We start from the raw sequence: 288,358 nt of genomic DNA, 5'->3' as shown, positions 1-288,358 counted from the left end.
AAAGGGCTCAAGCTTTAAGCTGCAACATCTACAATTCATATTAACTTAACTGCCCTGCATGTACTTGATGTCTCTAAATTATACATGACTTTAAACACCTTTTAAATATGAAAATCTAAAAAGTGGCATATTCAGAACCATTTCATGTAATAACCTTCTACAAGTGAGCTTTTATAGGCATTCAAATGTCTGATTCCTCTCTCCACCACTGTGAGTAATTCTGCATCAGTAAGTTTCTCCAGAACTGCACATTTCACAGCAAGCCACTCTGAATGACTTTGTTTACATCTTAATGATTTAATTAGGAAAAGCAAACAAAGAAAAAACAGTGCAATTAGTGTAGAAAATAAGGTATGCAAACATTAAAGATGCTGATGAAAAATGAAAAATGTAACCATCAATACATCTTTTGTAAACATGCTTAAATTCTACAAAGGTGCTGAAGCATTTTCCAGAGTAGTGGTCACCAACCTTCCTCCTGGAGATCTACTTTCCTGCAGAGTTTAGTTTAAACCTGCATCTAACACACTGCCCACTCTTTACCTAACACTAACACATCTGATTCAGCCAATCACGGACATCAGAAGACATTAATTATCTGGAGCAGATGTGGCAGATGGTAGTTGGGAGTGCACTCTGCTGGAAGGTAGATCTCCACGACCAGCATTGGTGACCTGGTGACCACTGATCTAGAATGAGATTTTTTGCTTTCTACTTTTCCTCTTCCACAAAATTTCATGATGAATAGACCAACATAATTGGTTGAAAAGTTCTTGGAAAAAAGAATCTCTTGATTCACTTTTCATTTAAAGTTAAGAATGTTTTTCCTCGTCCTGTAAAGTTGCAATTGGCAAATTTACAGTGGAGTGAAAGGATCACATCAAATGAGGAGGACAACAAGCTAAAAGCTCATATTAGAAAGGACGCTGTTCAGCTACCTAGATTCCTTACCAAGAACTGGCCCATTTTCTCTGTCTGTAAGCAATGACTGTCTATCAATGAGGTGTTAAACAAAGTAATCTGTGCAAACTAAGCCTTTCACATCAAATATTCTGCACAAATCTCAAACTCATGCCCTTCACATACTGACCATTCTAGGTTTTGTTGTGCAAGCTTACTTTCCACACCTCTTTATTCACTGAGAAGTGTATTTTCTCTCTTAGGCATAAGCAAAGTCAACATTTATGCTGATACTGCGCTGCATACTTGAATTACGCTGTTTATGCATTTATGTTTATTTGATATGCAACAGCAGAGTTCTATATATGTATCCATATTATCACATTTAAAATACAATAAAGCAGATTTTGGATGAAGAATTGCTCTCCACCTCCACTCCAGCAACCGGTGTTGTTGCTTGCACAGCTACATAAAGAACCCATTAAAATGTGTCTATTTAGCACCACTGTAAAGCTCATCTCTTCTGCATAAGAGTGACAAACATTCCTCAATAACAACAAAGGCTGGTTACATGAATATGACGAAAAATGCACGAAAAAGCAATCAGACACACATTCTCTGCTGCTGAGACATGAGGATACACATGCAACCAAAAACAAACAGCTGTCTGGGGGTGTTAAACCATCGGGCTCAGGGGTTTTGGCAGAGAGTGGAGGAGGCACTGTTCTAAACACTGCAGCAGCTGTTGCTGACTTTACGACGACTTTCCAGTTTGTGGCAAAAACAGCCCACGTTGGCAGCAACTGGGCAGATGGAGACCCATTCTCATCTCGAGGGGGTTTAAATGCTCGCAGTGCTGCTGGGCTCCTGCAGGGGGCGGTAGTGTTCACTGTGGCATGGAGCGAGCCAAAAGGGCTCCAGCTCTGACAAGCCCAGCAAATTGTGTACAGGACTGTGAAGCTAAGACTTTAATCCTAAAAGCAGCAGTAGGTTTGCAGGCAGCGGGCGGGCTAACAAAACATCCAGGGGAGTCGCAGTGAAAGTGCTGGACCCACTGCAGAAACAGGCAGCTTTTTCTCCAGCTCTCTGCTGATGTCATAAAAATGACCCCTTTGACCACCCCATTTTAAAAAGCCCGTCGCCTATGATCTATTTTAAATGCTTCAACTGTGAAGTTCAATTGCAGTCTGAAAAAGAGAGATTCATCCCGCTGTCTGCCGTCTGGCATATTGTCTGAATCCTTAAGTTAGCATATTGATTGATGTTCTCTTTTAAGTGCATGCGTTCGGCCATTACAGTCCAGCCTTGGTGGTTATAACACTAATTTATATGAAATGAAAGACAGCAGCAGAAGTGGATTTTTCAAAGTCTGGTGGCTAATTCCTCTTTAAGAATGTTAGAGCAGTCTGGGGAGGGCGCCAGAAAGGACATTTGGAGCTAATATAATATATCCAAAAAAAAAAAAAAAAGTTTTGATGCCCTTTCCAGTGACTAATCGGGACGGAGAATAAATGACAAAAAAGTTAAATTACATAAAACGTTCTTAAAAAGATTGCATTATGAATTATGGATTCTCACTGAGCATATTTTAGGGAAGATATCTCTATCACTGCCTCGTCTCCAAGAATTAATAGAAATGAATAATGGCATACATCAGTGTTGCACCATGATGAACAGGTCACACAATCCATTTAAATATTAGAACAATGCAGAATATTTATGTGCATGAATAAGAGCGAGGGTCACTGGCCACTTTATTAGGTACACACATTGTGTCTACACTCATTCAGGTCCACTTATATAGTGTTATATAAGAGTCAGAACCCCAGTCTACTAGAAGGCAGTGTTACCCACTACACTATATAAACTTGCTTTCATGTTTTTTTAAGGAAATCTGCAGGGATATTTTTCCATAGCCACAAAGTTCAGTCTTAGAAGTTGGTTGCATGGTACAAATAATCCCGAACACATGTAATGATGTTTAGGTCTGTTGTTTGGAGAACACCAGCAGCTCCTTTGTTTGATTTGCAAATGTTCTTCTTTTTCATTTCCTTTTCTCAGTAACAGCTTCTTAGTGTTGAGTTGTCTTCTCACAGTGGAAGGATGGAGAAATGGATGGAAAAAACCTGTGGATTTCTTCAGATCTGAACCACGAGTGGCGCTTGATTTTCTCCCATCTCTCGAAGATGAAAGCTTTAAGTGCTGTTTTACTGATGGTGACTAGGTCTTGCATGCTGAGCTGAGATTTTCTCTTCATCTTTTAATAATTTTTGGACCTCAGTTTTAGAAATTCCCACTTTACACGTATTTTCTTTTGATTTTGCCCTTTTTATGTAAGTCATTTATCTTCTTATCCTAATTATCTTATCTAATCTCCTCAGCAATATCTCCTTAAAAATGGCTTTTGACTGGAACTTAAATACATGGTGGGTCTTGACTTCTGCACAGTACTGTACCTAATAAGGTGTCCACTCCATGGTCACTTTTCCATAGTTCACATGTTCACCCAACATCATTATCTTATTTCCATACATTCCAATACATGCACCATACTACAAGAGCATACACAGCTCTTCAGATGTAATGATCCAAGTACACTTTTAAAAAGAAACGTTCTTATTGGTTCTTGGCCTTGGTGGCGGTAGAAAAAGAAACCTTTGATTGCTACGGATTCTCTGCAGTATGAGCTTTAAATGAGGTTCTTCAAAATCACACATCTCATCTACAAAAACAGTCCTTTAAAGAAGCATCTATTAAAAAGCTCTTTCATACACATTTTTTCTACGGCATCACTCCAAAGAAGCTTTCATTTTTAAGACTGTAGATCCAGCAGAATGCAAAATTCTACATCCTTATGAAAGATTAAAGGCTATGAAGTCCTGTAAAGTTCAAGAAAGGTCCAAGCGAAGTTATGGCACTCTACCTCCAAGTGTCTTCCCGACATTAAGATTCAATAGACACAGCGAGGCTGCCAGCCTCAATAAGGCAAACCTGGGGCTGAATCAATGGCTGCTCCTCGCAGTGTGCGGTGAATCTCTAAACACCTCTCAGTCTCCAGAAGCCTATCTATGGGCCCCCATGATGTCTTCATTATTATCTGGCCGTGCCTGGAGGTAGTGACAGGACGAGGCCTCGGTCCCAGGGGTGTTTTTTTCCCCGACAGCCTCTGTCTTGCTTGGCTGATTCTCCCCAACACAATGATGGATACACCGAGGACTGCTTCACATAACGGATCACAATAGCAACGCAGCAAACACAACCCCATCTCCCCTACCTTCCGCACTTTGTACTTGTCACACCGCGCCTGGCCTGTGTAAGCGATTAGGTGTCACTTCAAGCCGATTGCTTTTTGAGCTTGCTGTCTCCCCACTGTTTTTCCTCCAGCCCCCAACAAATGCACTCAAAAGTCATGTTGTACTAAACCTACATTACCAAGTACAAATGTAGATAATGCACTATAAACAGATACAAACACAGACACAAACGCATATTTTTCCACATGTCCCTCTGAAACTGTTAGAAATCTCTTGCAAACATACAGTTTAATTGCTTTTTAGACCCACACAAAAAACAGGCAAGTACACTGCAAACTCACCCAGCTTATCTGTATCTGTCACTTATCAGTCCTTCTCTCTAGTTTGATCTGTCCTGATCACCAGACCTAGAAACACTCCCATTAATCTCCCAAATAATCCCATAGTTCTATAAAACTGTCCTACTAACCACACCGAAACAGCCACATTAATCTCCCAAGCAATCCCATAGTTTGTTTCCAACAGTCCTGATAACCAGACCTAAACACAGCCATAATGTACTAAACAATCCCATAGTTCTATACTAACTGACCTGTTAACCAGTTCTAAACAGACTTATTAATCTCCAAAATATCCCATAGTCCTATACTAACTGACCTGTTAACCAGTTCTAAACAGATTTATTAATCTCCAAAATAATCCCATAGTCCTATACTAACTGACCTGTTAACCAGTTCTAAACAGACTTATTAATCTCCAAAATATCCCATAGTTCTATACTAATTGACCTGTTAACCAGTTCTAAACAGACTTATTAATCTCCAAAATATCCCATAGTTCTATACTAATTGACCTGTTAACCAGAGCTACACATGACTTTAATTTCCAAAATAATCTCATAGCTCAACACTGTCTGGCTAACTAGACCTAAACACAGCCTTATTAATTTTCAAAATAACCCCATGGTTCTGTACCAACTGTCCTGCTAACCAGCCCTAAATATGTCTATTTTAACCTCAAAGATGATCTCCTAATTCTATATTAACTGCTCTGGTAACCAGACATAAACACATCCATTTTAATCTCCAAAACACCCTGCTAGATAGATGTACATACAGGTTTATTAATCTCCAAAATAATCTGCTAATTCTATATCATCTGCTCTGGTAAGCAGACCTACACACAGGTTTATATCTCAAAAATAATGCCATAGTTCCACAATAAATGCCCTGCTAACCAAACCTAAACACACACAAAAAAAAAAATCTTATAGTTCTGTATAAACTGAAACTTAAATTTACATAACTTTATATCCTTGCAGAGCAGCAAGTAACATTACATTCATTTAGCAGAGACAAGTCTTTTAATTAACAGTTTATAGGCTGTATTCACATAAGTGGTCTAAACTGACCAGGAGCTACTCTATGACTACAATATGATTCCAGTTTAACATTTCTTTGTTAAAATGTACCATAATTAACTCCCATCTATATACATACCGCATCCCTGCTGGGGCCTCAACAGCAATAAAAAAGGGCAGATACAGATACAGATAACAGCTCTGTGTTTCACCACCTTTACAGACAGGGAGAAAAAGCCCTGTCTTTTGCCGTTAACCATCTGTGGCTCATTTTTGGCTTCATTACCAGAGAAAGGCCTTTCACATGCGCAGAGATAAAGTCGTATCATGGGGGCTTTTTACAGATGAGGAGTGGTGCTGAGGGACGTGGTCTGGAGGTTGCGAAAGTACAGAGATAAGGCAAAAGGGGCCCCTACTGGTTTAGTTGTATCACCAAAGATGCAGAGCACCCATGGGCCTTTTCATGGCCTTAATGCAGGAGCCAGACACAATGGCCTGTTGTGTAACATAAACACACTGAAGAACGAGGACAGGCTTCAAATGCAATTTTCCTGTGTCGGGGGCAGCGAGCGCTGTGCAGCGAAAGGGATTGGGATTTCGTGCCTCTCTCCACCCTGAGCACTGGGAATGCCTGGCCATCTGCTAGCCTATCAAAGCTCGGTCTTATTACCTACAAAACAAGCAGTAATAAAGTAGGACACCCTTCTCTCTGCTAAATGAGACCCTGATGTTTTCAGAATGGAATGATGTTAGTGATTGAGGATGCTAGTGTCTCTCTTTTGGTCTCCCTGTCTCTCCAACTTTATCTCTCCCTCTTAATTTCTCTATTAAACACGAACACTTACTATACTAAAGACAGGTGACTTAATCATTAAGCAGAGCGTAATTTGAAAATATAAATATTCTTTACTGTAATTCTGAGTTAAAAGCTCTAATAACTGTGTGCACATTTCAGACTGCATGGTAATGACAGTAGCGTAGTCATGGCAACACAAACAACCCCATGACAGTAGGCAAAACTTGACAGAAGTTAGGCTTGGATTATTTGAGAGGAAGTAGTAGTTGACTGTGAGTCGTGTTAGAGGCTCAGACAAATAGGAATGTGGCCACACATCATGCAAACACCATTAGCCATAGTGCAATTAAGGTACTGTAGGTAGGTGGCTATTACAGCCAACAAATCACAGGTAACAATGCTATGTTAACATGCAGGGACACTGCAACAAAGATCATAGCATGAAGACATAAACGAAGGGTGGGAGTAATTAAATAAAAATGAATTTGAAAATGGTGTAGCCTATAAAAATAATAATGAAGCTTATAACATGCTAGCTAGTTCATACAGGATCACACTAGCCATAAAATGCAATTTCCGTCTATTACTATGCAACTATGCATTTTTTACTTCAATAATGTTGATGGAATATATTTTGATGAAAATGCGTGATTTACAAAACAGGTACACAGTTTTTGGACAAGGAATCTGCAGTTGTGCTGTCCATTTTATCTCAGGATGGCTGTCTTTATGGAGAGGTGTGAATTGTTTTCACAGTGACCGGTTTCTCACCCTCCCTTTCCACCCCAATTGCTTGTCAGCAGCTCAACAGAGCGTCCAAACACAGCATCCTACTTAAGCTGATAGAGTTAAAAAGAAATGTTTGATTTTGTTATATTAATTACGTTATATCTGAGTTTATTCCCTTTTGCCAGCCACGAGGGGGCTTAAAGAAAGAACCTACAGGGTGCAGGATAAAAAAAAAATCTGTCCTAATTCTGATTGCTGAGGAAAAAACACGACATCATCATCTTCCTGACCAACTCATATCCGGCACAAGATTTCAAGAATATCTCGAAATGACCAACATTGTCCTTTATTTCACATACAACACTAAATTCATGCACAACCCTATAGCTAACAGATAAAAACTGTTTAAGGAAATACGTCGACACCCACTTACACTTTTCAGGAGGCATGTGAGACCTCTGAAAAAAGGATAAAAACTTTTGACTTGGCAAAGAAATGACCAAAGCACCTAGCCAATTTGATAAGGGAAAAGAAAATCATAAAAAATGTAATCTGTGAAGCCGTGCTCCGCAGGGCTGAAATGGCTTCGTCGTAGTGGCAAGAGAGATGGAGCAAAGGCATGTAGCACCAGTTCTTATTAATCACCAAGATCAGGATCCACGAGAGGAGGCGAAAATCGATAGGCTCCTCAAAACGTATAGCTAAGCACGCAGCAGCAAATTCAATTAGCCGAGGCTAGCCGGCGTTACAGTAGCCAGCCCTGTGCACTGGAGGGTTCAATTAAACCTGGGAATGCGGCGCGGAGAAATGGAACACTTGTAACCTGCAGATCTATTGTTATGTCTTTTAAAGTCAACATTTTTTCCATTAAGTGATACGGTTGGTCTGGGGGCTCCTCTTTGATTACATTGCTGCCAATTTGCTTTGCTCTGAGCAAGGCTGCTGATAAGTCCACAGGGCTGGAATCACTGGAGGTTGATTTTGTCTCTCAGGTCCCATACAGGCCCCTGCTGGAGTCATGAGATAGGGTACAGTGGACTGGACTGGAGTCCTCTTAATCGTAGCCCAGGGCCCAAATCATTAGTGCCAGCAGCCGAGCAGCAGGAAGAGAAGTCGAAGGCAGCCTAATGACTCGCCGACAAATAAGAGAGTGAAACTTTTAATACCCGTTCACTGGGACTCGCGGAGGTAAACCCTGCTGCAGTAAATACAATTTCTGTTGTTGCGCGCGGCGAAGCCCTGCCGAATTATCTAGGGGAAGTAATGGGCTATCACTCCAATTTCATTACAGACTGGAGGCCATACTGCACACTGAGACTGACCAGTTTGCCTACAGCAATTCAGCGTGTGCCTGTGATCAATAGGCTTCTAATGGGCTATAAACTTTCCACAGGCAGCAGTGCAGAGGTCCCCAACCCAACTGGTCAACATGACAGCCAGTTTGTGTATGTCGTAAAGAGCGATTTACAGCAGCCATATTTGATGGCCTTTGTGTCATGATTGCACAGCTGAAGGTGAATGGACAGCGAATCTAATTGCAGATTCTATTTGTTTTGACATTTGTGATCACTACAGCACCTCGGCAAATCCATCTGTGCGGGATTACGACCGACTTTGCAGACTCCAAAAAGATCAGGCAAACCTTCCTGACATTTTAGTGGAATACCTGAAGACGGTTCTGGTAGAATTTCACTTGAATATGAACATATGTGCTATAGTCTCTCAGAAAACATAACCTGTTCCATGATTAAATGTGAAACATCTGTGGAACACAGCAAAACTGCCAGTGCTGTGCTTAACAGCTTCATAATTTCCTCCATAAACATGTAATGAAAAAAGGGAGTATTTTTATTGCCCCCGGACATTTGGTCAGTTTAATATCACAGGATTAGGGGAAGAAAAACTGTCCTGATCTATCTTGTTGCCGGCTGAGAAAAATTGCTATTGATTTTCAATGAGGGCGAAACGTCCACCCATGCCAGGGCCCATGGTGTCCCTGTCAGAGCTGTGACGGCTTGGCCCTTCCTACTGTGGGTGACCTTGGTTATTGGTCCTGCCTCCTCCCAGGTGGCAGACACCTCCATCACCTGTCAGATCTAGTGCTGAAAAGCCTCTGAGCTACACCATGGCTCTGTCTGACCTCCTGCACTTAAAGGAATACACCATCGTTTCTGCCCAAAAGCACACTTTCCAGCTCTGAGCTCGGCGTTTATTCCAGTGCTTTATTCCATTTAAGTACTACACCTTCAGAGTTCTAGTAGGCACTGAGGACCAATTTGCATGTACAAAAAACTGCTTCTGGAAGCGTTAACTGTAGGTGAGTAACTCAATGTCCTTGCAGGCTTTATTTTTGGAAGCCTAATGATAAAACCTATAAAAACTTTATGACAAAAAAGCTTTACTGGAACTGCTTTGTTCTGAAGAAGCTAACAGGCTAACCAGATAGCTAACTAGGTAAACAGTGAACACAGCCATGTTGAAAAAAGATTAGGATTAAAACCTGGAAACCATCAAATGCATCTAGAATCAGTTCCAGAACACCTGTTAAACCATTAGACTCTTTTACACTGGGATATCAACCCATCAGCAAAACACAAGACACCATTAGTGACTACTGGACACCAATATTAGGATTCCAATGGGAAGAGTTAAATTGTAAGTGCACTTTCAAATACGAGTGAACTCAGCTTTCTGAGGACATTCAGTTATCATCATTTTTACCCAGAAGCACACTTTTCCGAGATAAGCTTGACTGTTCTTAAGTGATGTGTATCAGTTCAGAACAGGCTGCACTGTTCCAGTGGACTCACAGGACCAATTTTGCTGTCCTAAAAACGTGAGTAACTTAATGTCACTGAGTGGCTGGAAAGTAGAATTCATTTTGTTTCGGCAGCCACAATGTGATAAAATCTCACAGCAAATTTACTGGAATTATTTTACTGATGAGAACCTAGCAGGCTCATCAGCTAGCAGGCTAGGTAAACACTGAAGCTGTGGTTAAATATTAACTGGGGACTATTTAAAATTCACACAGCCATCTGAGGACATTCAGTCACTCTACTCACCCGTCATTTCTGTCAAAACACATTTTCCACTCTTTCACACTGTTTCTAGTTAAGACAGATAGTGTTAATGCATTTTTATCATTTTAGAACCAACTGCAATGTGGAACCATCCCTCCAACGGTCCAGTGGGCCAATCCGAATGGAAAAAAGAGCTCTTGAAAACTTTAGCTTAGCTTCAGGTCCTTGACTGCAGAACAATAGGCCTAAAATGTATTATATTGTTTTGCCAATCTTTAATATCCTAAAAGCGCAGTCAAACTACTGTACTCCTAAGAAGCTAGCAGGCTAAGCAGGTAAACAGTAAACTTATAGTCACATATTAAGAGGAACTCATTTCATACGAGCTCACATTCAGTCACTCTTCTGGTTTTCTCATCCCATCATTTTTGCCCAAAGGCTGTCTGATCCACTTGTTTACAGAGTTTCTGAGTGAGTTTTAGTTTTCAGCTGCTTTGTGTCAATTCAGACCTGAACCTCCCTGAATGGAAATCTGATATATGGCCACATATGAACATATATCATAAAGAGTCAGACATATCAAATCAAGTGTCAAATATTAGACATATATGCATAATACATGGGCTATACATATACTGTCTGATATGTATATATACGTGAGTGAAGATTTATATGAATAATATATGGACCACACATATACTGTCTGTCTGTATGTCTGATATAAACACAAAAGACTTTTTAAAAGCAAAAAATCTAAATGAAATACACCAACAACATGCATGCAATAAAAAAACTTAATTATATAATATGAAGCTGGCATATATAGGTATTATATCTGATTTATACTATCAAATATTGTTCAATTTTCATATATACCTGAAAATATGCCCCATATTTAAAAACGGCTCATTTCAAATAAGTTGGCATATATGTCCGTATGTGACTAATATAAGCTGGATTAAAGGGAAATCCATATGTGTTAATATATATTTCAATCAATGTATTGCCATATATCAGATAGACTAGCCACCCAGCTAAACACTGAACTTAAGGTTAAATATTAAAAAGAACCTGTTTCAACTACAAATACACAGAGCCTACTGAGGGCATTCGGTCACTACTGGCTTCTACAGCGTCCCTGTGAAGCGCTTAGTTCCGCTAAGTATTTGCTTACTAAGCAAATGATCACAAATTTGAGAGGCACCATTTCGAATACTCCATTATAGCAAAGACGAAAGGTGCGAAGTTCACCATCTGAATGGGAGAACTCAAAACACTCAGCACAGCAGCTGTATTACAGTCTGACCCTCTACAAAATACATGCGCAGTAGTCAGGTCGACCTGGAAAAACACACTTTGTGCATTATTTAATCCAAACGTTACAAAGTATTTATGCTATTTCTGTCTGATTTTATCAGTGATTCCTAACATGTTTTTGAAACTTTAATGAGGCTCTCAGGTTTGGTTTATAGGTCTCTCCCCATTCAGAGAGAAAGTAGCCTGGGGCCTCATTTATCAAATGTGCGTATGAACAGTTCTCTATGTAAGCCATGCAAACACGTTTTTATGCACTGAACGTTATATTTCATGTTTTTGTGAGCTCATACACTGTAAAACTGCCTCGTCAGTTCAAAAATGTACTAAATGGTGACAAGCGGTAAAATAAATTCTCCAGATGAACAAAAGCTATTTTTTCATCAATCTCAGAAACACTTCCCATCAATTTTGCACTGTTGTAGTTGTTATAGCGTCCTGATGAGGTTCAAACGGACCACACAGCTGGTTTAAGCTCATAGTAAATGTAGAGTCTAATCGTATAAAAGGCACATGTGAAGATTGATTGCGATGTGCACAGTGGCTGAACTTGTTTGAAGCTTGGCTCATTCTGAGTTGCGTTAGGCTTTAATCCACGATTTCTGAATATCAGAAATTCAAAGTAAAATGCTATTAATACTGCTAGAAATTAAATTTAAAATGTGAAATTTAAGTAACATTTAAAACTCAGTTACGAATTCTGCTACCAATAGTAATGATTTATTTTAGTGGAAGAAACAATTTAGATTCGTATATATAATATGCTGCAGTATATATATATATATCGTCTCTGACTTTATATGTACAAGGTGGACTGACAAGGTAGGAGTGTCTAATAGAGTGGACAGTGAGTGGACACAGTGTTTAAAAACTCCAGCAGCACTGCTGTGTCTGATCCAGGGCAACAATGTATGAAGAGAAACAGATGGACTATAGTCTGTAACTGTAGAACTACAGAGTGAAACTATATGGTCAGTGCAGCTGATAGAATGAACAGTGAAGGAGGTGTATACATATATACTGTCAGAACAAAGCCGTGTATCTCCAAAATGCAACTTTATATGAAAACGAGAGAATGTTTATCTATCTGTTTGTAAGTATGTAAGTAAACATGTATGCAAATGTAAGCAAACCTAAGTAAACTTGTAATAGTTCAATTCAATGTTTCATTTTCTTCATAGGGCACTGGGACTTTTAAATGGAAATTATTTAACATTTAAAGATATTTGGAAGAGTTTCTTAATGCAAATAAGCCTGTCAGCGTAACAGAACTGTGTAAAATTTATCATTGTGTGTACATATTTGATAAATGGCAATTTTCATACAGGCCTCTGGTACTGTAAGATCGGAAAACAAAGCCTGGGGACTGTGCCAAGAAGACCACTGATTGAATAGACTTCCCTATAAAGACTTTGATTATATGATTGGACATACAAAATATATTATAGTAGTACAGTATGTGAAGAAGAAAGAATCAGACATGATGTGCACTTTTCAGACATGTATAATGTAGCCCAACATGTTTGATATGCTGCCAAGCATCGTCTGATACATACATACATACAGAAATACACATACCCTGACATGAAGTAGGCTTCACTCAGCCTCCTCACAGCCAGCAAACTCAACATTCAGAGCACATACAAACTCACTAATTTGTAATTCCAGAAAACACATCGGCGTGTTGGGCTACAGACACAGAGCTGTGCTCGCCTCTTTTTATTCCCCCATCTCTCATTCTGTGCTCATGCTGGGCAGAATCAGATTTGCGTGCTGCCTTATCGGAAAGCAAAGCAGTGTGTTTATGGTGGACTTTCTCAGCAGGTCATGTCTCCTCCAACCCTATTCAGATGCCAGAGCTGCTCCCTCCTCCAAGGGGGCTATCCTGCCTTGCATCCGCTTATTACTCATTCATCCTCCTCATTTACTCTGCCCCTTAAACCCCCTCCCTTCTCTCTGCAAAGAGGTGCTCCTACTTAAAGGCCCATATCCACATTTTCCTTGTATTTTTTGCCTTAGGGATTCTAATGACATCAGAAAAAGAATACTGACCGGGACAGTCTGACCAGTGCCCTGGGAACGAACTGCCAGGGGCCACAGGGGGCCTCAGACCACAAGGCCTGAGGCAACTCAAGGACTGGGCACAGGACACTGCTGATGCAAAAAGTATACAAAAAAATATAGACCAAAAAAAATCCTTGACCACTCAATAAATGAAATGAAAGCCTCTCAGACTGTACCCTGCTACCATTTTAAAATTTAAATTTGCAGAACATAATTGTGCAGGAAATTAAAGGCTGGTGAGAATTAATAAATCTGTATAAATTACATTTTCTTCCAGCACTGTTTATTTGGGTGAAGAAGAACATCCCTGGTCAAATGGCTTTTATTCCACATTCCCGCACACAAGAAACTTAAATTTGGCAATTTTCTGCAAATTTAATTGCAGTTTAATTTGTTTGCCGAGTTCATCCTAATGAAAGAATGGCCTCCTGACCATTTTCCAACCTCTGTTTATCACTGTTTATGTTACTGTAACTTGAAAACTGATCTCTGTTTTGATTGGCTGCCCCGTGCTGGCTGAAACACTGCATATAACTTCAGTGTGTAGAGGCTGGGCTAAACTTCTACTGGCTGAATAGGCAGACATATGTACAGTGACTGTTTTGTGACATCACAAAGGCAGTTAATTCAAAATAGGATTTGTGTTCTTTATATGAAGACAACGGGGAAGATGTAGCTGTATCTGTATGCTGTTATGTTCACTATGTCCAAACACATCAATACTGAATATATTAAAGGGGACCTCTACTGATTTTCAAAATTTCTGCATAATAACTTCATTAAGATGGAAACAAAGTCAATCATGGCGGTTTGATGTGAGATAAACCGAGTTGGAATTGTTCACAGTGGAGGTGATGGGAACCAGATGTCTGGAGAGTTTTCATGCCTCTAAAAGCTCCATTACAGAAAGTCATTGCATGAAATGGTTAGGAATACGCTGCCTGATGCCTGAGACACTGTTTGATGATAGCTTTGAGCCGAGGTTTTGGACTTAAGTGTGTTTCGTTAAAATCCGTTCTTGGAAGGGAGGTACATTTAGGGTGTTGTGAGGAAAAAGAACTTCAAAGAACTTTTTTTTTTAGATTTACTGCTATTTTGCTATTGTCATCATTACATATAAAAACTAGTAGACACGTAGTTTCACTAGTTGTTTTGAAGAATAAATATAATGTCTAAATTTATGTTGTAGACAGTGTAACATTTGGTTCCTATTACCACTGTCAAGAAATCCAAGTCAGGAAATTTCTCTACAATGAATCATTTCAATTAGATTACTCTGAAAAACCATGTTTACATCTTAATGATGTAATGAATTATGCAAAGATTTAGACAGATTAGAGACCATTAAAGCTCCATTGCGCATATGAACAGTACTGAGCTGAATATGGAAAATTAGAGAGGGCACATAGAGTAATGGAAACACCCATAAAATACTATGTGCCTAATAAGCAGTAATAAGGCTTCTTTTTGTCCTCACAGCAGCTTCATTCTATCTTAGTGCAGTGTTACACACATTTTCAGAAATTTCTAGGGGAGAATGTGGACCATTTTTCAGGAACAGACAGAGTTAGCAGCAAGCGAAGCGTGTTAAAAGCTTTTGTGACTTTTTGCCAATGAAAAACCCATTCAGTTGTACAAAGAGGAATAAAAGGCAACTCATCAATGCTTTCCTCCAGTGCTCTGCTCTAAGGTTTGCGAGCTTCACGCAGAGTTATGTGTTTTTAAACACCGACCTCGGTTGTGAGTTTTGTATCTGGGTGTGCAGCCATATGATAAATATTTTGTTGTCTTCGCTAACGAGTTTGGCTGAGACCGAGTCAAAGAGGTGTAAGGGACTTCAGCAGTTCGTTTGTGCACTGTTATTTGGTGGCTTGCTTGCTTATGTATGTATTATTTATTTATTTAAACTGCTGTTCCTCTCAATTTGTCCTTGTTGGAGACATGCCAACATCATTTTGCAAACATTATGGCTGCGTTAAAATTTCATGCTGTTTCTGAAAGTGGCACACCTGCATGACATTTTTAAGGGGCTGGGAGTCTCAAAAAGTGTCGATTCTCAGATTCCAGACGTTCGGGACCCAATTCCAAGTATGTATGTCTAATGACCTTCCTGATATATAAGTATATCAACACCCAGCCTGTGTGAAAATTCATCCTCCCACACACTCACAACAATAGACTGGCTGGATTTTGCTCTGGACTTTGAAAACACAAAGCTCAAGTTTAAAATCTGTAACAATAAGTGATTTATTATTAGATACAAACAATGAATGTTTGTATATCAAAAAGCCTCTGAGAGATGTTCTACTTTGTTGGCCATGCTGCATCACTTTTGCGCAGTAGCAGCCACTCACGCTCCAGAGGCAGATTTTGGCCCAATCCCATTTCTTCTTTTTACCCCTACCCCTTGTTTTCGAGTGTCACCCTTGGAACTGAGTTAGGTAGGAGTAGTGGTTGAAATCTTGCCCTACGAAATGGGAACCCTCAAATAAATAAAAAAAACATTACTTCATTAACAGCTACTAGCGCTGCTCTGTAGGCGACCCTGCCGGTCTGCAGTGACAGCAGAGGAGGGTAAAGTTCAGCTCCTCACTGCTGGGCTTTAGTTACATTTAGGGAATCATATGCCTTCAAAGAGGGGGGCATCTATTTATTATCACCCACCCCTAATTCTTCAGTGATATGAAGCTGAAGTCAGATATTCACCAGCTCTTATTCAAATTTTCCTGTTCCACCTTAAATGGTGCAGCAGTTACATTCTGGCGCTTCAGGCATCAGAACTGCTGGACTATTTAAGGTGGAATGGGAAAGTTAGCTAGCTAGCTACCAAGACATTAACATGTTATTAGTGATTTTTTATGCTTGTTATGAAGAAAACGACCAAAATACACTGAAATGACATGAACTAAGATAATACAGTGGTTATCATAATGTTTTAATGGAGAAAATTCTCATATTTGTGAGTTTCTTTGGTCTCTTGTTCAGCCATCTTGCTGGTTTTTCTTTTTTTCTCATAACTTTCTGTTTGGATTCTCTGAAAAACCTCTGTTGGGAGGGTCATGTAGCCCCAACACTTCTGAAAAAAATTGAGACACCCTACCCCTAGCTGTGAAGGTGGAAAACAGAGGGCTGAGGGCTCAGTGGTAGGGGTGAGGGTGAAATGGGACTGGGCCTTTGTCACGTCTCTCAAGTCGTATGTTCCTAGAAAGATGTACAAAATATATTCTAACAATGTTTTTCATTCCTGAAAACTGAAAACGCAACAGTGTAAAGAGAGAAATGTTCAGCTTTGTTGACTGTAATCAAGACATCATGTTCCTGGTATTGGCTTCTCTTCACACAGGCCCTCCTGGTAATTACCTGGGTAGAGGCCCTTTTCTGCTTGTTTATGTGCTAAAGGCTTTCCTGTTAGCGAGCTGCTTCAGTGTCTCCAGCTAACACAGCTAATCTAGCTTTTTGGACTCTATTTTCACATAGCTGTCATTGCACTGTGTAGACGTTAGCTGACGTTATCATACGCTAATAGCTGTGAATGAATTCTTTGAGGAAGAATGTACATCCTCTGTTCAGCTTGGACTCCCACATTGTTGTGTTTGGTGTTCTCCAGCCAGAATTTCAGTCTTGGTAACTATGACAAAGATGAAGTGACACACCTCTCAATGGTGAGCTGCAGCGTTACGAACGCCTGGATTTCTGAGGTTAATAATCATCCAGAAGGCAATAGTTGAATTGTGTTACCGTCATTTACGTTTCCGATTCTTGTGGAAAGGGCCTGTTGTACTTGGTCTTGTGGTGACTGATTGCTGTGTACTGGGATTTCAACTCTGGCTAGCGTTCGCACTGTTGGATTATGGGTAACTGTATAATTATTTGAGTAATAAATGTAGACATCTGAAAGTTCTCCTCAGCTTCATCAACTCAAATGGCTTTTGAGGCGATTACTACCTAACTGGCAAACTGTTTTGACCGCACCACTGGTCACTGTGCAGTATGTCAAAGGTTCATCTGATCAAATCTTGATCTGATGTGCACAGCTTGGTCCTTATGACACTGTCCTCCATTTATGCTGATATACCATGTTTTATATTTACTTAATTAATCATCATTCATTTAATCCAAATTTCATTTCCAGCTTCCAATTTCTGTTCTTCTGTCTCTTCATGTAATCAAAATATATTTATCACATTTATTATTTCTAAGCTGCTTATCCTTCTGGGGAGCCTATTCCAGCTGTCATTGGGCGGATGGCAGGATACACCCTGGACAGGTCGCCAGTCCACCACAGGGCTATTTATCACATTATTAATCATTAATCACATTTAAACGATGTAGCTGTAACTGCTCCCCATAAATGCCTTCTAAGTTTTTAGAACTAAGTATGTTTAAGCTCAGCCTAGAATGTTATTGTGGTAGTTTTGTGTAATTAATCAACATTTAAGGAATATATATATTTTTTTGATCATTTTCTTTCATACATGATCGGGGGTGGGGGAGTGAGTTGGATTGTGATTAATTGTATAACTCCTTTAAGCTTATTCTGTGTATTCGAATAGTCATTCTTTTATTCAAATAGTCACAACTTTTATAATGATTTCACAAGTCAACAACACTTCCTGTTTAATTAGTCTTAAAATACCCAGGTAAAACCACATGTAAAAGGGGCTTCTGGGAGGCAGCCCTTCTCAGAATTTTGTAAACAATCACTTCCCAATTTCTGTAAGCCAGTGAATCAGGTGTGCTAGATGAGACAAAGCCCAAAAATGTGCATAGTGTGGGGTCACCGAGACTGGGATTGGGAACCCCTGCTTTGAAAAGTCAATTTAAAGCTGTTTTAATATTCAAAATTAATACGAAATACACAATTTTACATTGTAAGTTTGGGCTATGTTGAAATATGACCCTCTTTTTTCTCCTGTTGTATTAATTATGTTGTTCGAGCAAATTATTACGCAGTTTCCCGCAGATTGTTAATGAACAGTATTCAGACATTACCATGCCTAGTGTGATCTTTATCGTGATAAACACTTCACATATGTAGCACTTAAATTGATTTCACAGTTTCACAGTTTGCCTAATGACTTTCCTGCATCCTTTGCGAAAAAGTGGTGCGGAAAGGCTTGAAAATTGGCCTTTACTTTGCAATAAGGAGGTTTTACCTGCAGCTGGACATTTCCCAGGCCCTGCTCTTCTCCTTCTCCAGCTGGAGTCTTTAAAGGTTCAAAGTGGCAAAGCTCTGCTGCACCACGTTAGTCACACATGGCAAAGTGGGTTTTGCATTAAGATGGGAGGTCAGGGGTTCAGCTCAGCCCAGCTGGACGAGACCTCTCCCTCTCCCTCTTCACCAGCAGCCTCACAATCTGTCACCGGCAGCCGTTACTGCTGAGCCTCGGATGCTAACAGGTTGCTGTTACTGCTGTTTGTCTCTGTTTCTCTACCTCTTTATCTCCATATTCCATACCGGTATAACTAAGGGTTGGCAGACCAAGGATTTCCAGGCAAAAATCCAGGCAAAAATTCCTATTTCTTTTACTCTCCAAATAGTTTTTATTAATTATTATTTTCCCAAATCAGGTACAGCTCTAAATTGTATCTCAAATTAAATAAGCTACAACATAAATACAAAACTACTTTGATTAAATTCTGAACACTTTAAATCAACAAATAAAGTCATAGTTAATTTATAGGCATAAAAAAGTCTTTCATCTTTAAAATATACACCAATATTCAGTCAATCTGTTCTGTCTTCATTAACTTCAAACCAGTTCGTTCTTAGTGTTTGAGTCAATATTTCAGCTTAATAAGTTCAGATATCAGCATTCAGTGAGCAGTTAAACTCAATATTTAATAGGCAATTTAGAACCTGGAGTAAACTTAAAAGTTCATAACAACAACAAAACATAGTTGGAACACAGTTTTGAAATTTTGTGAGGTTTAAATATAATTTTATGCAGAATCTTTTCATGGAAAATGACCTTTTAGGCACTAGATGACTTGGTGTGGAATAACCATACCTGCCTCACCGAGTCCTCATCTATAATCCAATTTGCTACACACATAAATATTTGCACCAATGAAAGGTGCAGCAAACAAAAAAGTTTGTTATAAATCAGAGTTGGGGGTTGACTTGTGCCAAAAAAGCTTCTTCAAAACAATGGCATTGCAGAGCTACCGTTGGTTCCCTAAAGAACTCCTGAATGCATTACTCTTTAAGGAACCATTTTTTGTAGAGTGTGAGGAACCTTTTAAAGGTTTACAGAACCTTCTGAAATTGTAAAAATTCTATAGAAATTATGTTTTCCCCCTAGAACTGTAATTCTACACTCTTAGAAGTAAAAGGGTTCAAGAAGAAGGGTTCATTCCACAAGAACCATTTTTGTTTCCCTTTCAGTAGATGTATTGTTCTATACCAATTAAGGGTTTCCCCTAAAACTATATATTTACACTTAGTGACACTTTATTTTGAGTGGTCCTTTTTAGATGAAACACTCAACAGAGTCTCAGTAACATGTCAAAAACATATGAGGGTTAGGATTAGGTAGAGGGTGAGGGTTAGGTGTTGGGTAAGGTTGGTAAGGTTAGGTTTTGTGTAATGTAAGTAACAAATTAACAAAACATCTATTTAATGTAAGTAATGTATCAATAGAACATCTACAAGATATTTACTTCAGTGTTGTTGATGTGTTACTTATAATCTGTTAAGAGTTTATTAATCATCTACAAAGGACCACTCCAAATAAAGGCGTTACCCTACACTCTTAAAAACGGTTCCAAAAAGGGTTCTTTGGGAGGTGATTTTAGGTAATGAGATGTGAGAGTGTAAACAACCTTTTTAAAGTTCAAGAACCTCCTTAGGATAACCATTTTTGTAAATGTATGTATGAGTGTGAAAAACCTTTTTAAAGTTTAAAAAACTTCACATAATGTAAGATTCCCTTAAATTGTCATGGAACCAGTATAGTATAGTATTTAAAAGTTTCTTCACACTCACAAATCTCTTTATCCAACATGGTTCTATGGTTCTTTAAAGATCAATAATGGTTCTTCTACAGCAGAGTGTAAGCCAAGACCCATTTAGGAACCTTTACTGCTAAGAGTGCACAGCCCAGAACAGTTTGGGCTTTGTTGATACCTAAAACGTGTCAAGGCTCCATTCCCATCACTGCCTGAGGGGCAACGTTGGCATTTGGCTTTGTTTCTCTCCAGCAAACTATTAACCGATGTCCGCTCCTCAGGAGCTCCGGTTCATTCCGCAGTGCTCCTGGGGAGTTTTCAAGAAGACAGCTTGTGAGTTTGGTCAGTTAGCCGTAGCAGCGTATAGGCTTGGCCCGAGCCAGAAACCACCTGTCTGCAGGCGAGAGGGATGGGTATGCTGTTACTTTCCACTCTTAAATCCAGGCGACTAAGAAAACCAAACTGCTCTAGCAAACCAAAAAAGAGGGGGCAGAAAAACATGAACAGCAGAGGATCTGCAAGCAATTTATGCAGAGTAGCAATGCTGCTTTTTTTTACCCTGTTTTTTTCCATATGAGCCAAATACCACAGGCTCCAATAAAGAACCAGCAATGCGGTTTAATGAAGTTCATAAATCTGTGTTATATGCTGCCAAATTTGAATGCCACTCAGTATGTCTCCTGCCCCTCCTCACACCCGGGGCTGCCCCCTGTCCCCCACCCTCTATCCACAGCCTCGTTAAAGCTACGCGTTTCCAGGCCTGCATCCCACGAGGCCATGGGATCGTGGTGTCAGTTCTGTTTTCCACAGCAGTTTCCCTCGATGCTTTGTACGGGGAGGGACGGATGCATCTGATGGATTCCATCCCACCCGCCTCTTTCCTCATGTCGCCTGTCATCCCGCCGCCGTCTTGTTCTCGCTTCTCCCCGCGCTCGTAGAACCTCCCAGGAGGCCAGCGGTGATTGTGTCTGATTGTTGTTCTACACTGCTCTGCAGAGGGCAGCACTTCATTAAGGACAAATTGCTAACACCTGGTGCATGTTTATTAAGATAAAACCGAGCCCATTACTACCCTTTGTGTCTTCTGGAAAAGACACCTGTGGCTATGCCACAAACCAGAGCCTTATAAAGACAACATACTCAATGAAAACCACCCAACTTCTGTACTTGGCCACAGGACACTGCTTGTTATAGCATCGGAAATTTTGCTTTTACAAGCTCTGTAATGCCCAGGTATTTATACGGCGTTCATTTAGCCCCACACAAAAGAGGAAGCCTGCAAACACATACTGTAAGAGCACTATACTTAATACCCGTTTATGAATGCAGGTTCCTTTGAATCAAATGAACACATGGCTGTTTTTATTCCACATGGGAAATAGGAGTAATTGATAACTATGGCCTGACCACTACTTGAGGAGCATAACAGTGAAAATAGCATATTATGTCCATCATACTTTGCCGGTCTTGTCAGTCCAGTAGAGATCAGGCAGGGAGAAAACTGGCTACAGGTAATTATGCTCCTGATATAACAGGTCATTAAAATACCACAAACTGGGCAACCTAAGGCTTTCCAACAGCCTGAGCACCACTAACTAGCTCAAGATGAGGCTCTCACCCTGATGTCCATAAGAAGAATGTCAAGCATGAGGATATGGCCATGTTCATCTTATGATCAACCTGCGGGATCTCGTAGCCCGCTGAGACTCTGTGGCCAGATGAGGTGGCCGTAACCGTAGCTTGCTTTTGTCAGCACATCTGAAATATCATTGTGTCAGGTTTGGGATACCAGGCCACATATCTTCCCTTTGACAAGCACGCCACATATTCCACACCGTAATTAGAGAGCTGGAGAATGTGAGGGTCCTTTCACACTGAGAGGAGAAAGGTAACCTAAAGCATCAGGGCAGGAAGCGAAGTGAGCTCACTGACCATTTCCAGGATTTAATGGAGCATTTTCAGGATGGTCCCTTTCCATCCCACTGTCCCTCATGGGCACTGGCTGAAACGCACATTCCAAAAGACTCTCTACTGTCTACTAGTTTTATTAATATCTTTTATCTGCAGTAAAAACAGGACCATGTTGATGTTTTTGCACTGCTGTCTTAGGAAATTTTTTTTTTTTTTTTTCAATTAATATTGTTTTCTACCTGTGCAAACTCTGACAGGACCACAGGACCATCTGCAGTGGAAGAAAAGTGTAGTAGGTAAAATGTTTCACTGCAGTCAATTAGTTCAAACTGCAATGCATACACACACACACACACACACACACACATACATATCTATGTCTGTCTGTCTGTCTATCTATCTATACATACATACAAGTCAGAAAATATGCAGACCTTATATTCACAAGAATTATGTTATTAGTTATGATCTCATTTTATGAGATAAAAACAAGAAGTAAATATATACAAAACCATCATTCATAGGGTACTTTCTGTTTGGAGTTGCCATCCTAACCCCTAAATTTCAACTTGTGAAAATGTTTTGTTTTGTTTATTTTTTTCTTAATGTTGTGTTTCTTTAAGATTATTGAAAGGTTTTTAAAAAGACATGAGTTTAATTTTTTCAAATAGAAAAACTTGCTGTCCCACTTTTTTATGTCATACTGAAACACAGAGCTTTAGTCCATAGATAGAGCCTTATTGTAGCCACGCCCCTGCTTTTTAGAGCAGGAAGTGAGACTGCATCCCTGTCCCTCATAGCCACATGGTGAGCAGTTAGATCCCACTGTTCTGAAGTAAATGTGTCCCAAAGTCTGAAAATCAATGTGTAATATATAACCATAGATCTGCCTTTTATCTATCTATCTATCTGTCTGTCGGTCTGTCTGTGTATGTAAACAGAACAGAATAAAAACTCAACCATATTGCTTTATGTTCTGTTAATAATTAAATAGAAGCTTATTATTTTTGGCTTCTGTGGCTCCATAAAAGGCACCAAATGGTCATAGGAAAAATCTAAAGACTGGAGCTCAGTTACGTCTAGCCCGCGCTGTAGATTCACTCAGTCTATGTGTGATTTTATGTCAAGTGCATTGTGATAAAGAGAGTGAAAACACCCCCCCACACACCCCCCGAGTAGGTCTGTTTCTAAAATCTGATTGGTTGAGATATGCTCAACGTCATTGTAAAATAATTTTGCTTACACAGAGATTTGGCTACAGTCAAATAAGAAGTCTGCATTTATCTTATTTACACCTCTGCAATAATGCTAATCTCCAAAAGGCACTTTATGGGGTTTGCAGTATTATTTTAGCACCAAGCTAGGGGTGCAATAAATATTACAGTTTATAACTGCTTATAACAGACATGCAGGTATGATCTATTTTATAATTTGTGTACTGCTGCTTTACAGAATCCTTCAGTAATGATTTGAGCTGAAATCTCATGTTCTGCTAAAGCTGTAGTTGATAAAAAGAGCGATGCTGCTGTGGAATCTGCTGTGATTATTCTGGCAGCTTATTGAAGCATTAGGTAATGGTGCACATCAACATTTAAACATTTAGTTGTGACCTGTACTTGGCTAGACAGCTCATTCATTCATTGTTTTCTTCTTATAGCTGTGAAGACGCTATCAAAATGTGATGCTACAGTTTGTGAGCAATAGGTTTTATAGCCTCTCATCCAATATTATGACCAGCCATCATTGCAAATTGCATACCTAAATTATTAATTAATTAAACTGGAAATAATATCAATTAGACTTGGTTATGTGGTTTCTGATACTGTATGATTTACTCCACAAAATTATATTGTATAGCTAGAACAAGTGGTGGTAGTAGTGGTCATCAGTGAAGCCTGAGTTTTGTCCATTTCTGTAGATAACAGTACATTATAGTGTCTAAACTACACAAGCAAGTCCAGAGCAGTAAGAGCCATCAGAGAACATGGTCTTGCTCCCAGAGCAGAGGGTCATGAGGAAATATTATGCTATCCTCAGGGCTGTTCTGAGGTCAGACCCACTTCCCATGCTTAAGAAGCCCTATTCTGCCCACTGGTGCTTCACTGGTCCGAGGTCAGGTGAGCACTTGAGTGAGAGGATTTCAATTCGACCTGCAACGATGTGCACACTGGAGTGCCTTAACAGGCCGTCTCCCCTCTCAGCTCCCTTTAGCCACATCTGGGCTCTCCTTTCTTTCACTGTGTCGAATACTAATGCAATGGTGTCTTTTGGCTTGAGGCTGAGAGGTTTTAGACCGATTCTCTACCCTACCTTCCATCCCGTTCTGCCTCTCTCTGCCGCTGTGTAAGCAAAATTACTCTCCCTCTTGTGCCGAATGTCTTTACGGCTAGCATCAAGAGGTCAGCTCTGTAATTTCGTCCTCTGGTTAACAGCTCGCTGCACGCAGACCCGGTCGGCCAGGATATGTTGGAGAACAAGTTTTCAATTTCAGAACACTCTGGGCACACAGTCTGGCTTTCTGTTTCTGAGCCCAAAGACCACCCGACTATCTCCTTACAGCTCTTGAGCAGAGATAAACACATACATAAATGCCAGCAAGCCATCAGCCAATGGAGCATCTGCAAACAGCCAGCCTTTGTGTCCAGCATTTCACTTTGTGCTTCCATTAATGGAATTTTAAATGACGGTTTGTGAGGCATATTTTCAGATAGTAGCTCCTGCCAATCAGAACCACTGCATTCCTCATGATCTGCACCTCACTGTTTTTCTGTTGGCTTCTTATAACCACAGTTATGTCAGCTGTGCTCTTAGAAATAAAAAAGCGTTCTTTGCACAAATGAACCACTTTTGGTTCCCTACATTTTGGGGGTTCTTCGCCTTTTTGACCCCAAGGCCCACCTGTTTATCACTGGAAAGCATAAAGGTCCATTCAACATTTCTGTTGATTTTGGGGCACTTTTCCAAAATCAACCTAACAACATGTGACAGGTGTCATTATATATAAAATACCGACTGATCAGTAACTGATTATTATTACAAATTGCCATTGACGGCCCACTACAGACCAGATGCTCCTCCTTACTACAGGCCCAAGGACCACTAGAGGGTGTTTGGAAGCCCAATTCTAGTCTGCAGCCCAGTGGTTTAGAAACCCCACTCCACTGAAAGACCTTTTAGTAGATGGTACTATAGAGCAGTGGTGCTCAAACTGTGGGCCCCCTAAGGGACCTAAATCTCAGAAGTCGTGTCTTTTCTTAGTAAGTTGTCAGTTTATTAAATATTTGGCCATAACTGAAAACATGGTGCTTTATACCACACTAAAAATAGTAGACACTATTAAATAATAATTTAAATATAATATATGCCTCCTACCTCAGCCTATTAAATGAGTTATCTGTATTGTCAAAAAATGGCCCATGTCTCTATGTGAAGGTCAGCAATAGCTACCAAAATGGACAGAGCCATGGAAAGACAGTCCTTCTTCATTAAGTGAAAATAAAGACCTGAGTTGGGAGAACAAGGGTGGGGGTGGCACTCACTATCCACCAAAGTGGTCTAGGTTTGAGAACTGCTGCTTTAGAGCACCATTTTTGTAAATGAGATGTGTGTAAAGAACCTTTATAAGGGTTATACAACCTCCACTCGATGTAATGATTCTAATAAGAGCCCTTAAATTGGTATAGGTCTGTCTCAGGAGACGTCACTGTATGAATGGTGTCATGGAATCAAAATGTCTGCATGGCTGTACAGTTTTATGTGACAACAGCTGACAGAAAAACAACCATGTGTAATATATTCCTGTCTAAATGAACCAAAATAACAATGTTACTTCAGTGTTTGGTAACTACTCAATGCTTAAATCTGTCACTGGCTAATCCACCTCACATTTGCAAACTTAAGTAAGCTATTTTGTTATTATTTATACACATTCTCTCTTCCGTTTACGTACAGCACATGCAATTATTTGCATTACTATGTAAATCTATTTAACATCTCATACAAAATGTATATTTCAGTTCAGTCTCCCACATTCAAGATTCAAGAGTGTTATTGTCATATGCACAGCAGAAACAGGCAGTTACACTGTACAATGAAATTCATACTTTGCTGCTCCTCCATTCACCAAATGTAACCTTAATATAATCTTAGAACAAAATAGAAAAAAAATAGAAAATATAAGAATAACACTTAAAAACAATAGTAAAAAGTAAAAAAGCTCTGTTAGCTGAATCATTCACCCCTATGAAGTATCCACAAAAATCCATGAGCCCTTTATTTTCAGCGACATGATGTTGACTGATGAGGTCACTTTGAAGGTATAAATGTTACCAAAATTATAGATGTAAAGCAAAGTATGCTTTAAAAAATGAATGAAACTAGAAATCAATAGAATATCCTTAATTCATGCCACTGGTGTGGACGCTAGTTAAGCACATTTTGTGTATGTGCTAGTTCAGTGCTAAAAAAAGTCAACCCTGTTACTCACTCTAATTTCCTGATTCTGAATCAAGTCCAATTTTTAAGTGTGACATGGACTGAATGGCACCCTAATCATGAAATCACTCATCTATCAGCGATTTACAACAGCAGCAAAGTGCAGCTTGAGAAGTTTAGCAGTGCTATTATTGTTAGCAGTGGAGTTCAGGCCTGAACGGGAAGACACACTTTGGTCTCCCATCTGTGGGATGGTGTGTTATCCAGGTGGTTAATACGGAGGCCTGCTAGTGACGTCCTCTACTTAGTAAGGCATGGGAATGAGAAAATTAAGCCTTGACCAGGGACTTAATGACCTAATCTCATTCCCACGCCATACCAAGACGTGGCCACGACTTAATTATCTCATTCCCATGTCTTACTAAGTCATGGCCATGCATTAAGCCCTGCTGATGACATCCTGTATAAGATAAGTTGTTTTTTTATTTATCTGGTGTCACCAGCAGGACTCTGTAGGTTAAAGACTGTACATGTTACGTTTAAAACGTTTGTGAGGAGCAGAAAATGCAACCAACTTCTTAGACTGAACTTTGAAGGTAAATATCTCTGCAGATTTCTTAGAAAAACTGAAAGCAGCCCTCCTGAAAAGAACTGAAATAGTAGTAAAAGGTGGGAAATACTGAAGAAATCAGAGTAAATACTGAAATAATTGTACTATATTCATCTAATAGTTATTGAGGCTTCTCTGTAATGTTTGGTTAAATACATGATTTCTTTTTTTTCCTGTTGGAGAAAATGAGTAACTTGTATGTAATGGCTGCTTTGACTGGAAACTAAATAAATGAAAGGGGGGTCTCTGACTTTTGCACATTACTGCATATCAGTGTATATCATAGCTGTCATGACAACCTTGGATCTATGAATTGTTAAATTTCACTTGTTAATTCTTGACAGGAGAAGGAAGAAACATGTTTAACATATGTTAATGTAACAAGATATAATAAGTACTTTTGGGCTGTTTCTGTTGGTCTTTTCATCATAAAATGTTCACAAGCTGTAAAGAGCTGCTGGCCTTTTCAAATAGTGTACAAGCCTAAATGCCAAATGAAGTTAAATGGAGTTAGAAGGCTTTACTACAACATCAGTGATATATTCCCACTGCTTTTTCCAAATCAGTGTACAAGTATGCCTTGTTTTGGCTAATTCACCAGTTTCTCAGACTCACCATGTACAGCTACACATTGCAATTCATTACCACTTAAAATCTTTGAGCGCGATTTCTTATGCTGCATCTGGAGAATTCCTAATTTGTTCTCTTTCAGAGGCGCTTGTCAGTGGATCTAAGAAACAACAAGAACATCAACAGTTTTTCCTGCGAGGCGTCTCTCGCCTCTAACAAGACCGTGTAATTCTATGTACTAATTTCAAAGACATACAAGTCAATACAAATACGGATGCGCAATTTTCTCACCATGAATCGGGGGAAAAATGCACACTGCAAGCAGCGGATAACAATTTCTGAACTGCTTTGGTGAGCACTGCTGATCGAGAAACGAAGTCACGTATGATAAAATGAGGTACAGCGCTCTGTTGATTTTATTACTCGATAGCAAAACGTCTACGCTCACGCCATCTATGATCTATGCTGATTTTCAAACTGCACAGCTGCTCGCAAGGTTAAGCCATTACATTTAAGTAAACATGGAACACAAAAATGAACTCTTAAGTCTATTTACCCTCATAAAATTTCACAGGGAGCCTTTTTTTTTACTCAAATCTTTCATTGTACTGGAGGGATGTATTTTTTTCCAAGAGTCAGCCAAATTCGCATAAACCTCCCCACTGGTTGAAGGGAAAATATGGATGCTCTTAACGGGCAGTAAAGTGTGGCTGATTGCGGTTTACAGAAAAGGCCATTTGTTCTCAGAACTCCATGGCTGGCAAGTTTATAAATTAGGTCTCAGACAGAAGATGCCTGCAAAGTGTGGGCTGAGTGGTGTGGATGGTGTTGGGGGGCGGGGCTGTTCGGGGTGTTTGGTGAGCTTTCATCTGTGTCTGCTGGTTGTGAGAACATACCACCAGGCAAAGAAACAACATACCCCCTTATTCTCTCTTCCAGAGCTCCATTCCCCAGCCTAACACAGCCAGGCACACCTTCTGTAATTGTGAACGAAACACTGAAGTGTAGTCTCCAATCTGGTATGTATTTCCCTTGAGGCCGTCCCTCCGCCACTGCCAAAAAGCTTGAACTCAAGCGAAGAAGAAAAGGCAAGAATAACAGAAATTAAATCGGAGAATGTGAGGCTTGTGTTGGCTTGTATTCAACAAGCAAAAATAACATCATGCGTGCAGCACTGGAGCCCTAGGGGTCCTAGGAGACAAAGAGCACTTGTGCCATAAAGAACACATAGATAACATGCTGTTGCTGCACCAATTGTCCATATCAGCTGTGCTGGACGCGCCTCTTTAGAAGCAGAATTTGTGTCTGGGAGCTTGTCCAGGAACCAGGTGACTAAATGAACTAAGAGGACATTTTAGTTGGTTTCATGTTCCATTTCTCCGGTGATGTAAAGCAGGCCTTATGCTGAAAGACAGACTGACTAATACACTCCCCCCAGAGCCCAGGAGTAAATATGTTGTACGGAAGTTGCACATGCCTGCAGACCCCATACCTCGTACTGGCCATTTAAGTGATGGGGCAAAGTTCACGCTCAAGCGATTACATCTGGAAGGCCAGGGCGATGGGCTATCAATTTTAGCACATCCGCTGCAAATTGGCCAGAAGATTTGAGAGCAATCAGTGACATAAGGCTCCGGCTCCACTTTGGAAGAGCGAAAATAGCCAGTTTCAGAAGAGCAATGACCAAAGAGTGCTATCACTGGGCAAACAATGCAGGCCAAGAACTAGGCAGCCTCACTTTCTACACCCGTCACTTATGATGTCACCTTTGTGGAATTCAGCTGCCCTGCAGGCTCTTTGGGCAGGCAAAAATGAGGCAATTTAATGCCTATCCTCGTCATCCCTCCCAGACTGCTGCCTCGATGAGCTCGCTTTAAAGTGGAGGAGGTGAGGCAGGTCATCGTCACACACGGACAGGGAAATCTCGGCTGTCAGTCCGGGAAGCCACCTTGCCTCAGATCTGCTGGGAGCTGCTGTAATAAGGGTGACGAGCGTGATTCTGCACGCATACCAATATGCGGAATTCGGGCAAGCCCCTCTCCAAAAGGGAGCACACATTGGGCACTTTCAAAGGGGCCTGTCTCAAATGGTGCCGTAAGCCATGGAGCCCATCTCTAAGTCAGCATTAGAACTATAGAGCAATAGTCCTTAAGTTCTAAAAGCAGGCATTTAGAACAGACATGTGTGGCACAAAGGCTACGGATGTGTCTACGGGTGGATTATGTGAGATCATACTTTTTAAAGTAGCTAATAAGCTATTTAGCTAGTCTAGCTAATTAACTAGTCTACATCACAAGCATAATGTAACTCAATGACAATAACAAAACCCATTTTAACTGCCCCACTGGTCAGGAAGCTGAAGATGAGCCCCATTCACTGCTGCCCAAATTTGATCTCTAGCCTTGCCCTGACTTGTTCACCTGTGGACATAAATGTGAATTCTGACGTATTTTCAGATTTGCTCTATAATGCAACCATTATGATGTAAACAAATCATTCAGAGTGGTGTAATGAGAAACGCTCCATTCCAGAGAAAGTTCCTAAGCCAGAATTGTTCACAGTGGTGGTGATAGGAACCAGATGTTCAAAGCATTCAATGCTACCTCAAAGAAAGCTATTAAAGCAATTTGGTTATGAATGTGCTGCCTGATGACATTGTTGGCAATAGTTTTGACATACGCTTCTGGGCTAGAATGTAGTTTTTTAGACCCATTTATCATGGAGATTTACATGGAGGAACTGAAAGGCAAAATCAGACAGATTTTTACTGATGTACCTGATTTATAGACATTGGAACCCCTGGTTTCCATCATCACCACTGTGAGCTTGTAAATTTCTTTACAATTTGATATCAAACCACTTTGAATGACTTTGTTTACATCTCAAGGATTGAACTGAAGGCTCAGTTAAGCCACTGATCTGGTTTACAAGACGGATCATATGGACTTTCTGCAAACTTCCAAAGCAGATTTCAGCAGATTTTGCTTGTGGAATTAACATAAATTCATAGTAAAACAGATGACAATATAAACATATTGGTTCCAAACGTGATGAAGTGATAAAGTTGAGCACATCAGTGAGCATCACAGAATGTAAGTCAGAAGTATGGCATGAGTCCAGAGTTTGGAGATTTGGGTTGGTCAGATTATTTTTCCTAGCCTGTCTTGCAAGGAATTCTTATGCAAGAGGCCGCTGCTGATTCTGCGTCAGTGTGGACCTTGTCAAAGGCTGCACTAAGGGCACATAGAGGGCACTCTTGGGCACCCCTTTGAACATCAAAATGGAAAAATGGGACACCCTACGGTCTCATATTCCTTGTGGGCATGTGCAAATGAAGACTGCAAGCCCCCCAGTTGGGACAGGGCCAGTGACGTTTTATCTGGCTGCTCCCTTACACCACAAAGTACTACTGGAATTCATAATACTCTCAGGTCGCCATGTGTGCACAGATGTAAATGGCGGTGCAGGAACTGGCCTGAAAGAACCGGCCCTCAGAAAAAAAGCCGGGCTTTCTCATGAATGTCGGAGAGGGAGTAAGGTTGGGGAAAACTGCATGCGCTTTTTCATTCTCATTTAAGTTTTATAGCGGAGCGGAAATATGGAAAGCCCATCAATTAGAGTTTAAAATGGACCAATAATTCCAGAACTGGACCTGACACGAACAATAAGAACGGGGCCCATCTGTGAATGGTTAAAACACATGAGATACAAGGCATTTGGCAGAGAAGATTTATTTTTGTTTGAAGGGGAAGTTATGGCACATAGAAAACGATGCCATGCATAAATCAGCTCTGTAAATACACAGTGCTGTGACCTTGCCCAAGAGTTTAGTGTAACCAATACAAACTAAGGTGAGTACACCTCACTCAAATAAACAGTCAGGCACAGCGCGGTCAGTTTAATTTAGAGTTGCTGGCTGTACTCACGGAAACGGAGAGGACGTTCTAGAGGACATAATCTGGTACTTTTATACAAAGACACACTGCTTTAAGCAAAACAGTGGTGAACTTGAAAATCTACAGTACTGTGAAATAGACCACCCTTTCGTTTATCCAACTTCCAGTCAAAACAGCCATTAAGTACGTCACTCATTTTTCAGTGTGTGAAAAAAAAGCAGGAAACAGATATTTAACAGAAAATTACACAAAAGCCTCCAACACTCAATATGAAATTATATTAATATCTATAACATCAAATCTAGCAGTAATTAAACATCAAATCTAGCAGTAATTAATTTGTCTAGTCAAAACAGCCATTAAGTACAAATCACTAATTTTTCAGTGTCTGAAAAAAAAGGAAACAGATATTTAACAGAAAATTGCACAAAAGCCTCCAACACTCAATAGGAAATGCTATTAATATCTATAATATCAGATCTAGCAGTATTTAATTTACCCACTCTGTACTTTTGCGCACTTTAACTCTCCTGTCCTTACAATATTTAAAAAGCCAACATCCTACATTTTTCTTGTGTTTATTTTTCCACTTTTGTGTGGTTTTATGTACAAACATTGGTCAAAATGTATTTTAACATGACCGTTTTCCAACTTCTCTTCATCCCTTTGAATTATACAGGCTGTTTTTGGTTACTGTCCCTTTAAGACTGATATAAGGTGAATGAGTTTTGAGAATTGTTAAAGCACTAAGAGGTGAAACCCTGCTTAGAATGTCAGTGTGAATGGGCGGGGCTAAACTGCTGTGGGTGGAGTGAGTGGACAAATGTAAATGCATAGGCATCACAGAAACACTGAATTCAAAAGGGGCAGCATATTTTCCCTATATTGACTGTATAGACTGGGTAATGAAGAGTACATTTGAAATGTGTTTAGATATTAGTTCAAACTACTTTTTAATTAAAAAATAAAGATGAAGGAAATTCTGTCACTGCTGCTCTTTAAAGAGACACTAATATTCACACAAGCAACTACTCAAACACACTTCGCTTTTAGCTGCTTTGCACAATTTTCATCATGTGCATCAGTCATGGATCCGTATTCCACAGAGCGAGTATTGACACCTGTTGCTGTCCCTCTGGTTACCTGACTGTATTCAAAGCTCACCCTCAGCGCGGAGCCTTTTACCTGCCCATGTGCTCGTCTTGTTGCTGCACTCTCTTGTCTCTTGTTGTTGTGTTCATCTTTCATTTTTACTAAATATAGTTGTTTTTTCTCTTCGTTGCTTAGCATAAGCATTAGCATTGCTCTTAGCATAACGTCCGAGTTTTGCAATTTGGTTATCATAATTATTTTTGCAAGGCCTTCTGTTTTTTGTTGTCTCTACTGGTCTGATTTGTAGGTTCTCAGTACCTGTCAGCTTTCGTTAGCCTAGCCTTGGTATACCTTGTTGTGTTTGCTTGTCCTTAGTCATTTGCTTCTGAGACTTTTGTGTTATTGTTACATGCATTTGGTTTCTTCTTTGTTTACTGCTATTAAATCGTCTGCAATAGTGCCAAAACACCCTCAGTCTGGATTCTTATTACAGCATCTAAAAAGGCTAAAGGAGATATTTCTGAGCAGAGTAGATGTAAGACAATCTACTTGCATAAGGAAGAGGAAAGCCCAAGGAAAATAAGTAGAAAAAATAGGATTTTCCAGAACTGCAGTTCAAAAGATATAGAAAAACTGGGACTCCTAACAACCATGCAAGACCTGGTAGACACCACAACTGCATCAGCAAAACACAGACAAGGTGAAAATCAAGCTCCTGTTTCTAATCCCAAAAAATCCACATCATTTCTGTCCTTCCACTGTGAGAAGACGAATCAGCGCTCTGGGTCTGAAAGGATGTGTAGCTGTCAAGAAGCTCTTACCGAGAAAAAGAAACAAAAAGAAGAAAATGTGCACAAGAACACCAAAACTGCATATCTGAGATGTGAAAACTTCATAGACTGAACTTTGGAGGTGTGGAAAAAGATCCCTGCAGATCTTATAAAAGCAAGTCTCCTGAAAAGAATGGACACTGTAATAAAGAGTCTATATAAAAATAATAAGAGTCTAATAAAAAATCTTATGTTATAGTTAGTTACTGAGGCTTCTGTGTAATTTTCAGCTAAATACACTTTTTTCCTGACACTGTAATTGGGACGGAGCCAGGGACATTTTATCTGGCTGCTCCGTTACACTGTAAAAGTACACCTTATACCACAGCAGCTTGATCAGAAATTAAATAAATGAAAGGGTGGTCTCAGATACTGGTACTGTACATACTTAGGCTTTCAGACGTTCAAAAAAGGAAAAGGGAGGAGATGCGGTAATTACAGTCTCATTACCATCATCGGTGACAACCAGTGCAATATTTGCCCTGTAGATTGACATTTCACGATCAGATTCATTTTCGAGCATCACGGGACAAATATGTTTCTGGGGAAAATATGCAGATTAAAGCAAACACGAGTGTCTCGATATGTTAGCAAGGCATCTGCACTGTGCAAACAAATCGGCTTTTCCATCACGAACCTCGTCTCCGACGCACGTATACATAAGCCCCCTGACTCACATGCACACTTCCACGCTCGCACACATGTGCAGGGAGGCCAATGAAAACAAATTTCTCCTCGTGCCTGGATGAGGGTGCCACAGTTCAGCCGAGTCCAATACTGTGGTTTTCTCCTTTGCCTTTGGTGCGTTGAGTAAGACTTCCAAGCACAACAGCGCACTGTGCACCTCGCATTCTCCTCCAGACCAAGGGAACTTAATGCGGCCCTGGAAAAAACCCCGCAATGCGCCGAAACCGCTGAATGGCAAGCGTCTGCCTTCATATTCCGTTCCTAGCCGCGTGCAAATGCATCGATTTACATATTCCATTAGCCACGTCCAGGTACGCCACTCAAACAGAAATGTCATGACATCAGTAATGACTCAGATTCTTCTTTTTCCTTTTTTTTTTTTCCAAGGCTTGAGTTCGCAGTCATGAATCACTAAAACAGTCTAAAAAAAGGGCCCCGGCTCAGACAGGGACAGAATGGCATGGCTGCAAATGTAATTATGCGCAATTCTCTTCACGAAAGCGTCTGGAATCATTAGCAGCCAAAACAAATGGCTTTGTTTTGTCTTTAGACCTACTTGAACTGCATGATCTCCCTTGAATGTCATGAGGCACCAGCACTCGGAGTGAAATTGTCATATTTGGCAGCCCACACTGTAGAGAAAAGCCATGATTAATCCCCCCGACAATGCGATGTTTTTGTTAAGTTGCTAACATATGAGGCTTACCCTTGACTGTCTACTTCTCGCCGTCGAAACTGATTGCTGTGCCCGGATAATCCGGCGTGTGTATGAGCGCCTGCATGTGTGTGTGTGTGTTTTAATTAAAGTTACGGGGTGGACTGGGAAAAGCTTAATTTCGAAGAGGCAGGGTGAAAAATTGTCTCGTTTTCTTGTCTTCATTTTGGCACTGTTTCTTATCTCCTTTTAAGCTCGGCCACTGCGCAGGTTATCTCCCAAATTACCCGGCGAACTCATTTATTCTTCAATTGAATTAGGTTCTCTGGAGGAGGCCTCTGTCACTGTTCTCCTCTCTTTCAAACAAGGCGATGGCGGCGGTCTCCACCACGGCGAGGACCGATTATGCAGCAACACGACTTCAATGCTTCAATCACGCTGGGTGCACACGCGCGCACTTGGAAACAAACACGTTTGGCTACTCACAAACACACACCCATTGTGGCGCACTCTGGCTTAATATGCTGCAAATTAATTCCATATTCTCTCGCAGACGCCTGCGCACACGCCAACCCGTATGCACGCACGCATACACAATGCAGAAAGTCCGTAATGGTCCGACAATGCAAACAGTAGCAAAACAGAGCATTGAAAAAATATCCATCAGTTTTAACTGGGGTGGTTGAAATGTTATAGCTGACTTTTGCCACCATTAAGAATAAGTTAGTCACTTTTCAGTGTCAGAATTAAAAGCAGGAACGTTTATTCAAAAGAGAAAATTACACAGAAGCCTCACCAACTAAAGAGTGTCCACACTTTGCTTTTATTACAGCTTACATTCTTTTTAGGCTTATAGTTTTCAAAGAAATCTGCTGTGATATTTTTCCACACCTCCAAAGTTCAGCCTTAGAACTTGGTTGCATTTTCGGCTTTTTACAATCCGAGCAAACCCAATTACAAATTTGGTATACTCCAACATACTCCATATTTCAGATGTCTACTTTCACTGTTCTAGTGCAATTATCTTCTTTACTGTCTATTTCCTTTTCTCAGTGAGGTTCTTCTTGACAGCTACACATCCTTTCAGACCAATAGCATTGAGTCGTCTTCTCACAGTGGAAGGATGGACAGAAACACCTGTGGAGGAACACCTGTAGCAACTATTCAGCAGGACTCGTCCTCACACAAAGACAAATCAGCATAACTGTAGTGATGTATACTTGATTGAATGTGTTACTAAAAATGCACAGGAGCTCGAATGACTTGTAATTGCCAATTTGAGATTTGTAACGAGTACTTTGAAGGCTTAAATGTAAATATAAGGAATAAAAAGTACAAGTATTCATTTTTAAAAATGCTTGATTGAAGTACAAATCTATCAAAATAATACTTAAAGGGGAACTCAGGCCAAATGAAAATTTCATCTGTTGCTCACATGCCTTCTCGCCTACTGTGGTGCCGTAATAGTTTCGAAAGCAAGATTTTCCAGTTTGAAGACTATAAAAACCTCTTCAGATGATGTGGATGAATGTCGGAGGAAAATTGGTTTGGGGTGTACATGAGAAGGCTGTCAATAATGATTTCATTTTTTCTACTAGCTGGCAGATGGAAGTTAGGAAGCTGAAATTTATGAGCCTCCACATGTTGTGAGATGTATTTGCGTAATGCATGCTGGGTACTGTGGTGAGAGAACACTGTTGGACGAAAACACCAAAATACAAAATTGTGAATTCTGTCAAACTGATGAGGCTGAGACACAATCCTGCAGGACAGACTAGAACACAACGCAACAAAAACACAGTTAAATTCTATTTTTAGAACAGAATCCACCCTTTAACTGTAGTAACAAAGGTCAATCACTCAAGTATTTCATGTTAAGTAGGTCCAGAAACAGTAGACAGGTTGGCCCATCGTTCACAGTGAAGAGGATGTCTAGAAGACGACGAGTCCCCATCAGCATCCAACACTGTACCAGTTAGAGTTAGCTAACTAGCTCATCTGATTAGCTTAGCTTCTGTTACTCATCTGATTCGAGGCATGCCCTCCTTATATCACTCTACCGGTTTTCACAGTATCATGAAAGTATGCATTGAATCCTCAGCATTGTTTGATGAGGTTTTAACTTGATAATTATGCTCCAAACTTTTAAGTAGCTTAGATTATTTGCCAGTGCTGTTAAATCCTGTTAAAGCCAAGTTTGCATAGCCAGACAACAATGCACATATTTACACCTAGCTAGCTAACACTGTCAGCTCCATCAATTCAGCAGAGTTAAGTTGATGAGTCATGTAAGGTAGGAAGGCTGAGGTTTCAGGAGTTTGAGGAGCATGATTACAAATCTGATTGGATGGTATTAATTTTTTTTAAACATTTCACAAATATTCTGGTTAAACTGTAGTGTCTCTACCAGTTCACCAAAAACAGGTAGCTGCTCAATGCATAAACAGTACAGGACGAGCACTGGATGGCAAATGAAACTTCAGTAGCTTGAAAGCTTCAATGTAAGTTTTATCTTTCTGAGAAAGGAATCAGAAGATATTTTAATATAATTTTGATTCCTGGCAAACAAAGGAATACTAAAAACAGCCAGGCTAATTAATCGACTTCATTAAGCCATTAAAACAGAATGAGCATATTTTCATGATATCAGTACTGAAAATTAGCTTATACCACATTTCCCCACATTTTTGTTGACACTCATAGACAAATAGGGCCCCCCACCTCCAAAATCCCAAGATCTCAATGTATCATTGTTGAACATGAATTTTTGATGGTCAAAATTGTTAAATGGTAGGGGTGCGGGAAAAAAACGATTCTTAGATGCATCGCGATGTGGACGTGCACGATTCTGAATCGATTCATTCAACCTCAAAAATCGATTTTCTAAATATTTAATTTATAACGTAATGTTGACGGAACGCAAAGGGCGGAACTTGGAAGTTCGGAAGTGCAGCGCCCGGACAGTCTGTGGCGGCACACAACAAAAACACAACTGGATGAGCGAGAAATCCGACTGGCTCCCTCTGCATTAAAAGCCAGGTTAGGTCAGGAGTCACAACACAAATGATAAGAAGAGATATTTTGTCCTTTCAACAAAAATCAAACCACCCTGGGAGCCACAACGTTTAATGTCCAGTATGTCTCAGTATGTGATAATGTCCTAGTATAGACTAAACAATATAAACGAAAACGCGGACCTGCTCTACTCTGCTTTAAGCTTTAGCTATAGCCGCTTTTCTTCCATCTCCACCCGAAAACTTTTCCTCAAAAGTTGAATAGTTTCTTGTAAAATGTCTTTCAGTTATCGGCTGTTTTACGAGGCTGAAGTCGCTTCTCATTCTCCAGCTTCTTGCTGAACTTTCCCGTTCCACCTTAAATTCTGACTGAGGCACCGAAGGTAAATGCAGCACCATTTAAGGTGGAACGGGAAAATTAGAAAGAGAAGCGACTTCATCTTCGCTACTGTTTAGTGTTTGACAGTCTCTCGTTGCAGATTTAACGTATCAGGAAACCAACTACGTTGCTTAAAAATGCGAATAAGAAAACGGGTAGGACGGCTGTTACGTAGTGCGTGGTCATCCATTATTTCACCCTAACAGCGCATTTAATCACAGATGAGTGGCAGCAGCGTCTCCAAATGAGCAGTGAATGAGAGCCTTCCAGTTCACTTGCCACATCACTTCCATTTGTTTTATTAATAAAAGATATTGGACATAAATGCATTATGGATCAATACAAATACTTAGCCTTAAAAGTACCAAGTCCTCAGACAGTAAGAAAATAGAAATCATGTATTGAAAAAAAAGATGCATCGATAATCGTTTTATAATCGCATCGCAGCCCTCTGAATCGTAATCGAATCGAATCGTGAGGTGCCTAGAGATTCCCACCCCTATTAAATGGTAAAGTTTATGTGGAGGCCAGGATGTGAACAACCATTAAGGAGACACAGGACAGATTTATAAAATATTTATATGCATAGATTTGATCTTAAAATGATCATATATGAAAAAGCATGTTTGTCATGATATACAAAATGAGAATTTGACATGGGTGTATGAACGTTTCACAGTCCCAGCACATTACAGCCATTAGAGTTTTTATAAATATTTTGTGCATGAAAGCTAAAAACTTGCACTATATGTCCAAAAGTTTGTAGACACCGGCTCATCCAACATTTCTTCTGAAATCTTACAGTAACAGCCTCTACGCTTCTGGAAAGGCTTTACACTAAATGTTGAAACATTCCCATGAGGATTTGATTGCATTCAGCCATAAGAGCATCAGTGAGGTCATGTACTGATGTTGGATGATTAGTTATGGATCAAATGCCACTCCAGCTCATCCCAAAGGTACTGGATGGTGCTCGATCACTCCAGAAAATGCATCTCCCCTGATCCACAGGCCAGTGCTGGGGGGCTTTATACCCTTCGAACTGATGCTTGGTATTAGCCATGGTGACTTTAAGTTCATGTGCAGCTGCTTGAGGTTGTGTGCTTGAACTGGCAATGGTTTTCTATGGAGAATTAAAAGGGGTGTTTACTTTTAGTGTCTTAGGAACAAGTGTAGAACAAATTCAAGAACATTTACAAATGATATTGATGCTCTTTTCTGGTATGGAATGCTAGACAATGGAGACACAGTGACAATTTTTAGTATATTAGAGTTGTAGATTTTTGTGATTTTGTCTCAATTCTTTTAATAAACTGTGGCACCGGCATCTGCACCACTAGGGGGCTTCTGAGACGAGCTTTCAAAAGTCCAAACATATTGTATTTGTAGACAAATGTTGCAGTAAAATAGGGCACACTGATTGCAACATTTCTGCTGATGGCAGCTTAGAGGGTTCTGCTCTTAATACTGATTTGATCATGATAAAGTTGTTTTTTTGGTCTCTGGAGCTGCTTCCAAGAACAAGGGTAGTGTTCGAGAACACATTCTGCAGACATTTGGACGAGGCACAAAACACTGAGGACAGTTGAACTGAAACAGCTTCCACAGATCAGCAACATACTCGCTGCAACAGAGGACCAGTGAATTCCCAGCAAGCGAAGCAGCAAGCCAAAAGTGCTTCATGGCAAAGTTAGGAGGGATTACGCTGATAAGTGCAGACCCAGTGGAGAACGGCGAGTCCTTAGCCGAGGTTATTGTACACAAACATTGTCAAATCTCCAGAAAAGATAAACCTATCAGCATCTCATTAGTTTGAGTTCCATCGTAATGACCGCGAGGCTCGGGGTGACTGCCCGTTAAACTAGCGAGCGGAGAAGCCCCGCGTTTGGCACACGTTTGGCTGTTTTCTTTCTGCTCTCCTTCATTCTCTCGCTCGCTTGCTCTCCTTCCCTCATATCCCCATCTGTTTTCAGTTTTCGTGGCATGTGTGACAAACAGCAAAGAAATTCCGCACTCAAGTCTCCTAAACACACTCTCTCTCTCTCCCTCGCTCTCTCTCTTGGCAGGGTGGCTCGTGTCTTACATTTAATCATGATGGCTTTGCCAGGCCGCAGGACCCATGAGGGATTGAGAGAGGGGGGAGAAGGAGCTCAAACTGAGGGGCAGGCAGAGGGGGATGAGGCAGAAATGGATAGATGAAGAAAAAGAGACAGAACGAAAGGGGAGAGGTGGCATTTCCTAAGACTTAGGATTTTAGCCACCGTACCAGCGCTACACTGATAACACAGCAAAAACAGCAGCCAACTGCAATTGTCACCACTGTGACCAGAGATGGGCTCAGTCCACTCTGGAAGCCATATTGACATGTTGGCTGCAAATGAGAATTTGTATGGTGTTGGGATTACTGAGCTGGGAAACTGGTGGTTATTACCAGTTCTAGTTTCTGGCAAATTCATAAGACAGATGGAATGAGATGTGCAACAACTGAGCGATCCATGCTTCGCCCACAAATGCATTCTTTTGTTGCTACTACTGAGATGTTGGAAAGCTTTACAGAGAGAAAATATCTAATTCATCCTAATGAGAATTAGGATTAGTTTTCATCAAAATGCCTGGATTTTAAAGTGCATTTTCAACCCCTTTGACATTCCAGGCTGATTACATACTAAAGGCTTATTATTCATTAACTACAGGGACTTCAATGCACACTAATGGAGCTTTGCTTAGGTTATAGAAGTGTAAAACTTTGGGCCTGCCAGTGGGTCCATGGCTTGGTAAGGGGTTAATTTGAAGTTATGTTCATTTTGTGTTTGTGAGAAAAGTCACACTCTTAGTTATACTGGATCTATTTTAAATGCATTTAAAAGCACTTTCTAAAACATACTAACAGCATGACATGAAAAACTGTATCTTAAAATGTAATTGCACTTTCATTGAAACGACCATTAACTAGCCTCAAGAACCAAAACAAGCTTTTCAAAGAAGGCAGAGACTAACAAAGATCCATTAAAGCATCAAATGCTTGTCAAAACAACCACTAATGCAACTGAAATAATGACCTACCTCTTTCTAAATGTAATCTAGACTGTCAGAAACATCCAGTGTCCAGTCACTTTTACCTTAGACAAGCTGATATCATAGACTGTGTATGTATTTAGATACCTAGCTAGCTCGCAATGAATGGCTGACATTAGCTCGGTAACAGCCATTACCTTCCACTCGAGTTGCAATGGCTAACGTGCTAATTTATTATGAACATTTTAAACTGAGCTTACTGACAGACAAAAAACATAAGTCACCTAAATATCAATTATATCAGGTAGACTTGATATCCAAACAAACATCATCAAGGTTTGAGGAAATTAGAACAAGAACCAACACTGTTCTTAACGGTAACGATCTTGGTTACTTTCACATTCTAAACACACCACGTGCATTACCATGGAGACCGGGTAGGTGGACCCTGCTGGAGCACCGTGACCTTCCATTGGCTGAACGGGCCGTTTCCATGCACATACTTTAGACTAAAACAACTCTATGCAATTCCTCTATGAAAATAGTTGGATAAATTGTTGAAATCTGACCCAGAACAATATTCTGTCTTGAGTTTTACTCCCAGAACGGGGTTCAAGTATGTTTCGGCCAGTTTCCACCCCTGGCTACAATAACAGAGTACAGCTTTTACAGTAGCATAGCATTTTAAATTGGAAACAACATTATATGGTGACTCTAAACCAGTACAATGTCTCATTATGATGAATGGGATGTTGCAACCACTCTGTAAACTGTGCCCAACTTTGCAACAGTTGCTATGAGAGAATGCATTTGTGGGTAAAGCATGAGTGCGTCAAGTTGCGTTAAGTTCTGCACAATCCCCATCCCAAAGAAAACAGTGGCCACTGTTTGTACTGTCAAAATATATGATTGTTATAAGTGAGCAGTAGACCTCTGAGGTTGTTGGCTTCATAGGCATATGAGTACATTTCAACTCCTTAAAGACCTCATAATTGAGAGAATCCATAATTGGTGATATTCCAAGTTTGGAACATTTTTGCTCACCACAGGGCCCAATAGTTGTGATTTTCAAATATTTTTTCCCATAGAGTAAAACTGCTTAGGCCCGACGTTCTGGATATGGGCGTGACACCAACTGCACAGTGACTTAAGGTCTAAGTAAGCATATAGACATCACTGATGGAGCTGTTAGGTAAACACAACAAAAGCAACGACATATAATGCACTGCGGAAAACTCTTCTCTACTGTGTACTTTTCTCGCAGACGTCTGGCGACAATACTCCCTTCAATTCGCAAGGAAACTTCAAAGACCTTGATTTGAAGGGAAGACACTCCTATGCATTATACATCCTCCCTTCAATCTAACATCTGGAGCATGTACAGCGGTTAGCTCTTTATCATTCAATGTCCCACTCTAATTCCCCTCAGGTCTCCGAAAGGAAATAAATAAAGAACAAAACAAGCGACAAGACGATCGCTGCGACAGAAAGGCGCTCCAGCATTTGATCTGATCAAAGACAGAAAGGGCTGGTAGTGGTGGGTGGGTGGTGGGCGGCGGGGGAACTGAAGGTGGGTGTCATTTTCAGATTTACAGCGGTTCTCTCCTGCCTGCCACGGCTCTTGATGTTTGACGTGCTGTAGCTGCCGCCGGATGCTGAATGGGAAATGAAGTGCCAGCATTCTAAAGGTCAGCTCGGAGAGGAACCGTCCTTTCGGTTGAACGGCTCGGCCAAGCGCGCCTAATTTCCTCATTTCCATCCCAGGGGTGCGTGGGAATTTAAGTGTTTTTATGGGCCGGCCGGTCATTTGGCCTCTGGCGCACGTAGCTAAACAATGGAACGCCACCGTTACGGGGATTCGTTTTAAATGAGGCATGGCTATCCGAGTATAAACACATCGCTCTTACGTGGCGTATGTTTTGATCGTGTTGTTAGCAAGCGCGCTGGCTGAAATGCTAATACCCACTCAAGCAACGGGGTGCTGACAAAGCTGTTATGGCAGGAAAAAAAAATCCGGAAGCAGCTAAAAGAAGACACCCAGTGGGAGACGTGTTCAGCGCCTGCACAGAAACCCTCCATTACAGCCAAAATGGAGCTCGAGCAGAAGAGAAAGCCCCCGCTCATTATAAGCGATAGACAGCTTGTTCTGACTCTGAGCCCATGAGGTGAAGTTTAAAACCGCCTTTAAGGTACAACTTGGGCAGAATTTTGATGGGAGGGAAATTTCAAGAGAGGGGAATAGAAAAAGAACAAGAATACAGGGTGCGGATTTAGAGACACCCACCCTGCCAAATTCTAAATGGGATTTCCTCCTATCACCAGAGCTTTGGTGATGCAGCTCATAATTACAGTGCTCGAAAACAGCAACACAAAACCTAATAAGACTTGATGAAAGCACCACCCTCCCAGGGACTGTCAAGTGTAAACATTATCAAACTATTACAAGCCTTATTAGTATGCATAATGGCGCCGCACCGAAGCAAACGCGAGCCGCAATCGATTAAACTTCTGCGACTGTGACAGAATGAGGCACATCTCTTTGAACTGCACCCAAAGTGCAGTGATATTTGTCCGCCACAATTGCAAATTTTCTGCAGGTAGTCAAATGCGGTTAATGCGAACTCGTCGGCAGTGATCTGAACGAGACCGGATGGCTCTGAGGCCCGAGGTTTTTACACAGCTGTTCGGCCCTTGAAATGTACCTCACAAACGTGGTTCTGTGATCTCCGTACTCCACAAAAAAAGAGCCTTAACCCCACTGAGAACGGAATCTGGATGCAGCAAACAATGTCAGAGGTCCAAGGCAGCAGCATACTTCTACTACAGGAACCGCAGGCCTGTGCAGCTAACGACTACCAGCTGAGCACTGATACTTTACAGGGAAAAAAATGGTAATAATAAAACAATAAGCACTGGCTCCCTGACACATTTTAAACATATAAACCGCACTTCCAAATGCAATTAATCAAGCGGCGCATGCTTCCTGCAAAAGCAAACAACTCTCCAAACATGGTGCAGCACCTTTGTATTGCACATCAACAACCCCATTTCTCAAAAGCGCGGCCTAAATCCTCGTGTTCGCCCGTCTCTTATTTAAACACACGAGGCAATTGAAATCTTGGGGATTATTTTTGTTTGACTTTTCTCATTTCTTGAGATTTTTTTTTAAATGCCAACTTGGGATATGTAAATAGGACTTCCATGAAGTCATAAGCAGTCTTAGCTCCTGTTTATCCTCTGTCAAGAGAAAAGTAACTCCACTTCTGGAGGCGCTGACTGACACTGGCAGTAAATTAAGACTTGTGAAAGTCCTGTTTTTCTCCTCAGGCTTCCTGAGAAGAGAAGGTAACACTCGAAATCGCACGTTCCTCTTTTCTAGGGTTGTCATGATCCCAGATTTTTGACATCCGTGCTGATATCAGGTGTATCACAATGCTCAATACCAAACTGATGTAGTCATATGCAAAAGTATGAACACCCCTGTCAAATGACAAGTTATGTTGTTTTTGAAAGCACTGACTCACACCCCCTATCAGCATTAGCATGAGCTGGCATGCCTCCTGCCTTGCTCCTCTTCTCACATAATGAAATAAATGCGTTCCAGGCGCTGATGTCAGGCTGATTCACTAGTTCAAATTAAGGGCCCTATCAGCATAAGTCTCTTTTTTATTTTCGTGTAGAAATTGCGAGGGGCTGGCGATAACAGAGACGAGGAGAAATAACTTCATTAAAAGAGACAGAGGTGTCCTAATCACAGCTCTCGTTTAAGGAAACCGTCTTAGCCGTGCGCTCAATTGTCGTCGACCGGAGAAAAATCTTGGTCATTCAGATGACAGGGTTTATCTGTACTGTGCTCTCTTTCACTACTGGGGCACTTTCTTCGACTGTGACCAACTCGTGAGACGTCAGATGTTATCCGTGCTGATTTCATGGGGACTGAGAGACTGAGGATGTGAAATGACATTAGCATGGGTGGATAAGGACACTGTTTCTACTGGCAGCACATCCAGGAACGGAATGTAGGTTTTATATTTGTTTAATCAACCGTGATAAAAGGCAATCCCTATTGTGCAGCTAATATGATTATAGATGTTCGTATATTTGTAATCTGACGTTTCTGCCAAATCTTTGCATAAGCACAATGTTTATCTGACGATTAAACTGCTCGTAGGAATATTGGCTTAAATGCTAATGTGACTGTGGTGTACTGTACCAAGATATGCATCATATTTACATATTATTATCTAATCCCAGTGATACTACTAACAAGCCGCTGTGTACGAATACATTGTTCACGGCATTTAAAAGCCCCTGGAATTACTGAAAGCTGTAGCTCTGAGAATATTTACATAAAACCTATGCACTGATATCTTTGTTTTTCCTTGGTGTGTTGGTGTGATTCTGCTGGCCCTATAGTCCAGAGGGGAGCCCTTAGGGCCTTCTAGGCCTTCAGAAAGGGCCTAATTGTTTCTGGGAACTAAAACAATACATAGTATAGATTTGGTTCTCTGTAAGTATTACAGTTCTACTGTTGTTTCATTAAGTTTTGTATGGAAATAAAAGAGTTAAAATCTTGAAAAGTAAGACAGAAAACTGACCTATCAGGAGTTATTTTTCTCTGTGGTATCTAGGCAGATATAGCTAAGTGAGCTCTCTTATTGGTTGGCGCTTCAAGAGCTGAACAGAAGTAGAAGTTTCAAATGTTTAGGTTTAATCTAGAATGGTCAAAAAGGTTCATGCGAATCACTGTTAGCTTAATGCTAACAAACTACTAGAATCCCATAGGGATGCTAGCACACTTTTTTGCTCATGTTTTGTCTGCATTTTGACATTTACATACCAAATTGAAGGCTCTAATGGTTCGCCACTGCTAACTGCCCTATGACAGTTAATCAGGTTGCCATGGTAACAGCCCCCTGTGATGGTAAAAAAAAAATTCATTTACTGACATGGATTGTGTTCATTCATTGTTTTATTTCATACAAACCATCCCAAGATACCAAGATTCCCACAAACAAACAGAATTAAAGTGGTTGAAAGTGCTCAGCGCAGCAGGCAGGTATCATACCTGTACCAAAAGCCGCCTATGTTACAGTTTAACTCATCCTCAGAGCACAGTGCCAGGTTTCAGACCAAATGGCTTTAAGTCTCGCGAACAACACTGTCATATCTCAGCTCTCATACGAGCAAACTAGCAGGTTTAGACACCACAGCATTGCATGGTTCTCTCCTACTGTATCAGTTACAGTTTTGTGGCCAAATTAAAGACAAAAAAAAACAAACACAACTTTCCCTGATCTGAGCTGTTATGTTCTTTCATTTGACAATGGTCACGCTTCAACTCACACACTATCGCTGTTTACCCCGTATCTAGTACCAGTATCTCTGTACGTACATCTGCTGATGTTTCTGGACACACCAGCCCTGATGTTCTTGGAAGCATCAGCAGATGTTCTTACTGCGATAACAACAATGATAAAAATAATAGCAGCACTTTTTCTTCCAGTAATTGTGAGACTGCCTCTAACTCTGAATCAGACATGGGAGGAAATGAAGTGATAACATGAGAGCTGAAGCTTAATCTTTGTTATAAAAAAGGTAAACCGAAGGGAAAAAGTCCACACGGTTATCCGGAAAAGAACTAGTGCGAACACTGCTGTTTGGAACCAGCATTTTTCAACCTAATCTCTATCTGCCACATCTGTAGCGTACAGCCAGTTACCACAAACAATAATTTCAACATGTTTCCCACATGAAAACCTTTGAAACCCCCTACAATGGAAGACAGTGAACAGCTAGTAAATGTTTAGGGAAAACATCATTTTTTGTAGAACAACTTTCAATGAATTTGTCCAACAAATAAGTTTGTAAATTAAGATTTAGATCTGTATAATTAACCAGGAACAGGGGAAGGAGGGCTGCTTAAAATGACTGCAACAAGTGGAAAATGGAAAAATAACAAAAACACAGATCTTTAAAATATTTTGTGCATGTCAAAGACTAATATGTGCTGTCTGTAGGGCAGCGTTTTATTATTTTTATGTATATTTAAAATCTGCGGTAGTCATGTGCTGTTAAAGTTAACGCTGCATTTTAGAGTCAAGTGAATCGGTTCCCTCACCAGCCGCTGGCTGCTTTGGTGGTATGTCGCTAAATCAAGCAGGAGTTGTAAGGACTTTAAACTCATTCTGTGTTGTGATGCAGACTCACATTGTTTTAATCCCATTTTGTTTTCAACCATTATAATTATCTCCCACTTTAAATGGAAAAAGGAGAAGAAAACAGTATTTAGCATGATGTCACTGTGTTCGTCACAAATATGCTGCACCGTCAACTGAAACACCTTCCAGTCTCCCTGTAATTAGTTCTTTCTAAGATGGTAGTAGCTTCCCAGAGAAACTGCTGTTAGTGTGTGTGTGTGTGTGTGTGTGTGTGTGTGTGTGTGTGTGTGTGTTTGTATATGTGTGTGTGTGTGAGGGTGGACAACATGGACAGGCTGCTGACTGGCTACAGCTGCTAAAGGAGAACTCTACGCTGGACACGTGATATTTTAAACATCTGGTATTATTGCATGAATTGTTATGGCTGTATTGATTCAAAACAACAATAATGTGGTGGGTCCACCAGACCACTGAGTAACAACATCAACACCACACAAAGGTCAAACATGCTGTACATGGTACTCAACAGTGTAATACAGAAGTGACAAACAGACATTATGTTGAAAAACAGTAACAAATTTCTTTAAAAATTTCCTCAAATCCTATTAACCCCTTAAAATCCCTGGGTGCATACTAAGGTTTATTGTTCAGTAACTATATGGACTACAATGTAAACTGGCTGAGTTATTTTTAGGTTATAGCAGTGTGTAGTAAAGCATTCTCCCCAGTGGGTCGTTTCCATTTAAGGGGTTCAAAATCCATCAATCCAATAATGCACAGAAGAACACAGTTAATTAATCCTGGTCCTGGAGATAAACCTCCCTAGAGAGTTCAGATCCAACACCCCTGGTTCTGATATTCAGATGCCTCTGAAGGCCTTCATTACCTGGGTCAGGTGTGTTAGATTGGAGCTAAGCTCTGCAGGGTGGCAGATCTCCAGGACCAGGACTGGGCACTTCTTATAGTACTTTGCTCTCGGCAGAAACTTTCTCTGCACTGCAGCACAAGACACCTGTCCATCAGCCGGACTAATCATAAGCAAATGATGGGCCTAATCCTCCATTCGAACGCGCTCTTTTCCGCGCCATCCATCACGGGGCTGAGATTGCGCTGACCTCCCCGCGTTTCAAAAGTTTCAATATCTGTATTTTATCCACTTTAAGCAGTCCATGCCGAATGCAATACAGAACGGCTCCTTTCACCAGCACAATGGCTTCGCTGATTGATGGCGAGTCCTGAAAGAACTGCCAGAACAAAACAGGACCCTCCATTTCAATTCCCCACAGGAGATGAATTTTGTCAGTTGTCAAAATGGAGTGCGGGAAGGAAAAAAAAGAGAGTGAGGCTGATTTAGTTTCATAGAGTCTTTCACACGGACAAGAGGAAGAGCGGCCCTCAGATAATATATTATAGTCTAATGGTGCAAATCAGTGCAATTACCTATGAGATTCCTCGGGACTCATGAACACGGGCCGACAAAGCGTTCTCCGCAATCTGTCTTTAAACGGGCTGTAGTGATGATTACATTCAGTGAACTGAAAGGGCACATCATCAAAGGACTTGATAAGATTTTTCACCTCTGTTCGTCCCTTATGCAACACATTTAATAATGGGAATCGGATTATTAATGTTAATTCACACTGAAAAAGGGGTTTTGTGTTAATGCTGAAATTCAGGGCAAAAAGATTTCTTCAAAAGTCAAAACTCATGAATTCCTTGGCTAAGTTTTTTTTTTCTTTAAAAGCTTCAGCTGTCACTCAGCGTGGATTATTGCACACCATTGCCCAGATACGTCAAACTCATTTATAGCAGGGTGTCATTTACTCTTGGGCCACTTTATGCAGGAAATGCAGTTCCAGAGTGTGCACTAATTTTTAGACATAAAAATGTGAGCAGGAAACATTACATTAAAATTAACATTAAAAATTATTTGAACGCAATTATCCATTTGCATGTCTACATGCTCATACTCCCAATTCCAGAGTTTGTGTAATGTGGTATAAACAGTAACACTTTACAGTAAAAATTATTTTTTTTCTTGACAGAGTAGTATAACATGCATTACAGTTCAAATTCTTATAGTTACTGGCTTAGTAATAATTCCTGCTTTACTCAAACAATGCTGTGAAGAAGTATTTACCCCCTTCCCATTTTCCCGCTAACCTAATTCAATTGACTATTGGGTTCAGTTTCTCTAGATACACCCTGGCATGATCACTACCAGACCTGTTGAATCGTTAAACCCTTAATCAGAACCTGTCTGGTAAAGTGAAGCAGCTAGAAAATCTCAAATAGCAGCACATGGTGCCACATTCTAAAGAGATTCAAATATAGATGCAAAACAAAGTCACTGACATCTACTAGTCTGTAAAAGGTTACAAAGCCATTGCTAATTGCTGAGGCTCTGTGACTCCAGTGAACCACAGTGAGAGCTGTTATCCACAAATGGAGAAGACCTGGAACAGTGGTGAACCATCCCAGGAGTGGCCGGCCTGCCAAAAAGTGAATTGATCGCTCATCAAAGAGGTCACAAAAGACGACCCCAGATGAACATCTAAAGAACTGCAGGCCTCACTTGCCTCAGTTAAGGTCAATGTACATGATTCCACAAACTCCAGCCCATGACTGCCCCAATAAGAAAGGCACTGCATGGTGCAAACCACTGCTGACCAGAAGAACACAAAGGTTCATCTCACATTTTCCAAAAAAACATCTAGATGACCCCCAAGACTTTTGGGATAATATTCTGTGAACTAACCAGTCAAATGTGAAAGTTTTTGGGAACATGGATCTCATTACAACTAAAAGCTAACACTGCATTTCACCATAAGACCATCACACCAACAGTGAAACATGGTGGTGGTAGTGTGATGGTCTGGAGCTGCTTTGCTTCTGCAGGACCTGGATGACTTTTCATGGTTAACGGAGCCATGAATTCTTCTCTCTATCATCCTGAAATAGAACATCTGCTTGTCAGTTCATGGTCTAAAGCTCAAGCGCAACTGGGTTTGCAGCAGGACAATGATCCAAAGCATACAAACCAGTCCAACTCTGAATGGCTCAGAAGAAACAAAATGAAGGTGGTGTCTGAGTCAAAGTCCTGACTTGAATCCCATTGAGATACTGTGACAAGACCTTTAATGGGCAGTTCATGCTCAAATCCCCTCAAGTGTAGCTGAATTCAAGCAATTCTGCAAGGAAAAGTGGGCTTAAATTCCTCCACAGCAATATAAAAGACTATATTTTATTATGTTTTTATTGCAGCCAAGAGTGGCAAAAACAGTTTTTTAGGTTTTACATTTTCACATGGGTGATATAGGTTTTGAATAAACCTTGTCTTCAATAAATGGAATACTCATTTGAAATCTGCATTTTGTATTGTCTTTATTTTATTTTCAAGTTGGATTATCTGAAACACTTAAATTGGGACAAATAAGCAAAAATAGAAGAAGTACTTTTTCACAGCACTGTAGGTCTCTAACAGAGAATATTAACTGTGAGATGCATTTAAACCATAGTTTACTCTATGTAGATTATCTGTGTTCCTGACAGCTGACTGTGTGACTTCTGAAAATCAGCAGCACAGGAAGTGCAGTAAACTCTGTCAAAGCATCTAATCACGCTAATGTGGAACTCATGAAGAAAGACCCCCACACTGAAGGAGCTAAATAGACCTGACTCGATTTCCCTTCAGAAACAGCTGTGTAAGCTTTGTGCTTCAAACATAAACATTTCATATGATGGAAGCTGTTTTTGGACCATTTCGATTCTAATTTTTAGGCTTTCAAACTGAATCAGTTTATAATGCTAATCAAGCACATCTGGCTGTGTTGTTCAAATGCAGGGATGGAGTAAAGAGTTTTAAGCCTTCGGCTCTTTCTTTATAAATAAGTTACTGAAAAGGACTCTGAGGCTTTCACTTGCACTTTCTAGTTGGTACAAATTTGTGTTACTTTTAAGCCCTTTTTGGACGGGATTAGTTTTCTATGGGAGGGGTGGTAATGCCAGCGCGGGATAAGAAATCTCAGTCTAAATGACAGAGACGGGAGAGGCTATTCGTTTAACGGGCCACCTTCACTCCAGAAAAGAGCAGAAAAGATGTTAAAACATTTAACTTAGCCATTATTTTGTGTACCCTAACCATTTACCTTGCTGTCTTAAGTGAGTGCAGTGCGACATTACATATTAGCTTGATTTTAGCTCTAGAGAATAACAAGGCTAAAGTTGGCCTCCTATTCGCCAACTTCTTGCTCAGATTTTCCTGTTCCACCTTAAATGGTGTAGCAGTTACATTCTGGCACCTCAGACATTATAATAATAACTGCTGCACCATTTAAGGTGGAATAGGAACAGTTGAACAAGAAGCTGGCAAATAAGAAGCTGATTTCAGCTTCGTCAGAGAACACAGGTAAACATTTCTTGGGGCCTCAATACTTAAGAAACTCCTTTTCCGCAGGGTACAATAGCGTTTTCACTGACATGTCGATTGGCACGTGATTAATATAACCTGGGTTATTTTTGTGGCTCGATTTACAGAAGGTACAATGTGCCTGAATCTTTACTGACGCATGAATGCGCAGTCTGTAAAAATGACTGCAGTCCCGTCTGAATGTGCCGTGTCAGTCACCGCTGGTAATAATTACATTAACCAACCTCCCCATATGAAATAATACTGTCTGAATAGGGCTTTAGAGTCAAAATGCTTAGAGTCGACCCTTTGACTCTGTTGTCTCTGTTGTGCTTTTCCATTATAACTGAGTTTGAGTAGTGCAAGTTTGTTAAGCAGCTCTGTAAAATTCCAACCTGGCATAACAGCCGTTAATATAAACATTTTCGAGCTCTGTCATGTGCCTTTTTTCTTTCATTTCCTTTCCCATCCCTCCAGGCTTCCATGAACTGCTAATACTGTTCCATAAACTCCAGGAACTCTGATTAATGTAATTTAACTACTCATTTAACTATTTATTCGCCCATTTATTTTCAGCTGACAATACATACTGAAACCTATATGAACTAAATCTGTTGACAGTTAAATTGATTTTTATTTCATTTAATTCTCTCTGTCTCTTTCACAGTCCTTCACAGTCCTCACAGATCACTGAAAAGGCATAGATTAAAATGCTGTTTCTGCCAAACTCCAGCTAATGGGAAGGAAGATGACCAGATATAATACAGCCAAATATATCTGCTGATTTCTGAATTACATCACATGACAACAGTGCTGTGCCATCAACAGCTAGTTAGCAGCGAGCTACCCCATGCTGGTTGTAGTCTGTTAGGAGCAGGTAACACAAAACAACTCTGAACTACCATTAATTTCTCATCTAATCGTTAATACACAACTATAGAGCTTACAGCCTGATCTGAGCAGCTACTGGAACTGCTGATTTAGCTAGCTAGCCATGTTACGAGTGGTCCAAATAAAAATGGATGGTTGCATTTTACAACCACAATCTGTTAATTACCCTCATGTCACCTATGTTATATCTGTTACATCTCAAGAAGTCCAAGTTGCTCTGGGTAGCGTTAGCATAGCGTCTCGTACAGAGATAAACAGAGTGGGTGGTTAAGTCGACGGCCAGACCACAGCTGTTCTGAGGTCAGCTGAGAACCAGTCACTGCTGACCTAGTGGTCCTATGGCTGTTTCCACAATGAATTTCATAAAGCCCTTCATAAACTATAGAGAACCGTCATCATGCTAGTCATGAACATAACGAGCGCTGATGGCTTTACGCAAATGCGGAGAGCAGTGGTTGCTAAGCAGTGAATAGAGGGCTGATTAAAATAAGGCAGAGCGAGGCCTAGAGTGTTATGATTTGACTGGCCATAACACAGCGACGGCACTCAGAGTAAATAAGTCAAATTTCACTATTCTAAAATTGTGGCATAATAAATATTATTTCAACATTTGATCAGGTTGGCCTGTGAGGGCTATGCCATTATAGGCTACTGCATTTTTAGAACAGCACTGTTTCCACAGGAAAAATCATGAATGGAGATACAAGAAAAAAGGCTCTGAAACTAGACCTTGGACCTTGGTGTCCTCGTGACTTACGACCACTACACTATACAGAATAGAGTTGCAACAAGCAAGGGTTTTAATTGATACGAGGAGCTTTAAAAAAAGAGTCATTTTTTAATGTAACTGCTGCATCATTTAAGGAGGAGCAGAAGATTTGCATTAAAAACATGCAAATAAGCCAACTCAGCCCTGTGAAAAGAGGAACTATACAACATTCAGCTGCTCTTGAATGAAACTTTACTTTAAATTTGGTGTTAATGATTTATTTTCGGAGAATTGTGACTACAGTGAAGGTTTTCTTAGTACATCACTCTGAGCTTCCCATCCCCTTCAGCAGCCTCATTATGTAAAATATGTGAAATTATGTGACTTCTGAAGGAAAAATATATTGAAACATTAATCAGCTGTAATCATTTGTCAGGGTATCTGATCTTACTTGGTATAATCTACGAATTTTCATCATCACTATAATCATCACAATAATCTGTAGCCACAAAAAATGGGTAAACTATTTTAAAGATGGTTCTGATGTTGTCTTGGTTAAAATCAAATGGAAGTAGTCAAGAGTCCAGCGTCAGGAGTCGAGTCAGAGTCATGCATCACTAATAGAGAACTGCTGAAAAACAGCAGAGACCAGCATGATTTCCATGTTGGTTCAAATAGGTTTATGCTGGTCTGGTGCTGGTCTGGTGCTGGTGTAGCAGGTATAGCTTACAAAACATAACATAGGCCTAAGCTACTTACTGATGACCATCTATGCTGGTTTATGCTGTTTTTTTTCAACAGGGAGGTAAAATAATGAGCAGTGAGATTTTGTTTCTTGTTTCTTGTTTTTTGTTTTTTTTTTTCCCAGAAAGTAATAAGAAATCCCATTACCGTTTGAGAGAAGTAATTAGCGATTTGTAATGGATTTTGTTTTTGAGTAACTATCCTCTGTAACTCTGCCGATTTCATTCTTCACATTATTATATACAATGTAACTTTAGCTTGTGGAGGCTGGACTTGGTGCTAAAGTCTTTGGGCACTCAAATATTGTTAAAATGTGTTCCTATAAACAGAGAAGTCTTAAGTACAATACAGACTGGATTATTTGTACACAGGGAGGATAGATAAAGTAATTATCACCAGCATTTCTCATTTATAATAGTGTTGTCTGAATCCGCTGTCAGTCATTTTTATTGACTGCATGCTCCTGTCAGTAAAGATTCTGGTGCCCACTATAAAACAAAGTGGGGAAAGAGCCCAGTTATATTAATCCTGCATGAATTGCCATGTCAGTAAATATTACATCATATCCTGTGGAAAAGAAGTGTTCCTGGTTTTTCTAAAGTAAGGAGGTACTCAATTTTTGCATGTATTCTCTGTGACCCAAACCAGGTCAAAATGTATTGTCCTACATCAAGTGTTCAACTCCAAACATTAAAGTATTTAAAATGATGGTAAAAATTAATTGTAAATTCCCAAGATAATCGCAATGCTAATGACAACGCTAACGAGACAAATGTCACACTGAAGACAGTGAGGTAGAGAGCTAAAGTAAATAAATTTAATTACAATCAAATAAAAGATTTTGGACATGTTTTCAGCTGAACGTATAACATAACTTGGAGTGACGGCGATAAGTAAATCTAGTGGCCACTGTCGTCTGTAGTTTATACCAGGATGTCTTATTCTCTCTCATAAACAGTATAGATGGCCTCTGTTCAAATTATATCACCCCACGTCCTCAGGTGAAACTAATCCTGCCCAAATCGTACTGTAGTGGCCGTTTGGTGGTGTGTCATGCGTGCTAGCTCGTTCACTTTAGCCTTTCATATAAAAAGTGATTACACAGCAAGAAGAGAGTGGGCCACCGCTGATCTGCTGACGGCAAAGCTGGCTTTTTTGCTCAGCACCGGTGATTAAGCAGGGTATTAGACAAAATGCCACTTTTCATTGCTCGTTTTCCACTCACAGTCCAATTTACTTATTTTTCCTTCATTTATTTTTCATTATCCTGTATAAAAAAAGTGAATAATTTAAATTTAGCACAACATCAACAACAACATTTTCAACACAATCATTGTGTATTAGGTCATGTTTTTTTCCTATCAGTTGTTTCTAATATTTGTCTTAGTTTATTTTCTAAAGTATAAGACTATGTGCATTCAAAATCTGTTTAAGGAGAAAAAAAAACTAGTTAGACTTTGTATGCAGGACAATAATCTGGGTGGTCCGAGGGTGGAGTAGGAGTGGCATACAGTCAGCAGGTGATGACCTTCTTAAGCAAGCAGTCCAATATATGCTTGCTATGTGGGATATCTTGTGTACCCCTAGCTATGTTGTTAATTTTTATGTTGTTTTGTTATTAATGTAAACAGTTGCTTCACTGGAGTGGCATTACCCACACACTTTATCTGTTTTTCAGCATGGGAGCTCAGATCTTACGATAATCACCTCTTGTGCTTATGTGCTGCTTCTCTCACTTTAGGTGGTGGAGTTAGCTGGGTAACTATAGAGAAAGGGTCCTATAGAGAAAGAAAATTAGCTTTGAACATATTTCAATCAGCATTATTGAAGTGATGTTGTCACTACATCCATTTAATGCATATGTTTAAAAATAGCTTGAGTTAGTAAAGCGTCATTTAATTTGTTATTTGATGTTATACAGTGTTTTGTAGTCCAGTATTGGATCCCTCAGCCTTCTGACAGAATACAGTTTTTAATGCGTGTGTGTTTCAGTCCATGCGCAATACCCAGCATGCACTACAGCATTACTTCATACAACCATTGGGAAACCCTAATGGCTAATACATACAGCTGCAGTGCTAGTTAGCATTAGTGTAATTGGAATACCTGCAGAGTGCAACATAGAAAAGTGTGGAAAATTCATCAAATTGAGTCATCAAATTATCACTGCAGTGATGATTCGAACAGTGAGATTCCAATAAGATATTCCGCTTATTAGCAGTAATGTTCTGGCCTTCTGGTTTCCTTTTGCATTAGCTAGCTACCAATACAACAAAAAAAGATTTCCAAACGGCATGTGAGTGGTAGTTTTTCATATGTTCCCACCACCTCTAAGATACATCATCACAGGGGTGTTTTCCTGCTCTTTAGGTCAGAAAATTTGTCCTCTAGAAAACAGTCTACAGTGGGCATGTTTAACAAATGTAGTAATGGTTAACTGTTGGCTGCAACCAACCTGGGCCCTTTAGGTAGTTTAGCCCTTCTTTTAACAGTTATCACGTCTCATTTAGGCATAGATTAGTTAGTAATTCATCGTGGAAGTCTTTTATTTCCTTCAAATAAATCATATATGTACCTATAAATGCAGACATTAGCCTAACAGGCCTACATAACCTGTAAGGCTTTTACAGACATCATGTCTATAATTGCCTTGTTCAGCTGTGATTGAAAGTAGTGCTCACAAAATAGCATGTTCAGCCAGCGATGACACTAATATCTGTTCCATATCTGTGTAATTGTTCCAACACCTCAATTTTCAGGCGATAGCATCACCTGGATTCATAGCACCGGCGAAATGGAAACCCATTTCAGAGTGAAGCGGGTTTTCATTCAAATAGAAGTCAGTTAGTTTCACTCAGGCGGCTGAATGCAAATGATGTGCCATAGAAACGACAGCCTTGACGTATCTCCGATACCTGTGTTGCCAACTTTGCTTTTCCTGAGTCAGATGATTTTGCTAATGGCTCTGCTAGGGAAATATTTGAGGAATGGAAATAACGAAGTGAGGCGAAACATGGTGGAATTGTAGCTGACTGACTGTCAGTCAGGCGTTTTTGCACGTTGCTGCTCAGCAATGTTGGTGGGAATCAATTTCCTTTGCGCTCGCTTCCACAGAGATATTGTACGTGATCCATCCATACGCAGCTGGATCGACACTGGCTCTGCATGTCAGCATACAAATCTCAGTCCTAGAGGTATGCACAACTATTTCTTCCCTGGAGGTTACAACAGGGGTGGCTTCAGAGCAAAGAGGTAAACACGTTGGGACATGCAGAGCGTACTTTTGTAGAGTGAATTCAGACGGAGTTGTCTCTCTTGTATTAGGAGCTGAATTTCCAGTGCTAGCATGTCGGCACATGTGTCAGCAGTAATCTACTGCCAGCATTCAGCAAACTGCACGCTGGCCCAACCACCCAGAGCAAGTGTTTGTTGTGTAAACTACAATACAGGCATTGCCAAAAAAAATCTCTCAGCAACAAGGACTTGATCTTACGATAGCATTTCATCATCCTCAATCCCCAAATCTTGACAAATGTTGTAGGTATTTCCGTTTAATCTTTTAAGATAACATGAAGGGCTGAGACAGGACTCAGATGAGGAGGAGATAAAGAGACAGTCAAAACAGACAAGCAGGAAACACCAAAGTAACCAGATCCAAAGATGGCAGTGTGACCTTCCACCTTTACTCCTGCTGTTTACTCTACCTTTGTGTTAAAAGGATGGCTGAACATTCTTTCCTCAAGAGCCACATTGTTCTACGTTACTTATGGATCAGGCCTACGCAGCCCAGGCTCCGGATCCTCCTTCACTTGTGGACACTAAGTCTTTCAAAATGACACAACCATGAAAATAGAAACCTTTTTTTTTCTTTTACAAGGTCTGCTCAGGGCTTTGAAGGTAATAGAGCTGTAGGGTCAACACCAGCCTATCATTTTCTCTTTGTTGTCATGAATGATGGGTAAAAACAGGGGTCGAAAGTCCTCATATATTCTCCAAAACAAAAGCTTCCCCTTTAAAACTCTCAGTTAGCCCTGAGCTGGAGAGCTGCTTTCATGCTTGCTATTCGGTGCACGCCTCCTCTTTGGCATACTCCATTTAGAGGTTGACTCTCTGGCTTGTATTTGAGTGACACATTCTGGAAAATTGCAATCCTGGGTGAGGCCGTGATTGGACCGTGTCAAACTCAGTGCCATCTTCATCCACAAAGTAAAAATATGCACTAACTGGCCAAAGGACCATGACTCAGGAATATGCCCTCATTCATTACTGCTGGAAATGCCGTACACCGTTTTTAATAAAGATGTCGGATGGCGTGTCACGAGATGTCATACAGATGGTAACGGAACACACAGAGTAATTACGTTCTATTAAATGGCACCCATGTTCGAACACAGCCGAAATTAAAAAAGGTTCAGATGGAATAATTGAAAGGGAGAAAAAGAACTCACATTACATGTTTTCTCTTCTGACTATGAAATATGGGCAAACAGAATGAGACGTATAGGACCAGATTCATAAAACTGAGTGGTAACAGCACTACGCTACACACCGCACACACACCGCACACACACCGCACACACACTGCACACACACCGGTAAAAAGATCTACTCATAAAGCCACTGTGGCTGAGATTAGCGCACCAGTGTCTTTTTAACGCTGCAGTATTCACTGTCCTAGGCAAGAGCCAATCAAAATCAACACGTAAATGAGGTCATGTTAAGAACCCAAAATGGATATGGTACAAACAAAAAAACAAAAGTCTCAGAAACAGAGCTACAAATTTTAGTGAAAGACATGATGTCAAATAACAGGAAACAATCTGAGAAATATGCTTTTAAAAAAGTTTCTTTATCTGACAGTGTTACTAGATTTTACTTGATACTAGAAATAAATTACGTAAAAAATAACATCTGAAAATTCTCCTTTTAATTGTAGAAATTATATTGCAGCATGTAAGACTTCATTTGTTATTGGTATAAATTCAAGCTGTTTTCCAATTCTTTATAATTGCAGTAATAATTTTTACTAGCAAGAATTAAAGTTTAAAATGTGGTATTTTTTTCACACCATCAAAAATTTTATTGATGTATTGAAATTGTAATTATTGTGGCAAGCCATTTTAGCTTTTATTTTCTATTTATATTCGTCCCAGAAATTCAATTTACACATGTAAAAATTATTTTTCACTTAGTAAATATTTCATTTTTGATCTCAGGAATTCTATTTGTAATTGTGAATTTTAACATTCCACTAGTAACTATTAAACTGCAACTAGAAAAGTTAAGATTTTATCATTGTAAGAAGGTTTTTTACTATAAGTCATTTTCACAGGTGTAAATTAAATTCCTTTGTAAAATCCATTGTAAAGTGAGAAATTGGATTAAAAGCTAAAACTGCTTGCAGTAAGATCAGTGCAAACATGTAATTCGAATCTCAAATTTCTCTTTTACTTTTTGGGTTACAAGCTACACTGGAGGGGATTCAAATTTGAATGGAACACTGAATATGACGCAGGAAGAAGACGCTGTTTTAGGTTCAGTGCCAGTTAAATCTGTCAATGTGAAATTCTGTCAGTCTTATTCCTCCTCCAGCACTTACAAGGTTAATTGTAACCCTACCAGAGTGTTTCAGGTGTTATGTTTTATTTTTATTTTTTATTTTTTGCAGGATTGTGTCATGGTATGACTGGCTTTTGTAAATGAGATAGAAAAACTACTCATCACCTCAAGTAAGTCTCCATGGCTCCATGGTTGCGATTTTTTTACACAATATTTAGATATTTAACCTAATGTTATTTTACAAATGACTAATTATTGGCAAAAATAGAACATCGTATCGTCACCGTCCAAAGAAAAAACAAGTATCTCTAAATTGGTAACTCTACAGGCCTGGGCAAAAACATCCTTTAGTTTCAATGTAAGTTAACATAAAGACATTTTATTACAGTCCGTTTTGGAACATTTCTTTTGATCCAATCATCACAAAATTTTCACACAATGTAAAGGACAGCTACTTTGTTGAATTAAGCAGAACTAAAAATGCTTACAGACAGGTTCTTTCAAAAAGAAACCACTTACAATTGAAATAGCCAGTGCATTTCAGACTAAGAAATGCAAAAAAGCCAACTAAAAAAAAATAAAGAAAACCGAGCCTTACTGTGTCACGAAAAACCAAACAAACGAGCAGAATATCTTCACACAGATTTCCTTTGCTCCTCACAGGCAAACTGACATTGAGTGGGCGTCTTTCCATTTTGTAAAAGTAAAAGGAGCACAGAGAGTTTCAGCGCCTTATTCAGGAGCTGGAGCTTTATGAGAGCTTTTGGATACCACTCAGATGTTTGTCACTCAGCTTGAGCCCCACTGTAGATGCTAACAGCATCCATGAGAAAGCAGAGAATAGAGAATACAGTTACTGGCAAAAATGTACCTATTTATGTTTATTGTCTTGCATTTTATTATAAAGTCAAACAATATATATATATATATATATATATATATATATATATATATATATATATATAATGTATTTTGCTGCTGTCAGAACAAAACCTTGTATCTCCAAAATGGTGACTTTACAGGAGAAGCAAAAAACATACTTTACTTTTACTGTAAGTCAGTGGAACCAGAATTCTTTCCAAGTCATTTTGGGTCATTCCTTTTGGTCCATTCTTCATGAAATTTACACTCAATGTAAAGAACAACAGGCATTTTCAGATTAAAATGGAGACAAAAATGGAGATATGAGGTTTTGTTCCAACAGCAGTGATGTGCATAATATATAGAGCAGCCCCAGGTAAAAAGCTGGAAAAGGTCTGACATGCTCTGCTGGCTTGGCCACCTGAGAAAGTAACTATGCAGGATTGGTTTGTTTACGTTTTGCAGCGATCAGCTTGTGAGGGCCGTCGGGTAGATGGAGGCTTGTAACTTAATCAATAGGGCTGGAGTTGTTGACTTTGCAGGTGAGGAGGGGAGGTTAGGGACTGTCAGCATTAATACAGCTCCCTCCAAACAGACGCAAGAGCAAGGCTGCTGGAAAATAAGTGCCTGGATGGACGACCAACACCTGCAGTTCACGATCAAGGGACTTTTTCGTATATGAAATGGTGTCATACTGCCTGTTAGTTTGCATCATGGGTGCAATGCGGATAAAGAAAATGCCGACTGAAAAGACACTGCAGGGATTCAGAGCCTTTCCACCCTTGAAAAGAATCACACATGTGCTTCTGCAGTGCTTTTTAGAGCAGGACACGGGTCCAAACCGTGTTCCAGGGGTAATTTTCTGGTTAATATACATTACAGTTTCAAGGCCATGTCCAACATGCCATAACATAGTTTCCTTCCTTTCTTTTACAGAGTCTGGAAAGGCAATAGGACTGTACCTGTAGGACAAGGCTGTCAACACAGAATGGAAGTCTGCAGTAAAGCGTTTTGGACATGCCACGGTTTGGCCACACCCTGAACACGTGAAGAGAAAAGTGCATATGCAAGCATTATTCAAACTGGCTCTGTTTTATGTGGGGGAGGTTTTTAATGTACAGAGGATTTTAGGCAGCCTTGATCAAATTAAACTGATTTTAAGTTAAATAAGTAACAACATCCTCTACAGAGAACACACATCTGCACATATTAATGCACAGTTTCTGTTTATTTGCTCAATTTAAGATATAGGGGAAAAATAAAATGTGGCATGTGCAAAGTTCTTGGAACATTTATTATTTTTTTTTATTTTATTTCTATTAGATATGTAAAATCTTGTATTACCGTGAAGCGTTGTCATCTGTCTGTAAAGCACTTTGAGCTGCCACCAGCATGAGAAGTGCTATATAAATAAAAATAATTATTTTTAATATTATTACTATGTAACCTTTGAGGATTTTGAAACATTTTTGGTGGAAATGCAGAAGAAATTTTCTGATTCAGATAAATCTAAAGAGAATTCAAAGAGAACTCTTTTACCAAGTAAAAACTAAAGGACGAGTCTTCTGAGGATAGAAGTGAATCATCTGTCATTGTCATCATATCTTCATCAGTATAAAGCTGATTTGAGACCTAAACATTGAGTCAGACCTTATTTTTGAGCCTGTTTGTGTAACTTTAATGCATAAAGACGTGTGATGTGGTCTGAAAAACTCTTGCATAATCCGACTCAGTGTCTTTGACTTTAAAATCACTATTACAGACCTTACAGGGGGACTTCCAACAGAGCGCACTCACCAAGGTCTAGCATGTTTTTTCTCCTGACTCAGTAATACTACTTCTTTAAATTTGAACAAAAAATGGTACACAGTGCTTCTTTAAATTTAGCAAGCAAATAGTAATTGTGTCTTAAAAATCGCTGTAAATTACCATATTTAAGTTTGTTTACTTTAAAGGATTATTTTCACTCAAACAAAACCCAACTAAACATAATGCCAGCCAAAGTAATACTGGCCAACTCCAGTGGGATATAGCATCTGTGTAATTTCCCAAAATTACCACAATCAGCCCAGATGTTCACATCAGCGCCACTCTAAATACCAGTAACACCAGCCTGGTCTTACTTTCCTGTAAAGTTAAAACTGACAGGACTACTGTTAATGAGGGAGCACCAGGTTAGAAAAACCGTAATAATTTGCTCCAGTATTAATAATTTTCTGGCTTGTAAAAAAATACGGACACTGCAAATTCATACTAGATAAAATTACCAATCTAATCAGCAGTCATATAAACTACAGTACCTCCTCAGGTACTGATCCGGTTTGAATTCTTTGAAAGAAGCCCAGAGGCTACAACGTTCATTTTCCCGTGATGACTGAAAGGCAGCTGACGCTTGAAAGCTCCACCAGTGCTAGCAGTTACTTTGCATGGAGCTTGTTGTTTTGAATTTAATATAGAATTTCATTTTACTGAAGGATAGCAGTAATCCATCCTCCCAGAGGCACTGAAGAATTCTTATTACTCATGGCCAAGACTCAGTGGAGCGCCGCCAACAAGTGGCCGTACTGTTTACAATCCCCTTCTGCAGCCACACACCAAATCCGATATGGACTCAAACCCATCGCCGAGTGCCCGAGTGCACTCTGGCTGCTCCTGCACTTGTTGGTTTCTCACCAAATGCTAGTGGGAGTTCTTTTCAGAGCTCTAACTTTCATACCTATACAGGAGATTGTGGCTCGAGGCCAAACTGGGAAAGTAGTCATGTGCTACAGCGCTTCTACTTTATTGTTATAGTTCCTCTAAGGAATGGTACCAGTTTGGCCAGCCCCATGGGATCAGCCTAAGGAGGGATGAGCAACATGCGCTGTAACTATAGATAATGACAAAACTTTATCTATAGTTGCACATCATTTATGAAAATGTTTCTTTATATGGCCCTTTATCATGGAAGACCAAATGTTCTTACTTCTTTTTAGATAAAAGAAAAGTAAGACGTTTGTAGTATGTAAACAGTTGCTAACAATTCTGCCAATTTTCAAATAATCTGCACTATTCAGTCATTGAGGTGTAAACAAGGAAATAGTTCATTGTAGAGAAACTTAGTGAGATTTCTTTACAGTGGTGCTGAAAAGAACCAAAGTCTACAACACAAACAACTTATTTACTATCCAACATGACCAGTGAACCTTCATGTACTCAAAGTTTTGGCTTACATTGGCCTTTATGTATCTCTCCACCATGAACGTGTTTGAAAAATTAGTTTTAGGCCAAACTACTGTGAAACAATTTGGAGGTATCAGAAAACATAATTGTAACCATTTCACGAAATGATTTTCATTAAACTCTTCAGACGTCTGGTTCCTATAGTTTCTCCAGAATAGAGCATTTCACATCTAATTGCCCTGAATGACTTTGTTTACATCTTAACAGTTGAATTATGCCGAATTTTTGAAAAGTCGATGGAATTTAAAGTTTGAAAACATACCATTCACCTTTCCAGCTCACACATAAGGGAAACTGAGCTGCACAAATAGCCCATTCAGAATTCAATATTTCTGTGATGTTAACATATTTGCATACGTCCACCTACAGCGATGAGATCTTGCCCATTCACGTTTACGTTATAAGTAGTGGGTCCACGCACATTTGGCAGTTGGGCCGTGTGGGCGTGGCTTCCATTTATAAGCAGAACATGATCTGGTGAACGTCATCTTTGTAGCCCGAAATCTCCAGCTCAGTCGGCAACATATCACATCAGGTTGCATCAGATCATAACCAAAGCCATTGGGAAATCATGGAACTCTAGCTAAGAAAGGTAAAACTGAAATGCTCTTAATGTTGCTCACACTGAACAACTGCACATCTGCCTCGATCTGGTGCCCCTGCTCAGCTGCCTTCTGGACCAGTTCGACCACCATGGAACTTCCTGCATGTCCAATCACTCTCCTGCTGTGCGGAAAGCCTTACCCTTATGCCCCCCTCACTCTCCTGATGATGCTGACGCCTGCACAGGCTCAAACTAGAGGTATTTAATCACAGACATTGTTCACCTGCCTTACATGTGAGCACTTCACATGTTCATACTAACGTCGTCATGACTGACGCAGCCAGTCGTCATTGATGTTCTTGGATTAAACTCTCATTTTCACTGTGATACTAATATTAGTCACTGGCTTTCACTGTTACTGCAGTAATGAGTAGCATTAACAGTGGCTGTAACAGTAAGACTGTAACACTGTTACTACTCAGTAACATTCACTGGTTTTCATAGATCTATGTCTCCTTTGTTTCTCTGATAGGCCCCTAACAGTAGTCAGTTACAGTGAAAGTGACTGTAACTGTAACACTTCATATATCCATTTCTCATTTCTCTGATAAGCCTCTGACAGAAGTCATCAGTTATCACTGGTTTGTGACAGGCTTGTTTTTTATATTTAATGTATTTATTTTGTTTATTCTTATTATTTATTCAAAATTGCTCTTATTATATTATTGTTTTACTATCCAAAGTCACCTTTTGGAGTCATGGTTTCTCTCAAGGTTTCTTCCTCTTCCTCTTAGGTAGTTTTTCCCCGCCGCTCTTTCTGTCCTTGGCTTAGCGTTTTTTCAGCAAAAAGCATTATGTAAGTAAATATTGACTGATTGAAAAATTACTGGATCTCAGTTTTAATTGTAGTTTAATTGCTGCTAGGTTAAAAGGGGTGAGCTGGCGCAGGTAAAGGGAGCATATCAGTCAGTCCAGATTGCTTTTTGAATGAAGCACAATACAGGACAGCCACTCAGAACACAGCTCATTTACATATACAGTCACATAGAGTCATACAGTCGTTTTGGTGCCCTTGGTCATATTTCATGTTTTTGTTGATGAAAGAACACACAATGAGAATGCAGTTACTGTTTACTTACTGAATATAACTTATACAAAACCCAAAATGTGGCCTGAGCAAACATTATGATTTATATATAATTTTATCAAATTACATCAAAATTTGGTGTTTGTGTTGTTATGGATAAATTAAACCCAAGGCATTAATTGAGACTGTGATAAGCTGAAAATATGCAAAATCATGGGTACATTCTATCGGGAGGTGACTGACGCAAACTCCAACCCCTATAAGTAATACTTAATTATTATTATTTTTTATTTAATTCAATGTTGTTTTATTTTTGATTTCATGTCACTACCAAAACACACAGAGCTTTATTCCATGGGCGGAGCCTTATTTCAGTCACACCCCTGCATTTTAGAGGAGGATGTGAGCCTGCATCCCTCTCCCTCGTGGCCACATGGTGAGCAATTAGATCTCATTGTTTTAGTCACAAATAAGAAATATGAAGAATTGTCATTACTGAAACACAGATTCTCTGCAATTAAGTGAACATCAGTGAACTGATCTTTGCCTGGAGAAATGCTTGATGTACACTTGAGTTTGAAATGGTGTGTTTAAATGTGCCGTTATTACTGTAGCAGTGAGTCCTGCATGTATGCGTGGGCATTTGATCTTTCGGTCTTAAGGTTACGGTGTAATTAACCAGGCAGTATCAGGCAGACCTGCTCTTTGACATGATTAATCAGACAATCTGTGAACTGAAGCCACACGAGTGCATTTCGCCTTTTTCTTATTCAGCTTATTTGCTTTTCAAAGCAAGTGCTTTAGACATTTTAAGGATATAACACGAAGAAATAGCAGCCGCACACACATATACACACACATACACTCACACACGTACACTCACACACACATATACTCACACACACACACATGCACTCACACTCACTCACACACACATACACTCACACACACACACTCACACTCACACACACACACACACTACACACACTCACACACACATACACTCACACTCACTCACACACATACACTCACACACACATACATACACACACATTCACACACATACACTCACACTCACGTATACACTCACTCACTCACACGCACATACACTCACACACACATACACTCACACACAAGCAGCATTATGGGAGATGTGCACACATCCCCAGCCTTCCCAGAATGCTCTGGCAGACGAGAGGAGTCAGCGGTTCCTCTGAGGAATAGGGTCTTTAGTTCCCCTCCCTTGGTTGGCTGAGTCTAATTGGAGACTCTGAATGCCCAGCTGTGCGTGTGCGTGCTGTGCCATGCCTCGCTCCTTAATGGGAGGCCACACACCCTCTGATTGTGCTGTGCACAGTAGCTCATTTTCATTTCCAAGATGTCAACCAATTAATTCGAGGGACTTGATCCATTTGTTTGCTCATTTACAGAATCAAAGGCTGCCAGTAAATAAAGATACAACGAGGGGTGGCTGTCTGAAGATAGCGCTAATAATGTCAATGGATATGACAAATACAGCCCTTGTTAACTTCCTGCTTTGAAGAAGATGGTATGAAAGAGCGAGACGGATAAGCGAAATGAAAGCGGTTTATAAAATGCGATCGGGCCCTTTTATGTATACATCACATTACAGCTGTCACAATTACTCCATAAATGTTTCACTTTCTCACTTTCTCACAAAATCTTAGGTTAAAATAGACTTTCTCAGTAAACCGGTTAGCAGTTTTGAATGATGACAGAGTTTTTATTTAAGACTTTTATCTTCTTTAATAAAGTACTTTGGAATCATTAAAGGGGAAGTTTGACCAAAATGAAAAAGGTAACCACTGCCAAACCTGTTGGAAACATGCCTACTAGCTGTTTTGCCACAGTAGTTTCTAGAACAACTGGTTTAAAGATTAGAAACACCCCCTTCTGATGACATATACTGAAGGTGAATGGAACCTTTAAAAACTAAGCGTTTTGGTGTAGATATCTGGAAGGTGGGCTGTTCAAAGCACTGAATTGTAGTGCTGCGACTGTCTGAAGAGCAATATTTTCTAATTTAAAAGACTAGAAAAACATTTCTAATGACATGTACAGAAGGAACTTCAGCTGCGTGGGGTGGACATTCAGAGGTGCCTATAGCTCAGTAGCTATGCTGACAGTGAAGATTGGTTGGACAGGTATTCCTAATGGTTGTATGATGCATTTGTGTAACGCATGTTGTGGATTGTGGTGAGAAAACAAGAAACCAATATAAAATCATGAGTTCTGTTAAACCCATAAGCCTGGGGGTTACAGTGCTGTGCTGTAGAATACTGCATAACATCACAAATAACATTAAATGCTACTTATAGGCAGAAATGCCTGTTTACAAAAGCTCTGCACGATTGATCTCATGCAATACACTTCACATTAATTATATAGCATTTACTATAAATTATTCAGAAAGAACTATGAATGATTATGTTCTATGAATTACTCAGCATCTACAAGTAATACCTATTATGAATAACTTCATACTCATGAATGTTTTAGTATATACTACAAATATTCAGTATCCATTTTGACTTATTTGATTACTAATAAATCATTAGCACATAACTACTAAATAAAGGAATCAGTAAGTACTATGAATATTCAGTACTTACTATTATTTATTCAGTAACTATTAAGAAAGTAATAAGTTATATAGTTAGAAAAGAAAGGAGTGGGGGTGTAGACCAAATTATTACGTACATATATCGCTGCTGTCGGATTCTTGTATCTGGTACTGTAACTTTACAGTAGAAGGAAAAAACATACTTAACTTTTAATGCACTTTTAATGTAACCAGACTTTTTTTTTCAAGTAAATTTGGGCCATTTATCATGAACTTCACCCATAATGTAAAGGACAACAGGCATTTTCAAATATGTCAAATATGTCATATTTCATATGTCAAAAACTGAAAAATGTCAAAAACGGAGATACGAGGTTTCCAACAACAGATATATATATATATATATATATTTGTGTGAGTGTAGGTTTTTTGTGTGATCTTTTGTGCAGTACAGTATTTTCTACATTTTGATATCCTAAAATATTTCTGAGCAAATCTGGCAGCCACTCACATTTCCAGCCTGAATACATGATGACCAAAGCAAGCCATTCTTCTTGATGCCAAACCCACAGCAGTTAATCATGTAAACCATTAGCATTAGGAGAACCATTAACAAGAGGAGACGGTAGTTGTATATGTGACAAATGGCTGCTGTCATATTCTGTTATACTGCCTTACGTATTTCAAAAGGCTGCGTTATCTCGGCATATAGGCTTTATTTAGAATGCCTGACCAAAGAAATCGAACAATCTAACGAATGGAAAACTACAAGAAACAGCGACACGTCAACGTTAACAAGACACGACCTGAGCGCCACACAAACCTGCCAAGAACAAGAAAAACAGCAAGCTGGAGATGATTGTATGCAGTGGGCAGTTAAATTGAAATAAGCTTGAATGACGTTTTTTCATTAAGAATCTCCAGAGAATAAGAAGAAGCTCATAAAAAAGACTCGGCACCGCGCGCTGTTCTCATGGTACACGCAGTTCGTTTCATTCTGCCTGTCCTGGTTCATGCTGTTTTCTTGCTTTCAGCTGCTTTTTCTTTCAGTTCATAAATGATCAAGGCACTCTCGTGGCTTCTTCATATCTTTGCCTTTTGCTTGTTATCGGCATTTCTTTCTCAGCTTGTTTACACTAAGTATCAGAGAAGAGGGGATTTGTTGCTGGGATACTTTGTGAACAGCTCACACCCCAAAGCTGAGGGGAAAGTATAAATATTGCGTGTCTGAGTCGGGCGGACGTGGGCCTTTTTTAACATTTAATTGTATCAGAACAAAGCACCATATGCCTGTGGGCGGGAACACAGAGATGTGGCACAACAACGGCAAGTTTTCTGTCAAACTTACAAAGTTATTCCATCCACTACATAAGAAATCCCTGTACTTCAAATCAATGGTTGCCACCCACCCTATAGGTCCACTATATAGGCGTCCAGTTGACCTCTCCATGCTGTTCCCACAAATGCAGTCTTTAACAACTGTTTTCTTTACAGAACTTTAACAGAAATTCTATCGAACCGAATGAGAAAATGTGACACAGGTTTCTCAAAATATGTTCAAACCGAATTCCAAAAAAGTTTGGATAGAAGGGAAAATACAAATAAAACAGACAGCAGGGATTTAATAAAGCAGCCTTTCCCATGATAAAATCACTGTAACGCACAGCCTTGAGTGGCTTATTGCTTTTACAAAACAGCAGCCAAAATAAAATCTAATATGATAAATCATTTTCTGAAAAACTGTGTATTATTAATAATAATCGACATAAAAGTATTCCACCAAGAAATGTAGTTCCTTTAGAGTACGGTATCATTGCCAATTAGACATGAACTGAATGAGGAGAAGAATGTTTTGTAACCATCATGGTCACATGATCTTTGATTGCCCATCACTGTATATTGTGGTCATTTCATGATCTTTTTCAATTTTGACCATGAACATATAAAAACAAAGCAGTGTTAAATGCAAAACCTTTCACTTTAAGTACTTTTTGGTCTCCAAATTACCACCGAGTCTTACAGAGCATCAATCCAGTGGCGCCCTCTTCCCATGCAGGAGCCTGATCTCAAACGGCTCCCTGCTCCCTACATAGTGCACTAAATATGAATTTGAATATTGGATCCTGCAGCCCAACAGAGCAAAATACAGCTAGAATAGTCATTTGGAATTCAGCCACATCCACACTCAACAAACAGTGCACTGTTTTACTGTAGAAGCTGGAATTTCTAAACTTCCCTAGTGCACTACTTAGCGAGTACAGAGCCGTTTGGGATTCAATCTGGGTTTGATGCTACTTCTGACTGAAACACGGACATTTGTAAGACATTACTAAGTGACATTCTTTAAGACTTCTATACTGCAGTTTTACAGCGAATCCTCTCGTAAGTACTTTATTCAAGCCTGTAATAAATAATGTTACATAGGGTAACAAATTTAAGGTGAGATGCCAGAAATTATATTTTGGTCCCATTTTTTTTTTTCAGATTGTTGGATAAACTGAATCTACAACATGCCTTCTCTAAACTGTGATCATAAAAATATAAAAACCCACCAAAATGATGTTTATTCCAACCCATTGACTTCAACTGTGTTTTCTAAAAGATACCGGCTTTAATGAAGGCTCGTCTCAGCCACACTTGGCATGAACATTTTCTTTCTTTTCACTGAAAAGCTCATTTTCAAGTACAATCTCAACGTTCACACATATGGCCTCAGTGTTCTGAGGCTTATTCCTAAAATCATTCTCTACGTTCAGAACCAAAAATTTCAGCTTCTAGAATTCCTGCAATTATGAAATTTTAAAGGTTCATTTCTAGAAACATTTTGTTACAGAGGTATTTTCTTATATATTGCTCTTATGAGGATGTATGCTAGGTTTTGTATCACATTTTTTGGATAAAAAAATGAAACAATGAGATTTCCATAATACCATCTCATTTGCATATTTAACTGCATTTTTTCATTGTAATATCTGTTGTTTAAATAAAATACCCTATTCACATGTACTGTTTCACGTTAAGCTGTATTTTATACAGTGTAGGCAGTTTGTGCTGGTGGGTCAGTGCATGAGGCACAGCGGCCTTCTGGCATTTTTATCCATATTAGTGTCACTACTAGGTCACCATGTTCTAGAGAGCCGAGTTCCCTCTCCATTTGACATCATTAGTACAGTGTTTTTTCACCTTTTTCTCTGAAAGTCTGGATATTTTCAAAGCTCTGGTTTGATGCAGCATCTTCTGACATTAAAAAATAGTCTAGTGTGTCCATTTCTCTTTAAAATGTGGCAATCAAGTGGATCATTGACATGAAAACAAGTTGTCTACCACCCAAAAAAATATCCAGCCAAGAGGAAATGACCACTGAGGATGGCTAAGGCAAACTGTGAATAGCAATATACAGGCTAGAATCTCTAACTGTACACCAGCAAAAACCTACAAAGTACTGTTGGAGTCCAGTGAGCTTATAATGCTGTCTCTAAAGATTCTATATCACAGATTTTTAAACATGGACTTTTTTTAAATATTAAATACACAACAGCTCTGAATTAACACCTAGAGTGTTCATTTAAGTCTAGCTAGGAATGAATGAGAAGCATAGGTGGTAATTCAACATTGGGGTTTTACTGTATACGTTAACGTGATGCAGTCGTCTTGCTTTCTGCAGTTTTTCTTTCACACCTTGAATGTGCTGATGGAGCTGAGGAAGCATGCTTAATGTAAAGCTACGCGTGACAACACTATGCGTGTGACTTGCACAATTGATTTTTTTCTGTTCCTACTCAGCCAGGGCAACATCTAAAAATAATCAGCACGATATTTTCTAGATGAAAATCTCAGGGCAGTGCTGAGTAGTATGCGTATTTAATCTTGAGCCGTGTCTGACATCTTTTGGATCTTTTATTTTGTGTTTGCTATCACCTCCAGGAGAGGATAAAGTCACTAAGCACTACTAAATGACCAATAACCACACTAAAATGTAATTCGAGTGGTATGTTGATGTGTCAGTCCCTATTTTTAGAATGATTAGGTGTACGAATTGGTAGAATCGGTAAGAATTGCTAATTGCTAATGCTAACATAACTAATTTTTTTGTCAGTCTCTTTTAATTCTGATTATTCCAGTTGTCTCTCAAGTAGGTGGAAAATGAACTAGAACTCTAAGTTCTGTCAGTGCCATTAGAGTCCGTTCTAGTCAGTGCTGGAGTGGGTAATTGGAAAAATCAAGTTTTATAAGAGAATTCTCGATGGACCAGTAGCGTTTTTGGTCAGTTACTGTGGGCTAATCAATAAATGCACACATATAAGCATGATAACACTCAGACAAACTACAAATATTAACACGTCCAAGTGCGTCTCTGTAGTGATTTAGGGGTTAAACAAGCGGCCCCCATCTCAGGTAATACATCCCTGGTTTTCTGATTGTAACTGAGTCTCGTACAGTGGATAGGAATTAGATGAAGCTGCAATTAGCATCTTACTCTCATTTCCTGTTCCACCTTACATGATGTAGCAGTTACATTCAGTTGCCTGTACAATTGTTGCACTGTTTAAGGTGGAATGGGAATTCCAATGAGAAGTTGACATCAACCTCAACGAATTTGAATTGATTAACGTATCAAATTCAGGGTGACAACATGATTCTTAATAACATAACAGACAGTGTTCTACAAAGTTCATTTTTTTGCAGTTTTCATCTGTAAATCTTGTGAAGATGGTCAGCAGCAGCAAGACCAAGACAATAATGAAAGAGCTGCTTAAGGAGGATGAGGACATATCCGAGCAGGTGGGCAGTAAGACATTTTGACAGGACTTAGCTAGAATTTGTTTGTAGTATTTTGGCTGTAATGATTGTCACATTTAACTCCTTAAAATCCCAGACATATTACTTACTAAGGCTTATACTATTTTATACTATATTATATACTATATTATAGTATACTATAATATATACTATATTATACACTATAATAGTAACTACAGGGACTTCAGTGCAAACCGGCTGAGCTACTCTTAGGTTATAGAAGTGGTCATAGGTTATAAAACTTAGGGGCCACCATAAAACCCATAAAATCAAAAGCTTTTACCAGTTTTCATCTTATCACTAGCTAGCCACCTTGGTTATTTTAGATAAACAAGAAATATAATAGCAGGAGAAATGCAGTCAGGATTTAAGGTGGATTTAACTCCCAGTTTGAAAACAAGGCCCTGGTTCTAGTTTTTTGAATGTGCAGTGGAAAGATGCCCTAAAGATGCCCTGTTTTGTAAAAACTTTACATGGCTCATTAGTTTAGGAGTGTATCTATATGGAACAATGAACAGTAAGAATTATACTGGTATTCAAGTGTTTTAATACTATATATATTTTCATAAAATGACTTGATTCATATTCAACTTTCACATCTCATGGAAGCCCAAAGCAACACTGTACACTGAGTGAAAGCACTAGCTGCAGTACACACCTCTGTTATTAGAGTCTGGAGGAAAATATCAATGCAAATGAAAATGTACATTTTTGGACCACAGTAGGGGCTTCAATGAATGAATGTATCTTTTATTTTATTGTGTACTTGTTAAACTATATGGCTTCTTTATTACATCTGCAACTGCGTCAATCATTTTAGCATAATTTTCAGACGTGTTGTTTTCTGTTTGGAACGGTGCTTATGAGTCAACAATCTGGAGCTTTATCACTTCTCTCGTGGCAGACGTGACCTCCCTGATATCAGCTCCTATTTAAGACTCGGAGGAAACTGAGCACATCCACAGGCAGATGACATCGTGTTGCCTGTTTGCACACTGTGAACTGTGAGAAATGAAATTCATAAGTGAGGTAACAAACCACATTCAGTTGGATTCTCATAGGAGATCCAACTCGGCTATATTGCCTGCAAATTAATTGAAGAGAAAGATGCAGTTTTACTCTTCGCTGATGGCTACATCAGATGATACGATTGGGCCATAAAAAAGCGTCATTCATAAACTGAAACTATACACTGACCCACATTAATGCAGTGAATGACTATTAAAACCTTATTTTACTGATCTTCTTTGTAGCTACAGCTTATGGGTCCAAAGTTAATGACTGTAGCCCATCTGCACCTGTTGTGCATCTGCTAGCCTGTCATCAATGGTCAGTTTCTCACTACAGAGCTGCTCTTGGCTGGATATTTTTGGGTGGTGGACAACACTCTACCTAGCAGTAACACCACCCAAATAATATCTGGTCAACACCAGATCCTGTGGTCAGAAACTGATGGGAATGAGGTAGAGGGTGCCTCATAAATGGTGCTGGACAACAGATGAACTACAATCTGTACTTGTAGGCCTACAACTATATAGAAGACCTATAAGGCAGATGGCCAGTGAGTGGAAGTACAAGATGGATCGATTAGGTTAAAAAATGTTGGAAGTCTGTCGTGATAAGTGGACATCAGAGCTCTGAACCGTTTCAAAGAGCAGAAACAAAAAAACTGAAACAAACTACATTTCGTTAGGAACAAAAATGCAACTGAAAATGTAATAAGGCTGAACTGGGTTGAACCAGAAATGTTCATTTAACATCTCTGTTACTGGTTAATAAAACACAAAAACATTTGGTTGGTAACTCACATGTTGCTCTACTTTATGTAGTTATAGTCCAGTAACTGTTCTGTATCTACAGAAAATGCTCTCTTGAGCAAGAGGAACTATTTAGCAATTAAGGCTGCCCTGAGTACGGTTACTATTTAAGGTTACACTAAATCACCTTCTTTTTTCTGTCTTGGACACAGAGATTTAAGCGACTTTGTGGCTCCTGAGTGGCACAGCTGTCTTACTACCCAGTCATTAAGAAGCCATGAGTTTTGAGTCCTGGCAACACCAGCTGGCAACAGCCTTCATTGGTCAGAAGCCCTCAAAACTCCCCAACCCCCCACCCTCAACTCTTCACTGTGAAATAGTCAGAGTCATAGTCTGTGGGAGTGAATTAACAATGACTGAACTGGTGGAGTAAAAAAAAAAATCCAACAAATATTTAAACAATATCAGCTTATAATGAGCTCAACTCAAACTGTGGTGACCTAACCAAGACTGGACTTCTTCATAATTAGGGTTCTTTCACAGTGCAGACAGTAGCTCCGTATGTCCTCTGTGCTGTTTCATACACTCTGACATGTTTTGTTCATATGATGCGTCATGATGCAAGAAGCTATTTATCCAGCACGTCTATACATTTTCACACGGATAATTTTCACTTTATTGATAATAATGTGTAACTTTGCCTTTGGACTTATTTTGATCATAGCAATCTCTGGTAAATTATTACTGGCTACTTCACAGCTATATGTTGGAGCAACTGATTCACATACAGTAAAATTCCAGAGCGTCTGTGAATAAACATGCTGTAATTAATACAAACACAAAAATTAATTGTTTTTTTTCTTTTTGTTCTGGTTTAGAAATGTTATGTTTGTGTCAGAAATGCTTAAATATTAGTTTGGCTCACAGTGTGGATCCAAATTTATTTGATGTTTGGTAATAACACCTTTAGAGGGCAGCAGTGAGTAATGCTTGTTTTTTTAGTTTGAGTTGTTTATGCAGGGTGATTCAAAATGATTAATCTGATTTCAAAATGATTAATTTCACTTGTAAATCATTACAGATCAGTGCAGTAAACTGTAAATGGTTTAAATAGGCAAAAGTTTATTATGTAATTGTACAAGGTCTCAGTATGAACCTCCTCCAGCTGTACAGACAACATCAACACCATACTCAAATTCATCCCATACTCGACTGAGCATGTCGGGTGTCGCTGCACTCACAGCTCTTTCAGTGTGATTTCGGAGATCATCCAGTGTTGTGGAACCAACGACGAACGCTCTGAGCTGTTGGAGGTTCACTGCTGATGAAAATCACGCTGCACAGTTATGATGGATTCACTCTTATTGAAGTGGAGAACGCAGAACGCTTTCTGCTCAGGGGTCTCATCTCCTCTCAGACTGAAGGGAGCCATCTTCCACTGACAGTCAGAAACTCTATGACCCCTTCTTTCAATTGGATTGTGATTGGTTCCTCGGCGCTTCACGGTTGTAAAAATATGGCACTTTGAAATCGGATGAATCTTTTTGAATCGCCCTGTATATATGTATTTGATTTTTCGAATTCGATTCGATATTTATCTGCATCATGAAACACGGTACAGAGCAGTTATTCAAGGTTCCTCAGTGAAACTCATTGTAACAACAGCCGTCTTCAGCCTCAACCACTGCAATGCAATATCCACAGCATGTTATGGTTCCATACCATAACATCATGCTGAGGAAGATGCCAGCTGGCTTTCTCACAGCAGTCGCTGCTGTAATGTTCATGAACACATTCCCACGCAGTGAAGTTCTCATGCGCTGGACTGCCCTGCTGAGTGCAATAACAGTACGGCCTGATCCCGTATCGTTTAGGCTTATCACGCCTGAATGTGCCTTCAAAGGCCGGCGCTGGTACAAAGAGGCCTTTGAGTCGATGGATGGAGACAGCTGTTGTGGAGGAACCCTGGCTAGAGGGTAATGAGGCCTGGGGTGGAGGCCTGCTAACCGTGAGCCGATCTCCCTGACTCTGGCTGTTTCAGCCAGTGTCGAGCCGCTTCAGGGGTTGGGGGGGTTGAACTGATGCACAATTGATTTCCAAAGGTGTTGGATGATGGAAAATAATTTGCCTTGTTGAGAAAATGGCCTTGAAGCACTTAATTACATCATGTGGACAGAGAACTTTGCGTTATTCCACACCAGGTCATCTGCTGGGAGGCAAGATCTAAATGTTATTTAGTGGCCTCAGAAAGTACCTGAACACTAAACTTTAACAAAGTGCTTTAGGTTACTTCACCAAAATGATGTTTGTTTTAAAGAAAAAAACAGTTTCAGCACAACATCAAACTGAAAGTAGACTCTTTTTCTCACGTAGAAAACACAGAGAACAATTCCAACAACACCAGTGCCGAGATGGAAAGGTCAAAGCCTGTGGTTCTGCCCTAAATTTCCTATATTTTAAGACTGTTGTAACATTATTATAAGATTGTTCTACGAACCTGCTAGATGTTTTATATTTGTCATTTCATCTGGTGAAACTGTTGTATATTTGCTTGTTTCATAATCTAAAATCATATATTTTTTAAAGAGGTAATGCCTGGAATAAGCAACCTTATCTACCAATAGAACAGAGAATTTCTCTAGATAAAATGAACAATTAAAATCTACAAATCATTTGAAAACTCTTAAAATATTCTTACAACAATCTCCAAATAAGAGAAATCTTAGATATACTGACTGGACATAAGATGATTTGACTTGCCAAGATATCATTTTTGGCAGTACAGTAGTCTTGGTCAGCTTGTGTCCTTTGATGGGACCATGAAGACATTTTAGATGCAAATCTGCAGAAGAAATAGTTCAAACATTAACAAACCACCTTTTTAAAAAAATATTTTGCTTTAAAGAAAATGGCTCTTTGAATGGTCTGTTCAAAAACAAACACCATTTACTTTGACATTTTGTTCCTTACACAGCAAACTTAATATGTTTTAAGTTTGGCAAATTAGGGATGAACATTTGGGCTAATTCTTTTGACCGACCATCATTAGTCAGTGATAATCATTAACCAGCAATCCTAAAACTGAGGATGCAACCCAACAAAATATCAGTTATAAAATGGATTGTTCATTTTCTGAAATCTGAAAGGTTCAGGCACATTTAAATCAATTGTAAAATGCTGGATATACACACACTTATGAATGCATGACTGAATTGTCTATTAATGCACTGAGATATTAACCCCTTATGTGGCCAGGGCCTGTCAGCAGGCCCAAAGTTTTATTGTACACTTCTATAATCTAAGAACAGCTCAACCAGTTTGCTTTGAAGTCCTGAAGCAGTTACTGAATAAGCCTTAGTATGTAATAAGCCTGAGATTTTAAAGTGTCAAAAAGTATTGCTTCTATTGAAGGTAGAGTGTAGTACTAACAGGGCCATATATAAGCATGTGTATGATGTAAACGGCCCAAAAACAGGGGTCTGCAACCCAAATGTTGAGAAGACCCATTTTGTCCTTTCAACAAAACTTAAACCACCTTGGGAGCCACAACATTTTATGTCCATTTTACCATCTTGGCTGTAAATATGTCTCAGTGTGTGCTGATGTCGTAGTGTAGACTAAAAATATAATATAAACGAAAACACAGACTTACTTTGCTCTGCTTTAAGCTTTAGCTCAGCTATAGCTGCTTTTCTCGCATCTCAAGCAGGAAACTTTTTTGCAAAAAGTCGAACAGTTTCTTGTAAAATGTCTCTCAATGTTTGATTTTTTTACGAGGCTGAAGTCACTTCTCATTCACCAGCTTCCGGTTTAAATTTTCTCGTTCCACCTTAAATAGTACAGCAGTTCTGGCGCCTCAGGCACTATTTAAGGTGGAACTGGAAAATTCAAACAAGAAGCTGGCGAACGAGAAGCGACTTTTTAGTGTTTCAGTTTCTTGTTGCAGATTAAATGTATCAGGAAACCAGCTGGAGTGATTATAAATGCAAAGAAGTCCATTCGTCTCCAAATTATCGATGTTCGTCTTAAATCTCTCTCTTTGCCTTTTCGTTATCTACTAGCTAGGTGAGACTGTTGTCTACATTGCTATGGTGATCAGCAGTCTGCACTGATCTTCAGGGTTAAAGGGTGAATTAGCAGTTCTACATTAACGTATTTAACTGTCAATCTATTAATCATTTACATCTATAATCCAAATTTCTGGGGCCTCTTTATACTCCCTTTTGAATTAAGTACATTCAATGCAATTGAACTTCACGCTCCGACTACACGATGATACTCTAATGAATTAACCTTCTGAGCAAATCTAACTACATAAAGCTGGTTGATTTAAAATGAAATGTTATTGAAAGTGTTGTATTTATACCCAGCTGGATTTAACCTGTTAACCTCAATATTCAGGAGGAAATTTAGAACCTGATAGGAAAAACTATTTGGTGCAGTTTTGAAATGTTCCTGAATTAGAGTTATGTGCAATAGTTTTGCTGACTTTCTAAGTACTGTCTATGTACACATCCTCTATAGACAACACACATCTGCACATTTTAGTGCACAATTACTGTTTATCTGCTGAATTTAACATATCAGGGAAAAAAATAAAATGTGTCCTGTGCAAAAGTTATGGCACATTTTTGCCCATCATGTTAAATACAAATAAATAAAACTGTGCACAAAAAATTAGCTGAAAAATTACACATGATCCCTGTAGAGGACATAATAAATAGTAATTATTTTCAACTAGAAAATCAAAACATGTAATTTGACTGAGGGCGTTCAAACGTTTGCCTAACAATAGCATTTAATAGAAATAGACAAAAAAAAGAAAAAAAAATAGGGTTTTTCATGGAACTCCACAGCATTACCTGCCAGACCCTGGGTGAGTCGTCGTGGAATAACCCTCCTGTACCTTCTAGACAGAAAAAAAGACTCTTTTTTGTAAACAGACATAATAACTGTGTTGCAAATCTATCTTTACCTATTAGTATGATAGTGTTTCTGCCCATTGACTGAAGTTCTGTTCAAGGCAAACACATGTTGAGGCAAACACTGAGAAAGCAGTCATTAGTGCCTTGACATTGAAGACTTTAAGTTCCCGGGGGGGGAGGTGGGGGAGGAGTCGGTAGGAAAGCCCCTCAAAACAGTACATGGGCATTATTTAAATCACCTTATGTTGCCAAAACACAGTCTTTTCCCACTCGTCAGTCTTTCTCATGCAGATTAAGTAATTGGCTTTCTGTTTCCAGAGACCACCACTGTGGTGAACAAACACGAGCCGAACGCAGATGGACAGGGTTCTAGCATTTCTCATGAGGTGAAGATTGTTTAGAACTGCGGTGCCGAAAGGCAGAAAGGTGCTTCAGTAAAAGAGTAACAAACGTTTGGTGATTGTGTTTTTCTTTTCATTTATTATGACCACTTGACTTCAGACATAAAAATCCAGTCTCGCCCACTTTTAGTGTCGGCGTTTGCTTAGCTAAAGTAAAATAAGACTGTAAAGAGATGGGGAATCTAACATGGATCAATATCTACACGTATGTCCAAAAGGAACCTGTAAATAAAACACTTCTTCAGAAAAAGGAAACTTCTGAAAGACGCTGAGGTTATCGAGAAACTTCCCAAGGCACTCAGTCAGAAAACTGGGACAAAATATCATTGACCATTGAAATCATTTAATGTTTTCTTTTTTTAAAGCAAATACAGGTTACTTCACTGGGTCAACACATGTGAACAATATTTTTTTTTCTTTTTTCATAATCAACCTCAGCAAACATACATTCACACGGCTGCATGTAGACTAGATCATTCTTTTGTGTTTTTGTTGCAGTTATGTACAAAGTCATGATATGCGTCGGTGCCTTTGCCCTATGCGGGACCCATCGGCATATCAGAACGTATCTAAGGTGAGGATAAAGTAGAATTATGGCAATAAGCTATACAACATCCAGCCAGTTCGAAGTCTCTGATAGGTCGGTTTTTCGGATCGGTTCGCAGTCGAACGTACACGGGAAGGCGTCCCTACTTCAGCTCACCAAACGGAAACCCGGCTATAGTCATAATGTTACATACCGTATTTACAATGGAATGTCAAGCTTTGAAGTGGGCAGTTAGAAGATGTTGGAATGACAGGGTGAGGCTTGTTACAGGATGGGAAATAATAATAATAATGGTTTTCCCCTTTTAAAACCACACATATATAAAAAAACTGTATACACTGGTCACCGTAAAACCGCCTCGTCGCCAGCGTGTTCATGAGAGCGATTACCGCAAAGAACACTGGACGTGGGACGTGAATACGGCTTGATTAAACTCATTTTGTGTCCCCCGTCTGACATTTAAAGCCCATTATAAACCACTCGGCGCTGGAGGAACTTGTGCTTAACTGGGAAAAAGAAAGGAATGTAATTAATACGAACCCCTGTAGGTAGCTGGGTCAGCACCATGCGAATGACGGAAAGGGAGAAACAACTTAATTGTTAATTAACTGCTTCGGAACAAAAGTGTGTGATTTAACGGAAAGAAAAGCGGGTCTCCCTAATCTCCTGCCAGGATTATCCCTCAGCCTTTCCAGTTCTAGTGTGAAAACAAAGTGCTCAAGGTCAGCCGGAGGGGTCGTGGATGTGACTCTGTTTCCTCTTCTGTCTCCATTTGAGAGGCATTTGAAATCATCAGGGCTGAGAAATGCACTACAAGTGAACCGCAAGACAAAAACAACACGATTCCCCTCCACACTGGCCTGAATGTGTAAACATAGAGATGAGGTACTGTGCTAAAGTCAGAGCCCACCCTTCACTCATTTAATTCCCAGTCAAAGTGTCCATTTACCTCAACAACTGAACATAATCACTTTTTCAGTATTTAGTATTTCCACCCCTCTGCCTTTATAACACCTTCCTTTCTTTTTCTGAGAGACCTGCTTTTAGTTTCTCAAAGAAATCTGCAGGGGATTTTTCCACACCTCCAAAGTTCAGTCTTAGAAGTTGGTTGGATTTTCTGCTTCTTATGATCAAAGTTTATCATCTCAAATACATTCAAAATACATTCAGCGACGTTGAGGTCTGGCCTGTGGGGTGGACAGTCCGTTGTTCTTTGTTAGGCAAAATATTCTTTTTTTCTATTTCCTTTCCTCAGTAACAGCTTCTTGACAGCTACACATCCTTTCAGACCAACAGCACTTAGTCGTCTTCTCACAGTGGAAGGATGGACAGAAACACCTGTGGATGTTTTTATCTGCAGCAGCTTGATGTTCTGTCACCCAAAGATGAAAGTACTGTTTTTCTTTGGTGGTCTACCAAGTCCTGCATTGTTGTTTGGAGTCCCATTTTTACTAAAACTCTTTTCTCACTCCTTTGACTTTCCTCTTCCTTATACAAGTGGATTATTTTCTATCTAATCTTCTCATAAGCATCTCCTGAAAAATGTCCTGAATGGCCACCTGGACTGAAAATTAAACAAACTGATGGGTGGTCTCTGACTTTTGCACAGTACTGTATGTGTGTATCTTCCAACTTCAACTAGCGGGATCAAATACTCTCTTAAAAATAAAGGTCCATTGGAGCGGAACCACCTGTGGTTTCCTGTAGAATATTTCAATTTTTCTGTGTTAAGTTTTTGAAGCCAAGAACTTTAGTTCAGGAACCTTTTTTTGAAGTGTTTAAGAGTGTTCACCCAGGATCTTTAGCATCTGTAAAAACGAACCTATTATACACAGCATGGAGAGGACAAACATTTCTGAGCAAAGATTCTGTACAATTTTTTAGACCTTTCTTTAGAAAAGAAAAATACATCTCACGTACATCATAGGCACTGCCATGTTTGTAGAACTATTGAGCTAAAGTTGTTCATTAAAAAGAAACAACAAATAAACAATTCAACAGTTAGTCATCACATTTTTTTTGTTTGCTTGTTTTGTTTTTCTTTTGTTTTGCCCAAACAGCGAAGGTGTTAATCTAATGCTAGCACAGATTTGCCCTTTTCCATCAGGAAACGATGAGTGGCAATCATTTGGCCCCATTATCTTACAAGAACCCATGGATTGTCTATGAGATTTCATCTTGCAGAGGCAGGGGAGTTAAGCATTTCACTGACAGGCAGTGATAAATTCAAACGCATTTTTGAGGGGTTTGGAGAGCAATGAATACGTCGTTAGAAATGTTATTGTCTGTGGAAATAAAATTGCGTTAGCGGAGTGGGCCTAGTGCCCGACAATTCACCGACGGTAAATCCCAATGCCCCATCATGCTGGCAAGCCTTTTACTGTGAAGAGCCAACATAACAGAATCACAGAAAAGACCACAGCTCTGGCTAAATGCAAACAGAGAAACAAAGACCAAAACTAAAAAATAAAAATAAAAAAATACATTAACGCGCTCACTCACTCATACATGCCAAAAAAAAAAACAAAAACAACAATACATATATGAAAATAAGGCTTACATATTTGTAACTTATCAGGCTGCCAGGTGTGTCGATTGATGTCCATTGATGAGCTTGATGACTCTTTGTTCTCCCTTTCCACAAACAACAATTTCTCTGCTTGCAGGCAAAAATAACGCTGTGAACCCCAGTAACTGGCAGCAGAGACAGTGGTTCAGATAATCCGGCGGCACGCGGCCTCGTGGTTTCATACCCATCTGTGGTGGTGGCAGTGTTTTTGAGCAGGAGGACTCACCTCGTTCTGATGTTGAATAAAAACAAAAAAAGGAACAAGCAGAACACCATGGATGGAGAGTTTTCAACCCTTCGATTTCAGTTTTGAGCATGTTTCGATGTGTTATTGATGTGTTTTCCTCGTTCACAAGGCTTTATTTTCAATATTCCACTCCAATATGTCCATCCGAAGCATCTGAACAGGTTGCTGTGTGTTCGAGGACATATATGCATGTGACAAAATATTACTGAGCCATACTCTTAATATTTACAACGTCAAGCGTATTCCCTTCTCTAGAGCATCGATTACCTCACAAACAATTGGACAAACAAGCCTAGTCCCCGTTAAGAGACATTTTCACACAGGTTTGGATCTGTTAACAGAAATTGGCTTTGTTAAAGCAAATACTGGACATGACGCCCCACATGCTGACAGGAAGGACGAGTGATGTTCGAAGGATAAACTGGCCCGTCCCCGTCTGTATTAGTGCTAGGAGTTTAGTAGCCAGGAGGCTGGCTCTGTACATCTGTCTATGCCTGTTCTGCCTGAGTACAGTGTGCATATGGCTAAAACCGGAGCCACGCCCCTCAGCTTTCAGCGTCGAGCCGAGCAAACCTCACCATGGGCTATTAGAATCAATCCTATCATCGACATGCTTCGGAGATTAGTCAGGGACTCGTGTGCTTTTCCCCCTAACCGTTCTCTCTGTTTCAGCCCAGAAAGGTTAATTCCACAGCAGGCTAAGATGCTGCATCTTTTAAACTCCACCCACTCACTGACCCTGGCCTCTGGCTCCATGCCCTATTGGCTGAGGGGAGAAAGACGTGGGCTGCACTACAGAGATCAAACCTCTAAGACGAAACGGCTGTCTAATTTCACTCTGAAACAACTGACCACATATCTTGTAACTATCCATTTACATAAGAGGATTTCTAATATTTTAACCTCCACAGTTTCAGATAACCGACACCCCATTTAGGATATTATTAAAAAGGAAAAAAGAGCAATCATAAATGTAAAAACAACGGTAATGAGATTAAAACAAATAAAAAAAAATTAAGTATCATACATCCAGTGTAGGACTTTCACAAGATGAGAAACACCCGATCCTAAAACAGTTACAAAGTCTCTTTTTATACATTTAATACATTTAGAATAACTTCAAACAAAAGAAGACCGAAGGAAAAAATAATAATACACCATAAAATTTTCAAGCAACCAGCCTGTACGGCTTTTAAGAGTCAATGGCGATTGGCATCAGTCAAATGACCACGCCTCTTTTTCGCTGACGTAGCAGGTTAACCTAGTAGCGTGTGTGTATATCAGGATGTTGACGTGTTTTTACAAAGCATTTTTCTCTAATGTTCGGTCAGATGGGCTCGGATGGGGGCGGAGGGTTGCCGGGTGGAAGGAGTGAGGGAGATGGAGTGGACGTACGAACGGATGGAGGGAGGGAGGGGCTTTCTAGTGATGGAGGTGTGTTGTGAAGGGGTGTGGTCAGATGCAGGAAGGAGCGTAAGATCTGTTGATTCTTTTCTCTCGTTTTTTTTTTTCTTTTTGTCGTCGTCGCTGTCGTCGTGCATGCCACGCTACACGTACCACTCTTTCTTTGAAATGACGGAGCCGTCGGTCTGGGACACCATGTCGTCGGTGATTTCGGCCTCGGGCTCGTACTGGAAGGAGAGAGTCCGTTCGTTGTAGTCGCGGCTCTCGCCCTCGTCCACCGTGAAGTAGGGCCGCTTCAGGTCCTCCGAGTTGCCGTCGAAGTCTCGCTCCCCGGCCTCGAAGCCACCGGGCCCGCCGCCGATCTGAGCCGGCTTCTTCTCGTCATCCGAGTCGTCTGGGTACTGCAGGCTCTTGGGCGCGGGCGGGTGGGCGGGTAGGCCACCAGCCTTGCTGTAGCCGTTGCCGAAAACATGCTTCTTGGTGCTGTAGTCGCCCTTGAAGGTGCGCTGGCGGCGCCGCAGGAAGAAGAAGAGCAGAGCGGCGCCGCCTGCCAGCAGGACCACGCCCCCTACGGCACCCCCGATAGCGGCACCCGAGCTGCTCTGCTCCTGCGGGATCTCACGGCCATCAGGAAACGGGTGGATAGGGAATTCTGGGTAGGAAAAGACATATGGAAGGGGAGAGTGTGTCAGTGCTCTGGTGGGAAAGGAGGTGCATAAGTGCAGGTGCTCTTTTTTTGATGAAGGAAAAGGGACAGAGGGAAAGGAAGGCAACACGGGGAAAACAGGAAACGGTGCCCCCGCCCACATCACCAAACCCCAGCCATATTATATAAAGCACACTCATGCAACCAAGACCCCAGAATGACATTCACATAGCAAAAGGAGTCGCCCTGCCCACTTATTCAAAACCCCACCCACATTCTCCCAAACTCTACCCATGCAACCCAGACATAGGAGAAGTCCTTCAAATAGCAAAAACAAAAGATGCCCCTGCCCCAAAGCCCTCCCACACCTCCCAAAGACCTCCCACACCACCCAAAGCCCCGACCATGCAAACCAGACCCATGAGACGCCCTTGACACAGCAAAGCAACAGTCACTTCAAACTATAAGCAGAGCAAACGACTTTTAAACACTGACCACCCACAACAAACTCGCCCTACAGTCAAACCTACCACCATCTGCTTTAAAGACATTTGCCAAAACAAAGCAGCACAAAACTTAACTATTAGCAAACATGTAATAATGTCCAAGTAAATAGTAACATATCATTTTTAAGCTTAAAAATGTCTTAAAAATGCCTTTATTTGATGTGTTAATAAGGTCTTCTCTTAATTCGTTTATTAATCATTTACATTTACAACTAATCAATTAGTTAAACGTTAATGAACTGTAATCTCTCAGTTGCTGGCATTTGAAATGTTAAGAGAGTTTAATCAAGGAGTTTGAACTGGGATCCTTTTCTGAATTCACAATAACCAAATATGTGGCAATTAATGCTAGTAAATGGTCACATTTCATAAACTGTGGATGCTTGAATGCTGTAATTTTACAATATGTTACAATACAGTTTACAGTAACAAATGGGATCTAATGTCAATTTTTGACCTGCAATTATTATTATTTATATTATTATATTATAGAATCATACACTGATAGAAATAAAGGTTCTGTTCAGGTACATTTTTCATTCATCAAGGTACAAACACTGTAAATGTACCTTCAAAAGTACTACAGTGCTTTTAAGGTCTGATTGTGAACCTTTAATAAATGTTTCCAGGTGAAAACTTTGTATTTGTACCTTTTCATAACCGAATGTTTTCAAAACAGAACAGTAAAATAAAGGCCTGGAGACGAGACGGGGTGTGTGGAGTCAGTACAGCTTAGACAATATCATTTCAGTGGATTATGGTTCAGTTATGTTCCCTGACTAAAGGTACTGAGATGGACCCTTGAGGGTTCCACCCCAGAGACAAGAGGGGCACTGACTCAGAGACAGTTTAGTACCTTTATTTCTGACAGTGTATTATTATATATTACATATTAAGAATGAAGAAGTTCTAATTTAGCTGGGTCTTCAATTCTTCAAAGATCTTTTAAATGGAGCTGTTTCTTTGAAAGCTACTTCCAGCTCATCTTTAAGCAGGTATTGATAATTATGTATGAGTATGTTCCACTTCGGTCATGAGCTTGCAAATTCATGAATAAATCTTTCAAATGTATTTTATCATTTGCACACTATTTTAAGTAATCTGTAAACATTTGTAAGCTCCTCTTCCACCATCATCTGGACGGCTTTATCCCTTTTATACTAAATGACTAATGTGACCTTGTGTTTCACTGACATTGTTAAAAGCTGATGAATGACTTTTTCAGGTACTTTTCAGTCTTTAGCTCATTTGACTTGCTCTTAAATACTCTTATACACTTTCAAACACAGTGACCTACTAATCACAGTGAAATCCTCTGACAGCCAGGACATGCAAACATATTCAGAACACATATCATGTACAAGTGTGCTTACAACTGAAATGCCACCATTTACTAGCATTTTCAGCCATGTTTAACTACTGTGAATTCAGATCATCATTACATTCGTTAACATGTCACAAAGTGCGCTTGCAACTGAGTCATGACAAGTAATTCATATTTAACTCAAATCAACAAGCACATTATATAAGTACATTTATACCACATTTCTAAGCTTGCTGATAAATTATACGGTTCTGCTCTTCTTAAGAACTTTAAAGACCTTAAAATAAAGTGTTACCGTATATTTTATATACAGTAACTACCAATACCACAGCAGCAACGTCTCCCACACCGCTCAGCACCACTATGTTGACTGTAAGTCAGTGCCATTACCAGAATTTATCATTCTGCTCCTGATCATTCATCTATGCTTTTAGTATTAAAGCTAAATTTAACCTTACAAAGCGTGAGCCACGTCTGAGGGACTGATCGCAAAGCACACTGGTGCATATTAATCAGAGTCGCTCCCAGATTCACACCTGGCTTTGAAAATAGCAGCCGGCATTTCTGACAACCCGCAAAAACACAAGTCTTTTGTCATGAACCAATGATCTGCATTGTGCTGCCAATGTAGAAAAATGGATCATCAAACGAGGCCACAGTTTTTATTAAAAGGCAGCAAATGAAGCGCCGCGCTAAAAATAACATCACTTTCATTCTATTCCAGATGCATGAACAACAGTTTTTTTTTTTTTTTGCGTGCATAAGTTAACCTTTCAAAATGCTTTGTTGACTCATGCACATTGAAGGTATATGGAGAAAAAGCACAAAAGCAGGACATGCAATGCAAACAATTGTAGCTGCTTCTGTATATAAAATTGATGCATTTCAAGCATTAGCTCTCCTCTCAGAATAGGGCCTTAACGCAAAAGCACTTTACAGTATCAGGACCATTTTGTCATTATGCCTGTTTTTCCTCTGGTTTTCTAACAGAGTCAGCCCTGAAAAACAAAAACAAGCACAAACACAAACACACCCCTATAAACAAGCCTAGCATAGAAGCGCATTTGCCTTCACTGCATCTCCCCAGTGGAAAGAATGAGAGACGTCTACAAAACAGTGGGGACGCCGTCATTAAGGATTCAGCAGAGCACCACCAGCTTCTGCCTCGAGGGCACAAAAACACTATATGTTGTCCACCGCCGCCAAAATTCCAGTGCACCGCTCTATTAGCCGGGACACTGCGGAATGACGTTCACCGGGGCCACTTTGTCACATTTCCTGATTGGAGCTGAAGTCATTTGCATATGTTAATGGAATATGGTGGCGAATAGGTCACCCCACATATCTGTACGGAGCTGCAAGGGTGGCTCATGTGACAGAGGATTATTGAATACGGTAGGTAATGAGGCTGTCAGGGTGAACTGCTCTTGACATATTCTGGCCGTAACAGGCGGCTTAATGAGGTCTCTGTTCTGGATCTCTCGATGAGAACTCATCGGAACCCCACGTGCGCCGAGCTGCTCAGATATCTCTCACTGGAAACCTCAGACAGCCCGTGAAGCATCGCAAGAGAAAAGATTGAATTCATCACGTTGCTTTTCCAGAGTACTTACTAACAGTGTCATGACTGAAAAACAAAAACCCTCACACAGGTTTGATTTATACAGTATCAGGCAATGGGGTCCTACTGGGGTCCTGAACTGGAGGCTAAAATAATGTGCAAACCATTGTTTCTTTACTTAACTTCCGGTCAAAACGGCCACTAAGTACAAAGGAAAATAAATGAAAAAAGAGTTTCCAAAACTGAAGCTTAAAAATAAACTAAAAATATAGAGAAAATTGGACTCCATTGGACTCTATCTGATGGTGACGCCATGAAACCCTGGCGTCACCATCAGATAAACAGCACTAAAAGCTTTCATCTTTGAGAGAAAACCAAGCTTCAGATCTTAAAAAACCCACAGGTGTTTCTTCATCTTTAAACGGTGAGAAGAAAACTGAACTGTATGGGTCTGAAAGGATGTGCAGCTGTCAGGAAGTCGTTACCGGGAAAAGGAAATGCAACCAACTTCTAAGACTGAACTTTGGAGGTGTGGAAGAAATATCCTGCTGATTTCTCTGAAAAACTGAAAGCAAATGTCACAAAACTAATATATAATATATTATATCTGTATTATATGTATTATTATACAATGTTTTCTTCATAAACATTGCATAACATTGTACTTAATGGCTGTCCTGACTGGAAATTAAGCAAATGAAAGCCGATCCACAGCTTTTGCGCAATGCTATATATGACATCACTGTTATGAACGGACAACAGAATTGGTACAAAACCTAAATTCTCATTATGTTAACACGTTAAAGTAAGGGTGCTGATTCCTGATTATGAAGGTAATTCTGGAGATGAAAGGTTTTGTCATGACTGCAAGAATACGTCTACCTATATAATAAGATTTTTCCAGGGCTAATCCCTAATCTTATACTTAATCCTATTCTCAACTCCTAAACTACATTTTTATCTGGTTTTCCTTCCAAGGCAGGACTGAAAATGAATGAAACTCACACAGGCACATACATGCTCATACCCACAAACCGAAGATCTTGCTACTGGCAAATGAATAGAGTTTTTTCTTTTTTTTTAATTAGCTGTTATGACAGGAAAGCAAGATAGAGACAAAAAAGATATCCACTGAACGCTGGGCTAATAATGGGCTTTGAAAGAGTGCATTTTACTCTTAACTCTATTAAGCCATTATACCCAATTACAGTAGCTTTCTCATTAGCTAAATGATAAACGCTGGGAAGAAAAGGGGGCCAGTGCTACTGGAGACTGCTCTCGTATCTGAGGGGCCAGGAACCGTCTGCCTTTGGAAGTCCTGCTTGGTTCCTTAAGCTTAATTACTGAAAGAGTCCGTCTCTCAAAGCTCAGGCCAGCTGAACCAGAGGAACCTGATTTTGTTGTGTGCTCCTTGCCCACCTCCTGCCTCTGTTTCTGATGCTTGTGCAGAGGTGCAGAGGCCTTTTCCAGCAGTGCTGCTGGCCAGTCTCTCAGATATCAGCTCCCAGGTTTTAATCTGGCCCCTAATGGGATTAGAAGAGACTGAGGGGCTTCATTACCTACATGACTGAGAGAGCAGGCAGGGGTCACCTTTGGCGAGAGAGAGAGAAATAGAGAGAGAAAGAGAGCAAGACGACTAAGGAGTTTAAAGGAAAGTAGGCTTCCTCTTTTAATTCAGTCTTCCTCCCTTCAGTGCACCCCTCCATCAGCATCTGCGCGCTTTCCCAGCATTCATCATTCTAATTGCTTCTCCCCCTCACTCTCTCGCTGTCTGTCTCGCTTTCTCATGCTCTGTCTGTCTCTCTCTCTTCTTTTCTATCTCTATCGTGCCGAGGCATCCTTGTGCGTCCGCTCCATATTCATGGCTATTGCAGAGAAAAAGAGACCCTGACCACATGGACCCCTCAAAAGTGCAGAATGGGCGATATAAATAAGACCACCGCAGCTCCTTTCAAAAGGAGGAAACAGCTTCCTTACGGGGCAGTGAAAGAGATCAGGTGTCTCCATGAATGGGCACATTGAGGCAGCAGTGGGCTTTGGAAAAACTCTTCATCCAAGCCGTTAACCTCACAGGCCAGAGACGAGCACAATGTTGCGTCAAATTCATAACAGTATGTGATCTAACATCGTTTTCTTGGACCATTTTTCCCCTCAACTCATAGTCATAGCCAGTTCCACCCCCTGACTAAATACCCCTCTATAGCATGATGTTGCCATGCTGGGAGGGTGAAGGTGAGCAGGTGACACCACACCTTTTCAAACTGTTGCCATTAGAACATCACTGGTCAGCTCAATGAGCTTCGAGGAGAACCCTAACTTCCAATTCTTTTACGTCAGCTAATGGACACCCACATTGATTAGCATCATGCTGGGTATATGGGGGAGAGAGGGGGCCATTCTACCCACCCAGAGAGAACGAGGCCGATGACTGATCTCATGATCTCCTGATGGTGGGCCCATTGCTTACAAGACTGAGCTACTCACAAGCCTTTTGAACGTAAATATGTGCACAATTATGACACCAAAAAGGAAATAAAACCAGGGGAGAAGTCCTGCAGGGTTGGACTGTAGTAGAGAGAATAAATTATAGTAATATACTGGATGTGGTAAAGAAGACAGTGATGTCCCGACCCAGTCCAGAGGAAAGGGGCTGGTGCAGGGATATGCTAATCAGTCTGGTTTCAGCTATATTAAAACCTATTTTTGGGCTCTATTGATGCTGTTGTCATAGAGGCTGCTTAAATGGACAATATCCACAACCTGAAGCAGTGAGGCACCTTATCAGAAGATACTGAAGCAGTGTGGAGCCCAGATTTTTGAGCCCCTTTCCTCAAAACATGAAAAAAAAGACGTGAGTGCACAACTATTATGGTTTGAGTCTATTTTCAGACGTTTACTGCAGCAAAATGCTGGCAAAACCATATATATGTATATATATACACAAAAATACTCCTGAAATATCTTTCACTCTTCAGTCACAACTGGATAAAACCAAACCGTTGTGGAAATGCTCTGTTTTACTGGAGGCACTGCTGGGCCTTTTATGGTTCAAAACCGAGACAAAGCTACTGCAGTCGTGCTCTGAGAGCTGCTAAGAAAAGAAGTGTCTTTCTCATAAAGGCGTCTTCCTGGCAGAAAAGTGAGTCAAACTAAACAATAATCGATTTTGAATAAAATAAAATATCCAATTTGAAAAAGTAGGCCATAAAACAAAACTTTAGTCCTGAATGTCACTTTATGCACATACCAAATACAAAATGATTTTACTTTAGTGTTAATTAGCATATAAATAGTAACTTTACAGGGGACGGCAAAAACTTTATTTAACCTTAAAAAACTTTAAAAACTTTATCTTTAATTTTTATGTAAATTAATGCAAAGAGATTTTATTCCAAGCAATTTTGGAATTTCAGTCCATTCATCATAAATTTTTCACACAATGTAAAGGTCAATATTGTAGAAAAAAAATGGAGATTGTTTCTTTGGCAGCAACAATACCTTATTTAAATGGTTACCTATGAAAATACAAACACTGGATCTGTACTCGAAAATTAAGGTACTTGAACTGGATCAGAGAAGGCAATTTTTTTTACTGTGATGCCCCTAATAGAAGATATTTGTTTGATTGCGCTGTATTTTGTTTAGTTACGTCTTTAATCAGTACTTGTTTGACACAAATCATGCTGAAATGGTGTGTATATTAGTTATAATAAACCCCTTCTCTTTATCTCTGCACAAATATATTTACATGACATCACTGCAGTTGTATAAATTAGCCTTAACCTAATTTTTCAGACCCCCATAGCATCCATTTCGCCAGCAGAATGGAAATTGGCTCATACTTTTAATTAACATAATCAAATGCAATTTTTTTTTCACATGACTCTGTTATCAGATGAGGTCCTCCTGCTGTAAAAACAATTCAGCCCTTTCCTCAAAGATGGCTGTCCTGAGATAAAACAGTGGAATTGCAGTTTTCTTCATATAAAACAATCTTAAATAAAAATAAGCATTGAAACACTTACATTCCACCAATGTTACTGAAGAAAACAATGCATAGCTCAACTGACAGACCTCCAAAACAGGTGGAAATTGCACTTAACGCAACTGTAAAAAGAGGTTAATAATGGCTTGAGAAACCTGTGTCTCTCACCGTTTTACAACCCCCAGGATATAGGAGCTCCATGAAACTCACAATGTCAGAGATAATCAACGACATGTGTCCCTGTTGAGCAAGACGGTTATTTTGATGTCCCTGGCTCAGGAACGAGGGCTATGTGACTTGTATGAACATGTTGTGTGATGGAATATTTGCTCACAGTTGAAATTAAAGTGACGGATGAGGGACGGGTACAGAAACAAAACCTCACAGCGGGATTTCCAGCCTCCTCGTCTCATCAGTAAATGGGAAGCCTGCTTTTTTCCAGGAAGACACTTCTTTTCTTAGCAACTCTCATATGTTTGTTTCCGCATGTGAATCCCACCCTGCCTGATGTGCCTTGACTTGAAGACGTTCTATGGCAGCAATGTCATATTCTATACACTGGGCGAGAACCGTATTCAGCCTCGGGTATTTGTGGTGGGAACAGGAGCTCTGAAGGTTCCTTGGAAAATCTGCGCTTCTGCTTTCCTATGAAACGCGTGGGCCTGTTGTCAATTGCGGTGGTTATGTCACAAGTTAATCATTTTAGCTCTACACCGCTAATAAAATGGTGGATCGGGTTTCTAATGAAGGCGGGGGTGCAGGGGCGGCGGGGGTGGGGGGGGGGTGTGGGGGGGCTAAGCGTTTACAGTAGCTGACAGAAGCGCGGTGAGGGTAGTGGAGGGGGGGGTGGAGTAGGGGGGCTAGGGGGAAGTGTTCGACGCCTTGTCGCTAACGGCAACACCTGCCAGCAGGCAGATAAAGCACGACTCAAAGCTCCTTGCCAGCTGCCCCCGGTGCGGTTCCGCAAAACAAAAGATACCGCCTATTAACAAGCCTCTGGGAATATGCAGATAGTGAGGTTACCTTGAGTTGCGACAGCCACGCAGGACCCATTGAGATTAATAGGTGGCAACATGCGTTATAATTCAATCCCGTGGCATGATAGATTTATAATATGTGGCAGGCCGAATCGCAGGCCTGTATGAGTGCCTGCCAAGATGCTTTCTTTTTGCTAATCATTTTGAGTTTTTTTTTCCCCCCGTATTTTTTTCCACATTTAAAGTCTACTTTATGGTGCATGCATGATTTATTGTTTAAAATAAGAGCCGCGCCTGCTCTCTCAACAGCAGATCTAATATAGCGTATGTCTTTCGGCAGTGTATGATGTCAGGTCTAATATCTCCCTCACAAGTACTAACAATGAGATAAGGACGTGTGACTAATATCTTGCCTTACAGGAACAGCCTAAAACTGCACGTAGGACACAGCTCAATCTATCACAGCCTGGCTTTCTGTTTTTTTCTCATTTCTCTAGCATTTTTATGACTTTTGCAAGACACGGATAAGGGGTAGAGCTACTGAAAAGCCGCTCGGGCAAGAATGACGAGAGCTACAGCGATAAATGTCAGCCAGCGCCTCTCATCGTAATGATTCCAAGCGATTTCCTATGACCACATAATGCTTCCTGACCGTAATAAAGCCTACATCCTGTACCTTGAACCCAGCGACTGACAGCAATTAACATAAACTGCCATTTATGTCAACCAACAAAATAAAGCCTCGCCGCATCAGTCAGCTGTCGAGGTGGTGTCATCACCATCATAAATCCAAATATCATATTTCTTTTCTGGGCGTCGCTGGGCTTTATGACCTCACTGTGTATTTCTTTGTGCAATGTGAGATGGGAGATGTCACCTCTGGATTTATCTGTCATTAATATTACTGGAGTGCCATGAGACAAGGGAGAAAAACAGGCTGTGTGTGTTTGTCTGCCTGTGTACAGGCCTGTATAGAGTGGCGAGTCCTGAGGCCTGATTCACAAAGTACACTCAGCTCAGATTCAGGGCTCCTGACTAAGTTTCAGTTCCACAAAACCCAATGAAAGAAACTGCGTTTAACTCATTTTAAAATGGAAGTTAACAACTTTCTCTGCTGACTCAGGCTGAGATACTCAAGCCGTGAAAAGCCATTCATGTGAAACAAAAGGAGTCCAGCTGCTGATTTTTCAAAGGAGGACAAATAATGTTGTAATATTATGATGTTTATAATGTTAAAAAGCAATGCTGCTCAGTGTTCGTGCTTACTGGAGTAATACATCGCTGCAAATGTCTTATCTCTAAAATGTTAGCTCTACAGGAGAAGGATACAGCCTCCCTAACTTTACAGAAGTTAATCTAACAAATTTTCTTTTTCCAAAGTAATTTTGAACCATTTCTGTCGGTCCATTGTGAAATTTTCACCCAGCGTAAAGGGAAACTGGAGTTTTCAAATTATGCAAAAAAAGTAAAAACTGACAAAAATGGAGGAACAAGGTTTTGTTTTGATAGTGAAAGTTCTGCTCGTCTATGTTCTATGATTTGTTTCCTCATACTATTCTTCAGCGACGCTACAAAGGTGACCTGACCAAAGGAGTCCAAGTTGATCAGACCTGATTGGTCCAAGAGCGCCTCATGATCCTAAATCCCAAACTTAGCATGCCCTGAAGCAGGTACGTGTGCAGATTAAGTTGCCATGGTGATATACGCCAGTAAAAAGTGACCCACCGTTATGAGAAATCTTAAAGTTAGCTGGCTAAACAAGAAATCCTGCTGTGTGAAACAGGCCCCTGGTGTACGTGACTGTGTGAGTATATGTTTGTATGTTCAGCGTTTGTGTACATGCTTGCAGGGCTGCGTCCATGTGCATGTGTGTATAGATGGTAGTATGTATGTAGTTAGTGTATAGGTACAGATGTAGCTGTGAATTTATGTGTAAATGACTTTTAAGGCTGCATATAGATAGATAGTTATTTGTTAATTCTCTACTTGAAAACAAGTCCAAAAGTTCTAGCACACTTTATTTTTTATTTCCCCAATATGTTAAACTTAGCAAATAAAATTAGCAAAAAATGCGATGTCATTTGACCACAGTATGGCATTTGCATACTTTTATAGAGTATAATACAGTTTTTGCATCCTTGTGCCTCATTTTCATCTTAAACAAATGAAAGTTTGGTGACAACGCTTTTGGTGGTGATTAGGTCATCAGCTATTAGCAGCCACTAACACCATGGATAAGTTCACATGGCTGCTTCCTGTCTTCGGTCACAATGGAGCCAAAGAACGCCAAACGGCAACGTGTATACATTATATTAGCCTACTTGACTGCTTCTGTAGGTTGTATCAACATTGCTGAATGGTGCTAATTCCTAGCACAGTCTACTACTTACCTAATTAGGGAGCTAGGTAAGTAGTAAAGTTGACCTTGGTAATGAAACAAGGCTCAATGCTACAGGAAAAAGGTGAGAAAACTGCAGTCCTTGACATTTTGTTGTAGACATCTACGCCTAGTGCTGTAAAAAGGCAGGAATCTGGCTAATTAATCAATACCCGCCATGCTGTTAGCTGTTATTGTAACTAGGCAGTTAAATGCAAGGTCAGGAATCGTGTGTTGCGTTTAAAAAGCTACAATAAGGTATGCGAGTTAGCTAATTGGAGGTTGTCCGCCTGTTTCTGAGACTTAATGCTTTCTATCTTCCCCCCAAACTGTAACCAGCCCGCCCAGAAATTAAATTCTGGTTACGCCACTGTTATGCATATGTGGCAATGAGCTTTAATGTGACTTGTGAGCATGTGATAGTCTGTACGCATGTACATAATAATCTGTCAGTGACTGGTTTCAGGGTGAGGTTGGGCTGTAGTAAAGGCCTCTGGGAGAAGGACTTGCCTGCACAAGCAGTGCAGATGCAAGCCAAACTTACACATTCCTATCATCTAACAGCATCGCACGGAAAAAGCTCTGAAAAAGCAGAGCTCAGAGGGGCCTGCTGAGGAGAAGCAAAATACCTCGACAGAAACAAATGAAACAGAGACACAAAACCCTCTCTGAAAAGGCACTGAAACAAAGAGAGATATAACACCTCTTCTGTTTGTGAGAGGGAGAAAAAAAAGACGAGAAGAGAAATGACAGGAAGTAGAAAACGCGACATCACAAGAGCACTAGAACGGGAACAAAGAGAGAGGCTTCGTTTAGTGATTCGGGAGAGAGAGAGATACACATTTCCTCTCTTGCCTGGATTTGCCGGGGGTTCAGAAACTCACAGAAATGCGATGCTGCCACAAAGAATAAAACCTAATCGGCAACTACAATTTAGCGAGCGTCCCTCTCCACCAAGAAGCTCTGTCTGCACCTCTCCTTTGTTCTTCTATCTGGGCTTTACCGGCTCTTTAAGTGCTATCGCTCCGTTCCCTCGCCTCTTCCTACGGTGTTCAGCTTTGGGTAAATAGGAATAAAATGTCACCACCACCACTACAACCTTTAGACCTGAAATGCGAATGGAAATTAGTGTGAAAAGCAGCGTGCGGGCTGCTCTGGGGGAGATAAGTGAGAAGAGTGAGGAAATCATGACATCAAGCGTGGATGACATATTCCAGGCTCCGACCTGAACTCGTGCCGGCACCCTGGGCCTCTGTCCATCTCTCTCTGGGGGTGTGGATGGGAAGAATTTTGCACCGTCTGGCCTAATCGCATTTTTCTCACCATAGCAAAAGATTTTGCTCGCTGATGGAGGATTGGAGGGTCTGTGGGTTATAATGACACTCGCATGCCACTCGTGTTGAATACAAGGCAAGGAGCGCCGTCGTGCCTCTAAGCCGATACGCTTGAGAGCTTGAGTCAAATAATGAAAGACCGAATACTTGGGTTGGCAGATGAGAAGGTCTCTGTGAGAAATACAGAGAAAGCTTCTGACTGGATGACAACAGGAGATGAGACAAGAGCAGAAAAGATGAGAGGAGAGGAAATTAGAGGAGAGGAGATGAGTAGAAAGGAGACGAGGAGATGGGATGAGAAGAGATGGGAAGAGGCAGAAGGAGATGAGGAGAGAACAGGAGAAACAAAGACAGGAGAGGAAAAGAGAGGACACAAAATGGGACAAGAGGAAAGGAAAAAAAGGGCTTGGAAAGAAAAAAGGAGAGAAGAGTAGACGTGAAGAGATGAGGGGACAAAATGAGATGGGAGGATAGAAGAGGGGAGCAAAGAGAAGAGAAAAGACAAAGAGAAGAAGAGAAGAGAAGGAGAGGAGACAAGCCTAGACAAGAGACAAGGGGAGATGACAAGAGACAAACTGAGACAAGAGGAGAGGACATAAAAGATGAGAGGAAAGAAGAGAAGAGAAGAGAAGAGAAGAGAAGAGAAGAGAAGAGAAGAGAAATCCCTCAGTAGACAAGCTGAGAAAGAGTAGAGATGAGAGGAAACAAAGAAGGGGAAGGGAGATAAGAGAAGAGAGAAAATGAGACAAGAGGAGAGAACTGAAGAGGACAGGAGACAAAGCAAGACAAGAAGAATCAATAAGAGAGGACAGGGGACAAAATGAGACCAGTGGAAAGAGAGAAGACAAGAGTCAAGACAGGAAAAGAGGAGAGAAGAGGTGAGAAGAGAAGAGAAGAGAAGAGAAGGGAAGAGAAGAGAGAAGAAGAGAAGAGAGGAGAGGAGAGGAGAAGAGAAGAAAAGAGAAGAGAGGAGAAGAGAGGAGAAGAAGAGAGCAGAGAAGAGCAGAGAAGAGAAGAGCAGAGAAGAGAAGAAGAGAGCAGAAGAGAAAAGCAGAGAAGAGAAGAGAAGAGAGGAGAAGAGAGGAGAAGAAGAGAGCAGAGAAGAGCAGAGAAGAGAAAAGAAGAGCTGAGAAGAGCAGAGCAGAGAAGAGAAGAGCAGAGAAGAGAAGAAGAGAGCAGAAGAGAAGAGAAGAGAAGAGCAGAGAAGAGAAGAGAGGAGAAGAGAAGAAGAGAGCAGAAGAGAAGAGCAGAGAAGAGAAGAGAGGAGAAGAGAAGAAGAGAGCAGAAGAGAGGAGAAGAGAAGAGCAGAGAAGAGAAGAGAAGAGAAGAGAGGAGAAGAGAAGAAGAGAGCAGAAGAGAACAGAAGAGAGGAGAAGAGCAGAGAAGAGAAGAGAGGAGAAGAGAAGAAGAGAAGAGAGGAGAAGAGAAGAGCAGAGAAGAGAAGAGAGGAGAAGAGAAGATGAGGAGAACAGAGAGAGCATTAGAGAGGTAGTTTGTTTACCCGCAGTGCTCAGCTTGTTTTGGGCTGCTTTCGTCTCCTCTGATGATTATTTTTCGCCCTGCTGTGCGTAATGAGTGAATCATCACTGCAGCACTGACCCAGGGTTACTGTCTGACCCACTTATACGCCCTCCCCAGGGCGGCCGCTCGCAGCAGGGACGCATGGTGCCATGGGGCAGGTGGGGGGGGTGTGTGTGTGTGTTGGGGGGGTCATGCTGAGATCACTGTCAGAGAAGACGCTTCACTGTGTGAACTGCGTTCACTTTGCGAACAGCTACAATTAAACTATCAACAATTATTCGTTTTATCAACTAATTGAAACACCACTTTATCACAGCCATCATTCCTCTTTTTTGTGATTCAGCATAGCCACAGAAGCCATGTCGCCCCCTGCGCTTCCTGTAGTGTACTGCAGTCTGTCAGAATGATGGCACAGAAAGAGCATCAGCGAGCTTTTGTTTTAAAGAAAACGATTTTTTCCACAACCTACATCAAATCGACAAATCTTTGCAGCCCTAGCTGGGTGTCCATCCTATGTCCATTACCACACCCTTGTGTTATAAATCCTTCCTCTCTCCGTCCAGCCTTTCCATTCAACCCGGCAGAGACTACTGCGTAGCTGGAAGCCTGGTGAGTGCAGGGACTGCTGGGATAGATCAGTGCTGCCTAGCCCCCCCTACCCGTGGCTACTCTCTCCCTGCAGCGACCTCGTCCCTCTCTCCGCAGGATAAACTCGAACAAGCTGTCAGTGCGCCATGCCGCTCAGATCGGCTCCTCCCCGCTGCAGTCTCTCTCTGTTTCTCTCCAGAGGCGCTTCGCTCAGTCCACACAGGGGAGGGAGGAAGCGAGAGAGACACAGAGGATCCGGATCCCCATACTAATGTCTCATTTGGATAATGAGGCAGAAGCTTAGCAGGAAACCGACGAGCACTAGCCGCTTCCCGTAGAGAGGATCGCAAGCCTGGCTTCACACTCCATCAGCCTTGCGTGGACCGCATGCTCACTCAGGTGCCTCCTGGGACGTCATATTCACCAGCGGGGCAGCCGGCTCGGACCCCCGCTGCGCACCTTTCAAGACTCTGGTCTGGAGGCGTCCTGACACGGAGAGTCTAATGATGTACACGACGCTGACGTGGCCTACAGAGGCCTGAATAATGCAGCAGACACACGATAGCGGGGTGGGGGGGTTTGGGGGCGGGTGTTGGATGGCTTCAGCTCTATGTGCCACAGCAGTCAGACCGAGACCAGCGTCGGCATGACAGATGTAACTGGAAGTGCTCTAGACAGGTGTGTACGGCACATATTGAGTTACCTGTATAGAAGCTGAAATGAGCAATGGGTCAGTTACGTTCGCTCATGAGACACGAAAGACACGAGACCAGATATATGACAATTTATGTACTGTATTGAAAAAAATATGATGCCGATTTCTTCAATATAGCAAAGATTCTTTTTCTTTCAGAAATAAAATAAATGAAAAGAAATAAATCAATGTACAGAAACTTCCCCAAATAAACAATGTACAACTGACTCAAAGTGCAACATCACAGGTTTCTCTTTCCTTTTTTTTATTACCCAAGTGTCACTCACTGTTATTGATCTATACTAATCACCTCTGTTGTCTATTTCAGGTTTGGTTATTCAGTCCTCAGGTAAGAATACAATTAGTGTAACCTTTTTATAATGATTTAGTTCTAGGTTCAGTTTACGTTTGGTTCGGCGGGTTGAGGTAAGTATCTTTTACTATTATCAGTGGAACAAAGTCCACCAAAAAGGTACTCGAACTCAAGTTTGGTTGTGTGGTCCTTAACAGGGCTTGGCTCGCCGTCTCGTCCCCTTCGGTGCTCCAGCAGCACCAGCAGACGACGTGAAGAACGTTCAGAATTCAGTCTTGTCCCAAAAAAAACTGACCTGTTTACATGAGAACAGAGTCTGTAAACTCGAATTATAGATCCACTTTCCCTTTAAAATACACACGCGGCTACAGCTCAGCCGCTGGTTTACACTCGACAGCTCAGCCGCTGGTTTACACTCGACAGCGTCAGCTCAGCCGCTGGTTTACTCTCGACAGCAGCAGCTCAGCCGCTGGTTTACACTCCATAGCGTCAGCTTAGCCGCTGGTTTACACTCGATAGCATTAGCTTAGCTGCTAGTTTACACTCAATAGCGTTAGCTTAGCTGCTAGTTTACACTCAATAGCGTTAGCTTAGCCTAGCTTAGTCACTGTTCACATTGCATTCGATAGGATTAGCTTAGCTTTAGCTTAGCTTAGCTTAAGTTACAACATGGTTGCGATCGCTAAGCTAATTAGCACTACTCTTTTATTCTCAGTTATTTTGGCCATTTTAGTAAAAAAAAAAAATAAATAAAATACATATATATGAAAACATACTTCCCTCTCACAGAATCCAATCCGGTATGTTTATATTTTATTGCAGGTGTAAATTGTAAATTGCGCAGTGGACTTTCCCAGGAATACTACTGACTGTTTCTTCCTTAATTATTATTATATTTCATCTTATGTTTAATATATATATTTTTCTATTATTTCTATTATTTATTTCTCCTTTGTTTACCTCTAATAGTTTCAGTTTATTATTTTATTCCACTAGTGCCTGTTTGTTATGTTGTAATAAATTATACTTATAAAATATAAACCATTTTAAACTATTTAAATCGATTTCTCAGCTTTATTAGTGCCTCTAAATCATTTATTTGAAACCTGGGTTACACAGGCAAGACAAACACATCTCGCACGGCTGAAAGGAGCTTGTGGTCAGTCGACATTAAGACGCTTCATCAGGATCGCATGTCCTGAGAGTGAGGTGGAAACACCTTTCCTGGACACACGATTTGTTAGCCATTCTCTAGTTTCCGACCACTGAGTTGCTCTTGGCTGGACAAGCTTTACAGAAGGCAAAAATCTCATTAAGTCTACTGAATTATAGGTTAGAGTTTGATACATAACATGGAGTTTACTAGTTTAAAGTGCTACACTGACTATGGACTATGTTGTTGTTGTAGCTGGGCAGGTTAGCCGAGTAATGGTGATAGATTTGCCACCAGTTCTAGACCTTTTACATGCATATAAAATAAATATCATTTGAAACAGTCCGTATTTAGGTATTTTAACAAAATTTGTTGTTCTCAATTTCTCTACCGGTCGAGTGGAGTTTTTGCCAGTGTTCTGTAAAGCATGTCCAACCTTACAGCAGGAGCTATGAAAGACCGAGTTTGTGGGAGGAGGATGGATAAATGTACACCTATCCAAGTTGGTTTTCCACCAGGTGGTGCGGTAACTAATCCAAATGCAGAACTATTCACACCCTGGTCAGTACCTGATTCTGTTTACCATCATAAAACAAAACCATGCGAGTAGACAGGCTTCTCTGGAGACTGTGTGGGAGTCATGATTTCTCTTTGCAATGCTAGTGTTAACAATAACAGAACTTTTTTAATTAAATCAAAATACAACCTGAGAACTTCTTGCCGGAGTCCAACCCAACCCAAACACATCGTTATCTTTATGGTTCGAGGCTGAACCCCACTTGAGCTCAACAAAATATGGTTGAAAACAAACCCAAACCAGCTCATCAGCCCCGTAAAGGCTATAGCATAAGTCAGATCACACAATATAATAAAACAACCAGGATCATCATCAGTCAATGCTTTCAGACAACTTCTAAAATGTTTTCAGTGGACTAACTGCTGTTCTGCTGTTCTCTCCCTGAATGTGTTTCTGTACACACAACATATTACATATGACAAAAATATATTTTTGTCCAAACTAATTTAATGTAAAAATCCTTGTGGCTGCACAAAACAGCCTGTTCCTTCATCCATTATCCCAGGAGTTTATGCCTCATAGACCTCAATGCTAAATTCCATAAATATGAGTGGATGACTCCAGCATGCCAGATTAAAACTGATGATGAAGATTCTTGCACAATTGCTCTGGACCAGTGAATGATCTGAGCTATTTCTAGCTCTGCGCCAGGCCGGCATAATGACCACTTGCAGTCCTGTCCAGTGGAAAACACCAATAGTGGACCAGTACGGTGGGTGGAAGTCAACGTTACAGGTGAGTGGAAGCACAAGGTGGGTGTTTTTGATAAAGTCGATGCTCAGTATGTTGCAGAGGTCACACCCCTTTGCTGTCACGGCTTTGCGAGAGCATCATGAAACGATGACAGAAACTTAATGGAGGTGATGAAAATATTAAAAATGCTAATGTTTTTATGCAAATAAAAATCACTTCATGATTTCATTACTGAAACTCCTTCCCCGACTCCCCCTATTCCCCCACACCCCTCCCACCTACCTTTACCCGAGTCATTCTCGCTCTCTCTCATCAGGTCTGGCAGGAGAGGATATGTGACAGGAGAGTGAGCGCAGACAGGGTTTGGGCTCAGATGTATATATAAATGCCAGTAAACAGCACCTGTGTCTCTCCCTCTCCCTCTCTCTCTCTCTCTCTCTCTCTCTTTCCCCTTGCGGTCTATTTTTGGCTTCCATTTTATTCTATCGCCTCAAATGAATCCCAGTATCAGATTCACTCAGGCATTTCTTCCAGTCACACGAATTCTTTTATTTATTTATATTTTCATCTGTGATGCTATGTTTTATTCATCTCATTTTCACCTTGTGGTTGACATTTTTTCCCTCTCTCTTTCTCTCTCTCTCTCTCTCTCTCTCCCCCCTGTCTCTTTCTCAACTTCATTTTCTCACAGCAGAGCGAGCAATTGCTTGTTCAGGAGAGCGTGAACAGATGTCTGCCACGCTAGCCGGTCCTTACCAAGGCAGGCGGCTCGGCCGCTCTCTCTCTCTCTCTTTCTTGCTAAATTGAGGGGAGTGAAGTCACTCCTGCCACGTTAAGCCACGGCGCGTGAGCCCCTGCCGTAATGGGTGACATCACACACGCTCATACACACACACACCCCTCCTTTTCCATCTAAGCAGGCCTGTCAGATAGACAGCTGTGCAAGCCAGGGCCTCCAGCTCCATTAACAGTGGCAGTGGCCTTGTCTGCACACAAGCCCGTGACTCTGCTCTGCTGTAGCTTCTCTTCTCACTGATCTGACTCTGAGACAGGTGGTGGAAATTTTATATACCTCCATGCACCTCCTATAATCTTTATCTTCTACGTGCTGCGACTAACCCCACTCCAGGTATGTTACTGCACGAACACTGAATAGAGACAAACTAACACTGAAGCATCAGTGCATGAAGAAAACTATTCAGTGGTGTTGTTTGTATTTAGTGAACTCTGTTTTGTGTTTTCAGCCCAGATCTAGGTGTACGTCAGGATGTGAAGATAACAGGAGGTCTAGGTGTCTCCTGTGCGCATAAGGAAGTAATGAAAACAGGATATTCCCAGAAGAAAACTGTAAGAGATGAAAGAGATGGGTCGATTTGACCCGGTGAGGACAGTGGGTGACGGAAGCGCTCAAACAGATGTATCTCCAAGTAATGATGTAATCTGACAGCATAATACAGAATAATGATCCACTATTATCAGTATGTTATGAAAGCCAGTGAACCATGAAGGTTGATGCTGGCCAGGTTAGAGAATAAAGGTATCGTGGTTTCACTCTGAATAATTTCTCTGCCTCTGTTATTTTTAGGAGGTTGCCATGACACAGTGTCATGTGCAGGAAGGTGAGGTACACCTGAGAACAGCACTATGGTACTTTAACACAGACAAGATGACAAGGCAACGTCTCTCGACAATAGTTCCATACGACCCATCCGGTCACCAAATCACCTGATTAAACAGTGGGGGTCTGAAAATGCATTGATGTATAGGGATCCAGCACATAATGACAAATGATAAAGGTTAATGATAAAAAACAGTGGTGAACCATGGCTATTAGAGCTAGGTCTTCAGTTTAGGCCATAAATATGAAAACATAGACAAGTATGGGAAAAAAAAAAACAACTTTATGATTATAACTTCTGCTAGCACCCCTGTGGGATTTTAACAGTAGGTTAGAGCTAAGCTAATGGCAACTGAACACCTTTTGGCTGTTCTAGACTGAAAATGGACATTTTCTAGATTAAACACAGACCTATTAGCGTATATTTTACTTTTCTGCTGCCGTTTTATATTTCTAATGAAACCTGGTTAGGCTACTTTTTCTAGTGAAACCTGGTTAGGCTACTACCTACAGTCAGTGATGTATCTGGGACTTCCAGAAGACCTAGAGTGACGTTTTTTACTCTCCAACTTGTTCCCTTCCATTATTATTAAGCTAAAACATGATTGGTTGATTCCACTGTTACTTCCTAATTATGTTAGTGGTTAATCTGACACATTAGGCCTTAGTTCAGCTCTTTGTTCAGCACGTTAGTCGAGCTCCCGAAGTAGGAGAGGTTGCTTGGCTTGATCTACCAAGATACCTCTGAAAAAATGATCCTGATTGTACAATTTGAAGCAGTAAATCTGGTTCCTATCACCACCACTGTAAATGTCTTAAAAGTTTAATTATACAGTTTTGGAAAATCCTTATTAAGTTAGAAGGCTGGGCTTCACTTGATGAATAGAGATATGACTGAGGAAAAAAGGGATGGAGAGAAACTGGTGCGAAACAGTATCACAGGAAACAGAAGGTAGAGATGGGAATAGGCCTGTGTCAATAACACAAACCTCTTATTTGGGTAACAGCGTGGAAAATAACTGCGTCTGTTGTCATGAGCGCATTCAACTAGTGCAGCTCAACAGCCGCCAATTTCATCTGTGTCATCTGAAACGTGGTATTACTGTAGGATGATGTCACATCATGTAGGATATTTAAAAGTTCAGTTATATTTGTGGAAATCTTAGTGTCTTGCGATTTTTAGAGGCTTTTACCGTCACTAAGGGCTGTTACTGCGGTAAATCGATCATCCGTCATGGGGCACATAGACGGAAATTTGAGAGGTGCTCCAAACGTCAGTTATTTCATGTGTTTACAGCAACAATCAAAATTAGTATTCTCTCTGATTACACATCACATAAGAGCCAGTGGGTATTCAACAAAGTAAGTTGTTAGCCTGACAACTTAATCCCAAATGCAAGATGAAGAGATCCGAAACATTCCTCTTAGACGTTCTTCACACTGGGCTTAAATTATCCAGCTGCTCTGAAATACCCCACAGAGCACTGTGGGTAAAAGAACATGAGTATAATACTGCATTAACTGCGTGATAAATGGTATGATAAACAATATACATTACAGCTGGCAGTGTTGAACTACGCTGGCGGAAAGAGCACTACGGTGCCTGTTTCTCAGGGTGATAATGATATAATTGCGGGAGGATCTGACAAAATCCTTTTCATTTTGTTACTCACAACCCGTGAATCCTACAGATCTGACGCCTTTCCCACACTAGAACCGAGTGCGCGGTTTGTAGAAACGAAAAGAACCCAGTCCATAAATCTCACTCTTCATCTCTTTAATTACAGCCTCTCTTGGTCCTGCTGATGAAGGAATCCACTTCAAGGGTTAACCACACTTCGACTTTTCCTAAACAACCGCGGAACCTATACGTCATCCTCATTCGGAAAATACGCTCTGCTGCGCGATTCCCAACGCGTGGACGAAATGAATGAAAAAGTCAGAAGTGGCTGAATGTATGTGGCTGTAATTGTGTCTATTCTTTAAGCCAACCTCCCTGATCCCATAGTAATTAGCTGATTAAACTGTTCGGCTGGACTCGAGTCAAACATTTCCCCAGGGACCGTTTCACAGAAGAGGCAATTTATAAAAGGAGCGCGGAGAACACCAGCAAGAACACGCCTGGCAGACGCTGCCGTCGGATTTCTCTTCTTTTCCCTCCCTTCTTTTCTTCCATTTTTCCTTTCCTTTCTTCTCCTTATTTCTTCGCCTCTTCAATCCTCACCGCTTGCCTCATCTCTCCTTTCTACTCCACTCCTCTTCTCTCTCTTCTCTGCTCTCCCATCCCTTCTTTTCTTCTCACTTCCTCTCCACTTTTCTCCTCTCATTTCATCTCCACTCTTCAGCACTCTTCTCCTCTTGTCTTCTCTCCTTTATTTTCCCCTTCTATCTTTTCTGAATTTGTTCTCCTGTCCTGTCCTCACATCTTGTTTCATCACCTTCCTTTCTTCTCTCGTTTGCTTTCCTCACTTTTCTTGTCCTATCAAATCTTCTCCACTTTTCTCCCCCTTTCTTCTCCTCTCTCCTCTTCCCCCTCCTCTCTCCTTGTTCCTTCTCCACTCTTCACTTTTCTTTTCTCCTCTCCTCTCTGATTTTTCCTCCTGACCTCACCTCTTCTCCTTTCCTATCCTGTCAGCTTCTTTCCTCTTTTCTTACCTCTTCTCTTCTCCTTTTTTTGCCACTCTTCCTCTTTCCTATCTTTTCTTCTCTCCTTCTTTCTCCCCTCCTATCTTTCTTCCTCTCCTCACCTCATCACCTCTCTTCTCACCCCCTGTACTCTCTTCTTATTTCTTCTCCACTCTGCTCCTCCTCACCTTTTTCCTCTCCATTCTTCTCCCTTCTTTTTTGCTCTTTTCTTCTTCCCTCCTGTCTTTTCTTCTCCTCTTTCTAACCTTCACTCTAACCTGCTCATCCTTTTTATCTGCTCTTCTCTCCTTCTATCATTTCTTCTCCTCGCTGGTCCTCTCCTGCTATTGCATCTGCTGCGCCTTTCCTCTACTTTTTCTTCTCTCTTCTTCTTCCTTCTCCAATCTTCTCTTCTATGCTCCTTTCTTCTCCTCTTTCCCTGTCTTTCCTTCTTCTCTCCTGTCCTCACCTCTTGCTTCATTAGAGGAGAGGAGAAGAAAAATGAGAGGAGGAGAAGAGTGGAGAAGAAGGAGGAGGAGCGCCTTCTTCTCCACTCTTCTCCTCCTCTCCTCTAATCTGTCTTTTACCTGTTGGACTAATTAATACACAGATCATAGCAACCCACAGTTGAAAGGTCAGGGCAGGTATGTGTGCAATGTGGATAATGAGAAAAACGAGAGAATAGCTGCCCCATCATAAAACACACAATCGAAAAAAAAAGCTTGCCCTCAAGATGAACTCGGTATCAGGTTTGATTTCACATCAAAACACACACAGACATTCTTCCACACACTCTTCACACTGTCAGCGGCAGAACGTCACTGTACTTATCAAAGAATGTGAAAAGCAGAGATATAAACTGTGCAGAGCAGCATCAGTCAGGGTATCAAAGCTGTAACGGAGAATAATGAGACAAGCGTGCAAACCCTTTCTGCAAAGAACGGCTCTGCAGACTTTTAATTAAGAGGATCTCAGGGGGGTCGAGGCGTTCATTCGGGTGCGTCCCGTTTAGGAGGCCTGACCACCGTAATGGACATTTGACAGATCAGTGCGTCTTCCTCTATATTGATCCCGCTCCGCAGATTTGCATTCCGTCTTGTGAGTGTTAACCACATTTGACAGAGTGCCTGGAAAAGAGGCAGATGTTAAGTAGTTTGTGTGTCTGGGGCATGACAGGTTGTTCTATACGTTCAGGGTCGGAGCGCCGGAGAAAGCTAGCGGCCACGGAGATCACTTAAGATTCCACCTACGTGTGGGAAATAAACTGACTACAGCTTTTCGTCCATTGTTTGGTTGATTTTTTTCTTCGGTGAGGGCACCTCATTTGGCATTCCGGGCCTCCTTTATTGAAAGTCTAATGTGGCTGGCAGCGGGGCCAAAAAATCTGACAGGTCTCAGCCAGGCCTGTCCAAGGCTGTTCAGGGGGAACAAAGATGCCGTTTGAAGTTAATGAAGCGTAAGCACACGCCTCTACCTGCGCCAGTCAGGGCCAGTGTCAATGCGGTTTCACCACGACAGTGCAAGAGAGAGATCTGAGAGGGAGGGAGGGAAGGAGTATGGAAAGAAGCAGAGCAGGAAAAGAGAGGAGGAATAATAGAGCAAAAAGACAAAGAGGTTGATGAAGAATAGAAAGAGGGGGCCACTGGCTGCAGCTGTTTGGGGACTAAAGTTTCACTGTTTTGTCTGAGAACCTGCAGCTCCACAATGTTATCACCGCTGCCACACAGAAGGGCAGCCGCTTCCCCTGCTGGAGGCGGGACGGTCTGGGCCTTTCTTGCGCCTCCTGCACACAATACCTCTTTTTTCCCCAGGTGTGAGGAGGGGCAGGTAGGCACGCCAAGAGTGGCGAAGCTTTAATGCTGACAATTCAGAAGCAGCTTGGGGTGGGGTTGCGTATCCCTGCATCAGCCAGCTCTGACAAGACATGAGTGGCACTTTCCCAAACTTCAGTCAATTGGCACTGTTTCTATGGGAACGAGTCATGGCCTAGCTGCGGGAATCTTTAGGGAGTGGAGGTGCACAAGGTGTGTACGTGTGAACGCTTGATAATTAAGGCATGTGAAGCTGCAGTCACACTAGAAAATCGCTGTATGTGACACCTTGCCAAATAGGCTGGTCTGGATTAGCTCCGATCTGTTTATTAGCTCACCAGAGATTATAATGATCTATAGCCTGCATAAGTAAAAAAAAAGAAATAGTAATAAGTTCTACTACAAGGAACATGGCATTTTCTGCAAATTTCTATCTCAATTTATTAGCTATGTTTAACAAATTGTGCAAAAATAAAGCATACAATGTGCCATAACTTTTGCACAGGCACAATGTGCCATAACTTTTTTGTATAATTTTTTTTTCCCAATATGTTAAATTCAGCTGATAAACAGTAATTGTGCATAAAAATGTGCAGAAGTGTGTTTGCTGTGGAGGGAGTGTTCACTTATTTTGACTTAGGAAACCAACAAAATATGTCATTTGACCAGTGGCGCCGAAACCTTTGCATACAACTGTACATTTATCTCATGCACACTGTGCACCACACGTCCTCATTTATGTTTTAATTGAGAATATATAAAAACTGATGCTTCTTAGGGTCCAACCAACACATCATTTTTAATGGTATTGGCAATAATATTGCGGATTAAGTGCCAATAATTAGTGATTTGTTTTGGTCACAGCTTTGCCTGCATTTGAACTTACAACCTCTGGACAAGAGAGCAAAACCTTTAAAACTTTAGGGCTGCTTTATGAAGGAACGCCTCTTCAGATGCAGCTATAGCAGCTGGCTATTGTTAAGCTAAGTTACCCTTTATTAGTCCCACACCAGGGGGGCTTGTTCAAAGGCACTTCAGTCATGTCCTGCCAGCTTAGGGGATCGAGCCGGCAACCGATCACAAGGCTGCTACCCTAACCTCCAGCCCACGACTGCCTCCAGAACCATTTATGTGTTGTAAGGCCACTAGGACATCTTCCATGCTTGTCAAGTGGAGCGCTAACTTTCACTCCTTTCACACAACAGATTCGGTTGTGCAAATTTTCTTGTCAAAGCTCACCAAAGCTAAACTCACCAAAGTTGAATCAAAAGTGCAACTTTTCATCAGAGTAAATTCTATTAAAATGAAAGCAATTTTGCTCGCTGACAAAAACCTAGGGTGACTGGACTTCAAGGAGACTCCTTCCAAAATCCTTGAGAGTGTGGCTCTTGCTGGAACTATCAGTGGCTCTTGCCATGGAGAATTAGCCATAATAGCCCATATGCGCAATGCCCACTCCAGCCTTGGACAGTGGCAGATGGAAGAGCCTCATTAACATCTCATTTGGCCAGGCTTGTCCTACTGTAGAACTATGGCCACTAGACTCCTGTCACAATGAGGTTCTACCACATAGACACAGCCTTTGAGCCACACAGATTCAGCCTTATGACTAACAGCAATGACAATTCAGAATAATTACACATTGACAGAATGTCTCAAACTCATTATGTAATTAGTGGAACATGTTAGTGTGATTGTAGTGAATGTGATTCCAGACAGAAAGAAAGTTGCAAAGCTGCTAAGAAATGTCTGGGGGTTGAGAGGGATGAGGTCACGTTATTGGATCCTGGTTTTATTAGTCAATAAAATGATAAATAAACTGCAAGGGGTTCCTTATTATAGCTTACAGTAGTTGCTAAAAATGTACTATATGAAAAGCCTGCAGTTTAAAGGGTCAAGATATAAAAACAGTTTTTTAATTTGTTTGGAATATAAAAATGTCAAGCAAATCTAGTAGCCTGCCAACATCACGGCAATGCTGTCCACAGCCTTTCCTTTCACTCTGCTTGAAGTCTATAATCTCACAGAAGCTGACCGATAGCAAGAGACAAAAACGCTCAGTGACCTCTCGATGGAATGATCCATCACGAAGTGGACGCTGCCATAGCCGGAGTGATCTATCATCACCCTGGACACAAACTCAGTGGGACTGATCCACGGACACCGTGAAACGGAAGCTGGGAAGAAGGGAAGAAGTAATGGGTTCATGCTGCATCAATGACCTTCAGCTGGCAAGACTAGCAACTTCATCGTCTTGGACGTACACAGTGGTGCGATGCCTCATACTGACATTGTTCAGGGTTCCAGCAGCATTAGGGCCTGTTTACTACATCAATCTATGCTCTGAGCAGACACACCCTCTAACACTCTCAATCATTCGCTACGGAAGCCGTTAGCATAGCATTGTGACAGCACGTAAGCACAGAACGAGAAAACATTCCCACCGACAAACCCCAACAATCAACAACTGCTCAGTACTCTTCCAGCACATACAGACAGTTTCCTCACTTGCAATCTCATCAATGGCAGCCTTTCAAACCTCCATTAACACCCTGTTGTTGGCAGCGCATGTCTTCAGAACCTGACGACGTACCACATGACATCACCGTGTTCCCATGGAATGTTTCAGCATTGAGTCAGCAGACAAGAGTAAGCCGATTCAGTGAGAGGAGATCATAAGAAGGCATGCAAAGCGATGCATTTCAGAGAGCATCCCTAGACCAACCATGAAGCAAAGGAACGAGAGAAAGAGCAGAGCACCATCAGAGCAAAACTCCAGCAGTCTCCACATACTCAACTTAGCATTGCTGCATAGCTATATTAGGGCTGCACAATGTGGACAAAATACTAGTACTGTTACACGTTGCCATATGTCGCAATATGTTTCAATTCAAAACGTTTTATTATTCCAAAATAGTAGGTTTTTCATGATGGCTGAGCAACAGAGGCTGCCTCTTCAGATGAGTCGATCAGCTAACAGTATAGCTAGCAGTACAACACTGAAAGAGGAAGACATGGCGTATTATAAATGAGGTTTTTTTTCTTGTCCTCAGTGGATGAAGTGCCAACATGTAGCTAACCCGCACCAGAGCCGGCCGCATTATCTCGCTGCTCAGTTACGTCCTTAACTGCAATTCCTTAGCAAAGTGTGCATGTTTCCTGCTTCGTGGTATTAAAGCATAAAACAATATACATATTTCCTCGTAAATACTAGCAAAACTGTCACATTTTACAGTCCTGTTATAACACAGAATAACAGTCTCAGAACACTGTTAGTGTGTATGTTTTCTCTGCCTTCCTATGGTGGAATGTAACAAATACACGAAAAGTGATTTCAGTATTCATATTATTATCACTTAATATATTCATGTTCATCAAAACATATCTTTCCAAGTGGAACTGTGATTGGTCAAGATGCTCATATAGGAGCCTTGAGTAATATCAACACTTTAAAACCAATATCGCAATAGCAAATAATATATTGTGCAGCCCTGTTGTTGTTGACAGCAGTGTGGAGAACACTTTAAACACCTGATTTGCTTTTGATTACCAATGTGTTCCTCAATGCAGTGGATGGAGCCCAGTGTTCCAGCAGCAGTCAAGGCCACATTTTGCAGAGAAGCTGGTCTAGTTGTGCTCTGTGTTTGTCTGAAGCTGTTTGTTTTCCCCAGAATAGCAGGATTAAGGGAGGAGATATTCACCTGCATTGGGCCAAGGAAGCTGAGAGGAATGTAAGTGAAGAAACCCTGTCATCAATACTAAAACCCCCACAGACAGTGCTGTTTTTATAGGACTAGATGACGAGGCTTTACTCTGTCACTCACTGTCTCTACGTGTGTGTGTGCAGCCGTATGTGTGTATGATGTCTACATGCGTGAAGATGTTTGTAGTGTAGTGAAATGTTCAAGTGTCTGTTTGTGTATAAAACTTTGGAATCACTGTTACCAATAATTTTATCCCAGTTATGTAGAAAGAAATGAGCCCAAAGTGGTACTTCTCAAAATACCATAAAAGAACCTTGCGGTTCCTTAGAAAACCGTTTTGGTAAATGTGTGAGTGTAAAGAAGCTTTTTAACATTTCAAGAACCTCCGCATAATGTAAACGTTCTGGGAAGAATCTTAATTTAGATTTGTTATGGATCCTTTACATTATGTGTTCTTGAAAATGATTCTTTAGGGAACCACAACGAGTTCTTCTATGGCATCATTCCAAGAAGCCTTTGTGGTATCTTTAGTTTTAAGAATGTAATGTGAAGCTGGGGGTTTAAATAATTTAAAGGAAGACAGAATTAAGAACAGAGCTGAACACTCTAAACAAAATAGGCCTCCACAGAGTACTAACAACAATATGACTTAACGATTGATCTCTATGACTTAGTAATAGAACAGAGGAACCTCTTTATGTGCTACTTAGAACTATTTGTATAATAGCTTCTTCTATAAGGCTGGTTTTCCATCATAGAGAAGAACCATTAACAATGCTAGGAACCGTTTATCTATTCAGATGGTTCTTTAAGTGTTCACAGTTCAATAGACAGTCATATGCAAAAGTTTAGACGCTCCAGTTGATGTTTTGTTCATTGTGTAAGTGAAAATAAGTGTGCATTCTCTGCAGAGAACACGTTTCTGCACATTTTAAAGCATAATTAGTTAGTTACAGCAATTTTAACATTTTATGTTTTCATTTTTTTCAATATCTTAAACAACTTATTCTCACTTAGAAAAACAACAAGACATTGTCATTTTAAGAGTGTAGATGATTCTGTAACAAACAGGAAGAACTTATAACATAAAAAATGAGGTTATAGTAAAATTTAGGCAGACAAGAAATTTGAACTTGACCAGAAAGTACTATAAACAGATAATTCGAGTAAATTAGTTATGACGTAGTAACTTCTTGTTGGCATCTAAACATACCTTTTAGTGTCTAGTTAACGATATTTCAATCTAAAACTGGGAAAAAAATAATTAATGTGTCAAGTGATTCCAAACTTTTGAGTAGTAGAGCCTCCCACCGTCTTGCTCAGTGTGGCGAGGCAGAGCCAGCAGGTGGGCCGGCCTCCTGAACATCCACATAATTCACCTGTACTCCTTTGACATGCTAGCATCAGCATGGGGGAGGCTCAATGTGAATGTGTGTGTGTCAGCGTAAGTGTTCTGAGAGTGTGTGGCTGCCCACATGTGCATTCATGCTCGATAGACAGCATGTTCTAATATGTTAGGCTAAGCATAAGTGCATTCTATATTTATCTAGCTGGATATTAACAAGCCGCATGAGGTCAATCAGAAAATAAAGATATGTTATTTTAAATAACTCTAATAGCTCACTATTATACCCAACTCTCTTTCCCACCACTTACGTTCCTTCAGCACTGATTGCCTGAGTGCAGGTGGAATTCTTCCCAGATTTACACATGCAGACACACACCACAGCAGCCTCTCCACCTACCCGTCACATTAACTTCCACCAGGCCAGAGCGTGTGCCGATGCTGTTTGTGGCGTCGCACACGTACGTCCCGCCCAGCTCGTACGTCACGGGCCCCTTGAAGAACAGCGTGTTGTTTTTGATCTCCACATTTTTGGGCAGCGATCCGTTAAGCCTGTGAGAGACAGTAGATACAATTTCAGGGGTTTATCTTTAGTCATTGCAGGTTCACACTTAACATATCAGAGCGCTCGTAAGATAAAATGCACGCTAAACAAAAAAGGGCTCTACATGGTGGCAAAAAAGGTTATATTTCTTAACAGTAGCAAGAGCAAAGCCTCTGTAGGTGCTTTGAATAACAATTAAAAGGTTCTGTAAAGGGCCTATTTCATAGAAACACAAATTTTTGTTTCAAAACGCATCACTACCCAGTTCATACAATCCATATATGGAAAATAAGCTGCAAAAACAGCCTGTTTTGAACTCACTGTTTCTGTGATGTCATGAGAACCAACTCGTATATCCATCTATTCTGCCTGTCTCAGTTTAGCCCCGCCCATTTATGTTCTAAGGTGTGCTTCAGCTCTGACAGCTTTTTGAAAGAGGCACAATACAGGGCAGCCAATCAGAGCAGAGCTTTAAAGAAGCAACATACGACAAGAAATTACCATAAAAAGATAATTACATTTTATTGTTTATTAACTGTATTTTTTCACCATGTCAAAACAACTTCTTGTTTCCAAATTAATTTGGAAACAAACCATTTGTTTACTATGTATAACCACTGTCTTTACTAGAGAACCCCTGAAGGAACCCTTGTTAGAAAATGAGTAATTGCATTAAACAGCAAAACAGCTGAAGCAGTACAAATAAACTACTGGGAAAAGAAGAAAAAAAGTTAATTTGTTTGTTTGGACATTTTGTGGTTTCAACACTTCCTCAATACTTGTTCTTACTGCTTTCACAGTGAAAAGGAACCACAGCAATGTAGCAGCTTACAGTAGTGATTTTATGTTTATGCCCACAAACGTAGAAACTTTCATTCCTCACTCTCAGACATACATAGCCTACATAGCCGCAGTGCTGTTCCTGAGTAATTCACAGTGTTTACTGAATAATCAACATCAAGCTAAATAACTGAATATTACACTTAAGTAGAATTAAATGGTCTGTAAAATCCAACAACAGCAACATATCGATCATCGGCTATGCTGCTCACTGAAAATCAGAATCGTTATTGTCCCATACTGGTCGACTAAACGTGCGTCCAGGGGAGCAGGAACCCCACCGGCGGCCAAATCCAGCCCCCAGCAGCAAAGCAGGGTGATTGAGAACGCACAGCAGGCATACCTCCCACACCTTCATGTGGGCTGCAGCAATATCTTTAGGCACGTGGCGAACAGAGGTATGAGCAGGGACACAATGCAGGTCCTTACAAGCCCATAGAGCCTCAGGACAACGGGAGGAGGAAAACAGCTGATTGAGGCAGAGATAAAGGGAGGGGCAGGGAGTGTATGAGAAAGCCAAAAAAAAGGCTGCACCTGTGGTGAGGGCAATGTAGGTTTTACTCCAGAATATTTATATAGTACCGGCCTGAATGCTCTGCTACGCTGTCGGGGGCATTTTGCAGGCATGGTTCCACATGCCAATCGAGGGAAGGGCCACTTCAAACCAATGCTGCTAAACATTTCTATCCTAATTAGAGTCATCTTGTTCAAATCACAACCAAGTTCTTGATGTTCCACATCTATGACCAACATGTGAGACAACACCCTCCACCACCAGCAACAATAGTGTTCCATCCTTCCTGTACCGTTCTGGAGTCTATGCAAAGGAACAATGAAGCTGTTCTTGTGGCTCGTGGTGACTCAACACCTTAGTAAGACACTTCATGTTGTTTTTTTTTCCTTTCCTTTGATCGCATTTATACATATCACTGCTGTCGGAACAAAACCTCATATCTCCAGTATTGCTTTTCAGTTTTTGACATAATTTGAAAATGACTGTTGCCCTTTACATGGTGTGTAAATTTCATGAAGAATGGACCAAAGAAATGACTTGAAAAAAGTCTGGTTCCATTGACTTCCATTAAAAGTGTTTGAAAATTGGGCCAATATAGCTTCTAAAATACAAGTTTATTATGTATTTGTAGTCAAGTGATCTATTGGTATGAAGACGATTATGACCAAGGAGTGCTCAGAGATGGTGGTTTGTTCCTTGAAGGAAGGGGTGGAGGGGTACGGCGTTTATACACAATCGTAGGGAAAGAAATAAGGGCTCTGCTGTGTTGCACTGGTTTCACCCGTCTGCAGGGAGCCTCAGAACAGCAGCCTCGGCAGTAGTTGATCAGGTGAGAAACATGGGACATACCCCATACTCGGCTCTCGCTGAGAGCTTGACCACACAGCCATGTTGAAGTATGTGTGTGTTGTGTTTTCCACAGCTTGGTTTGGTCATGGTTCAGCAGTCCACCATGTCCAGACCTGCCCTGCATTCTCTCCTCTCAACCCTGGAGAGAGGGGTCATACTTTGCGGCATTCCAGCGCCAGATTGTACCTCCCCCCCAAAGCTGTCCTTATCTTGCCCAACGATGGTGACGTTTCCTGAGGGCCTGGAATTCATCACCCCATCTCGATGCATCTAACCCAGCCCTGACCTTGCTCACACCTCGTTCCTTTGTGCGGATATCTCCAAACCTTCCCTGTCTATCAGAGGAAGCGTTCAATTCAGGCCTGGAAGGTGAGGTGAGAACTTCAGGCCCACATTCTGTTTCCAGAAAAGAAAGGCACTGTCTGACTCCGGCACTTCCCCCTTAGGGAATCCCCGCATTCTGACTCTCAAAAGCATTGAGTTTCCACTGGCAGTTCCTCAAACCTTTGATTTGAGGCTACAAAACTGTAAACTTCAGGCAGCGTCACGTCCCAAGATACCTTTAGATTCTTCTTCACACCCCAAAGTGAAGAGCTACCCCCTTCAACCACACAAGGTCCACAAATCCAGCTAAGCTTAGCTAGCCACGTGTGATCATTTTTACTGCTGTGCACCACAAATGCAATTCAGTAAACTGTGATCTCTTAAAACTAAGGTTAATGCAGCCCACGTTAATTAATCTTACCTTGGTATCAGTCCAATACTTAGTTAAGTGTAGCTTATCTGTTATCAAGGTTAGTTAATTTAGATACCTAAAACACAGGATGACAAACTGTCCTGCCTCTGTGTTTCTAATGGTAATGTTTTTAACTTGCCACTCCTCACTTCCTCCAGCACGATGACTACGTATTATGTATGCCTGATTCAGGTGGGGGTGGGGGAGTCAATGAGAAACAAAATATAGAATTGCAGGCATGATGTGCTCCCTGGACCAACCTATCCACCACCGCAGGCTCTCGTAATCATTAGTCATTTCCTACTGGATAAACAAAACCTGGCCTTTGGAAGTGTCCCCGCCCCCCCCCCACCCCCCCTCCTGTTCTCAACACAGAATCAGGCCCACCAGCACACTTCGCCGTTAAAAGCTATGAAATGCATCATTCATCAGAGCCGGCGAGAGGGGTGAAGCGGTATTAATGAGTGCCGAGCCAAAATTAGGCCGGGCTGCACATGCCCCGGCGCAGAGGTCTCCACGGGTTCAGACGCAGGGATTTGACACAACAACCTTCAGCGACTCAGTCCTGAACAGAGCCCCTGCATCATTTATAAGGAGTGAAAGATCTATTATGAATCTGTCTCATCCTCTGTAATCACTCACCTTGCACAGGTTCACAGGCAGAGAGAGGAGGATTTGACTTCAGCTTGTTACGGGAAGGGACGGACGTGCTAATGTCTGTTTTGACTTTTGGCTCCTACAAGCTTCTTAAATGAACACGAATCCCAACTTCCCTGCTTATTTAGCAAGTCATTCAATGAAAAATGAGTCCTCTCTGGTTCAACTCTCTTATTGTCTGTCAGTTTTCCAACATAGCAATTACCAGGCTACTTCAACCATCAATGATACATGATTATATCGCTCTACCGTCCAGCTGTAGTGCAGTTTCTGCTAGTTCTGGAAATGTGTTGCTAATGTTCAGTAACAATTCTTCACTTGTCACTTAATTTACTGGTAAAACCAGCAGACTGCCACAGTGTGTGTGGCAGACTCTGGGCTCATTGGCGTAGCATGCTGTTGTGTATTTGGTCATGTGGCCAGCAAATCAACTGCAAGCAGAGAAATAGTTGAGAGAGAGAGAGAGAGAGAGAGAGAGAGAGTGGTACAATTCATATATATATTCAGTAATTACATGTATTTATTCCCCATTGCTCGTCCATGCGTGTATAATATGAAGACGTCTCACGTGAGGCCACGTGAGACTGAAGAGTGCTGCGTTTATTCTCTGTGCTCATGTTTTCATGTGAGCCTGTAGAAGTATGTTTAGGCCAGAATGCACATATGCAATGACTCTCACGTGTTTGCGTGTTAGCGCGCTCACGTGTGCCCACATATGTTACACTGAACATGCATGTTTGCTCACGTGTGCCCATGCGTGCTCTCATATTCACGCGCATGTGTGCCCAAGTGTGGATGTTGAGCATACATGGCAGTATTCTGTAGCAGCCGCTGATGACCTCCAGAAAGCAGCTCGGGGGAACCTTCACAACACATTTGGCGATAGCTGCACACTGCAGCAGCGGCCGTCCCCTCCGATCTGTCAGCACCGCCGCACCGTCTCTCCCTATAACTGTCTCGCTCTCACTCGCTTCCCCTCTCTCTCCCATCTATATCCCTCCCTATCTCGTCCAGGCCTCTCCATCCCTCTCTGTGTCTACACAGAATAAGGCACATGTTAAAATAAACTGAAATAAATTGTGTATTATCTTCTTATAAATGTGTGTCCAAGAGTCCAGTGTAGTTTGACGTAGTTTGAAGCTGCTTAAAGTATTGCTTAAAAGCCATTTAAACACTGCATTTGAACAAAAGGGCTACAATACAGGCAACATACAACATACATATTCATGCAGATGTTTGAATAGTAATATTAGTTCAAATGCAAATCGCTCTTTGACATTCCAGGTCTTTTTCTGCAGTTCAGATTTTTTCCCCTCATTCTTTCTGCAATAGGTTATAATCGGTTATATTAACATTCAGTATGCGCTTATTTATTTTTGACAAAACACAGTTCTCTGACCAATTTTTACATTTAAAAACCCCAAAAATATATTAATGTATTGCTTGTATTGTGCATTATGATTCAGAGTTGTACATTATTATGCACTCAACAGGGATGGAAAAAGTAAAGAAGAATTATACTCAAGTCAAACTCTTAGTCAGTTATAAGTTGAAATATGGAGCCAAAAATATTGTTGGAATATTCTTGGCATTCAAACATAGTTTAGTGTATAAAGGGAAATAATTTTTTTTTTTCTTTGATTTGTCCTCACAAATCAGCAGGATCTGTCCTCTTATAAAGATAAGTGTAGTTGTGGTCAGTTTCATTTTACAGCGATATAAATTTGGCTGAATGTTTCAATAAAAACAATATGTTCAAATGCACAAGCACTTGAGTGATGGGTAAGACAAAAAGAGACAGATCTCTTGGTGTCTGAGATTCACAACAAGTATTTTGAAGGTGTGAATGAACAAGTAAAGAGTGAACAGTTTGTTTTCTTCCAATGTAATTGAGTAAAATCACAAGTAGTTTCAATAACGTGAGTAAAGCATACATGTTTCAAATTAATATTTAGTATCTTTCACCCTCGCCTACCACAATGCCTCCCTCCCTCCCTCCCTCCCTCAGCCACTTCTCTCTCCCTCCCTCATTTCTCCCTCCCTCCCTCAGCCATTTCTCTCTCCCTCTCTCACTATCTCTCTCTCTACCTCACCCATGCCCCATCCCTCCACACTCATTCCCTCTCTCATTCTCTCCCTCCTCTCTATCTTTCTCCATCCACTTCCTGACTTCATTCTCCCTCTTTCATCACCCTCTTCCCCCCCTTGACCTCTATTTCTCCTTTCCCTGTCATTCTCCCTCTGCATATCTTCATCTGACCCACTCTGCCCTCTCTCTTTCTAGCCTCTCCTGCTTTATGGCTGCTAGCATGTTAGCATAAAAACACACACACAATGGCCTCTCTGCATTCTGGGGCTTTCCTCTTCTCTCCAGAGAGAGGACTATTGTTTTTGTGCCCTTTGCTACCTAATACAGCCAAGTGTGTGTGTACTCCTCTCTCTCTTATTAAAATCTAACACAGTCCACGGAGTCACAGCACCCAGGGCGCTGGCAGCCATTAATCCACCCCCACTCAAGCCCAGTGACACATTTTCCCTTCCCTGTTCTCTCCCAGCAATTACAGGACAAATTGCCACATTTATCTCTCAATTTCACTGCATAATTCGCCCATTTTTAACAGCACCTTGCCACGAGTCGCTCCATTGTGGCACAGCTTTTGGCCTGCCTGCTTTATTTGGTATTTATGTACGAGAAGAATTAGCTATAGGACAAATGATGGCCTGCAGCCGTCCATGCTAATGCTAAACTCCATGCTAAATGAGCACAGCACATGGGGGATGAGGCATCGTGGGCTGTTAGATGTTTTTGCTTCAGATCTGAAAAAATCCACAGGTTTTTTTCAGAGTTCTGACAACTAAAAGCCGTGGACCTGAAAAGATGCGTAGCTGTCAAGAAGCCCTTACTGAGAAAATGAAATAGATAAAAAGAAAATTTGTAAATTGAACTAAAAACCTGCTGGTGTTCTCAGAACAATGAACTGACCACCCCAGAGTCCAGACCTCAGCTGAATGTGCTTGAGATTACTCGAAACATGAAAAGCAGTAACTGCAACCTCTAAGATTAAACTTTGGAGGTGTGGTAGAATATCTCCGCAGATATAAAGGGTGGATACACCAAATACTGAAAAATACTATCATCATCATCATCATCATCATTATCACCACAAGAGAGTGTGGGGTCAAAAATAACTCCGAGGTTGCGGACGTGGGGAGAAGCTGTTACCAGAATCCCATCAATATTGATGCCCAGGACAGATGAGCTACATATCAGTGCCTTTGAGTCAATTAAAAGCAGTTTTGCTAGCATTCAGTTTAAAAAGTTCAAACTCATCCATGACTTTATGTCATGGATACAGTCAGATAAAGCAGGTGGTGGTGTCGTCTGAACAGGGCTGATGCTAACATAGATCTGAGTGTCGTCTGCGTAACAATGATGTTGTATTATTTGGCCAAGTGGCAGCATGTAAATGGTAAACAACAATGGGCCTAAAACTGAGCCCTGTGGAACACCCTTAGTAACAGACACCATAGAGGGTGTATTATTCCGAATAGCTACATATCACTGTCAAAAAATGATACTATATTTAGTTGTTGAGGCTTCTGTGTTAAATATTTTCTTCTCTTTTTCTTAATGCTGAAAAATGAACTTGCAATTAATGTCTCAAACTTCTGGACAGTACAGTGAGAGAACCGTATGGATTATCTGAGGCATTTCCCACAGTGAATTTCACCGTGTAAATATTTGCATTGTGCTCGGCGCAGTCTGTAAAAATGGCAACAAGGGGAGCATTTACAGCGTTCATTTGTTAGTCAAAGCAGTGATACTATCTTAAAGGAACTAGGGCTACAAGCTAGCTACAAACCCCAGATCTGTAATGCTGATTCAACCACACCTCTCTCTCTCTCTCTCTCTCTCTCTCTCCTGCACTGCTTATTGCTTTTTTTCCCCTCATGTTTGATCTTGAGCTTATCGCTCTGCATCTGCGGAGGCCCGATGCTTCACTGTAAGTCTAACGAACCCACTGTAGGCCGCTACGGGTCTTATCTCAGTTCCTTGTAAACAACCTGCGATTTGGGCCAGAGATACAGCGAGAGAGGAAATGATAGTGCACATCAGCCGTCTTATTGGGCTGCGCCACATTTTTTCTCAGCTCCTCATTTCAGAAGTGTGATATGTTTCTGGATCATTATGAGCGCATGTGCAAATTGCTAAACTGCTGCCATATGCCAACTTCATGTTTTTTTTCAAAACCATTAATAAACACACAACACATGTTCCAGCAGCAGAAAAAAAAACACCTCCATATCAGAAATAAATGGAAAATAAAAGCTAGACTCACAGTTTCCACTGGTAGACGGTGACGGCTGGGTTTGCGTCTGCGACACAGGTGAGCTGCACGTCCTGCCGGTTAAGGTACCAGTTTCCATCAAAACCTTCAATCTTCACCTCCGGCTCATCTGTGGAACAAACAGCACCTCATTACATTTCATACAGTTTGGACACCCAGCCAAATAAAAATAATTAAAACGTATTAAGCAACAGTGAGTGCACTTTGAGGTGATGCACTGCACTGACTATTGACTAAATATTATTTAAAAATATGATTAAAATATTAATAAGAAATTCCATTTTTTTAAATTCAGCATCATCATAGAAATCTAAACAAAGTCATTGTTTTGCGGTGAAATGGTGCAATGTAGAGAAACAAGTCAGATTCCTCGCAGTGGAATCAGGTGTCATGATGTCTACAACACAAATATGGACATTTTTTTTACTATTCAAAATACCCAGTGAACCTACAGTTTATATGAAAAATTCACCATCATTAAAAAATAATAATAAAAATTGATAATAAGTGGGAAATCATATACTCATATGCTTAGGTCCCCCCAGTCATGCTATGTTGATTTTCTAAGCAAAAAATGAAAATAAGTGCACACCCTCTACAGAACGCCTGTCCATTTTAATGCTTCATTGCTTGATTACTGTTTATTCGCTGAAAAAAAAAACACTAAAAAATAAAACATACGTGTGGCCTGTGTAAAAGTCACAGCACATTTTATATTTTGTGTTTATATATGTTAAACTGAGCAAATAAATAGAAATTTTGCACTAAAAAGAATATTTTCATAGTATCACTATTTTACCTGATAATGGCCTGTATGTACCTTTTCGGCTGTTCAAAAGAAAAAAAACTGAATTTTATGTTTTCACATCATTCGAGCCCAATAACTGCCCTTTACAATGCTCCAAAACTGCTCTGATTAAAATCTCTTTACATTAACCTACAATAAAAGTTAAGAAGGTTCTTGCCCCTCCTGTAACGATACCACTTTGGAGATATTTCTTTTTTGGACATGTTTTTTTGGAAACGGCTTTGCAGTGGCTTAGAAAGCACCTTTTAAGAGCTCATGCATTCTTTCCGTAAGTGAGGTCCTTAGTAACAGCAGACCCAAGTGTCTAGGCCTTATCACGCATCACAATCAACAGAGAGCGAAGGCAGCACACGCGTCATCAGACGTTCATGAAGCCTGTCCCTGCAGCATTACTGCTTTTTCCTTTTTTGAATTACCAGGCATGCAGCCTTATCAAGAGCGTAAATGTACTCTGGGGACGAAGGTAATTGCTAGCTGACCACACAGGCACACAGGAAACCGACGGACTGATGCATCACCACGCGCTGGGTAAAGAGAAGGACCCCCACCACTCTTTCCTCCTAATGAACACAGCAAGGTGTCCGCATACGCGTCTATATATATACTTGCATATGCATGTGACCTTCCGAGGGTCACAATGGCATGGCAGACTATCAATTCTCAGCAAGATGCTTCCGCCCACAGTTATGCAGAGTGCTCTCCACATAATAACGCATGCGTCACAATACGAATGCTTGCCATGGCACTGTATTGGTGAATGGCAGGATTTCCTATACGACACCACAGCACAGGAGGCTGACAGGACACCACATAAACACCAGCAACAACGCTAACAGCTGAGACTGGACAATTCCTCTTCCTGCAGCTGCGGGTTAAGAGCAGACTGGACTGCAGAGTTGCTGAAATTGTACCCTTGGGGGCCCAGGCCATGTGTATTCCCATTTTTATCAGGTAGGACATTAAGGATGTCCAGTGCTCTGGCATTTATTGAGAACATTCAGGTTGGCTTCACTTTTCTTTCCTCCAAACTCTTTTTTCGTGTGAGTTAGAAGAGTTTATGCTCAGGGTTGCCAAATGTTTGTAAATTAGCAGCCTGTGAAAATATCTAAATCCACTTTGTCTGTAAAAACAATGAAAAAAAAAATGCCCATCCAGTTATTAAACAACTAGTCTGTGCTTAATTTCTGAATGCCACCTAACTTTCCTCCTGTTTATAAACATCTATGAACTGAAGTTTACAGACGAGCATGGGAAGGTTCTTGTGCCAGACAATCAAACATGCTAAAACAGATGTACACGTTAAGCTCCCATGGGCACTACTACAGCCCGATGCCACGGCAGACCCTGGCTTTTGAGCTTTACAGTGGTAGCCATCTGGACGGTCCTCTTCTTCTTTGGCATGGAGAACACAACATCAATCATTTCCATAAACCATGTTGTTGGCACCATTTCTGGACATTATTAACATATGACTTTCGCTGTACACAGAACAGCCCTGATTTGCATTGTGAATCGAAGGGATTGAAGGTCACGGGTGTTTATTTGTGGTTTTCAGCCTTGTCTTTTACACACAGAGACATTTCTCCAGATTCCCTAATCCTGTTGGAGTTTTTGCTGATGCGTTTTGGCAAAGTGGTGGGCTCATAAAGGACTAGACTTTTCCTGGATGCTCCTTTTATACCTAAGCATGACTGCACCACCTGTCTAAGACAGTTTTTTGTACATTTCACAATATTCCTAGTCCTATATTGCCGTTAAATTAAAGTCAATAAGGTAAAACATTAAATATCTTGTCTTTGTACGGCTTTCGATTAAATACAGGTGGAAGTGGATCCTCTAGTCACTGCTTTCTGTTTTTAGCCACATTTCACATACTGTTCCAACTTCTTTGGAAGTGCGGTTTGTACTTGTCATCACTTTTCTTTGATTTTTTTTATTTTTTTTTAAATTCTGAAATGTTCTGTTGTTTATTTCCAGGTTAAAATGAAAATCCCAGATTTTCAATGTGGGCTCGGAATTTGAGACCCCACTGTATGTATTGGCTGTGGTCCTGGAAAAAATGGAGTCTGATAGTGAAAATGTGAGGGAAAAATCTCTGAAAAAGATGTAAAGGACCCAAGGTTAAAGGTGTCACCAGTGTTGAATCAGGCAGAAAACGTTGTGGAAAATGCTGGACTAGACATCAGAGGGAAAAAGAATGAATTGGATCCAATCCTGTAACAACTGTAGCTCAAAGCAGACACACTCACACTGTGTGATGTTGTTAGTTGTGTATTTCTTCCTAGCAGAGCGCTTGAGTAGCCTAATTCATTTTAAGTGCTTCAATTAAAAATAGCTCATTTTAACCCCTTACAAATCTTATTACATACTAAGGCTTATTACTCAGTAACTACAGGGACTTCAGTGCAAAACTTTGGGCCCTGGCCATGTAAGAGGTTAAAGCTTAGTAGATTTGTAAAAATTAAGTGACAGCTGGCTGATACTAAAGGGTTACATAATAAAATAATAATAATAATTAAAAAAACAAAAAAAAACAAAACCAAATAAATAAAAAATAAAACTTCAGTTGTTTCCTTTCACATCAAACCAATTACTTTGGTTTTACACATTAAACCAGAATTTGTTTACACTTCAACGATTGATGGATTCAAATAAAAAATAAAGCGCAAGTTTAAAATAAAAGTTAATTAGTTTAGTCCAGTTTGGTGGTTCTGCTTACACTGGACGTTGAGAACGACGCTGTCTGTGAAGCGCTCAGTGCGGTACGTGACGACACAGGTGAGCTTCTGCCGGTGGGTCTCGCGGCTGGGGACTACCACGTAGTTGCTGCGGATGGTGACCGTCCCGTTAGGGTTGCGGGTCTCCTGGAAGGTGGCCTCGCCCTTCAGCTTGGTCTCCCACTTGATGACACTGGGAGGCTTGCCGTTGGCCGACTGGCAGGTAGCCACCGTCATCTTGCGCTTCTGGCCGCGGGCGATGATGGTAGGCGTGGTAAGGGTCATCTGGGTCACAGGGCGAGCTGGGGAGAAGAAAAAAATAAATTAATAAATTCTTGATACAGAAAAATCTAGTTCATCGTAGGCTCTGTAAAACCATTACACTGTGTCAAAGAGAGCTGTGTACTAACACAGTAGCATCAAGAATGCTAATGTATGCAGTGTAGGGCGAAAAATGCTTGGTTAAACTTCAATAACATAATAAAAAAGCCAGAGATTGTGTTTTTATTACTCATATAAAGCCAATATCAGCTCAACTCCACCTTGCCTATGACTTTGCCTCTAGCTGTGATCCCTGACATTTAAAATGAACACATCCAATTGGGCTGCCTGAGAAAAGCAGGAGGGGGAGAATCAGTTTTGTGGCAATATATAGTCAGGCTAATCCTCTCCCCCATCTTGTTCAAAGTAAACACATTAGTCAAAAAGCTCAAACAGATGCAAAAGCCACTCGTCTTTCCAAACGCCCAAAGTCATCCAATCTAAATTCTTTGTGGGCTGCCAATTAGCAATAAACTAGCCCCGGCATCAAAGCAAAGATGCGCGTCGGCATGAAACACTGTCAGTAGGAACTGATAGCGGTACATGGAGGGTTTGTGCCATCGGATGATAGGACATGAAGAGGCCTCTCTGAACGCTGGGTGCTGGTTATCTCCATTCAGGTTCGCTGGCACTTCCAGAGCCCCTGTTTTCTCAAAGGAGAGAGCACAAAAACGCCGCACAGAATGGCCCGGGAACTGACGAGCTGCGCTGGCAAGCTGAGACTACTTCAGCCGAGTGCTTCCTTTTGCCTGGCTTAATGAAAAACACACCAACACTTCATTTCTAATTACATCTGCAATCACAGTCAGTGCACAACCTTTTTACAAGCTACTGTTCTCTTCAGGGACGCAGGAAGTTAGGGAGCTCAGGGGGCTGCAGCACACCCTGATTTAAGGACTGCAACTGCAAAAGTTAAAAACAATAACAAAAAAAAAAAAAAAGATTTCTGTGAAATGAAAAAAAGATGTGTCTGATTTGTTTTGCTCATTTGATGTTTAATATTATCATCATACTCTGCAAGTATTGTCGGAATATTCTTATTTCATTGATATGGTTTGTTTGGAGGCAAAAGAGTTAAATTCTTGAAAAGCCCAGCAGAAGACGATCCACTTCTCTGTGGTATCTTAGTGCACATAACAAAGTTTGCTCTCCCATTGGTCAGGCCTTCAGGAGCTGAACTGAAGTCTTAATGTGTCAGAAACCACTAACATAGTGAAAAGTTGAGAGTGGACCAGTTCTGTGAGATAAAAGCATCACTTTAGGCCTGAAGCTCCTGCATTACTCCCTGACTGAGAGTACAAATGGTAGCCTGAACCAAAGAGCTCCAGGCAGAAGGAAAACAGCACAACTCTATGCCGAGGCCATGAAAGTGTCACTGTAAAACTGTTACGAGGTAAAATATATGTTAATATATCTGTTACAAGCTTCACATAAAACATGGAATGTCCTTTACAAGCTTTAATCTCAAACAGCCCAAAAATGTGCATGTAAATTGATGTTAGCTTAGCACTAACATACTACTAGATAGCTAGATAGATAGATAGATAGCTTTAAGGCCTGAACTGAAGGCCTAGTCACGGTTTGCCGCTGGCTTTAGTAAGACAGAGTATGTATTTTCATTTTGCAATGTTTTAGTTAAAGACGCATTTTAGATTGTTGTAAACCAACTGTTGCTAAAACACATTGCAGGAGTTCTAGACTAGGTCTGTGTCCTAAAACAGCCTAATATTGTTTTAAAACTGTAATGTTTTCCACAAAAATGATCTCTCACATGTATTTTTTCAGCTATTGTAATAATCTCCCGCTAGATGTGCGCATGAGGCTTGTCTGTGGGCGTGGCTCAAGTGGCTTTGCGCCTTGTATCAACAAGCTAAATGGTCAGTGTGTAGTTTATTTGCATAAAGAGTGCAGAAACAGCTGCATGATGTCACTGTGTTGTCATGTAAACTCTGCTACGAATTTCAGCACTTTCAACTTAAAACACCTTCCCTGATCCCTGGCTCCCTCTCTCTCTCTCTCCCCCTCTCTCTCTCTCTCTCACTCTCTCTCTCTCCCTCTCTCCCTCTCTCTCTCTCCCTCTCTCCCACTCTCTCCCTCTCTCTCTCTCTCCACCTCTGCCTGCTGGATGATGTATGACATACACCTCTGTTGCCCTCATACACAGAAACAGGCCTCAGTCTATTCACAGATGACCAGATCTAATGCTGAAAACAAGACACAGTGGTTTTATTGATTTCCACCGCAGCCATTTGTCTATTAATGAAATGGAGGCATGAAGGCGGCGTCTTAATGCATGTGTACGCATGTGAATGCATTACACGCGCATTCCTGCCGACGAGGGCACGGCTAGGTGAAGAGGCTTCCTCTGTTCTAGCGCGAGGCGATCAATACACCTCAGGCGCGGTAAACTTCTGAACCAAACACATTACAAATAAGCCCTCAGACCAGCCAAGGACGCACAGGACTTTTCCTCCGCAGCGCCTCCGAATCATGAATAAAATAAAGCCCAAAATAACACCCATTTATAGTGTAACAGGAGCTAAACAGCCACGCAACTGCGATTGATGACACCCTGCTTGATCACCACGGCAGTACAGTGCAGCAGTCAGTGCATCCGTGTACATACAGTACTGTGCAAAACTCTTAGACACCTAAACGCATTACTTAAAACAATTATCTTCGCAATAAGTTTTCCTGTAAAAACACCATATATTAGTAAAATAAAACTAAATAAATATAATTACAGTAACAAATAACCAGAATGTCTTGTTCTCAAAGTTAGAAGACTGCTTTCTGAACAAGGCACAGTAGAGGCAGCCAATCAGAACAGAAATCATTTACATATATCAGCCCTAAAGTGACGCTATCTGCTACACTAGTGAATCATTATTTGATTTATATTGCAACTTTCACTATATGGAGACACTGACATGATGCATTAATATTTAATGTATGTGCTAATACTGGTGAATGTTATCCACTCATACTAGTGCATATCTGCTGATACTAGTGAACATTTATTTGATTTGATTACAGTTGAAATCAAATGTGGAACCAACAGGTTTCCAATGAAAACCGTTACATCCGCTCTGCAATCTGCCTGGAGTTTAGATATGTGAAATTAAAGGCAGTCTGTCCGGAGATAAAGACATATCGCCTTACAGAACATGTGCTAGTCAGAGCACATTCAGCCATAAATACTGATCCAATCCAAATACACCAACAATGCTCCAGTGCTAATGCAACACAGTTTAATATTATACTTCACTCTATACACAATTCTTATGATAACACTGACTAACACACACACACACACACTGCCTTCCATTTGACAGACCACTGTCTACTTTTCAATTAAGGAGGAAAATATATCTACAAAGGTTCTACTGACATTAAACAGCACTCAGCTTTATGCTCATCAAAGTTTGCATATAGTTGTATGCAAAAATCTGGTGCCTTGGTCATGTTTTGTTGAAATTAGTCCACATCCTCTACACAGATGCAGATTTTAAAGCACAATTAATGTTTCTTCTTAACTTACTTTCCCTTAGAAAATCAACAAAACATGCCATTTGACCCGAAGGTGTTCAGACCTTTACGACTGTACATCGTCATCAGGTTCACATCAGTTAACAGCAGTGGTTGTTATTAACAGTTTGCGGTTATTACAGATAAAATCAAACGAGCCTAACAGCCAGTTTTCCTATGAAAAATAGAACATATGCTTGCCTCAGGTTTAGATAGTGAAATTAAAGGCACTTTGTCCAGAGATAAAGACAGATCCACTTTCAGAATATGTGCTAGTCAGAGCACATTCAGCTCTAACCACTGATCCAATCCAAATACTGAACTGACGACACTACTGTGACTCACTGTGTAATCTGATTATAGACTTCCTTATGAAAACACTAGTTATTGTATATCATTCATTTTGAATGGCTTGCCTTTTTATATATTTCATATACAGTAACTTATACGATGTATGTTTATATTGTAAACTACACACCAAAAGTTGTTTTTAGATGTTTTTCAATGTTTAAAGTTTTAGGAACAACAATACGTCATTAACTGGTTGGTACACGCGGTGCTCTGAGAAAGTATGTGCAGGTCTTTGTACAAAATCTAGCATCAGACAAGGACATGAAGAAAATGAGGAAAGATAATAAGCATTATATGATTATTTCATTTTTGAAGGAACAGAATGTTTTGCAGCACCCGTGTGAAAAAGTAATCGACTGCTTTCTCCCTTTGGACATAATGGATCTCGCTGTGTTTCGCTGGAGTCCCAGAGCTTTAGAAATGGCTTTGCAACACTTTCCATGCTGACCTTTGCAGAACAGTCACATACATTTCACATGTGAATTGTGAAAAAGCACATGTGAAAGTCGTGTGTTTTTTATGTGTTTTGTGGAATAGCGCGCTGCTTTTTGTACCGTTTAGCCTAATTCACAATGCTGGAAAGGCCCTATTTAAGTGAGGTTTAGATTCAAAAGGGCTGTAATCAAGCCTGGGTGTGTCTAGTTTAATTGATCCCAATTATCAACCACATTTGGTTAATTGCTTGATTGAGTAACCAGGGTGTGATTATTTATCATTTAAAAACTCCATTTACAGCACGCTAATACATTGTTGTGACCTATTATCAATCATTTTTGTCAGTTAATCTAGATTTTTGATAACTACTTTTGAAATATGTGTTATTTTGGATGCTAATTTTGTTGTTTTTATGTATTTGGTTAGTTATTTGTGTATTTTGTTCATCATTCTAAATGCAGCTAAAACCGTTTTTTACAGCTTTCTCAGCTCTACTAATTGGCTGAAACTTTTGTGCAGGTCAAGCTTACTTGATTCATTGTATAGATTCATCTGCAATCAGATAATTAATTGAAAACATTGATTTAAAACTTAGATCCGAACCAGAAACTTAATCCTACACAAGAACAAGAACTGCGAGTGAAGTCGTCTTACCATAGACGGTGAGGTTGACCGTGTTCTCCCTGTTCCCTGCGGGGAAGGTGGTGTACTCGCAGATGTAGGCGGCCTCATCGGAGAGCCGAAGGTTGTTGAATACGATGGTGGTGTCCTCCAGCGAAGGCGTCCTCTGGCGCACGGCCGGGTGCTTGAAGCTCACGCGGTCCTTAAACGGAGGCAGGACGGACACGCCCAGCGCCGGGTTGGCGATGGCCACATTCTGCTTGGTGCCGTTAAAGAACTTCTGCCAGGTGACCTGTGAGATCTTCACCGGAGGCTTGCTGTTGATGAAGAGGCAGCGGAGCTCCACCGTGGAGCCCACGAAGCCAGATTTCACTGGGTCCATCTGTACAGACTGCCCATTTCCCACTGAAATCAGAGAGAGAGGGAGGGAGAGAGAGTGAGGGGGGCAACTATGTAATTATGCAAAAGAAATAAACACTTACAATACTGACCACTCATATAGTGACTCTTGCATTTGACACATTGTCTGCAGTCCCATAAGAGCCCACTGCAGATACTCTTTACACAGTGCACTTTAATGCAATGGTGGCAAAAAACCTTCACACTTTGCCCAAATGTAGATCAGTCAAAACATGTTTGGGCCAAACTGACAAAACCAAACTGGATTCGTGCAACTTTGATTTTTTTCACTGAACTGCTGCTTTAAACACTTCCTCCCTCACTGCAGGAGCTAACAGAGCTTGTTAACAGGCAAAGCGGTGGGGCTACGGGCTCAATCTGTTTTTTAAGCAAAAGAGGCCTTCATAATAAGACTGTTGCAACTAGATGCATGCCTGATGAGGAAGCCTTGGAGGCAGCCCACCCACTCACCACCCCCAAAACCCCCTCCCAGAGCCCCCCACCAAATACAGACCTCACCAACCTTAATTACTTTTCACTTGCAAACAGTTCTGTGGCAGCCTGGAGCACCTATTAAAAGAAACGGAGCTGCTTTCTGAGTAAGCGTGCCCACCATGAGAGCACTCACGCGGCACTACACTAGAAAAGCAGGCGCTTAGTGGATGGCTGGGGCCCAGCCGTGGTTAGCACCGCTTGGGGGAGTTTGGAGGCATTAGGACTTGGAATTAAAGTTTTTTATAGCTGTTTTGCTATACATCTGATTTATATTTCATAATTATTTTAATTATTTTGTTACATTAACATTTGATTCAGCAGCTGCGAGTTTCTTACATTTTTCCATTCTACGCCAATGACTCTGTGCACACAACGTTTTATCAACGTCTAAAAGTTGCAATAAATAATAAAAATAATTTCGTTTCAGTGAGATAATTTAACAAAATATGAGAGTCAATTCAAGGCCTAATCGCTGCAGGGGGCTGAGAGGGGTAAGAGATCAACAAGGGGACGTCTCCCCAACCTTGAGATAAATCAACAGGCGCCGTTTCTTTACAGATAACCCTGAATGTAAGGCCGCTCCGCATTCAGACACCCATTGTCCCTCCTCCCGCCGAGCGCTCTTGGCCTTTTGTCTGATGAATGGCCTTCACCTTTTACCACCCCATGATGTGTCAACACAAGCCACACTCCCTCACTCTCTTTCACTCTGCTTTCTTCATCCCTCCCGCTTTCTTACCTCCCCTTCCGTTCACTCTGATCCCTCCTCCTCCCTTCCTCCCTCTCTTCAATCTCCAGTCCCTTTCATTCCATTGTTTTCAGCCACCCTTCCCTCCCTACCTCCCTACAGAGATGATGGTGTCTCTTTAAATCTTATAGGGCTGCATGATATAGACAAAGTATTATACTGTGATGGGGAATGCAGTGCATTGTATTACCTGTGTAAACTGTAGGTTTATTAATCTTAAATCTTATCGTTGCAACCAGTAATTTCTTGGAATTATATCAGTAACTACTATTGAACTACCATTGAAGTCATGTAGTGACTAAAGGGTTAAATCACATCTGAGGTCTGTCTGAAGAAGCAGCATTTCTCGTTTAGCCAGCTAACTGTAAACACGTTGATCTAGGCCGGCCTGGACTTTCTGTCTCGCACCGTTGGATCACTTTTACCCATCGCCATGGTAACTAATGCTGCCTGTCTAACCTGCCCTGGGGAAAGTTTCTGATTTGTCAAAACACTTAAAAAGTGTTTCAGAGTGGTTTAATCTGAAATGGAGCATTATAGAGGAACTTTCTGACTCTGATATCTTTATAGTGGTGGTGATAGGAACCAGAGGTCACAATGATTACAATACACACACACACATACATATATTCCAAAATGACCATGTGATACTGGTAAAATAGTAAAATAGAGGTAAATCTGGAAAACAAATACATTGAGACAGATTTTTTTTTTCACAAAATGTCTTAGATGTCTGGTTCCTATCACCACCACTGTGAACAATTCTGACTCAGTAAGTTACTGTAGAATGTTGTATTTCACACCAAACCACTCTGAATGACTTCTTACATCTTAACTATTTAATTATGCAGAATTTAAAAAAAATCAGTTGAAATTTGGGATTTCAGAGTGTAAACAGCTCTTGGACCAATCAGGGCTGCCTTCTGTTGGAAGCATACCCTCTGGTCCTTTTCAGGTCACTTTTTTATTTTATTTTGCTAGTCATCAGCTTTTCAACTGTACACATAAAAGTGCACACACAATAAAAACACAGCCCCACAGTGACCATTCATGACGTTTGAGCCTGACAACCATCAGCTTCTATAACAGTCTGATTTCTTTATCTTCTCTGTTTTATGAAGCTGTGTTTATCAGGTTTTGTTTAGTCAGGCACTCAGACTTAGTTGAATGTGCTTTGTGAGACGGACACCTTGTATTCATTTACGTTTGCAGGATCAGTTCACATCATCAGAACACTCAGAAACTCAACGGTCCGCACAGCATTTGACAGAGAACTCATTTGCATACTGCAGCTTTCTGTCCTAGTAATACTGAAAAGGCCATGATAATGATTAACAAACAACATATTCTCCAGCCCTACTACACACACACACACACACACACACACACACACACGCACACACACACACGCACACACACAGTCTGAGCAGAGCAGAGGCCTCTGAGGTGAGGGAGTGAGGGAGGGAGGGAGTGAGTGAGTGAGGGAGTGTGTGTGTGGCAGTGGACAGATGTGTCTCCAGTGGACTTCTGGCTCCTGTTGTCTTTAACAGATCTGGGTTATCTTAAGAGGCCCAGGACAGATTTATCTCCCCTTGACTGCACCGTGCCTTCAGGTGCTGTCCGACTGGACTGCCTTCCTGCACAGACATATCCTAAGCCACACACACACACACACACACAAACTCTTTCTCTCTCATGATTACAGAGGTAATTATCTTATTCACAGAGGGCCTGCGTTAGAGGAAGTAACTTCTGCACTAATTCATGTCACTCATAAAAGCCAGACATGCTGACAAATACAATTTACATAAGCACAAGCGCTCATATGACTGACTTCACAACAAAACTGCACACCTCTGAAACGGTTACAATAAAGCAACAGTCAAAGTAAGGGCCTGAATTTTCTGCCACGAATGACCTGATTTAGCTCACGAAAGGTCTGATAATTATCTGATCTGCAGGATTGAAAACTGAATAATTTGTGAATAATACTCATGAGCATTAAGGCCCATGGCTGCAATTTTTACAAAATTCACAAAATTGCCTTGTAATTTTCAGCAAACTTGCAAGAAATGAATAAAAGGAAAATCACATAGAAAGGGTGTCAACATAAGGTAGTCATGTTCTTTGACTTTGGCATGTTGTCAAATTCTGAATTGTATTATTTTCCCACCAACAACGATGCTATGATAAAGATAAAGATCAGAGATGCAGTTTTGATGACATTAAGTTGCATAAATAGTGTTTTTTTAGTACTTCAGTAGCTTCAATAGCTTCAGTAGCTATACATATATATGTAAGTTACATACTAAGGTTGAAGTCATTAAAACTCATCTTTATCCCCTCCACAGATTCCATTCCATGTCAACAATCTATAGCTTTAGCAAGTTGTCTACCTTGTACATGACACAACAGATGGCCTTATGATGAAGGACAATTATGTGGAGATATTGAAGTAACATCTCAAGACAGCCAGGAAGTTAAAGCTTGGGCGCAAATTGGTCTTCTAAATGGACAATGACCCCAAGCATACCTCCAAAGTTGTGGCAGACTGGCTTAAGGACAACAAAGTGAAGGTGACAGAATGGCCATCACAAAGCCCTGACCTCAATCCCACAGAAAGCCTATGGGCAGAACTGAAAAAGCGTGTGCAAGCAAGGAGGCCCATGAGCCTGACTCAGTTCCATCAGCTCTGTCAGGAGGAACGAGTCAAAGTTCCAGCTACCTATTGTGAGAAACTTGTGGAAGGCTACCCCAAACATTTGACCCCAATTAATCAATTAAAAGGCAATGCTACCAAATACTACACATGTATGTAAACTTCTAAGCCACTGGAGATGCGATGATCGAAATAAAAGCTGAAATAAATAATACATAAATATTCTGAGCTAAGAGAGGGAACGTGTACTAGGATTAAATGTCAGAAACTGTAAAAAAATGAGTTTGAATGTGGCTGTGTGAACGTGTGACTTCAACTGTATATATAGTTTTATATATGTATATATATAAGTGATGATATGAAACATTCCACACACTGTGTCTATTCAGGCACAGACAGCCATTTTAGTATTCATGCCTAGGAAAAGAGTGGATTGGATCAACCTCCCCACTGTGTTTGCTTACTTTTAGCCATTTTAAGAAAAAAAGCAAGGGAACCGGTTAAGAAACAGGCCTTCGGGGGAACTTCAATCATATCGGTCTCAAGCAGGGTTTAAATGATGAGCTTTGAGTCATAGTCATGTCAGAGGGGATCAGAAAGAGCTGGATTCATGGAAGGGCTGAGAGAGTAAATTAAACTGAATTTACGGAGCTTGAAAATAAAAAAGAAATGAACCTGACATCCTGGTTGGCAGGGCTGAAACTCATCGTTCTTTCAGCAGGCAGAAACTGGCAGGAGGAGAAGCTTCATACATATGTGGGTAAAGATTTTTTGGAAAAGAAGAAAACCTTCAGAAAAAGGACTGAAGGACATTTGTACGCACCCCGCAAGGCAAAGAGCTACTGCACTGATCCCGGCAAAAGCACGGTCCAGGCCTTGAGCGGAGAAGAATAAACAAAATATTCTCCTTTCATTCTCGCTCTCTTTCTCTCCCCACTGAGTTTCTGGCCCCCCGTTTGGCAGGAAGCGGGGATTGATGTTCCCGTCCCTTATTTCGGCTCCGCGAGCCGACTGCTAACACCTGGAGGGGTAGACGCGGGAGGTGTCGACCTTTTTGGACTAGATGAAGCCAGCACATCATCTCTCATTTCCGTGGGCCGGCGCGGACGAGATATTTTCGACCCAAGCGCAGACTGCCATCAGCAGCTGTGAGCGCCAGGCGACGGGTTGATTGGCTAATTGAGTTTGACAGTGTGGGAGCCGGAGAGCCTACCTTGGGGAACACCTGTGTCCTTGTCTAACTCGGGCCGGCCTTCTATTTCAGCCCGATATGGCTCACGTTAGCCACCGTGACAGAACTGGATGTGCGAGAGACATCTGGTGAAGTGGTGACAAAGCTCTCAATATTCTAGGAAACCATTCGTATCAGACGAGGCAGAGGATGGCACAAATTGTATGCTGCCATTCTAAAGTTTGGAATCCCTTGTCCTATCGATGTGTTTTTCAATAATAATTTATGCTCTAACGCAGACAGAAAGAGTATAGGTATTTTTAAATGTTTTATTTATTAGGTCACTTTTTTGGGAACAACAAGCAGCTATTTAAAGATAAGTATTAAATGACATTCATTTGTCATGTTATCTAATATTCTGTAGTGCAGCATTGCATCCCTCGGCTTCATCAGGCATATGAGTACATACGTGGTATTTGACTTCCTAGCAGTTAGCTATCTGGGTCTTGCCTCGAGTATCTACCCCAAACCATCTGTAGTTTTTCAAAAGTTCCTCCTACCTTCAAGATACATCATCAGAAAGGGGCTTTGCTGGTCTTAAAATTGGAAAATCTCACTCGAGAGCCTTCAATGGAGCCACTGCAGGAGGTGCTTAGGCATGTTTGCAACAGATGCAGTAATGGTTCATCTTTTTAATGTTGACTACTGTGGCTCTTTAAGTCATCTGCCTCACCACTTTTTAAAAATGAGGCACAGGAGACCTAATTCTTAATGCTATACAGCTTAATCAAGTATAAATTATAAAGACACCCAATTAAGTAGTCATGCTTATGGAAAGACTGGATTGGATCAACCTCCCCACTGTGTTTACTTACTTTTAGCCATTTTAAAAAAAATAATAATAATAAAAAAAAGCCTGTCCTTAGGCATCCACCCCAAAGCAGTTGTAGTTCTTCAACACTGCCTCCTACCTTCAAGATACATCATCAAGAAGGAGGTTTGCTAGTCTTAAAATAAGAGAATCTTGCTCTAGAGACCACCGTGGCACCACTGTAGGAGGTGATTAGGCATGTTTACAACAGATGCAATAATGGTTCTTTTTTTTTGGCTGGAGTGCCTCTTTAAGTCATCTGCCTCACTACTTTTCAAATGTAAGGCATCTTCTAAGGAATGTTTGTTTTCATTGAGAAGTTCATTCTCAATGCTATACAAGTTCCTTAACTGCAAATTCTAATGAAACAGCTTCCTCAATTTTTAAATAATTGATTTTTTTTACAGTTTCTTACATAAGTGCAGTTGTAGCAACATACTAGAATTGTTTATGTATCTGCAATAAAACTGGTTGTATATCATTAAAACAATGATTCCAAACTTACAAATAATGATTGCAACTTTTAAACGGAAGTATATGCATGATGTCTCAAAATATTATGAATATCGCTGTTGTCAGAAGAAAACCTCGTATCTCCAAAATGGTAACTTTACAGGAGAAGGAAAAAGCCTACTTCACTTTTATTGTAAGTCAATGGAACCAGAATTTTGGGCCGTTTCTTTTGGTTTATTCATTATGAAACTTACACACAATGTAAACTGAAAAACGAAAAAAATGGAGATATGTGTTTTTCCTCCGACAGCAGTGATATACTATAGAGACACAGAGACAGGGGAGCCATTCCTACTCCAGCCTCTCTATTTCAGTACCTATGCACACTGCAACAAATCAGCAGTGGCCCCCACATGCAGCAAACCAGTGGAGGTAATTACACATCTGTAGCCCAATCTAAGGAACCAGGCCCTCCAAGGACCCCCTGCACTCCTGGGCTGGTGATGCCCCCTGCAACACAGGAGGTGAGAGACTGTAATTGGAGTGCTCACACTGGAGCTGCACTATGGACGAGGTGGAGGGGCTGGAGGAGGTGGATGTGCATACACCGTCTTACAAAAAAGAATGACTGAGAAACAGAGGAGACAAAACAGAAGAGAAGATAAAAAGATGGAAAAATGGCAGAAAAATCTCCATAAGTGCAAGAATAAACAGTGAGAGGAGCCAGGATTCCACACAGGAACCCATTGTTAAGTTTGGATGATGATGTAAATTTAGACAAATGATTACTGTCTGCAGAATTACTGTGATCAATGATGTCATCGTGGTCTAAGTTCAGTTGCAAAGTACCACATGTAAGTGTTAAAGAGCCTGATGGTCATACATTTACCATATAATCACTAACTGGTCTCACTTCTAATATCACTTAATAATTTATAATTCTAACTATTATTTATATAATTCTAACAATTTGGGCACCTATGGTGAAATTATATGTTGATTTACTATATATCTTGTACAGTGAACAAACTTATAAATAAACTCATCAAACTGTAGTTTATTTGATGCATTTAACAAATTGGGGAAAAATAAAACATAAATTGGGGCCTATTCACAAGTTATGGCACATTTACAGGGTGTTCAAACTTTTGCATACGTCTGTGTTCTGCAAGGGCAGCAGTAACACTGGTTATATCCAACACTTTTCTGTGTTCAGTTGGTTGGAAAACAAAAATATTGTCTCTCCACTGGAGAGTAGATCTCGAGTAGATCTAGAGTTCCTATGTTTCATTTGCATATATTCTGCATTATGACGTTTCCAAGTGGCATGTGAAGTATGTACAGTATTGTACAAAAGTCTTAGACACCTGAGCAAATTCCTTAAAACCATTTATCTGGGCAGCAACTGTGTTTTTGCCAGTAAACACAACACATAATATTATTAATAGTATTAATCATAATATTACAAGAAATTTCTTGTTTCCAAAAAAGCAGTTGAGATAATGCAAGCTAATTAGAAAGTTTGCATTGTAGTTAAGCAGTTGGTGATGTTCTGTTTGTAAAACCTGTAACTAAGTGCAATCTTTTTCTATTGTGGACATTTTTAAACTAGCCATAGGTTTTAGTGATTGTTTAAACAGAATAGTTAAATAAATGTGAAGCAATAAAGAATGAATTATGATAATCGATAATTTGCAAAGTATCAGCACCTACATAAATGTTCACAATATTCAATAATGTCAATTACTCGCCCAAGACCACCCACTTCCTTCAAGATAGTGAAGCAATATGAGTACTACTAGTTTTCAAGTAAGTGCAATCAGAGGAAACAGGATCATAATCGTACATAAAATAAGCAAACGTTAAAAGTCTTTTGTTGATCTGCTGGACTGCTACAGTACAGGCTGTTAGACGAGAGAACCCAGCGGGTGAGAAGTTCAATGCGAGCTTAAGGGAGCTTTACAGTTTAAAGAAACAGGTTAGGAGTTCATGTAGCAGTTGGCCATCATGTAATCAAGAAAGAAGATCAAGAGGAATGTGATAGCAGACTATGCATTAACATCTCTATGCATAAGGAAGCACAGCTGACCTCTGCTTTTCGCCTCTGGGCCTACTTCTCCCAACACTCTCTCCCTGACCTTTGGATGTGCATCCCTATGGTGGCCATTTCCAGTGTTCTCCAGGGAGGACCATTTGCTGGCCTGCATGTGGGTGCATCCGGCTTCCCCCGGCCCTCTACAGAGTGTCATAAAGCAGCATTGCTGAGGGCTTTCATGAGACGGAGTAACCTTGAGTGACATACGGGTAAGCGCGAGCTAAAGCCTAGCTTTACGAGCATCTTGTCGGCGGCATTAACTGCAAGCTCTCCTCTCCATGTAATTACCACATAGGCGGCTAATGACAGATTCATTTCATCCGTGTGGCCCATGTTTGTTTCCCCGATGCTGCCCCTGGGCGAAGGCAACAAACCTTGAAAATGTCGAGCGCCAGGCCTTTGATTGCCCCACAATCCTCGACATCTGCCGCGGAGAGGGCCGTGAGGCACAGTGTGCGGCCCACTAGTCTCTTAACGCTGATAGTATGTAATGACTTTTTCAGGGTTCTTTGGTGAGGTTGTGAGTTTGTAGTGAAGTATGCCTACTTTGCCTTCAATGGACCAAAACAGCTAAAAAAGGACGATCTTTGTACAGCTAGCGCCCGAGGACCTTGGACAATAATCTCTGTCTTACCAAGGACATTTCCATCCATGCAAAACAGTCGATGCTCTGCAAGAAGCCCTGCTCGAGTTGCTCATAGCAGCTTTTGTGAACCATACGAGAGGCTCGTCATACTAAATCAAGATGCCGGAAGAAAACATTCTGAATCGAAACAATGGTTCATTTGAGCAGACACACCAGTCGCTCTGACGAAAACTATTAATTTTCTAACAAACCCAACAGCCGGCAGTAAATCTAATTAATTTGTGCCAGAAAGTGCCCATTGTGGCTTATTAGCAGCGTTTCTAAAGCATATATGAAAAGCCTGTTATTGTGCAATCGTGGAATCCATTGTGATAATAGCTGGATGGGTAAGTGGAGTGATGGAGAGAGCAAGCGAGGTAGAGATCGGGTTAGAGAGAGAGAGAGAGAGTCCTGTGCAAGATAATGCCTGCTTTACTACAGTTTCAGTTCCCTATGAGGCCCATTCCAGTACATACGTGAAGCACGTGGAGTCGACTGCAGCCAACACACCCGGGATGCCCCTTTTCTTTCTCTCCAACGCACTCTAAACAGAGCAGGCATTCTCCGGGAGCCACAGCATCTCAGGGGGGCAATGGGGTACAACAGAGGGCCCGTTTCAGGGCTGCAGCATAGCCAGTGGCGCTCTGCCCATCTCATTAGAGAACCACAGAATGGCCTGTTTGGATACTCCAGAAAATACAAAGGGCCTGTGCACGGGTAATCTAATAGCACGAGCAGTCCTTCGGAGAGGGCAGGCAAAAAAGAAGAGCTATTTTCTTCAGCAGTACAGCTAAATATGTTTATGTTCCTGAGAGAGCTGACACGCTGCCAAGCAGTCCATCCACCGCATGTTGCAGACAGAGTCCGTTCAAGTGGAGTATCGTGTCGCAGCGCTGTATCAAATTAGCAGTAGAAATGGAGGCACCGAGGTGCAGACGCGAATGCAATCGATAGAGAGACGGTAATGAGTCCTATAGTAGGCCGCCCACGCAGACGTTCTCTCCGGGTTCTGCGTGAGTGTGAGTGTGTGGGAGCACGTCCGTTTGTGACCAAACTTTGGTGCTTTGATATCGAGCAACTAAGCCCACTCTCTGCCGCACACAAGCCTGCGATTCTGGCCTTACTAGCTAATTCAGGGTAAACATCGCCAGCGATTCTGGATTCTGTTTGATTTTTTGGGGGGGATTTTTCCACCCACTAGTTAGGACTCCCCCAGTCACACGACACTACCAGCGCTAGGAGGGCGTAGACCTGTGAAGCCACCGCATCTGTGCATCGCAAATTTGTGATGCAGTAATTGTGCGTTTTCTTCAACTTGTGAATTCATATGATGTCATCTTTCACTCAGAAATCCACTGGAATTACACTTTATTTTCAAAAATGTGGAACTTCACAGGCTAACCACCAAGCGGAATGACAACCAGGTTCCAATTAAGCAGGCTAATTTGTACTAATAGCTCGAGTTTTTTGTTGTTCGCACATGTCTCAATAAATGTGTTTCTGTGGAAAATAATTACGATCAGCTCAAATAATTGAGATTAGGGCGTAATAATTGTGACAGAACTAGCACCGATTCATTGGGCAGTGCTTGGGCCCCTAAGAGTAATACTCCATCATTTCACAACTGGATAGAGCTACAGAAAGCAGTAAATATGGTAACGTATGTTTGTCAAAGTATTCCCTACAGTTAACAAGTGAAATTTCATAAATTGTGATAGTATTTGTATGGGGAGTAGTCTGGATGGTCATTTTGATGTTGCACACTGTGGAAAGTGTTGCCTCGGACTGTAATACTGGTGGATTTCGGTATGAAGAACATCTAAATTTACAGATCTGGACTAAACAATGCAGCTGTAAGCTGCACCATGGATTTATAGCCTATACAGTACTGAATGGCTAACTGCATGTTAGTATGGTTCACCACGGCAGTTGAAACTGTCTCCCTCCGCAAATATTTACATTCAGTGGAAAGCCGCACAGCAGATGGCCAGCACCGCTGCTTTCCTCCACTGCCCTCTTGCTCCACATTTCCCAGCAGCTTCCCACCCCTCCACCTTGGATTTCTCAGTACTCGATTCCAGAAAGGCCATCGTCTGCCATCTGCTCAGGCTACAGGCGGTGAACTCCGGGCCGGGCTTTTCACCCTCCGCTCACGCAGTGCAGCGGTTCTGATGAATAAACAGTATAGCAGTCGCTTCAGGGTGCAGCGTTATCAGCCTCACTCGCGATAGGAACACATGCTCCCGACCTGGAAGGAGGAAGCCGGAACACGTGGCCGTGCGCCGCCTCCCTCTCTGGATGCGTACGGATGTGACCCTACGCGCTCCAGAGCCTGAACACATGAGCCCACGCAGCTACCCCTGCACACCAACGCAGCTACCCCTGCACACCAATGCAGCTACCCCTGCACACCAATGCAGCTACCCCTGCACACCAATGCAGCTACCCCTGCACATGATTAGCAGGCGTTTAGGAAATGTCAGGGGGAACGCATCAGCATGCCTCTATCTCACCCTGCTCTTTCTCTTTCTCTCTCACCCTCTTTTTCCTCTCTCTCTTCCTCTTTCACTCTCCTCACTCTTCCTCCCTTTCTTCTTCTTCTCTCTCTCCTCTTGCTCTTTCTCTCCCTCATTTTCTCTTTGTCTCTTTCCCTCCTCTCTCTCTCTCTCTCCCACCCTCCTCTCTTTCTTTCTTAACCTCTTATCTCTCTTTCTCCCTCCCTCTATTCTCTAATCTCTTTCCTTCTTCTTTCTCTCTCTCCCTCTTATTTCTCTCTCCATCTTTTGCCCTCTTCTTTCTGCCTTTCTTTCCCTCTCTCTCTTTCTGTCTCTCCCCCTCCTTTTTTTCCTAATCTCTCATTCTCTCTCGCCCTCTTTATTCTATCTTTATTGGCCTCTCTCTCTCCCTCCTCTCTTTGTTCCCCACCACACTCTCTCCCACCCTTCCCCCTCTCTTTTTTTTCTTAACCTCTTCTCTCTTTCTCCATCCTTCTATTCCCTCTCTCTCCATCTTCTTTCTCTTTCACCCTCTTTTTTCTAACTCCTTTTATCTCTCTTTTTCTCTTTCTCTCTCCCTCTCTCCCCCTCTTCTTTCTACCTTTCTTTGCCTCTCCCCCTCTTTTTTAATTCTCACCCTTTTTGATCCCTCTCTCAATCTTTTTATTCCTCCCTCTCTCTCTCTTCATCGCTTCCTTCCTCTTTTCTCTTTCTCTTGTTCTCTGTCCTCTCTCGTTCTCCCTTTCTCCCTCCTCTCTCTTCCCCTTTAACCTTTCTCTTCTCTCTTTCTCTCAACCTCCTCACACTCTTTCTCTCTCTCTTTACATCCCAGCTGTTTATTTTTTTGTTTTAAACAAGTCAGCAGTGATTCATTTTTCACAGCTTGTTCTGTCAGCAGTCGTACATGTTTTGATTGGCGGCGTGCAGTAATAAGCCCAGAGATACAGCAGGCACAAACACTGCCACCCCACTTTGGTAATCATGTCATTAAAGAGGCGCCCGCCTCTCTTTGGCACAAAGAAACACAGGCGGAGAAAAAGGTCGACTGATCTGCAGAAGGTTTGCTGCTGTGTGCTTTCAAAAGGGAGACTAGAGAGTTTTGCCTTCCCTCCTTATGTGACCTTGCTTACAGAAAAAAAACCTGCCAGTTTCTGTCACACCAGCGGTCCAAAAACCTGAAAACCCAGGAGGTCAACAGAGCATAACCACAATAAACAAAAGGCAGATCAGGCACATGAGACGACCCTGAACACACTCACAGCAGGCGCATAAACAAGGGCATCGTCATGGTTTCGGTTACGTTGAGAAAAAGAACAAACACAGCTCTGTCACTACCTGCCCCATCAGACCATGACATCATCACTGATACCAGATAACCTGCCAGCAACGACCAAAAGGGGGGGAGGGGGACAAAACCCTTGGTCAATGATTACAGAGGCTCGGCCTTGTGTACAGAAAGCGGTTATTTGCAGAACCGACGTCAGACAGAAACTAGGCACAGGTGACAGAACGGACAGTGAGCGACGGCCTGTCTGTCTGCCCTTTGGCTTCACATAAACATGTGCGAACATGGATGCAGGAGGCTTTAACCAGAACTGAACTGGACTAAATAATTGATGCTCGCGTTGGCTGGACAGCTGTGAGCTGAGAAAGTGAGCATTGTGTGTGTGTTTGTGTGTGTGTGCGTGTTTGTATTTGTGTAAAAGTGGGGTAGAGGTGAGTGTATTTGTGGAAGGAGGTGTTTGTCTACAAGAATAACAGTAGCCTACAAAGTAAACATCTGAACGCGGCTTTAAATGACTTCAACGACTTAACAGGCCTCGGGTTGGGGATGGGCTATAACCCAGCATGACATCACCCAAATGACATCACAGCGCACCTTTCTAATTATATTGTATCATAAGGACTAAAACACTTAAAAGACCTGTAAACTTGAACAACAAGTGTACAGCAACTGCATAAACTGCATAATAAAAAACTGATTGGATGTCAGCCCATCTTTTTTGCTAATATATTTTCCTTCAAAATTATTCATTTTTGCAAACAATGAATGGAAAAAAACACACTGCACTCAGTTTTTCATACCTTGTTTAAACATAGCATGGTGGCGTTTTGTTTGCAGGGCTGCCGCACAGTTATTATGATTTATTAATGATTTTTAATAACTTCTCAAGACCTCAATAAAGGAAAGAACTCCACATTTTCCACCTCTAAAGCTCAAATTGGGCAGGCATTATTGTGTTTATTTTACTCAGACAGGCTGGATGAAAATGAAACATGAATATACACAACCCTCACCGTATTCTCAGTGTGCTTGACGTGGTTATCGGTTCTCTAGACCTTCATCAGTCGTCAGTTTCTGACCCACTGACCGCTGAACTTCTTGGGTTGACGGATTATTCTGAATCAGTTTAATGTACACAGGGACTCTTTTCAACCCGGTCTTTAGAATTTACCATCTCAACAGCATCATCATAGAATTTAACACATGTAAAACATGTATGTCGCTGCTGTGGGAAGAAAACCTTGTATCTCCAAAATAGTAACTTTACAGGAGAAGGAAAAAACAAATGCTACCTTTAATGTAAGTCAATGGAACCAGACTTTTTTCCAAGTCATTTTGGGTCGTTTCTTTTGGTCCATTCATCATGAAATTTACACACAATATATATATATATATATATATATATATATATAGAGAGAGAGAGAGAGAGAGAGAGAGAGAGAGATGACCTAAAGGTGGGCAATATACTTGAAAACATTTTAATCATATTATTCATGGTATTATCACAATCTTTAGATTTGTGAGGTTTGATAGGCTCAAACAGTTTAAAAAGCCCCACTGCTGCCAAATTTAAAAGTACTATCAAAAACTATGAATATAATGCCTCATATTCAGCGTTTTACACTCTGTGCAGCAGTAAATCTAAATATACAGGACTAATTCTGCTCTTTCTAACAAAACAAATCTTTAATATTGACAATATCATTTTCATGCTATGCCCAGAAATGCATATTGTGAAGTAATTTATCATGTATATATAAATATATAGTGTTGTGATATAGCCCAGCTCTAATAAAAAGTTTTAATTCCATTTTAAGGTTTGTTTAAAGGAATTGTCTGCTCCAGTATGTCTGTAAACTTACTGTAAAGCTTAAAAAACAAAAAAAGTGATACACGTTATGTATCGTAAAAATGTCAAGCATCGTGATGTTATATCTGAAAAGTTTCCCTGTAAAATGAATTACAGACCACTTTCAAGAACTGTCTCTTTTCCATGATTTATGTTGCTGGGAGTGGACTTCACACATACTAGACATATCAGTCTTATGTTTATTTCCAACTTTATTAGAGAAATAAAATGTGTTTTCCGTTATATTTCAGCTGTTATTCTTATTCCAAAACTTGTTAAATCCAAAGAGTTGCAAAAGAGTTGTGGACCAAGTCACAACTACTTCTCACTGGTCACTTAAAAAGGACAAAGCAATAAGCACCGCAACCCCAAACATCAGTGCAAAATAAACTAAGATACATTTTTAAAAAGCTGTAGAGCTGCATTAACTCTCCAATCACACAGCCTTCCACTGAAACACACCCGCAAGCACGTGTCAATGAAAGCTGTTCATTTTTCAATAATACAGCCGTGTCCTCTAGCGCCAAATCTATAACAGCTGTTAGACGTCTTAATGCACAAAATAACTAATCAATAAATAAACACGGGGCCAGGCCCTTACTGAGGGGCCTTAAGTAATGGATTACTGGCCCGGGACGACCACTGTCCCCAGGAGAGGAGCAGGAGGGAGGATTCATAGGGAAGGTGTGGTAAGAGAGAGAGAGAGAGAGAGAGAGAGGAAGAAAGAGAGGCAGGGAGAGAAGGTAAAAGGCAGTGAGAGAAGAGAGAGATGGTAAAGAGAAAGGGAGATACAAGGAGAAAAAGAAGCATAGAGAATGAGGGAGAGAGGAAAGATAGAACAAAAGACAGAGAGAAAAGAAAAAGTAACAAAGAAAGAGAGAGAGAAAAGGAGAGAGGGAAGAGAAAGCAGAAAGCAGAGAGAGAGAGAGACGGAGGGGGAGAGAAATAGTAAAAAGCAGAGAGAGAAGAGAGACATGGGAAAGAGAAAGGGAGAGACAAGAAAAAAGAAAAAGAAAGAGAGGATACGGTGGAGAGGTAGAGAAAGGAGAGAAAGAGCAAAAGAGAGAAGAAAGAAAAAGAAAGAACCAAGAGAGAACACGAAAGATATACACATGAAAAAAAAACACAGAGAGGAGGGAGAAAAGAGACAGAGAGAGGAAAGAAAGACAGAAATGGAACAACAGACAGACAGGGAGGGAGGGGGTAGAAGGCAGAGAGAGGTGGGAAAATGAAAGGGAGAGACAAGGAGAAAGAGAAAAAGTACCCCAGAGAATGAGGGAGAGGCAGAGAGAGAAAAGAAAGACAGACAGACAGAGAGAGAGAGAGACAGAGTGAGATAGAGAGACAAAGGGATCTACATGGTTGGGGGGGCGGGGGGTGGTTACTCCTTTGCTGAACAGATTAAAGCATTGCAGCAAAACACATTAGAGAAATATCCCCTCATAAATACTCCTCCATCACACTGAGTGAAAAATACGAGAACATTATAAACCGCAGCGCTGAGTCTGTTTACAAAAACTCCGAAAATAGCACTGATATACTACTACTGCGAAATGTAAGGAACTCATTAGGCTTGGCTCGCTGTGCTCTCAGCTCCAGTGTCAGAGAACATCGTAGACTCGGCCCCTCAAACACCGTAATACAGTGTGAATGTTTTGGAACAATATGCACTACACGGCAAAAAGCCCATAATTCAATACATGTGGCGGCTTGTGTGTGTGTGTATAAGTCTGTGTGTGTGTGTGTGTGTGTGTGTATGAGTGTGTGTGTGTGTGTGTATGAGTGTGTGTGTGTGAGTGTGTGTGTGTGTGAGTGCGTGTGTGGGGAGAGGTTCGGATGGTCTTCTGCAGAGGCGGAGGCCTCGGTACACTGCAGCTCAGCAAAGCCAGCATTGAACAGCACAGAGAGCCTAGCCAAAAAAAAGTGGTGGCGGTGGTGGTGGTGGGGTGGGGGGTAGGGGTGTAGACCAGGGACAGCCATGTAAATCCGGCCTTGGCGCCCATCTGCTCCTGCAGCCAAAATTCCAGATAAAGCCCGGAGAAATTGTAATCCAAAACAACGCTCACATGGGAAAATGTGGACCAGCTACTGATAAGGAAATTGGTTAAATAGGTGAATCCAAGTGGTTCAATGCTAGGATAGATTTTGGAGACGTGTTCAGTCCAAATATAAAACTCCTGTGTCAGGTTTATATTTCAGTATAAATAAATATATCAAATCTCCTTAACCCTTAGAAATCAGGTTAGTACTTAGTACTTTCGCAATACTACTACTACTTTTATTGTATGTATATAATATCATTATACAGTAAGCTATGTGATTAACTACATTTATACTCTGTATCAACAGCCTTGAGTCTGCAAGGGAATTACACCATTTTTTACATTTTTGTTTAGCTGTATACAAAGTCATTCAGCTTACCAATTCAGACCCCTTCACAGTGGTGGTGATAGGAACCAGACATGTGCTGGCTTACTAGTCATTTTAGATAATAAATAAAATAGATATATTTGTGTTGCTCACACTGTGACCCCTGGTTCCTATCACCACCACTGTAAAGAAATCAGAGCCTTTAAGTTTCATACAATGCACCATTTCATATCAAACATTTCAGAATGCCTTTATCTCACTGAATTATGCAAAAATTGAAAACTTTGAAAGACTGGTGGAATTCCCCTTTAAAGGTAACCAGTGTGGTCACTAAGAGTGAATCAGCAGGTCCTATGAGGACAGCAAAAACAAAGCAGATGGTCAAACGTTGCCATTTGGTATAAACTTTGGACAAAATCAATAGTCCTCAATCGGGGGCGGGGCAATCCCCCCTACTTCCCCCCTAAACTGCATTAACATTGACATTGGGGTGGACGTAAAACGACCTTTGAGAGAGCGGAACACAAAAAACAATTCTGACATTTCGATGGACTTTCCCCTACAACCTCACTGCTGCTCTACAGACCACCTGATGCTTTCACTTCCATCCGTCTCTGCAGTCCAGGAACAGTGGGGTGCACTCAACAGGCGGCTAAATTAAAAACAAAAAAAGTGGAAAATGAATCAATATTTGATACAAGGTGCTTCCGAGATCTTCAGAATCCCCACGGTGTCTTCTTCTGATGGAGGAGGACTCTACAGTCCTCTCAGAGGAGAGCTTGGTCAAGCAAGACATGCATTTTTAAAGACCCGTGCGGCAGGACGAGGATAGAAATATGAATATTGGTAGCTCACATCAAAGAGCATGGCTAATTGTAACGAAAGAAGCAGAGCGTCGGGGAGCGCCGTGCTGGCGCAGCGAGAGAGGGCGCATCCGATGCGTGTCTGGGGTGGGTGTTGTTGCGCCTTGCGGCTGATGGTGACGAAGCATGTGGCAGATTTATTAACGTGTCCGAGTGGGAATTCACACAGCATCTGCAGCGGGACGACAATCCTGTCTGTGCGCAATTAACACATACTCAGCATGTGACCTGTAAAAGCACACACCGGGGACTCTCACAGGAAGACAGGCTAGAACCACCAATTCTGCTACTACACTGTTTATTTTCAGCATGACTAACAAGATACAACTGCAGGTTTTCATAGAAACTCACTGCTCACATTCTGCAACCTCCCTGAAACCCAGAGACTGCTCTGCGCTTAGGGCCGCAACTAATCAATATTTTTACAGTTGATTATCTGCAGAGTATCGTTCGATTAATCAACTAATCGAACCATTATAACCTCTGCTTTAATAGATTTTCAATAAACTGCCTGAAATCTGTGAGATTGCTTCATCTTTAGGGCTGCAAATACTGATTCTTTCTTTTATCTATTAATCTACTGGTTGTTATTCGATTAATCGACTAATCGGGCCACTGTGCCTTCTGCTCTGATTGGTTTTTATTAAATTTCCCTAAAATCTGCAAAACTCTTTCATCATCAGGGCTGCAAATAATGATTGTTTTATGCTTGATTATCGATTGTTATTCGATTAATCGGCTAATCAGACCTCTGTGCCTTCTGCTTTGATGGATTTTCTGCAATGTCCTTAAAATTCTGGGGGACTGTTCTGCTATTAGGGCTGTGATTACTGTTCACTTCCATAATGGATTAGTCTATTGATTGTTACTTGATAATCGACCAATCAAACCATAGTGCCTTCTGCTCTGATTTTTTTTTATGTACTTTCTCTGGAAACTCGGAGACAGTTCTGCTATTAGGGCTGCAACTAATGATCATCAATTATGATTCGATGAATCGAATTATATTCGTGATTTTTGCTCTGATGAGTTTTCTGACTATTGTTCTGCTATTAAGACTGCAACTAATAATCATTTCTCTAATTGATTAATTTATCAATTGTTATTTAATGAACTCCCTGACATCTGCTATTGGGCTGCAGCCAACAATTATCCCTATAATCGATTAATCGATTCACTTTTTTTTTATTGACTATTCGACTGATTATCTTGCTTTTCCTCTCACTTTCCTCACATCACAGACCATCATATGAACATAAAGCATCACAGAGCGCTTTTGTTTTAAAGTAAACAAAATGTTGTGTTTTGTTTGGAACTGAATTAATGTTGATGATTAATCGACACTGCAGCCTCTATTAACAGCCATTACAACAGAAACCTGCCTGGGCTTTACAGGTTATGTTAGCGGTTCTCCATCCTGGTCATGGTATTTTCCTTTCTACCGTTCTCAGGAAAGGCATGTTAATGAGCTGATGAGCTGAATTAGGTCTGCTGAATGGGACAGTGTCACTCCAAGACCACGACCGTGAAACACCGGGCTGTGTATTTACCATGCCTGACACAGGGTGCAGCGTTAATGCAGTCGCAAGACATCAGCAGCGTGAAACGGAGTGCGGCAGCAAAATCGACACTAAACTCAGCCTGAAGTACGAGCACACATATGGAGCATTATTCAGCCACCGTACTTTCATTTCAAAATGAAGTGGAAGGGAAATGGTACGCTTTGAAGAAGAAAAACGCCGCCCGCCGTCCGCAACTACTTACACATACGCATAACTCTGCAATTTCTCAGACAGCTCGCTCTCTAGGATGTTCCGCTATCTTGAATTTTAGTCAGGATGGTAGAGGCTGCATAAAATCAAGGGGTGAATCCACTTAAGGTGCTTTCAGACACAAAGATGGAGGGTGTTAGCAAAGTTATTCACACCTTTTAGCACTTTGGAGGGCACTTCAATTACAATCTGAGAAAACATGGCAGAGTTGTGATGCTCTTTGGGATGCACAGGCACATGTGGTCTCGTGCTGAATGTATCACGTAAGTACTGAGCACTTTAAGAAGGAGAGAGAGAGAGGGAGAGCGAGAGAGTGAGAGAGAGAGAGAAAGAGAGAGAGAGAGAGAGAGAGAGAGAAAGAGAAAAAGAGAGAGAGAGAAAGAGAGAAAGAGAGAGAAAGAGAGAGAGAGGCAATGAGATCATTTTAAAATTTAATATCTTAATGTTTTCCAATTAGATCACAGTATTTGACTGTATTTAAGTGTTCATTAATGAAATTTATTAACCCAGCCCTCCTAAGTATTGGTATGCTAAAGGAATCTCACGCCTGACATAAGTTGTTTTCTTTTATTCCCTTCTGTTGAAATTACACAAATAACAATGTATATAGTATTTTAAACATACCATTCAGCCCTGCCTATTCATGCTGAGTTAAAAGGAATATTACAGCCAGGGCTGCTTTCTGAATGAGGCACAATACAGGACAACCAATCAAAACAGAGATCAGTTACATCTGCAGCAGTTTAGCCCTGCCCATTCACGCCACTTCTAATGAGTGTTATAGCCAGGGATGCTTTCTGAATAAGACACAATACAGGGCAACCAATCAGAACAGAGATCATTTACATATACCAACTTATTCAACCCTTCAGCAGTTTAGCCCCGCCCACTCACGCTGAAGTTATAAGGAGTGTTACAACCAGGATTGCTTTCTGAATGAGGCACAATACCAGAGGTCATTATGTACATCAGTCTTAAAGGCACAATAGCACAGTAACACAATCAGTCTGTATGTTTCTATGGAATCAGAATGTTTTTGATAAACAAACCCAGACAAGCCTTTAAGTGGACCTTTGGGAAAACATATATGAGGGGAAAAATGTCAGGAAACAAACTAAATTATTGCAAATTACAGTACACAATTCCTATTTATTTAACATATTGGAAAAAAAATAAAGCATAAAATACAAAATGTGTCGTAACTTTTGCACAGGCCACATTTAGTGTTTTACTCTTTTCCCCAATTCAGCAAATAAACACTAACTGTGCATTAAAATGAGCAGAAGTGTCTTCTCTATCGAGGATGTGTCACTTAGAAAAGTCTAATCTTTCCATACAACTGTATCACCTAGTACTGAGAGAGAGAGCGAGAGAGAGAGAAATGACTATGTTTCTAGGCAGAGCTGAGAGTGAGACTGCCGGGCCGTACCATTTCCTTCACCATGACCGCAATGGATCTTTCCAGTGGGATTTGGGGAGCGTTCCATGTTCCACACACAACCATCGGAATGCTCACCGCAGGCTCGGATGCACGTTCACTCACTAATGCATATGCTACCCAGCTGGGTACAAAGGCTTCAGTCCCCCTCCTCTTTACTTAACCACACACAACACACACTCACAGACACTCACACACACACCTCACCACAGCGAGCCCCTCACTCCAACTCCACTCTTTCCCATACACACGCACACAGGCGCCCACTTACCCTGCTGGAAGCCCCCTGACTCCAGCCCCCCTCCCTCCACACCCACATTATCCCACATCCATCCACCCACTCGTACATAAACACACAGAGAACGTCAGAAGTAGGCACTGTGTTCCCTTCTCGCATTGTCCATTCACTCCACAGTCAATGCAAACTACCTTTCAAAACGCGTCAAAAGTCGGCGCATCCAGATCCAATTTCTTTCTCTTTCTCAAATAATTCCATAAAAGCTCCAACGTGACTTCAGATTTAATCAAAGAGATGTCCCGGTCGGCTGGCGGCTCATCTTACCCGGCCCTGCAGACTGTTATTGCAGGTCACACTTCAAAGGCTGGAGGAAACTCAATACAAACGACACTCCATCAGTCTTAATGCATGTCCTACTGTCAATAACTCTCCATGTCAACCAGTGGCAGAGTCTGCGGTCTAGCCTGATATACAGCTGACGTTTTTCATCATTCAGACAAAAAAAATCGTGAGCATGATTAGAAAAAGATTGGGGAAAAAAACTATCATGGCTAATGAGTTGGCATCTGAGCAGAGACAGCACAATGAACAATTATATACAAATGTAGAATGTTTAAAAAGGTCATTAGGGTTAGAGATAGTAGAGATGTACCGATTTGGGAACCCTGGGGCGATACCAGTATCTAGTATTTTCATGTACATGCCTTTACACTAATAAACACTCATAGACGCATAAATGTTCCACGACATGAACTGTAGAAAGTGTCATTAAATCTACCAACAATGTTTTTGTAGGGTTATAAATGCAGTAAAATAAATGAAATGCAGCTATTTTATGTAGTAGATGTTAAAAGAGTAGACGTAGCAGACTAAACATTCCGTTCTTACGAAGTGCAATAAATACAGCATCAAAAATCAGTGAAATATCTGTACAATCCAAATGTTCGTCGGGTGCTTTTTTTGTGTTATCATCATTCATGGTATCATCATTCATCGAGACAGAGCTGTCTGCTTAACAGTAGCAATAATCTCTGACAACAGGGTCAGAATAGATTACGACTTCTTAGGAAATGATTTAGCGAATCATAAAATACCATACAATTTCACCATCATCTGCTTCACTTCAATGATTTAGAATTAATATTACACCGCATTGAAATGTGACAGTGGAACACACTGGACAATTGAAACAATACATCAAGCATGTCTGAAAAGTGGTCTGCAAAATATTTTAGGACAATTATGATCGGTTATGATGTTCCAAAAGCAATGTCCTTCAATCACCACCTTCGGATTAATGCATCATGATGCATTTTTATATCCCTAGGCTACTTAATAGCCACTCCGATTGAATCCATAAGCTTTAAAAAGAGAGGAGTTGCACTGTGTGAACCGGGCCTTTCAGTTCACTGAAAAATAAGAGCCAGAGTTGGAAGCAGAACCACTTAGCCAAAGCTGGAAGAAAGGTTCTGAAAAACAAAGAGGGGTGGTTTCAGTTACTGTTACTCATAACAACTCTTGAGTCATTCGGCCAGATGCTGACATGAAAAAAAGGTCAAGAAATTTTGGATTCATGTCCAGGGACCAGCTAAAGGAACGTTTGAGTTCAGGTTCTGACCAAGCTGTCTCTGGAAAAAGGAAGGTAAGCATCATCAGGAGTTCCTGAACACTCCATCTTGCAGCTGGCCCAAAGGTAATTGCTCTGCATGTCTGGAAGTGACCCGGTGGGTGGGCTGAGGACCAGGGAATGCTGGTGGAAAGACGGGGGAAATAGACTTGTGGGATTACATGCCAGTGTTGAAAGTCTGAAATACAGCAGTCCTGTAGAAGGTCTTCCTGTCCATAGACCACTTAGGAAGCAGAAGTGGCTTGTTATGACGAATGAATGACCTCGACTAAAGACAACACGTTTTATGATCCATTTGAAACTGAGGTACAGAAGGAGAGAAAAGAGGAAATGAAGGGGAGGGTGGCAAAAAAAAAAAAATAAAATAAAAAAGAAGAAGTGAAAAAACCTGAGAAGAGCCAGCTCAGATAAGGGCCGGGAGCAGAGTTGAAAGAGTGAACCATGTCTGCGGATAATTGCGGAGTTCAAGGCAATTTCTCTGCAGTCACGTTGTACTTTGACTGCGGGTCTAACGGGCTTCGCCATTAACGGCCATCAAGGCTGCACTGTAATTAGCCCCTGGTTTCAAACATATTCTGTAGTTAAACTTCACAGTGCGTCAATCTGGCCGGCTCGCAAGGGTGAATGCTAACTATCTGCCGGATCTGCCCTGGCTGCTCGGCGGTGCTGAAATGATCCTGCAAGAATAGAATGCTTTTTGACTGATACCCTTTGATGAGAAAGGGAGAACGTAAATATATAAATAAGTGCGGCTGACAAATCACGATAGTGTATTACTATTGATCAGAGAGCAGCGAGTGAGAGGGGAAAAGAGGAGTCACAGGGAGATTCAACAGCTCTATTAGCTCGGATTGAAATTACTGTCGCTCAGTGAGCTTTCAACGGCCGAGGAGAACCGCTTACCCACACCCTCTCCGGCCCGAAAGCGGTAAAGACCATTTGGAATGCTGGGAACATCCACTAGCGCGGGGGTCGTCTTAAGGAATATGAACGCAATGAATTGGAAAGAGAATGAAGAGAAGAGAAATATTTTCTAGTTGACAATGAAAAAAAAATTGCTGTTTTCCCTCTAAACAAAGGCTGGATCCCAGAAAAGATTACTCATTGAGCCCTGGGATTTTCCTGTGAATTGATTACGTGGCCGAAAAGTGAAGCAACAGATGTATCAAATGATTGGAACAGGTTTTTGATCCCATCTTTAATGCTATATCACTGTTTCTCGTTGTTACCTTGCCCACCTCTACCTTTACAAAGAGAGGTACACTTTCAAAAGTAAAGGTTCCTACATGTTTCTTGACTTGGATTCTGAAGGAAAAACCTTTGTATGGAACCTGTACATTAGATGGAGCTTCTTCAAACTTTTAAAAAAAACATCTTTTAAAAGGTTTTTATGAAACCTAAAGTGGTTCTCCTATGGCATCGCTCCAAAAAACCCTATTAGGCACCTTTTTTTAAGACAAGAGTTGCCTAACCTACGCTGTCCACCCAGTGTACCCTGTTTTTCTCCCAGGATGATGGGCACCTAGTCATAATACTATATACATTACACTGCCTTTCTCTCTCCCTCTCAGTCCCTCTCCTGGCTGGCTCCGGACTGTTCATGGTTTGACAGGATTGACAAGCTCCCTGGAAGAGCTGATTAAAAGCTTTAAGGTCAGGGAAGTGGGACAGCTATCGAACAAACACCTGTCTGCCCTCTCAGCCAGCCAGCCACCCACTGGGTGTGGCCTCCTTCTGGGCAGGATCAATAGCCCCATTAAACCACTATACATGCTTCTCTCTGTCAACAGCAAAAAAGCAGGCATTCTCAAAGGGCAACCTGGCTTGTTTGCTCTCAATGCCCCCCATCTTGTCGCCTGTTTGTGTACTGGCAAGCAAAATAATATAATACAATGGTCTCAGCATGAAAGCTATTTTTGGTCACCGTAATATCCAGAGTGATCAGCAGGGATAATGGTGCGGGATGGATAATGAGGAAAGGGGGCCGTGGTCAGGCAGCCGCCAAGATCTAGACCATGATTTCCTGAGAAATGACCACTGACTCCAAGAAGTAAGCCATTTCCCAAAATTCAGCCAAACCCAAAATCGCCCTCAAGTGCTTTCTCAAACGTGAGATGGTGGTAAACGGATGTTTAAGGCCAGATAATACTAAAGAATGCACACATTTTAGATGAAATTGCTTTAATAATCAGTATTGATGCCTGTTGGAGCAGGCTGGAGAGGCAGGTAGCAACTGCACTGTTCTTGCAGGTTAAAAATGTTAGACTTATTGGAAAAATTTCAAAGGAAGCTGCTCAGTCCTCCAAGGACAATCTACGGCAACACTGAACAGAACAAGTTACAACCTGTCTGTCATGTGTTTGTGTGCGCTGACTGAGCAAAAGATCCCTGTGCCAGAGAGCTATTTCCAAATTACAGAGGTGCGGACAGTCCTGTACATGGTACAATAAATGACTTTCTTTTGAAATTGATTTAAGGCAACAATGAACAGAAAACCAAGAATAGGTTCTGAATTATCGTCTGCCAAAAGGATTATGGTTCATCAGAGGCAACTCTGCAACAACTTCCAGGCACTGCAGCATTGACTTGGCTCACACTTTAACAGCTCTAATGCTGTTTTGCAGTCTGGGGTTGGATTTCTCTGAGGGGATCAGGGAAACTGTCACTGGGACCGTTCTCTCATGCTCTGTGAAATCTATGAGGGCTAGGCTAAGCCCAAAACGGACATCTCAATCCCGTCTCTGGTCCTTTGATTGCTGTGGAGCCATACTCCCAAGCCTCAGAGATTAACAGAGCAAGCACAAACTCTCTTCCCTCCACTCTTAGGAAAGGCGATGCCATTCCACCTGAGGAAGCTCCAACATTATCCTCTCTTATCTTAATTCTATCCTTAAAGTATTGCAACGTTATACAATACAGGTTCAGTCCGCACAGCGAAGTGAAATGGCTGCAGAACAACCTTGGGAACGGATCCCGAATTGCTCCACAGCATTGTGTAGTGTTTAGATACTCTGACAGACTCGGAGCATGTCCTGATCTGCCCGGAGGTCCTAACTCACTGAATCCAGCCTGTTTTGCAAGTTCGTAGATCCACTCAAAGATCCTCCCACAAACGCAGTGGCCCAACCTGTCTGACCTGGTATGATTCACTTTGGATACACAGGGTCCTATTGTGCTACCGCTGCTTCCATGAATGTTGACCTTGGCATGTGTCACCATTACCGTTGGCCTGTTTTCCATATGGTGGTACGATCAGGTTCATTTGAAAAGTTTGAAATGGTGACGACGAATATAATCTATGATGTTCTTGAAATGAGCTTTTGCTTTTTGCCACATTGAGACATTGAAACCGAGAGCACGGTGTAAAAGGAACTGAAAATAATACTCATCAGAAGTCAAATGATGAAAGTTCACACTGAAACATTGAATACCGAGAAGATTAAAGCAAAGAATATGAACTAAGTTGAAAGCAATGGAGCGAAATAACCAACTTCAGTTAAAATCCCATTAACTGGCGCATGATATTGTTTGCAAAGTGCCCCTGATTTGATAGTGCCTTTCCAATGTGGCTACTTCTTTTGAGCCGGGAGAAATCCATCCCACAATTCTTGGCAATATTTAGCAAAAAAAAGGCCCTTTTCAGAAGATGAAAGCATATTAAACTGGCCTCTTTTTTCTGACACTAAATCAAAAATTATGACTCTAACTACAAAGTTGGCAGCAGGGTGCCTTGCAAGAACCATCATTACACTGTGTACCATCTTATTAAATAAATAAAGAAAGAAAGAAAATTGACAAGCCCACGGCAAACAGCACTGAATCAAGCAACAGTGATGTGAGAGATAGCAGGAGCATCTGACACCCTTCTGTAAAGTGTTGTCACACAGGTGACAGGTAAAAGGAACATTTTGCACAACGTGAGTGATGTGCCAATCCCCAGCTAAGGGTGCTAATGATGTTACATCCAAACACATCATTAAGTTAGTAAGAGAGACACAGAGGTCAAAGTGTGGCACTCTTGATGGGGAACTTCACTGTCTTTACTCCAGGACTCAGTGGAGCGATAGCTTGTACAAGCGGTCACAACAATCTTTGGACAATCATTAGCTAGCCATTATTGCTGCTTCCACAATCAAGACAAGTAAAAGTTGAAGTGGACTCCTTGGACACCACGTTGCTATGGAGTTGCGTGTGTTCAATTAGAAGGCCATGCTCACGGTTGCTCATTTGGAGGCATTTGCATAGCAGATGGATCTCTGAATTTAATGAGCCGTCGTTCTAGTGGCACTATGAGACACTCAGGACGGTAATCCTGTGGTTGAGTGAGGAGTCACTCTGAATTCACCAGAGCTAAACATGACCAGAATTAACATTAGCTCCAAAGATCTGAGCTCCAAACCACATGAAAGGTGAAGGTACTGCTGCCCAAGCGCCGTCTTAAGAGCTACTCAGAAGGGATTAGTTTGACATGGGGAGATGGGGTAATGCTATATTATCAGAGGTCATCTGTAATGTTAAAGAACAATTGGCACTGGATATCTACAGAGATGGGAGTGGCTAGGTGATTTACGCATTGCCTTCGCGCCAAAGAAGCTCACGAGTAGAAAACATGTCCCATTGACTGTAATCGTACTTTTGTTTATTCTCGCCACCTACTTAGCTGTCGTAAGTGAATGCAGTGTGTCATTAGCTTGGGAATTTATAACCAGCGGTCAACATTGGCACATAAAATTAAAAGTTTTTTTTTCATATTTTACATGGTTTTAATGTTCGGAAAATGTACACTTGAGATAGGACAATACGTGTCGGCTTTATTTCGGGCCTCCATAATTAAGACCATGAGAAACCCCTTTTTTCCACAGGATATGATGGATTAATGTGAAGCGGGGTTATATCTACAGTTAGTTTTACAAAAAAGGTAAAACACAGGTCTGTAAACATTTACATTTACAGCATTTAGCAGATGCTCTTATACAGAGCGACTTACAAAAAGTGCTTTGTCTGTCAAAAGAAAGTATCTTTGCTAGTTACAAATAGGTTAGAGAGAAAGCTGCTCCTGAGCTCAGATACTGCAAGAAACAGAAGCCCATGTTGATACAGAGAAAAAGGAACAGAGTTAAATAAGCGCAGTGAAATACATCTCAATAAATGCTGTACAATACATTACAATACATACTTAACTCAGCGCTTAACTGAGTTAAGTCATAAATACTTAACATTGCCGATAAGACAGATTTGGATGACAATACGAGTAAGAATTGCATTACCCCAAATTCCATTGCAAAACCAATCCTGTCCAAATAGTGCTAGACTAGACCAATCATTCTCAAACTAGTCCTCAGGGTCAATTCCTTTTGCTTGATCTCAACTCCCACCATAAGGAATGGACTGTCTGGGGGCCCCGAGGATCAGTTTAAAAATAACTGCTTTAAACTCTAATAGGAGTAATTCAGTTGTGTGCCTGGTTAAGTGAACAGGTGGAAGGAAAGCCTGGCAGAGCTTTCAACTTTCAGAAGCCAAACTTGTCCACTTGTGGTCACTAGAGAATCCCCACCTGCAGTGTAGTTCAGTATGAGAACTGACATAATGTGTTTCCACAGAACTACATCTTATTCTTTGATTTATTAAAGCTGATATTTCACTCTTACTCTTACTTTTAAGAGAATAAGGAAAAACTGTGTATTCCTTAATTTAGCCAATGTTTTGCTAGGTCTGTGGAGAATTCTTCTAGAGGCCTTGAAAAGGATCCTAAAACACAATTCCACATCTGTATCTTAGGGCTGCTGTTTCGGCCTGTTTGAGAGCAATGTGCTATGTTCTTACTGCACGATGCTTTTGTGAGTTCACCTCTCACACAAGTTAACAGAAAATACTGCAGCTGTCCTGCTCTCCTGTGCAAAATGCTCCAGAACAAAAGGAGGTAAATGCAGAGCGCAGTTTACACTGACAATTAAGACTCGCTTCTCAAATAAATTTGTATTCATGATTCATGCATTTAGTTCCCGTAAACACATTTCAACAATGATCAAAGGTAATGCTTCATGCAGCTGTGGGTAAATTCGCATTGTGCTGCAATTAATAACCTGCTTACGTTCCCAAAACAGACAGCTATTTCAGAAATTTCTGCGGAAGTGTTTATTTATTTTCACATTAAGGAGACGCAGGAAAGAAAATTCATTACAATAAACACGGTAGATTTGTTATTGTGATCCTGCGTCTTTAATAAAAAAGAAAAGGAAAATTCAGGCACCAAAACAAAAGCGAGCTGCTAAATATTTATGAGCGTTTCCAAGTCATGCACCGGATTCACTCAGCTGCAAGCAAGTGAACCTTGTAGTGACCTACTTAAAAGAATGCCAGATGACAAGGCCATCGAGTGTTTTTCCATCTCTGAACCTAGTGGGGCAGAAAAGGCACGACGCATCCCATTTCAACCAGCGCTACTTAGCAGCCCCTGCCTGGGAGAGACGAACACTGAGAGATGACGAGAGGGCTTGGCTGAGGCTAAATCCATATGATGTTTACCTGATTAGCCTTGAGAAGAGCAGGGCCTCCTTCTTCCTCTTTCTCGGTCATTTGTAAAGCAATAAAGCAAATTTACACATTTTCTTTACCCCTAAATGTAGCTAATCATCCTTGATATGTCTGGGCTCCTAAGATTACTTCTGATGTAATGTAGCTAACAAGTAATGGAAACTTATATCGTTAATTAGCATTGTGCAAAGAGCATCTCCAAATTATTGTACATTTTCCTCAAACCACATCAAGACAATAGATAAGCCTGACACAATTATTACATAATCACCGAATTGCAATTACGATCGCAGTAATTTCCACAGTCGTTAGATTTCACAGTCATATTATGCTGCAACAAACAAAATGAGAACTGGGCGCGTCGGGTTGAGGCAAATAAAGAAAAGACGAAAGAAGTAAATGCGTTCACTTTGACTTCATGGGGCTTATACAACAAAAAGAAAGTTCTAACTTCTAATCTGGTGCTTTGACATGTTAAAATGACCCCTGCTGGAAAAAAATCATAGAAACCATTAACAGTTTCTGTTGGATCCTGATGTTTTCCAGTAGCCAGTAATGGTACTTTGCTTTTTCCTGATGTGTTGGTGTCACAGTGTAAAGGATTCTAATGGTTTAACTGGTGTTCTGGCACTGATCCCAGACGAATTTGATGGTTTCCTACTGGGATCCAAATGTGCCCTACAGTAAACTAGGGGTCTCTAATGGTAACCATTTTGCTAATTCCCATTAGAAAGAAAACCATGAGGTTTTAATCCTAATGGTTCTAAACGTCTTTTTGAGTAGTGTTTGTTTATGTGTTAGCTATGTAGCTAATTCTTACACTTTTAGCATGTTTGCTAGCAGAATGAGTGTTTTTTTGAGTGATTTTCATTTTTGTGACTAAAAAATTAGCTTTGTTTAACTCTACAGATAATTCTGTGTGATTGCAGATGTTTGTGTGTGCGTACAGTATTGATTTGAAAGTACAACCAGTCCCTGCTGGAAAAATCACAGTGTGGTCAAGCAGCATACCAGCATCCAAAACACAAAATATTCTGTTTTTTTTTCTGGTGAGCAGGAATGCTAGTCCATGCTAGTTTGTGTAGCAGGGTAATGGGATGTCCTACAGGTAACTGGTGGCCTCTAAATGTAACCATTAAGCCAATTCCTACTAGAAAGCAAAACCAGGTTTTAGTCCTAATGGTCTTTCTTCTGCAGAGGTGTTAGTTACTAAGTAAACAAAGCTAGCAAGAAATGTGGCTAATCTGCCTATTTGGCCTCTGTAGATGTGCATTTTCTTAATTGCAAAAATGAGCGGAAAAGACAATTAAACTGTTAATCGCAATAATTTATTTGAGTAGCTTCAAGATGGATGCTACTGCTACTGATTTTAGCTATGCTACACACGTCTGTCCTAACAGTAAGTCATACAATGTAAGAAACCACAAAAGCAAACCTATTTGAGATAACTGAATACCTCGGCATGGCTTGAGGCAAGGCTGTGATGATTTAGGTACACAGTTTGCACAGTGCTAATAGGTAACTTCCAGTACTTGTTAGCTACATTAGCCTCATAGCTCCTCCGCAAAACTAAAGAAGCAAACTTCGGACAGCAAACATGTCTTGGCAGGCTGATTCCGGCTGTCCAAGGTCTGTTTTGCCGCCAGACTGTGACGAGGGCTGCGGCTCGGAGGTCGTTTGTGCTGCATGCTAGCCAAGCTGACAAAGCCAAAGTGACATGGTTTATTCTGCAGGAGCCCCCCGAGGGCAGATGGCAGCTGTTCCTTAAACCAACGAGGGTGTCTATAGGTGACACTTTGGCAAGCACATCTGAGACACCGCCTGCTGCTGCAATCAGAAAGAGTTATGGGCTTTCGAGGCAGTGTCTGTTTCAGTGTAAGCAACAGCACACAGGAGCGTCATCAACGTGCAGGTACATGACTTACCTTCGCAGCTTCTGAGACGAGCAAACAGACACCAAACTCATGCTTCTTGCTCGAACACACACTTCACAGTAATTGCCCTAGAAATGACTGACCCGCTGCACAAGCTACAGTCTGAAGAGAGCCACAAACCGAACAACTGACCAGGAAATGCTTGCCCTTATGAGCTGGCCACAGTCCTTTCAGGCCACAATGGCCCTTAGAAAAACCCATTTCAGTTTGAAGAGGCATCATGGCGAGCATTCTCATCTGTTAACCCCTTACACTTCAAAGGTGCCTGTATGTGTTCCCATTCCTCAATTCTACACTTTCAGACCTACATAACTAACTTTAGTTTTTATTACTGCTAGTAGTTACAGGATAATTCATAACAGTAAGCTTTAGCGATTGTTTCTCCACAATTAAATAATAACAGTCATTCAAGCAGTTTGGTGTGAAACGCTCTGTTCTAGAGAAACTTGCCGAGTCAGAACTGTTCACAGTGGTGGTGATGGGAACCAGACGTCTGAAGAGTTCAATGCCTCTAAAAGTTATTACATAAAATGACCATGATTGCTGACTTTTGCCTGAGACATTATTTTATGATAGTTTTGAGACGATATTTTGGCCTAAAAATAACTATTTAAAAAGTAATTCATGGCAGAGAGATAAATGTTGTGAAAACAGTAATTAAAATGTGTTTTTTTTTTCAGATTTACCTTATCTTAACATTATCAACAATATGTATCGCTGTTGAAAAAAAACTCGTATCCTCATTTTTCTGTTGTTGATGTAATTTGAAAATATCTGTTGCCTTTTACATTATGTGTAAATTTCATGACGAACGGACTTAAAGAAATGACCCCAAAATTACGTGAAGTGATCAGTTTGGAGACACAAGGTTTTCTTCAGACAACAGTGATACGCATATGCACACATATTGCATGCTGCGTAAAAACATGCATAGGTTCACTGGTGATTTTAAATTGTAAATTAAATGACTATATTTGTGCTGTTAACCACGTGATCCCTGGTTCCTATCACCACCACTGTAAAGAAATCAGTTGTTTAAGTTGTCTTCAATGAACCATTTCACATCAGACCACTCTGACTGACATTTCAAGGACTGAATTATATGAGACATTTTGAAAATAAGTGGAAGCCCCCCTTTAATAACTTAATAACCCTATGATTCAACGTGATTTACGTGGTACTGTAAGACGTACTGCTGCCTGGAGAAAATTACAATAGCACAGACAGAATTTACACTTCAGGATACTATTGTTTGTGTCTATGCAATGTAAGTTTGCTCATTTCTATGTACGTCAGAGGGCGAGTACAAGTTATTTGATGAGTAATTCATAGTATTAAGTCAATAACATGCTCTGAGTTGTAACCAGCACTGCAGAAAGTGTGCAGGACCACTGCTTCATATTTGTAGTGTTTCTTTTTTTTTCAATCTGCTCTCAGTTAATGACTCCCAGGCCTCGTGCACAAGACCCGGGCCATGGCTCTGTGGGCCGATGGGGTAATAGAGGCCCGGCACAGGCAACGCAAGCCCCGCTCTATTACAGGGTCACTCCAGGGCTGTAGCAACAGCGGATCAATGCGCCCATTGTACTGCTATTATGTTTTTTACAGGCCGCCCCGCAGTTGTGAAAGACCGCCCAAACAGACTACATGATTGGCTGCCAAAACCTCCAAGGAATTATCACACTCCATTCTGGACCGGCCTCAGCAATGCCGTCCACACACACCAATCATGTACTCCAACATGAACTCAGTCCTTCAGGGAATATGAGAAAGAAAGAAAGAAGAAAAATAAACCCTAATCTGCTTGAAGCACTCCATTTCTCTGCAGATCGAGTCAAAAACCACTCCTCCACTTCCCCCCAAAAATAAGATGCTGGGAAATTAGAGAAATAATTGAGCAATCTCAGCTGTGGTCAGCCTCGGCTTCTTGCCAGTGACAGCCATAAACGCCGCTGGCCGGAGAAAAATGTCAGGTCTCCGTGATTATTTCTCGTAATGTGCATCATTTGATCTGGTCAAGAGAAAATAAACAGTTTCTTAAATTACAGCTCCTGTCTAGAGACACATCAAGCGTTTAGCAAATTGCACCTTTGATTTTTTACTACAAAAACGTGTACTGCATGTCAAAATGACCTGCAGGAATGGTCATCAGTGTCATCTTGAAATCAGCTGCCTTTTTTTTTAGTACAACAGTAGACAGATATGTACTGCAGTCATAGTTCCGGATGAGTGTTTCTGGAGGTTTTGATGCATCAAGGTACAGAAGGTGGTATGACATGCATGCAAGTCCATTATTTTCCTATAAAGTAATTCAATAAAAACATGACATCTATCACACTGTTCTACCTCCTTTATGGGAAAACATTTTCAGTGCATCAGTGCATTTTACGCATTTATGCCTCCCAAAGTCTAAAAAATGTCAGGTGGTGCGACCATCAAACCATGTGTATGCAGATTATGTAAATGGGTAACTATGTATATAAAATTCCAAAAAAATACATAATGTTATGTTTGAAACCTTTAAAATTATGTCGCAAAACAGGGCAACTTTAAAAGTATTCAACTAACTGTAAACTTTACTGTAAAGTTCTGATTTCCTCAAACGCCAAATGTTCAATCACAAACAAACTCTTTTTAAGAAAGAGTGGTCAGGGTATTGCATCATGATTAAGACCCCAAGTGACCTTCATAGTACAATATCATGGCTAGATGCCTGTTCACAAATTTGGAAAAAATTGTCATTTTTGAGTCGTGGTCAGGCTGGTTCAGTTTACCCAGTCTGGTGGTGTGACCCCAGGAAACCATGCAAATATGTTAGTATTGTAAATTTGTTTATTTTTTTATGAAATGTATGACACTTTTTTTTAATGAAATTTATGAAATTATGTATAATCTTGCGTGTTCAACAAGCTCAACAAAGGGTTATTAAGGAGTTCAAGTACAGAGACTAGTTTATACACATTTTCAGTAGTGGTAAAAAAAAAACCAACAAACAAACAAACAAACAAGCAAAAATTAACTATATTTTTTATTAAGGTGTGGTTGCACCACCTGACATTTACTGGAAGGAAACAAAGGTATATTCAGGGGTGTCCAAGTACAAAGACTAGTTTATACAAGTTTTCAGTAGTGGTTTAAATAAATAAATAAATAAATGTGTGGTTGCACCACCTGACATCTAAAATTGTCCTGTTTATAAAAACTATGACAGAAACAAATATCCATGCAATGAATAGATTCATGCAGATACAAAATGCACATTATATCCTTTTTAATACGATTTTTTACAGTAATTTTTTATCATTGACCAAAAAGTAAAGTAAAAGCTAAGCCAATCTTTAACTATGTCACATTACTGATTCACCAAGATGCATCACAGCAGGTAGCAACAAAACCACAATGCTGATATTTACATACTGTGCAGCTCTAATATGTAAAGCTGAGGTTTCTTGTGCTCGTCAGCTTTCCATTAGGAGACAATGCACGATGAGTCAGCTTTGGCCAGACATCATCTGCATTGACAAGTGCATGTGGTATTGGAGACACTTATGGCATTCCTTTCACTCCCTAACAGATACACACACTCCGGATGACCTTCGAGTCGAGAACAGGCCAAGAGTGAGGACGAGAAAGCAAAGCGAAGATGCGAGGGTGATCTGTAATGTTCCTGTTAAAGATGCACTGCATGCAAGATTCTCCAAAGATGTTAGAAAGATGGAGGGCAGCACAGCAAGGGAGTTTGATGTGGAAGCACAGCATTAGGCCATGTACAGATATTTATCCATATCCATGATGATTATGTTGGATATGCAAAATTAGTCAACATCATGAACATTGCAGTGATCTTAATGTGCTTTTTATGCAGGGAGCTGCCTTTTCCTGAAGACTGGCAGTTTGTGAGCCTCAATGCTTATGAACTCCTTGAGTTAAGCTTCATTCGGAGAGTGGTGACCTTAAAGAAGCACTTCAGCCAAAATGAAAAATGTAACCGTTACTACAGCCGCTGTAAACACGCCTGCTTGCCTCCTACAGTGGTGCCACAGTAGTTTCTACAGAGATTTTCTGGTTTAAAGACTAAGAAACCCCCTTCTGATGATGCATCTTGAAGGTAGGAGAAATTACAACTGCTTTGGGGTGGATTTTCAACTGTTTGAACTGTTCACTTCTCTACCACTAGCCAAAGGTAAAGCTACCTAGCTAAAGGTAGCTAATCACATCTGTATTTACTAGCCTCTACATCAGTGGCTAAGCAGGCAGGAGCTAGTCAGGATTTCTTTTTGGGCATGGAAGAACAGACCTTTTTCAGACTTCGTATTAAATGCAACAGAAGTCCTCATAGTAGGGAAAAGGTTACAGTAGTGGCAGCATTTATAAACGAGAATGTAGACAAACCTCTCCTTTATAATGTCTCCAATGTAGAAGACTCACTTATTTTAAAGTCCTTATTAAGGAATTTATCTAATTTTGCCACAAAAGACAATGGGCCTCATACATCAACCATTATTAAGAGGATATTTCTTCTTAAAACCCACTTACGCAGTTTTCACAAAGACTCTGACTCACCAGTGTTCTCTTATTTGGGATTCATTCTTAGGTAAGAACAGAATCTCCACACACTCAAGAGCACAAAGATGTGAACAGTTCTGTGGCTTAAGAACACGTCATGAATCTGACGCAGACTTTATCTTAGGATCTTTCAGAAGAAGAAAATAAGGAAAAAAATTTGGGATATTGGTGTATGAGGCCCAGTGTGGTGGAGCTTCATTTTTAAAGAGGAGCGAGTTTTACAAGGTCTACAAGCTTTTGAGTATCACCTACATGACTATGAAGCTAATTTAAAGTCTCTTAATATCGTTACCCATCGAGGTCAGCTACATTAGATTACATATGGTCTAATGACCCTAACATAGTCAATGTAGTGCAGGCTAAGAGTGAATGTAGTCAGTTATACTTCATTTTCTTTGGACATATTACGTGATTCAAATTCATATTTTTGACATTTTTTACATTGAATGTCCAATGTTGTAAATGGCCAGGTCAGCTAGCATAGCAGTGTTTAATTACTTCAGTGTTTGACCATTAACATCCCTAATGTTGACGTTTACTGTGCAAACGCCAAAACATATCAATCAACAAAGTAGTCACCTGTAGCAAGAACCATTTGGCTGGTCCACACAGTTCACTGATGTCAGCATCCAAGGTAACAGCACCGGTTTTCATTTTATTTATAGGTAATGTCACATATTCTCTCTCCTGATTACTGTCAGCTTGTCTCCTTCATTAAATCTATACCACTCACCCATCCAGTGCAGCAGGTGTCAGCAGCCCACTTTTAATCTAGACCTTTTTATCTAGAGCTTGCTCCACCAAACGAACAACTTTCGTGCACCAAGAAGGTAAATACTTTAATAAGAACATAAAAATGTCCTCTACATTCTCATTTGTAAACGCTGCTGCTACTGTAACGTTTTCCCTACTGTGACAACTTATGGTGCATCAAATACAGAAGCGTGTAAACCATCTTTTCACAATGGTTATGGGTCTTATTTGTGTAATGATGCTGGGTATTGTAGTGAAAGAACACTGACAATCTCTCAAATTATTTATTGCCAAAGGCTGAAAAATATCAAGAATTTTCTGTGACCATATCGCCCAGCCCTACTCGTGGTTCAAGCCACAGAAATAGCTAAACAACACAGCGGCCAACCTGTCAAAAGCGTCGAGAAGGGGCTGTGCAGAAGTCACAGCCAAAGAACCACATGTAAAGCTTTGAAGGCTTCACTTTGCATTCATAACTGCTTGGAAGCAATTTTGGTTTGCCATGTGGTACAATAGCTGCATTCATCTAATATTTCACAATGTGTGGGAACACAGCACAAATACAGTGTTAAGGAAAATGACCCCACTAGCTCTTGAAAGAGTTCCCTTCAACAAACACTCTGAACTGTATATACTATACACCCAAACATATACAGCCTCGCCAGCGGTCGCCTCAATGAAGATCGCATGAAGAAAAAATCCACACTGCTGAATCAGCAACAGAACTCCGAGGTGCAAAAATAAACTTGCTAAATATGATATTACTGTCTTAAAGCCACCTCGGCTGCAAGGCATGAGGATCCAAAAAACTGAACCCCTAGACTATTGTCCGCATGAGCTCGGCAGACTGGGGTATCACATTTTGCTAATGTGGCACATTGAAAGCTGATACATGGTAGCGTTTCCAAAGAAATCCCTGCACAATAGGCCAACAGCAGCAGCCGGGCTCTCCTCTCAGCTTTAAATGTGAAAAAAATGAAGAGAGCTCTATAAGCACACGTGCATGCGTGTGCATGTAGGGGTTCTCTGATGACGGATCCTTCTGTGTGCATCGCGTGACATCCAGGCCTCGCTCGCTTTACCCTAGCATGATGCTGAGAGAGCAAGAAAGAGAAAGAGAGAGAGAGAACGAGAGTAACCAAGAGCAAGAGAGAGAGAGTGAAGAAAGGAGTAGCAGCTGCAGAGCCATGTTGAAATGAAGCAGGGCAACATGGAGCTTGCTATGCCAAAACGGCGCAATGTGGGGACAGTGAAGCGTACAGTGCATCAAATTTTCATGGGGGCGTCGGCGCGCAGCTTCAGCGCTGCATTAACGGACAGAAAAATATCCTTGAGGGATGGCGGAGGGAAACGTGCGCCTTATTTATAGAACATGATGGCCGTGGCCTAGGATGATTTAATTAGCTTAATTAAAAACGGGGAATGTGCAGTCGCACAAATGCACAAAGCCTATCTAAAGCACACGCACAGTGCAGGGCAGACACAGCATCTCCCCTCGTTCGGTGCTCAGTAATGTGCTCATGCCATCCATTCATAACCGGAGCAAGCTCAGGGTCTGAGTCTGAGATCAGACTGTTCATGTGTGCAGCTCCTGTCCAGCACAGTCTGATGACTCTCAGCAGTCAGTTATCAGGTTTAGGGGATCAGACTTTTAAATGCCTTGATCTCAGGATGGATCTTATTGCATATTTTTGTATATTTCTAGTTGTATTTATGCCTGTAGATACATTTTTGGTATATATTCTTCTCTTCATATTGTATCACCCTTATTATCATAACTGTCCTGTGTTGTGTGACTGATACTGGCTGCTAAATGTCCTTTGGGATCAATAAAGTATCTATCTATCTATCTATCTATCTATCTGTCTATCTGTCTATCTATCTATCTATCTATATATCTATCTATCTATCTATCTATCTGATCTAATAAAGTCCTTTGCCTGGAGTAATCCTACATCTTAATCATGTTTATTTTATTAAAACAAATGATTCCATTTTTTACTACCAATACAATAATAATGCTGTTGAAACTTTACCAAATCTTTTGTGACAATTTTAACAAATTTTGAGCAGAACTCAAAAACACTAGCCAGTTATACACATAAAAATCATAATTTTTCCATTAATAAACAAAAAAGTTTGCTTAACTGCAGAGAATGTGTCTTTTGGTAGTGACAATTCTAAAGGTTACACACTGATTTCAGACTTTGGGAGTCATTTAGTTCAAAATAATGGGATCTAACTGCTCACCATGTGGCCATGAGGGACAGGGATACAGTGGGACAGCATTTTTTGACTAGTTAAATAGTAAGAAAGTTCATTTATTTAAAAATGAAACTTGTGATAAATCTACATCTTCAAAATAAAACATTTAAAATAAAAAAAAAAGATATAAAAAAGATCATTTGACAAGTTGACATAAAGGGGTTGTGGGTTTGAGACAGCAACCTCCCTATGAAAAGTCCTCTCCCAGTTCTACCTTCATTCATCAAGAGGTGTCCAGCCTTCAGGCTCAAAGCAGAAGCCCTCTCAGAGTCCTCTCCCTTCCTACGGTCAGACAGTCTCTTCTATACTACCATATTTTAAAGGCATGGTCCAAACTACCAAACCAAACTGATGGAAAGTGAATTGTTCTCTATCATTTTCTAATCATAATTGGATCAAATCATTGTGAAATCACCTGGAACTGTGCTGGACTCAGACCAGAACTGGACGCCCCTGCTCTACAGTGTGTGCTCTACAATGTGGACTAAACAGTGACCCTGACGTGGGCGCAGTAGCAAAACAACCAAGCTACTTCTTTTCCCCAAAACACAGCTAGGCTCCACCTCCCTGGCCTGACCCCTACTGCATCCAGTTCGATATGCAGCGCGACTGGACAGCATAAAAGCGTTTGAAATGTCAACCTGCTTCCCAGCAGAGGCGGATCTGACCCATAATGCTGAGGCGCATGCAGGGGTTAGCCACATGGGGTGAAGGTCTGGAACACTAACAAGAGTGTTTTGAGCCTAACACTGTAGGCCAGGCCTGGGAGAACGAACGCCGACAAATGCAGCGCGCCAACCAACAACAGCGCTAACCTCGCACCCCCTATTTCAAACTATTCATAAAAATAGATGTTTGTGAACTGCACAGTGAGAAAATTGCAACTTACGGCATCGTGTGCTTAGTAACTACTTACTCTCCTTTGCTTGGCCCACCACATTCTGTTGACTGTTCTCAAAAACAGCAGAAGCAGGTGGTTAAGTAATTATAGTGTGTTAAAATGTCTACTAATCCAATGTTTGGCTCTTTTGCGCTTTACAGGGAAAACCCTTTGCTTCTCCACCTCCATGGGCTTGGGACAAAGCCCAGCTCGGAGGTACACCTGGACCTGGAGCTCGAGCCACTGGTCCCCAGGACCTAATTTCGAGCCAGCAGAATGGAAATATGGAGAGGAAGAAGATGAAGGAGGAATGGCCTGAGAGAGTCACAACATCTCCATAAAAACATCCCAGAAGGTCTTTAGCGGAAACGCTCAAATGTGGTCCCCGAGCGAAGGCTAGTGTTGTTAAGGCACAATCGAAACATTCACTAGAACCTCCTAGAACATTAACTCCTTCACCCTTATTGTCAGTAATAATGAAAGCGTAGTGGAATTCAGTGTTAGTTACTTCTCATTGAAACAAGTGAAGATTCTAAACTCAGTACCACATTTATAAGGAGATTTTATGAATTGGAAAGTTGGAAATGCAAACTTGAACCCAGCAATACAGAATGTGACACAGTATAATACATTTAACACGGTTGTAATTAGGTAACTATGTGATTTAACATATACTTATGTAATTACACTTATATTATTGTGTAATTACATAATATAAGCAAAAAATATAGTATTACTTTCAACCTATAAGGGTTAAATTCTAAGGTCAAGACTTCCCTTTCATAACCACATACTATACATATTTGCCTTCATAGTTCATTAATAGTGGATATGCCTCAAGACTGAAAAGTGAATTGAAATAGGTTAATAACTGTGCTGGTTTTACGTCAGAGTGAGTGAATTTAAAAGCAAAGAAAAGGACAGTATAAACAAACCAAATGTGCTCGTTTACATGTGAGTGCTGTCACTGCTCTACACTTTCGCACTGCGAACATATGCGACAAGAAAACGAAAGCAAGGAGTTTGTTGACATAAATATCTGCCTCAAGGACATCCTTGCTTTGGATGCATTCATGTATGTTTATGTACAAAGGTTGGACGAAAGCCGAGGGAAAGCTCCTTCACTCTCCATTGTGGTGAAGAAGAAAGGAAGGAGATCTGAGTGAATGAAACAATGCACAGAGAAGGTGGTTGATGTGAGGAACAGTGGTGGCAGCCAGCCTGAGTGGAGGAGGGGTGCGATGTGGGAGGTATGGTTTATATATCAGTGGCAGTACATTCTCTACTCATTAGTGATGTCCCTGTCCGACCTACATGATCGGTATCAAGGCGTATGTTAATAGATCGATATCAGCTATTAAACCATATACAGTCCTCAAGGCTAAGTTACCCCACTGTGTCACTGAGTCCCTGTGCATTCCCGGTATTAACATCCATCTCAAGTGATCACAAGTGGACCAAGATGTATAGTTGTTTACAGTTGGAATTTCCATCAGTGACCACTTAGGATTTCATGATTGGAGGAAGGAAACTGCGCACATTTACAATGTCAGTCTCTTGTGTTTGTTATGAGACAGACATGTACAACCAAGCTGTGTAAACATATAGGCTATAGGTATAGGTTATAAATGTTTAAATCAATTGGGAAAATGGGAAAGAAAAGGACTAAAGAAACTATGCAGCTGCTTTTGTCTCTGCAGGGACACAACTGGACACTTTCACACTACAAATGCTGATAACCTCCAAAGGTGGATCACAGCGCATCTCTGAGACGCATCAGACCCCGTTCACATCTGTTCTTAGTGCTGGTTCACTAATGAAAGGATCACACAGAACGTATGTTAATGCCAGGTGTAAACAGGCCCGTAAACAGACATTATCCACAAATGGTGGCAGCAAGGCCAAAGTTGACATATCTGAAATATTTGCTAGTGGAAAGTCACAAAAATCTGCAGCTACGGACGCACTGAAATTTTGGCCACGGAAACATTTATTCTGCAAATGGTCAATAGTGGCGCTTTCACTTTTCAGCTGAAAGAGAAAAAAGCCAGAATTTTTTTCTCTGGCTGAACAAAAGTGTTTAAACTTAACAAATCAAGTAAATGATAATAAAAACAAAAAAATACTGATTAAAAATGCTGATTTGTTTCTTAGCTCTCCTAAACAGCATATAGCACAGATACATTCAAACAGTTTGAGCAGCAGCAGATCAACAGCTGGAAAAACAGTCGGCCAAGTGAAGGATTTCATGGTGCCTATGAGGAACATTAGACAAGAGATTGGTAATCACTGTTAATCCTGAGCATCAATAGAGAGCACAATGCTCAATAACCTCCATACTACAGTAAAACATGAACATCCAACTTGATATACAGAATATAACAACAGAAGTAGAAAGGAAAGCCCCTGCTAGCACGGCAACACCATCTGTAGCCCCCGCTTTTTAAATGATGAAAAAAGTACAAAATAATTGAGTCAATTGTTCTTGTTGCTGAAAACGCTGGATTTCATGGCACAATCTGTAGCCTACATTACAGTAATTTTATGATGTTTATATTTATGTTTTTATTTAGTCAGCTCAGTTTTGTCCTACTCAAAGCAGAATTTGCCAATAATAAAAGTAAATTTTATATTATCTCCTAGCTTTTTGTTTAACATGTTTAATCAAACATTTTTTTTTTTTAGTTAAATTAGCCACATTTAAAGGGGGTATAAGACACTGAGCAGTGGGTCTGCGCATGCTAGAGCAATTTGAAATACAAAAGTAGCATTAGCTATTCAAGCATTTCAAGAAAGTGGTCAAAAAAACAAAACATATGTTTCATGCCATTCAAATACTACAAAGTCATTTTACTGCAATTTGCAGCACTGCATACCTAGTATATCTTTTGCATATTTCCTGCATATTACTAACTTAATGTGTGGCTGTATAAGCTGTACAGATCAGATCGAGACTCGGTACTGGCAGATATTTAGTACTAAAGGACTTAGATGTATTTCTTAGTGGAGTTCGCTGGAGGCCAGAAGAGACTCCAAGGCCAAGCTGAAGCTGAAGAGGTGTTTTTTTTGGATGGGGGTGGGGGTTTAGGGGTTGGGGGTGTGATGTGGTTGGATTGAGACCAGTTTGTTGCCCTGGATGAGGATCAGGCAAAAGTTTCACTGCTGCAGTGTAAGAAAACGCCACAGCACAGGAAATCTTCCTTTACTGTCCTCCGGAGCTTAGATTAGCTCCAGAAAGCACTGACAACCCAATCAACAGGTCTCTAAACAGTCTCCTCCACATTTGCTGACAGCTGTTATGCGCACGTCTCCAAACTCAGACACAGACCCAGACACACACAGGCCTTGCAAAACCAGCCCACGCCAGCATTAAGTCACCTTAACACCAGCTAAACCGCTTCCCCCAGTTTAACGTTCCCACTTGCAGATCCAACGGATGTCGCCCGCGGCCTCTTGCCAAAGTTTTCCTTGTTGTTCTCTCTTTCCTTTTCTCTTTCTGTCTACACAGCTGGGTAGAACAGGAGTGGCCACTTCTCCGCAGAGTTTCTCCAATACTAGCTCTCCCTGTAATTTCTACGTGTCGGGAAGACCGCAACATTACCAATATGAGAGGCCTGCAACCTCAGAGGGACCAACTGCAGCTTAGAGTGCCTCGTTCTGGCTCGCTCTCCCCGTCACGTGCCATCCCTGTCAATGCAGTTCAGTTACACTCAACTGGCTTAACTTACACTCATAGCATTGCTGTCATAAGAAAACTAAGAAAACCTTCTCCAAAATGGTAAAAGAGAAAAAAAAAAAACTAATATTTCTTACTGTAACTTAGAAAAAACATGAAAAGTTTAGTTTTCAAAATGCCCTCATGAAATGTTAATGCAAACGGCAGCTGGTCCTTTCAAATGACAAATTGAGTCACAAGGTTTTCTTTTGACAGGTAGAATGTTGTTAAGGAATGTGCATTAATTTTGATATCTGAGTGTCCGTAAGAGTCACTGAATGAATATTCAGTTAACCGCAAGGAAGTAAAAGGCAAAAAAACACTTCAGCCAAGGCTCCGGGCTTAGCATTTTAGGTGAGTACACTGGTGTTAGATGGCTAACACATTCAAAAACATGAAAATTCTGTAGCATGCAAAGGAATAGATTTGAAAACATGTATTATTATTTCATTAACAGCCAAGAGAAACCTGTCCGATTTGTGTCCGATAGTGGAGACACTAAAGATGTGCTAACGAGCTAACGCTAGTGCTAACCATTACAGTGTTGGGTGCTGATAAGGGCTCATCCACTTCTACACAGGGTATTTTCTCCTCAGTGGACGACGTGTCAACATGTTAGTTTGTCAGAGAAATATACTGTCATTGGTTTATCTTATGTAGTTAGCCTAATTAACGAATAAGCCGCCAGTCACGTCCTTAGCAACGTCCACCACGCTCACATTCAGACACGTATATATACACACACACTTATACAGTCTGCACCACTCACTCATAAGGAGTGATTTAGCCCGGACTGCTGTCGAGATGACGCACAACACAGGGCAGTCAATTGAAGCAGTGGTCAGTTTTGATAACACAGTAAACAAAACCAGCTTGTTTAGTCCTTAGAGATAAAGAGAGGCTGGAAAATAGTCAAGTAAAAATAAATCATGATTGTTTTTGGTTCATAAAACCACACAAATGTCATAAATGAACCTCAGGGGAAAAAATGAAAATAACTTTGGAGAATATGGGCCCTTTAAGTTGACATAAAGATTTTATTCTAAATAATTTTGGATGTGTTTTTATTGGTTCATTGATCACAAAAGCGTCACTCAATGTAAAAGTCAAATGTTTTTTAAATTATCTAAAAAAGAGAGCAGATTATTAACAAACTAATTTACTTTTAATGTAAGTCAATAGAACCAGACTTTTTACCAAGTCATTTCGGGTCGTTTCTTTTGGTCCATTCTTCATGACATTTTCACACAATGTAAAGGGAAACAGGCGTTTTCAAATTATGTCAAAAACTGAAAAACAAAAAACAAAAATGGACATACGAGGTTTTCTTCCGACAGCAGCGACGTCCGCCAGTCTTAAAGGCACAAACAAAAACAGCCCTGTTCAATTCTAAGGAATGAAGAAAAGTAGGAAAATGGCCCTGTAGAATGAATTCAGATGCTTTTTGGTACATAAACACACACAAAAGTCATAAACTGACTTCAAGGAAAAACTAAAATACAAGAAAAAAGTCAGACATGGACCCTATAATAACCAATTCAAGCAGGAATAAAGGACTAGTGTGGGTGTCTATTTGTAATTCTTAATGCTGTCATTGCTGTCTGCCTCTGCACGGCATGTCTATACAGTAGACAAGTGAAAAATGAGCACAAAGAGTTAGATAAACTCTTTGTTAACGTCTGCATCAAGGACGTCCATGCTGTGAGGACTCGGGCTGCAGAGGACGCAGTCAGTGTGTGCGAGTGTGTTAATGTGTGCAGTCGGAGGACGTGCAGACACGTTTTGGAGCCGGTTCACAGACAACAGAATGCAACAACAAAGGGAACGAAAACAAAAACAAAGCATTTGTCCTCCTGCGCATTCAACTCTTTTATATACCTCCTTTTTCTGCCCCCTGTTTTATCACATGCAGATGGCCGTGTTGTTCCCGCTGGCTTGAGGCCCGTTAAAGCCGAAGCTACCTGCTTCCCTCTCCCCTGCAAGCTCATTAGAAAACAGAAGGAATGTTCTGGGAGCTTCTGTGCTCACACATGAATCATAACCCTCAGCCACACCAGGACGATTACAAGACGGCATGTGCACAATAGGTCTATTCAGCCTGCGCAACTCCTCGAAGGATGAGTGTGCTGGATTCCGGTTTAAACCATGGCCAAAGGAGGATATCAGCAGAGCTGAGCAGGTAAGACGTGACTCGTCCTTCCTGTCGTGGCATGAACGCAAATTTCCGGACGACAGATGAGAGGACAGGGCCGGAGAAACCTGAGAGAGTGATTGCTGGGAGGTCATATGATAAGGGCTTATTGATATAATATATAACAGGAATAAACAAAGAGCTGTGGAATAGAGAGGAAGGTCAACAGCTTCTGTCCCAAAGCAGAATAACTCAGGAGCTACGAAGGCTACTTTATCTATACCTTGAGATTTTAATTTGTAATATACTTTTAATACTCTGTACTATGTCTCTTTCTACATTATTTTACTCTTCCTGTATGTTTTCAATAGGGCCCAATATACTTGTAGTCCAATAGTATAAGCCAATACTGATGTTACAGATGTGAATTATAACTAATTTTGATATACGAACACGTGTAAAAGTTAATGAATGTACATTGGGTTAACCAGAGAGAAGGAAAAATTAATAACCAAAAAAAGGGAAATTGATTGGCTTTCATGTCAGAGGAGCAACAGAAGCTGCCTCCACAACTAAGCTACTGAGCTAACACTAGAGCTAACCGGCTCACGTTCTGATGCTGATAAGGACTCAATGTCTAAATGAGGCCTTTTCTCCCCAGTTGACAATGTACCAACATGTTAGCTTGTCAGAGAAACATATATTCACTGTTTCCAGATGTAGCTAACATCAGCTAGAGCAGGTGTGCTCAATCCTGGACCAGGACCAGGACTGGGCACCACTGAGCTAGAGTAATTAAGCTAACTAAATTTAGCAATTAAGCGATTAAGTGATAAAGCATGAGTCAATGCTAACCCTGCCTTTTTGGTCACGTCATTAACAGCATGTCCTAGGAAAGGCGCTCACGTTAAGGCACTTACTACGTAGTAGCAGAGTGTAAGGCAATCTACTCACAGATCACTATTTTTCTCAAATGTAGTAACTGCCTTTTACATTGTGTGAACATTTCACACCGAATGACCCACAGAAATACTGCAAAAGTTACTTGGAATAAAATCTGTTTGCATTAACTTTCATTAAAATTTCTTAATGGTTTTTCCTTCATCTGTGAAGTTACCATTTTGGAAATACATGTTTTCATTATATGCATCTTGAATGTTTCATTAGGTACTCAAGCAGCAGTGCACATCCCTAACTGAGGTCTCGCACTTTTATTAATATCACCAAAATTCTGCTAATAAAGCACTCATCACTAATGAGAGGAATCCATTGGCTTTATAGTGTCAAGCTGCCTCATCCCACACAGCCCCCAAATCCCAAATATAAGAAAAATAAGAGCTAATCAAATTCTGAAAAGCACCACCCTTACATTTATATTACCCATAACTTAAAATTTCTGCTTTTTATTTATACTTAAGATATTTGACAATTAAGAACAAACAACTATATATGATAATTCAGAGTTTGTGGACAGTTAAATGGATCATTAGACCACTGTTTAAAACTACTGGAGTCTACTGAATTTTGTACCGTGTTGTTCTGTGTTATCTGTAAAAGTGGTAGCACTGTGAAACTGCTGCAAGGTAAAATATACGCCAACACGTCTGGCCAGAGTATGTTCATGTGAACTGATGTTAGCTAAGTGCTAACAAACTACTAGTATCCCATACAGGTGCTAGCAGAAATCGGTATTATTATAGGGGTGGGTTTTTCCTCATGTTTTCAGCAAGTTTTGACATTTATATGCCAAATTGAAGGCCTGGCTCTAATGGCCACCATTCAACACTGAATACCTGAATTGCTTTTAACCTACTGTTTGAAAAAGAAAGTATTGAAAAATATCTCACAACCCATTCATATCTCTACTGCAGTGACATTTTTAGCTTTTCACTTCATCTCCTTTTGTGCACCTGTGTGTGCTTAATACATCTGCTGGGTGGTCTGAGAGGATTTTTATGTATTTTTCCTCCCTCCATTTGACCCCAACTCTTGCGACAATTTGCAAATAAGCTGTAATGACATTAGAGACATTACAAATGAAACAACAGTGTGACTTAATGGGGTCTAGTGTCAGCCATTATCACTCATTTGAATCGGTGTGTGCTGAAAAAAATAATGACAGAAAGAAAATATCACCTATTTCTTCTCTCTCTCACGCACAAAAAACAATCTGTGGGCCCTGAGCCCCGATCCATCAGACGGAGTTAGGCCGATCCACTGCAAGACCACGCTAACATGCAAATGACCCATTTTCTTACTATCTGGCGATCACAAATCAGGCGAAAGTGAACAAATTTCACAGTTTCTAATGTTCTGATGCTCAGTAGGAGAGAAGCAGACTGTATACATAAATAAATAAATACAAACAGCTTTACATACAGCCAGTCTTCCGTCATATAAAAGGACCTGCATTTTCTTTTTTCAAAAGCCATTAGCTTCAATGGCTTGCACTGTTAATTTCACCAGAGTTCACTCACCCCCATTACTTGAAACTACAGCCTCTTTTCATCCAACATGGCGTCCTCTGTGTGATAACTTGTGTGAGCTCTTTTCTGCCGAACTCGTAATTGGCAGCCTAATTCAGCGTGACGAAGTGGAGTCCAGTGTACCTTCTTATTGTATTTGTAACTGAGCAGTATATTTACTATAAACACCAGTTACTTGCATGTGTTCAAACATTAAGCATTAACTACTGAATACATCATACAGTGAGCTCAAAACTTCAGTAAATTAGCATTTCATATTTCTCAGTGATTCCTCTCTCTGTCTGCAGTGTCTGAACAAAACCAGTTTAAAATAGTCCACATTATAAAACTGAATAGACTCAGATAACCAAACAGATGTTCATTGATATTACCATCATGAGTTTAATGGTCAGGACTTGGACTCTAAATACAGATTGAATTCACATTTTCTTTTGATTTCTTTATTTCGTGTCGTGCAAAGGATTTAAAGGGGGAATTTCACAGATTGTTTCATCATATCTGCTTAATTAAACGGTTTAAATGTGATCAAACTCATTCAGAGTCGTTTAAAGTGAAATGTGCTCTTCTAGAGAAACTTGCAGAGTCAGAATTGTTCACAATGGCGGTAAAAGGAACCAGATGTCTGAAACCAGATGTCTAATACCTCTAAATGCTGCCACACAGAAAATTATTACACAAAATAGCCATAAATTCATTAGCCGATGCCTGACGCTCTGTTTTCCAGTAGTTCAGCGATAAGGTTTTAGCCTGAAATGAGCTTTATTAAATGATGGAGAGGTAATGAAGAGCACTGCAAGGCAAAATGGTACCCAAAGAAAAATTATTTTTTGTGGATTTACCAAAAAAATATATATACTTTTACCATTATCAACATTACATGTAAAGGATCAGAAGACTTACAGCAAATGAAATGCCTATATTTGAGTGGTGGACATTGTGACGCCTGGGTCCCATCACTACCGCTGTACAAACAGTCCTGAATGACTTTAAAAAATTAAAAATTTTGTCATGTCTAACTTTGCATTAGCTGGACATGATTCACCCTTCTGCAACCCTAACCAGACACTGTTTTCATGCGTTTCTTTGATCCAGTCTTTATTTTCGGAGGCATGCTGAGCAACATGGGGCAATCTCATATTTGAGATTTATCCCTTTTTACTTCCGCTAGCCTAGCAAAGAAGAAGCGGTTGTTAGCAAGTGATTAGACCACTGTGTCTAATCTAAATTGTATCGTGCAGTTTTCTAATGTGGGGCAGCCTCAGGAGCATGCGTGCAGCTTAGAGGGAACATTGCTTGTGTCCCCTATTCACAAAATATTTACTCATACATCCAGAGAATGAGATTTGCGCAAGTGTCCACAAAGACACGCACATGAAAGCTACTAAAAGGCTTTCCCATGGATTTTCCATACATCCATAATTCGAAATAGGATGGGACAGCTAGTGCAGGTCAGAGCCAATACCTCTCGTCCCCTCGGCCCGATGAGAACCTTTTCAGCAGTGGAAAATCACTCTCTGAATGAAAGAAAAAAAACAGGCATCAACAGGATCTCTGTGCCGTCAACACAAATTAGAGTTTAATGACCACAGAGCTGCCCATTCACTATTGTTTCCCCTGTAGATCTGGGCCATCTGCAGCACCTCTGTAATGTTTATCGTTTTGGCCTAAACAGCCCCGTTTCCCATGACCGCCCCTAGCTCTCCATGCCGACGCCCTGCGATCTTGTCCCCATTGTCTGCACCCCTCGGTTCCCGTGGCACAGAATCCTTCAGCCCTGTGTTTAGGCTTCGCCTCGGCCTCTTTCGCATGCTGGGGCTTTTCATGACGCTTCAGTGGGCTGACACCCATTCCTCCCTTAATTACACCCAGCCAGGACTGACCAGTATCCCCTGCACTCAATCAACAGGGATGGGGAGAGTGCAGAGGGCGTTGTCCCGCCGATTTTACAACATTGGTTCCTGGTAGGCAGCTTTTTTTTTTTTTATTGCATTTTATACATTTCTTAACAACTGTCTGGTGATATGGATACGATTCTGATACCACTGGACATCCCTAACTAATGCATAATTACATAACTAATGAATTAAATCTACTTTCAGTTTATATTCTATCTTACCAGAATTCAGTTTGTTTCAGCGTACTGACCTAAACGATAAAATGCGTTTTTTTTGTGTTCCTAAAACAATATTAAAGTTATTGTCTGCACAACAATAACTTTGCCATCAAATCGACCTCTGAAGTCATGCACATATTTGAAGTCATGGCGTCATGCGCATATTAGGATGGTACTAAAACCCCATGAGCTATTACAGGAGTGTTGAACATTACTACCATAGAAATGTAACTACCACATTAGATACAACTTGCTGATTTGCATGGAGTATTTTGTTGAGGGTGCCAGTCTTATGCTATCAGTTGAGTGTGCAGCAGTGATAGTTTGCACATAGCAATATTAGTATTTCAACTCTGTAATGACCTTGTAATAGAGGATCCAGTGAACTTGGAGTGGGTTGTTGGGGGGGGGGAGGTATACATGTATACATTAAGCACTGTTACATTTTTATTTACCACAGAGCTCTGTAGCAGCAAGTTTCGAAAATGGTATTCATTATTTCCCATAAAGATAAACTATTACTAGGCCCAGAATTCCTAATATGGGCATAATACTACAAAATAATGACTTCAGAGGTCTTTTCAATAATGCTGTTCTACTTATGACCTCAAAGGCGGTACTGATTAAACACCGTACATATGTACAGCAAAACACTGTAATGGTTTTGCTTACCAAACAGCAGATTGTTGACTTTTTTTGGAAAAATTTTCCCATCATTCCCCTTGTTTCAATACACTTCAAGAAATAATTCAACTAAATGTATGGAAACATTTTAAAATGTGTAGACTGAGGGGAGCCTGGGGTGGTCAAACGATGTATCCATGCCTGAAACTTTGCCACCATCTAATTGAGCTGGATGATACTGCGATATTGATTACTGTGGTCAATCGTGCAGCCTCTGAGAGAGGAGGTGAGGTAAGTGTAGGAGTCAAAGCAGGACAGGCAGCAGGTGGGGGAGGAGGGATGGCGGGATGGGGGCAGATGAGATGGAGTTAGGCCACAGAGCCAATTATTTTCACCTATCCAGTCAAGCAGCAGCCACGTAATCCTGTACACCCCCACTGATCTCAGAGGGCTGTAGCCCCACAGTGACAGACAGACACAGAGAGAGAGAGAGGCATAGACACAAAACAAGAGAGATAGTCCTTGCAGATCTCTCTCACCTGTCCTCTGCTCTTCCACTGCTACCACAACACCCCCCCCCTCCTCTCTTCATTATGCTTCCCATCCATTATACAGCATTACACAATCCGGCTGGCGGCCAGCTTAACCCTGCCACGGCTAACACTTTTAAATATCCTACACACAACACGGCGGGATAATGAAGTGCTTGTTTGGACAGTGGAGTGTAACGTTGCCATGGGATTAGGTGTAAAAGCAAGCGAAGGTTTCTGCCTCTCGCGCCCTCCGCTGCCTTTTCTTCCTTTTTTGACAAAAAAATGAACCCAATTACGGTGGTTTTTCTTCGGCAAACAAAGAGGAACAAGAGCTGAATGACGGCGTCAGGCAGGCACTGCATATGCTGACCACGTGTCTCAGCCGCTGTAAGGGAACTGGGGTAAAGAGAGAGATCAGGGAGAGAGAGTGAGCCTGAGTGCAGGTCTAGGATTCCAGCTCTGCAGCAACACTGCAGCACGAGGCTCAGGGGAAGCTCCCTCACACAGCCAGCTGCACAAAAAAGCAACGTCCCTCTATCACTGCGGATGTTACACAGCTCTGTGGAACGGCAGATGATGAGAAACTGATGATTTTTGATATTTCATTGTTAACACATGAACAAAGTCATTCAGAGTAGGTTGATCTGAAATGGTGCATTGTAGAGAAACTTACTGAGTCAGAATTGTTCATAGTGGTGGTGAGAGGAACCAGATGTCTGCAGCGTTTAATGTCTCTTAAAGCTACAACACAGAAAGTCTCTACATGAAATGGTTATGATACACTGCCTGATGCTGGACGTTGTTTGTTGAATAAAAAATAGGCCAAAATCTTTTGAGACAAGAAAAGCAATTTATGGCACAGAGGTACATGCAGGGTGTAATAAGGCAAAACAGGGTAACCAGATTGGTTGTAGCTTTCCCTTGGGGCATATTCTAGGGAGCAGGTACAGTAGTACCCAAGGAAAGTATTTCATATAATAACTCACAAGCCACATGTAGATGCACTGGTTGTTTTGAATAGTAAATCAAATATATTTGAGTTGTAAGCATTGCAACCCCTGGTTCCCATCACCACATATTGTAAAGACTCATCACTCAGCATGACTTTGACAATCAGCTCCCCTTATAAAACAGATATTTGGTTAACTGTGAGAATTTCAGACTCGAATTTTCATTTCTTTTTTAATACCGTATTTTCTTCCTGACTTTAAACAATGCAATGTAACAAATATCCACCTGTTCTTAGGCATCCTGGCTTGACTTAAATTAAATGTGGTTGTCTTGATCTGACCCCTAAATAGATGCCACTTTTTGTTAGATTAAAGTTGTGTCTTCACATTGACTAATTAACAGTTCTTTTTACCTCCACAGGAGACTTTTATTGTGGCAAAAGTCTAGACGTCTAGACACTGCTACCTGGAACGTTTAACTAAGTATTTGATTACTTATTCTAATCATTCTTGAGAGCATGGCGTCTCCATTACGCACAGCCAAATACGCAGTGCTGGTGTGGCTTAGGACCTTTGATCAATTCAGTCCAACAGCCTGAAAAAAGGCAGTTTTAGTCACTCAGGTGAGGATAAAAGGAGCATTCGGCTCGACGAGGAAAGAGGTATTTTGGCTTTCATAAGCTGCGGGGGCGTCTCATTGATGTGCCCAGGTGTGTCATCTGAGCAATTTGCATAGAGGAGTCCCATTCCACGCTCTGAGTGGATACGTTCCACATCTTTCCCTGCTGCGTGGGCAGACACAGGGGGAGAACATGGATTGAGAAATGCAAATGGGTGGAATGGGTTTCTTGATAGGCAGAGAGGCGGAGAGGGAGAGAGAGAGAGAGATGACAAGAGTAAGAAAGAATGAGAAAGAGCGAGTGAGAGAAACTGAGGCAGAGTGCAAGCAAAAAGAGGAGAGAGAGAGAAAAATAGACAGATAGAAAGAGAAAGACAGAAAAAGCAAAGACAGAGAGAGCGAGAGAGAAGCATAAGATAGAAACAAAGCAAGTGAGGGAAAAATAGAGACAGAAAGAGATAGAGAATAAAGAGAGAAAGAGATACAGAGACCAAGAGCTAGACAAGAGAGAGAGGCAGAGATAGAGAAATAGAAAGAAAGAAAGAGGCAGAAGGAGAGAGGGAAAGAGCAGGAGAGAAGCAGAGAGAAAAAGAGAAGAGTGACACAGAAAGATATAGAGTGAGAAAGAGAGAGAGAGAGAGAGAGTCAGAAGGAATAAGAGTGTGGGAGAAAGAGAAGAAGACCAACAGTGAGACAGAAAGAGTAAGTGAGAGACTATGGGAAAGACAGAAAGCGAGAGAGCGAACAAGAGAAAAATAGAGGGAGGCAGAGTACAAGCAACAAGGAGAGAGAAAGAGAGAGACCAAGAGTGGGAGAGAGGAGAGAGAGAGAGAGAGATGAAGAGAGATATCCCATGACATGACAGCTCCCTATAGTAACCAACTGGTTGTGTTTATCTTTTACCGCCTATTGTCCGTGTCTCCTCAGGCCCACAGTGGAGGCCTGTTGAATGACAGCCAGTCTCACTCCAGCACTTACTCTGCTTGGCTCTCTTGAGAACTCATGGATTGGCGAACTAGAGTCCAGCCTCCCTGGGGTGAGGCTCACCCACGCGATACTATAGTGCAACTTTCCCATGGCGCTTTCCCATTGTCCTCCTGTTCGACTCGATTCAAAAGCCCAGCGGCAGTCCTTTACGACAACAAAGCAGCTCGAATGGATATATGGAGCAGTAAAACGGCATTTGGTCAAACGCAGAATGGAACTGGGCGCACAGGAATTAAAAGGTTAAAAGGTACTTCAGATGGAAATGAGGAGACGATGCCCTGCGGAGAAAACCCACTGCAATTTGCCAAGCATATCAGCATTTGCCCCAAACCTAACCAGCAAGGCCTTAAAGGATAAACACAATGCAGCTGTTACTGCAGTCACTCCTGTACTCCAGTCTTTTCCAGATGACCAGCCAAAAGTTTCACTTCAAAGCCTGCAGGAGTCAAACGATCAGCCAGCGCTGAGTCATTATGCAGGACCAGAGGACGGACGGGCCAAGTCCTGCACTGAAAATATCTCACATTTAAACTTTAAGGATTTCAGCCGAGGCCTTAATTTTCATTCTCCTGATGGATCTCGAACTAGAAAGAGAGCGGACATCAAAGATAAGCTGTGTTAGCTTCTATTCAAATTCCATTACTGCGAAGTTTCTCTTCTCTCCCTTCTAGGCTCGGCAAGAAAAGTTGGCTCACTAAGCCAAGGCTTTGTTTGTTGCTTTAAATATCCATGTTCTCTAATTTGATTTTACTGCAGCTTGGCTTAAAGTAAAGGGAATGTTTTAAGTAGTGTCTGCAAGACACTAGAGCCCTACTACTGCTGTATTACATAAATATAAAGACTAATGGTTGTGGAAAATGCACCCCAACCTTAGAGACAGAGGCAAGCAGTAAACTAAACAAAACGCATATATTAAAATCAGCAACTGTTTGTAGGGAACCCGAGAGGAGCGATTTTCCAGTTAGAATAATAAACCAGATGAACAATATAAATAGCAGAATAGCAATATTCTTCTGGGTCTTTAAACCAAAGTCGCACCCTATAATAAAACCTCTTTTTTCTCCTCTCTCTTTTTCCTTCTCTCTCTTTTTCTTTGTCCAAACTGGTATAAAGACATTAAAAACAGACCCAGACTCGCCTTGATGGCATACACTCGAATATTACTATAAAACCCAGAGCTAGAAAGAACAAAGAAAGACAAATTCGCCGTATGACCTTTATCAGACATTAACTAATGAGCCCGGTCTGCGACGCAGCGTCCTACACGCTCTTTTTAAAGAGCAAATATTTATAATACTGACGCCGCTTCCGTACTTAAGGAGCGAGGACTGGGAATGTAACGCTGTTCCTCATCTCCCTTCCTGAAATCTCTCAAATAACAGCATTCTAACTAGCATTTCCCTCCATCCACTCACACTCATGTCATATCACATCATGACTCCTAACCCAACCCCCCCAGAACATGATGCGTCAGCACTGACTGGGCTACAAAATGTCCGCCTGCACTTCCTGCCTGTGCTGCGTAGAGGGAGCTGGGTGGTTTCTGCCAGGCGCCTGTCAGGGCCTGTGAGGCTGCCCACCCTGCGTGTCACACTCGCTTAGCGTCCGCACCTCCCCTGTCGGAGGGAATACTTCTCTCCCAGCGCGAGTGCGCCTCTCCACCAAGGACAGCCAGCCGAACGCGGGCCTGCCGGATGATAGATGATGTTATACTAGTGAGATTGCATTAGCGAGCAAAGCAGGGCACTTCAAGACAAGCCGTGATGGATAGGACTCCGCAAGAGTGGCATCCTCCCGGCGCACGTGATAAAGACGTGCGCCCGAAGAGAGAGGGGCAGAGATAACGTTCAAACATAGACGGGGCCACAGGAGACGAGCCTCCCGAAGCCCCCACACTCAGGGTAATTACTGCGTAACGTGTAATTAGTTATGTAGCATGTATGCAAATATGTGGTATAATTACGCGGCGATGCGAATTATGGTAATACCCGTACGTATGCAACTTTAATATAATCATCTGGCTCAACATGGATCCGAATCATTTACATGCATTACGACTCCATAATCCCCCAAAATAACAGTTGCCTGCTGCCGTGGCGCTGCCTCACTGGGTGAGTCACTCCCCAGGACGACGGAGAAAGACATGTCAGCCCCGTGGGTGATGGAGGAAATGCCATCACCCTGCACCCCACACGGCGCCTTCTTGCAAGCAATGGCACCCACAGCTAATGCGGCACATCGGTAGCACTGTTCCTACCATCCTCAGCCCTCAGACATGTTGCAGGGACCCCCAAGCTGCCATCAGAATGGAGATTACAGAAATAGATGGAAATGAAGCGGAGTATGACTGCCGTGCTCAGCTGAGCTGTCGGATTAGAGGCATAATGAGAATCATTTGTGGGGCGCTGCCTTCATGGATGCACAACGTGGAACACACTCGTGTTTTCATTACCGCTTAATACGAAACTGCCAGAATTCACTCAGCACGCCACCCAAGCACTTCATTCAACATGCCAAATGCCCGTCTTTAGAATCTAATTCAGCGCCATTGAAAACAGAACATAAAACGCTTCTGGTGCATTCCACCAGGAATGAGGTTCCACCTCAAGAATGCTTAAGACTTGGTACTGGTGTATGGAAAATCAGTGGGTAAAAAAAAAAAAGCATATGAAATTGTAACCCAAGTGCGACTCTGACCTTGGCAAAAATACACCGTGTCACATCTTATCGCGTCAGAGCAGGCGAAACCAGAACGTTTTGCTCCTTGATGCAGAAAGCCGGGACCCGGAGAGGAACATGCTATCTCCAGAGATACGGCCACATTTTAATCTGTGCCCTCACCAACAAGGCACACAGAGTAATATTCCAGAACACAGTCAAGAGGTGAAACACTGTTAGTCCAGAGTCCGTTACCTGTTAGCCTGAGGCTGACACTCGAAACCATAATTGATTTGTGTATTAAAATCACTTTCACAGCGACAGAACTGATATTCAGTATGATAACTGGAAGTCTAGAAGAGGACAATCATCTAGGATTTGAGCTAGTCTAAAGGCCACTGCAGTGGACATACCATGGGGCCAATCATCATCATAGAAGGAAGTGCAGCTAAACCACTTAAAATGCATTGCAGTGAGAAAGCAGAGTTCATTTTACAATCTACTCCCGGGTCAGTGATGATACAGACCTTTTGGGCCAAAAAAAAAAAAATACAATGCTTCATGCATATGTACTACATATATCTCTCATACCCCCCACATGTCTGCCCCCACTTTAACTCTTCAAAGTTTTATGTATTATTTGTTTTCTATTCATTGAATAAGTCAAAATAGCATGTGGTGCGACTGCAATTTAGAAAGCTTGTTTGAAATTTCTCAAAATCTTTTCATATTTTGATTTTGCCCTATTTGGTATAATTAAAAAAAAAGTTGTTCATTTTATTAAATATCATCCGGTGGGAACAGCAATCACAGGAAATCTTGAGAACATTATGGTTTGTAAAGTTTGTAAATAAAAAAAAATCACCTTTTAAAAGTGCTGCTGTAGAGGTTTTTCCTCAAAAAAAAAAAAGAAAAATGAAAAATAATGTAAATCTATATTTTGTTCATACATTTTATTTGTGACGTTTGTCAGAAGTGCAAATTCACTCAGTTGCTTATTTTTTATAAATTGTTGTGTACTAGACATTCCAATAAGTTGAACAATTACATAATATATGCTTGTTTTTTATATTTTAAAATAAAATATAAAAATAAAATATATTGAACGGAAGAAAACTTTCAACATCATTTAAAGAATTTTCACAGCTGATTTGTTATCATCTAACTTTTCACCACTTACCCAGCTAAAAGAAAAAAGATGAAGAAATACCAGACTGGTAAGATTAGCTGAGCCAACAGATAATTACTATTTGTCCGTCATCTTAAAGACTATAAACGACCATATTTTGTATGGATGACATATTTTGATGATTGCCCACATCATCTACCATTGAATTTCCATGTCACAGTTCTCAGGTTAATTCAATTCAATAATAGCAAAACGCTGAGTAGCGATTAGAGCGATTGAGCAGTGCTAGAAGTTGCCAAGTGGCGCCATGAGTTGACGGCAAATGGCGGTGGCGGCGTCTGCGCCTTGATCACAAACAATGATTTTGGATTTCTGGCTGCCGTGCAACTTGACATGGCACGCCTAGTGTGTGGTGGCCTTTCTCACAACCGTGTCAGGCACCTTTCATCTTCATCTCCCTGTCTTGTCCTCAGGAGTTAGTCATTGTGCAACACCCACTGAATCAGCGAGTGTTGCACAATGATGCTGCAGCTAAGAAAAGCATCAAATAGCACCTCCAATCAAATGCCAGACCTAGCCACACCTAACGGTGCCAGAAAAGACACTTTCAAAAAGGGGAGTTGGGTTGGTTCCTTTTGCACTGTGACTGGCCTTTATTGGACGTCATCTTCCAGGGAAGTGGTAGAGATCAGACGCCAGAGAACAAACTGTAACAGCAGAAAAGAGAGAGCACAAAGGTGGAAATGGGGATTTGCGTGGCCCACAGATTGAGAAAGGGGAACCACCTCTGCTTGGAAAAGGGCGAGAGGTTTGAGGGGGTTAGATGGAGTCATTTACGCTAGCCTGTCTAAACACTGGGGAAGTAGCTCACAGATGGGCACAAAGCTCATTAACCTTTTTGTTTACTTAAGGGAAATGTGTTTTTGCCATCAGTAGCATCCATGTGTCGTTTCTCTCCCTCTTTTCCTTTCTCCCTTTCTCTCCCTCCTGTTTCTCGTGCTGTCCCCCCTTTCTCTCTTTCTCTCCCTCACCCTGTGAACATTACAGCACTGCAATCGTGCCAGCGAGTGAAAAAGGGAAAAAAAAAGAAGGGATATGGGCACTGGAGTATAGTAATGAATTCTGACAGCTTCTTCCCAGGGATGAAAATATTAAATCTTTCCTTTTTTGGTGCAGCGGAGGAGGGGGGGTCTCTCTCTCTCACTCTCACTCTCTTCCCCCCCATCTTCATCTCACTCTCCACTGATAGCTCATAAAGAAGAAGGAAGGTCTGTGTCTAGGATACTCCTTGCCAGAGAAATCAATCAGTTTGGCTGCAGCTGCAGAGCCAAGTCCCGGTGTGTTAGCGCGGGGAGGAGAGGAGGATGCGTCTTCGGCAGGGAGGCAGAGAAAGAACGTGCAAGCAGGAGACAGAGAGAAAGAGGAGATGCTCAGTGAGCGTGCCTTCTGCACTTACTCGTGCACATAACGGGGTCAACACGTGACCCCCTCCAGCAGCGAGAGTGCATGCAGAACGTCCCTCGTGTGGCGCTCGGGGCCCGAGCACTCAGCAGCATCCGACCAGACCCTTCCCGCTGACTCGCTGCACTGAGCGTGCACAAGCTGAGCGAGGCACGTAGCCAATGCAGCTACGTATCTATCCACACGTGGCTCTGGAGAATTGCGGAGGATGACCTCTGCTAGGGGAAATCAGGCACTAAAACAGCAGAGTTTAAAAACAAGCTAGTCAAGATCGAGGGCTTCCACACGAGGGATGAACTAATGCCCTTTGCATTTTTAACCATATGCAAAAAGCGCAGGGAGTTTGTAGCTGAGAGATCCCGATCTCCATTAAAAGTCCTTCTCCTGATGAACTGCCTAATTGCCAGGAGAACAGCTTGGCTTGTGCTTGATCTTCAGCCTGAACTTTCTTTCAAGAGCTTTTTCCCTCCCTCCTGAGGCTCTGGCAACCCTTCACCTGCTTCCGCTTTAATCATTGCCTCTGTATCCAAGGGCCTTGAATCAGATGCATGCAATCAACACCCAGCAGCCTCTGTCCGGCTGATCTACGGTCGGCCGCCTCTCACTGCACCATCTCCCTGTAAATATCGCTCATAAATCTGCTATCCACATCAGGTGCAGGAGAGAAAATGGCCACAGCAGACACACAATAAATTCATCTGCTGAGTAAACAAGCAAGGAAAACCCCACTAGTCCAGAGGCCGTCCTAGAGTTAGGACAAGGGAGGACCAAAGAGTGAGTCCGACACTGACAAAGTGCTGCCTGCTTACTTAGAATTTAGGCAGGAAGGCGTCAAGCAAATACAGTGATGATATAACAAATGAAATACCAATGCTGTCAAAAAGGTACAGCAGGGTAGATCTACAGCCTACAGGTAAAAGGCTACAGATCAGATGCCATTAGGCAAAGCTAACTACCAATCATAAAAAATAAAGATTTCTGTAGCCTAATTATTGTTGTGGAGTTGCTAGAGAATCAAGAAATTCAGAGTATCCTTGAGGAACACAAAGATACCCTTAGTATCTGCAAACCCTGGCAGGAATGTTCCCATGAAGGCTGCATCGTGACAAGGCCATTGTGGCTTTTTGCTTAACAGAATCAAAAGAACACCTCAAATGCAGACAGATTGTGTCGTCAAAATGAGACATGGTAAGTAAGACAAAGCCTCCAGGATTTCTCACAACACTTCCCCAATCAAGACCAAGCAAATTAAGTGGATTGAGATGAAGCAGAAGAAAAAAAGGGCCATTTTCTCAGCCTACTCTAATCCTCACGTTCCTTATTTGCTAGGAAGAGAGAGTTTCAGATCCACTGTGTGCAGATCTCCACTGATGTCATTATCTCAATTTGAGAGCACAAAAAAATAAAATGAGCACGTCCGCAATTGCATTGCATTTAATGTGCAGCGGTGCCACAAACCAGGCTTGAAATGCCTTTAATTCGAGCACAAAGCAGCATTTAACACCGCTTTATCTGTGTTGCCGAACCATTTGTGTGAGACTTTTTTTTTCCCCCATTCAAATGGATTCCACACCTGTCAGATTAGCAAAGATGCAGACAGCGAACCTCACACCATACCTCAGAAATAAACAGAGTGGTGGCAGAGGGGTTAGGGCTATTTTTTCTCCTTCCCCAGAGAGTGGATGAGCAAAGCATTGTTCTACCTCTCAGACAGACAGAGAGGTAGAGAAACGGAGCGAGACAGGAAGAAAGAGCGAAAGCAAGCTAGCCAGAGTTGTGACTGAATATAAAATTAGCCCTTGGCCCAGTAACTGACAGTAAACTCTTCTTCTACCCCACCGAGGGGTCATAACTTAAACACAGAAAGTCCTTATTTTTAAAGCCGCAGGGATGATTCGACTTCCTCCGCTAATTCATACAAATGTCTTTTTTTCAGCCGTGGGAGCTGGTCCCTGACAGGTTACAAAACAAGCCCAAACACTGAAAATCCAGATGTGAGTCAGTGTGAGTTGTACATTTATGGCAGCCGATGAGTCAGATGGAATAACGCTCCTTGAGTGGAACACAGCAATGGAAGTGAATCCGATACAGCTTTTCTTTTATGCATTGCGGATATCCTGAGGGCCATACTGAACTTCCTATGGATGTCCGCCTTGAGAGCTGCTTTTCCTCCTCATTCTCTACACCTTTTGTGTCCCAACTACCAGGTCCAGTTTTAGCTCATAACTTAGGGTTAAACTACTCAGGGCAGGAAAGAGAACCTATCCAACAGAACAAAGCTGTCCATCTATAACTGGTCGCACCTGCATTGCACACACATTCTCCATCATTCATCAACAAATACCACCAAAACAGTAGCTCATCAATACAACGCTCCGTCATAAATTCCGGCCCGACTATGAGTCCCAGCTCACGCGCTGAGATCTGATGAATCTGTGTGGTAAGTACAGGCAGTCAGGGACAGTGCAGGGGGTGTGTGAGTGATGGATATTCCGGCCTGGATGCGTGAAAAGCAGTTATGGATGTCAGGCCTCCCCTGACGCCTATTCACTGATGATCAATTTCCCATCCGCCAGCCCCCGGTCTGCCCTCACCTATCAGCATCAATCCTGCCCAAGCAAATACAGCGAGTGGCCTAATGCATCTCCATCTAACTCCCACAGGAGCTTAAAAAACCCAAAGCGAGGGAGAGAGAGAGAGAGAGAGAGAGAGAGAGAGAGATTCTCTAGGTCTCTAGAAGTATATAAACAAACAAGAGAAAGCAGATTTTGTAGTGGAAGGGAACATTTCTTTCAATAGAAGGATTATCCTCGGGCTAGAACACTACTTCTACTCATTTTAAGACAATGACTGATGCCCTACATCAACTTCAGCTGTAAAGAACATTCATATGTGACTCAGCTCATCTTGTAGAAGCTTCCAACATGAGTAAGACACCACACACACATAGCCATCGTAGATGTGCACACACGTTCAGCCGTGTGCAGACACATTCCCAAGCACTTATCAAATCAAAATCACAGAAACACAGAGTCAGTGAGTACACTCTTCGGGGGGGAATGGATAATTGCAACAACATTTCAACATGGCCTCCACTCAAATTGCAATCAGGAGCTAGCAGTTCTCTCCATCACTAGTTTATCTCCAAAGCCATTACGCATGGCAAGATAGTGCCAAACAGCATCCAGCAAAGTATTTTTTACAACCACATATAAGTCGCTCTGACAACGACAAAAGCACAGGTGGGCAGTCGCGGACACATCCACTATTAATAACGGCCTGCGGTAACACCTGTCTGGACGCAGTCCACTCACTTTCTGTAATCCAGTTCAGACGCCTGCCTGATTAATCCCAGAGAGGGAACCTTAATCTCCAACCCTTCCCGTAATACACTGGAAGCCCCCCTCCACCCCCTTCCCAGCTCACCACAGCCCCTAAGTAGAAACATCTGTAATGGGTCATTTAAAACACGCAAGAATCAACAGCCAGCCCCGCTAGTTCTGTCAGCAGCACGCGTGCCGAAGGCCGGGCTCCGGTCCTGCCGAGAGATCAGGAGACGACCCAATTTACTAAAGCACCGGAGGACATCCTCGTTTGCGCTGCCGCCTCACCTGCAGAGGGGGATCAAACGCCAGCATGCTCCCTGCAGAAAAAGAATTGACAGCGCTGCCTTGTTTCCTCTGACAGGCGTCTGCGCGTACCTGCTCTGTTAGCGCACAGAGAAGAGAGAGCGATGGGCTGTCTGGTGCCAAGCCATCTTTGCCTGATAGAACCGGTATGAAAGGCAGGGAGCTTTGACAGGCGCCGAAGGAGGCCAGGAACCAACCTAGAAATCGCATATATATATATATATATATATATATATGGCCCGAGCTGTTCCCCATTAGACGGCAAACGCTTCCGTGTGGGGAGCAGCAGGGATTTGACGGGTTTTGTCAGCACTAGATTGAAGGCCACATATTGACACACAGGAGAAAGGAACAGCACGGAAAGATCAGCAGGGCCCTCTGTTACCGCAGCTTTGTGCGCCGCAAAGCAGGAGGATCAAAAAAAATGTGGGTTTATTGAAAGGTGACAAAACATTCAAGGCATAGAAAGCGTGAAATATCTGCAAATTACGGCCCTCACACTGATCCCATATGCTTGTGTGCATGCACACTAATGCCGGATGCATCTCACAATGCCTGGTTGGCACAAATCCGTCTGCCAAAGCGAAGCATTGCTATTAATTTTTCACTTCTGACGCTCTGCCAGCAAGATCAGATTCCAGCAAGATGGCAATTATTAATTGTCCAAAAAACACCTACATATGCATAAACAGAATTAGCAGATCTAGTGAAGGTACAGATTGAAAACCTGTTACAAGGGAGAAGCTCTAAACGCATGAAAAGAGCATGAGTCAGAGCAGAGGGCCCAGAATAGCTGAACACCGATTCCAGCCTGTACGGCTGGCGCACTCCAAGCACTAGGCAGTCGTCTCTTCTCTGCTTCACGAATCCATCCGCAACATGCTGTTAATTGGGAGTGTTGTGTAACACCTCCCTGCACCAGAGTCTGGCTCTGGGAGGAGAAATAAGGAGGTCCAACAGTAATGCAAAGGCAGCTCTTTTAGCAGATCTAAGGCCCTGCTTTGCCTTAAGCCCTAAGGTCCAACTTTACAACCTCGCTTTGGTGACTGCAGAAGGCATAGACTAAAAATGCGCAGGCATACGAGCTTGCATGATTTTTAAAGGGAAGAATTGGGACACCCTGCATGACATCAGTCTTCACGCAGTTACAGCTTCAAATAGTTGGAAGTTCCAGCTGTTTTTACCGCGCTGCTGTTTAAGCAGCTAAGTGCTTCATACCCTGCTCGCAGGCTGATGAAATTGAATGAACTTTGTACTCCCCTGCACAGAAATAATGATCGCAGATTAGCAACAACTGAGCTGAACGCACACAGTACAAAAGCCTGATGTGATCGGCTTAATGTCAGCTTGATATCTTTGCTTTCTTTTTTTATAGCTATCTATAGCTACTGTGGGCAAAATGGGCCTTTGAAATACGGCTGATTTGATACAAAATGCTATCTAAACAAACACCACCTTATTAAAACCACAGTGTCGTTGGAAAACGAAGAGTCATCCAAGGGCTACTTAGTGCCTTTATAAGTCACCCCTGCTTTGCATCGCCATCTGAATAGCTCCAAATTAAATTTCTCAAAATAACGGATTATCCACAATGTGATGGCCGGCCAGGAGCTCAGAGTGGGCGTAGCCTCCCTCTGTGATGCTGAATGAGCGCAGCAGGGGAATGTGGGCAACACCAAGCGCTGAATAGTGGTCATATCATTCCCTCTAATCAGTGGTGGTACAAGGGAGTGTGCCTGGACTCCCCCGCTGGTGAAAGGTGCAAACCTAATGCCCGGTGATCAATATTCAATTACACACTGCCACCAAGCAAAAAGATTCATACGGCGGAGACAGTGCAGTGAGCAGCCCAGGCAATTAGTCAAATTCTAAGGTTGGATTTTGCCTTCCAGCTTCTTTTTTATAGGAAAAGTTTTTTTTTCCTCCAGAGACGGACTTTCATTTCAATACATAGTTACTCTTTTGTACACGGAGCTTTTCCCTCTGAGGCAGCATGGAGGAATAAAATCCACACAGCGCATATGGATCATGATCACTGTAATCAAAGTGAATCAGCATGTATAGATGAGTTCTACCCTCTTATCACTTTGGTTATCACATAATTTAGTCCATTACATAAAAGGGAGAGTAGCTGGTAAAAAAGTACAGGAAAAAAAAAAATTAACTCGTTCCAGTGCATAAAAAACACCTGCTAATTACTGTAACTTCCATCAGGGAGTGTAGATTCTTTTTAAATTAACAAGTCAAGATGATAATTTGATCAAATTACATCATGACCATGAGCAAATACGGCATTTTGGGTCAGGAGCATTTAGCTAGTCTTATTAGCATTATTAGCAAAGCAAGATTATTTAACATCCTCTACGGTCTAGATAAGCATTGATATACAGACATATGTTGCTAATAGATGCTTTATTAGCAGAGCAAGATTAGCATCCACCACATTCAAGATACATATTTAAATCTTCATTAAAAAACTACATTAAAGATACATATTTGGCCAACATATGTACTATAACAAAGCAAAATTACTGAACATTCATTATGTTCACGATTAGTATTTAAATGCATATTTATAATAAATGTTTTATTAGCAAAGCAAGAATCTTTAGCATCCACTGTGCTCAAGATAGATACATATTTAGCCAATAGGTATATTATTTGCAAAGCAAGATTATTAAGCATCCATTAAACTCAACATATGCATTTGTCTAACAAATGTTATAGCAAAGAAAGTTTATTTAGCATCTACTATGCTTAAGATTAGTATTTTGATATTCATGTAGTATAAAGATGTTGTATTAGCAAAGCAACATTATATAGCTCAATATATGAATTTAGATAGATATTAGCTAATAGATGTTTAATTAGCAAATAAAGCTTATTTAGCATCCACTGTACAGACATGCATTTAGCAAAAAGATGCTGTATTAGTGAAATATGATTACTTAGCATACACGGTGCTCAAGGTGTGTACTTAGAGATGCATTTAGCAAAGACATGGTTTATTCGCCAAGTAAGCTGATTTAGCACCTGCTACGTTCAAGTTATGGAGCATTTGGCCGTGTCTGCGCACAAACTGCTACCAGCAGGAGGTGTGCACGCATGCCTGGTATAAGCCGGTCATCCCCAGGAAGGCGTGGCCTTGGCGACGTCCGGCAAGAGGCGCGTCCCATGGCACAGTTCTACTGGCCCTATGACTGCCGCCTACTCCCCACACGCCTGACCCCTCCACCCCTGCTGGTCAGCGCACCACAAATCCGAAAAGCCTCCCAGCATCTCCATGGCGACAGGCCCCAGCTGAACAGATGGCCTTGGTGTGCTGAGCAGCAATTAAAGAGGGAGAGAGTGTAGAGAGAGAGAGAGAGAGAGAGAGACAGAGAGGGGAGGGGAGAAAGTGGGTCAGGATCAGGGGGAGTGGAGCAGAGAACGTGAGCCGCAGGGCCACAACACACTCAATCAGACACACACATATTCATGCTCACTCACACGTCCATTTCCACACACATAAACACGCCTCGCTGCCCTTCCAGCTCTCTTTTTCGCCAATAAACAGCAGCTCCGCCCCCGAACACACCTCCTCCGGAGCTCAGGATTTAAGAGCTCATTGACCTAAAAATAAATAAATAAATACAAACAAGAACTACTACAAAGCTCCCAATCTCACAAATCTATCAATAAAAACCAAAGTCGGAGGAAGCAACCCCCAGTGCCCTGCCACCTCCAGCCAATAGGCCCCGTTTGGTGGGATTGCTTCCACAGGAGGGGCATTCTGGTGCAGATTGCATTTCCTCTTTTTTCCCAGCACCCCCCCCCTTAATTCACAGCACCCCCACCATAATCATGTGGGCCAAATCCAATCGAGGTGCTCCCTGCTATTATTCCTGCCCCGGCCTCCAGCAGATTACCCTGCCACATTCCTGCACAGCCTTTGCCACTTGTTCCACTGAAGCCCAGCTCTACAGCACAATAGCCAAGTTAAAGACCAGAAATAAGGCAACAACAATGTAAGTGGGCATGAGATCAATCAAAGGGCTTCATCAATCATATAAATAAACTAAAAATGAATGCTCAAATTAAAATGAACACTAAAAAGTACGAGTAAGTACACTCGGGCGGTCACAATTAATCAGTTCAGCTCGATTATGTTTAAAAAAATGATTAAAAGGCAATTTCAAAGGCTTTTCAAATGCTTCCTTGTTTATTTTTGCCCAAGAAACTATTCTGGAAAATGTGATAGCCGCAAGATTTGTGATCTAATTACTCAATTAATCATCGAAAATGATTGGTAGATTAATTGATTGGTAATATAATCAACAGAAACAGCCCTAATGTAAAGTACCCAAGTTACTATTTCCCAGTTTTACTGACCACACTTTCATTCCAGAACCACTGATTAATTCAGAACTGCGTTTGGATTTATATTCTGGAACATCTGGCAGCAGCTGTTTGTTTCTGGACGTGGGTTTAATGGAGGCCATTCAGTGGGTTTTAGGGCCTGGGAGCCTACACAGCACATGGTCCAATGAAACAAGGAGAAAAGGAGGGGGGGGGGTGCAAAAGAGGGAGAGAGAGAGAGAGAGAGAGAGAGAGAGAGAGGCAGAGAAAATACACCTAACGAGCCGGAAAAAATTGAATGAACTTTTTTATTTGCACAGCTCTTTTCATCCAGCAGCGGTCCCTAGATGCTTGGAAATGGAGCTCCAGCCAACAACACAATCTCCGAGTGAACTGGAGTCAACCTTACAGCTCGGCCCCATTCACAGCTACATCACTTCCAAAGCACTCAGGCCTCCGTCCCCCATCAAGTCAGCGTGTAAATCAGGCCCACTTCCACTTCTTAGGACAGTCGCCCAAGCACACACATGCCGAGCAAATCATTTTTCCATGAACTACGAAAAAAGGAAGCTTCATGCTTCGAGTCGCAGAACTGCACACCTCTCAAGTTGGCGGCGGCGGTGGGGACGGGTCCAGTGGCTCTGTATTTTCCTTTAAAAAGCCCGTCCCTGGGGAGAGGTACGGACATATGAATTGCGTTTCTGTTTCTTTGTTTTATTATTGCTTTGGTTAGCCCCTTCCAGCGGTGAGCCTCTCAACTCATTTCCTGACGGAGAAACCAGACCGATTTACTGCAGCGAAAACGGTCCGTGAGCCAGGGAAACCATGGCTGAGAGAGAGAGAATGAATTCGCTGCTCGGTTTGGAACGCCTGCTAGCTGCACCAAAACACAAGCCAAAACTCCTCCAGAGCACAGACTTACGGTTGGAAAAACTTTGCCTGTTATTTAACCAAACTTCTGCTAGCCTAGCAGGAGTGTAGGAGTGTGAGGTCAAGGTTACATTGGTGCAGGACTCTCTCTAGTTAAGCACACCGGTGTGTGGGATTATTTGTGTGTATGAGTAAGTGCCCCTCCCTTCCTCCCTCTCTCTGTCCACATATAACTCTTGGCAGCCTATGGCACACCGGAGACTTGGCTCTTCCCACTAATGATCCCCCATCAATTTTCCTCAACAGTGTTTAAGCTCCTTCTAGCTCCCTCACCGGTTAATGCCATAGCTGAGCCAACCCTACCAACGCCATGCCAGACGCTAACCTCCCATGTAACTCGGCTGGCGCAGGGCCGGGAGTTGGGCTGGTGGGGGCCTAGTAAGGCTGTCTCATCTAAGTCGCCCAGCTGACTAATCAGTCGCAGTGTTCCTCGTTGGGTAAGATTCTGTCAGTCGACTAACCGTATTTAATTGTTTATTCTGCAGTGCTGGGTGATCTGTCGTCTATGACGGTTTACCAGCATTGATGTCACACAACAAAAGACCTTTAGCTTTAGTGGTACTGACAGAAAACAGAGATTATATCCATGGCAACATTTTATTCTCTAACACAAAGACGTTCCTCTTGCCAGTGCCGGTAGGTAGTAGTAGCACTATGTAAGGTTCCTTTTGAAGTCATTATAAAAGAAGAACATCCAGTGTCCAGTTCGTAGGAAATTCTTTTAGCATAGAATTTCAGCACTGAGGAAGCATCGAGTTCAGTAACATCTGATGCTCTCAAACATAAAGATGGCAAACAGTTTTCTTGTGCGATTCCTTTTGATTCTCCAAAGATCCCTTCTGGGGGGGATGGGGGGATGGGGGGGGTCTTCAGAGAGCCTTTTTTATATGCGTGAGTTTGAGGAACTTGCAAGAGCCTTCTAATAAAAAAGTTCTATGCCAAATAAAAAGTAAACCTTTAATCTGGCATACTATACATCCAAACCAAAAACTATTTTAACAGAGAGCCTTTCAGTGGATGGTTCTTCTGAGAACCATTACTGTGAACATAGTGTCTGAGTGTGAAGAGCTTTCCTAGTTGAAAGAAGTTGAAAGGACATTCTATTGCAGAGGTTCTACGCCAAATAAGAGGTTCATCTTAGAACTGTGGATCCAAGCCAAGAACTGTTTAGGAACCTCTGTGTTTAAGGAAGAACCTTTCAAAAGGTGGTTTCTTGGAGATGTTCAGATGAAGAACCTTTTTTATAGTTCAAGAACCGTCACATGATGTAAAGGTTTTAAGATGAATCCTTAAATTTAGACTATGTGATTATATTATACTAATATTCAAACCTTTAAAAGGTTCTTAGGTTCATACTCACAAATCCCTTTTCCAAACATGGTTCTTTAGGGAACCAAAAGTGGTTCTTTTACTGAATCGCTCAGAAATCCATTGTGGCACCATTTGTTAAAAGTGTTGCCATATTTATAAGTGAATAATAATTAAAACTGATAGTTCTGCAGTTGCAGTTTGTATCATAGCTGGTGAGCCTCCATATTAGCCCAAGCATTGTTGTATTTTACTCAATGTATCGTTCACACGAATCAGTCATGTGTGCTGAAGAACACTGTGGGGGTAACAGGAGTGATAACATTCACATCGACTGGAAATTAAAGCTTTCATTTAGCTTCCAAAGTCCAATGTACCTTAAACATGTCTTTATTTATCAGCTTTTTCAGGCTGTCGCAAATCAGGCCTTTCAGACAACTAAGCAAAGCCCTAGTCGGGACAGCCCCAGCCACCTTAAGTAGAGGGGAATAAAGTAATCTACATTGTGTGTTAGTGGCAGTGGGGGTGGGGGGGATGGGATCTGCAGTAAGTACAGGGGAGAAAGACAGAGAGTGGGAGGGGACACCGATGTTAAGCAGCGGGGGAAGGGGAGAGGTACTTATGGCTTTGGCTTCCCCTTGGGGAAAGGAATCGTGCTCGAGAGCTGAACTCTGCGAGAGTCAATCCTTCGCCTGTGCGGACATAATGCAACTAAAGAGCTGTAAGCCTGACATCAGCCCTGCGTCCCATGCGCATACATTCACACACAGACATGTCTTTTCAGGAGTGCACGGATTAAGAGCCTCTAAATAAACAGAAGTAAAGTAAACAGTTGGCGAACTGAGGCCGCACTCTCTCGGTTACCTTCACGATACTGATCCTCAAAGCCTCGGAGCCATTTCCCCTTTTCCCCTTCACAACCGTAGCAAAGATCACATTACCTGTCAGATCGTATTGCAAAGCGTCTGAATGGCAGCGTAAACGGTTGCCATAGATAAAGCAGCGGCCATTAGTGGCATAAGGCTCTATTGTCATAGAAAAGAGCCACACCCCTAAGAAGAGAGTGATTTCACCTCTCAACCACAGGTAGTCATGTGAATTCTGTGTATGAGCATATATTTATTCATCCCTGTTTATACTGTATACTGTATGTATATATATATATATATATATATATATATATGTATCATATTATGCATTGGTATTAAGCAATGGGGTGGCTTATAGCTTAGTAGCAGGAGAGGTGAATCAGCTACTGGACGACTGGGTGGTATTGCTAGTGATTAAATACCATAATCTTAAACAGTGTTTAAACTGTTTTGAAAGAACACTTTAAAATCCAGGAAGTAAATAAACAGTACAAAATAATAAGAAATGTGCTTTTTGTCTGGCTAATGTTTACAATACTGTTGTATTACTAACAATATCTGCTAACTTTTCTTCGGGATCAATAAAGTATCTGTCTGTCTGTCTGTCTATCTATCTATCTGTCTATCTATCTGTCTATCTATCTATCTATCAGTCTGTCTATCTGTCTGTCTATCTATCTATCTATCTGTCTGTCTGTCTGTCTGTCTGTCTATCTATCTGTCTGCCTCTAAAACATCTTCTGAGTTTTGATTACATCACCGCGCACCAGCAGGTCGGGAGAATAATAATATCCAATCATATTTTACCTCCTTTCTTTCTTCCACCCATACCAATCAACTACAGAAATGCTCTGCTAGCTCAGAGACAAATGTGCTCTGACTTCACTTCGACTTTAGTAGAAAGAAAATGGAACAAAACAGTCAAATTAAACCAAGCTATGTCAGGTTTATAAGACCTCCTTTTCATTTTTAGCCAAGAGTAGCTTCATCGACTGTACAAGCCTTAAGTGAATGACTGATTAATCACACAAACACTAAGACTATCATACAGTCAGCTCACAATACCTGTTCTTCTTACGCCGTCCTAAAGAATGGAAGCGCAGGGCAGTGTGCTGCGATATTGATCTGACATGCCTTCAGTGTTCTTTCTCTCCTCTCAGCCATCTTTGCAGAGATGCTTCTCCTTACCTTTCCACCCACTCCCTCCCTCCCCTCGCCCTCTCTCCTTCCCATGAAGATCAAGGAATGAGGGAAATCTATACTTCTGATTCGCTACCAACTGTTTCTCCCTCTCACTGTAGCCATCAGGCACCTCTCATCATGTACAAAATGCAAGAAAATGAGCAGTTTTGCACAGAAACGGACACACATACACAGAGACGGCACTAGGTGGGTGGTTCGGAAGGTGTGTGGATGCCCGTTAAGGCCAGCTCCATCTTTCTCTGTACAAGGCAGCAACACTGGGCCGCTCAGCCAAGCCTGAAACTGAAGAATCGATAGCTGACTACATCAGTTACTTTGGCATTAGCCTCCACTGGGCCACAGAGGGATCAATGCCAAACTGTAGGCTGACTCTCTCTCCCTTCAGTTGCTCTAGCCTGGATCTGTTTGCCTACCCGATCTCTCGTCCAGGGGGCAATCTAATATCACAGTCCGCTCAAAGCCTGCAATGCTAACTTGGCCTCCATTTGAACCCGCATCACACTCCAAGTTCCAAATAGCGCCACTCTTTCCTTCACTACCTGAGTTTACATTTCAATCAGCAGCTATTTTGCACTGTCACAGTGCAGCGGTGTAGGTGGGAACAGTGCTGAGCTGCTCGCCAGTCAAACATTTTAACACAGCTGACTGAATGCATGTTGTTCATGCATTTGGTCTGCTTAAAGTGGAACTTGAAATAAACATGTAACCACTGCTACATCTGTCGTAAACATGCCCACTCACCTTGTACAATGGTGCTCGGTAGTCTTGAGAGTGAGAGATTCTGGCTTAAAGGCTAGAAAACCTCCCTTATGCATCTTGTAGGTGGGAGGAACTGGATGGGCACTTTAATATTTTTCTTCAAGCAGTATGTCTGTGTTCATTAGCTTGTAAATCACTGGCTATGCTAGCCATGCTAGTCAGGATCACAGTTAGGGGCTATTGCATGTGTAATGAATGCTGGGTGGTGTCGTGAGAGAACACCGATGGGCAAACATTCAAAAAGGAAACAAAATCATAGAGTCACATATAGAGTTGTATGCAAAAGTTTGTTTCTGTTGATTTTCTATGAATATAAGTTAACACACCCTCTAAAAAGATCCCATATCTGCACATTTGAAACACAATTATCATATATCTGCTGTATTTACCATACAGGGGAAAAAATGAAACATACAGTGTGGCCTGTGCAAAAGCTTTATATAAGTTTTTTCCTATATTTAAAAAAATACACAGAAATTGTGCACTAAAATGTGCAGCAAATGCCATATTTAATTTTGTTCCCTGTACAGGATGTTTTAACTCATTTTCACTTGGACAATATAATTTGACCAGAGGTACACAAACCTATGCATGGCACTGAAACAAGGCAAATATCATTAGATGCTAGCTATTGGCCAGAATGCCCCTTAAATGTATGATACTGATTATTACGATAAATATAAATACAGTGAAGTATATGAACCAAAGAGGTTCAACCTGAAAATGTTCAACACTAGATGCACTAGTTGATGCCAACTGTAATTATAGTCCATATATGCTGACACTACTGTACTGAACTAATTGCACCTCACACTAAGTACCTAAAACACCCTTTTTTTTCCAAGTATTTTTTTTTTGGGCTGTTTCTTTTGGTCCATTCATCATAAAATTTACACACAATGTAAAGGCCAACAGGCAAATGGCAAAAACTGAAAAATGTCAAAAATGGAGATACGAGATTAAGTATACATGCATATATATATATATATATATATATATATATATATGGATATCACTTTGGGGGGTGAGTTGAGTGTCGTTGAGTTGATTCCTAAGCATGTTCATTATAAATGTAATTTCTCCTAAACTGTACTTTTCAGCTGCCAAGAAGGTGTCCAGCATATTGTGTATCGTCCTGTTGGAAAAGCATCCCAAGTGGCTCTTCAAGGAGTTGCTTGAGAGGATGCCAAAAGTCTGTAGAGCTGCATCTGGGCAAAGTGGTGGGATCTACTTTGAGGAATTCTCTTTTTGATCACTGTACGAGCCCATATCAGTTATTTCACAGTTTTGATGTCGTCACTTTTATTAAATGAAAACCACGAAAACAAAAACGAGGTAAACCTGAGTGGTCCAGACTTCTGGCCGGTTCTGTACCTCAGTCCTGCTTCACTCATCATGTCCAGGTACTGAAACCCGGTACAGCAGTTCCACAGCAGGGGCTCAGAGAAACACACACTGTCATGGAGGATAACGAAACCTGTGTTTGTGTTTTCTAAGCAGCACTGCTCCCTCCCTCCCTCCCTCGCTCACTCGCTCCCCCTCCTCTGCCTCTAGCAGCAAGCTGCTGCTTTGAAGCGAGGCCCGCGCGACCGGAGAGAGAGCAGCGTGGAATATTAACTGAGTAGCCACCATCACTCATTAAAAAGGGAAACATTTCATGCAACAGAACCTCTTTTGTCCACTGCCTCTCTCTCTCTCTTGCTCGCACACTCTCTCTCTCTCTCTCTTTCTTTCAACTGCCCATTCATTTCAATAGACTTATGAGAGGCAGATAAGAGACAGAGAGAGATAGAGGAGGCAGCATGCGATGATCATAGTATTAGGATGATGCGCATGCCTCCAGATGTTCATGGCAACAACAGCACACATCCTCGCAGTCTGTTCACCCACTTCTTCCTCCCTCTCTCTCTCTCTCTCTCCCTCTCCCTCTCTCTCTCGCAAACACACAGGCACTGCAGTCCTTCAGGAGAACAGAAGCGAATGGAATGGCAGCTACATTCACCCATTTTCTCCTCCTTATTCCCCTGACAAGCTTTCGCCCCAGACTAGTAATCACTAGGCCAAGTCTCTTTAATGGAAACACATCAGCCCAGCAGTCTTAAAAGTAAATTGACTTGTTTCAGGCTGAAGGGTTTGGTGGGGGAATGGTGGGGGGGGGCATATATATGTGTGCACGAGCTGTGATTAAATCTGTTTTATTCCAAAGGCATACACAGGCTTTAAAAGAGAAGGCTAGGACGGATCTAGTCCTTCAGACTAGGGCTGAACAATATGGATCAAATACTAGTACTACATAGGGCCTGACTGATATATTGGCTGGCTGGTTACATTGGCCATATGCGTATATATATATATATATATATATATATATATATATATATAAAGGCAGCCATTTACCCTCTATGTTATACAGTCATATGCTAAAGTTTGAACACACTTAAATACAACATTTTTCTGAAGATTTTAGTGCAATTTTTATTTGCTAAGTTACTTATTTGAAAAAAACAAAAAAAAAACATCACATATAAAATGTGCCACAACATCACCAAGGAAGCAAATATAAGACTCTTTATTTAACTAAAATAGCATTAGATTACATAACATTACAAACCTAACCTTTAGCATGAGTGTAACACAAAACAATACTTCATATCAAAACAAAGATAAGAAAAATAAGAGATTAAATAAGAGGTGATAAACAGAAATCGACACCGCAAAGAATTTTAGGTAGTGATACAATATTTCAGAAGACTATGAGTTTCTGCTGTTTATTTATATTTAAACAGTGCAGTTTAACTGAAGCTACTAGAGCATAAAATTAAACATATATAGTTATATTGACTGATATTATTGGTTATCAGAATGTTCAGACCCCTAAATCGGTATCGATACCACAATACAGGTAAATCAATAATGTAACACGGCTAAAGCTTGACCTGTATTTTCAAGACCTAAACAGTCTATTCATTATGACTGGTTAATGGACTCATTTGGATATTGCAGATATCTGTGTTATCAGTATCAATATGATAATAACTACTAACAAATGATATTTTGCACAGCCTGACTTCAAACCCCTCCCAGCTGTCTGACTAACTCATCATTTCATTTCCTGGCTGGAGCTCTGCTGGCCAGCACCTCCACTGATTCATCGGCAGGAGACAGATCACCTCATCTTATGAGGATTAAACTCTAATATATAACTCAAAAAGAGCCAGAATGAGCAAAACGACGAGCCTTAGGAAGGTCTCTGATTAGCAATGAGATTCATATTATCAATGAAAATCATCATAGTTTTTTAGTATTATCGCAAATTTGGTACAATATACTGAAAATGTTTAAAAAAGCACTGAATACAAATTGAACTCATTTTGGTAGAATTATTACATCAAGACTTGAAATTAGTCACTTAATATTTATATTTTTGACAAACTGGCTTAGTGAATAAACAGGGCACTCACAGGTCATTATAAATCCGTGTTTAGCAGTCTGACGATTCACATGGGGGTGCTATAAGCACTCAGAAATATGTGCATTACAGAAAAAGAGGAAACCCACACCAGCAGGATCTCACGAATGCATGTATGTTTGTATTTACAGATTTCATGCACATGAAGTAAAATAGATTTCGTGCGTATGAAGTAAAGTTAATTGCTGTTAAAACAGCATGAGTATGATTATTCTACTGTAAACAGGCGCTGTCCTGATGCTTTCTTTGCAGGGTACCACAACAGCAGGCTATTTACTTACACTATGATTTTTCAAAAGGACGGTAATCATATATTTATATCTGAATTATTACAATTCAAAATGGTATAATTTTCATTGGGTTCCTTATCTGACAGGTTTAACCAATACATTTATGTACTCATATCACATTCATGGCTTTAGTGAGATGCTTACATTCTACATATATTCACAATACTGAGGCTACATTCTACTCAAAACTTAGCCATCCAGCTGCTTAGGCCTGCGATGTACTGGCCTAGATTAGTCACTCGTTAGCCACGGGCAGTCAGGCGCCCAATAATGTCAGATCGCGTGAAGGCAATGTGTTTGAGCAAACCTGCAACAAGCTCCAGAGAAGTGGAGGGATGGAGGGAGAACAGAGGGATGGGAGAGGAGGAAGCAAACAAGAAAGAGAGATAGAGACACAGTGAGTGAGACAAATGGGAAGAGAGTGGGAGAGACAGAGTGGGGGAGCTTGTGAGAGAGAGAGAGAGTGAGAGTGAGAAAGAGCAGGCGAATGTTGTGTATGAAGGGATTATTTACAAAAGCCTGAGAGGATTCCATTTAAATGATGAATCCTAATGAGAGGGGGTCCGGCTGACGACACAGCAGCGAGGGAGCTGTGAGTAAAGAGAAAAGCGAGAGACAAAAAAAAGGGAACGTAGTACTATAGCTGGCCTCTTGTCAGAGAGTGGAGAGAAGGGTGAGGGGGCTTAAGCGTCTAATCTCTAAATCGAGACGAGAATCGGTAAATCAGATTAATACCAAATCAGAACAGCACAAGCAAGATTGGATCCCCTTCATTGATTTCCTTTGGCTTTAGTCGGCTGATTCGGCCAGTGTGACTCGAAACAGAGCAGGATTTCAAGGGTCTGAAGCAGAAAATTGCAGCTGCGGTTTGCAGATAAAAAAACATGCACTCCATTCCTGAGCCTAGTGCCGACTTCTGCTGAGAGGGAGACGAAGGGATGTGCCAGTGTGTATTGCTATGGGGGGCTTCAAAGAAGGGCATGGTATGTGGGTGGGTGTCGCTGTGCTGCCTGTTGTACACACTTCACACGCAAACACACAACTAACATTTCGTTTGTTATTGCAACACTAATATCGCCTATAAGCTGCAACACACTGATGAGTCCCTTTAATAAATCACAAAACCGTTCCCGGTGTCCTGTGGGCATTGATTTTTTAAATTAAAATAACAGCATTTTTCTGCAACTTTAAGTGCACAGCATTTCTACTTACTCGCAGATTACAACAGGGACGTTGCCGTAACTGTTGCATGGACCACATTTTATGTTTTGTTTATTTCCAATTTGTTAAATTTAGCAAATAAAGAGAAATTGAGCATTCAACAAAAAAAAACTAAACTAAACAAGGGGTGCCGAAACTTTTGCATATAACTTCGTGCCTATATTCAGTATTTATGTGTAACATATAATTTAATTCTAAATAAATTTAAATCAAAATACTTTCTGTCCATTTGACGTCTCACACACTTTGCATTTTTTGTGCATGTCATAATGCTCAAACTTGACCACCGGTCTTCACTGGTATTATAATATACGTACCTGTATGTGTATATGTATATATATATATACGTGAACGTGTATGTAATAAGAATTTTCATTAACAACTGAAGACGGCATTCGTACAACTACATAGATAAATGCATATTGACATTTATTATCATTACGTTTACCCCAGAGAGCGTTATGACATGACGCTTGCTGGAATAAGCCTCTATAAATGTAATGTATTATATGTATATATATGTCAGCTGTCACAAAAGGCTTATCACTGCTGTTGGAACAAAACCTCGTATCTCCATTTTTGATGTTTTTCACTTTTTGACATAATTTGAAAATACCAGTTGGCCTTTACACTGTACGTAAATTTCATGATGGACCGATCAAAAGAAACGGCCCAAAATGACTTGGAAAGAACTCTGGTTCCATTGACTTACATTAAAAGTAAAGTATGTTTTTTCCTTCTCCTGTAAAGTTACCATTTCAGTAACGATACCAGGTTTTGTTCCGACACCAGCGTCATGTAGGAATCATGTGGCCTTAGCCTCACAGTAAAGTGTTACCAAATTTTCTCACCTGAACCTCAAACCTAACCCTAATTATAACCCTTGTAATCAAAAAGAAGCAGTTCTACCTGTCAGATTTAAAAAAAATGAACATTTTGTAAAAAGCACACACACACACACACACACACACACACACACACACACACATTCTGCTCAAAGACATCCTGAACACAACGGCCTCCACAACAGGGCCATAATGAGATGAGACCGGCTCAGAAACACCTTCATCACCCTCAGGGCGACTGCATGCTTCTGAAATCTCTAATTTCAGCATCATTACGCACTGCGTGGCCCTGAGCAAAAGACCCTTACAACCAACAGCCAGAGTGAGAGTGTGGGTTCATTCGGGGCTCAGTCGCTCCTCACTGCAGTTTGTGCACTCAGTGTGCAGAGGAGAACACTCCACGCTGTCACACTTTCTCTATTATTTACGTGCGGAGCTCATCAGTATGTTTTATTCATGGCGGAGCAGCTACACTAGCCCTCCGCAGCAATGGGAGGGCTAAGTGCGCTTTTTGAGCTCAACCCAAAACCCCACTGTAGGCATCGGTCTCAGAAAAGGAGAGCGGCCCTTTGGAGTTTACGTTGATAAACCATTTAAAACTTTAACTAGGACCATGGCGGGGTCATTTTCTTTCGCTCAAAAAGAACGTCTGGGCAATTATGAAACCACATTAAAAGCAAACAAAAATTAATTGTGCTCGCACTGACATGTCGGCCCTGTTAAAGCGCTTTTATTAGAGTTTGCTGGAAAACTGCAGCTACCAAGGTCAGGAAAACAGCGGCAGCGTTTTAGCAGTTCGCTCAAGCTGCTAGCCCTAATCCTCGAGGAGAACGCAGCGCGCTAAATTGGGCATTGGTTCCCCTCTTACTGCCTGGAAGCACTTGTCCATCCGTGAGACCTCAACCCGGTCGCACCATAGGGAGCCAGATCAAGCAGGCATTTGCATTCCAGCTCCAAATATACAGTCCCAATATCTGCATAATCACTTTTTTCGCACTAAAACGACCCCCCGCCACGTGTCACTGTCTGACAAACAGAGCTCTGTCCTTCTGGGACGGAAAAACAGGCTGAAAAGCAGCGACGGAGAGCCCTTGTAGCCTCCAAGCAGGCTGTCACCTCTTGAGGTTAAGAAAACACACCGTGAGGTCTGGCTGATGAGCAGAACAGCTTTTTCACTCTCCCTAGATGGACGACCCGCCGCAAACACACCTGTTCCAGATCACCACCACTTCATGCACCGCCCACTTCATCTGACCATTTGGTTACGAGAACATGAGCATGTTTCTGTCCTGTCATTAGGCCTATGCACAAGATCCAGCAAGCAACACAGACGCAGTCATTTTGAATCTCCAATGGCTCCTTTTATGCTATATAGTGAGGCACAAACACAAATAAAGGTGGCAAAAAGGGTTCTTTGGAGTTTGGGTGCCCTTTTTTGATGGATGGTCAATGGACTGTCACTATCAGATAAACAGTATTTTTTATCTTTGAGAGATCAGGCTCCACTCTTCCAACCGCTAATTTTCTTTTTTTGGTATAATCTTCTCTCATGAACAACTTGTGTCGTCCGAAAGGAAGTGTAGCTGTTAAGAAGTTGTTAATGAGAACAGGAAATACATAAAACAAAAGAAAATTTCTACTAAAACATCTAACATGGACATCTGAGATGTGCAGTAAGGTTTTCTGGACTGAAGAGTCTAAATCTGTATTTGCTTGGATCCAGAAAATACAACCAGCTTCTAAGACTGAACTTTGGACGTGTTTACAAGAAACATGAAAAAATATCCCTGCAGCTTTCTTTGAAATATATGTTTTCTGTTTTTTTTTCCAGCACTGAGAAACAAATAACCTGTACTTAATGGTCATTTTGATGATAAATGAAGTTAATCAAAGAGTGGTCCTTTGCTTTTGCACAATACTCTATATCAATTAAGGTTTTCTTTTATCTTGAAAGCATAGGTCAAGCACAGAACCATATAGAGGTCTTTACTTCTAAGAGTGTAGAATGGCTTCCACACCCAAAAACTGCACTGTATGTCTAACAGGGAGCCATTTGGGATTCAGCCGGAGACACTCTGCAATCCGCAATGCATGGATACTGCCAGAGGAGCTCTTCATGCAGCCAAAGCAGAATGGTTGGTTAAAATGGTGAAATCCTAATCAAAGAAAAGTGCTAAGTGTCTGGAGCCAACCACCCAGTCGATGTAAATATTGCACTGTGGACTGAGTGGGTGACTAATTGCAATTCATTCTCAGCCTGTAGTTTACAGGCACCTCCGCGGCTCGTCATTCACAGTCAAAGCTAGCAAACAGGCGGCTAAACCAAGTGGAGGGTGTCTGAACGCAAGATTCATTTGTTAAGTTTGCACGCTGCCAAGTTATTACTTGGATTACATTTCTGAGCTCGGCAAATTCCCATTCGGAATAATTGCATTTTCGTGGTTGATGCTCATCCATCATTGAGGATGTTCATTCTCCCCCCAATGTTTAATCCAACTAAGATGCGGATTTGGGGCCTGGAAATCTCCTTAACCTGCCGGTGAGGCTAATATCTGCACCGGGAGGGCCCCTGAAGAGCCTCTGGTGGTGCGCAGACAATTAAAGAGGTACGTGGAGCGTGGTGAGTAGGGAGACAGAACTAAGACCCAGTTCTGTTCCGAAGAGTAGAGAAACCGAAATGTCGCATTTAAGGCCACCTCGCCCTCCCCGGTTTGATGGAAAGATGGAAAACAGCAAACCACTAATGTGTGAATCAGGCGTCTATCAGCAGGCTTATATAATCCCACACTGGAAAAACACATGGTGGACACATTTCACAGATGGAACAGTGTAAGAGAGGGAGGCTTTCACTGTGTTCACACTGCAGATGATTCCGATTTGTTTTTAGGTACATCTCATAAGCCTTGCTTGTAACTCATTCATCTACTGTCAGCTGGCTAATGTGCACAGACTCCACTCTTCCAGCCAGCAAAGGCAAGAAACTGATGGGCCTGATGTTTTGTAGCTCATATAGACACTAACAGACAGTGTAGCAGCAAATAATAGCAGACATAGTGTCAGAAATAGCACCTAGACATAAACCTGAGAGATGCTATGTGGATTAAAGCACACAGTGTACATGGAACATGACATGGAATATAAAAGAAAGAAAATCCTACAATAGAAACATAAAAGCTTAAGCTAAAGCTTTACCAACACACAGCTATCCTGAAGAAAATGACTGCAAGCGCAATTAGAAAACACGACGGCTTCCAGTGAGGTGGATGTTCATAATAATGTCCAGCACTATCCATCCAATGCCGCTCACGCTGGACTGGTTCAGAAGGGAAGGTTTCTTTCACTGGGTGGGTCCCGTTTGGGTAATTTGATTAAAGTTAGCTTTTCTGACGTGTCAGTTTGCTTTTCTGGATTGTTGCTGGTTAGCTAAAAACATGATCCAGATGGCTGCTAAGCACTCAAACTTCATCTGGTTGTAATAGCCAGATTTTGTAAGCTTTGCTGGTCGAACTCACTTATTCATAAACTTTCATTTAAGTTTGCTGGGAAATAAACATGGGAATAAACATGGTTACACATGAGTTACTGCTGACCCAAAGCACAACTTCAAGCGGGCTAGCTGGCTAATTTATGCTCTGTTGAAGTCCTAAAACCTCCCACAGACAACATCCTATTTCACAATGTCACGGTGAAGCACTCAGTAACAGCACTCAATAACAAAAATAGCTAAGAGTGGCTAATTAATGTTTAGGCCAGCTGGGTGTGGCAAAGTGAGATGATATGAAAGCTTTGTTTCAAATCTGGTCTTTGGCTGTCCACAGTATGAATTCTGATATTTCTTACTCTTTTTATGGCACATCTACATGATATGGATGCTACTCTGATTAACTATCATCACTAGCAATCAAAATTCCAACCACATTTGAATATTGACTCCTAAAAACAGGGTTCCATGCAGTTCAGAGTAAAAAAGAAAGCCAGAATCCAAAAAGACATGCAGTTAAACCAGATTTGGGCTGCGTGTCTGAACAGATCTCTTGAACTTTTTAAGTGCATTTTAAACCACATGCGAAAAGCATTTGAATCAGATTTCTAAACATTAAGCAATAACAGTTTTTTAGAGCAATCACATTGATTTTTCTACAAAATTCATAACTCTGCCTTTATGAACATGGCCTGATTTTCACTGGCGAGAGCACTGTTAGTGATCTGAGCTATTCCTGAACTTGCATTCAGCTCGCCGAGGTGGGAGGCGTATTGAGCGCTCTGCCGCTGGTTTGGCACAGCTGGCTTGATCTGAAGCACCACCGCGAATGGCTCGTGTTAATAGCTTTCCACATTGTTAATTTCAAAAATGGCTGGGCCAGACCTCACAGATCATTTGTGCTTGATGAAGAAAGCCACACTCCTCCGCCATCAATCCAGCTCTCTTCTAGTGTCCAACTCACTCGAGCCTGTAAATCTTATCTAAGGTGTCTGATACATGTGTTAAATGTTGATTTCTCCTGGAAAAAATAACAGCTAGATGGACAAAGCACCACACCGTCATTCCAGTGCAATACTGCTTTGTGTGGCATTGTGATGCGTTCATCAGCTCATGTGCTATCAGCTCAAGTGTGGCTATTCACAGACAAGGTACAACTGCAGAGACGGCACAGTAAAAACCGACAGGTACAAAGGTAAAACATAATAACTGTACAACATCTGTACTGAAAGTAAAGCCTTGCAGACTCACTGTCGTACGCAAAAGTTTGGGCATCCCTGGTCAAATGAAATACTTTGTTGATATTCTAAGTTAAAATAAGCACAATTACTGTTTATTTTACTAAACTTAACATATTGGTAAAAAAAAGAAAACATAAAATGTGGCCTGTGCAAAAGTTATGTTTGTATTTTTCTGTTTTATTTTGAAATCGTGCACACAAATGTGAAGGAAAACGCACTTTTATAAGTGCATATGTTATACTAAAACTTATAAAATTTCTAATTTGAATGTTCAAACTTCAGAACTGTGTTAGCCAATAAAATTGCCTGATAGTGACGACCCACATTTTTAAAATGTTATTATGTAAATATGTAACGTAATATTGCCAATTAAATGTCAAACCTAACCCTTAGCATGGGAATAACATAACATGTTATGACAAAAAATAAATAAATAAATAAAACAAGCCCCACACACAGCGCTACAATATTCATACTATTTAACACTGAATTTCTGTTATTTCTTTTTACTTTAAGAAGTGTGACTTTAAGAAGTATCGACAATCATATTGGTATTACATTTTAACCCTTTAATATCGGTATAGGCCTCACAACATTCATATGGGTCAGGCGCTAATTGGAAGATGACATGCTGACATTAAATAACAGCTGGTAATGCATTTTAGAATAATAATCTGCACCCCAAAGCAATGAATTGGCTTTTGAATCTGTGGGCAGCAGAACTAGATACGAGGCTGCAAGATATAAAAGCCCATTGCAAGTAGATGAGAAGGTGTGAAATCAGCTACTGGTAGGTCCGCTGAGCCTTCCTGCATGAGATGAAACACAACAAAGCCTTCTTTCAAAAATATGCCTAAAATCCCACAGCCCATACGAAACAACAGCGCTGATCACGGAACTGATAAACAGTGTAATCTGTCTGACTCCACAAACAATCAGAAAAAAGTAAAACATTCATAATGCGATGGGTGAATTGATCCATATATCGATCCAAAGTGCAAAAGGCCAGTGGAACACAAGCAGCGCCCCAACCAACAGCATCAACCTGACTTTTTCATGTACCCCAAGCTCGCACTCAGCAGGGAGTATTAAAAGCATTAGTTATAAAACGCAGCTCTGTGAATGATCTACAAAATAATACGGCTCATTCACAGTCCTGAGGGACCTCTGCCCTTCACAGCCGATGGTTCTCCTTCTTCTACTGCACCTCATTCAACTATGAGCTAAAACGTCTTTGCAGAGATGAGCCGGTTACGTTTGGGAAAACACAAAAAAGCGAACAATGCAGAGGTCAATCAACACTGGGCTTGACAACCACTGTGCTGTACAACTGAGGGCGGGATAAAATGGGCCTTTTTTACTTTTAGAATCCCCATTTCCATCTAATCTTTCACATCACCATTAGAGTACTTTTGGAAATGGTGTACATGTTGAGTGTCTATCAGAACGGCAGCCTAAAAGGTAACCATTTTAGAAAAAGTGACCTGCACAAAAGTGAAGTGCTTAGTTTGATTCATTGTAATTGGTAGGGATGCACAAAGACATATCGGTGGGCAGAGGTTTGCTTAATAAAACCTGCATTGGACAGATGTTTACATCTCAAACCACTATTTGATGCCAGTTTCTACATTTTATAAAGGTTTACAAATGTTTAGGGCCTCAGCAGATACACGGACTATTTTGCCTCACAACTCCCTGTGTGTACGTCTCCTCAGGAAAAAAAAATGTTTTGGGCCAGAATTGTACCTCAAAACCTTTGTTAAATAATGTATTAGGCACCAGGCCGCGTATTCATAACCATGTCAAGAGATAACTTGCTGTGAGGAGGCTTTTAGAGCCATTAAATGCTTTGGCTGTCTGGTTCGCCACCACCACTGTGACCAATTCTGACTTCATGTTGCTCTAGAACAAAGCGTTCCACATCAACCCTTTCTGACACCCTAACGACTGCATTATGCAGAGATTTAGAGAAACTGATGGAAGTTAATGTCTCAAAAGCTACTATGGCGCTTACATCCACCCGAATGTACCCTTACAGACACACACGTGCACACTTGCCCACTTGCACATGTGTACACTGCTAGCTTGGCTTCAATTGTAGGGGTCACAACAGGTTGTATATCACTTAGTGCTTCAAAGGAGCTTGACTTTAATAGGGCCGGCCCTTTGACCCCGAGGTGAATAGCTGAATTCCTGTGTTTGCACGTAAAGAAGAATAAACACAAAGCCACACAACAGCAACGTTTACTTAGGAATCCTCACCTGCACCCAGGAAATGACACATATTTCCAGCCACTTTTGCCCATTTGCTGTCTTTCCTGTGCACGCTGTGAAGATGCTCCGGGCTATCTGATAGCGCTCGTCGCAGCAACTTAAGGAGCGTTGCCAAAACTCCCAAATTAAAAACGCCACTCAAACGTTGCTTTCGCAGTCAACAGGATAATCAAAGCGCAGTGGAAATTTAAAGGGACGTTCCTTTCTCTCTCTCTCCGATTGAACAGCTTCAAAGGACATCACAACATGATTGCCTTGGCTAGCAAACTAATCCTGGTCTCCAGCATGAGCCAAAGGATCATCTCCACACAAATCAGACAAGACTTTCTGATCAAAGAAAGAGCCCTCAATGTCGGCTCACATGCTCCGCGAAAGCACGGCCCCGGCGGTCAATTACCAGCTCCATCCATTCCGCCGTGTAATATCTAGGTTAAAAATGGTAACAAAGCCTCAAAGGGGAACGTGGTTATTAGGGATAATGAGTGGCATCATTACTTTCTTACGGAAAGCAACGGTCCAAAGAGCTCCTTTCTTGTAATCAAGATGGTGTAAATGCAAACAGAAGCAAGAGATTTGAACTTCTGTGTTGGAAAAAACAACCCAAAGGATAAAAGGCTCCGAATGTTGGTGGATCCCACACTGCCGCTGAGTGCTTGTGAGCTACTTGTTAAGTCATTAATGGAAAAAACACTGGAAAACCATGCCAGCCATGCCACAGCAAAACCGCCACGTTAATACTCACTGTATTTATTTCATCAAGGCCCCCCAAGTTCTGCTGCATCCAGTACCAGATATGAAAGGATTCAAGGCTCCTGTGAATCCCAGAATCCTTTCATGTCTAGTATTATAAACAGCCAAAGTGGTTTGCATCATAATGTGTGGCCTAAACCCATTTCTTTTATGGAAGCACCTTTTGGGCATGCAGCCATAATGCCTTCACAGGATTAACTTGACCAGTTCCAACACACACAGAGATAAACCCTGCGAGGGTGTTTCACCTTGAAACGTCCCACTTCGGTGCACTGATACATGCTGTAAAATTTAATAGGGGAAAATCTGACGATGGTGCCCGAAAAACTTAGAAGAAGGAGAAAAGCTTTATTTCTGTAAGAGACACACAGAAACCTAGAAAAAGGGGTGACTGATGTCCTCTGTTGAGGGGTCAAACACAGGAGGTAACAAGAATTTTTCCTCATGCCATCTGCTGGGCCTCTCGTAGGGATAACTGTAAGTCATGCAATCACCACCAAATGGCACAATTCAGTTTATTACTGCCCACTTCATCTATTATGATTTGTCTGTTGAATGATACCGAGCCAGGAATTTCTTCAGTGCGGGTCAATTTATTTCTCCCTCCGTGCTTTAGACCAACAGGAGGAATACCGAGCACAGCATCAAAGGGCGCATAAATAAACGCATGTCATATTTTTCCTTTTCACGTTAACCCTCTATTGCATGAATTATTACTTCAATATGATGAATGTTTTATTGTTTTTTTATTTAAAATTGCTTAAATAATGGAAATATTAAAAAAAAAAATATATATATATATATATATATATATATATTGCCATATGGCAACAATACGCAATTATAGCACAGCACCATAAATCTAAAAAGAAAGCAGCATAAAAACTAATTTTTCTCATAATTTTATTGAAAACAAGACCAAACAAATCCAACTTATATTTAGTAAAATGTATGTCCTAATATTTACAAATATTGGAAATTAATACAATTTTAATTGGTATATGGATTGTATGGTAATAACAACATCATAATAATAATTCCTGGTCATGTGATGTCATAAAGTATTTGTCTTTTTGAAGTAAATGATTTTCCACAATTTAATAGGAAAACACAGATATTATTTTGCTGCTTTTTAGTACAATGTAGATAATGTAATTGTTGCCGTATGGCAACACTGTGCAGTAGAGGGTTAAGATTGAAAGTGAACAGGAAACTCCTGATGGAACAGGTTGTTTTACATACCATAAAAGGCTTTAAATGACCCAACATTTCCCATTTCTTTGTCCCTTAGAATTAAACAGACTGTCTTCCTTACTGTGCCTTTAAGACTGGCCGCCCTGTATTATGCCTCAATTAAAGGGCGTCCCAGGCTGAAACACTCCTTATAACTTCAGTATGAATGGGCTGAATAGGTGGATATATGTAAGTACAGTAATGAATTCAAAACAGTCTGGTTTTGCAGCTTAGCTTCCCTATATGGCCTGAGGAGTGAACGGTACACTTGTAAACTTTCACAATGTTTACATACAGCATCAAACTCTTTTATTTAAAAAAGGGAGGTTATCCATGATAAGGGCCCTTTCAAATATCCCTCACCATGGAAGGACATCACTTAGATAGACACTGACGGCTTCATAAAGCATGACTATATCGATTACAATGGCCTGGTCTCACCCCCTTTCAGATATTATTGATAGATATGCACGTCCAGGGGGATCCCTGCACCTAATTACAGCCAAGCACATGTAAATTGTCCCGTTAAACGGGTTCGACCTTGGCAAGACTGGGTCTTGAACCTGCTCACGCAGAACACTGACATCCATCTGTCTCCGCGCACCAGTAACAGGAACCGATTCCAACGATGTTTCCCAATGAACTGTTCCTGGCAGTGAGTGACTGCTAGTAAAACAAGAAGCAGCATGTTCTCATAATTCATCAAGTTCCTTTAATCTTCGGCTTTGAAATACTGCTTACTCTGCTTAACAGCCACACTGGGCAGTGCGAAGTCTTTTGAAAATATCAAACAAGGGCTGTGTTATCAGTCCCGACATGCATATGTGCACTCAGGCTCTTCTTTTATTCCCTTTTTTGAGCAATTCCTGTGCTCGGTGAAGAGAAGAAAGGAGCAGATGTGGCCAAAGACTGCCTCTCCAGCTGCTAATTGCAAGAGACGGTTTTTAACAAACAAATGCCAGACAAAGAGGGATGAATTCAAAATGTGCTGCTTGGATCTCAGATTGTCCTCGGTGGACTGGGTTCCACAACGGGGAGTGACAATGGGTTTGTGTACTCAGAGATCAGCCTGCAAGGATCTCAGGGATATGCCCCTTTGTGCTCGCTCACAGCCTCACCCAGCTCTGCCTTTGTGAGGATTTGCATTTCTATGGCTTGCAATCACAAGTCATAGCTTGCAAACAAATTGCCTATAATTTGACTGTCTTGTACTAATCTTGAGAAAAAAACACTTTTGCTCAGTACAGAGCTGGAAAGGCTCATAACAATCACAGAATAAAATAATAAAGGCGCCAAAAAGGGCTCAGTTCCCAGCCTTCCGATGGATGACTCTTTAAGAAGACACAGTCAGTGAGATATGCACGTGTTAATAACTTTTTAAAGTTGGAAGTTGGAAGTGGGAACTGGACATCCAAGCCAAGAACCACTCAGGAACCTTTAGCTCTAATAGCGGAAGACCACATTCAATCAAACTGGTGACCATGCTTTAAGGTAAAAAGAAAAACTGCATTTGAATTAGCTTCCATCCATCGTTTCATGTTTGTTGGCACAAAGCCATGAAATCAAGCGCCCAAGGTCAAAAAAAGGTGGGAAGAAAAAAAAAATCGATGGAGGTGAAAAATGAGTGGAGTCTAGCCTGTAAAAGGAGATGCGCTCGCCATCACGTAGACGTTCTCCCGTTTGACCCCGTGCAGCTGTCTAGGCCGGCCAGGCTCATTAGACTGAGCCGCTGGGGGCAGGTCCGCTCAAGCCCGGGGAGCAAGGCTTCACATCACTCTGTTTGTTTACAACATTAGAGGTCGGCAGGGTGGTATTGATTGGGAAATGTACTTTCAAACAGCAGTTTATTAAAAGACACCCAGCAGTGGGCCTAAAGGGGGGGCTGCTGTTAAAAGTCTCTGAGGAAAGGAACTGCGAGGCGGCGGGGGTCTAAAGGCAGGTGCATCTAGAGTCTATCGCAGTTAGAGTTCTACGCCTGAGTCATGTGGTTACTTTCCTTGGTGATTTATCAGTTTCACGAGAAGCTGGTTCTGCAGAAACATGCAACGAAGAGGGAACAGCAGAGGCAAGTCTGACTGCTGCTTTACTCATATATTAGAACAGCCCCTCTTTAAAGAGTCACCTGAACACCTTCAATGCAACTGCATTGGCAGAATAAATGAAAACCTACCAAAAAACCTCTTTACCAACTATCTTTGGTCTACGTACATGTCTGATAGGCAAATGCAAATAATATCTAAGGTTTTAATCAGAGAGAACTCGTGTGACACTGCTTTCACCTCAATATGGAGAAAATAACCCAAGATCCAAACGCTCAACATCTCAATATCTTCCCCAAATCCTGTTCTTTCTACTCATGGTCATCTTGTTTCTACCTGAGCTTCCAAATCATAAGGGTGACTATCAACAGCACATTGTAATCTAGTGCCACATCGCTGTCGCCACCTGCCGGCAGCACGTGGTACTGCAGCCTCCACAGAGACTGGGCTTTCCACTTCGGCTATTCATTTCAATGAATTTCAATTTGTCCGAACATTTCCTAACAAGTCCAATTCAGCAGCACATGAAGGATTTGGCTTCATTTGGGACAGAAAACATGTCATTCTGAAGAAGAAAGGACCGGCAAAGACGCGTTTCATTAACAGTTTATGCACAATTGTTCATATTCATACGGTTTTGTTGTTTCATTGAGGACGTAATCTACATAATCTACTTACTTGATGCGTTCATGATAAGCAGCAGGAGTATCCAAAAACTCGCCAGCATCGCCATACTTTATGCCTTTTTTTGCACCCAAATATCCGAGATTCCGAGATCCGTGGACAATCTCCTGGACAATCAATTCAGACCGATTCGGTGAGGCATACAAACTTCAGCACGATCAGCCCCCCAAGTCCAAAAATCCCCTCAGAATCAGAGCGGTCGGAGAGAAATGCAGTGCCTGCGCGCTCAGCGGGGGGAGTAACGTTAGCGCTTCGAGCACTTTCGCTTCTTTCCCAGCGACTCCGAATAGCCGTAGTTGAGTTTTTGTGGATGGCCAGGTAGAGCGCTTCACTCCGCCTCGACTGGACACATAAACCCCCACACAGTGGTGCACACGCGCGTCGAACGGCTACTTCTGTCCAGAAGTGGCGAGGCAGACAGTGTCTGGAGAGGAGGAGAGAGGGCAGTTCGGGTGGGTTCAGGTGGAGAGATCCAGGTCTTTAGCAGCAGGCGATGAAGATGAAGCCCAGGCGCTGCATCCAGTAGGCAGGCGGGCGGGCAGGCGGGCGGGCAGCGCTGTTCTGCCCCTCCTCCGAGTGGAAGTGGCGGGAGGAGCTCTATGCTTAAACTTCCCCCCCCCCACCAGAGAGACCCACTCACTGCGAGCTCGCCTTGATAACTGCGGTCGCCTCTGCGCTCCACCAACTCCTGCGCCTCTGGGTCCACCACTGAACTTTGTTTCGCCCACGCAGCAGCCCCCCCAACTTGGAGACGTTTGGCTACAGGGTTGAGTTTTGCAGGGTGGCTGCAGGGGTCGGCGGTTTTGCCATGAAAAAGGGACCTAGATGGTGGGTTTCACCCACTGTGGTGGGGATCCAGGGTTTATTCAGTCTGCTAAAGCAACGCTAAGCAAATGTGGACTGTTGCAAAGAGAGAGAGAGAGAGAGAGAGAGAGAGAGAGAGAGAGAGAGAGATCCGAATCGGATGACGTGAGATAAAGGAGGGGCTTTGGCTGTCATGCAAAGCTGGTAGGAGAAGACTGATCAGACATGGCGCTCGAGTTGGCTGAGGTGAGCTTAAAGATACAGCGAGTGGACTTGTTTCCAAGCAAGTTCAGAACTTTGTCACAGTTTCTGGCCGAGGCTAGTTTTGTTCTTGGTAAGCTTGTTGCAGTTTGATACATGACAACACATACATTTAAAATAAACGACTCATTTTAGCAAATCGCTGAAAACCTCGTATCTCCAAAATGGTAACTTTACAGGAGAAGGAAAAAACCTACTTTACTTTTAATGTAAGTCAATGGAACCAGACTTTTTCCCCCCCCCCAAGTCATTTTGGGCCGTTTCTTTTGGTCCATTCATCATGAAATGTACACACAATGTAAAGAGTAACAGGCATAATTATGCTAAAAACTGAAAAATGACAAAAATGGAGATACAAGGTTTTCTTCCGCTAACAGCGACATGGATTTACCTGATATCCAGCCTATATTAGTCACATTTGGACTTACATGTGACATATACGCCAACTTATTTAAAACTGCCCTTATTTAAAACTGGGGTATGCATTTCAGTCATTTATCAAAAATATATAAATATATGTGTGTAACATATTTATAACAGTATAAGAAAGCATTATTAATATATGGATGACAAGTAATGCTTGTATATGTTAGCTTCATGTTATATAATATAAGATTTTATTGCAAGAATGATTTTGATTTGTTGCTTTAAAAACATCTTTCGGTTTTTATCAGACATACATAGACAGACAGTATATATGTGACCCATATATTATGCATATCAGTGTTCATCCGTCTATCAGACACATATGTATGATCCACATATTATGCATGTATGTCCAATTTTTGATACTTATATATGTACATATATTTTAAAATATATGTCTCACACTTTATAATATATATGTGCATGTAGGGCCATATGTTGTTTTTGCTACAGGTTTATGTCATGCTATTAGACCAATATAGGCTAAAACATACAGTGTTAGCCTATAATTGATACTTAGTTTATATGCTGTTGTAGCCTAGAATTAGGGTATTATGCCAGGCTATATTACTGATTTTCAAATTTATGCATGATTAAATGGTTAAGGTGTAAAAAAGTCATTTAGAGTTTAGTTGGAAGTTCTGGAGAAGCTTAGAGAGTCATATTTTTTTGTTACAGTGGTGGTGATATGAAGTAGACTTCTGTAGAGTTTAATGTCGCTAAAATAAACTCACAGAAAGTTATTTAATGAAATGGGTACAAATACACTGCCTTAGTTTTACAATAGTTTTGAGATAATTTTTTAACCCACTGTGATGGAGAGGTTCATGCAGGATGTTATAAGTTCCCAGCAAACACTTATTTTTATCGCTTTACAACTTTTGTTTTACCATTATCAATATTACATATACACCTAAAAACTTGGAAGACACATGTAGTTTCAGTGGTTTTGGAATCCTTGGAATCCTTGGTTTCTATCACCACCACTGTGAAGAAATCCAAGTCGGTAAGCTTCTCTGCAGTGGACCATTTCACATCAAAACACTTGTTTACATCTGAGCAACTGAAAAAAACAGTTGAATTTCCTTTAAATCATTTCATTATAATCATCTTTGTATTTAACAACTGATGTAACCTCAGCTTTAAAATGTTTTCAATCTACTTCCATGTTTTGGGTGTTCGTAAGTAAGACGTTTCATGCTCAAGCCTAGTATGATGAGGCTTAACGGTTGACGGTGAAACACTGGCTCCAGCCCTGGAGGCTCCACCTCCGCCTTGTGTTTGCACCACACCTTAGTCATGTCAGCTGATCAACGCCTTGTTGAGCTTATTCAAATGTGTTAAAGAGGAAAGCACAGGGCTGTGGTGTGTGGATGAGCCAGAGTGCTGGGGTTGGGAAACACGTTCTGTGATGATGGCATTTCACAATTTCAGCCTCAAACACACATTAATTTATTTATTTTTTATATATATATATATTTTTTTTTGGAGATGAGTTTGGGACAGTGTTGAGGATTTGGTGTCATGATCTCACTGGTGATGAGGAGAAAGCATAACACCTCCCTCTGCTGGTCACCTTTACAGTGGGTGAGGTTTCAGAGGGCTTCCTGGGGGAGGTGTCTGTGTGAGGTGTTGGATTACCATTTGTTTAGCCTATTGTAGATTTAGCAGTTGTTGCTTTAGTGTTGATGCTAATTATTTGGATAAATATTTGTCAAAAGTTGTTCCTCCTTTCATTACAACTGAAGCTTCACATTGGTGTGTAATCTGTTAAGTGTTTATAAGACCTCAGATCGATTTTGGCAGATGTCAGCTAAAGCTAACTGTTTTGAAACTTAACAAATCAAATAAATACAGCCACTTCAGTGCTCCCTCCAAAGGTCTTCCCCCCAAAACATGCTGCATAGGCTAGAACTGCTTAAATGTTGGTGCTCACTCATTTGGTAATGGATTTACACAAATAAAACGACACAAACGGACATTGACACAGCAAATTAACTAGCAGACATCAACTAACAGAAGGGCTAACTAAGGTTAGGCTTGTTGGACTGAGTTCCTTGGAGGCCACAGCCCATCTCCTTAGCTTTAGGTTAGCTACTATTTCTAGAATTCTCTTAGCTTGTGCTATACAGTTAACCCCTCAAAACCGCAGGCTTATTACATACTACGGTTTATTATTCCATAACTACAGGGACTTCAATGCAAACTGGCTGAGCTATTCTTAGGCTACAGCAGCATGTAATAAAACTGTGGGCCTGCTAATGGGCCCTGGCTACTTAATAGGGTTAACTCAGGGTAGGGCTCATGATCCCATGCATTTGGAAAGACAAGTGAATAGCAAAAATATTGCAAACTATTTCTTCACATTTTTAAACTTGCTTAGCTTTATAGACTGTGCTGAACAGATCATGAGCCATTCCAGTTTCCTGCTGGATGCTGCAGGGCTCTGTACAGTCAGTAATTTAATGTGTACTGGATAGTATATGCTGTGTTAGGCCTGTATGCACATCCATATATAAACCCAGTTATAAACAGTGTACATTAACCGCTGAGGTCAGTCATGAACAATACACGTAGGTGGGGCAGCGTCCTACTCTGAACAGGAGTGACTAAAATGTATGTGAGTCAAACTTTTGATAACTGGTTGTGGGGAGAAGTTTGACTTATTCACATTTCAGCTGCAAAATCCACCAAATTTGGCAGGAAGCTGCCTAATTTGGTAATAGTGCTTAGCCTAGCATTGGAAAGCCACATTAATGTCTTATTTTTACTCTGTCTTTTAAATTCTGATTAGCAGCATAAACCGTTATAGGAACTGACAGAATTCACAATTTTGTTGTCTTTGCTGTAATTTCTCTGAAGGACTAACCAGCTGTCTCAATGGATCTAAATGGGGTTGCATTGATACCGTATCAGTATCGGCACCGATACTGGCACTAGCAATGGGGATAACCGACAACACGAAACAATTTCTGATGCATGCATATTTGCTAGTAGATTGAACTTAACAAAATGGTGGTTTAACACGCAGCAGTAACAATGCTTATGGCCAAATCTGTAATACGATTATTTCATAGAGTTATAGTAGCAGGTGATGCAACATTTGGAATTCTTCCTAAACTATTGGTTTCACCAATATATCACAAATACACCAGATAACGCAACATGCATACAGTGAGAAACATGCTAACGCTATCAGTTTTCCTTAGCGGCTGAGCCAGGCTTCTTTCAGTAATCCCTTATCATCTGCTGTGTAGTCAGTTACAGTCTGAATTATTGTTAGTTCAGGTTGTAATTAAGGGAGCGAATGTAAGGGAGACAAATGGAAGGAACCGCTGATTTCTTGGGGTAATGCTAGCCTTTATTCTTGGCTTAGTCTTTAGCATAGCAGCCTACTAGCTGGACATGTCTGTCCACTGGCCCTGCCTGTGGTGCGTCACTGTCTGTCAGGTGCCTCATGCAGCAGTGGGGTCTCGCGACTCTACTGTCAGCGAGAATGACTAATATTTACTAAACGCCAGCAGAGTCTGACACTCAGAGATGTAAGTGTGGGTGAACAGGATGCACACGAGACAAATGACTTGAGAAATTCAGATAAGAAACAACATTCAGCAACGCTTTTGCCAAGACACAGAAACTGCTGCACTTTACATGTACAGACTACAGGTTTATCTGTATATTGAACTGTTTTGTACTATTTTGTACAATTAAATATTTCACATTTACTACAGTTGTATTCTTTATTACATAACAGTAAATACTAATAAAATACACAAACCTTGAGCATAAAAACACATTCTTTATTGCTTATTGTTTTGATCTTTCATTCAAAATGTTAACATAAATCTAACCTTTTTTTGAACTATAATGATTGAAAAAAACTAAATCTTATCAGGAATTAAATATTTTTCTCAAATCTGTGTGTGCCACAATTATTGGCACCCTTTCATTACTACTTTGTGCAGCCTCCCTTTGCAAAGACAACAGCTCTGAGTCTCTCCTATAATGCCTAAGGAGACTGAAGAACACATGGCAAAGGATCTGAAACCATTCCTCCACCCAGAACCTCTCCAGAACCTTCAGATTCCGAGGTCCACACTGTGGGCTGTCCTCTTCAGATCCTCCCACAGGATTTCTTTGGCGCTGAGGTCAGGAGCCTGGGCTGGCCATGGCAAAACCTTACTTCTGTGGTCAGTGACTTTAAGGCATGCTTTGGATCATTGTCTTGCTGGAAGATCAAAACTGTGGTCCAGTTTAAGCTTCCTGGCTGAGGCAGTGAGGTTTTGATTTTATTTCTGCTGGTACTTGGAGTCTGTAATGCTGTATATCTAAATAAACTGTCCAGGGCCTTTAGAAGAAAAACAGCCCCACAACATCACAGATCCACCAATATACTAGTGGGGATGAGGTACCTTTCTGCATGGCTGTTGCCAAAAACCTCTATTTTGGTCTCATCTGACCATCAAACACTGTCCCACTGAAAACTCCAGTAAACACACATGCTTCAGCTTGTTGGTTCTTGACAACAGAGGCTTTCAAACGTGGTTAAATAGGTGGTGAATAGGTGGTGTTTGATTGTGGTTTGGGAGACATTCTGACCCCAAGACCTGACTATTGTCTGCAATTCCCAATCTGTGATCTTTGGAGATTCTTTGTCCACTCAAACCATCCTCCTCACTGTGTGTGTGGGGCCAGTTTAAACATATGTGCTCTTTCCAGCAGATTCTTAACATCTCCAGTTGTTTTAGTTATTGACCTGATAGTGTAAATGGGCATTTTCAGCTGTTTAGCTGTTTTCTTATTAGTGCGGCTCAACAACCTTTTGTCACGCATCACTGCTGTTCTCTCTGGTCTTTCTCATAGTGATGGACGAATGAAGGATTTTGGTCTGTGTTTCATCTCATATACATTCCCCAGTGAATCAGGAAGTCATGACTGACCACTTAAGTGTTCCTAATCACTCGGGTGGGCTTTAAAACATGAAATATGAAAGGGAATATATTTTAGTTAGATTTCACTCCTAAGAATTTCTAGGAGTGCCAACAACTGTGGCACACACAGATTTAAAAATATATTTATTTTAATAGATTTATTTTTTTCTTTCAATAATTATATCTTAAACAAAGGTTAGAAATGAACTAATATTTTGAAGTAAAGATCAAAAGGAAAAGTAATAAAGAATATTTTTTACAGCTTATTTTGCTCATGATTATCATGGGTGCCAATATTTGTGGAGGGCATTATATGTGTATATACATGCACACACAAATATAGAATAATACAATAATAATTATAATAATCATCATAATAATAAACATTTTAAAAGTGCAACTGTGTAAATATCAGGACTTATAAGCCCTTGAGGTTAATTAAAGTTAGTATCAGTATCTGTACTCAGTATCGACCGATAATCAAGGATGAAGTATCATATCAGAAGGGAAAAAAGTGGGATTGGTGCATCCCTAGATTTTGCTAGCTCAATGGCTACGCTAGACTTGGCTACCGTCGGCAGGAAAGAAGATACACCTTCATTTGATTGGTTGAATGGTGAGCGATCCAGTTTATTGTTTATTTTGTCCTGTATTTACGATGTCTACTCAACTTAAGTGAAATTTGGTGCGTGAGATCCTGAGCAGTAGCACAACTCTTTTGGCTGTGTTGATCTCTGAAGTGGAGGTTGTTCATATAGCAGTGCCAAAGATCCAAAATGAAGGATCTGCATGAAATTGAAATGAAATTATTCTCCCTAATCTGTATGTAAGTTAATACACTGTATGGCTAAAAGTATATGTATACCTCTCTTATTGAATTGAGATGTTTCAGCCACACTCATTGCTAAAATGCAATCTCCATAGACAAACACTGACACTAGAATGAGTTGCACAAAAGAGCTCAGTGACTAAACATGCCGCATGGCCACAAGTCAGTTTGTGAAAGTTCTGCCCTGCTATATCTGCCTGGGTCAACTGTAAGTGCTACTGCTGTGAAATGGTAGTGCCTAGGAACAACACCAGCTCAGCCACTGAGTGGTAGACCATGCAAACTCACAGAGCGGAGCAGCCGAGTACTGGAGCAAGTAACGTTTAAAAATCATCTATCCTCTGTTGCATCACTCACTACAGAGTTCTAACAACATCAGCATCAGCACAACAACTGTAAAATGAGCTTCTATGGCCAAATAGCTGCACACAAGCCTAAGATCACTATGCACAGTGGCAAACATCAGCTGGAGTGGTGTAAAGCATGTCACTACTGGGCACTGGAGCAGTGGAAATGTTCTCTGGAGTGATGAATCACACTTCACATGGAAGGTCTGGGGCTGTTTTTCAGGGTTTGGGCTCGGGCCCTTAGTTCCAATGAAGGGTGATGTTAATGCAGTAGCACACAAAGACATTTCAGACAGATATATTTCCAACTGTGTCAGCAGTTTGGGGAAGAGCCTTTCCTGTTCCAGCATGACTGAGCCCCAGTGCTCAAAGCAGCTCCATAAAGACATGGTTTGATGAGCTCACCTCACTGAACACCTTTGACATGGATTGGAACAGCGATTGCAAGCCAGGCCTGCTCATCCAACATCAGCGCCTGACATAACAAATGCTCTTTTGGCTAAATGGGCACAAATTCCCACAGACACTCTCCAAAATCTAGTGGAAAGATTTTCCAGAAGAGTGGAGGTTGTTATAGCTGCAAAGTGGGAGCAACTTCTAATTAATGCCTATCGTTTTCGAATGGGCTCTTCAACAAGCTCATATAGGTGTGCTGATCACGTGTCCACATTCTTTTGGCAGTGTGGTGTATATAAATGGTACACTGTTTGTTGGTGGGTGGGTTAGACGGTATAACTTCATTTTATGCTTCTTTGTTGGCTATAGGTTAAATGGTTGGAGTCAGCTAGCTAACTTTGGCACTTTCCTCACTTTTGCCACAGCATTACTAGCCACAGCTGAAATGTTGAGCCAGTTCTAAATTGCTAACTGCACCAAAATGGAGGAATTGTTTTTATTGCCAATTTTCCAGTCTTGCTTTGGTATATTTTGCAAGACACAAACTGTCTAGCATGACTGCAGCTTTAGAGGAGGTTGTCAGTTATTGTCAGTAAAATAGACATTGTGCTGAAGCTCTGCTTGACTTGCTGAAAAAAGAATCAAATAATATTGTTGACAGTGGCCAAGACGGTGCCCCTGAAGCTGGACTTGGGGAGTTGGTACAATGAGATGCTTTTTATTCGAATGAACCTTGCAGTAAAGCAGTGTAATTGGTGCTACTGGGACACCACGCTGGATCTTCTGAAGCAAAAATCATGCAGGCTCCCCCTGATCCGCCCTCATACTCGAGAGCAGGGAGATGACACAAACAGAATCTAAGGAAATCTGAAGCTGTGAACTTTTGTGTCCACTCAGAGTGGCTCCGTTCTGCCCCCTGCGCTGACCTCCACACAGTCCCGTCATCTGCAAAATACCCAGGAGTCACCTGAGGGACAGCTCAGAGCACTTTACTGTGTGGAGAGCCACTCAAAGACACAAGTCAGAGACACAGAGTTATATAAGATGAAACCCCAAAGAAAGGAGAAGAAGGAGACAGTCCTGAAGCTTGCCCAAGGCAAGATACCTCATCTCTTCAAGCAGTCATTTCATGCTTACACTCACTTGCACACAGTCCTGTGCACACAGTACAGAGATACACACAGATATGCAAATGGGCTCATCGACATGTTTGTTCTTGAAATGCGTATGTGGTGATATGTGAACTCAGGCTGACATGAACTTGTGACTGTGTGTGGTTTCCTTCGTACATATGATTGGGGTAGGGGTTCAAAGATCGCTCACCTATAGATTGGAATGGGCTGATTCTTGGTGTAAATAAACGATCATGATCAAAGTCTGAAAAGCTAAAATGACTCGAGGGTGAAGCAAAGTAAACACTATTTTTGTCGCTGTCCAAAAGCATTATCTCTGTTTTGGTTGATTTTTGTTTTTCTACGTTTCAGCACACCAGATGTCTTTTACATGAACTGACCTTCCTGCTGCTGCTGCATAAACTCAAACTATCTAATTGATCATTGTGCTGCCTGTTTTTCCTGTTTTGTATTGTAATATTTTATACTAATGCTGTTTGCTACCCGGTGTGGTCCAGAGGAGGATGGGTTCCCCTTTTGAGTCTTGGTTCCTCTCAAGGTTTCCTCCTCCTGCTCTTAGGGAGTTCTTCCTTGCCACTGTCGCCATTGGCGACGCTCATGGGGGCTTGGACCCGGATTTTTCTGTAAAGCTGCTTTGTGACAACACCTGTTGTAAAAAGCGCTATATAAATATATATATATATATATATATGTGTGTGTGTGTGTGTGTGTGTAGATAGATAGATAGATATATGTACATTAGTGTACCAGGTAGTACAAGTATGTGGCTTGGGATGCGAAATCAGATCAGCTGCCAGTGAGACATGTTCAACAGTCCAGCAGCTCCAGTGGCTGATTATTGCTGTGCTGAGCCACTCATCCACTCATCAGCTGGTCATTAAAATTTATTTTGTCCAGGTATTTCTGGATTTATGATGCATTTATTCAGGTAAACAAGATGTTTACACATTTTTCTGTGGCATGGTGCTTCCTTCTCACCAGCTTCATTTTCAAAATTAGTTTTACAGTGCTTACATTTTTCATGCTGCACCATTTCAGGTGGAATGGAATGTTTGAAAAAGGAGCTGGTGAATAAGAAGCCAAGTCCAGCTTAATTGTGTTTATAATTTGAGAGTCTTCACAGATTTGGTACCCAATTTTATTAGTTTTTGTAAAATCCCATGCGTTGGAATGTTCTAGATTTGAGAGGTGTGCAGGTTATATGGATCCAGTCCACCAATCAAGCTAATCTACTAATCGTACTGTTTTCTGGAGACTGCGTCTACAGCGTTCATATCTTTACAGCATTTCCACGGACAATCTGGCTATTTTGCTTGATTGTAATCAGCAACGGTTGTAGCAGAGACGGGCTATATCAGAGCAGTCAGAGTTACAGCTCCAAAATGGCGACGGCGCATTCTTAATGACATCATTGAATACTATTCGTTTCAGTTATTCAGCAGCCACACATGAACACTGCAGGCTAAAATCATCCACATGTGGCAATATAAATAGCACTTCTTATGTGATGCTTCTAAACAGACTCTCTTTAATGACAGAAAAAACAAAAGTAAACAAAATAGCATTTTCCCAGTGTGTCCTTTTTTTCTGACCAAAACCATTCATCACTAATCACATTACACTCATGACCTCCGAAGTCGTAAGAAGGAGCTTCTGAGAACCTGAAGGCAGCACAGCTACCAAACTGTGGCGATAATAAGCAGATTCCTTCTCTAATGCAGCCTCAAATATTCAGGGTAGTGATCGGGAGTCAATTCTAAAAGGATCGATTCTTCGACTCCAACGTGTCTAGGAGTCAGGGTCAACTCTTGGACATTGACGAAGAGTTGAAGTGCTTGGAGTCGACTGTTCAACTCTGTCGTCTCCATGGTTTTTCACTGTAATTGGCTTGAGGGACATTTTGATGATCGAGGCATCTGAAAAGCAGGAGGGAGTTCGAGTTTGAGTAGCGTGAGTTTGTTTAATTACCAGGCTTTAAACAATGCCAACACTGCTCACTGGAACCACAAACGCTGGTCACAGAAACTTTTTCGATATGTCCTGCACTGCAACCCGCTCTACATTTCCTTCATGATCAGGGTTGCAGTAATGATTATGAACAGTACAAGGAACAAATAAGAAAAACCAACACAAACAAGGTTTTTGCAGAATGTTGTGGAAAAGAGGAAGAAGTTTGATTTTTATTTGCCTACAGAATTCCAGACAGGCAATGAGGTAGTTAGAATTTTCTGGATTGTTATCTTAAGATAACGAGTTAATTATCTAGTTATCTCAAGATAACAAAGTTGTTATCCTGAAATAATGAGTTAGTTATCTTGTTATCTTGAGATAACAAGTCAACTAACTCTTTATTTCAGGATAACAGCTGTGTAATGAGTTAAATATCTTGTGATCTCAAAATAGCAAAGTTGTTATCTTGAGATCACAAGATAATTAACTTGTTATCTCACAATAACAATCCAGAAAATGTTAGCATCACCTCATGGCCTCTCCGGACTTCCGTATTTGCCAGCTTCTTGTTCAAAAGTTCCCTTTCCATCCTAAATGGGGCTGCAGATCCATTCAGGTGCAGATGTCCAGTAAAGGTAACTGGTATATCATATAAGATGGAGTGAAAAAGTCAATAAGCCAAGAAGCCTTCATGGCAAATAAGAATGTGAAGCCAACTTCAGCCTCAGTGAAAAAGAAATTTGAGAACATTTCTTTTATTAAAAGAATTATGACGACAGTAATGATTTTCTCAGTACATCACTCTGAGTTTCCCTTCACCCCTCATTACATGAAACAGGCTGATGGTAGGATGAGTCTCGGACCAATCAGGGCCAACCTAATAATGGAGGTGGACTCTACTTATTCAGGTGGTTTCTAATAAAATTACTTTCATTGTCTTTCTCAACAGTTGCAAAACCAGTACAACAAAATCCACATAACATCATACCAGCGTTCACTTTTATACAAGTCTACCTCCCACTTCTACATAAGATGCATAAAAATAGCATAAACATTTCATTTTTATCCCATATCGTCTCTATACATCTGTCCTCTTGTCTCTAGCGCAGCCAACACACCCACTCATGAGCCCCCCCCACCTTATGAGGATTAACACTAACGACGCTGTGATTGAGACTGCCTCAAGTTCTGATTGATTTAAAGATTTAATGGTTGGCTAGAGTAAATTAATATACTCCCTCTGAGGGTGGACCAAAGACGTGACAAAAAAATAATAATAATATATATATATATATATATATATATATATATATATATATATATATATATATATATATATATATGTATATATAAATGAAGCAGAAAATTAAAACAAGCGCAAATCAGTTCAGACAGGTGATTCAAGGTCTCCCAGTCACACGCCCCTTCTTTTGTTGTCCGCTAGATTCTCGTGGACATGTATTGATTGTAGAACCGTCAAAGGAGGAATGATGCTCACTTCTGAAATGTGTGATAAGCGTTTGGGAGTGCACTTGATGTGGATATCAGCATTGATCGGGGTTTACCATCTGATCAATATATATTTAGAGCTTGCCTTGATTCAGCTTCACGATGCAACTCTTAGAATATGGGCAGATGGCAGTTTGCTACAGGTCATAATAAACAACAGAGCATATTGTGCTGCATGTGTACTTTTAGGCAGCGGCCACACTTACGCAGGATAATGTATTAAAGGCATATGTTTGTGCAGCTTCACAAGGGCCAAAAATCCACAAGCCCAGAAACATGTGGCATTGTTTACAACTGTATTACAGCAGACGCTATGGATTAATATAATATAATGGTTTGTGCTCTAATTTAATCTCTTAGCTCCTTCTTCGCGAATATTTTATTGCTTTCCACCTGGGAGTTACACTCTGCATACTCTTTGCATTATAATGAAGTGCTCAGGATCTCTTGTATGCGCTCGCTTCACTGTGCATGCACTTATGACTGTACGAATATTTGCAAAACGTGTGAAAATATCTAAACTGCAAGAGGCCCGGAGACAAATAGAGTCCCGCCGCGCCTCTCCCGGCACAACGTGTCAGACACAAAGCGCAAAGCCACGCAGCTCAACAGCACATGCACCTAGGTCCTGATAACAGCTAGCATCCATGGATGCTATTTATTTCTCACGCGGGTCTTGCTTTATTGCTTTGCTGACAGAATAATCAAATCCTCCATTACGAGAGGCTTGCAGCCATCTCGGTAAGTACCCCAGTGAGCCCGCCGGTTTCACGTTCTCCCTCCGCCTGTTTATGCTTTAAGACAAAAACGCCCGTGCATGGAAATTGCTTGTTCGGTCTCCGGCACGTGTGCGATTACTGTGATTCTCTTGATTCTCTTCCTTTCTGTCAATTAGGACTTAAGTGTGATTTGTAAGTAGTGCCGCTTCTTCAAGCCCCATTCGGTTTTTGTTTTTTTATCTTCTTGACTAGTAAAACTGCCATCTTTCCGTCCTTCAGACCTTGCACATTAATTTAATGTGAAATGCTCAGCTTTTCTCCATAGAGGAAAACAAAGACTCTTCCATAGCCGCCCTGGTGCTTTGCTAAACCCATCTAGCCTTGACCGTGACTGTACACTGCTAATCGATTAGCTAACCCTCCATGAACACCTAACCATGACACTGTAAAATGAATTCAGTTATGTACACTCTTAAAAAAGATGGCTCTTCAAAGTTTCTCTAGTAAACATGAGCCATGAACACCTAACAAACCATTTGCGTGCTTAAATGTTTCTTAGTGTGGTGAGATCATTCTTCAGATTGATAGAGAATGTGTACATAGGGTTCTGTATAGAACCTTTATAAAAATGGTTCTATATAGCACCAAAATGTGTTCTGCTTTTGTTATAATGGCAATCTTGTAACAATAAAAGAACCCTTTTGGTTCTATATAGAACCATTTTCAAAAATGCCATTTCAAGAAACCATGTACATCACATTCTCCATCAGCCTGAGGAGCCATTTAACCATGCAAATGGTTCTTTGAGTGTTCATGGTTCTTTGAAGAACCACTGGCTTACTAAGGAACCCTTAAAAAACCATTGTTTTAAAGATTGTCGGTGAGATGAGAAGAGTGTTTGTAGGAGGCTTTTGTGCTGATTCAGCTGACCAAAAGTTAGCAGTCTAGCACTGAAATTTGTTCTTTTTGTCAGCAATAACTCAATGTAAAGCTTCTGGCGCTCCGCCATACTTATTTCAGCCACCCAGCAAACTTGTACAAGAGTTTAACAAGAATAAATGACTTTGGACTACAAAGAAACATGCAAACTCCAGCTATCACAAGCAGACAAAGTGAAACTGCATAGCAGCAATCCACATAATGTTTTTAGCAGCACTTAAAAATGTACTTTAATCAATGTGGTGGGGCAACAATGTCTTACTACCATGTGAACTGCACATCTTCCAATTTGAAACCACGTGGCAAGAAATAATGAAGCTGATGCAGAAAAACATACTAAAAACCGTCTTTCAACAGCTGATATTCTTCATCTAACAACATTTCACTGGGGGAAGCTGCTTTAGCGAGTTCTAATTACCTACTAGTTCCATTATCCAGTGTATCAAAAGAGAATGGGGACTACTTTTGAGCCTAATTCCTTTAACCCCTTAAAATCCCAGGCTTATTACATACTTATTATGTAGTAACTACAGGGACTTCAAAGCAAACTGGTTGAGCTCATCTTAGGTTATAGGAGTGTGTATTAAAACTCTGGGGGTGCTGGCAGGCCCTGGCCATTTAAGGGGTCATAGTTTCGTTGTCATGCTCTTTTTCCTGGCATTGTCTGTACGCTTTAAAACTGAAAGTTCCTAAATTAGGGAAGTCCCTCCAATGGATCGAGATTGGAGCTAATCTTGGAATATTTGAATGGATTGGCTATAGGCTATGTTAAGCCTGTTCCTCTGTTTTTGCTTCATTCTTTGTGCTCTGTTTACACCATTTTCATAGAGGAACCATAATTACAATTAATAAACCATAATTATCCATAATCTACCACAGTGAAGTATATTTTCAGGAGCTAACGAAGCAGAATAAATCTCTGCAGAAGCAAATCAAGACTCACCTGCAATTCTAGTGTTTCAACTGTTGGCAAATCACTCACCTTCAGTCAGTGTTTTTCTGCCACATGTACCAAATTTACATTTTTGCACTTGCTAATCGTGATTGGTTAAAAACAAGAGGAAACTGGTGTTAACAGTGATGGTGCATTCAAAACCGAGAGAAAGAAGCATCTACTGCACATATGTGAGCAATGTGGGATTGCAGTGTATGATGTTATGAAATGGGTTTTTGATTAGTCCAAAAAAACCCCCCCTAAAATATGTAAATTCAGTGTGTATAAAGTTGATTTAACTGCAGAAATTTAAAGTGACTGCTAGCCAAATCATCAGGGACACAAGTCAAATTGAATCCTTTTACTTGACCACTTTCATACTCAGATCATAAACCAATCAGAAGGAAGCACCTCGCAGCCACAAAACACTACCATCTTTGTAAGTTCAGAGACGTGAAGTTTAACTAGAGACAGTGATAATAATGTTAAATGCACACACACTTTATCCAAACGGTCAGTTAGTATCAGCGGCCAAATCTGCCTCCTGAAACCTGCTGAGATCTCCACTCATACAGCTCAGCTTCAGCCTGAGGAACATAACTTTAACTGCTAACCTATCCTAGCTAAACAGGAATGGCTATTTTCTCCTACTTTGTTGTTTTATAAAATTGCATCTATTTATTAAACTTGCAGATAGATGTACTTCTATTTTATTTCTACTCTCTTATAGTTTAAGTTATGTCTATTTTATTTCTATGTTTCATTTTCTGCTTTAGTATTTGTAAGTTTATGTGCAATTATATGTCTTGCTACTGAAACACTGCACTTTCCCTTCGGGATCAATAAAGTTCTATGTATGTATGTATGTATGTATCTATCTATCTATCTAAACGTAAAATCTGTTGAGTGTGTGTTTTTTTTTTGTTTTTTTTTGCAAGTGTCTGTAGCTGCTTTAGTTAACATTGGTGTCAACCCTAACCATAAAATACCGCAGGGGTGTCAAACTCAGCCACTAAAAGCTGGGCCAGCTGTGACCTGAATAGCCTTTGTTTATTCAAAATACGCCAAAACTGCAACAGCAAAACAGCCATTGAATATCTATTCAAAAATAATTCTAAATCAAAATAAACTGTTTTAGGTAGTCTTTTCTTTTTTGTGTATTTGCTGGCCCATGGACTGTTGCTGAGGGCCAGAACTCACACTATGTTGCAGTGCATGCTGGGGACTGTAGTGCATCTCAAGGTGAAACGGACTAATAATAATAGAAAATTAAAATAATTTCACGGGCTGAATAGGACTGTGTCACGGGCCTGACTTGGCCTGCTGCCCTTGTGTTTGACACATGGGAAATACAGTCATGCTGATAGGCGGCCGTGTGACACCGCTAATCTAGACCTGTCCCTGTGAACTGTGGAGAACAATTCCATTGAGCTTAGCTTAGCTTTGTTCTTCACTTTCCGGTGTTGTTTTATACTGGTTTTACACTGTAATCTGATCAGACTGCAGGTGGTGGAGTGTGAAGTTCTTTTGTTGCAGCAACTTTACAAAACAAAACAAAGATCATCAAAGAAACCAGGACATCACTGGAACTGAGTTTGAAAAGTGTTGTGCTGTAATATTCAGATCATCGTTCTGTCTGACTGTAGAAAACATGTAAAGTTGCCGCGTCCGCTTACTTACTTACAAGTGCATTTGCAAAAAGGCTTTTACTCCTCGATCGCATCTGACAGACAAAGCTACAGCATCAGACTTTTGTCAGTTCATTATAGAACATAGGAATATGTCACAGTAAAGAAAATCAGAACTGGATAAACTGCTGCTGTTTGTAATGTTCTACACAGGTATCAGTGAGTTTATACAGCTTGAGGGCTGTGAATGTAACGTTTACTGTCTCTTGCGGTTGACGTCTGTTAGTGTAAGCTAACGTTCAGGGAGCTGATAGGCAGTAGAGCTGTCACTAAAAATGTAATTTGTAAGTAATTTGTTTTTTAAGGCCAAAGCAAAAAACAGACTAAAACAGCAACAAACTGCTCAGCCTTTCAGAGATTATAAACCACTTTGTTGGAAACAGATAAACTAGGAAGCCTCATAATCATTTGATTGTGAAATGCATGAAGATTAATGTAAACCTTGTACACAGTTCAGGTGTGTAAATGTGCACTAGCGGAGTGCACTGTGATCACTCTCAGCACTCAGAACTGTTTTCTCATGTAATGTTTGTCTTTAATTTTGTTTGCACAGATTATTTCCAGTGATGTAGCCAAGCCAACTCAGAAATATTTCCAGATTGTGATTGTAGACAATAGTACTATAGTAACTTGAAATACTTATTTACTCATACTTGAGTAATGTCTGTTATTAATATTTTTACTTGTACTTAAGTTTTAAGTAAATTTTCACTACAGTATCAGTACTTTGATTTTTTCAGTATTCTTTCCTCCTCTGGCCAATATTAAACTTACACTATGAATTGGTTAAATTTAAGAATGATGTATAAACATATCCATTTCTGCCATTTAATCTGCATTCCTCCATTAATAACATATATTCGATATGTAAAGAACATGATCTACCAAAGATGAAAATGTATAGATTTTTGTTTAGTTGGTAACAAACTACCATTTTAATAAAAAAAACAAAAAAAAAACATAGAAATCACTGCTCTGATTAAGTAAATCAGTAATAAGCGCTTACAGATCTGAACTGCACTCTGAATGAGCTCACACACTCATTCAATGTGGACGTGGCAGATTTAAACAAGCTTAAGGGGACAACCACATTCTCAGGATGGAGCGTGGCGAGACGCTCAGTTTGACAGGGTTAAAAAGTAGGTCAAAAACAACTACTAGTCCAGAATGTTCTGTGCCTCCACTATCTGTAAAGCAAAAAAATGGAACAGCATTGGCCATTACTCAGCGGATTCGAGGTCAAAAATCTGGACGTTCCTATCCTGAATGATTCCTGGCTTTAATACAAAACATGTTTTATCGTTACTATAATTGAACAAAACAATGAGCTCTTTCTGATCCAGTGCTCTGAATGAGGTGCACCCACCTGTAACGGAAGCCTCGTCCATCTTTAATACAGTGAAAAACATGCTAGCGTGCAGAAAACTCCAGTCCTACATGCTGAACTGGGACCTGAATGTAACGTAATTCCAGATAGAAATTTTTTCTTCTTTCTTGAGGCTCGTCAGGTTCATGGAGTTAAAACTGAGATATTAAAAAAGGGCTTCAAATATTATTTTTTAAAGGGTCCCATATCAGACATTTTTCTTGTAATTTATGTTTTGATGCCTGAGGGCCATTAGTGACATTTGTGAGACTTTATTTGCCAAAACAAGTGATAATTAATACTGATCATCAACTCTTTTCATCTCTTGAAATTAAACAGGCTGGTTTTGTTACTGTGCCTTTATGACTGATATATGTAAATTATCTCTGTTCATATTGGCTGGGCTGTACTGTGCCTTGTTCAAAATGCAGTCTAAACTGAAACACTCCTAATAACTTCAGCTTAAAGGGGCAGAGCTGAACTGCTGCAGGCTGTTCTGAATAGGCTATTCGGTCTATGTATGGGATATATGTAAAAGGGTAAGATTTTGTGACATCACAAAACCAATGAATTCAGAACAGACTGTTTTTGAAATTCAGTTCCCTCACATGAACTGTGTGGACTGGGAGATGACATGAGACGACTTTACCTCCTTCATGAAACTCTTTTATTTCAAGGAAAGAGTGTTTTTGTTGTGGAGTATTTGAAGCCTGTGAAATGCTGTTCAGGCCAGTTGTACTGAATATGTGTGAGGACACGCTCTGAAAGCCACATCCCCAAATCTGGCCTTTTCACGATTTAGCCGTCAACATTAAGACAAACTCTGCGCCATCTGCCAGCATGAGGCCTCGCCATCTGCAGTGCATTTGCCTCTCGTCCCTCACACCACCTCACGGGGAGTGTGTGAGCACTGCAGCCCAGCACCGCTCTCCCTGGCTTGGGCTCGGCAGGGGGAACGTCACTGTCAGGTCATCTCTCTGTCAGACACATGCGATTAGAGGAGAGACGAACGCACGTGTCACTGTCAGCTCAGCCCTGGCAGCCAATGCATCAGCAGCTCCGCACGCGCACCTGTCACCACCTCCACAACATTCACAGCACCTTCACTCGTCGCTCTGGAACCTTACAGAGATGCCGCTCAGTCCTGGCCCTGGAGACCCCCTGCACTGCACAGTTCAGTGTCCTCTCTCTCCAGAAGTTCTACTCAGGAAGCGCTTCTCACTTACCTGATGAATCAGATGTGGTGGAGCATAGAAAATATACAAATGAAGCCTGTATAGGACTTGTTAGCAATTTTGTCGTTCCAAAGCAAACAGTCATTACAAATGGCCCTTTCTAAGCAGACGCTCATAACATGGAAAACCAATTTGGTTTTTATGACATCACAAAAACAATGAAATCAAAATAGGCTGTATTTATTGTTTTTATGATGTCATGAAAATGAACAAGCTTACATAGATGTTATATATATATATATATATATATATATATATATATGTATATAAACCTCGTATCTCCAGAATGGTAACTTTACAGGAGAAGGAAAAAACATACTTTACTTTTAATGTAAGTCAATGGAACCAGACTTTTTTGGGTCCTTTCTTTTTGTCTATTCTTCATGAAATTTACACAGAATGTAAATGGAAATTTCAGATTATGGCAAAAACTGAAAAACAACAAAAATGGAGATGTTTTCAAACGAGGTTTTCTTCAGACAGCAGCGATATACACTTATTCAGCCTACAAACAGTTTAGCCCCGCCCACTCCCGTTGAAGTCATAAGGAGTGTTTCAGCCTCGACTGCTTTTCAAATGAGGCGCAATACAGAGCCAGTCAGAACAGAGGTCATTTGCATATATTGTCTTAAGGGCACAGTCACAAAAACAGCCTGTTGAATTCTAAGGGATAAACAAAGGGTGGAATATGGTGATGAAAAATGTTTATGACTGTTTTTGGTACATAAAACCACACAAACATCATTAGTGGACCTATAAATACAATGCCATGATGTAGGCCAAACAAAATGCTGCCACAAAAGAGCCATGTTTGATAAAGAGATTTGGGCATCTTGTGTTCTTTACCAAGGCAAGTTTATTAATAGAGCACCTTTCATACACTGCTGTCATTCAAAGTGCTTTACAAATGAGTTATTTAAGTAAACAAGAATAAATTTTAAAAACATGATGAAAACAATAGATTAGAAGAGAAAATCGTTACATTAAAAGTTTGAAATTGAATTAGAATAGTTAAAAAATCTAATTAAAAATGAAAAGCTAGACCTTCCATTATGTGGAGGTTCTTTAAACTTTTAAAAGCTTCTTCACATTCAACCATGTTAACATCTTGTTTGCATTCATTGAAAGGTTCTCTGGGGACCCTAAAATGGTTCTTCTATGGCTAAATCTGTTTGACACCTTTATGTTTATGAGTGTAGGCTGTGGTCTAGGCTGCTTTTCTAGACCACTACATTATTGAAGGCTGTTCCAATCAGAAGAATCCCTCGAATACAGCTGAGAAACACAGCCTACATTCTGACAGTGTTCATGGATGCTATCGGAGTTTCCTTCATTGCAGAGCTGGTTTACGAGGAACAGTGAATGGTGGTGAACGGAGCTAAATGGAAAAATCCATTTAGTCATTTATGCACGACCTTCCTTAAAAAAAAGGGACATCAATGAAAACTTACTCGTGTCTTTGCATTTTTCTTCAGTGAAATGGTTTTAGCCGTTAAGATGCTAACATTGCTGCTAATGAGTGTTGATTGGTTGGTGAACTAATCAGCTCATTGGCTGAGACAAGCAGTTTGTGCTCACTGATGTCATAAATGTACATCGGGCACTGTTGGAAAGTCTTATAACTGGAGTCAAAAGTGCTCAGAAATATGACTTTCAGCATGATTTAGCATTTACAAACAGTGATTTTGCACAAAGCTCTACAGGAACCCATTTATTTTGGACTCACGCAGGAGCGCCTTCTAGCGTTTGGCACAAAATATTCTCTGTTTGAGGTTTTCTGTCATCCTTAATCCTGTGCATGTTTCTGACTTGAAGAAAGTTCAAGAGAAATGCCAACCAATGAGCTACATGTTGCCTAAAAAGGCAGTAAAATGTACAGTAAAATATGCAGTACAGTCTTTCTTTAGTTGAGTGTCTGCTTAAGTAGGTATAAACTGAATGCAGGGTGTGAAATGCACCTCGTTTCAGTGAGTTGAACAGTTTTTAGCTTGCAGTGTAGCCTTTAATTACGAACAAGTTAATGTTTTGCCTGCCACATTACATCATTCACATCAGTGTTTTTCACAGCAGCTCTGAATAGAGCGCACTCTCTAGGGCAGCAGCTCTCCAGGACCAGGACTGAGAGGAATTTCAGATTGATTCTCGTCAGAATTAAACACACGCTGCTGCACTTTGGAGGAACAGGCTCTATGCAATTTGGTCATGCTTTAAAAAAGACAGCAAGTAACAACGTATAGCTTGTGCAACAGCCAATTTAGAGAAGACAGCAGGCTAAAGTGTTTACTTACAGCCACTCGCCTGCCAGATCTCTGTCACAGGGCCAGATAAACAGCATTTTTCCTTTTTCGTCTCTCCTTTTTCCCTCAAAGAAGTCGCTTAATACCTTTCACAACCACAGCTTCTCAGGGCGACATCCTCTCATTACTGTGGCAATTACATTTTGGTCAAAGAGGGAACCCGCTGCGTTTCAGCGCCATTCATTGTAACCACATTTTAGGGGTGCAGAGCTCTTTTGCAAAAACGGAACGAACAAATTTCGCTATTATCAAAATATTTGCCAGGGTGCTGTGGAGGAATCCTCGCCTCAGTAAGGGAGAAGGAAATTAATTCAGTGCTCTGCCTTGGCTTAAAAGCATAACCGTGTTCTTCCTGCACGCTGACTGAAAGCTATTAAATAATCACTCGGCAAAATGGAAAGAAAGCCAGCAGCTCATATAACACAGCCGAGAGAGTCTGATTTTTCTATTTATTTGCTCATTAAGGCCGTGACAATCTGTCAAACTGAGGTAGACGCCTATCATGTAATCAAACTTACATTGCATGTATGTTGCACTTTTTACCTACCTTCTTCTCATAGACAGTTGAATGCAAAAGTTTGTGCACCTCTGGCCCAATTACAAACCCAATTCCAAAAACGTTGGGATAGTAAATAAATAAATAAAGCAAATAAAACCTCCTTATCAAGTAGAAAAGTTTCCTCTATTGTTACAAACTTGACATCATAACAATAGAAGAACACTTTTTGGTGCTGTATAGAACCATTTATAACACATTCTCCATCAATCTGATGAATCATTTCACCATGTAAAGAACCATTTAAGCATGGAATGATTCTACATATAACTCATGGTTCTATGTAAAAGCATTCCCTTAACTAAAGAACCCTTGAAGAACCATCTTTTTTAAGAGTGGTCCATCATTTTATCATCCTGTAAATGTTAGCTGACATTATTGTACACTGACAGCTGTGAAGGAATACTTCTATGAATTATGCATATCCTTTATAGAGCATGGGCTCCCACATTGAGTGCGTTTACATGCACTTAATAATCCAATAACTGCAGAAAATCAGATTTTGTCAGTAATCCGATCAACACATTTACATGCACTTGAGTAATCAGATAATGGGAAAACTCCGGGTCTAGATGAGTCAGACAGTAATCGGATTTCTGCATTGCAGTCTTTTCAAAAAGGTTCTATATAGACGCATCTACAGCACACGCTCCATCAATCTAAAGAACTCTTCAACGATGCAAAGAACCCTTTAATCATGCAAAGGGTTATTTGAGTGTTCATGGTTCTATATGATTATATTAAATTTTACTTATTTTCTTTACTAAAGAACCCTTGAAGAACCATCTATTTTTACCAGCTGCCGATACAACGTGTTTTGTCATGTTTTTACATCCTGTTTTGTAGATTTTTGATACAGAATTAGGAAACGAATGCTCACATAACTTTTGCATTTATTATTCCATTTTTTTTTTCCAGAAAAGGGCAGAGCAGATTATAAACAAGTGATACACATTCTGGTGAGAGTGACCTAGAGCAGAGTCCATGATTGGCTGACTGAGAACATGTGCCAGTGACACTGGCTACAGTGGAATCATGGGAGTTGTAGTGTGTGGACTTGATGAGCGCGAGAGAACCATGAAGGGATAAGACTGTAAGGCTGCATCTCAAAATTAAACAAACTGAGCTTTACAAGTTCATTTACAGTCAGATGTTGTGTTTCTATATAAAGTGTGGCTCAATCACTCCCAGCAGACTGTGGAATCCAGGACTCTCTACAACCGAGTAGAGATGCAAATCAAAGGTGTAAACATTTCTGCATCATTTCGAATAAGAAGCTGGCAAATACGATCACTTCAGCTTCATCCAAGGTGGGCTAACCAAACCAGTGTTTTTCCGTGTTTATTCTTTACATTTGTGGTTATTCCTTGTAGGAATATCGTGGACTGTACAGTGGTCGGTATAGTGCAACCCCAATTGGGGTTCCCACCTGGGCAAGCACCCTACACTATCCCAATAAGAGTCCTTGGGCAAGACCCCTACACTGCCTTTGCCTCCCTGTGTAAAATGACCACACTGTAAGTCGCTGTGGATAAGAGTGTCTGCCAAATGCCATAAATGTAAATAGAGCTTTAGACTCCTTTCCCATTATCACACATTATATAGCATGAAATCTGTATTGGATTCATAGCACGTGTTGTCTCACAACCTCTGTGTAGAAGAAAATTAATATTAATATGTGTACCATGACACCTGTACTTAATACCCAAAGTGCTTTGCATACTACATTCAACAGAAAGCACAGAAATGTGGGCCCTTTAGATTGATATCATCTACGTTCACTTCCTCTAGGCCTCAGTGGTATTTGTGGACACAGCAAATGCTTTGGTTTCCCACCAAGTTTATATATTGCACAGACTGATATTTGGCTGTTTTATGCAAGCCAGTACACATCCAGCGGTCGGCCGCTACCACGGAAACCGCAGAGACGCAGATGCGCATATTAAATGCAAGAAAAGATAATCAAACTAGCAGTAGTCAAAATCCTGTTATTTCCTGTGCTTAAAGCCTGCTTAGATATCTTCATGAGGCTAAACCATTAAAAGGGCAGAATGGCCAAATTGAAACGCAGACTTCGCTGCTCTAGACTTTAGCCTAAGGCAGACTTTCATTTCCTACTTTCAAAGGGATGCATCATTAAAAATTCTTTGTGGAGGGGAAAAATGGCCTTCTGTTGGCATCCATTAGCTTCTATTTACATTTCATAATTTATTTATTACTGGCGTGGTCTATTACCATAATTTTATTTTGGAGATGAGTATTTTTGGGGGCTGGTGGGGGGGTGCTTTTGTGAGCAATTTGCATTTGAGATTGAGGAAAAGCCTAGAGAGAGAGAGAGCGAGAGAGAGAGAGAGAGAGAGAGAGAGAGAGGGAGAGAGAGAGAGAGAGCTGTTAAGTGAATAAGACAACACAACTCCTCACTGCTCTGTAAGCTACAGCAGATCAGACAACATGCCACATTCTCTCTCTCCTAAGCTACGCAATGAGCTTCACGCTCAGTGACTAACACGTGCTCATATACACATAGATAGTGAGAAGGTGGGAGATTTTCTTTGTTACCTCTCCTTAAAAAAGAGTTAAATAGGGAAATTGCTCAATGTAGAAGAAAAACAGTGAAAAGAAATGGAGCTGTTACTCTGAATCGGCACACTCCTCACTTCCTTTAGCACAAAAACTAATAATTGTCATTATGACACAGCTGGACTTTTAAAGCCTTTGTTCCATTTAAATGCTAATTACAATTGTAATTATGAGAGAGCTTTGATTATTATGGCATTTTTCCACCGGGCAGTGCGTCATTTCCACTGCACAGTGAACCGTACCGTATTTGAGTGTTAGTAACAAGCATGCTGAGCTGGAGCGTTTAGGTGGAGCTCGAAATGATGCAAACCACTGATTGGTCAAATGCAATAATGACACAATGGTCACGGGACTGGATGACCAAAAGGGCCTATATCTTACATCAGTGGTCTCCGACCCTGGTCCTGGAGATCTAGGTAGCCATGGTCCTATATTTTTCTTCTATTCCATCTTTTCCCATGAGGCCTGCATATTAAAATTGTGGAGTTTAGGGCTCCGGAGTGGAGTGACTGTCTAAGCGTTGGCCCCATCATTAAGAGATCACGAGTTTGATCCCTGGTGATGCTACAGCCATCCGTGTTCAGGAGTCCAAGAGAGCACAACTGGCCTCGCTCTCTGGGTGGGTAGAATGGCCCCCCTCTCCCCCATCACTCAGCGCAATGCTAGTCAGCGCAAGCGTAACAAAACTGGCGGTCCTCCCAAAAAATTCCCAAAAAAGTGGAGTTTTATGCACGTTACACAGTCACAATTCATTTTTATATGAATTCATTTTATATCTTCCAACCTCTCTTTATCCCTTAGAATTCAACTGGTTGCTGTGCCTTTAAGACTGATATATGTAAATAAGTTCTGTTCTGGTTGGCTGTTCTTCTTCTCTGTTATCCTTGATTCAAAATGCTGTACGTGCTGAAAAACCCCTTAAAACTTCAGTGTAAATGGGTGGAGCCAAACTACTGTGGGCTGAATAGGCAGATATAATGTAAATGTGTTGGTTTTCATGACATCATGAAACAGTGAAAGTTTTTGCAGTTCAGTTTACATTTAGGGACTGCATGGACTGGGGAGTGACCGGTATGTTTCAAAACAATGTTTAAATACCTCATCTAACAAAGTATGGAATGTTTGGTTTTCTATGATATGAGCCTTTTTAAAATAAAGAAATAAAAAATAAACAAATCACCAGCAGGTCAGAACTGCTGCCTGTGATTCTGATATAAAGCCAAACGGCCTGAAGCTTTTCTGTTGTTGTTACTGTTGTTTGTGTTTTCAGTTAGCGTTAGGTTTGTGGGAGAAATCATGTGACCACAAATGGAACTCTGACTTTATTGGTTTAACATATTGGTCTTATAGTGCTGTGAAAAAGTATTTGCCCCCTTCCCAATCTCTTCTATTTTTGCATATTTGTCACGTTTGAATGTTTTAGATCATCAAGCTACTTTAAGTATTAGACAAAGACAACCGAAGTAAATGCAAAATTTTGTTTTTAAATGATGATTTTATTTATTGAAGGAGAAATGCTGTTCAGCCGTACCTGGCCCTATGTAAAAAAAACTAACTGCCTGTTAACCAAATTCAATTGAATTTTGAGTTCAGTATAATTAGCCAAACCCAGGACTGATTACTGCTAGACCTGTTGAATCTAAACATCAACATAAATAGAACCTGTCTGGCAATGTGAACAGGCTAGAACACATGTGTCAAGCTCCAGTCCTTGTGGGCCAAAACTCTACAGGCTTCAGCATGCTGTCTCATTAAAAACACCTGACTCAGCTCTTCAGCCAATTAGCAAGGCCTTCATGAACTAAATTCAGAGCGTTAAATGAAGGTAAACACTGATCTCTGTAGCACTTTGGCTCGCACTGTCCCCAGTTTGACATGCCTGGGCTAGAAGGTTTCAAAAAGCAACACATGATGCCATGTTCTAAATACAGATTCAGAACACTGTCAAGTCACTGACATCTACCAGTGTGCAAAGGGATACAAAGCCATTGCTGAGGCTCTGGGACTCCAGTGAACCACAGTGAGAGTCATTATTCACAAATAAGAAAGCTTGAAACAGTGGTGAACCTTCCCAGCCGGCCCACCAAAATTTCACCAAGAGCACTTTGATGACTCATTCAGGAGGTCACAAAAGAACCCAGATGAACACCTTGCTTACCTCAGTTAAGGTCGATGTACAGGATTTCACAATAAGAAAGACACTGGGGCAAAAATGGCATCCATGGGAGAGCTGCAAGGTGCAAACCACTGCTGACCAGAAGAACAAGAAGGCTCGTCTCACATTCGCCAAAAACATCTAGATGACCCCCAAGACTTTTGGGATAATATTCTGTGGACTGATGAGTCAAAGGAGGAACTTTTGGGAAGACATGGCTCCCATTATATCTGGCGTAAAGCTAACACTGCATTCCACCATAAGATCATCAAACCAACAGTGAAACATGGTGGTGGTAGTGTGATGGTCTGGGGCTGCTTTGCTTCTACAGGACCTGGACGACTTGTCATAACTGATGGAACCATGAATTCTGCTCTCTATCAGAAAATCCTGAAGGAGAATGTCCGCTCTTCAGTTCATGACCTAAAGCTCAAGTGCAGTTGGGTTATGCAGCAGGACAATGATCCAAACCACACAAGCAAGTCACCTTTGAATGGCTCTGAAGAAACATGATTTTATTTATTGAAGGAGAAATGCTGTTCAGCCGTACCTGGCTCTATGACTTGAATCCCATTGAGATGCTGGGCAAGATCCTTAAACAGACTTGAAAACCCTCCAATGTAGCTGAATTAAAACAATTCTGCAGAAAAGAGTGGGCTGAAATTCCTCCACAGTGATGTTTGATTGCAGCTGTTACTGCCAAAGGTGGCACAACCAGTTATTAGGTTTAGGGGGTAATTACTTTTTTCACCTGGGTGATATAGATTTTGAATATGTCCTTATCTTCAATAAATGGAATGATCATTTAAAAACTGCATTTTGTGCTTCCTCATGTTCTATTAATCATATATTAAAATTACTTGGATGGTCTGAAACATTTAAATGTGACAAATTATCAAAAACAGAAGAAATCAGGTGAAGGCAAATACTTTTTTCACATCACTGTAGATGAATATAGCAATTTAGCAAGGTAACATTATTCAAAGGTTTGTATTCAAAGGAAAAAAAGCCTCAGAGGTTGCAGTTAATAAAAGACTGATGTAATTCTCAAAAAATGATTTCTCACTTGTACAGTACAATATAGCAAAAGTCAGAGAGCAGCATTCATATTATATATGGATGGACAGGATAAAGTGGCAGTAGGGCACACAAACCCCTCCCAGCAGAACTGTTAATCCATTTAATTTCAAAACATATTTGTTTCTGACTGCAGATTCTCATCATTTAGCACACAAACCACTCCCTGAAGGCTTTTCACAAAGCTTCCACCTTTGGAAGTAAAAGAGTAGTGCTGTTGCTGCCCTGCAAGGTGGGTAAATATTCCATTTATATACAATTTAGGGGAATATTCAGTGTGTATGGCTCTTGTTAAATACTAACATTGTTAGCTGAGTTAGTTTGTGAACTGTTTGCTTTGTCACTATAATGCTAAGCTTATTTTGGAACATAGCTTGCCTGGTAATATCTCCTGTAAACTCAAGATATCAGACAATTCCTGTTGTTTCCAAATAAATAAATAAATAATAATGTATCGCAAATAGTTACATTTATCTTAATATCCTGTTGTCAGGCTGCACTGACCTACTGCTTTCACCTCCAGTCTGAAACAATGTAACTAACAGCTACTTCCATTATCTCAGTATAAACAACAACAGAACTGTTCTTATTTATTGTCAGTGCACTGTGTTGCAGCCAGAGCATCAGTGTGTCAGTTTTGCTGAGGAATGCCTGGACATTTTTCTGTAGAATTTTAGCAGCATTTTTGGAAATGTTAGAACATGTTTCTGCAGTGTACTGTATAACATATGAAAGATTTAAACAGATTGAACAGAATGTGGTGGGGAAACTTGTCCTCAGGGTCAAGTTGTGCTTATGTCTTAATGGATGTAACAGTTAACCTTCATACGTAGAGAAGGAGATACTGTATCTTGATGTGAATTTGATAAAGCTGATAATGTTTTTGAGGTTTTTCAGTAAGAAAATACATCCTTTAGATGTAATGTTTTTATCATTGTTTGACACGGAAAGAAATCAAAAGAAGTCACACGTAGTTCAACGGTTAAATATGAGATATGTTTACTTACACCCAGACTAAAGACATTAAAACTCTGTTTCATGAGTCAACAAACTTGATGTAACCATACATTTCTTTTGGCAAGTAAAAGCAGAAAAAGTGAGATTGAAGTTTGCAGGTGATCAAAAGGATAACGACCTTGCCTTTTGGAGGTTTGTTCTCTAGTCAGATGAAAAAAAAGTTGAACTATTTAGCAATAATTATGAGCAATATGTACGGAGGAAAAAGGACACCATCTCAGCTTTGAAGCATGGAGGAGACAGCATCATGTTGTGGGAGTGTTTTGCTGGAACTTGAATAGATGGCCTTATGAGGAAAGAGGACTGTATAGAAATACTTGAGCAACATCTCAAGACATCAGCCAGAAAGTTAACTTGCATTCCTTGTGAGTTCATGTTTCTATACAGAACCATTTTCTTTACTAAAGAACCCTTCAAGAACCGTCATTTTAAGAGTGTGCACCACCTTGTATCTCCACTCTTTGCCTTTTTATCAGCGATACTTTTCATACAGGTGTAGTTCGTTACTTTGTAGTTCTAAAATTACAGACTGTAGTCCATCTGTTTCTCTGCATACTTTGTTAGCTCCCTTTTACCCTGTTCTTCAGTGGTCAGGATGGGTTCCCCTTTTGAGTCTCAGTTCCTCTTAAGGTTTCTTCTTTTAGCTCTTAGAGAGTTTTTCCACTGTCACCACCGGACCCAGATTTTTCTGTAAAGCTGCTTTGCAACAACATCTGTTGTAAAAACACTATATAAATACACTTTGTGTATGTCGTGCCGGTTCGAGTGGCTCCACCAGCTCTGCTGTGTCTGATCCACTTGTATCCACTTGTGTATAGAAATGTTTCTCAGAAATATCTACTGAAATATCCAAAGAAGTTGAGGCATTGCACTGTTCTTCCATAGAGCACTGGAATAACCAACTTAGTTGTACCCTGGGTTTATGTCATGCTGTGACTGGTGTGCAACTGAAATCTTTAAAAGGCTGACTGGATGGAAGGGTTGTGTTACTTCCTGAGTCATCTCTTACAGCAGTGAATGTAGAGGAACTGAGATAAAAGGCTAGCAATAAAATGTCTCCTAGCCAGTGACAGTAAGATTGTACAGTTTGGTCAAAATGTAATTAATTTTGCAATCAGTTGGTCATGGGGCTGAATCACATTCTTAAAGACAGAACTGTGCAGCTGTGCAAAGGCTTGGTCATTTATCTCATTTTAAACATGGATGGGAAATACTGAAAGTCTCTCTTCTGGCTGTCAGTGTCGAGTTAATGAATTCATGCTGTCTGATCATTTTCACGCTTTGTTTCGTGCTAGTTTATTTGTTTAAATGATCAGAGAGTGAGCAGGCAGTCATCGTCATCTGGGCAGGAGAGACTTGTGTTTTGGTCGTTTTGATAATTTGATAATCTACATGCACATCTCATTATCTGGTGGTTTTTCCATAGTAGAACACATCTACAAGGAAAAGAAAATAAATAAGGAGAAACTAGACTCAGAAAGACTGATAGAACTGAACGGTCATCTATTTTTAGTTATTTGCATTTTCATACACTTTTACATGGTTGTTTCTGAAACATTTGTGCACTTCAGTCTTAGTTTCATCTGTTGTCAGTTATGTGGTAACAGATCACTGAGCGATGGGTATTAACCAGGTAGATGTGAGGTAAAACTCCAAAGTTAAGGGTGATTATTTTGGTTAAAATGATGCTCTGTACTCTGTAAAAAAAATGTCTCATCAATTCAACCTAAAAAATGACTTCATGTGGTAAAAAGTAAATTAACTAGTTTTATACTAACCTAAATAAATACTTTGAATGAACGATTCTTTCAGTCAAACTAATTTTTGAGTTGAATAAAACTAGTTCAATTGCTTGTTGCTACAGTACCTTGAACTGCCGAGACATTTTTTACAGTTAAAACTTAAAATAGTTGACTTACTTGAAGTCATGCAAACTTATTGCCACTAAAATACTAAAGCTGCTTAACAGGTTTAAGCTTAAAAATGTTATATTTGAGTTATTACTTTTTATTTGTGAGTTATCGACACTTCTTGAGCAAGCAGGGTTCTTTTAAACAGCCCAGTGATTGCAAATAGTATCCATTGAAGTTTAGCTTGAATCAGCTTAGTTAAGTTAACTTCTCATTTAATTACTCTTTACTGCAGATATTCATCTGCGTACAGTACATTAGTATGAGCTGAGAAACAGCTCAATTATTTTAAATGGATTGTTCACACAAGCATTGAACATATGTCTACATATTGTCTCATCCATTTCTACATACAATCAAAAAGGAAGAAGTAGATAAGACAGGGGCTGTTCTGAGAACTCAAATAGCATCTTTGCCATTCTGCTCGGAAACATCTGGTTTTCTGGCTGGAACATTTTATATATGGTTTTTCATTGGAGGTGCTCAATTGACATTGACTAGATTTAGTATAAGGAATGATATTTTTATTTTGTTTAACAGATGAGAAAAAAGAATTAGTGAAATTGTTATGTTTTACAGTGTGGCAAGTCTGAAGACTGTTTAATTAAATTAAACTGAATGTCTGAAGAGCTTTCTAGCTATTAACCGGGTAGGAGTGTTGTAGAAACTTAAACAGACAGTCTAAATATATCACACTGCAAAACAACAGGTTCTAGCTATTAAGTTGAGAAACAACATGAAAGTAGTATTATAAGTAGAATATCTAATGATTGAATGACTATTTGGTGGTAAAACCCTGGGTGAAAAGTTACAGTGCTGTGCAAAAGTCAGAGACCCTTTATTTATTTAATTTCCCACCAAATTGGCCATAAAGTTATTTATTTCTCAGGAAATATTTCTGAAATTAGATGTAAATTATCCACTTGCACATGGAAATGGAAAGCCAACAAAAATATATGGAAAAAACAGGAGTTTCCAAATCTGTAGTTCAAAAATTAAGATGATATAGAGAAAATGAGACTCCTAGCAACCCTGCATGACCTGGTAGCCCACCAGAACTGACCACATCAGATAAACAGCGCTTAAAGCTTTCATCTCTGAGAGAGAGGAGAAAATCAAGCTGCATCAGATCTGAAAACATCCACAGGTGTTTCTGTCCATCCTTCCACTGTGAGAAGACAACTCAGCGCTATGGGTCTGAAGGGATGTGTAGCTGTTCAAGAAGCTGTTTGCAAATTAAATAAAGAAGGTGCTCTTGTTCTCAGAATGATGGACTGGTCACCTCAGAGTTAGGAATTCAGCATCACCGAATGTGTTCGGGATTATTTGGATCATGAGAATTAAAAAATGCAACTTCTAAGACTTTTGGAGGTCTTTGCAGAACGGTGGACACTTGAAGAAAGGGGTCTTATATAGTCTGTTCTCATTTATCACCAAGTTGGTATCTCACACTTATCCAATTAATACCTAGAACCTGTTTGGCTCAGTGTAATTCAGTTAAACTTGCTATCATGTCACCAGAATTGATTACCCTCTATGTTTCTATTACACAGTTAAATGTTTAATAGAACTTAAGGGGCTGTTAAAAGAGTTACCATTTACAGTATATGTTTAAGGTAATACTGACTAGTCTCTCACTAGATACTAACAGTCTTGAAATTTGTATAAGAGTGTCTGTCCTACTACTTTTGAGAAAAACGTCCCGTCTACATATGGTCCCCCTAGTCTCACATAATTGCTGGGCTGTGTTGAAAACTGTTATCAATTAATTATCAAGCGATCCTCATTGTATGACTCTATCACTGCCTCTCTTTTGTGATTATCTGAAGACATTAACTGAGATAAAGAATAATGTAGTAGGAGTATAATTAGTGAGAAGAGTGCCTCGTCCGTGTGATCAGCAGGAGACCTGTGGCAGATCAAAATGGCACACCGGAAACCACTTACTGTAATGACAGGATTTTGGCTAATTCTCTCAAGATAATACTTTTTTCCTCTGATATGATTGATGCTCTGTCTAACTGTAAGAGCAGGAAGACTGCCATTTCCTTAAGAAGGAACAGGTTCTTTAGAGCTTGATGAAAATCCTCTTACCTCAAGTGCGCCAATCAGCCATGAGTGGCTTCGAGTTCATATTTTGCTTCTGTAGTGCTGCACCTGAAACATGAGGCTTGCATTGCTAGCATGTTAGGAAAGACAACATCTAGCAGATAAAACACTGCAGGTGCTATTTTTCCTCCATGAACGAGTTTGATGTCATATGTAAACTCTGTTAAAGTCAAACTGTACTGCTGATTCCTCAGTCCATAGGATTTAGATGGACTTCAAGCTGCCCATTTTAATAGACTGGGTTTGACTTGACTACACCAGTTAAACTCCAGCCATTTATATTGAGGTGATATAAAGTGATTTAATCTGAACTAGCTTTTGACTGGGCCTGAAATTCTGGATCGATCCTGAATACAGCCCTTAATACATGCTTAAAGGTTGTTCTGAGGTTCTTTAGTAAAGGGCAGTGGTTCTTTATAGAACCATGAACACTCAAAGAACCCTCTGAATGCATAAATTGTTATTTGCATGGTCAAATTGTTCTTCTCTGATGAGTGACCACCTTAAAAAATGGTTCTGTGTAGCACCAAACAGGATTCCGCTGTTGTCACAAGTCAAAGAATTCCTCTACTATAAAGGACACTTTCTAAGAGTGTAGCTATCGTTAGATCATAGACAAATAACAAAATACAAAAATAGAGCTATGGCACTTCACAAGTTTCACTGTACAATACATATTGTCTTTTTGCATCATGACATGATACATATTCCTTACATAATTATTTTATTGTTGTAATTATTTATTTTTTGCCAATTCAAAAACATTTTTGGATTGTTCACCATTACTTATAACTTATAACTTGCCCCAGTCGTTTTCAGAGAAAACATAAATAAAATGAAGTACAAAAGCTCAAAATATACATAAAAGTAAATGAAAAATGTAAACTATAAGGCTCCATCTCAGTATCAAATAACCTGAACACAAGTTAATTTGCAGTCTGATCTTGTGTTTCTATATAAAGTGTGGCTCTTGCTTTGATTTTCTAACGTGGCTGTTTCCAACAAACTGCACAATCCACAAGCAAATAGAGAAGGACTCTACAACCGAATAGAGGTGCGGATCTTAATCTATATATCTAAATCTTAATATCTATATTGGAGCAAGTTATAGAATTGGCTGCTTGAATCCTCCACAGGACTGAAGTTGCTTCCTATTTTCCCAATTCTTATGAAACTTTTCCATTCCACCTTAAATGGAGTAGCAGTAACATATAACTGTTGCTCTAGTAAAGGTGGAATGGAAAAATTGAATATGTTTTTTATTTATTTTTGCATTTTCTCTTCGCTTCGACAACTGACACAATTACAATGTTTATATGCAAATAAGCATATATTAGCATATTATTTAGCATATTTGAGGTGTCAGCCTGGATATTTGATCCTCACGTTAAACAATGTCTGCAAACTGTTATTGTTTGATCTACAACTCCTTGCCCATTATTATTGTACTCGACTGAGAACCCTCGCAATTTTAAACTTTTACACTGATGTATTCACTTTTTGGAATATCATGGACTGTATTAAATAGAACTTTAGAAACCATTCCCATTATCACACATTTTATAGCACGAAATCAAACTGTATTTGACGCACAGTGCATATTGTCTTGGGACCCCTGTATCGGAAAAAAATAATATTAAGATGCATATTGTGACACCCTTAACATAATATAACATGATATGATAGAACAACCTGCGATGGACTGGCGACCTGTCCAGGGTGTATCCTGCCTTCCGCCCAATGACAGCCGGGACAGGCTCCAGCACCCCACCGCGACCCAGAAGGATAAGCGGTTTAGATGATGTATGTATGTGTGCATGTATGATATAACAAAATAATCAGCCTTCCAACTAGAAGTTTAAATTCTGCTTTAGCTAATTTATCAAGCGATGCTTTTGAACAACATCCTTTACACTCTAAGCAAAAAAGGGCCATATATAATATATGTAAACCAAAAATTTTAATAGTCGCAGAACGCTTTCTGGTGCTATACAGAAACATTTTTTAAAAAAGGCTCTTCAAAGAAATTTATACACGTTATAAAGAAGAATGCTAAGAACTATTTAGCCATTCAGATGCTTCTCTGAGTGTTCACAGTTCAATATTTAACCACTGCCGTTACAAAAAAAACTATTTTTTTAGAGGTCAGTTTTTCATCTGGGTATTCTTTTCACCTGTTTAACTGTAAAAATTTTGACGTAATATTATGACGTGATATTACAGCTTCACCCTACTGTACCGTTACCAGGCTCATCATAGCTCACGGTTAACGTTAGACACAACTACATTCCTGCCCATTGATTCTCACTGATCAAACGGCCAAATTCAGATGGGATGTCAGTCAACATCACAGAGATCCACCTGAGACTGGTGCCAGGTGGTGGGGTAGAAATGTTGACAGCACTGCGACAGGGACTGCAGCGCTTTAAAGACTTCCTCCCCATCCCCCACCCCACATGCTGGAACTTCTACTAGCGGAAGAACAAAAGTAAATGATAAGAGCAACACATAAATCACCCGTCTCTCTCCCCCGGCTCGGCACTTTCCTGAGGAACAGGAGAGCAGGACTGAAATAGATTACCACTATCAAAATCAGTGATGAAAACAATTAGCACCTCGGGCTTTCAGACAGTTGCGGAGTGCGCTCGGGAGGGTGGCGCGGTTAGATAATGAATTTACTTCATCACCAGCTTGCTTACTCTCCATTTCACCTACACTGCCTGCCTGGCAAAAAACACTGCCGCATTTACGCTTCCTGGAAAATGAGATTATTTTGCATCACTTGTTGCTTAGTCAGCTAAATGTAGTTGTATGCATATATTTTTGAGTTCACAGCGTGTCAAATCTGGTACACTTTCAAAAGAAAAAACAGCAAGAAAACTGTACCTGTCAGAGCCCAAACACAGTCACTGTGATGGGACCCTCAAGGCTATGTATTCGGTACAACTTATGGCACTTTTTCCTCTGGGCAGCACCGTGGTACAGTTTTAAATCCATCATTTCTACTGCAAAGTGAACCGTAGCATACTTGAGTACCTGTGCTGAAAACAAAGTTCTACAGTTACAGACTGTAGTCCATCTGTTTCTCTGCATACTTTGTTAGCCCCCTTTTACCCTGTTCTTCAATGCTCAGGACCCCCATGGACCCTCACAGAGCAGGTACTATTTGGGTGGTGGATCATTCTCAGCACTGCAGTAACACTGACGTGGTGGTGGCGTGTTAGTGTGTGTTGTGCTGGTACGAGTGGATCAGACACAGCAGTGCTGCTGGAGTTTTTAAACACCTCAGTGTCACGGCTGGACTGAGAATAGTCCACCAACCAAAAATATCCAGCCAACAGCGTCCTGTAGGCAGCATCCTGTGACCACTGATGAAGGACTAGAGGATGACCAACACAAATTACAAAGTGCACCTATATAGTAAGTGGAGCTTAGAGAGCATAGAAACAAGGAGGTGGTCATAATGTTATGCCTGATCGATGTGTGTGTGTATATATATATATATATATATATATATATATATATATATATATATATATATATATAATTGATAATTCACCTACATCTGATAATTCACCTACATGTCTCCCCTCCAAAGGGAAGACACGTCCTTCCCCAAGTCACTGAGTTTTCTTTGCAAGTCCACTGAAAGATCCAATCATCAGATTCATCCACATGGGGAAGGAGTCCAAAGCACAACTGATGTTACAAAAAGTCCTTCTGTATGTTGAGTGCAGTTACATATTTCCACCAGAGAGGTCTCCAAATGCCCAAAACTTACATAGTGTAGCTAGTAAAAGCGCTTATCCAAAAAATCAACTTATAGGAACTGAAGTTTGTCAGGTGTTTGTGTCTTTTATTTTTGTACTTTAAAAAAAAAAAGATCAGCTGTGACCAATGAAATTAAACTAGTAACTAAATATTAATGTCTAAACTTGGTATAAAATAGAATACCATCCTCGTTTATACCTTAGCTGAAGTAAAAGTATCCTAATAAAAAATCTGCACTATAAATCTATCAGAATTTGACTTGGGTAACAGAATAAACAGTAGCCACTTCTGGTGTCTCAAGTACACAGTGCATATTGCCTGAATTGAGACACAGGGTCAGATTTAGAGAGCTTTTGTCATAAATGTAAGACTGAAAACTGTGGGGGAAAAACATGACAGACACACAAATCCAGAGGAATAAAAAGAAATAAACAAAAACTGCCATTTCACAAAACAGCAGGTTGAAAACAACAAATTATTGCGTGACTGTATCTTAGCATGGTTGGGAGCACAACACTCCAGTTAGACGTATATTTTTCTGCTTTTAGTGATCTGACACTGACCCCTTTTTCCCCAGAGTCCACGCTATTGAGCAACTTTCAGTGCATGTCTCTCCTTCCCTTTCTGGAGAATGCGTTGAACTGCCATTGATCCCCGAGTCCATTTATTTACTCCCCTCAGAACCAATTCCCCCGCTCTGTACTCTTTCATGCCCAAACCACACACTCTGTGACAGCTAATGGTTTCCCTCTGAGGTGAGCCACGGAGAGAAGACAGCACGAGAAGAGTGCACATCAAAGGCTCATCTCCGACTCGGCTCTGCTGTTGTAAATAAATACACCCTGGATGAATAGTCTCGACTTCCGAGAGGAGAACACGGAAGGCTTAAATTCAGCTCAAATTGAGCACGGAAAGGTGGTGTTTGAGAGCAGCATTTCAAAACAAGGTTGGAGTTCTGACGCACCTCGCTTCTTTCTGCTTCTGTCAGAGTGCTGAGGTTTGCCTCTGTCCACTGTAGCGTGTATCCATAATGCAAAACCAATTCATAAACACCTCTCATACAGATGCAGTATATACGAGACAATAATACTGAAAGGTATAGAGTGAGTCATAATTGGTTAGTTGGTCCATTACGACTTCGATAAATTGATCAGTTGGGAAACAAAAACTTACAGATATTAGTCTGGTGATGTTTCATTCAACAAATTAAAAAACACAAAGATAATTCTTTTATAATATAAAACAGTCATTCTATGGAAACATTCATTTTTGTGTCCCTAACATCTACAGATATATTACACTTAAAAAAACATGTTAGGGTTACAATTTATTTATATTTAAAAATAAACCAATAAGTTATTTTGACAATTACACCTTCTTGAGCCATTAATTTAGCAATATTGGTTTTTAAATCAATCATAAAGAACTCCAAGCACCACAGAAGAGCTCGTTCTCACAGTCATGTGTAAAGACTGAGGCCATATTTTTAGGTAAAAACCATGTTTTTCTGCCATTTTAACTGCAATAAACTATAAATGACTATGGGATATATGATTTAAATGACATAAAGAAAACAAAAGCCAAATAAATATTATAAAATATATAATGAAAGTTCCCCAGGAGTTGTGTCACTGGTGTTACTGCATAACAAAAAATCTCTTATTTTGAAATAAAAGTCACACTGATGACATCACTTGACTTCCTTTTACCTGTTTTCTGAGGATCTATGAAGAAAAGCACATGGTGAGTCCACTGAGTCTTTCAGTTATCAGAGATTTTCTCATTTAGCTCATGATTTCATATGAAGCTTTTAGCTGAAGTCACTGGTGTGACCGACTTTATTCTGAGGTAACTGTGATAAAATAGAACACAAATGGATTAAATGTCATATTTTAGTGGATATTCCATGATTGACAACATGTGGTTTGATGTTCTGTAGCAGCCATTTTGTAAAATGCATTGTTCATTAAAAATGTCTCTGGTGTTCCTTTCTTATGTGGAACAGCAGTGAGGATCAGTAACACCAGTGACTCCTATGGAGAGACAGAAAAGTGGACGTTTCTGTAGAATGACCCATATGTAAAAAAAACACCCACTATGTTATTAAATTTTTTAACAAAGGCACAGCGACAAATTTGTGACTCTGAAAATGTACAGTAATTATAAAGGAACAACACAAACAAACCTTACATGGCAGTCTGAGATAGATTTCTATATTTATCCGCCAGTCATCGAGCAATAAATAAACAAATAGCTCCTGAGTGGTCGATAACATCATGTAATGAAATGATATTGGCTAACCTAAAACAAAATGAGCTAAAAATCAGAAAGTGAGGCGATGTTTTTTACTTTTTATGATGCTTTTTTAACATTAATATCTCACTATGTTGAGCTTCTGCTGTGGATGCAGTGTATATTCTTTCACATACTCGTGTCTGACATTTGCGCTACCAAGCTCAGTTTTAAATATAGTACAGAAAACAACCTTTTAGATGAGCATTAAAGTACCAACATAGTTGTCATAGTCATTATTTCTGCTTAAGAGGTCAGAATTTGAACCAAAAAAACTGGTCAGAAATAGGAATTCATACAAAATGCCCATGAGTCAAATAGAGGATATTTTACGTTGGTCATGTGTTGCATGTGTTAATTACAAGGCTGCACCTGTGTTCACTGGCTTGGAAGTTCTTAGCTGATAACCTGCTAAACTGGCCTCCTGTACCAGCGCTAGACTGTCGGTAATTAGCACCTCTCAGTAAATCTGCCCCACAGTGCTTATTGTACAATTGAGATGCAGCACAAGATTTTCCCCCAGCTTATACAGCTTTGAACATGGAGTGTGTAATAAATAAGGGCACAAATTCAGCATCTGCCTCAAAGTTCTATACCACTCGTCTCCCTTAAGGTCGTCTCATTTGCATCTTTTTTCTGTCCTGTCTGCGAGCTGCTGTTTATCAGCCATTTCTCTGAGGCTGGCTGTTTGTGTAGGTCGCTCCGCTCCACTGGGAAGCTCCCTTGTGTTTAAATTACATGCATCAGAGTGACACGGTAGCTGCGTATAATGACAGCAGGCCGGCGTTTGCTGATGCATGGTTTAAGTCGGCGGAGCACTTTAGGGTAATTTTCCCTCCTCCTCTATCTCTCCCCTCGGCTCCTTCCGTCCCTCAGAAAGCTGCTGCTTAGTGAAGTCTGTGGAAGTCAAAGTGCTGAGGCAGGCTGAAGAGCGGGCCGGGGGTGCTGTCGGGCGCGCTCTCTATCTGTGGATCTTTAATTTAAGACCCGAGCTTCAAAGGCCCCACTGAGAGCAATGAGAGAGCTTTCGAGTGACCGCCGGACTGCCTGCGTCTGGGGGGTTGCTGACACACAGTTCATCTAACCGGGAGGCTGAGTGTGTATGTGTGGGTTTGTTTTCATGCATCTTCAGGACTCCCTTTTTGTAGGAAAGCCAGAGAAGTACAGGTTTGATCTGCAATACCTGAATGAACAAAATTGATCTGACTTTCTGAAGTGCTTTGTAATGAAACCTTCTTTCAGAAGTGTTTTTCTTTTTTTTTGTGATTTCTACCAAATTTTCTTCCAAATTTACTCAGGTCCAGTTCTACCTAGCAGTTAGATCCCTCGATCACTTGATGCCATCAAGTTGGGAGGACTAGCTTGTGCTTGTGCTTTTTGTCCCCCCTTTTTGTACATAAAAATGCAACTCAAAGTGCTTCACAATGAAATTAAACATCAGAATCATGTATGTAAACATAGTAAAATGAAAACAATTGAAAGAAATGCTTGCTTAATAAAAATGGTAACAGTAAAGAAATAAAAATAAATGAAGCAATTTAACATTTAAATGTTTAGAAAACATCAAACATCAAATAAACAGAATGAGAATGAAAAATAAGAACAATACAATGAGTAAAAGAAGATTTAAAATTAAAACATGCATTGTTCAGGTCTTGAGTACCTCAGGCTTGATCAAATATCACTGATTTCATCGCTATAAATAGTGCAAAAGATTCTCATTTTGATGTTGATGACCAGGTGGCCATGGAGTCGGACGTAAAAGACAGTCAATAGTGGAGCTGCAGCAGTTCCTGATTTTATCTCACCATAGAAAACTGAATCCTATAGGTAGCTGAAATTAGCATTATTGTAGCAGTGCTAATCAGATACTTACAAAGAAAAAGGATACTTTAATTTTGCTTTGTAATGATTTATGGCCAGGGTGGCTGGTGAGCCAGCAACCAGACTAACTGAGTATACCTAGTTGTGCCCTTGGACAAGGCACTTAACCCCCCACTGCCCCAGGCAGTGCTGCTCTGCTGGCGACACTGTGCTGCTTCCAGACTGGGAATAGCTAGTCAGCAAAAATGACAGATTTCCCTTGTAGGACCAATAAAGTACATAACATAACATAGATGACAAAACACCCATGCTTTACTTTAGCTTGGTACTGGTTGTTCTACAAGAACTAGTTAGCACTAGCTAGCTAGACTAATGTTTACTAACTCTACCACTAGTTAAGTATACAATTGTTGGTTTTACTGGTTTACAAAGACCTCTAAAGTCATGTCGTCTTTCTGTAGTTGGTCTCATGTCCATGTTAGCAACTTTGGATCTAAACTGGTTTCCTCTATGGCAAAAATAAATATGATTTTCTATCACACTGTGTGATACACAAAAAGGCCCTGTGGTACTCAAAAAAGACTGCTGGACCTTTTTTCTCAGCATTTAGTGCGTCTATGTTTTGCCTTTAGTAAAGCTTCCATTCTTGAGACCTGCTTTCAAAGAAATCCGCAGGGAATTTTTTCCATATTTCAGTCTTAGAGGCTTCTTACAATCCAAGTAAACCAAAACACATTCATTAACGCTGAGGTCTGGACTCTGAGGTGGTTGGTGGTTTTGTTTAGTGGGCTATTCTCAGTCCAGCAGTGATACTGAGGTGTTTAAAAACTCTGATCCACTCAGGCCAGTGCAACACACACTAACACACCACCACCACGTCAGTGTCACTGCAGTGCTGAGAATGATCCAACACCCAAATAGTACCTGCTCTGTGGGGGCCCTGTGGGGGTCCTGACCACTGAAGAACAGGGTAACAAAGTATGCAGAGAAACAGATGGACAAAGTGCAACTTTGGTGGTAGGTGGAGTTGATAAAATGGACAATAAGTGTCGAGGTGGACGAGGACTTAATGAAGTGGCCAGTAGGTGTATTTAGGACCCCATTCCCTGACACTGTATAAAAATAAACATGTAGAAAGGAAGCCAGCAGGACTGATGCCCCCCCTCTATGTCTCTAGATAATGGAAGAAGCTGTAAGGTCATCTTGATTTTACTTTAAAAATGCCTACAAACCATTCTGGGGATTCAAACAACAACATCTCAAGGTTTTATGTGCCAAAAGGTTGTCAGTAAATATAATTAATGATCTTTTTGCTTTTGTTATGCACTACAGTGCCTTTGTTGTGGCCATCATTAGCACTGGCTGGATCTCCTGCCTTTAAAAAGCTGATATAAAATCTGTACTTTTGGCATAACAATTGCATTTTCCTTCATACTGTGACCTTTACTGAAATATTTGATTCATAGGCCATACATACTGAGATAAGGGACATACGGACATCAGATAGGATAAGAATAAGTTTGCTGCATGCATGGATAAACCTACAGCTTTGTACACTCACTGGCCACTGTATTAGAATTTTTTTTTTTTTTACAGCATTTGGCAGATGCGCTTGTCCAGAGTGACTTACAATTTGATTTTTTATACAGGGAGGCAACAGGGGTGTTAGGAGTCTTGCCCACGGACTCTTACTGGTAAGATAAACTTGACCAGGCCAGTCAGCTGAAATGTAAGGGAGGTGTTTCTAATAATGTAGGTGTTACGTTGTGTAATGCTGGCCAGTACTATACTGTTTATTTACAGTACTGATACTGTAATTCACTATTACAGTACTTTGCTATAATCCATACATGCAGGTTATCACTGTATTTTTTTCATAAATGTCAAGGTATTGTTTGTATAAAGCACTGATGCACTTTACTGTAATTCCTCACCTGTACTAGTGGTTGGTATAGTGTAGTGGGTAACACCTTTGCCTTCTACACCGTAGACTGGGGTTCAATTCTACACTTAGGCCAGCACCCTAGACTATACCAATAAGAGTCCTTGGGCAAGACTCCTAACACTACCTTTGCCTACCTGTGTAAAATGATCAAATTGTAAGTCGCTCTGGATAAGAGCGTCTGCCAAATGCCGTAAATGTAATACAGAAGTCTGTTACCCTGCTGCGGACACGTTTTGGGGGAAATATTACACCTTTCTGAATTACAGCTAATTATAATTGTTTAAAGCCAAGATTATGACCATGTATTAAGGACAACAGCGTTAACATTTACAGTATAACTTAGTGTAAGTTAACGTACAATGTAAATATTTTTGCTTTTTGCTTTTATTTATTTATATTTATACTGTTCATTTTTGTGAAGGACAGAGTTTGAATTTTTATCTTATTTTTTACTTTTAGTATTATATATATTGTCTATAAATAACAAGTAACAAACTGTAAAACTCTTAAGTAATTAATAAGGTTAATTACTTGCTTGTTAATTCTCTTCTTGTCACTCTTTTCTTGAGTGCCTTGCTCTCCCTTTGCTGCGGTAGCACTGAGAATTTCCCCGTTGTCGGGACTAATAAAGGATTATCTTATCTTAACATGTACACCTTATGCATAAGATATTATAGCAATTACATGCACTTGTGCTAGTCTTTAAGATCACAAAACTAGCAGTCAGCCAATGTCTATTTCAATGTAACACTATGGGATGAACTAGTTAACTGAAAGACTAAATGCCATCATATTTGGAATGACAAAACCTATAAAATGCATTCCAAACTACCATTAGGGTAAGAATAACATTTAAAATCCCACATGAAAGGAACTGTAGAAAAAAAACTTCTTAACATGAACTAACTGCAAAGGATGTCGGGAGACTCCGCCCCCAGTGTTTCAATATTCAGAGACAGACCGCTAAAGACACACATCCCCAAAGCACAACAGATCCACCCCCAGCTAAAAAGTTAGCAAGGTATTTCATCAAATGCTGCTCCTTTTTTCCTCCAAACATTCCTTTGGTGTTTGTGGACAAGAAGCTTCATTTTTAGCTCATCAGTTCACTGCACTTGTTTCCAAAATGCCTTTGTTTTATGTAGATGTTCTTTTGCATAATTCATGTGTTGACTTTTGTAATGAGGTCATTGTGATTACTCTTCAATGCAGATCATGTTTGTACAGGCAACGCCATACAGCAGAACGGTGCACCACCACTACTGTGTCAACTAAACCTTCCCACAGGTCCTTTGCTGTCATGTGGGGGTTTTGCTTTGTCTTTCTGACAAATATGAGCAGCTCTGTCTTAGAGTTTTCTTGGTCTTCCAGATCTGACCTTCTACAGTTCTCCTTCACCACCAGTTCTTACTGACACAGATTTTGAACAGTGGAAATTGCAAGCTGGAAGTGCTTTGAAGGTAATTTATTATGCTCTGGAACTGCCATTAGCTGACCATTCCTAATGACAGTTCTTGACCTGCCTACTAGTCCTAACAAGGCCTATTGAGTTAATTAAGGTCTGAGACTTTACAACTGAAAGGGTGTCCAAACCTTAGCACATGCCCACTTTTATTTTTTATTTTTTCAAGTAGGTCATATATAAAAAAACTGTACAGTAACATTTGAAGATGTGTTAATTATTTATTTACTTACTTATTTATTTGTTTATTTATTTTGCAGAGGCTGTGCTTACTTCTTTTAACTTAAAAAAATCAAAAAAGGGTCATTTATACATTCCAGAATGAACCATTTTCTGTATGTAAGCAATACAGATTTTGCAAGATTTATGCTGTAGATGTATGTAGAAAAGCCACAAGCCTATTTTAATTAGTATCTGCACGGTTCTCTTTGCTGCCTAATAGGCATAGCATGCATTGAATGATCTAAAGCAGATGAATCTAACTGAGACAGAATTGGTCCAAAGAACAGGGAACGATACAAGTCGCAAGATTTTTTTAAATTAAAAAATAGCCTCAGTGCAGAGACTCATGAGTCGAGTCTCAAGTCTCGGGGTTGTGAGTGCTAATCGAGTCTCGAGTCTTTTGGTAGAGAATTTCAGTTTAGTCTTGTTATTAACTGCAGGCAGTGCATTGTGCAAAAGTAAAGCTCTACTAAATACCTGTCAGGTTTGAAACAACCTCAAAGGACAGGACTGAAACACCACACCCAGTAAATGTGGTGTTTCAAAGAAAGTGGGAAAACATTTTGAGACGGTTGGTTAGTCTGTAGTTTGTAGTGAGAATGCTAGCTACTAAGGTTTTAGTAAGTTTTAAACAAATGTGATTTGTTATTTATTAAAACTAGCTGTCCAGCTGTGGTTTGGAGCATGTATTTAATAAATGTACTGGCCTATTAAGTATCTCCACATTTAACAGCAGTAGTTCAACATAGTTCAAATAGCAGTATACCACGTGCTAGGCAGCTTAGTTATGCTAACTTGTATCTGCTAAGTCTATTTAGCTAACTTGTGTCTACTTACTCTATATGGCCAAAAGTTCACAAGTGCTCATCCAATGTTTCTTCCAAAATCAAGAATATCGAAGAGTCTCTACTCTTCAGGGAAGGCTTTACACAAAATGTTGTAACATTGCTGTGAGGATTTGGTTGCATTCAGCAGCAGGAGCACTAACGAGATCAGGAATAGATGTTGGATGATTAATTTTGGATCACAAATGCCACTCCAACTCATTCCAAAGGTATTGTTGGTGCTTCATCTCTCTAGAGAACGCAGTTCCACAGCTCAATGCTCGGCTTCATACCCATCTAGCCAATGCTTGGCACTGGACATGGTGACCTTAGACTCATGTGTGGCTGCTCCAGAGCAACCTGTTCTATTGCCAACGCTTTTCTATGGAGATTATTCAAGCTGTTGTGTATTTGAACACCTGTATCAGCAGTGAATCCACCTTAATGCAGCTGACTTTACTAATAAGAAGGGGTGTACATAACTTTTGGACATGTAGTGTAGCTAACTAGCTAACACAAAACAAACTGTATTCACTTCTAACTTCCAACACTCTGTGAATTTCTCTCCAAATTGTTCACAGGGTGGTTGTGGAGATCTCTTTATGGATGACTTTCTGCTCTTCTGTTTTGCATTGGAATGGTAGAACGACACAACGTGTCAAAAATAGAAACAGGCCGTCCATCAAAAATATTACATTGCACCACTCTGCATCACGTTCTGCCACTCGCAGCTGGTGTAGACAGCTTCATTGATCACAAAGAGAGCATTTGGTTTTTCGTTGCCGCTCACCTCATTTGCTATTAGGACACGGAGTAAGGACAAGTTAGAGTCAGTCAACATGACCCGAGTGCCCATCTCTGCCTCTGAATGATCTTGCCAGTGGTTCCCGAACTGTGGTACGTGTGGTACAAGTGACACTGGGGGTACGTCAAAAAACGTTGACATTAATCTTCATTTAATTTCATTCCATTAACAGGCCACACAATTCTACAGCACGAGCAACACAAAGAAGCTTCCAGCGCATGGCCAGCTGGGCTGTAGTAGTAATTTGCGCTTTAATTATAAAAGGTTGTATTAGAAGAGGACGTGTTTCACTCCGACCCCTTCTGAGCGCCGCACGACACTCAGTTCAGTGCACTGTGCTCTGCTGTGTGTGTGAATGAAGTAAGTATCCTTTACAAACTGTCATTAAGTCAAGTCAGGCCTATTAAGGCCTGTAAGATGCTCATTAGTCGTGTACTTGCGTTAGTTTCCCATTCACAGATGCAGTTTAGATTGTGGCTTTAGTTACTGTGATACAGTCTGTGGGTCGGATTAGTGAACATTTTGTTGCTCGCTGTTCGTTTTACAGCCGCAGACTCTCTCACACACACATACGCCCTCATATTGATGATCTTCATGATAACAGATGAAGAAAGTTCAGTCCTCTGTCACCCTGAGCTCTGACGGGAACTCCAGACTGACAGTAACACAGACGCATCACTAACTTTATTTGTTTATTTATTTATTTTAGGGTAAAGATTAACAGCATTGTCTAAAGGCACCATCTACAGCACCATTCTCCATCAATCTGAAGGACCCCTTTATGACGCAAAGAACCCTTTAATCATGCAAAGGGTTCTTTATAGGACCATTTTCTTTACTAAAGAGTATACCCTGCCAGAAAAAAGGTTCTGTATTAGTACACTTTTGTTAACCAAGGTACAAACAATGTGAATATACCTTCAAAGGTACTGTGTTGGTCTTAAGGCTCAATTATGAACCTTAAATGAGCTTTAAAGGTACACGGCATTCACTTTCCCAGGGGAAAGAGACAAATGTGTACCTTTTTAAAAGTGTTTCAACATAGAAAAGTAAAGGTACAATTATGTTCCCTAACTAAATGTCTTTAAGACGTATTCCTGAGGGAACCACCTCACTGACAGTGACTATCTTTTACATCTGCTGAGAGTGTACATCGGGTCTGTTGTCGCACTGTAAAAATATAAATATAAAAAATATAAATCTATAAACACCTCATAGTGTGTCTAATCACACTGCACAATGTTTGCATGGTCCCTGATAGGCAAAATGATGTTTGAGCACATTGCAGAGGAAGTGTCTCTTTAGAGGCTTCTTACAATCCAAGTAAACCCAAACACATTCAATGATGCTGAGGTTTGGACTCTGAGGTCATTGGTAGTTTTGGTTGGTGGACTATTCTCTGTCCAGCAGTGACACTGAGGTGTTGAAAAACTCCAGCAGCACTGCTGTGTCTGATCCACTTGCACCAGCGCAACACACAAGTGTTGTGGGAATATGTTTGAGATACAATGCAAAAACTCACTCAAAACTCACTCAACACATTGTCACAAAACCTTTTCCTATGAAGGCTGCTAAGCAGTTAGATTCAAGTGATTTGTAGGATGTGGAGTCCTGTTGTCAAGAGCCTACATTTAAGCTCAAACTCAACTAATAGAAAATTTTGCCAAAAGACACATGAAAATTCCCACTTTTACACTTAAGAGTCACGTTCTGTAAATGTGGCTCTCCTGGTGATTTTGTCCTGAATGTATGGCTCCTGTGGGCAGATCTACTCTAGATCTTTCAGCCTGTATTTTCCTTATTTGTGTTTTCTGCCGAGGGGATGCACCGTCATCATATTATTAATTGAGCAGAGCTTAATCCTTTTTTTTAATCATTTATGTCCTTGTATTGAACATTTTTGTCTGCGTTCGCAGTCCCAATAAAATACGGAAACACTTTATTTTACAGGCCCACAAGTTCTAGGGATTAACCCGTAAGTGTGAAGTGCAAACTCCGAAGTTCTGGGTAATTGTTTGGGCAACATGACGGTAAATTCCAATGCAGTGTAACTAATTTACACTGAAAAGCCCAACAGGTTCAAGGTACTAACTGGCAAGTTAATACATAGTTTGCATCTGCTTATTAACTATAATCTAAACTGGTAAAGGTAAAAATGCCATTATTATAATAATATTAATTCTATTAATGTAATAAAATAGTGGATTTCAGCAGTTAGGCTATTACCTCCTCCTGCTCACTGCTGCATTGCTGTGGCCCGGTACTGACCTGCGGCCCAGTGGTTGGGAACATCTGCTCCAGAGGACCAACAGTATTTTTTTTCCTGACACCCCTACAAAGAACTCTTTTTGGCACTTTTATTTTTGACAGTGTATGTGCAGTTCATGGACAGTTTTTGAAGAAAGAGACGAAAATCAATCCTCCACCCTCGAGAAAGCTGTTGAAAAAGCTGTGCGATTGTCTGACAGTTTGCTTTGTGAAGCAACATTGATCATTCTCAGAGTCAGTGCTGGATGTTCTGTGACACAGATTTCATAGAAAACCAATAGAAGTCAGGATTTTGACATAATTACCCAACAATTTGTTGTTTGTAAAGCTGTATATTTTGGTTGGCAGTACTTTTAAGAATGTAGAAGTGCTGAATAAAGGGGAAAAATAGCGTAGGAGGGGGACAGCATCGATATCTCCAATCTATCAGCCTTATTTCGACACACACAGAGCGAGAGGAGAAGAATAGAGCTGAATGCAGCGTTTGCCTTTTTATCTGAGCCTGCCAGAAGGTGCCTTTTCAAAAAACTCTTGAGTGAGAAAGAACTCTCCTTCTCCTTGAAGTCTCCCAATCAGGGGAAAAAATCAATCTCTTTAATGCTTATGCAGAGGAAATATTTGGATTTCAATTAGATCTTCACCCCGCTGGCCTGCAGGGGTCCACCTCCAGGCGTCGGGCCCTCATGCGCTGGGGCACCAAGGCGACAGGACAGGACCCTGAATGAAATCGCATTCTGGCGCACCCACTGGCTGTTCCTGCCGATAAGGACAAATCAGACCAGAGTGGATCAAAGAGGCCGCTGAAATCGTGACGTTTATCAACGGGGAGAAATAAAAATCATGGCAGCAGAGTTCAGTAAATTAACATCTCCTCGCATGCTGAGCGACAACAAAGTCCCTTCATGTTGCTTCCAAAGCTGCGGCCCAAGCCCAAGCTCTAGATACCTGAGCGTGGCTGGGTAAGATGAACACAGCTCTCTGTGACTTTGAATAATGGCTTTAGAGCCCTGCGGGAGGTTATCAGGCCTCGCCTCTTCCTAAACAGCCTGCCTTGTGAAGTTATTAAGGAAAGTCGTGATTCTTCTTCTTTTTTTTTTTGGTCAGGGAGAAAAAAATAAATAAAAAGCCACATTTGAGCAGTAATACACAGAAAGAAGTGAAAATAAATAAATAATGGAGAGTATCTGCCTTTGCCGATAAGGAAGCGCTCAGATGACATTGATTTAGGTCTGCTTCCCCCTCAGCATGCAGGATTTGCTGATGTAGCCGGTACAGACGCACAGGCAACACAGCCGTCATATCTGCTGCCACGCGGACATTTTTACATACTCTCTCAGATCCGTATCGCCAAGCGAGCCCCTGGCAACTCGAAAACCACGTTGTTATCTCCTCCTGACGATGCCACTGCTTACAATCAAGAAAGTGGTTATCAATTTAAATGTAAGTGTAGGTGAGTTGCTCAAGGATGTTGAGGTTTAGTGGGATAAAGAGATAAACATCATGTAAAGAGGCAAACATGAGCTAAAAAGCCTAATGTACTTGATATTCAAATAACCCAGTTAATGAGATGATTGCATTCGGCACTTGAAATCCACTTTATTAGAAATGTTTTATTTGCACTCAATGGCTACTTTTATAAACACCTACCTTGTATTTGGACTCAATGGCCATTTTATCAGAAACATGTGCCTCATACTTCAACTAACTGGCCACTTTATTGGAAACATTTGCCTTGTACTTGCACTCAATGGTCATTTTATCAGAAACACTTACCTCATACTTTAACACACTGGCCACTTTGTTGGAAGCATCTGCCTTAAACATCCAGTTACTGGCTACTTAATTACAAATACTTACTTTGTACTTCTACTTATTGGTCACTTTGTTGGAAACATCTGCCTTGTACTTGTGCTCAATGGCCACTTTATTGGAAACACCTACCTTGTAGTCTCATGCACTGGCCATTTGACCAGAAACACCTTGTACTTCAACTCACTGGCCACTTTATTGGAAACATCTGTCTTGTACTTGCACTCAATGGCTACTTTACTGGAAACACCTACCTTGTACTTTCATGCACTGGCCACTTTATTGGAAACACCTACCTTGTACTGGCACTCATAGGCCATTTTATCAGGAAAACTTACCTCATACTTTAACACACTGGCCACTTTGTTGGAAGCATCTGACTTAAACATCCAATTACTGGCTACTTCATTACAGATACTTACTTTGTACTTCTACTCATTGGCCACTTTATTGGAAACAACCAAATTCCATTCACTGGCCACATTATTGGAAGCACCTACCTTGTATTTTGAAACACATTATGCTTTCACTCACTGGTCACTTTCCACTCACTGGCCACATTATTATACACATGGTCATTATTAAAAACAAGTTTTGGAGATCCAAACTCATAGAGAGCTAAAAAAACCAAAATGGACAAAAACACAAGAACAAATCAGGTCAAAAACACAACAGGACAGTCAGTGAAACAGCAGTCAATATTTCACAAAGACATGAGGAAAAACAAACAATACATATAGGGCAAATCACAGGTGAGGAGAATCAGTGATGGGGCAAAGCAGATCTAGGATAGGCTGATGCCTGAAAGTTCTGAGTCATGTGATCCTCCTCTGAATTCTGGGAGTTGGGAGTTCAGGAGCACAAGAGTCTGAGACACAGCAGAGTCAGAGGGAGGAATGACAGAAACAGCTGCCTGCTTACATGAGTTTCGTACATTATGTAGTACAACATATAACAATAAAGCCAAACATGTCAATCTGTGCGTATTGTTACATAGTTAAGAGACTGTTTATCAAACATGGCATGAACTAAACATCACATTCCAGCAGTTACATGCACTTATGCCAGTTGTTAAGACTACACAGATAGCAGTTAGTGATGTGTCATTCGTGAACAAGTCAGCATTTTGTTGAAATTTGGCTAAATAGATCTAATGATGCTGTAGCTGAAAATCACAGGCCCTTCCAAGAGTTTCTGGATCTCCTTGAAACACACATTCCTCTCATTATCCCCAAACCTGCTGCTTGTTGTCTCTGGTTTTGTTCTTGGCAGTTTTCATGTGATTCTTTGCCATGTTTCCAAGTGTACCTCATTAGCTGTTGATGAGTGGTTTATGGATTTACCTGCATCTCACCTGTCTACCTGCCTTATGATCTCTGCCTCTTGAATTTATCCAGTGAAAATACTTAATATCTGACTTATTCAATTTATTTTACAACACACAAAGTGCATTTAATTAAATGATAGCTAATGTCACCAGGTTTCCTACTGAATGAAGAGCCGTTTGGAAGCTGAAAGAGCTGACTGAGCTGAGCCAATTGATCTGACTCACTGAAAAGAGCCAGAATGCCCATCACTAATGTCAGCATCTAAATATGTGTTAATTATAACATCAAAGGACTGACTACTAAGGCATAAAACACTGTCATTGGTAGAATACCCAAACATAGTAGATATTAGAAACATTTTCATTTCGTAATTTTGTCAGCTAGGCTGGATGACCACAGGTCAAAAAAAAACAATGTGCTATGGGAGAGTGGAACTTAGTGTCAATGACAGTGTGAATAGTGCTGCAGCATATAAGACTGAGCCTCTCTATTAGAATAAAATAACACCACCCTTCCAGTTTTCAGAACCGCGCCACACCACTGATGTGTACACACTCATGCATGCCATCATCAGAAGTGCTCAGTGTTTTCCAAAACAGTGCCAAAAACTGAACCACCCCCCACCCCTAACTGTACTGTACATCTCAAATACAAGTTACCACACAAAACACCACATTACAGTGTCAAGCTCTGCATATGAGTACTTACTAACCAGCGATTAAGATTCTGATCTGTTGTCTTATTTTGTGATGATCTTGCCATTTAGTGTTTCTTTATACAGAACAAAGCGTGTCCTATGTAAATATAACCTCTTCACTCCCAGTTTCATTTGCTTTGCTATCATCAGTTAGCATCAGTTAACATCAGGGTCAGTTGTATCGCCTCTCAGGCTCTGAGTTATTATATGGTTTCTGGGAAAATGCACAGCTGTCTAACGCAGCCGTCTTCCATCCTCAAGTAGACTGTGAGGCAGGAGCTCCTCAGGCCTGCTCACTGTATGGAATGCTAGGCTGTTCTTGGTGCTGTAATTTCTTAGCTCTGTAACTTCGTTAGTCAGTGTTCCATTCTCTCTAACACACCTTTCAACAGCAGTTACCAGTGACCACATTAAGAATATCAGACATGATTAGTGTGTTCCAGTCTGGAGGCAGCTGCCTAACTAGTCAGTGCCTTCAGCTCTCAGCTCTCTTGCTGGGCAGCATTTTAATTGAAAAGGAGCCTTAGTAGGCATTGCATTCGGGACAGAGCTTCAGAGCCATCATAGGTCATAAGTTTCACTGAGCTGTACATGTTTTATCTGTTTACTCTCAGTCGCTGGTTAGTTTACACTCACCCCTGACTGTAAAGGTGAATCATGTCAGTGTAAAAGGACGTCTCTGAATCTGCAGCAGCTGTTCTCCTGCACTGACACTGTTGTGGAGATTTGTAAACGAAAGAACAGGCTGATATAAGGAGTCCTATCTGTTGTGATATACCCGACTCGGCGCCCCAGATCAATACAGACAATCGTGTTTGTAAATCATTTCAATTCATTCTCTGTCCTCATCCACCTTAATGAACCCAGCTTCACCTAACGAGTTATGAACGCAGCCTGTCAGGTCGCGTTAGACAAGCGAACTGCCAAAAGTTTACCACAGGAACAATTTCTAGAGATCTACAAACACAAATATGTTCAATACTTTATACAAATACAACAATCAATCAAAACAGTAAAGACAGAAGTAAAGAAATAACTTACGTTTCTAAACTCCTCGGTCGGCAGAAACGGCTGCTCCATCCACCATGTTTATCAAACCGAAGCGATGGAACTCTCGGCTGGTGAACAGTATTGTGGGATTGCCTTCGCTGAGAAGGATACATGGGTTGTTGCCTTCAGATTTGGTCAAAATAAGGCACCTTAGAAGACAGCTGCCTTATGCTGCCTTCCGAATGGGACAGCCTTTGTTACGGGGGCGCAAATGCTGCCTTAGAATGCTGCCTACTTAGACAGCTGCCTCCCGATTGGAACACACCAGATGTTAACACACATCACCGTAACGTTAGCAACACTGCAGCAGCTCTCATTCTGGAGATGCAGCTGGCAGTGTCGCCTTTTTATTCAGGTAATGCCCAAAGATTAGAAGCTCCAATTTTCAGTTTTAATAAATTCAAACATGTCTTGCTGGTGAATCCTGGTACCTGTTTTTCACAGATATTGCTTTATTTTCTTTGTGCATTATTTACTGTGGTCATTGTCATAATGGTCAGCAAATATTGTCAGCCATAGGTTTTCCTACAAGCCACCCATCAGATGCTGAAATGTTATCATTTTCTCCAGATTTTGAAGGTAACCCAATTTAATGGGAAAACCATGGACCTGGCAACCCTGACAGCAGATATACTATACTATACAGAACACTCTACAGCAAATATCACATATGGATAGAATTAAATGAATTTATGTTATGAAACTAGCGGGCGACACAGTGGCGCAGTGGGTAGCGCTGTCGCCTCACAGCAAGAATGGCCTGGGTTCGATTCCCGGCCGGGTGACCAGGGTCATTTCTGTGTGGAGTTCGCCTGTTCTCCCCGTGTCTGCGTGGGTTTCCTCCGGGTACTCCGGTTTCCTCCCACAGTCCAAAAAACATGCAGTCAGGCTGATTGGACTTGCTAAATTGCCCCTAGGTGTGAATGTGTGTGTGAATGTGTATGTTTGTCTGTCTGCCCTGCGATGGACTGGCGACCTGTCCAGGGTGTATCCTGCTTTCCGCCCAATGACAGCTGGGATAGGCTCCAGCACCCCACCGCGACCCAGAAGGATAAGCGGTTTAGATGATGGATGGATGGATGTTATGAAACTACTTAATATCTGACTTATTCAATTTATTTTACAGCAAACAAAGTGCATTTGATTAAATGATAGATAATGTCACCAACTAGGCTAATGAAGAGCCGTTTGGGAGCTGAAAGAGCTGATTGAGCTGAGTCAACTGATCTGACTCACTGAAAAGTGTCAGAATGCCCATCACTAATGGCAGTATCTAAATATCTATTAATCATTACTTCATGGGATTGACTACTAAGGCATAAAACACTGTCATTGTTAGAAAACCCAAACATATATCAATAATAGAGATCTTTAGTGATATTGCATCAATCCATGTCATGGAAAAGGCAGATTTTCAGGCCACTATGGTGTGCTCCTCTAGCATCCCTCTTCAAATCAAGCCTGAAATATAATAGACCAAATCTTTGCACATATTGAAGATCCACAGTTTGAACACTGAGTAAAACCACCAAACTGTGGGCACATTTGTCATTTTTTAATATATCAAAGCAATCAGAAAATAGTCAGGAGAGCAGACTCAAGCCTGCTGACACAGAATGTAAATTGAATGTAAATTATTCCAGAAAAAAGTCAGCAGTGCAGACCTGTTGACATAGAATATAAATTGAATGTAAATGCAATTCCTTACAAAAATAACTCATTAATTATGTCTTTATGTAATTAAATAGGAAAAAGGACAGTAATAACTAACGGACACTCACTGAAAGGGTGAGTAATAATGTATAAATCTGATGTTATTGCCTGCAGCGTATCAGTTTATGGAGCATCACTGTCAGCTCAGTGATTCATGGTGAGCTTGCCTGGACATCTTAATATACACAATGCACATGTACGAAATGTAACCCCCCCCACCCCACCCCAACCTCTTTTCTGTTTTTAGACACGCATGAATATTTCATGAGTGATTTTCCGCCAGCAATTACAAACACTATGTGAAGTCCTTATCACCTTTTATTGACTTCTATCAGTCTGATGACCCTGACAGTTGGCATGACAGCAGAAGTACATGACGTCTCTCTGGGGGATGTGGGGGGGCAATGAAGTGAGGTACTCTGTGGAGGACATGACATTTTGAATCTGTTATCTGCGAAAGAGGGAGGGGGGGCGAGAGAAGGAGGAGAAGAAGAAGAAAATAGAAATCTCAGCTCTATCAAACAGGCTTTCAAAAGCCATTTCAGCCAAGAACATTGTCATTTTTTGGTAGCGAGGAGCTCAATAAACAGTGGCAGGTGCTTGGTGCGCGGGGCGAAGAGTTAATCATAGCCAGACACTAGCCAGATGAGCGCTGTCAATATGGACAACGGTGATAGAAAGAGATTGAACATGTGATTGCGGCTGGCATCCAAGACACTTTGTTCATAAAATGTAAAAAGTTTAATAGCAAAGCCAAACTACACCTGCACAGCAAACAGTAAATGCCTCATATGTATGTATATCACTGTATCTAATGTATATATCCTTTTTTACTACAGAAAAAGACCGCATGCTTATAGTGTAGAGCCATATGAGGCCTCTTCTTTACCATATGTTTACTACAAATTGGTTGAAGAGATCTGGCTTCACCCCATTTTATTTTTCTCCCCTCATACAGTCAACACACTTATAGAGACAGTACAAACTGCAGGTCATGGAGGAATTGAAGTGTGTTGTGAATGAAAGCCATTAGGAGCTTTCTAACAGTCCAGCTCAATATGATGAGGATTTGGATGATGAATATTCAACAGAAAAACAGTAACCCAGAGTCAGTAACCCAGTGGCAGACAGCAAAACTAGTGCTGCTTCTAGGAAAACATGCTGCCCATTGTCACCAAAGGAGACCAGTCACATTGTTAGATGTCTTCCATCCCTATAAATAAACATTTAGAAACACTATATAAGCAATAGTAAGTGGACACCCCTCCAAGTTATTGAGTTCATATGTTTTAGCCACGCCTATTGCTAACAGGTAGATAAAATCAAGTACATGGTCATGCAGTCTCCTTTGACAAATACTGGCAGTGGAATACGTCCCAATGAAGAGCTCAGTGACTTTAAACGTGGCACTGTCATAGGATGCCACATTTGCCACAGGTTGGTTTGTAAACCTTCTGTCCTGCTAGGTCTGCCCTAGACAACTGAAAGTGCTGTAATTGTGAAATGGAAGTGTCTACAAGCAACAACAGCTCAACCAGTAAGGGGTGGACCACGCAAACTCACAACGGTTTTCACACCAGAACTATACACACCGGACACAATGCAACTTAGTTTGGAGTTTTGCTGTGATGTTAGCGGAATGCCCTGCGACCCAGGATGATAAGCGTCTTAGATTGACTGAGCGAGTAAGTGTTTGTGACATGAAAAATAAAAATCTTCTCATGAAACAGGCAAACTGTGATTTTGTGCAGGATGCTTTCCACCTTGGAACGTAGAACTGACAGTTCACCGCCTCATTCAGAAGCTAAAACTTGCTTTTCCACAAAGCTGGGATCTCCATAACTTGGGCCCAATTTCATTTCACCCCTCGCCCCTACTACTCAGCACTTACCCCTCTGTTTTGTACTTTCACACCTAGGGGTAGGGTGTCCCAATTCTTGTTGAGATAGAGGGGTAGGGAGAAGTGTTGGGGCTGCATGTCCCTCCAAACTGAGAGATATGAGAAAACAAAAAAGAAAAACGGCAAGACGGCTGAACAAGAGACCAAAGAAACCCACAAATGTGAGAATTTTCTCTGTTAAAAAATATTACAATCAATACTATAATCATTGTATTGTCTTAGTTTAATGTTGTTTCAATGTATTATTGTCCTTTCCTTATAACAAGCATAACAAGCGGTAGCTAGTTAGCTAAATTTCTCATTCCACCTTCAGTGGTGCAGCAGTTACATTCTGGCACCTCAGGCATCAGAACTGCTGCATCATTTAAGGTGGAACAGGAAAGTTTGAACAAGAACCTGGTGAATATCTGACTTCAGCTTCATATCACTGAAGAATTAGGGGTGGGTGATAATAAATAATTGCCCCCCTCTTTGAAGGCATATGATGCCCTAAATGTAACTAAAGCCCAGCAGTGAGGAGCTGAACTTTACCCTCCTCTGCTGTCACTAAAGACGGGCCGGGTCGCCTACAGAGCAACGCTAGTAGCTGTTAATGAAGTGATGCTCTTTTTATTTGAGGGTCCCATTTCAGAGGGAAGATTTCAACCAGTACAGCTTGTAACTCAGTTCCGAGGAGCAAGGGGACACTCGAAAACAAGAGGTAGAGGTAAAAATAAGAAATGGGGTTGGGCTTTGGTTTGAGCTGATTTTGGAGATGCTGCTCCATACATGACTAAGCAGAAAACAAGTGGGCAAAATGTCTTTAACTGCAAATAAGATCCCCTTTGATCCTCACAGAATGGACAAACGATAACAGTGAGTTGGCTCCATTTAGGAAAAGTGAAAGTAGCATTGAGAGCCTCATCCTTTCACTCAGAAGCTGAAACTTTGAGCGCTTCCACATGTAACCTGGTTGTTCATAGCTCAGTTTGAGCCCTATTTGAGCTGCTTTTGGACATTGTTTGACATTTGTGAAAACAATACATTTGCTCAGATACAGATTGGTCATCAAGCCAACTTAATGAGTGATCAGGTGATTTCTGAGCAGATTCTGAGGGCATGAGGAACATAATGTCATGGGGACCAAAATGACCATATGACCATAACCTGCTCTGTAGGGAAGGTGGTGAGTGTTTGCTCAAGTTGTGGTCCACCCTGGCCGTGCGCCCTATCACGGGGGTAGCAGCCGCCCTGTTCGCTGCACTCAGCATGATAACACAGGAGGACTGCATAAAGCAGGCTTAGCCTCACCACCGAACTTCTTTAATCAGCCTGACGCGCCGGATGAGCAAAGACTGGGGAGAAACAGAAGAATAGAAACACGGCTCTGATAATGGGACTTACATCAGAGACAGAGGGAGGAGAAGAGACCTGTGATTCCTTGCAATCCGCTTGGAAAGAAAAGAGAAAAGCTCATTTTCCTTATCTCCAGCCAGAAAGGCAGAGAATCGATACTGTGCATATGCTGGGTTTTTTCCCCCCCTGAAACCATTCTAAATGAATTGAATTCTTCAATTTCGCCTTTATGTATTCCGTTTGCTCGCCTGCCTCTATGCAGAATTCCATATGCGTACATGTGGCCTCTGTTTCAGTTTCCCTTTGTGAAATGATCTGGGCATTTCACTTTCTCTCTTTACCCATCTGTGAAGAAGCTGCCAGTTAATTGCACAGATGGCTGATAGAGGGGCCTTCTCTGGTCCAGCAGTCTGCTGCCTGGAATCTGGGCCTTCAGCTTTTCTGGTAAAACATGCTTTGACTCATTCCCTGAGTTAAAACAAGCACTGAAGTCATCAATCCAGGGTAGGCCAGATTGCAATACTCCCAACTGACAGAAATTATAGTTTCAGGGTCACAAACCAAAAGCCCTTTCATGGTTGTGGATTAGAAGCATGATATTAGCATACTTTAATTGATCCAGTGTTATATGGCCTTGTATTAACTCCAGTCTTAGCGAGTTTTCACAGTTGGCCTTAAAGGGGAATGCTGCTGATTTGGAGCCTGTCCCAGCAGTCATTGGGCAGAAAGCAGGAAACATGTCTGGACAGGTCAACAGTCCATCACAGGGCAGACAAACACATGCACACCTACAGGCAACATAGCTTCCCCACTGGCCTGACTGCATGTCTTTGTACTGTGGGAGGAAACCCACACAGACACAGGGAGAACATGCTAACTCCACACAGAAAGGACCCTGGTCGCCCGGCTGGGGAACCGAACCCAGGCACCCTGCGCTGTTTATCAGAGTGTCGCTTCTCCTCAGTTTCCATTTTCCAAATCTTTAGCCATCGCGTGATCTGTGTTATATCATTCCTCCTAATAAACACTGACATGTTTAACTCTCTCCTCATTATGGAGTGAAACTCTTTTGTGATATAAATAAATGTAACATCATTATGCTAGTTATAGCGAACTTGTTATGCTGTCTGTAAAAACTGCTTGAAAATGATAGAGACAGACAGTTAAAACAGAAGTTAGGACACCATTTGAGATGCACTAAAGTTTGCACAATATTTAGGAACTTTTCCCAATTTATAACAACATACACTCTATGTTTAAAAGTTTGCTCCTCCAATGTTTGTTCTGAAATAAAGGGTATTAATAGATAGTTTCTACATCCTTTGCTTCAGTGACTACTCTTCTGGGAAGGGTTTTGTGCGGATTTGATTGTATTCAGCCACAAGAGCATGAGTGAGGTCAAGTACTTAGACTGAATATACTTATCAGAAGGGATGGATACTTTTGGACATAGAAAGTAGTTTAGCAGAGCAGCATTTTAAATGGGACTGTGAATAATTTATGTATTTTAACCTAAAATGAGTCAACATTCTGTATCGCTCATCCAACCTTGCAGCAGCAGCTATGAACGAAAGCATTTGTGGGTGAAGCATGTGTTGGTGTATTCCGTCTGTTACCGACACTTAAATCGTGATGAACACGGGTTATTGATGGGTGAATGGTATGTGTCATAAGCACAGCACCTGCTAATGATGTGCCTTTCTTGCCTGAGATGAAAAAAATTCAAGTATAAAAAACGCCCTTATAGGCATATTCCAGCATTTTTCAACCTAATCTGAATCTGTCACATCTGTTACCATGAATAGCAATTTCCCCATACAGAAAATCTGTTGACTCACAATTCACTTATAATACAATCTTCACCACCTGTGCCTTGACTTCTATTATATATGTGTTTGTCTCTAAAGGTTTTCTGTTTTTTTTTATTAGTTACAGGGAAATGTGTTGAATTTTTTTTGACCACACAATGCAGATACAGCAGATTAAGATTAGGTTGAAAAATGCTGGACTATTCTTTTAATCTCAGTTCACCAAGAGCAGCAGGAGTTCCTCTTTGTGGGATCTTCGTTGTGTCATCCTGGCAGTAGGGGACCCTTAAGGCCTTCAATGCCTCATTACTGTGAAAACAGTGATATACAACATGCATCATGCATGCATTTACCTTCTGCAAGTATTAAAGCAATTCTCTAACTTTATTGTCAGTTTTAGTTAGAAACAAAAGCCCAACAGAAAAACCCATACAGCCAAGTGAGCTCTCTCATTGGTTAGGACTGAAAGAGCTGAACTCATGGCCTACCATGTCACATTCACCACTAACTTAATTAGGAACTGACAGAGAAATCAACCAATCACATTTTGATTTCCAATGGGTGTGATCAATTGTATGAGGCAAAAAAAACACCACTCTAGGCCTTCTGGAAGTCCAACATACATCACTGACTGATAGTCTGACCAAAGCATTTCAGACAGATGTCAGAAATGGAAAATGGAAAGCACTATGCCAGCTCTCTTTACAGAAAAAAAGTCACTGTGAAACTGCCGGAAGGTAAAATTCATATCAACATGTCTTTTCCAAGCTTCAAATAAAACAAGTTTTAAATTTCAGTGTTAAATCTAGAACAGCCTAAAAATGTTCATATAAATAACCATTAACTTTCTCTAGTAGCTTTAAGATGCTACTAGAATCCCATAGGGGAGCTTGCAAAAATGTATGGCCCAAACAGAAGGCCTAGCTCTAATAGTCACATTTCACCACTGCATTTCATTCTTTATAAGCAGACTTTTGTAGTGATGCTTTGTGACAAAGTGTCTGATAAAAAGCTCCAACAAATAAAAACTGACTTGACTGCAACACAGAGAAGGGCACTTATAATTAGATGTAGATGAAGTACAGTTCATGCTATGAGTACCAATTCCACATGAATTATTCATTAAAACGTTATAATGTAAGAGTGTTTAATCCTCCCATCGCTGATTGCATTTTAGCGAATATAATTTTAGGAAATCATGATATAGGAGCCTCAGCAAACACTTACAGCCCAGGCTTCATATTTGCAACTTAGCTAGAAGCCCTATCATGTTGAGTTAATGGCAAAAAGACTCTGAGCTCTAATGTGTGCCAGACAGATTTGGAATCTGCGAGTTTGTTTTCTAGTCGGTGGACAAGCTCCATAACGTTCAACCTCCAGATGGTCGTTTTGCAACTTAAGTTTGCGAATGACAACGGTCTGCATAATGACTTGGCTGCACTCACTGCCTCTCAGACCAGCAGTGTTGGGCTAGGAACTAGACTGAGGTGGCAGTCAATTAATTCCATGAGACAACCAGATGCTTCTGTTTATTTGGTGTCATAAAAGCGTATTAGATAATAACTCTGCAGTTCAAAACTGTCTTTTTTTTGTTGAAACATATTGCGAGGCCATTTCTATCCCTGGGAATTTCAGAATACTGAGCATTACGATTCTCTTTAGTCAGAGATTGTATCAGTCTATGCTGTAATGGTTTTTCTGTGTGCTCCCTGAAACCAATCAGCAGGTTCATCATATGCAGTAATAAGTCTTTAAAGGCAGATTATGAAATGTCATTTTAAGACATAAGATTGATTCTGATCTAGGAACCAGACACATTCGTCTGCATTAATGTAGCTTAGAGCTTTATCTGTATAAACTTTAAGACAATGGAGAAAAAGTAGGCCACAATTGTACAGTCCTCGTTGCTGATTATAAATGGGACCTGTGACCTTGTTCATGACATTTCTCATTATTTGTACCATAATGAGCATGTTGCGTTCTTGCTTCCATCATTCATCCGCATCTCTCTTTCTTTGTAATTGTAGACTTTCTCATTGCTATATTTGTTCATTCACATTTGGCTGCCAATTTAATTTCAAAGTAATCTGCTTCGTTTTTGTCTGCCACTTATTTATCTCACATCCATCTTTAAAAAGAACAATTCTGCAGGTAAATGAAGAAGAAAATGCAGCGATAGTCATTTGGACAGTGTCTTTTTATTCACCTTTCTGCTTGTAGCATTTCAAATTCTCCAGCAGTTGTTCCAACACCCACTCCGAGTCACGCCGCATCTCGCTCCTGTAATAAACGTGTCAGCTGGGGTAAACTCAGCCTCCGTCACTTCAGCGCACCCGCTAATTTCCACGGCCTAGCCAATTAAATGCTCAATTTTTTCACAGCTTTGCCTGCAAACACTGATTGTTGCTTCTTCAGCTATGAAAATTAGATTTGATGGCCACGTTGCGCATGCACACCTCTAGGTAAGCTTAAGCAAATAGCTCAGGCCATTTTTTGCACCATTATTTTGTTACACCTAATTATGCTGCTCGATCAGGTATGGGTTCTGAATTTGCAAAATCAATTTGTCAACATATTAGAAATCCTCGCCGCTTATGCTGTGCCCGTCCCTTTAATGGATGAGCCGTACTTTGCTGTCTGTCAAATGGCTTCTCACCAGTTAAGCAGATGTGCCGGTAAATGAGCCTCCTCACCACTGTCATCTGACACACGTACCGCTCGTTTCCCTGGCTGAGGAGCTGCTAGCACATGATCTGACAGCATCACTGAGAACGAGACAGCCGTTTCCCAAAGGGGTTTCCTCTCCCTTGCATTTGGGCTAGAGAGTTAATTGATTAGCAGCAGGTTTTCCCTCCAACAGGTGTCCCTCCCTACACAGCATTCTCTGTTTCTTCCAGTTTACAAACAGATGTTTTTGGGCTTGTAGACACTGTTTAGCCATTGCTAATTGTGGTGAGACTTTTTTTCTTGAAGCGAAGCCTCAACAAAGACTCAAACTTGCACAATTGTAACCTTACGACAAATGTAGCTGATCAGCCAAGACATTTTTAGGGACTAAAGTTAGCTTTTTTAGTTTTGCACTGGAGCTACAGGTTAATGTAGCTAACATGAAATGGTTAGCATTGTGCAAACTGCAGGCTTAAATCAACACACTCACCTCAAACTGCACTGAAACAGGACGCCTAGAAAGTGCAGTAGTAAGGTGTCTAGTTTGCCTATATGGTATATGATGTATGTATGGTAAAGGCTGGCCTGTAACTTGGTATGGAATGAGTTATTCGAAGTCAAACTGAACTTTTTTGTCATTCAGACTAAACAACAAGGAGTGCGCCGCTGAACGAGATTGCGTTTCCTCAGCTCCAATGTGCAAAATATAAATTATAAAACAAAGGCAAATGCATATAGAAATACTATACAACATAGACAGACATAAAACATATGCATAGGGAAAATATTTTTATACATATTTAAAAAATATTGCTGTTGTATAGTTGTATAGTAACACTGTTGGACTGGAATATATAAATGAGAATGACAAAGATGTTGCTTTTTTATGGTGAATATGCGCAGGTCAAATTGAATCATTAAATGTACTGAGTAGTAGGCAACAAATTTAACACTAACATAATATTTCCTATGAAATTCTTAATCAATAAGTTTAGCTAATGAATGCCATAATTTATTTTTTATAATGGCCCCATAGAAGCATATAAGGCATGTGATCAGAAGTGCTTTAACCCCCAAAGATTGCCGTTTGCGGCATTTTTCTGAATTCTTTCTTGAATCCTAAAATGGTTCTTTTGCTATTTATAATATAAATATTGCTATATGACTGTGATTCTGTTATTCTCTTATTCTCTTGTGCTAAGTCATGACTGGAAACACCTGAATCAGTTGGACTGATAAACTTGAGTCCATTTGTGGTGGGAAAAAGCAACTGCTAAATAAGGTATTTATAGATGTGTATGTGCAAATGGTGCCAGACTATGTCTGATAACTACCTTCTTCTTCTTCTATTTCTTCTTCTTTTTCATCGTCTTCTTCTGATTATTTTTCAGTCTGACACTCAGTTCTTATCTGGTCAAACATGCATGACTGTTCAATAAATTACACACGTATTCTTCCTCTGAAACGCTTGACTAGCAGACGCTGACTACTGTTGACAAACGTTGACACATGGCATGATACTGAGATGATTATCACATTTGATCTGTTAGGGCCATCCACAAAATAAACATTTCCTTTGGATCTGAACTAAATCAGAGCACATCAGGATTTTTTCCCATTGATGGGGATGAAATTGTTATGCGCTATTTTTGCAATTAAATAATTCAATAAACAACAGCCTTAATTTATAATGCGATGTAGATTAATATTTTGTCACCCTGTGGGTTACTTTTGACCAAGAAGCCTCTGATGGTTCAGCGGTGCAGGGTAAAGCTCTCAATAGGGGTCGGCATTAAGAAGTGAGTGAAAATGGACTGTAAAATGAGACACAGATTCACAGCAGTAACGAAGGCATCCGCAGCCTGCAGCTCATTATAGCTGTAATATAACGATATCTAGAGAAGCCTCATCACTGTCGCCTCCATCACCTCGTCCCCAGCCAACTGTGGAAGTAAACACGGAGTTTGAATACCCTACTTTGAATGAATTAGACTCAAAGTTAGGCTCTGTGCTTAGCGTGGCTGAATAAAACCAGCACAGGCTATTAAGTCTAATGAACGCTAAAGATTACATTTCTGGATTTCATCTTGCTGATAGAAACTTATAGACAATGATCATTAACTGTTAACTAAAGTGCGGCAACAGCCACTGTTTGACTTTGCAAGTCGGCCTTTATTACCTACCGTGATGAATGGAGCGAGGCAATTTTCTTGTGGAAGATGAAAGTAATGGAAAGCAATACAGCTCGAGACATTGTATTAATGTGTGTAAATGAATGGGACTGATAGATCATTCTGGTCTGTTTTCTGTGTAAAGACTGTGTAGGAGAGAGAGAGCGTTGCTCTTTTGTGTGTGGACAACAGTTTCTCCTCCCAGAATCCTCCATACTTCCTGTGTGACTCACAACTGACATCACAAATTGCGGGTTGCCTGCAGGCCTGTCACGAGGTTAAGGCCACAGCCATGGTTTCTCTAATGACTGCCTTCGCCGAGGACGGCTCCGGGTGTTGCACCGAAACTGCCTGTGCACAGACATAAATGTGGTCTTAACCTTTTGCTTCTCCATTAAAATGAGCCCTCATTAAAGAGGCTGGAACACACACACGGGCCCCATTAACCAAACCAAATGAACTGTGTATTATGGGCCGTGTACTTCTGAACTAGAGCAATGATCTTATGAATGCTAAGCAAGTGATTTTGAATTCAGTTCTGTTTACTCGACATGTAGTGCGTTTAGGGAAAATCTTCACCCAAAGGTTGATAACCTTTATTAAAAGTTAGCAATAAAGTTAACAATAGTGATGGAAGGGTAGCAGCTTTACGTGGACAAAGTGATTACAGCTGTATGCAAAACCCCTCGCCAAATTGCATATTTTTGTAAAAATGTATTTCCTATTTTGCAGATATCACAGCTTAAAACCACTTTTTGTGGACAGCTAGGAGTCGCTCTATAATTGTTTTAGAAGTTGTCACTCATGCTTCCTTGCAGCACTTAAATCTGTGACGTTTATGGACTCTCTTACATACTTAATTTAACTTAAGCATTCTTAAAAAATGCTTGATTTCTACCCACAAGTTTTCAATGTTGTTTGAGTCAGGGGGCTGTGAGGATCATTCCAAAAGCTTCAGCTGGTGTTGCTTGAAGTGCCTGATAATGAAATTTGAGGTAGGTTTGAATCTTTGTCCTGCTGTACAAACCAGCTTTTTTTCAGGTTCTTGACTGACTGTGTCACATGTTCTGATAGATAGTGAAATCTTTTCCTCCATTTAGTTGTGCAATGTTTCCTGTGCCACATAACCCCAACGTGTTATAGAGCCTCTCTCTTCTTAACAGTTGGCAAAGTGTTCCTTTCATTAAATGCTGCTCCTTTTTTTCTTCTTACCTATTCCTTATCTAATATAGCAGGTAAGGTTCCCTCCTGATGACCTTCTTCTGTGTTTTTGCAAGCAAAGCTACACAGTAGAATGGTGTACCACCGTAAATAAATTGCCCCAAAACTACTTAAAAGACAAAAAGGCTTAAACAAAGAACGACTCCAAGCCAAACAAAAAGTGTTTGTTCTACAAAGGAACAAACAGGTGAAACATAA

The 288,358-nt window shown here is 40.9% G+C and overlaps 1 protein-coding gene and 1 non-coding gene across 2 annotated transcripts; both read right to left on the bottom strand.

The window, feature by feature from the left end:
- Positions 1 to 84,441: 84,441 nt before the first annotated feature.
- On the bottom strand, positions 84,442 to 222,382 carry nectin1b (nectin cell adhesion molecule 1b). Its single transcript, XM_036585399.1, has 6 exons — positions 221,875 to 222,382; positions 131,560 to 131,931; positions 126,273 to 126,572; positions 122,737 to 122,854; positions 114,657 to 114,808; positions 84,442 to 85,556 (listed from the first exon to the last, which is right to left on the bottom strand). The coding sequence occupies exons 1-6, from the start codon at positions 221,927 to 221,929 to the stop codon at positions 85,048 to 85,050; spliced, it is 1,506 nt and encodes a 501-aa protein (XP_036441292.1). The 5' UTR covers positions 221,930 to 222,382; the 3' UTR covers positions 84,442 to 85,047.
- Positions 110,287 to 110,412, bottom strand: LOC118818582. The gene has a single exon (XR_005008096.1). It is a non-coding gene; the product is annotated as a U6atac minor spliceosomal RNA (small nuclear RNA).
- Positions 222,383 to 288,358: the final 65,976 nt, after the last annotated feature.

The sequence above is a fragment of the Colossoma macropomum genome, unplaced genomic scaffold (genome assembly GCF_904425465.1).
Source record: "Colossoma macropomum unplaced genomic scaffold, Colossoma_macropomum, whole genome shotgun sequence".
Taxonomy (NCBI): Eukaryota; Metazoa; Chordata; class Actinopteri; order Characiformes; family Serrasalmidae; genus Colossoma; species Colossoma macropomum.
The sequence above is the reverse complement of the archived record's forward strand: the minus strand, read 5'-3'. Positions and strand labels throughout refer to the sequence as shown.

Excerpts from the sequence above, each read along its gene's own strand:
- nectin1b (XM_036585399.1), bottom strand. The coding sequence starts at position 221,929 with ATGGCGATGCTGGCGAGTTTTTGGATACTCCTGCTGCTTATCATGAAC. Across the intron at positions 131,932-221,874 it reads GCTTATCATGAACGCATCAA|TGGGAAATGGGCAGTCTGTA; the intron begins GTAAGTAGATTA and ends CTCTGATTTCAG. Across the intron at positions 122,855-126,272 it reads CGTCGTTCTCAACGTCCAGT|ATGAGCCGGAGGTGAAGATT; the intron begins GTAAGCAGAACC and ends TTTGTTCCACAG.